The 228,534-nt window shown below is 54.7% G+C and overlaps 5 protein-coding genes, 2 long non-coding RNA genes and 72 other non-coding genes across 85 annotated transcripts; 49 read left to right on the top strand and 30 right to left on the bottom strand.

Moving 5' to 3' along the window:
- Window positions 1–19,693: 19,693 nt before the first annotated feature.
- On the bottom strand, window positions 19,694–19,766 carry TRNAV-CAC (transfer RNA valine (anticodon CAC)). Its single transcript has one exon. It is a non-coding gene; the product is annotated as a tRNA-Val (tRNA).
- Window positions 19,767–25,513: 5,747 nt separating this feature from the next.
- Window positions 25,514–25,585, top strand: TRNAE-UUC (transfer RNA glutamic acid (anticodon UUC)). Its single transcript has one exon. It is a non-coding gene; the product is annotated as a tRNA-Glu (tRNA).
- An 819-nt stretch (window positions 25,586–26,404) lies between these two features.
- Window positions 26,405–26,476, bottom strand: TRNAE-UUC (transfer RNA glutamic acid (anticodon UUC)). Its single transcript has one exon. It is a non-coding gene; the product is annotated as a tRNA-Glu (tRNA).
- Window positions 26,477–31,790: 5,314 nt separating this feature from the next.
- TRNAN-GUU (transfer RNA asparagine (anticodon GUU)) lies at window positions 31,791–31,864 on the bottom strand. The gene has a single exon. It is a non-coding gene; the product is annotated as a tRNA-Asn (tRNA).
- Window positions 31,865–35,190: 3,326 nt separating this feature from the next.
- TRNAD-GUC (transfer RNA aspartic acid (anticodon GUC)) lies at window positions 35,191–35,262 on the top strand. Its single transcript has one exon. It is a non-coding gene; the product is annotated as a tRNA-Asp (tRNA).
- A 778-nt stretch (window positions 35,263–36,040) lies between these two features.
- TRNAG-UCC (transfer RNA glycine (anticodon UCC)) lies at window positions 36,041–36,112 on the top strand. The gene has a single exon. It is a non-coding gene; the product is annotated as a tRNA-Gly (tRNA).
- On the top strand, window positions 36,097–42,853 carry LOC131495572 (collagen alpha-1(I) chain-like). The gene is made up of 11 exons (XM_058700567.1): window positions 36,097–36,355; window positions 36,591–37,042; window positions 37,162–37,386; window positions 39,093–39,188; window positions 39,684–39,802; window positions 40,398–40,639; window positions 40,725–40,802; window positions 41,249–41,383; window positions 41,501–41,910; window positions 42,016–42,223; window positions 42,459–42,853. The coding sequence occupies exons 1-11, from the start codon at window positions 36,097–36,099 to the stop codon at window positions 42,851–42,853; spliced, it is 2,619 nt and encodes an 872-aa protein (XP_058556550.1).
- TRNAE-CUC (transfer RNA glutamic acid (anticodon CUC)) lies at window positions 36,415–36,486 on the top strand. The gene has a single exon. It is a non-coding gene; the product is annotated as a tRNA-Glu (tRNA).
- TRNAG-GCC (transfer RNA glycine (anticodon GCC)) lies at window positions 38,791–38,861 on the bottom strand. Its single transcript has one exon. It is a non-coding gene; the product is annotated as a tRNA-Gly (tRNA).
- On the bottom strand, window positions 40,342–40,424 carry TRNAL-CAG (transfer RNA leucine (anticodon CAG)). The gene has a single exon. It is a non-coding gene; the product is annotated as a tRNA-Leu (tRNA).
- Window positions 41,036–41,107, top strand: TRNAD-GUC (transfer RNA aspartic acid (anticodon GUC)). The gene has a single exon. It is a non-coding gene; the product is annotated as a tRNA-Asp (tRNA).
- On the top strand, window positions 41,902–41,973 carry TRNAG-UCC (transfer RNA glycine (anticodon UCC)). Its single transcript has one exon. It is a non-coding gene; the product is annotated as a tRNA-Gly (tRNA).
- TRNAE-CUC (transfer RNA glutamic acid (anticodon CUC)) lies at window positions 42,283–42,354 on the top strand. Its single transcript has one exon. It is a non-coding gene; the product is annotated as a tRNA-Glu (tRNA).
- A 1,800-nt stretch (window positions 42,854–44,653) lies between the features above and the next one.
- TRNAG-GCC (transfer RNA glycine (anticodon GCC)) lies at window positions 44,654–44,724 on the bottom strand. The gene has a single exon. It is a non-coding gene; the product is annotated as a tRNA-Gly (tRNA).
- A 1,476-nt stretch (window positions 44,725–46,200) lies between these two features.
- On the bottom strand, window positions 46,201–46,283 carry TRNAL-CAG (transfer RNA leucine (anticodon CAG)). Its single transcript has one exon. It is a non-coding gene; the product is annotated as a tRNA-Leu (tRNA).
- Window positions 46,284–46,903: 620 nt separating this feature from the next.
- TRNAD-GUC (transfer RNA aspartic acid (anticodon GUC)) lies at window positions 46,904–46,975 on the top strand. The gene has a single exon. It is a non-coding gene; the product is annotated as a tRNA-Asp (tRNA).
- An 803-nt stretch (window positions 46,976–47,778) lies between these two features.
- Window positions 47,779–47,850, top strand: TRNAG-UCC (transfer RNA glycine (anticodon UCC)). The gene has a single exon. It is a non-coding gene; the product is annotated as a tRNA-Gly (tRNA).
- Window positions 47,851–48,159: 309 nt separating this feature from the next.
- Window positions 48,160–48,231, top strand: TRNAE-CUC (transfer RNA glutamic acid (anticodon CUC)). Its single transcript has one exon. It is a non-coding gene; the product is annotated as a tRNA-Glu (tRNA).
- Window positions 48,232–50,537: 2,306 nt separating this feature from the next.
- On the bottom strand, window positions 50,538–50,608 carry TRNAG-GCC (transfer RNA glycine (anticodon GCC)). The gene has a single exon. It is a non-coding gene; the product is annotated as a tRNA-Gly (tRNA).
- A 1,478-nt stretch (window positions 50,609–52,086) lies between these two features.
- Window positions 52,087–52,169, bottom strand: TRNAL-CAG (transfer RNA leucine (anticodon CAG)). Its single transcript has one exon. It is a non-coding gene; the product is annotated as a tRNA-Leu (tRNA).
- Window positions 52,170–52,789: 620 nt separating this feature from the next.
- Window positions 52,790–52,861, top strand: TRNAD-GUC (transfer RNA aspartic acid (anticodon GUC)). Its single transcript has one exon. It is a non-coding gene; the product is annotated as a tRNA-Asp (tRNA).
- Window positions 52,862–53,648: 787 nt separating this feature from the next.
- Window positions 53,649–53,720, top strand: TRNAG-UCC (transfer RNA glycine (anticodon UCC)). The gene has a single exon. It is a non-coding gene; the product is annotated as a tRNA-Gly (tRNA).
- Window positions 53,721–54,029: 309 nt separating this feature from the next.
- On the top strand, window positions 54,030–54,101 carry TRNAE-CUC (transfer RNA glutamic acid (anticodon CUC)). Its single transcript has one exon. It is a non-coding gene; the product is annotated as a tRNA-Glu (tRNA).
- A 2,297-nt stretch (window positions 54,102–56,398) lies between these two features.
- Window positions 56,399–56,469, bottom strand: TRNAG-GCC (transfer RNA glycine (anticodon GCC)). The gene has a single exon. It is a non-coding gene; the product is annotated as a tRNA-Gly (tRNA).
- Window positions 56,470–57,949: 1,480 nt separating this feature from the next.
- Window positions 57,950–58,032, bottom strand: TRNAL-CAG (transfer RNA leucine (anticodon CAG)). Its single transcript has one exon. It is a non-coding gene; the product is annotated as a tRNA-Leu (tRNA).
- A 620-nt stretch (window positions 58,033–58,652) lies between these two features.
- On the top strand, window positions 58,653–58,724 carry TRNAD-GUC (transfer RNA aspartic acid (anticodon GUC)). Its single transcript has one exon. It is a non-coding gene; the product is annotated as a tRNA-Asp (tRNA).
- Window positions 58,725–59,528: 804 nt separating this feature from the next.
- On the top strand, window positions 59,529–59,600 carry TRNAG-UCC (transfer RNA glycine (anticodon UCC)). Its single transcript has one exon. It is a non-coding gene; the product is annotated as a tRNA-Gly (tRNA).
- A 309-nt stretch (window positions 59,601–59,909) lies between these two features.
- On the top strand, window positions 59,910–59,981 carry TRNAE-CUC (transfer RNA glutamic acid (anticodon CUC)). The gene has a single exon. It is a non-coding gene; the product is annotated as a tRNA-Glu (tRNA).
- Window positions 59,982–62,281: 2,300 nt separating this feature from the next.
- TRNAG-GCC (transfer RNA glycine (anticodon GCC)) lies at window positions 62,282–62,352 on the bottom strand. Its single transcript has one exon. It is a non-coding gene; the product is annotated as a tRNA-Gly (tRNA).
- Window positions 62,353–63,826: 1,474 nt separating this feature from the next.
- Window positions 63,827–63,909, bottom strand: TRNAL-CAG (transfer RNA leucine (anticodon CAG)). The gene has a single exon. It is a non-coding gene; the product is annotated as a tRNA-Leu (tRNA).
- Window positions 63,910–64,529: 620 nt separating this feature from the next.
- TRNAD-GUC (transfer RNA aspartic acid (anticodon GUC)) lies at window positions 64,530–64,601 on the top strand. The gene has a single exon. It is a non-coding gene; the product is annotated as a tRNA-Asp (tRNA).
- Window positions 64,602–65,389: 788 nt separating this feature from the next.
- Window positions 65,390–65,461, top strand: TRNAG-UCC (transfer RNA glycine (anticodon UCC)). The gene has a single exon. It is a non-coding gene; the product is annotated as a tRNA-Gly (tRNA).
- Window positions 65,462–65,770: 309 nt separating this feature from the next.
- Window positions 65,771–65,842, top strand: TRNAE-CUC (transfer RNA glutamic acid (anticodon CUC)). The gene has a single exon. It is a non-coding gene; the product is annotated as a tRNA-Glu (tRNA).
- Window positions 65,843–68,146: 2,304 nt separating this feature from the next.
- On the bottom strand, window positions 68,147–68,217 carry TRNAG-GCC (transfer RNA glycine (anticodon GCC)). Its single transcript has one exon. It is a non-coding gene; the product is annotated as a tRNA-Gly (tRNA).
- A 1,478-nt stretch (window positions 68,218–69,695) lies between these two features.
- Window positions 69,696–69,778, bottom strand: TRNAL-CAG (transfer RNA leucine (anticodon CAG)). The gene has a single exon. It is a non-coding gene; the product is annotated as a tRNA-Leu (tRNA).
- A 620-nt stretch (window positions 69,779–70,398) lies between these two features.
- Window positions 70,399–70,470, top strand: TRNAD-GUC (transfer RNA aspartic acid (anticodon GUC)). Its single transcript has one exon. It is a non-coding gene; the product is annotated as a tRNA-Asp (tRNA).
- An 803-nt stretch (window positions 70,471–71,273) lies between these two features.
- Window positions 71,274–71,345, top strand: TRNAG-UCC (transfer RNA glycine (anticodon UCC)). The gene has a single exon. It is a non-coding gene; the product is annotated as a tRNA-Gly (tRNA).
- Window positions 71,346–71,654: 309 nt separating this feature from the next.
- Window positions 71,655–71,726, top strand: TRNAE-CUC (transfer RNA glutamic acid (anticodon CUC)). The gene has a single exon. It is a non-coding gene; the product is annotated as a tRNA-Glu (tRNA).
- A 2,303-nt stretch (window positions 71,727–74,029) lies between these two features.
- On the bottom strand, window positions 74,030–74,100 carry TRNAG-GCC (transfer RNA glycine (anticodon GCC)). The gene has a single exon. It is a non-coding gene; the product is annotated as a tRNA-Gly (tRNA).
- Window positions 74,101–75,580: 1,480 nt separating this feature from the next.
- Window positions 75,581–75,663, bottom strand: TRNAL-CAG (transfer RNA leucine (anticodon CAG)). The gene has a single exon. It is a non-coding gene; the product is annotated as a tRNA-Leu (tRNA).
- A 620-nt stretch (window positions 75,664–76,283) lies between these two features.
- On the top strand, window positions 76,284–76,355 carry TRNAD-GUC (transfer RNA aspartic acid (anticodon GUC)). Its single transcript has one exon. It is a non-coding gene; the product is annotated as a tRNA-Asp (tRNA).
- Window positions 76,356–77,158: 803 nt separating this feature from the next.
- On the top strand, window positions 77,159–77,230 carry TRNAG-UCC (transfer RNA glycine (anticodon UCC)). Its single transcript has one exon. It is a non-coding gene; the product is annotated as a tRNA-Gly (tRNA).
- A 309-nt stretch (window positions 77,231–77,539) lies between these two features.
- Window positions 77,540–77,611, top strand: TRNAE-CUC (transfer RNA glutamic acid (anticodon CUC)). Its single transcript has one exon. It is a non-coding gene; the product is annotated as a tRNA-Glu (tRNA).
- A 2,306-nt stretch (window positions 77,612–79,917) lies between these two features.
- Window positions 79,918–79,988, bottom strand: TRNAG-GCC (transfer RNA glycine (anticodon GCC)). The gene has a single exon. It is a non-coding gene; the product is annotated as a tRNA-Gly (tRNA).
- Window positions 79,989–81,466: 1,478 nt separating this feature from the next.
- Window positions 81,467–81,549, bottom strand: TRNAL-CAG (transfer RNA leucine (anticodon CAG)). Its single transcript has one exon. It is a non-coding gene; the product is annotated as a tRNA-Leu (tRNA).
- A 620-nt stretch (window positions 81,550–82,169) lies between these two features.
- Window positions 82,170–82,241, top strand: TRNAD-GUC (transfer RNA aspartic acid (anticodon GUC)). The gene has a single exon. It is a non-coding gene; the product is annotated as a tRNA-Asp (tRNA).
- A 788-nt stretch (window positions 82,242–83,029) lies between these two features.
- TRNAG-UCC (transfer RNA glycine (anticodon UCC)) lies at window positions 83,030–83,101 on the top strand. The gene has a single exon. It is a non-coding gene; the product is annotated as a tRNA-Gly (tRNA).
- Window positions 83,102–83,410: 309 nt separating this feature from the next.
- TRNAE-CUC (transfer RNA glutamic acid (anticodon CUC)) lies at window positions 83,411–83,482 on the top strand. Its single transcript has one exon. It is a non-coding gene; the product is annotated as a tRNA-Glu (tRNA).
- Window positions 83,483–85,785: 2,303 nt separating this feature from the next.
- Window positions 85,786–85,856, bottom strand: TRNAG-GCC (transfer RNA glycine (anticodon GCC)). The gene has a single exon. It is a non-coding gene; the product is annotated as a tRNA-Gly (tRNA).
- Window positions 85,857–87,328: 1,472 nt separating this feature from the next.
- Window positions 87,329–87,411, bottom strand: TRNAL-CAG (transfer RNA leucine (anticodon CAG)). The gene has a single exon. It is a non-coding gene; the product is annotated as a tRNA-Leu (tRNA).
- A 614-nt stretch (window positions 87,412–88,025) lies between these two features.
- TRNAD-GUC (transfer RNA aspartic acid (anticodon GUC)) lies at window positions 88,026–88,097 on the top strand. The gene has a single exon. It is a non-coding gene; the product is annotated as a tRNA-Asp (tRNA).
- An 803-nt stretch (window positions 88,098–88,900) lies between these two features.
- TRNAG-UCC (transfer RNA glycine (anticodon UCC)) lies at window positions 88,901–88,972 on the top strand. Its single transcript has one exon. It is a non-coding gene; the product is annotated as a tRNA-Gly (tRNA).
- A 259-nt stretch (window positions 88,973–89,231) lies between these two features.
- On the top strand, window positions 89,232–95,731 carry LOC131495571 (collagen alpha-1(I) chain-like). The gene is made up of 11 exons (XM_058700566.1): window positions 89,232–89,244; window positions 89,458–89,734; window positions 89,778–89,919; window positions 90,009–90,148; window positions 91,959–92,058; window positions 93,235–93,508; window positions 93,594–93,671; window positions 94,118–94,252; window positions 94,370–94,788; window positions 94,894–95,101; window positions 95,337–95,731. The coding sequence occupies exons 1-11, from the start codon at window positions 89,232–89,234 to the stop codon at window positions 95,729–95,731; spliced, it is 2,181 nt and encodes a 726-aa protein (XP_058556549.1).
- TRNAE-CUC (transfer RNA glutamic acid (anticodon CUC)) lies at window positions 89,282–89,353 on the top strand. The gene has a single exon. It is a non-coding gene; the product is annotated as a tRNA-Glu (tRNA).
- On the bottom strand, window positions 91,657–91,727 carry TRNAG-GCC (transfer RNA glycine (anticodon GCC)). Its single transcript has one exon. It is a non-coding gene; the product is annotated as a tRNA-Gly (tRNA).
- TRNAL-CAG (transfer RNA leucine (anticodon CAG)) lies at window positions 93,202–93,284 on the bottom strand. Its single transcript has one exon. It is a non-coding gene; the product is annotated as a tRNA-Leu (tRNA).
- Window positions 93,905–93,976, top strand: TRNAD-GUC (transfer RNA aspartic acid (anticodon GUC)). The gene has a single exon. It is a non-coding gene; the product is annotated as a tRNA-Asp (tRNA).
- TRNAG-UCC (transfer RNA glycine (anticodon UCC)) lies at window positions 94,780–94,851 on the top strand. Its single transcript has one exon. It is a non-coding gene; the product is annotated as a tRNA-Gly (tRNA).
- Window positions 95,161–95,232, top strand: TRNAE-CUC (transfer RNA glutamic acid (anticodon CUC)). The gene has a single exon. It is a non-coding gene; the product is annotated as a tRNA-Glu (tRNA).
- A 1,804-nt stretch (window positions 95,732–97,535) lies between the features above and the next one.
- On the bottom strand, window positions 97,536–97,606 carry TRNAG-GCC (transfer RNA glycine (anticodon GCC)). Its single transcript has one exon. It is a non-coding gene; the product is annotated as a tRNA-Gly (tRNA).
- Window positions 97,607–99,080: 1,474 nt separating this feature from the next.
- TRNAL-CAG (transfer RNA leucine (anticodon CAG)) lies at window positions 99,081–99,163 on the bottom strand. The gene has a single exon. It is a non-coding gene; the product is annotated as a tRNA-Leu (tRNA).
- A 623-nt stretch (window positions 99,164–99,786) lies between these two features.
- TRNAD-GUC (transfer RNA aspartic acid (anticodon GUC)) lies at window positions 99,787–99,858 on the top strand. Its single transcript has one exon. It is a non-coding gene; the product is annotated as a tRNA-Asp (tRNA).
- Window positions 99,859–100,661: 803 nt separating this feature from the next.
- Window positions 100,662–100,733, top strand: TRNAG-UCC (transfer RNA glycine (anticodon UCC)). The gene has a single exon. It is a non-coding gene; the product is annotated as a tRNA-Gly (tRNA).
- A 309-nt stretch (window positions 100,734–101,042) lies between these two features.
- Window positions 101,043–101,114, top strand: TRNAE-CUC (transfer RNA glutamic acid (anticodon CUC)). Its single transcript has one exon. It is a non-coding gene; the product is annotated as a tRNA-Glu (tRNA).
- A 2,293-nt stretch (window positions 101,115–103,407) lies between these two features.
- On the bottom strand, window positions 103,408–103,478 carry TRNAG-GCC (transfer RNA glycine (anticodon GCC)). Its single transcript has one exon. It is a non-coding gene; the product is annotated as a tRNA-Gly (tRNA).
- Window positions 103,479–104,952: 1,474 nt separating this feature from the next.
- On the bottom strand, window positions 104,953–105,035 carry TRNAL-CAG (transfer RNA leucine (anticodon CAG)). The gene has a single exon. It is a non-coding gene; the product is annotated as a tRNA-Leu (tRNA).
- A 611-nt stretch (window positions 105,036–105,646) lies between these two features.
- Window positions 105,647–105,718, top strand: TRNAD-GUC (transfer RNA aspartic acid (anticodon GUC)). Its single transcript has one exon. It is a non-coding gene; the product is annotated as a tRNA-Asp (tRNA).
- Window positions 105,719–106,521: 803 nt separating this feature from the next.
- TRNAG-UCC (transfer RNA glycine (anticodon UCC)) lies at window positions 106,522–106,593 on the top strand. The gene has a single exon. It is a non-coding gene; the product is annotated as a tRNA-Gly (tRNA).
- A 259-nt stretch (window positions 106,594–106,852) lies between these two features.
- On the top strand, window positions 106,853–121,688 carry HSPA6 (heat shock protein family A (Hsp70) member 6). Its single transcript, XM_058700565.1, is given in 7 exon segments — window positions 106,853–106,865; window positions 107,079–107,446; window positions 107,604–107,798; window positions 120,601–120,797; window positions 120,799–120,920; window positions 120,923–120,987; window positions 120,989–121,688. Coding segments are annotated over 7 exon segments (1,167 nt in total). The 3' UTR covers window positions 121,196–121,688.
- Window positions 106,903–106,974, top strand: TRNAE-CUC (transfer RNA glutamic acid (anticodon CUC)). Its single transcript has one exon. It is a non-coding gene; the product is annotated as a tRNA-Glu (tRNA).
- Window positions 119,883–119,953, bottom strand: TRNAG-GCC (transfer RNA glycine (anticodon GCC)). The gene has a single exon. It is a non-coding gene; the product is annotated as a tRNA-Gly (tRNA).
- A 1,532-nt stretch (window positions 121,689–123,220) lies between the features above and the next one.
- Window positions 123,221–130,898, top strand: LOC131495775 (uncharacterized). Its single transcript, XR_009254116.1, has 3 exons — window positions 123,221–123,302; window positions 129,465–129,544; window positions 130,131–130,898. It is a non-coding gene; the product is annotated as an uncharacterized LOC131495775 (long non-coding RNA).
- TRNAL-CAG (transfer RNA leucine (anticodon CAG)) lies at window positions 129,278–129,360 on the bottom strand. Its single transcript has one exon. It is a non-coding gene; the product is annotated as a tRNA-Leu (tRNA).
- On the top strand, window positions 129,976–130,047 carry TRNAG-UCC (transfer RNA glycine (anticodon UCC)). The gene has a single exon. It is a non-coding gene; the product is annotated as a tRNA-Gly (tRNA).
- Window positions 130,899–130,959: 61 nt separating the features above from the next.
- Window positions 130,960–131,031, top strand: TRNAD-GUC (transfer RNA aspartic acid (anticodon GUC)). The gene has a single exon. It is a non-coding gene; the product is annotated as a tRNA-Asp (tRNA).
- A 6,956-nt stretch (window positions 131,032–137,987) lies between these two features.
- On the top strand, window positions 137,988–138,061 carry TRNAN-GUU (transfer RNA asparagine (anticodon GUU)). The gene has a single exon. It is a non-coding gene; the product is annotated as a tRNA-Asn (tRNA).
- A 1,453-nt stretch (window positions 138,062–139,514) lies between these two features.
- Window positions 139,515–147,701, bottom strand: FCGR3A (Fc gamma receptor IIIa). 5 transcript variants are annotated; one of them, XM_058700904.1, is made up of 6 exons: window positions 147,557–147,701; window positions 146,728–146,811; window positions 146,011–146,031; window positions 145,386–145,640; window positions 141,624–141,878; window positions 139,515–140,841 (listed from the first exon to the last, which is right to left on the bottom strand). In XM_058700904.1, the coding sequence occupies exons 2-6, from the start codon at window positions 146,765–146,767 to the stop codon at window positions 140,663–140,665; spliced, it is 750 nt and encodes a 249-aa protein (XP_058556887.1). In that variant the 5' UTR covers window positions 146,768–146,811; window positions 147,557–147,701; the 3' UTR covers window positions 139,515–140,662. The 5 variants fall into 5 exon arrangements, with proteins under 5 accessions (XP_058556887.1, XP_058556886.1, XP_058556888.1 ...); XM_058700903.1 differs by having other exon boundaries at window positions 145,386–145,643; window positions 147,557–147,700; XM_058700905.1 differs by having other exon boundaries at window positions 146,728–146,825; window positions 147,557–147,696.
- A 41,539-nt stretch (window positions 147,702–189,240) lies between these two features.
- On the top strand, window positions 189,241–197,199 carry LOC131495776 (uncharacterized). Its single transcript, XR_009254117.1, has 3 exons — window positions 189,241–189,402; window positions 192,097–192,200; window positions 195,367–197,199. It is a non-coding gene; the product is annotated as an uncharacterized LOC131495776 (long non-coding RNA).
- Window positions 197,200–207,296: 10,097 nt separating this feature from the next.
- Window positions 207,297–222,834, top strand: FCGR2B (Fc gamma receptor IIb). 3 transcript variants are annotated; one of them, XM_058700247.1, is made up of 8 exons: window positions 207,297–207,524; window positions 212,210–212,230; window positions 213,903–214,157; window positions 217,397–217,651; window positions 218,361–218,483; window positions 220,164–220,294; window positions 222,113–222,150; window positions 222,230–222,834. In XM_058700247.1, the coding sequence occupies exons 1-8, from the start codon at window positions 207,413–207,415 to the stop codon at window positions 222,276–222,278; spliced, it is 984 nt and encodes a 327-aa protein (XP_058556230.1). In that variant the 5' UTR covers window positions 207,297–207,412; the 3' UTR covers window positions 222,279–222,834. The 3 variants fall into 3 exon arrangements, with proteins under 3 accessions (XP_058556230.1, XP_058556232.1, XP_058556233.1); XM_058700249.1 differs by having other exon boundaries at window positions 207,299–207,524; window positions 220,164–220,211; XM_058700250.1 differs by lacking the exon at window positions 220,164–220,294 and having other exon boundaries at window positions 207,300–207,524.
- Window positions 222,835–228,534: the final 5,700 nt, after the last annotated feature.

Genomic DNA, 228,534 nt, shown 5'->3' with positions numbered 1-228,534 from the left:
TGATGGGGGGAAAGGCCGTGGCACGGCCTCTCCGGTTCCTGGCAGGGAGGGCAGAGCCTGGCCCACCCTGAAAGTGGCCCCTGGCGGGGGGGGGGGGGGGGGGTGCTGGCTGAGGAGGGGGGATGGGAGGGCCCTTGTGCCCTGGCTACCCTAGCCCTCATCTGACCTCACCTACAGGAAACTACCCGGCAGGAAACTCCCTCAGCAGGGAAGCCTTTACGTGGAACTTCTTCTTCTTCCCCTTTTTTTAAAAAAAATTTATTTCTTTGGGGAGAAGGTTCACGGGTGGGGGGAGGGGCAGAGAGCGAGGGAGAGAGAATCCCAGGCAGGTTCCATGCTGTCATCGCGAGCTCCGCGTGGGGCCGGGGCAGAAGTGGGGCGCTTAGCGAACTGAGCCACCCAGGCGCCCCGCGTCTCCTCCGGTCTCCGAGACTTAGGTACGCAGGCCTCCACATTCTGTCACACTGTGGCCCTCCCCTCGGTGAGGAACGTTGGGGGCCGCCACGTCAGTGCGCGTATGTCCAGTCCCCTTTGCACTTCTCAACCGCAACACTGGCAGCACGGAAGACAGTCTGGTTTCCTAAGTTCGACTGCTGGTCCTACAAAAGCTAGCTCTTCAATTCGGCCCTTTTGCTCTTTCGCAGAGCTAGCTGGAGAATGCCGTCCAGGGAGCCACCCTGGAATAATTATTTCTGCCCATTCCTGCACCTCTCTTTGTCCTGCCTGCACTTCTTCTCTTCATTTTTATTTTTATGAGAGACAGAGAGCACGCAGCACGTGAGCAGCGGAGAAGGCCGCAGGGAGAGCGAGACTCTTAAGCAGGCTCCAGGCTCAGCACGGAGCCTGACGTGGGTGGGGTTCGCTCCCAAGACCCTGGGAGCAGGACCTGAGCCAAAGTCAAGAGACTGATGCTCAGCGGCCCGAGCCACCCAGGCGCCTCCCACTTCTTCTCTTTAAAAGGTGAGTTTCCAGGGGCTCCTGGGTGGCTCCTTGGTTGAGTGTCCAACTCTTGGCTTTGGTTCAGTTCATGATGTCACTGTTGGTGAGTTCAAGCCCCCTCATCGGGCTCTTCACTGACAGTGGGGAGCCTGCTTGGAATTCTCTTTCTCCCTCTCTCCTCGCCCCTCTCCCGCCCATTCTCTCCGTTTCTCTCTCAGAATAAATAAATAAACTTAAACATTTTAAGAAAAAAAAGGTGAGCTTCCAGACACTGAGATTCTGGAGGGAAAAAAATTGGACTAACTAGCTGTGACAATGCTTCTGGGGTGCAAAAGGCAACATATTTCTCTAGGAGTCCATTGACAAGGAAGATAGCTGATGGAGAAAGGGTATTTCTTTCCCTGAGCATGTCGCTAAAGGACAGCACCCAGATCATAATTCTCTTTAAGATGGTAGTTTTTAATATAACAAAAAGTATTAGGAACCCTATACGAAGCAGTGTTGTTCTGCCTTGAAAAGGCAGGAAACTCTGGCACATGTCACAACATGGATGAACCTTGAGGACGTTATGTTAAGTGAAATAAGCCAGACACAAAAAGACAAATAGTGGATGATTGCATTTATATGAGGAACTTAGTCAAAATCGTGGACACGGGTGGTAGAATGGTGGTGGCCATTCTACTGGGAGGAGGGGGATGGACGGTGGTGTTTAATGGGTCCGGAGGGTCAGTGTTGCCAGACGACAGGACTTCTGGAGATGGAAAGACGTGACCGATATGCAGCAATATGAATGTACTTAATGCTATTGAACTATACACTTAAAAGGGTTAAGGGGTGGCTCAGTCGGTTAAGTGTCCCGACTTCGGCTCAGGTCATGGTCTCGTGGTTCGTGGGTCCAAGCCCCGCGTCGGGCTCTGCACTGACAACTCATCGCCTGGAGCCTGCTCTGGATTCTGTGTCTCCCTCTCTCTCTGTCCGACCCCCGCTTGCTCTCTGTCTCTCAAAAATGAGTAAATGTTTAAAAAAAAAAATTTTTTTTAAACATTAAGATGGGTAAGAGACTGTTAAAAACTGAGAACAAACTGAGGGTTGATGGGGGTGGGAGAGAGGGGAGGGTGGGTGATGGGTATTGAGGAGGGCACCTTTTGGGATGAGCACTGGGTGTTGTATGGAAACCAACTTGACAATAAATTTCATATATTAAAAAAATAAATAAACATTAAGATGGGGGGAGCCTGGGTGGCTCAGTCAGTTAAGCATCTGACTTAGGCTCAGGTCATGATCTCACGGTTTGTGAGTTTGAGCCCCTCTTAGGGCTCTCTGCTGTCCTCGCAGAACCCGCTTTAGATCCTCTGTCTCCCTCTCTCTCTGCCCCTCTCAAAATAAAGAAACACTAAACATTTTTCTTAAACGGTTAAGATGGTAAGTTTTATGTTATGTGTATTTTAGCACAATAAAAAAATCAAAGAAGAACAAGCGGTGAGTACTGTGAGCTTCACTGCAGGCTGCCAGGGGTACCGAAGGAGGGTACCAGGGCCCGATGCTGGCAGAGGCTCTCTCGCCTCAGTTTACCCAGCGCCAGCAGGAGCCCTTCTCTCCAGAGCCTCCGTATCCTTCCTTCCACGTGCATAGATCACACACAGTCATCATTCAGGCCCCTTGTCTGAAACATCTGGCCTCAAACCACTGCCAAATGTTACCCTTTCCTTTTTATTTGTCAACGAACTGGGCACAGAGTCAGTCATTTCCTAAAAACTCTAGATCAGACTACTTTCCTCATTATCAATCCTCAGTTTTTGAGCAATTACAAAATGCCAGTGTTTTAACTTACTTTTCCAACAACCCCACGCAAAATTGGTGGAGAGAAGCAGAAAAATGTTCACCTTTAGCCCAGAAGACTGACCCACAGCCTGCGTCGTCCCGATAAGGATCCAGTAAGTGCCGGGTGCTGCGTTCTTCAAGGGTCTCATGGCTGCCCGTGCCTCTCACCGATAGTTAACCTCGAGCTGAATGATAAGCACCACAGACATCTTGCGAAAGTGGTTTTAGGAGTAGAAATTCGGAGAAACGTTTATGATCCAATACTTCTGCATGTCTGTCGCCTCCCGCTTGAGCGTACGACCACCAGCTTCAGACAGCCAAAGCGTGGCTCTTTCAGCCCGCGGCTCCTGTCCCCGTGCTACGTACTGAAATAAACTAAGTTGCGCAGTAAGGTGTCTCAAGAATTCTTTCCCGACTGCCGCGCTCAATGATCCCGCAAGAGAAAGAGGATAGCATTAGTACATTTTACATAGGAGAAAACGGAAGCATTGGAAGGTTAAATACTTTGTCCACAGCAGCACAGCTAGGAAGACGCAGAACCAGCTTTCACGTTCCTGGACTGGCCCGGCCCTGAAAGTCCAGACTCTGAAATCTGGACGCTCTAGCCCTCCTTGAATCTGATTGGGCTACTGAAGGGAAACAGGCTTCTCAGATGCTTAATTTCCTAAGGCACACGGACACTTCAAGGGGGGGACAGGGCTATACTGTGCAGCGTCACTTCAACCTGTTTGACCACTGGGCTTCTTTTCCACGAAGCATCTCAACGAACTCTCCCGGCTGCAATTTTGCAAAACTTTACATCGTTAAACAGTGTAATAAGCAACACTGCTTTTTTTTTTTTTTTTTTTTTTTTAAATTTTTTTTTTTCAACATTTTTAATTTATTTTTGGGACAGAGAGAGACAGAGCATGAACGGGGGAGGGGCAGAGAGAGAGGGAGACACAGAATCGGAAACAGGCTCCAGGCTCCGAGCCATCAGCCCAGAGCCTGACGCGGGGCTCGAACTCACGGACCGCGAGATCGTGACCTGGCTGAAGTCGGACGCTTAACCGACTGCGCCACCCAGGCGCTTTTGAGAGAGAGAGGGAGACACAGAATCCAAAGCAGGTCCCAGGCTCCGAGCTGTCAGCTCAGAGACCGACACGGGGCTTGAACCCACGAACCGTGAGATTGTGACCTGAGCCGAAGTCAGATGCTTAACCGACTGAGCCACCCAGGCGCCCGAGAAATTTTTTTTTTCTTGTGATAAGGATTTTAAGGTCTATTCTCTCAGCAACTTTTAAGTATACAATACAGTATTATTAACTCTACTCACTATACATCACATCCCGAGAACTTATTTATTTTATGATGGAAAGTTTGTACTTTTTGATCTCCCTAACCTTTTTTGCCCGTCCCTAACCCTCACCTCTGGCAACCACCAATCACTTCTCTATATCTACGAGCTTAGTTTATTATTTTTGTTTTTTTAGATTCCACATATAAGTGATATCATATGATGTCTGCCTTTCTCCATCTGACTCATTTCACTTAGCATAATGCCCTCAGTGTCCATCCATGTTGTCACAATGGCAAGATTTAATTCTTTTTATTTATTTTTAATTTTTTTAATGTTTATTTTTGAGACAGAGAGAGACAGAGCCTGAGTGGGGGGCGGGCAGAGAGAGAGGGAGACACAGAATCTGAAGCAGGCTCCCGGCTCTGAGCTGTCAGCACAGAGCCTGGCGTGGGGCTAGAACTCACTAACCATGAGATCATGACCTGAGCCTAGGTCGGACGCTCAACCAACTGAGCCACCCAGGCGCCCCAAGATTTAATTTGTTTTAATGGCTGAGTAATATTCCATCACACACACACACACACACACACACACACACACACACCTTTATCCATTCATCCATCGATGGGGACTTAGGCTGTTTTCATGTCTTGGCTATTGAGTAATACTGCAATCAACATGAAGGCCCATATATCTTTTCAAATTAAGTGTTTTTGTTTTCTTTGGATACCCAGAAGCAAATTGCTGGATGATATGGCAGTTCTATTTTTAATTTTTTGAGGAACCTCCATACCGTTTTCCACAGTGGCTGCATCAACTTACATTCCCACTAATGTAATGTGCAGGGGGGTTTCCTTGTCCCCACATCCTCAGTAGTAATTGTTATTTCTGTTCTTCTTGAGGACAGCCATCCTAACAGGTGTGGCGTGGTATCTTATTGTGATTTTGATTTGCATTTCTCTGATGCTGAGTGATGCTGAGCATCTTTTCATGTACCTGTGGGCCGTCTGGATGTCTTCTTTGGAAAAAAATGACTATTCTTAGATCCTCTGCCCATTTTTTAATTGGAATGTTTGGGTTTTTTGCTATTGAGTTGAATGAATTCTTTACATATTTTGGATATTAACCCCTTAGCAGATGTATGATTTGCAAATATTTTCTCCCCTTTACTAGGTTGCCTTTTCGTTTTGTTGATGATTTCCTTTGCAAGGATGAAGCTTTTTAGTCCGCTGTATTTCCACCTTGCTTATTTTTTACTTTTGTTGTGTTTGGTTTTGGAATCAGATCCAAGAAGTTATCACCAAGGTTGATGGTAAGGAGTTTACCACCTGAAGTTTTCTTTTGGGAGTTTTACGGTTTCAGGTTGGCACTAAATAATCTGAAGTGCTTGTTATGTATTCTTTCAAATTGTTATCTCTTCTTGTACTGTATACATTACTCGGCAACTTGCCTTCTTCATTTAACATATCATTGAGATAACGGAGTCCTTAGTTGAAAGAAACACAAACGGGGCGCCTGGGTGGCTCAGTCGGTTAAGCGTCCGACTTCAGCTCAGGTCGTGATCTCGTGGTCCATGACTTTGAGCCCCGTGTCGGGCTCTGTGCTGACAGCTCAGAGCCTGGAGCCTGTTTCAGATTCTGTGTCTCTCTCTCTCTGACCCTCCCCCGTTCATGCTCTGTCTCTCTCTGTCTCAAAATAAATAAACGTTAAAAAAAATTTTTTTTAAATGAAAGAAACACAAACTGGGGTGCTTGAGTGGCTCAGTCGGTTAAGCATCTGACTCTTTATTTCAGCTCAGGTCATGATCTCATGGTTTGGAGATCAAGCTCCACATTGGGCTCTGTGCTGAGCGTAGAGCCTGCTTGGGATTCTCTCTCTCTCTCTCTCTCTCTTTCTCTCTCTGCCTCTCCCCCACTGGTCTCTTGCTCTCTCTCAAAATAAACATCAAGAAAGAAAGAAAGAAAGAAAGAAAGAAAGAAAGAAAGAAAGAAAGAAAGAAAGAAAGAAAGAAAGAGAAAGAAGGAAGGAAGGAAGGAAGGAAGGAAGGAAGGAAGGAAGGAAGGAAGGAAAGAAACACAAACTAAATCTGGCTAATTCAGCAGAAAAGTAGCTTATTAAAGGCCATTGTGTAGTTCGTACAATTTCTGGAAAGTAGGAGCATTAGATTTTAGATTATTAGATTTTAGGTTATTCCCGATTGTCCTGCAAAATGGCTACCCTGAACTGTCACTGCCACTGGGCACAACCACCGCATCTTGCACGTGTGACTCACTGGGTACTCTCTCGGCTGGCTCCATGGACACATGACCTGTGCGATCGCCTGTGGCCCTGCACTTGGAAAGGCCATGCTCTTGGTTGAATACTCTGCTGTTTTCATCTTGAAATTCCTAATAATTGTTTAACAAGGGGCCCCGCATTCTCGTCTTGCACCGGGCCCTGCAAATCGTGCAGTCAGTCCTGGGTTCTGGACATTGGGTGCCTGCTATTAGAGTCACTATCACCGCTAGAAACGGGACGAAGTTGCCCCTGTTGTCATGAACCCTCACCAGGATGCATTCATGCATTCCTTCCATGCCCCTCTCCTTCCCCTGTTTCCAATTCAAGATATGGGACCCCTGCTTCTAACCTGCAGGTTTTCCAGCTGCAATGGAGCTAGAAGAATGAATATCTAGTCTTTTATGGTGGGAGGAAAACTGTATCTTCTAAGGTAGAGGTGGGTGGTAGTCCCCCAAACATAGGAAGTAGGTTCAGATGCTCAATAGTTGAATGGAATTACAGCTGCTCAGTAAGATAGAGCCACGTGAGTATGTATAGATTTGTCACATCCTTTTAAATAGCTGTCTAGGGGTACCTGGATGGCTCAGTTGGTTAATCGTCCTACTCTTGGTTTTACCTCGGGTCATGATCTCACGGTTCGTGAGTTTGAGCCCCGCATCCGGCTCTGTGCTGACCGTGCGGACCCTTCTTGAGATTCTCTCTCTCCCTCTCTCTGTTCTTCCTCGACTTGTGCTCTCTCTCTCTCTCACTCTCTCTCTCAAAATAAATAAATAAACTTAAAAAAAAAAATAGCTGCCAGGCACCGGGTGGCTCAGTTGGTTAAGCATCCGACTCTTGGTTTTGGCTCAGGTCACGATCTCATGGCTTGTGAGTTCCAGCCCTGCGTTGGGCTCTCTGCTGTCAGCACGGAGCCTGCTTCAGATCCTCTGTCCCCCTCTCTCTCTGCCCCCCTCTCTCTCTGCCCCTCCCCCACTTGCGCACACACTCTCTCTCAAAAATAAACAAACATTAAAAAAATAGCTGTCTAATAGTCTGTAGTGGAGACATAGTGTAATTCATTCAGTCGTTGCCCTGTTGATGGGCATTTAAGATATTTCCACTTTCTTGCTACTAGTGTTTTCACAAACAGCTTTGTACATTTGACCTTATGTACTTACAGTTTTATTTCAGTAAGCTGGATTCTTAGAAGTGGAGGATCTGGACAACTTGAATATGTTGTGTCTATGTTTAGTATATATTGCCAGATTATTTTTTAAAATATATAGTAATTTAGATTCCTAGCAGCAAGATACAAAAGTGCCTTTTTCTTCCATCCTTTCAGTTTCTGAATATTATCACTCTTCCTTTTTATCAATCTGATGAGTGAAAAATGACATTATCAGTATTCTTTTGATTTCTGGTTTCTTGACTACTAGCACCTTTTCATATTGTTTATTGGCTACACGGAGTTCTTTTTGATGGTTTGCCTATTCCCATCCTTTGCTCATTTTTCTTTTGTTCCTTTTTTTTTAATGTTTATTTTGAGAGAGAGAGTATGAGAGAGCACCATAGCAGTCCTGCAAGGGGTGTAGGGAGGGACAGAGAGGGTGTGGGGGGAGAGAATCCCAAACAGGGAATCCCAACATGGGGCTCGAACTCACAAACTGTGAGATCATGACCTACCTGATGCCGAAATCAAGAGATGCTTAACTGACTGAGCCACCCAGGCGACCTGTTTTGTTCCTTTTTCTTCTCAAGTTGTTGGTACCCTATGTGTATTAGAGATACTCTTTATTAGTCATATGTGTTGGGTTATTTCTCAGAGCATGTTTTTAGTGGTTTTTTGTTTGTTTGGGTTTTTAAATTCTATTTATGATATGCTTGAACCCACGAATCCTGAGATCATGACCTGGGCCAAAGCCAGACACTTAACTGACTGAGCCACCCAGGCACCCCGGCTTAATTTTTTTTAAGGTAGTTAAATATGTCTTTTCCTTTGTGGCTTCTCTGTTTTTGTTATTCTTTTTAAAAAAAAATTTTTTTTTTAACGTTTATTTATTTTTGAGACAGAGAGAGACAGAGCATGAACGGGGGAGGGTCAGAGAGAGAGGGAGACACAGAATCGGAAGCAGGCTCCAGGCTCCGAGCCATCAGCCCAGAGCCCGACGCGGGGCTCGAACTCACGGAACGCGAGATCGTGACCTGAGCTGAAGTTGGACGCTCAACCGACTGAGCCACCCAGGCGCCCCTCTGTTTTTGTTATTCTTAAGAAAGTTTTATCATTCATTTCTGTGTTGACTGGTTACAATAAGCACATGTTACTTTTGTAAAAATTATATACGTATTTTTTTGAAAGGAAAAAATGTAAAAGCCATGAAAGAGTATCCTGAAGACTTGTATTCTTAGACCCAAATCTATTACCAGCTAGTTACAGCCTCAGACAACTCACCACGCCTCTCAGTATCTCCTTATGTTAGTTTTACCAACTGAGAATAATAGCACCACCCTGCTGACTTCACAGGGTCACTATAAAGATAAGATGAGATTTAAACAAAGTAAAGGCTTGAGGGACGCCTGGTTAGCTCTGTTGGTTAAGCGACCGACTTTGGCTCAGATCATGATTTCGAGGTCTGTGGGTTTGAGCAGCGCATTGGGCTCTGTGCTGATGGCTCAGAGCCTAGAGCCTGCTTCCCGTTATGTGTCTCCCCACCCTCTCTGCCCCTCCCCCTCTCATGCTCTCTCTCTAAAAAAAAAATTAAAAAAAAAAGGCTTGAAAAGTGTCAATAAGGGTTATAAAAATATGATGTTATTAACATGTATTCCCTCATTACTTGAAAGGTAATGGGGTGAGTAAAAAGATCACTACATTAGGAACTCATGTTCCATCTTAGGCCAATTACTGAGTGGTACACTTCTAAGCAACTTATTTAACTTCTGTGAGATTAACTTGCCTCATCCCTAAAATGAAAGAGTTGGTCTGTACGTTCCCTTCCAGTGTTAAGGATCTGAAAATACTACAGCAAAATCCCTAACAAGAAAGTTATTTAAATTTCTTTTTGTAGTAAAGGCATATTCTTAGGATTAAGTGTTTAAATATGTATCTTAAAGATGCATAAATGGAGAATGGGTTGGAAGAGGACAGCTGTGGGTGCAGACACTCATTAGGAGTGTCTGCGGTAGTTTAAGTGGGGGATGGTGGAAAACTGAACCAGGATGAGAGCAAAGGAAATGAAGAACAAGTGAATGAGGCTTAAAAGTCTCACCTGATCTTTTGATCCACCTTAAGGTGTTTGTTAAGTCACGGGAAGTACTGAAATGATGGATAGATGCAGGTATAAAAGCTTTAGCATCCAAACCAAAATTAATCTATTTCCCATCCTGATCCAAATTTGTTATCCAGTTTTATTTCTTAAGACCAAGACTCTTTCTAATGCATACTAGTATTTTTTAAAATTTTTTTAATTAAAAAAAAATTTTTTTTTTAACGTTTATTTATTTTTGAGACAGAGAGAGACAGAGCATGAACGGGGGAGGGGCAGAGAGAGAGGGAGACACAGAATCTGAAACAGGCGCCAGGCTCTGAGCCGTCAGCACAGAGCCCGACGCGGGGTTCGAACCCACGGACCGTGAGATCATGACCTGAGCCGAAGTCGGACGCTTAACCGACCGAGCCACCCAGGCGCCCCAAGTATTTTGACATATGTAGTGGCTCACAATTTACTTAAAAAAAAATTTTTTTTTCATGTTTAGTTTTGAGAGAGACAGAGACAAAGAGTGCAAGTGGGGGAGGGGCAGAGGGAGAGAGGGAGACACAGAATCTGAAGCAGGCTCCGGGTTCTGAGCTGTCAGCACAGAACCCGATGCAGGGCTTGAATTCACAGACCGTGAGATCATGACATGAGCTGAAGTCGGACGCTTAACCAACAAGCCACCCAGGCGCCCCCCCCCCCCAATATACTCTTTATACTCAAATATGCAGGGGAGAAAAAGTGGCATATTTACAACTGATCTTTTTCCTAAGTCTCTGTCCCACAAGATGGGGAGAAATAGGGGAAAATTTAACTGCCCAATTAAATATCTGTTTTTTCTTGTTTTGCACAGTAGTGGTGACTGTGTTCCCAAAGATGACCACATCAATATCTCCCCTCCCAAAAGCTCTTTTGCAATGTGACCTAGACAATTACCCTTCAAGGGATGGAGTCTACTTCCTCTCCCTTTGCGTGGGGGTTGGCCCTCTTACCTGTTCTGACCAATAGAACCGGATGGAAGCACTAACATGTAGCTTGTGGGGTGCAAGCCTTAACAGACCGGCAGCTTCTGTCTCTTTTGGTTGGAACGTTTCTTCTTGGAAGTCAGTTCCATGTCCAGTCACCTTGCCAGAGATCAAGGCCATCGTGGAGAGAGGCCAACGGCTATTTTGATCGTTCCAGCTCAAGCCAAACTCCCATCAAACAGCCCAGCCTAAGCCCCAGCAGCCAAACAAAAGAACCACGAGAAATGGTAAATTATTTCAAGCCACTAAACTCTGAAGTGGTTATGTAGAAAGAACCAAAACATAGTGTGTGGAGGCTAACTCAGTCGTTCTTGGTAAATGATCTCTCGTCATTCCTTTAAATCTTTCATGAAGACTGTAACAAGATATTCCACAACACGTGCTGTTCTTCAATGTGATGCGGACACTCCTCCCATTGAGGGCTGGAGTCTATATTCAAGTCTCCTCTTGAATTTGGGGGTGCCTATCGCTAAGGTGGAAGTGATACTAAGTTTTAAAAAAAGATGATCTCCTCTGCTTGGTTCTCTCGGGAGCCTCTCTCTTGGCATCCAGCCACCCTGATGTGTGGAGGCTGGGAGACCCTATGGGGAGGCAGCCTGTAGGTGTTCCTGCTGAGATCCTAGCCCACGGCCAGCACAACGGAGGAGTGAACGAGTGACTCCGGATGATTCCAGCACCGACCTGGCAAGTCACCTCTAAGCCTCCGTCTTCCCAGATGGAGTCCCAGAGATTTTTGGACCAGACAAAGGCTGTTTCTACTCCTTCCAAACTCTTGGCCCTGTAGTGGTTTGTTACACAGCAGGAGATCATTAGGACACTCCCTAATGCCACTCAAGGTAGCACCTAGGTGAGTGTGGAACTACCATGGTAGCAGAGAAAAGGAGGCAACCTCAGGTCCCTGTGACTGGCCTCTGGGACCTTACTGCCCTCAGCTGTGTTGGCCTTGGGTACAAGGGCGGCGGATTTGGATGACCCCACCCGCGACACCCCGGCTCTGCTCCGATTCCCTTCCGCGGCGTGTTACCGGCACTGCCGGGAAACGACACCAGCCCTTCCCCACCCTCTGGTAGTGACTCAGCCTCGCAGGCGGGAAGCCTCCCGACCGACGGGGCGGACACACGAGCGGGGGCGGGGGCGTCCGCGGGCGTGACCGCGGGCGGGAGGCGGGGCTGGACGTGACCACGGACCCGGAAGCCGGGACTTTCGCGGAAGACAGGCGGGCGAAGCCGGACGTGACACGAGGACTGGGGGAGCGATGACGTCCGCCAGCGGGAGGCGGGGCCGGACATGACCGGGGGCGGGGGACCGGGGACGTCCGCCGGCGGAAGGCGGGGCCGGACGTGACCGGAGGCTAGGGAGGTGGGACATCCGCGGGCAGGAGGCGGGGCCGGGCGTGACAGGGGGCGGGGCGTGCGGGCGGAGACCTCGGTGGGCGCGGTCGTCGGGCGTCCTCGGGCTTCCGGGGAACGCTGGCTCACCTTTTCTCGGGCCTCAAGCGTCTCATCCGGGATTTGGGTTCCCCGGGATGTTTGATGAGGCTGGCGAGGTTGGCCGATGTGCAGGGTCGATGTCCCGGAGAAGACACTTCCGTGTCCCTGGGCACGTGCGTGTGGCTGGCGCACTGCGGGCACCCGCCCTGAGCCTGGGGGAGAGGGGTCAGGGATTAGGCGCAACTCGGACGCCCCCAGAAGGAGGAAGGCGAAATCACCACGTGACGAATAAGTTTTGGGGAAATAAGCGTTAATGTGGCCCCGTTTGTCTTTGTAATGAAAAGGTACCCATAATCTCGCCTCTGCCTGACTCTTCCTGGCTCTTCCTCTTCCTGGCTCATTTGACATGACGCCGCCCGTCTTTTTACCGTACTCGCAATTCGGGGCGCACTGACCTTTCTTTTACGAACGTTTGTCATTTGGTAGATACTATGTTAACGTGATAAAAATAAGTTCATGGGAGTGCGGAACCACTTAAGAGAAAACCTGGCCTCCGTTTTCACAAAGAAAAAAAAAAAAGGATAGGCTTCCCTGGTGCGTAGGGGAAAATGGTTTTTGTTTTCGTTTTGTTTTTAAATGGAGCCCTGAGGCATCAGCTCTTATACTTGGGACTCTACCTCTCACTCACTATATGCTGCCTTAAAGCCATTCAACAAGGAGTCCAGTAGGTATCTGAAATTCAATACTCAACGGGCTCCTCTTTTTCAGCTGTATTTTTCAGGTACTGCGTGGTGAACGCCCCCCTGGTGTCTCTTACAGGGCCGCTTTGGTAGTTGTGTATCTGCTCCTGTATGTGGTTTGACAAACCAGTTTTTTTTTTTTTTTAAAACAAATGGCTTTAAAAAAAATAATAAGTTCAAACGTTAAAGTACATGCAAGGAAAAGTAAATCTTTCCACCTGTGCCCTCAGTTCCCCATTCCCTTTCCCAGAAGCAACCAGTTACCAGTGTCTCGCAGGTACTGCACGGATAATCCACGCATGTGCATATTTCTCTGTGCATATGATGTGGTTTGAAGGAGGGCTCAGGAGCCAACAGCCCAGAAGGAATTCTTGAGACATTTGCATAATAAAAGTTGGTTCTATTATAATAGGGGACAGGACCCCTGAGCAGAGAGAGCTGCCCCGGGATTGTGAAGGCAATTGATTTTTATACTTTGGAGTTGGGGGTGGGGTGGGTAAAGACCAGATGAAGTTTCCAAAAGGATTTTCCGACCTTAGAGAAGATTTGGAGGAATCTGGAGGCCTGACTAGGGTCAAGCTAAGATTTTTCCCTTTAGCAAGGCATTACCATAAAGACGGGGAGTTCCTCGAAGAATGTTATACTCTCCCTGTCTCAAGTATTTGTCAATGGGCTTTACGTATAAGGAAATTTAATTTTACCTCTAGTTTCTTTTGCCTTGTTCTCCACATCACTTACATATATGTCCTCCATTTTTCCTTCCCCAAACACCACATATTACACACATGGCTCTGTACCCGAGTCTTTCAATTAACATAACTTGGAGCCCCTGAATGAGTCCAAAAGTGAGGCGCTCTGCAAGATTCTATGGTTGGGCTTTAACGTGCTTTCAGCTTTTTGACAACTTAGGCAGGAGTCCCAGCCATGGGAATTATAGATGCATTTCTGGCCTCTGCCATGCACCGGCTGTTCCTAAACAAAGGGAAAAGGTTTGTTGAGTCTTCTCACTGGAGTTGGGCAGGATGGTGAAGCCTGAGACTCCTGACTCAGCCACGTGGAGCCCATCCCCCCAGCAGTGTGTGCGGCTCTTACCGGAAGCACCAAAACTTGAGTAGAACTACTGGCCTGTGTAGCGTGGCCTCTTCGAAAGCCAAGGCTGCTTTTGCATCAGTGGGGGTTCCCTGGGGCCTCACCAAATAGGTGGTAGTGATGCTTGTTGCCTGGGAGGCCACGTTCAGGCAGCCAGGCTAGAGCAATGGAATATAGAAAGGGCCCACAGTTAGCACTTAGCTGAATACAAACAGGCCCATCAGGCAACCCACTTCAAAATAACCCCCTCAAAGTATTCATAGGCCGTAACTAACCAATGGACGGACTATTTACAACTAGGCACTGTTACCAAAAAAGGGAAAATTCCAAAAGTTGCCATACCTCCTTACTTTCCCTTTTTTTTTTTTTTTTTTTTTCAACATTAAAAAAACTCTTTGGGGGCGCCTGGGTGGCTCAGTCGGTTGGGCGTCCGACTTCGGCTCAGGTCATGGTCTCACGGTTTGTGAGTTCGAGCCCCACGTCAGGCTCTGTGCTGACAGCTCAGAGCCTGGAGCCTGCTTCGGATTCGGTGTCTCCTTCTCTCTCTGTCCCTCCCCAACTTGTGCTCTTTCTCTCAAAAAATAAATAAGTGTTAAAAAAATGTTAAAAAATAACTGTTTTGAGAGAGAGAGAGAGAGAGAGAGAGAGAGAGAGCATGTGCACATGAGCAGGGCAGAGGGAGAGAGAATCCCACGCAAGCTCCAACACTGGCTTGATCCAACAACGCTGGGATCATGACCTGAGCTGAAATCAAGGGTCACATGCTTGGGGCGTCTGAGTGGCTCAGTCGGTTAGGCATCCAAAGTCGGCTCAGGTCATGATCTTGCGTTCGTGAGTTTGAACCCCACGTCGGGCTCTGTGCTGACAGCTCAGAGCCTGGAGCCTGCTTCCGATTCTGTGTCTGCCTGTCTCTCTGCCCCTCTACCACTCATACTCTGTCTCTCAAAAATAAATAAATGTTTTTAAAAAAACTAAAGAAAAAAAGAGTCAGATGCTCAACCCGACTGAGCCACCCAGGTGCGCCTCGCTTTCCCTGCTTAAAAGAAGCCCCCCTCCCACTCTCTTTGCAGACAGAGTCTCCTCCGCTGTTCTGCCCACCACTCCCCTGTGGTGGATTCAATAAAAATCTCCTTTGTTCTGCCTCAGATGAAATCTTTCACCTCTCACGCCATCAGCTTCGGCCCATCATTACCCCACATTTGGGGGCCCCCATCCAACCGGACAGACACCCCATTTAGGCAACAACAGAAGGTTCTTGGTTCATCATGAAAATGAAGTCAAGGACATGCACGCAGCACAGCAGATGGGTGACACAAGCTGGAAAGTTTATTAAAGTGAAAAGTACACTCTTGAGATAGGAGAGAGGCCAAGCTCAAGAGAGAGAGAGAGCTGTGTGCCTTTGGTGGTTGTGATGTGGAAGACGTTGGGGTTTGGAGTCAATGGCCAAGAAAGCATTCTTGAGATGTCTTCAGTGCAAAAAAAGTGGTTTGTTAAACCTGTGGGCAGAAAGAGTTGCCCTGGGATTGTAAGGAGCAGTTGATTCTATCCTTGGGGGTTGGAGGAGGGAAAGGCAAGGGAAGTTTCCAAAAGGACTTTCATATGCTAAAGAGGCCCAGCTAGGGTTCAGCTAAGGTGGTTTTTCCCTCTAGCAAAACATTAACATTAAGACAGTTTGGAGTTCCTGGAGGAATGACCTACTTTGCCAGCCTTTATAAGGAAATTTAATTTATCTGCATTTCTTTCTGCCTTTGTTCCCCACATCAGTTGTTTCATTATCTTTTTTTTTGACTGTTGTTAACTAGGGAATGGAATATTTGTTGCCTGAGGTGGGAAACAGGGTTTTGCACTTTTTCTTCGTAATTTGGTCAGGGGTTTCCTGTCTTGACATCCGCCATCTTGGGCCTGTCTGGTTTGATCCGGCTTCCTGGGGAGTGTTTCCCGGACAGGCCTCAGACCTTCCCACAGCTGGCCACGACTTCTTTGTTGCTGGCCTCCGGGTGTCCTGTCAGAGCCTAACTAACTGTCTATGCTGACCTGCAGACTACCCTTTTCAGGCCCAAAACACACGCGACCCAGCCATTTTCTTATTTCTAAGCAAGCCTCACAGATTCTATCCTGAAACTCCGCAGAAGGCTCATCACACTTTTCCTCGGACCTGGGGCGACAGCAGCCTGGGTTCTGCCTGACGGCAGAGAGGGGACTTGTTTGCTCCCACAAAGAAGGTCTGTGTCCCTGCCCCCCGAATTTCCCTTCTGCATACCACCAAGGATCAGACTTCGGAAGATGCTGACCAGTCTGGGTAGCACAGGCGTATCGCCCTACTAATTCTTTGTGCTCTCCATAAAGCCCTGAAATATTCTGACCAACAGGGAGGGACTCATTTCAAGGTGCACAAAGCTCTGAGGAATTTGCCCTTTTCCCCGACCGGCCCGGGTTTCTGGCGTCTACTCAGAAAGCAGCTAGCGGAATGGGTAACCTAGGAATGCTAGGTTAGTTGGTCTGGAACAAGGGTGAAGAAGAGCAATCGATCACTTTGGGCTCAGGATAGAGAAGAAAGCAGGGCCACTGAGGGAGCTGTAGTTATTCCTTCCGTGCTGCTGTTTGGCTGCTGTTTCGCCATGTACAGCCGCAATGGCCGTATATCCATTCTCCGCCCTATTGTGCATTGCAGGGACATGCATTTCCCAAGCTTGCAAAGCAAAAGCCAAATTTCTTGATATGTCTCACAGGGAATTCTACTGCCCCCTAGCTCACTCTGATCCACTTACAGGGGTCTTTTTGCTATTTCCGGAATACAATAGCGCCTGCCACAGGACCTTTGCACTTGCTGGAAGCTGGGCGTCCAGATCTACAGGGCTAGTTTCCTCACTTCTTGTAGGTTTTAACTCAAAAGTCACATTCTCAGGACCCCTTCCTTGGCCGTGCTGTCTAAAACTTCCCATGCCCCCCCCCCACACACACACACGCATATCGCCGACACTTCCTATTCTGCTGCCCTCTATTTCCTCTTAGTATTTGTTATCACTGAGCATGCTATATATTTGATCTTGTCATTGTCTGTCTCACCCACTGGACCGTAAACTCCATGCAGGCAGGGATTTGTTTTTGTCTCTCGTTGTCATTACCGAATCCCCAGGGGTTAGAACAGTACCTGGCACTTAGACACTCTATAAATATTTATTTAATAAAGAATGTATGACGGCATTGTTTGTCCTAGCAAGGAGTACGTGACAGCCTGGTATCCATCATGGGGGAAGGGACAGTAAAATGGGTGGGTGCTCACTATAGAATTATTTACAGTAGTTGGAAACAAAGGACTAAATGTGCGTACAACCACGTGGGTAGACCCTAAAGTTACAGCGCTGAGTGTTTCACACCTATCCACTGCACACTTTACAAGGATACATACAAATCCAAGATACATATCAAACACATTAGAGGGGGTGGGAGTAAGGAATAGGGATAAAGGAAAGAAGATTAAGACAAAAATAAAGACTTTTGTGCCCATCCATGTGGATAGAGGACAATGAATTGAGATTAACACTGTACCTGAGGTCCGCCCAAGAACTAATTAATGTTGTGAATATATATTCTTGTTTCATACAAACTTTTTTTTTAAGCTTATTTATTATTGAGAGACAGAGAGAGAGAGAGAGAGAGAGAGAGAGAGAGAGAGAGCATGAGCATTGGAGGGACAGAGAGAGGGGGAGACACAGACTCTGAAGCAGGCTCCAGGCTCCGAGCTGTCAGCACAAAGCCCGATGCGGGGCTGGAACTCAGGAACCGTGAGATCATGACCTGAGCTGAAGTTGGATGCTCAACCAACTGAGCCACCCAGGTGCCCCTTGTTTTTGTTTTGTTTATTTTAGAGAGAGAGAATGAGACCGCATGAGCAGGTGAAAGAGAGAGAGAGAGAGAAACAGAGAGACAGAGAGAGTATCTTAAGCAGGCTCCATACTCAGCACGGAGCTCAGGACCTGAGCCGAAATCAAGTCAGATGCTCAACCCACTGAGCCACCCAGGCAGCCCAAAAGGTTTTTAATATTTAAAAAATAGTTTTTATGAAGGAAGTGGCCTACAACGTCCAGGTGCCTATGGCCAATGAAAGTCACAATATAGATCTGCTACAGTTAAGACAATGAGCATATTCATCACCCCCTTCAAATTTCTGTGGGCCCCTTTTTATTTATGTATTTAAAGTTTATTTATTTTGGAGCTCATGGGTGGCTCAATCAGTTAAGCTTTGGACTCTTGATTTCAGCTCAGGTCATGATCTCACATCGGGCTCTGTGCTGACAGTACAGAGCCTGCTTGGGATTCTCTCTCTCCCCCTCTCTCTGCCCCTCCTCTGCTCATGTGCTCCCTCTCCCTCTCTCAAAATAAATAAATAAACCTAAAAATAAAATTGAAAGAAATACATACACATTAAAAAATTAATAAAAATACACAAAATACATTTGAGAGAGAGAGAGAGAGAGGTAGGGGCAGAGAGAGGGAGGGAGAGAATTCCAAACAGTGTAGAGCCTGATGCAGGGCTGAACCCATGAACTGCGAGATCGTGACCTGAGCTGAAATCAAGAGGCCAAAACTTAATCGACTGAGCCACCTAGGCACCTCTGGGCCCCCTTTGAATCCTTATCACCTGCTATCCTCCCATTTCCCAAGCAAGCTCTGATCTGCTTCTGTCATTATAGTTTTCATTTTCTAGAATTTTACACAAATGGACTCCTATAACCCTCTTTTTTGGTTGGGCTTTCACTCGGCATAATTATTTTGAGGTCCATGTTGTATCACTAGTTCATTCCTTTTTGCGGAGGGGTTGAGGAGTATTCTTTTGCATGGGGATGCCACAATTTACCTTCATCTGCTCATTGGCATTTGGGTTGTTTCCAGTTTCTGGCTATTACAGATAAAGCTGCTATGAACATTTGTAGACAAGCCTTCATATGGGCATTTATTTTCTTTTTGCTTGGTAAATACCGAGGATTGGAATGGCTCAGTCGTATTTTAGCAGTTTAACTTTCAAAGAAACTGCAAAGTGGACTTTTACATTCATACCAACACATACGAGTGTATCGATTCCTCTGCATCCTGGACAGCCTGATACAGCAGGCGTTAATAACAGTGTCTAGTGAAATCCCAGCGTGTTTTTGATTTGCGTTTCTCTGGTTAACCACGTCGAACACCTTTTCGTGTGAGCATGTGCTACTCCTCTGTCTTCTCTGGTGAGGTGTCTGAGGGAGGGGTTGGATGGCGAGCATAACTCTTTAATGAGAAGAAAATGTCTCCTTTTCACCTGATTGAGAACCGAGGGCCTTAGGATCCCCGTGGGGAGGGGCAGAGAAGAGGGAGGGAGGAGATCGCTGCCGTCGACTGAGAACCGGCGGGGGACCCGTGGGGGAGAGAGCCCAGTGAAGGCAGGTTGGGCTGGGGGCCCGGCTCCTGGATCCCGGCACCCGAGAGCCGGACCGTCGCCAAGCACTGGCTGGGTCCCCGCACAGCTTTGGCAGATTGTCCGCAGGAGGCGCGACCGCCGCGGCCCCAGCCGAAGGGGGCGGAACCGAGCAGAGGCCGAAGCACAACCTGCTCATCGGGGGTCCGCAAAGGAACCGAGGGGCTTCGCTCACTGAGCAGCCAAGAACTCTCCCTTTCCCGGCCGGAAAAGGACCCCGCAGCGGAGCGCGCCGAAGGGCTGCAGCGGTGCCTGCTGACCCGCGCGGGGCCGAGCCACCTGCCCACCCGCCGCCGGCTCCCGGGCGCTGGTAGTGTCCCCGCGGGCTCGGCGGATTCCTCCGCAGGACTCCCGACGGGGGTGGGGTGGGGGTTTGTAAAAAAATAAATTAATTAATTAAAAAAAATGTACGGTTGTTTCCGCCCGGTTTCGAACCGGGGACCTTTCGCGTGTGAGGCGAACGTGATAACCACTACACTACGGAAACCGGCCGGCAGCGGGCGCCTGGAAATCCACCTTGAAGCTCTACCGCTGGGAGCCGCTGGCCGGCGGGCCGCGGTGAACCCCGAGCGCGCCTCCCCCGGGAGCCCCCGGCCCAGCGGGCCCCGGCAGGTGTCGCCGGGATGGAGAGTCGCAGTCTGCCCCGCAGATGCTGGCCGCGCTGGCGACGTGCGGTAACTACAGGTGGGAAGGGACAGGTGACGGACTTGGCCAGGGTAAGGAAAGCCAGCTTCTATTCGAAACAATACAAATACACTTGATGTTCGCCCAGCACGCAACTTAGAAGGCACTTAGGCAGGAAAACTCCGTTTTCTCTTTCCTACGTCTTTCCTCCTGTGAGTCTCATTTCTGCTCAAACATTTCCTGTCCGCTCCCCACCTGGGTGGGAGGCCTCCCCACGCCCAGCCTGGGACAGCAGCTCAATTCTGACACGATGCTCGCAGAGACAGCGTCAGATCCCCCAGGTTAAGGGCTCGGTCCCACCTGACACCCCTTGCCCCCCTTCAGGTACATATCACAAGGGCACGCTGTCACCTGTGCTTCTGACCAACCAGAGGTTCCCACCACCTCCTTCTGGGATTTGACAATGTGCTAGAATGACTCACTGAACTAAGGAAAACAGGTTACTTACCAGAGTGTCCCTTTATTATAGATGCAACTCAAGAATAGCCTGACAGAAGAGATGCATAGGGAGGGGTGCGGGAGAAGGGGCATAGATACGGGCTTTGTTGCCCTTTCCGGGCCCTCCCTGTGTTCCCCAAGCTCCCTGAACCCCCTCCCTAAGGGATCTTTTGCAGACTTCATTAAGGAGGCATGACCCATTATTAACTCAGTCTCCAGCCTCTCTCCAGAGTGGTGGTGGTGGTGGTGGGGGGGGTGTCACTGAAATGTCCAAACTTTAAAAAAAAAAAATTTTTTTTAACGTTTATTTATTTTTGAGACAGAGAGAGACAGAGCGTGAACAGGGGAGGGGCAGAGAGAGAGGGAGACACAGAATCGGAAACAGGCTCCAGGCTCTGAGCTGTCAGCACAGAGCCTGACTCTGGGCTGGAACTCACAGACCGTGAGATCATGACCTGAGCCGAAGTCGGACGCTTAACCGACTGAGCCACCCAGGCGCCCCCCAAACTTTTAATCATAATGGTTTTTCTGGTGACTGGACCCCCATCCTGAGACTATCCAGGAGCCCACCAAGAATCACCCCATTAAAACATGACAGACGCCTCTCCGGGAAATTCCAAGGGATTTAGGAGCTCTGTGACAGGAACCAGGTCAAAGAGCAAATGTTAGAACAAAAGATGCTCCTAGCACCTTTAAAAAGAATTTTTTTTAAATGTTTATTTTTGAGAGAGAGAGAGAGACAGAGAGAGAGTGAACAAGCAGGGGAGGGGCAGAGAGAGAGGGAGACACAGAATCCGAAGCAGGTTTTTTTTTGTTTGTTTGTTTTCCTAGCACTTTTCTTTCTTAGGAAATTACAAGAGTTTTAGGAGCTCTGGCCCGGAGCCTGGGATGAAGACCAAAGTATACATTTCTCGTTATGTCACAGTATCACATTGCCTACGCATTTGGGAGGGGCCTCATTATTTTATAACACTGACTATTAAGTCAGACAGATGCTAGAACCTTCTCTCTCTTTCACTCGGGGCCAGGAAGGAGTTGGGGCCCTCAGCAGAGACCAAAACTAAGACTCAGAAAGTTGGAGAACGAACGAAGGCAGGTTGAAACGTAGGGGGCAGGTCAACTCAGGATGAGGTTACAGGATGGTCACCTCAGAAAAGGTTGTCCAGGGACAGGATCGCACCCCCCAACCTGAGTTCAAAGCTGAAGGTGGCCGCCAACGGTGCCACGTGCGGTCGCGGGCAGGGCTTCCCGGGTAGGTCTTGTCTTGTTCAGGCGCTCGCCGCAGAGAGGGAAGGCTGTACTTCACACTCGGCCCTGCTGGGCCCAGGACCGGCCCTCGGCACTGCCCAGGGCCCAGCACTGTGATCCAGAGCCTGGTAGCAGGACGGACTCGGGTGATGGCAAAAGCCAGACGCGGAAATCATCACCACCACCTTCGGGAGCCCAGCACTTCGCTTCATGTCTCCCAAAGCCCCGCTCCAGCTGAAAGCCACTGTTTCTTTTACCCAGAGTGGAGACCCAGGTCGAGAATTAGGCTGGACCCTGTGCTGGCTTGAAGGGACCCTTCCCTTGGACTGAGGGAGGGGGGTGCCAGGGCGGGGGAGGGAGGGAATTCCCATCCACCAGCCCTCAGCCTGATGATAACAGCTTCTTGGCAACCTCTTCTGTAAGCCCTCTTCTGTAAGCTAGAAGCCCTCTTCTGTAAGCTAGTTTCATTAACTTCTTTCTGAAATAGATCTTATTTTTAAAAAAAAAATTTTTTTTTCAACGTTTTTTATTTATTTTTGGGACAGAGAGAGACAGAGCATGAACGGGGGAGGGGCAGAGAGAGAGGGAGACACAGAATCGGAAACAGGCTCCAGGTTCCGAGCCATCAGCCCAGAGCCTGACGCGGGGCTCAAACTCACGGACCGCGAGATCGTGACCTGGCTGAAGTCGGACGCTTAACCGACTGCGCCACCCAGGCGCCCCAGATCTTATTTTTTTTTAATTTTTTAATGTTTATTTATTTAGAGACAGAGAGAGACAGAGCATGAACGAGGGAGGGTCAGAGAGAGAGAGGGAGACACAGAATCTGAAGCAGGCTCCAGGCTCTGAGCTGTCAGCACAGAGCCCGACGCGGGGCTCGAACTCATGGACCATGAGAACATGCCCTGAGCCAAAGTCGGACGCTTAACCGACTGAAATATATTTTAACCTATAACTCTGAAATATATTCTAAAAGTAGGGGCGCCTGGGTGGCTCAGTTGCTTAAACGCCCAACCCTTGGTTTCAGCTCAGGTCATGATCTTGTGGTTTGTGGGTTCAAGCCCTGCATTGGGTTCCATGCTGGCAGCACAGAGCCGGCTTGGGATTCTTTCTCTCTCCCTCTAGCTCTGAGAGACCAGCATAGGAGTCACACAAGGTGGAAATGCCAGAAACACTGCGGGCTTTCCACCCCTCCCCCTCCCAAGTCCACAAGGCTGTGGAAGGTGGTCATAGACAGCCCCTCTTCCCACTGGGGACGAAGAGGTGGCCTGAGGGGTGTGGGGCCCACGTGTGGGAGTGGGCAGAGCAGAGCAGAGGGTTGGCCTTGCAGAAGCGGTGGGTCAGCAAAATCCAACCGCGGGCTCAGGCCAGAGGCCTGCCTGCCTGGCTCCTGCTGGCGGAGAGGGCAGTAGGCGATCGCAAGGAGCCCTCTGTTGGCGTCTATCCTACAGGCGAAGCAAAAAGAGCGATCAACCGGGTCCAGGGTCCAGCCCGACGCCTGGCTGGGAGTTGCAGCCTGGGCTTCCTGAGCTCTTAGGCCTTGTGCAGAAAGCGGCAGGAAAAGGGCTGTGAAAGGTAGTGAAATATAAAGCTTTTCCCTTTGTTCCATGGCCTCCCTCCCAATGGTGTCGTTTTTACTTGCTATTTAATGTCATTCTGTGTGAAGAAAAATTAAAATGATTTGCACAAATGTTACATGTCATCTTTATATTGTACAAGGCCCATTTCTTATCCTCTACTTTATCTGTTTTTTTCTTAAAATTTTTTTAACGTTTACTTATTATTGAGAGACAGGGCATGAGCATGGGAGGGGCTGAGAGAGTTGGAGGAGACAGAATCCAAAGCGGGCTCCAGGCTCTGAGCTGTCAGCACAGAGCCCAACGCGGGACCCAAACTCACACACCAGGAGATCATGGCCTAAACTGAAGTTGGACACTTAACCGACTGAGCCACCCAGGTGCCCCTCTTCTGCTTTATCTTGAGCTCCTATAGTCAAGCTTCTCTCCTCCCCGTAGGTCCTTGGACTTTGACGTGTCCCCAAGATTGAGCAGGCACCCCCATGCAGAACATGTCCCATTTACTAGCTGATCCTGACAATCGGGTGACCAAAGGGAAACACATTTCCTGGGAAACTGCAGCATCATCACGTTCTGTTCACTCTCCCTTGCTGCCTCAACTTCCCCTTAAAAGTTTCTGCTAAGCTCTGCTTACCTCACCCTATGACAGAAACGCTCTTTGGTGTTTGATTTTGAGATGTTTGCAGATTTCTGAGATTGGAGCATTCTCTCTATTGCGGTAGTCTTTTTTGAGAAGTCTCTCCTTAACTAAGTCCGGATTTGGTTTCGGTTGGCAGTGCAAATACAAAAGCATTTAACTCATAGGCAGAATCACCAGAATCATGCACATGAATTAAAAAAAAAATTATTTCAATTCTAGTTAGTTAATATATGGTGCAATATTGGTTTCAGAAGTAGAATTTAGTGATGCATCACTTACATACAATACGCAGTGCTCATCACAAGGCCCTCCTTAGTACCCATCACCCAATTAGCTCATCCCCCCCCCACCTTCCTTTCAGCAACCCTCAGTTTGTTCTCTGTATTTAAGAGTCTCTTATGGTTTGCCTTCCTCTCTTTTTTTCCCCTCTCGTCCCTTATGTTCATCCGTTTTGTTTCTTAAATTCCACATATGAGTGAAAACCTACGGTATTTGTCTTTCTCTGACTTATTTCCCTTAGCATAATACATTCTAGCTCTATCCACATCCTTGCAAATGGCAAGATTTCATTTTTTTTGATGACTAATAATCCATTGTTTATATAAATATAAATATAAATATCTATATTATATAATATAAATTATATATATAATATATATAAATATTATATATATTATATATATATATATATCTCACATCTTTTTTATCCATTCATCTGTCGATGGACATTTGGGCCCTTTCCATAGTTTGGAAATTTCCATAATTTCCACAGTTGTTGATAGTGCTATTAACATGGGGGTGCTCGTGCCCATTCAAATCTGTATTTTTGTATCCCTTGGGTAAATACCTAGTAGTGCAATTGCTGGGTCAGGGTAGTTCTATTTTTAACTTTTTGAGGAACCTCCATACTGTTTCCCAGAGTGGCTGCCCCAGTTGGCATTCCCACCAGCAGTGTAAGAGGGGGGTCCCCTCTCCCCGCACTCCCAGAACATGTTGCACAGACTTAACTCAACTGTTTTTATTTTACTCCTGAATATGCCCATCCTACCGCCATTTTCTGCCTTCAGCTTGCTGATATGGAAGGAAGGACTGGAAGGAAAAGGAACTCTGGCTTGTGCTGTCTTCACCTTTCCTTCTGTGTCATCCTTTCCCCCCTAAGCAGTTGGCTAATACAGGAAGTAAGGGAAGAAAGGATATGATAGGATTATTTGGTCTTTGGTCTTTTTGCTTAGAACGCCATAACCTTCTTTTTGCGTTTGAAGCAAATTCTGCTTGGAAAGGAAAGCGTGGCCTCGGGGCTGGCAGGTCAGTTTATTCTGTCACCAAGACAACGTGCTTACTGGGCACTCGCCTTAAGTCTCTGAACTCCCATTGCGGCAGTGGGTCCATCCCGAATTCTGTGTTCATCAAAGGTAGCAAATGCTAGGTACAAATGCGCCACGAGGAAGGTGGACACGAATGTTGCTGGTGTCTTCTCTGCTCAGACGCAGGCGCCCTGGTTCCAATGGACTCTGTTACGAAACCCACATTTAAAGGTTATTTAAAATTTCAAGGACATTTCCCGGACATCCCCCCCGAATTCCAAGACACAGAATCAGTCCTAAGCTCCTTTTCCAGGAGGCGCTACTTACGTTTGCTAAGCACCGCTCCCTGGTGGTCTAGTGGCTAGGATTCGGCGCTTTCACCGCCGCGGCCCGGGTTCGATTCCCGGTCAGGGAAGTCTGTTTTCTTTCTGATCACCACCGACATTCTGCTGTTGCCGCCAACAACTCGGTTTTGACCAAGGCTCACGTGCGCGCACCTCACATGCCATCCTGTCCCGAGGTGTGTCAATATCACGGGAATGGGGTACACGGGGTGTATGTGAAGAATGAAAAATTTCTCTAAGCCTAGCCAAACTCGCCTCTGCCTCACTGTATTGGGAATTATGGATTTGTTTTTTCCATCTAAGAAAATTTCTACATGAAACGAGTTCTATCAAATGACTCTCACATCTATTACGGTTTGATTGGCATAGGTACGGTTTTAGTAATGGATGTAATTTTTTCCCTGTTCATTGAAACCCTAAGGTACATGCGAGAGGTGTAGACAGCTCAGGTGATTTTACCAGATCTGGGGCCGTTCGGTCTTTTGTAAGCGCAAGAATACATTTCTATATGTTGATTAGTTCATTTTACCTGTAAGACAGGAACTATAATACAAAGACGGATAGCAACTCATATGACACCAGTCTTTGGCTCCCTGGTGACTTTGTCCTGCGGTTCTCAGCACTGATTTCAGGATCACCTGGGAAAAGCTTGAGAGGCAGGCAGATTTTGCGAGGCATCGTCTTAATCCGGGGATCCGTGAGCTTGGCCTTGGCGGGCAGGAGTGGGGAGCCACGGGAGCACTGGCTGGCCTGCAAGGCTGCGTGCAACCGGCCTTGGGGGTAACCAGGCTCAGGAGCCATAACAGTAGCAAAATGTCAGTGGTGGACAGAAAGGAAAAGTGGGGGGTGGGGGGGGGGGTTAGAAAAATAAGAAGGAAGGCACAACCAGCTTCCCTGACCGGGAATCGAACCCGGGCCGCGGCGGTGAAAGCGCCGAATCCTAGCCACTAGACCACCAGGGAGAGGTGTTTGGCCTGTCTGCGCAGCAACTCCTAGAATAAGATCTTAAGAATGATGCAGCCACCTGTTAGGGGTCTTTAGAAACGTCTGGAGAATGTTCTGTAGGGGGGTGTGTGGTGCTGGATGCAGCGACTGCCACGTGGGTCAGAGGGTGGCAGGAAACTTTAGTGGCAGAAAAGTTGCAAAAAAGACTGTCACAAGTCAAGCCAGGGAAGAGGACACTTTTTCCTACATTTTCGTCACCGACTCCCTCTGACCGCAGGGCTCGCTCGGGTTTCTTTCTTTTTTCCCCCCTCTTCATTCCTAAAGTATTTGTGCGTCTCTCACTTCAAGTTTCCCCGTGGTTGATTGAGGAAACCCATGTCTCTCTTTTGCTTCCTCACCCCCCAAAAAGGATCCTGTTCCTGATCTTCTCCGATGATGGCCCTCCCCTGCGCAGAGGGAGGAACATTCAGGGCCAAGGGGACACGCCCACCGGGAGCCGCCCCCCTCTCCCCGGCCCGGCTCTGTAATTTGGGACGTAGAATGACCTGCACAAATGGCTGACGTTTGGTTAGGGCGCCCCTCTCCCCCACCCGCGTGGTGGAAGTGGGTTAGCCTCCGGTGCGTGCAAGTAAGGCTCGACAGGTGGCCAAAGGAAGGCTGTTTGCAGGGGTTTGAACAGATCCTGGTGCTCATACACCTGCACAGGACCCCTCTCAGCGCAGGAAGGAGCTAGAATTGAGAGGAGAGGGTCTTTCCTGGGCCACGGTGGTCAGGCAGAACTATGAGGAGTCTCACAATTCTAAATGCAAATCTGGACCCACAGGTCCTTAAGAAAATATTTTTGTCAATGTAGATGGAAAGCTCTCATTGTATGTTACTGCTTATGAGCTTAATTGATCAATTTAAAGCATCTAGACATATGGTATGTGGCCCTCCATTTGTACTGTTCCCCGCAATCACAAATATGAGGCACCAATGGAGGGTCTTTTGGACTCTTCCCTTTTGTATTCCGTTTGCACTGCTTCTCTGACCTTCCAGGCCCACCCCCAACAGAGCTCTCAGCTCCTTACCCCACCACTGGGAGGATCTAAAGTCATGCTCCCCCAAACTAAGTCATCTTCCTCCATTCCCCCAACCAGGAACCTTTCCCACGGCCCCACCCCCACAGCACCCTTGGAAATAAGCTCAGAACCTTTTCTACCCACCATATCCGTTGAACGTACAGTCCTTTCTGTTTTAACCTCTGTGGCGCTCCCTCTGGTGAGGACACTGCCAAGTTCTTTGGGGGGTATTTTCACCTCAGCAGCTCAAAGCAGCCCGCTTTAAGGTGTGGTTTAAGGTAGTGGGCTACCAGGTAACAGGTATGCAGTTTCTCCTTAAAATTGTATTCAGTAGCATGTTTCCAATTAAAAAAAAAAAAAAGAAATTGTAAAGTTGTTTCTGTTTCCTGTAATTTGAGGAACCCTCAGATCTGCTAGGAGTTAATGAGAGGAGGGAGAAGAAGGCACCTGCTTGCGTGGTGTATCAGAGTTCTTCAGAGACACAGAACCAACCGGAGATTGACATCCACACGTATATTTGTATCTATGTCTGTGTGTATATCTATATCTATACCTGTACCTACATGTATATCTGTATCTTTATCTATATCTGTTCCTACATGTATATCTGTATCTTTATCTATATCTATATATGTTTCTGTATCTGAAGATCACATGATCATGGAGTGTCGAGGTCTGCAAAGTGAGCTGGCAAGCTGGAGGCCCAGGAGAGTCGGTGGGTCCAGTTGGAGTCTGAAGGCCTGAGAATCAGGGAAGCTGCTGGTGTAGTTCAAGTCCAAAGACCAAGGCCAGTACGCTCGAGACCCAGGAAGAGCTGGTGTTCCAGTCCAAGTCCAAAAGCAGGAAAAACTCAATATCCTAGTTCAAAGGCAGTCTGGCAGGAGGAGTTCTCTCATCTGATTGGATGAGGCCCACCCACATTAGCCAGGGCAATAAGCTTTACTCAGTCTGCTGACTTAAATGTTAATTCCATCCAAAAACATCCGCACAGAAACACTCCAGGGGCACCTGGGTGGCTCAGTCGGTTAGGCCTCCGACTTCGGCTCAGGTCACGATCTCACGTTCGTGAGTTCGAGCCCCGCGTTGGGCTCTGTGCTGACCGCCTGGAGCCTGCTTCCGATTCTGTGTCTCCCTCTGTCCGTGTCCCTCCCCATCTCTCTCTCTCTCAAAAATAAATTAAAAAAAAAAAATTAAAAACAACAAAAAAGAAACACTCCAAATAATGTTTGACCAAATATCTGGGCACCCTATGACCCAGTCAGGTAGACACATATAATTAAACATCTTAGAAGGTGATGCCTTATACTAAACACACAGAAGAGAGATCTGCCTTGGTTAGGCTTCAGTGTAGGATAGTTGCTTCTTCAGAGCACTTTTGCCTTTGCCTCTGCTCTCTCTGGATATAGTGCAAAGCTGCTTTCGTCCGGTCACATAAGAGGGATGAATTAAAAAGAAAAAGTCCGTTCTGACAGAGCAACAGCAGGGCTGGAGAATAGCAGGTTACCAACACACCTCCCCCAGGGGACTCGAACCACCAATATACTGATTTATGGTCAAACCAGCTGACCATTGGACTTCAGGGACTCTGCGGCTGAGTTTTTTGTTTTTGTTTTTTTTAAGTGGCATGCATAGAAGTTTAACTATTTTAGAGTGGAACTATTCAGTTACTGAGTACTACTCAGTTACTTAGTACATTAACAATGTACCAAGTAACTTTGTGTAACTACCTTAACTATCTAGTTCTAAAACATATTCATCATCCCAAAATAAAGCCCCACATCCATGATGCAATTACTCCTCTACACACGCTCCTCCTGGAAGCCATCATCTTGCCTTCTGTTCCTGTGGACTTATCTATTCGGGATATTTCATTTACACGGAATCATACAACAGGTAACATTCTGTCTGTGGCTTCTTTTACTTAGCTTGTGGTTGGAGTTCCTTCATGCTGTGACATGTATCATTTAAATGTTAATTCCATTCCTTTTTATGGCTGATTAACATTTCATTGTGTGTATATGCGACATGTTTACACATCCACCCATTGATGGAACTTTTGGTTGTTTCTCCCTCTTGGCCGCTGTGAGTAGTGGCGCTGTGAACATTCACATGCAAGGACTAGTTTGAGTAGCTAGGTTTGTTTGTTTGTTTTTTTTTTTTTTTAAACGTGTATTTATTTTTTGAGAGACAGAGACAGAGCAGGGGGAAAGAACCGAGGAGGGACAGAGAGAGAGGGAGACACAGCATCTGAAGCAGGCTCCAGGCTCTGAGCTGTCAGCATAGACCCTGACACAGGGCTCAAACCACCTGAGACACCCAGGCGCCCCTTGGTGCCCCTGGTTTTAATTACTCTGGGTATATACCTAGTAAGTAAAATCGTTGGGTCATTTACATTCTCACCAGCAATGTTTGGTGGTCCTCATTTCTCCTTCCTGCCAACACTTTCTATTTTCTATTGTTGTTGTTGTATTTAAAGTGACAGCAATCTTAGTGGGTATGGAGTTAACACCACATGTGTTCTAGAATGACTAAAATTAACAAGATTCATGATACCAAAGGAAAAAGAGGACCTTCGGTATGACTCCATTTATGTAAAATCTAGAAAATGCCAACTAATCTACAGTGGCAATAAGCAGATCCATAATCGCTCGAGATGCTGCGCAGGTCAGTGGGGACGTGACTTAGCAAAGGGCAGAAGGGGGAATTATCAAGGGATATAAGGACACTTCTGGGGATGATGGGTACGTTCATTACCTTGATTGTAATCATGGCTTCAGTAGTACGTACATATGTCAAAACTGTATATTTTATTTATTTATTTATTTATTTTTTTATTTATTCAATGTTTATTTATTTTTGAGAGAGACAGAGAACAAGCAGGGAAGAAGCAGAGAGAGAGGGACACACAGAATTGGAAGCAGGCTCCAGGCTCTGAGCTGTCAGCACAGAGCCCAATGTGGCTCAAACCCAAGAACCATGAGATCATGACCTGAGCCGAAGTTGGACACTCAACCAACTGAGCCACCCAGGTGCTCCTTTATTACATATTTTAAATACGGGCAGTTGGTTGTATGTTAAATACTAAAGTGTTAAAAAAAAAAAAAAAGAAACAAGGTGAGGGGTGCCTGGGTGGCTCAGTCAATTAAGCATCTGACTCTTGATTTAGGCTCAGGTCATGATCTCACGGGTTCCTGAGATGGAACCCCACGTGAGGCTTTACACCGACAGTGCAGAGCCGGCTTGGGACTCTTTCTCTCCCCTCTCTGCCCCTCTCCCACTTGTGTGGGCTCTCTCTTTCTCTCTCTCAAGAAAAAAAAAAAACACCAAAAAAAGGAAACAAAGCCAAACAGTTTTACATATACCTTTTGGAGGTCACTAAAGTCTCTTCATTTTAAACGGTGCCATAACTTGAAAATGTAGGGGACTGATTACACCATTCTCTTTTTTTAAGACTGTTTTAAAAGGAGACTTTCTGAGCCTTTAAATTTCTCACACCTGGGACAAAGTCCTAAGTCATTAGCAATGCAGGTTCCCAGATGGCAACAGATGACCCTTCACTGCTACACAGCAGTTCTCGGGTTGTTAGACTCCCTTTCCAGAGTATTCAAAATATCTTGCCTGCTTTCCAGCCAACAAAGCCCTTTCACCTATTTCGGATACCCATATTTTTCTGTTACTGATGTCTAAATATTAGTGGTCTTGGATAGAAAATGCATAAATAAACTTTAGCAAATTAAGCAGAAAAGGAATTAATTGAGAGATCACTGGGCGGTCATAGATTTATGAGAATTAACAACCAGACTCAGATAAAGGGAATAACCAAAGGGGAGCTGGGAGGCCAAAAATATAGCCAAACTCATGCCAAAGAAAGAGTCTGGGAAGGAAACTACAGAATCTGTCAAAACTACACGCTAGCTTTGACATCCTGGATAAAGGAATTCTAAACTGTTTATGAGTCTACACATCATTGGCTCTTGAATCAGAATCTGGGGAAGTACCTTCTAGCTAAAAGAACCAAGAAGAATTTTTCCTCCTCTACACTGCCTATAATGAAACACTAGAAAGGAGACATGAAGTAAGGACTGAGTATTCAGTTTTCGGCTGGAATTTGGACAAAATGTAAGACTTGGGACAGTTTCCATCCAGCAAATGCTTCAGGAAGAAAGGGAGGGCCAAGGAGATCAAACCCAGGTGCTGTCAGGAAACATGGTCCAGGGGAAAGAGGAATCTAAAATGAAGGAAAAAAAAAAAGTGAGGTTATCACTTTAGGCGTCCCTGGGTGGGATCGAACCACCAACCTCTCGGTTAACAGCCGAACGCGCTAACCGATTGCGCCACAGAGACTGCCCACAATCCCTGGCAAAATTTTGCACACCCTATGTATGTGTAGACCATTAACCAAACACTAGCGTTCCACCATCTGGGTTCGTTTCTTCATCTTGAGATTGCAAGTAGGTCCCGAGTTATGTGATTCTAAAAGCCAGAACATTAAACCATCTCTGTCCTACAACAGTAGAATCCTTGCTTCCTTTCTTCCCAATCTCTTAGCACCAGCGGGAAACGACGTCCTCTTTCTCCCCAAGTAGAGATCTGGACGCGAGTTAAGACCAGATTCACCACCGGAGGAAATGGAGAATGGCGGACGGAGTGGAGAACTAAGCAGGGATTAATGAGTGCTGGGGAAACAGCTTGCTGCTGATTTGAACTGACATCCCTGCTTGGGACATCAGCCTGATACTCTTACTTCGCTAAACTTCTATGAAACCCACTTACATTACCTCTCTGTGAATTATAAAACCCAGATGCCGAGCGTTTATTTAAAAACGTAACTTCAAAAGGGCAGTGATCTTCAAAGCTCTTCCTGAATGTGATTCTCAAGTAGTAGTGAATATTCCACGGGGGAGGGAAGACAACCTCTGGAGACCGGACATACAGACTAGGTTGAACACTTCTCCCAGTGCTCCTCCTTCCACTCACAATTGTGATTCAAAAATATCGCCAATGGGCCCTGGCTCTTGGTAGAGAATTTAGTAACTTATAAGAAGTAAAACTAAATTTTTTCTTAAACATTTTTAAATTTAATAAATTTATTTTTTAATTAATTAATTTTTAAATTTTACATCCAAATTAGTTAGCATGTAGTGCCACAATGATTTCAAAAGTAGATTCCTTAATGCCCCTTACCCATTTAGCTCATCCCCCCTCCCATAGTCCCTCCAGCAACCCTGTTTGTTTTCTATATTTAAGAGTCTCTTATGATTTGTCCCCCTCCCTGTTTTGGTATTATTTTTACTTTCCTTCCCTTATGCTCATCTGTTTTGTCTCTTAAAGTCCTCATATGAATGAAGTCATATGATTTTTGTCTTCCTCTGACTAATTTCGCTTAGCATAATACCCTCCAGTTCCACCCACGTAGTTGTAAATGGCAAGATTTCATTCTTTCTGATTGCCGAGTAATACTCCATTGTGTATATATATATATATATATATATATATATATATATATATATACACACCACATCTTCTTTATCCATTCATCCATCGATGGACATTTGGGCTCTTTCCATACTTTGACTATTGTCGATAGCGCTGCTATAAACATTGGGGTGCATGTGCCCCTTTGAAACAGCACATCTATATTCTTGGATAAATACCTAGTAGTGCAATGGCTGGGTCATAGGAGAGTTCTATTTTTAATTTTTTGAGGAACCTCCATACTATTTTCCAGAGTGGCTGCACCAGTTTGCATTCCCACCAGCAGTGCAAAAGAGATCCTCTTTCTCTGCATCCTCCCCAACGTTGTGTTGTTGCCTGAGTCGTTAATGTGAGCCATTCTGACAGGTGTGAGGTGGTATCTCATTGGGGTTTTGATACAACTAAAATGTTTTACATTGAAACCAATCTGCAAGTTACTTTGAATCAAGAAAATAAGTTTTAGTAATGAACGTAATTTGACTGATTGGATGAAATTCTAAGAACAGGTAAATTTTCAGAATTTTGTAGAGCCTGTGGGCATTTGGAGAAACCCTCTGGCATTTCCAGGGGTAGATACCGTGACTCAGAAATTCCTGGCTAGAGAAACACAGATCGTTCATTACACAGACTTAGGCTCAGAAAAACACGAGTACAGGTACACATCATATAGTTAGTCTTCTAGATGTAAACAGGTGGAAACTTCAGCCGCTTGTAAAACCAGATCAAAGTCATCTTCACGAAGTAGAAACTATTAGCATGCCATTTCTCTGCTAGACAACAAAGCAGATATGACTGAAACACACTGGTTCCTCAGGGATACATCTTCAGTTGACTCAAAAGATTTTATAAAAATTCACAGGCCAAGTTACCTAGAGGTACAGGGGTCATGGCAGATGGCTGAGTCTACAGACCCGAAGGGCTTTTTCCCACCCATATATTTTCTTACCAGGCTCTGAGGATCCACGTCCTGTACTAAGGAAGAAAGCCCAGTAGCTTCAGAGAATACATGGGTACTGAAGGGAAAGCCAGCTTTCCCATATGACCAGAAGCTAAAAGCCTAGGAAGAAAATACAGAAAATACAGAGCACAGAACTGATTTCCCAGGATCACAAACAATATGAGGCACTATCTGCAATATAGCCAGGACGCGGGGGGGGGGGGCGGAAATCAAGTGGTGTGAAAAAGATTGGCAAAAGGGAGGAGTTCTGAAAAAGGGAAAAAAAATCAAAATAAAAGGTCTTCAGAGAAAGGAAAAACTAAAGAAGTCAAGACAAGCTAGTATAAGGAGGATATATTAAATAGTTTTAATGTAATGCACGTCGCACTGGGATACAAGTTGCACACAACGCAGGAGTGTACGAGTCACCTTGGAGAGCACCCATAGAAGAAGGGTACGGAGCTGGTGAGAAGGAGCGGGAAGATCCTGGCTAGGTGTAAAGTAAGGCAGGAACGCGAAACTAGTAAGTGAAATCTTGGTGGCGGGCAAGTGGAACGAGGGATGGGGGTGGGGAGAGGAGGGGGAGGACGGTACTTCTGGGTAACACGCTGGCCGCTGGGCCATATGAGGGAGGGTATCAGTCACGCAACTGGAAAAACACGCACACGAGAAGTCCACTCTGTCCTCCCGTGTGATGCACAGGCTCCCACCTGCTTGGGGTTGGATCTCCCTCACCGACTCCACCTGTATCTGCGTGCTCTCTCACTATCATTGCCCGATGGTCCCAATGCAGGGACGTGGCGAGAATGTGCTTTTCACAACCAGGTTCGGATTCCCCGGTCGGTCTCAGTTCTCCCATTCCCCCCAACACACCACTCCCGTGGGACACAGTAATCGCCGCAGGGAGGACTGCACCTCTGCCACGGCTGGTTCCGCCGCCCCGGAACCAACACCACTGCCTTCGTTCATCCACACACCGCGTCCTCCTTTCCGGCGCGAGGCCCGCTTTGCTGGCAAAAGGCAGCGTGCTGGAAGTACCGAGCGCCAAACCCGTCCGTGAGTGGATCTGGGTCCCCTCCGAGTCGGGGCCAGAAATGCCCTGCGGGGGAGGAGAGCGAAGCCGGGGGTGTGGAGTCGGGAAGGGGGTGGCCCGGGCCGGGCGCCCGTGCAGGGCAGGGCGTCGAGGGCAGGCAGGGGCAGGCGTGGGGAGGCAGCCGGAGAGGGGTCGGGCGGGCGCCCGGGTGGCCGGCCGCCGCCGTCCTCGTTAGTATAGTGGTGAGTATCCCCGCCTGTCACGCGGGAGACCGGGGTTCGATTCCCCGACGGGGAGGCAAGACGCCCCTTTTGGTGGCCTGCGCAGCTCCGGGTCCCACCTCTTGCTCCCGAGGGAGGGGCAGGGGCGCTTCTTCTCGGCCGTCCGTCGTCCGGCCGGCCCACCGTCCACCGGCCCCAGCCCTTTGCGTGGCTCGAGGCCGGACGCTGGGTCGCCACCGCGCAGCCGGGGCCTCGTGCGGTCCCCGCGGCAGCCACAGCCAGATCCTTGGCGACGTGCCGCCCAGCCGCCCAGCCGCCGTGGGTGTGGGTCGGGTGGGAGGCAGATGAGTCCGGTCCCGTGTGGATGCGGGAGGTGGTGTGTGTGGCCTGGCGGCCGCCCCCTCTGCTCCTTCCCGCGCGGGGCCGGGCCGCTAGCTGCGGGCCGCGGAGGACGCGGAAGACGCCGGGCCGGGGGCGTGGCGGGGCTCCCCAGCCGACCTCCGAGGGCCCGAGAGCGGCCAGATGGCCAGAGCGCCCTCCAGAGGCGGGCGGCGGTGGGCGTCGGGCGCCGGGCGCCGGGCGCAGGGCGGGCAGGTGGGCGGGCGGGCGTGCCCGGCGACCGGCCGGCGCAGCGGAGTGGGAGGGGCGAGGCTGGGGCTCAGGGCGGCCGGAGCCCGTGGTGGCCGGAGCCCCGTGGTGGCCGGGCAGAGCTGCGGCCGGCCGGGACGTCGGGGCAGGGTTTGCGCCGGGCGGCGGCGGCGGCGGCGGCGGCGGCGGCGGCGAGAGGGCGCCAAGGCGAGAAGGCGCCGGAGCGCACCCTGGGCCGGCCGCGTCGGGCCGGCCCGGGCCGTGCAGCGTTGGTGGTATAGTGGTGAGCATAGCTGCCTTCCAAGCAGTTGACCCGGGTTCGATGCCCGGCCAACGCAGCCGGCCGACCTTTTGCGCCCCTCCGGGGCCCTCCTGGCCAGGCCCGCCGGGCGCTGGCAGTGGGGGACGGCGTGCCGGCCGCTGGGCGCTGGGCACGTGGCCCGAGGCGGCCGGCGTGCGGGTGCGAGGGCGACCGGCGCGCAGCGTTTTGCGGGTGCTGCCAGCGGGCCGGGTGGACTGCGTGGGGCCCGCGGGTGGCTGGACGTGCAGAGGCAGGGGCCTCGGGGCCCAAGCGGAGCCGCGTGGGTGGAATGGAGGCGCTGGGTCCAGGGGGGTGCAGGCCAGGCGCACAGCCTGTCGCTCCCTGGTGGTCTAGTGGTTAGGATTCGGCGCTCTCACCGCCGCGGCCCGGGTTCGATTCCCGGTCAGGGAAGCCTTTCTTCTTCCTCTGGCCCTCCGGGGCCTCCCCTCCCGGCCTGCCAGGCCGAGCCACCCACCGTCCGGTCCCCAGTGCACCCGCGCACCACCCCCTTTTAGCCCACGCCAGCACGCCAGGCCATAGGTGGCTATCTTGTCGTGGGCCCCGCCGCCGCGACGACGACGACGACGACGACGGCGGCCGCGGCGGTGTGCGCACAAGGTCACCTGCCACGCCCCCACGGGCAGCCCAAGCCTCGCCCTGCCACCTCGGCCCGTCCGAGCCTTTTGGCCTGGCTGGCCCTCTGGAGGCCCTCGGCATCGCCTCTCCCCTTCGCCCCCCCGCGCACGCGCTCGCCTGGCTCCTTCGCTTCCACAGCCCGAGACGCGAGTGGCCGGGGCGACCTCTTTCCCCCGCCGGGACCACCAGTGTGCGCAGAGGCCCCAGCCCCCCGAGTCTGCTCCGACCCCCACCGCCCCCGCCGGTGGTGCTCCTAGCTGGCCAGGCTGACGAGCCATCCCGTCCTCCCTCCCGAGGTGCCCGCGGTGGCGGTGCTGGGCGCGGGGGGCAGGTGAGCCACGCGCAGCCCTGAGTCCCGTCACCTGGCCGAGCCCCCCGGGCCTTGCCTCCCTCGCCCCCCTCGGGCCTGCGACCTCTCCGGCGGCTTCCCTGCCCCACGCGGGGCGGGAGCACCACGACCTGGCTGGCTGCGTCTTTCCCCGGCGCCGGAGAGCAGACCCCATGGGCACGGTGGTCTCGGGCCCCGATGGGAGCGCACAGTCCGACCGCCGGGCCCGGGAGGTGGAGGAGGGAAGAGGCATCCGGGCCCGGCCCGGTCCCCCCCGGGCACTGGAGGTGACACAGCGGGGAGGTGACGTGGGAGCCGCGGGGGAAGAAACCCCAGCAGCCAGGCAGGTGGGTGGCGGTGCAGGCACCCCGGGGGACTGGGCGCACTTGTCGCCAACTTGTCATTCCAATTGCAGGACACGTCGGTCCCGGGCATCCTTTGGCAAAGGGGCCAGCGTGTTACCCAGAGATCCCTTTCAACACCTCCGCGCCCCACCCCGCACCCCCGATGAGCGGCGTCCTCAACCCCCCCGCATCCACTCACGCACACTTTCTACAGTTGCGCTTTTCACAGTTTCCCATCCTGCCTCGCCCCGTGCCTCGCCATGATAGGCGCCGTCAGTCCCTCTGTCCACCCCTGTATCCGTCCTCTTCTGTGGATGCCTCCCACGGTCCATCGCACACCTCAGTCTCCTTCCCGCCCCATCTTGGACACCCATGTCCGCCAGGGATTTGCTCTGTGATCAGAGGTGTCCCCTCTCGAGGCCAAGCGGTCAGCCGGTGCGCCGCGCACACCTGCTGGGGCACACTTGCATCAACCGGACGAAATCCCTGCACCGGTGCGGAGGAGCCGCGGCGGCCGTGGGTCTCCGGGTGCTTCCCGTGCCCGCCGGAAGTTTCCTCGGAGTCCTTGCTTTTGCGTGTGTGTGCGTGTGGGTGTGGGTGTGGGTGTGTGTGGAGGGGTGGAGGTCGGGGTGGGAGAGGGATGGAGGACGGCGGTGGCCTTTGGTGCCGTGGGCGGCTCTAGCGGTGGAAGAGGAAGCCGCGTTGGCACGGTAGCGGCGGCGGCGAATCGGGACGCAGAGAATCAAGGGCCTGCGCGACCCTGACGTTAGGCACGCTGGGGTCCTGCGGGTGCGGGTGTCGGTGCCACCTGGAGTCTGTGGGCGACCCTCCCGGACAATGGGATGTATAGCGACCCTAGGCGTGGCAGCTTGGTTTCTGCCGGTGTTGCAAAAGGGGAGGATTTCTGGAGTGTGGATAGAGTGAGCCAGAGCCTGTGTGTGTGTGTGTGTGTGTGTGTGTGTGTGTGTGTGTGTGTGCGCGCGCGGGGGGGGGGTTGGGGGCTGGTGGCAGGGGCGGGGGCGCGAGGCGGTGCCGAGGGAAGGGGAGGAGCGTGTGGGTGGCAGCGGCGAGTTGGTGCGTGGATGCGTTCCTTGCAGTGAATCGGGAGACTCGAGCGAGGCGAGCGTGGTTAAAGAGAAGAAGGGCAAAGCAGGTGTGTGGGCGGGCGCGGATGGGCCCTTGGCTCCCGGGCGGAGTTTTGTCCCTTGTCCCCAGGGCGAGCGAGCCAGGGAGGAGGAAGGGAATGTGCGGCAGGGGCGGGGACGGGATGGGGCGTGGGCGGGCCCCCAGAGAGGAGCAGAGGTGGCTTTGGCCAGGTGCTCTGAAGCTGGGAGAGAGGAAGCTTCGCAGGGAGAGAAGAAGCGTAGCGCGCAGTTGGCGCTGCGGGGCCAAAAGGGGATGGCGCGTTGCATGGGCCGGGAATCGAACCCGGGCCTCCCGCGTGGCAGGCGAGAATTCTACCACTGAACCACCCATGCACCCACGGACGTGGTCCACAGAGGGCTTCCCCAGCGGCGCCGGCCGCCTCCGTTGCCGGTCCCCACCAGTAGTGAGCGTGAGCGTCTACCCCGTGGGAGCAGGAGGCGGGCGGTCTGCAAGACAGGCTCCAGGCACGCGGAGAGCCAGCCCCTGGGGCGCGGCGCGGGCCTCCGGGCAGAGGAAGGCAAGGAGGCGGACTGGGCTCATCCTGTGCTTTGTCCCTCGTCCAGGGCCGCCGCCACAGCCTGCCCGTGTCGCCAGAGGCAGCCAGGAGCCGGACCCAGCCTGGCCAGCGCCCGAACCCCAAACAGCCGGAGCCATCTGTGGCAGGTGCAGGCAGGCGAGGGACCTTGCCTTCAGCTACTCCCAGCCCCGAGCCAAAGTCCGTTTGGCGGATGGTTTTCTCGCGCGTGCAGTGTGTGTCCCGGCGGACGGGGTGGGGAACGGACCTCTCGTGTGTGGAGCCGTGGGGCCGGGGGCGGGGATGGGTGGGCTGTGTGTGTGTGTGTGTGTGTGTGTGTGTGTGTGTGTTCGCGCTCGCGCCGGCGTCTGTCGGAGTTAGAGGCCAGGTAGCGCGGCGTGCGCCTCTGAGTGCGTCTGGGGCCAAGAGAGCAAAGGCCTGAGCGCGTTGGCCGGCGGCTCTCCCTAGGGGTCCGGCTCGGTGCCTTGACAGGTTGGGAGCCAGGAGGGCGATCTTGGATCCGGGAGGAACGCTGGGGCGGAGTGGCCGGCCGGCGGCCTCCCCGAGCCAGGAGATGCGCTGTGGCGCCCGGCTGGATGGCCTGGGGGGGTCTAGGGCTTCCGCTCCCTGCTCCCTGCAGCCACCTTCCCGGCTTGGACTCGTGAGCCAGGCCCACAGAAGGGAGGGGTCCACGCCGCCGGCTGGCCAGCAGACGGCCGGGCTGTATGGCTCCCGGGAGGCAGGCAGGCAGGCAGGCAGGTAGGTGTGGCCAGGGGAAGGCCCCCAGGTGGAGGATCGTGTGGGCCGCCTCGGGAGGGTGTGGAGAGAATGGACTAGGGCCGGGGGGGAAAAGCACGGGGTGACGGTGGGGTGGGTGCGTGTTCCCGGTGGCGGCGGAAGCGGACGGCTGGCCGTAAGAAAGAGCCAGGCGCTGTCCAGCGGCCACGAGTGGGAGCGGGAAGCGCGGGGAGCTTTGCAGCCTGGGCTGGTCCGCGAGTGCCGGGGTGACGAGGGCAGGGGCGGGAATAGGCGAGAAGGAGGACCAAAGAGCCTCCAGAAAGCAGCAGGTGCGAAGTCAGCGAAGCCCGCGGGTGTGGGAAAGGCGCTCGAGTCGCCGGGGAGTGCGTGTGTGCGCGCACGCGCGCGCGCGCTCCGAGCCCGAGGCGGCGAGGGTGGAGGGGCTGGAGCTCGGTCCTGGGCAGCGTGTGCTCGGGTGCGAGGCGGGCCGCGGCGGCGAGAGGGTGTGGTCCAGGCCCGGGTGGCGTGGCTGCTGTGTGGGGCGGGCCAAAAGGTGGGCGTGTCAGGAGTGGGATTCGAACCCACGCCTCCAGGGGAGACTGCGACCTGAACGCAGCGCCTTAGACCGCTCGGCCATCCTGACGGCGGGTGTGGGCGCGTCGCCGCTGGCCTGGCTGGGACGCGGCGCTAACGCTGGTGTCCTTGGCCGTCGTGGCGCCTGGCTGGCGGCTGTGTGGGTGCGCAAGGGGCGAGACACGCGCGGCGGCCCCGGAGGAGCACCGCCAGCCGCCTCGCCGCCGCCGCCGCCGCCAGCGCGGCTCCCGTCGCTGTCGCACCCCCACCCCCAGCTCCCTGCAGGCCCCGTCCAGCGTCGGCGCCCCTTGCCCTGCTCCCCACCCCGCCTTCCTCGCCCTCGCCCTCGCCCTCGCCCTGGCCCTCGCAGCCCCGCTTGCCGTCTGGGGCCTTTTCTCCCGGCGCGATGCCCGCCTGGCAGACGAGAGAGAGGCAGCGCTCGTTGGGAGTACTGAGCGCCGTCCGGGTCCGTGTGTGGGCCCGGGTGCGGGTGGACTCCGAGTCGAGTCGGGGCCGGGGGCTGCCGTGCGGGAGAGGGGGCCGAAGCGGGGGTGGGGTCGGGTGGGGCGTGGCCCGGGCCGGGCGCCCGTGCAGGGCAGGGCGTCGAGGGCAGGCAGGGGCAGGCGTGGGGAGGCAGCCGGAGAGGGGTCGGGCGGGCGCCCGGGTGGCCGGCCGCCGCCGTCCTCGTTAGTATAGTGGTGAGTATCCCCGCCTGTCACGCGGGAGACCGGGGTTCGATTCCCCGACGGGGAGGCAAGACGCCCTTTTTGGTGGCCTGCGCAGCTCCGGGTCCCACCTCTTGCTCCCGAGGGAGGGGCAGGGGCGCTTCTTCTCGGCCGTCCGTCGTCCGGCCGGCGGCGCGTGCCCGGCCTGCCCACCGTCCACCGGCCCCAGCCCTTTGCGTGGCTCGAGGCCGGACGCTGGGTCGCCACCGCGCAGCCGGGGCCTCGTGCGGTCCCCGCGGCAGCCACAGCGAGCTCCTTGGCGACGTGCCGCCCAGCCGCGCAGCCGCGCAGCCGCCCATCCGCCGTGGGTGTGGGTCGGGTGGGAGGCAGATGGGTCCGGTCCCGTGTGGATGCGGGAGGTGGTGTGTGTGGCCTGGCGGCCGCCCCCTCTGCTCCTTCCCGCGCGGGGCCGGGCCGCTAGCTGCGGGCCGCGGAGGACGCGGAAGACGCCGGGCCGGGGGCGTGGCGGGGCTCCCCAGCCGACCTCCGAGGGCCCGAGAGCGGCCAGATGGCCAGAGCGCCCTCCAGAGGCGGGCGGCGGTGGGCGTCGGGCGCCGGGCGCCGGGCGCAGGGCGGGCAGGTGGGCGGGCGGGCGTGCCCGGCGACCGGCCGGCGCAGCGGAGTGGGAGGGGCGAGGCTGGGGCTCCGGGTGGCCGGAGCCCGTGGTGGCCGGAGCCCCGTGGTGGCCGGGCAGAGCTGCGGCCGGCCGGGACGTCGGGGCAGGGTTTGCGCCGGGCGGCGGCGGCGGCGAGAGGGCGCCAAGGCGAGAAGGCGCCGGAGCGCACCCTGGGCCGGCCGCGTCGGGCCGGCCCGGGCCGTGCAGCGTTGGTGGTATAGTGGTGAGCATAGCTGCCTTCCAAGCAGTTGACCCGGGTTCGATTCCCGGCCAACGCAGCCGGCCGACCTTTTGCGCCCCTCCGGGGCCCTCCTGGCCAGGCCCGCCGGGCGCTGGCAGTGGGGGACGGCGTGCCGGCCGCTGGGCGCTGGGCGCTGGGCACGTGGCCCGAGGCGGCCGGCGTGCGGGTGCGAGGGCGTCCGGCGCGCAGCGTTTTGCGGGTGCTGCCAGCGGGCCGGGTGGACTGCGTGGGGCCCGCGGGCGGCTGGACGTGCAGAGGCAGGGGCCTCGGGGCCCAAGCGGAGCCGCGTGGGTGGAATGGAGGCGCTGGGTCCAGGGGGGTGCAGGCCAGGCGCACAGCCTGTCGCTCCCTGGTGGTCTAGTGGTTAGGATTCGGCGCTCTCACCGCCGCGGCCCGGGTTCGATTCCCGGTCAGGGAAGCCTTTCTTCTTCCTCTGGCCCTCCGGGGCCTCCCCTCCCGGCCTGCCAGGCCGAGCCACCCACCGTCCGGTCCCCAGTGCACCCGCGCACCACCCCCTTTTAGCCCACGCCGGCACGCCAGGCCACAGGTGGCTAGCTTGTCGTTGGCCCCGCCGCCGCCACGACGACGACGACGACGACGACGATAGCGGCCGCGGCGGTGTGCACACAAGGCCACCTGCCACGCCCCCACGGGCAGCCCAAGCCTCGCCCTGCCACCTCGGCCCGTCCGAGCCTTTTGGCCTGGCTGGCCCTCTGGAGGCCCTGGCATCGCCTCTCCCCTTCGCCCCCCCGCGCACGCGCTCGCCTCCTCCTTCGCTTCCACAGCCCGAGACGCGAGTGGCCGGGGCGACCTCTGTCCCCCGCCGGGACCACCAGTGTGCGCAGAGGCCCCGGCCCCCCGAGTGTGCTCGGACCCCCACCGCCCCCGCCGGTGGCGCTCCTAGCTGGCCAGGCTGACGAGCCATCCCGTCCTCCCTCCCGAGGTGCCCGCGGTGGCGGTGCTGGGCGCGGGGGGCAGGTGAGCCACGCGCAGCCCTGAGTCCCGTCACCTGGCCGAGCCCCCCGGGCCTTGCCTCCCTCGCCCCCCTCGGGCCTGCGACCTCTCGGGCGGCTTCCCTGCGCTACGCGGGGCGGGAGCGCCACGACCTGGCTGGCTGCGTCTCTCCCCGGCGCCGGAGAGCAGACCCCATGGGCACGGTGGTCTCGGGCCCGATGGGAGCGCACAGTCCGACCGCCGGGCCCGGGAGGTGGAGGAGGGAAGAGGCATCCGGGCCCGGCCCGGTCCCCCCCGGGCACTGGAGGTGACACAGCGGGGAGGTGTCGTGGGAGCCGCGGGGGAAGAAACCCCAGCAGCCAGGCAGGTGGGTGGCGGTGCAGGCACCCCGGGGGACTGGGCGCACTTGTCGCCAACTTGTCATTCCAATTGCGGGACACGTTGGTCCCGGGCATCCTTTGGCAAAGGGGCCAGCGTGTTACCCAGAGGTCCCTTTCAACACCTCCGCGCCCCACCCCCCACCCCCGATGAGCGGCGTCCTCCACCCCCCCCCCACTCACGCACACTTTCTACAGTTGCGCTTTTCACAGTTTCCCATCCCGCCTCGCCCCGTGCCTCGCCATGATAGGCGCCGTCAGTCCCTCTGTCCACCCCTGTATCCGTCCTCTTCTGTGGATGCCTCCCACGGTCCATCGCACACCTCAGTCTCCTTCCCGCCCCATCTTGGACACCCTTGTCCGCCAGGGATTTGCTCTGTGATCAGAGGTGTCCCCTCTCGAGGCCAAGCGGTCAGCCGGTGCGCCGCGCACACCTGCTGGGGCACACTGGCTTCAACCGGACGACCCCCCTGCACCGGTGCGGAGGAGCCGCGGCGGCCGTGGGTCTCCGGGTGCTTCCCGTGCCCGCCGGAAGTTTCCTCGGAGTCCTTGCTTTTGCGTGTGTGTGCGTGTGGGTGTGGGTGTGGGTGTGTGTGGAGGGGTGGAGGTCGGGGTGGGAGAGGGATGGAGGACGGCGGTGGCCTTTGGTGCCGTGGGCGGCTCTAGCGGTGGAAGAGGAAGCCGCGTTGGCACGGTAGCGGCGGCGGCGAATCGGGACGCAGAGAATCAAGGGCCTGCGCGACCCTGACGTTAGGCACGCTGGGGTCCTGCGGGTGCGGGTGTCGGTGCCACCTGGAGTCTGTGGGCGACCCTCCCGGACAATGGGATGTATAGCGACCCTAGGCGTGGCAGCTTGGTTTCTGCCGGTGTTGCAAAAGGGGAGGATTTCTGGAGTGTGGATAGAGTGAGCCAGAGCCTGTGTGTGTGTGTGTGTGTGTGTGTGTGTGTGTGCGCGCGCGCGGGGGGGGGGGGGTTGGGGGCTGGTGGCAGGGGCGGGGGCGCGAGGCGGTGCCGAGGGAAGGGGAGGAGCGTGTGGGTGGCAGCGGCGAGTTGGTGCGTGGATGCGTTCCTTGCAGTGAATCGGGAGACTCGAGCGAGGCGAGCGTGGTTAAAGAGAAGAAGGGCAAAGCAGGTGTGTGGGCGGGCGCGGATGGGCCCTTGGCTCCCGGGCGGAGTTTTGTCCCTTGTCCCCAGGGCGAGCGAGCCAGGGAGGAGGAAGGGAATGTGCGGCAGGGGCGGGGACGGGATGGGGCGTGGGCGGGCCCCCAGAGAGGAGCAGAGGTGGCTTTGGCCAGGTGCTCTGAAGCTGGGAGAGAGGAAGCTTCGCAGGGAGAGAAGAAGCGTAGCGCGCAGTTGGCGCTGCGGGGCCAAAAGGGGATGGCGCGTTGCATGGGCCGGGAATCGAACCCGGGCCTCCCGCGTGGCAGGCGAGAATTCTACCACTGAACCACCCATGCACCCACGGACGTGGTCCACAGAGGGCTTCCCCAGCGGCGCCGGCCGCCTCCGTTGCCGGTCCCCACCAGTAGTGAGCGTGAGCGTCTACCCCGTGGGAGCAGGAGGCGGGCGGTCTGCAAGACAGGCTCCAGGCACGCGGAGAGCCAGCCCCTGGGGCGCGGCGCGGGCCTCCGGGCAGAGGAAGGCAAGGAGGCGGACTGGGCTCATCCTGTGCTTTGTCCCTCGTCCAGGGCCGCCGCCACAGCCTGCCCGTGTCGCCAGAGGCAGCCAGGAGCCGGACCCAGCCTGGCCAGCGCCCGAACCCCAAACAGCCGGAGCCATCTGTGGCAGGTGCAGGCAGGCGAGGGACCTTGCCTTCAGCTACTCCCAGCCCCGAGCCAAAGTCCGTTTGGCGGATGGTTTTCTCGCGCGTGCAGTGTGTGTCCCGGCGGACGGGGTGGGGAACGGACCTCTCGTGTGTGGAGCCGTGGGGCCGGGGGCGGGGATGGGTGGGCTGTGTGTGTGTGTGTGTGTGTGTGTGTGTGTGTTCGCGCTCGCGCCGGCGTCTGTCGGAGTTAGAGGCCAGGTAGCGCGGCGTGCGCCTCTGAGTGCGTCTGGGGCCAAGAGAGCAAAGGCCTGAGCGCGTTGGCCGGCGGCTCTCCCTAGGGGTCCGGCTCGGTGCCTTGACAGGTTGGGAGCAAGGAGGGCGATCTTGGATCCGGGAGGAACGCTGGGGCGGAGTGGCCGGCCGGCGGCCTCCCCGAGCCAGGAGATGCGCTGTGGCGCCCGGCTGGATGGCCTGGGGGGGTCTAGGGCTTCCGCTCCCTGCTCCCTGCAGCCACCTTCCCGGCTTGGACTCGTGAGCCAGGCCCACAGAAGGGAGGGGTCCACGCCGCCGGCTGGCCAGCAGACGGCCGGGCTGTATGGCTCCCGGGAGGCAGGCAGGCAGGCAGGCAGGTAGGTGTGGCCAGGGGAAGGCCCCCAGGTGGAGGATCGTGTGGGCCGCCTCGGGAGGGTGTGGAGAGAATGGACTAGGGCCGGGGGGGAAAAGCACGGGGTGACGGTGGGGTGGGTGCGTGTTCCCGGTGGCGGCGGAAGCGGACGGCTGGCCGTAAGAAAGAGCCAGGCGCTGTCCAGCGGCCACGAGTGGGAGCGGGAAGCGCGGGGAGCTTTGCAGCCTGGGCTGGTCCGCGAGTGCCGGGGTGACGAGGGCAGGGGCGGGAATAGGCGAGAAGGAGGACCAAAGAGCCTCCAGAAAGCAGCAGGTGCGAAGTCAGCGAAGCCCGCGGGTGTGGGAAAGGCGCTCGAGTCGCCGGGGAGTGCGTGTGTGCGCGCACGCGCGCGCGCGCTCCGAGCCCGAGGCGGCGAGGGTGGAGGGGCTGGAGCTCGGTCCTGGGCAGCGTGTGCTCGGGTGCGAGGCGGGCCGCGGCGGCGAGAGGGTGTGGTCCAGGCCCGGGTGGCGTGGCTGCTGTGTGGGGCGGGCCAAAAGGTGGGCGTGTCAGGAGTGGGATTCGAACCCACGCCTCCAGGGGAGACTGCGACCTGAACGCAGCGCCTTAGACCGCTCGGCCATCCTGACGGCGGGTGTGGGCGCGTCGCCGCTGGCCTGGCTGGGACGCGGCGCTAACGCTGGTGTCCTTGGCCGTCGTGGCGCCTGGCTGGCGGCTGTGTGGGTGCGCAAGGGGCGAGACACGCGCGGCGGCCCCGGAGGAGCACCGCCAGCCGCCTCGCCGCCGCCGCCGCCGCCGCCGCCGCCAGCGCGGCTCCCGTCGCTGTCGCACCCCCACCCCCAGCTCCCTGCAGGCCCCGTCCAGCGTCGGCGCCCCTTGCCCTGCTCCCCACCCCGCCTTCCTCGCCCTCGCCCTCGCCCTCGCCCTGGCCCTCGCAGCCCCGCTTGCCGTCTGGGGCCTTTTCTCCCGGCGCGATGCCCGCCTGGCAGACGAGAGAGAGGCAGCGCTCGTTGGGAGTACTGAGCGCCGTCCGGGTCCGTGTGTGGGCCCGGGTGCGGGTGGACTCCGAGTCGAGTCGGGGCCGGGGGCTGCCGTGCGGGAGAGGGGGCCGAAGCGGGGGTGGGGTCGGGTGGGGCGTGGCCCGGGCCGGGCGCCCGTGCAGGGCAGGGCGTCGAGGGCAGGCAGGGGCAGGCGTGGGGAGGCAGCCGGAGAGGGGTCGGGCGGGCGCCCGGGTGGCCGGCCGCCGCCGTCCTCGTTAGTATAGTGGTGAGTATCCCCGCCTGTCACGCGGGAGACCGGGGTTCGATTCCCCGACGGGGAGGCAAGACGCCCTTTTTGGTGGCCTGCGCAGCTCCGGGTCCCACCTCTTGCTCCCGAGGGAGGGGCAGGGGCGCTTCTTCTCGGCCGTCCGTCGTCCGGCCGGCGGCGCGTGCCCGGCCTGCCCACCGTCCACCGGCCCCAGCCCTTTGCGTGGCTCGAGGCCGGACGCTGGGTCGCCACCGCGCAGCCGGGGCCTCGTGCGGTCCCCGCGGCAGCCACAGCGAGCTCCTTGGCGACGTGCCGCCCAGCCGCGCAGCCGCGCAGCCGCCCATCCGCCGTGGGTGTGGGTCGGGTGGGAGGCAGATGGGTCCGGTCCCGTGTGGATGCGGGAGGTGGTGTGTGTGGCCTGGCGGCCGCCCCCTCTGCTCCTTCCCGCGCGGGGCCGGGCCGCTAGCTGCGGGCCGCGGAGGACGCGGAAGACGCCGGGCCGGGGGCGTGGCGGGGCTCCCCAGCCGACCTCCGAGGGCCCGAGAGCGGCCAGATGGCCAGAGCGCCCTCCAGAGGCGGGCGGCGGTGGGCGTCGGGCGCCGGGCGCCGGGCGCAGGGCGGGCAGGTGGGCGGGCGGGCGTGCCCGGCGACCGGCCGGCGCAGCGGAGTGGGAGGGGCGAGGCTGGGGCTCCGGGTGGCCGGAGCCCGTGGTGGCCGGAGCCCCGTGGTGGCCGGGCAGAGCTGCGGCCGGCCGGGACGTCGGGGCAGGGTTTGCGCCGGGCGGCGGCGGCGGCGGCGGCGGCGAGAGGGCGCCAAGGCGAGAAGGCGCCGGAGCGCACCCTGGGCCGGCCGCGTCGGGCCGGCCCGGGCCGTGCAGCGTTGGTGGTATAGTGGTGAGCATAGCTGCCTTCCAAGCAGTTGACCCGGGTTCGATTCCCGGCCAACGCAGCCGGCCGACCTTTTGCGCCCCTCCGGGGCCCTCCTGGCCAGGCCCGCCGGGCGCTGGCAGTGGGGGACGGCGTGCCGGCCGCTGGGCGCTGGGCGCTGGGCACGTGGCCCGAGGCGGCCGGCGTGCGGGTGCGAGGGCGTCCGGCGCGCAGCGTTTTGCGGGTGCTGCCAGCGGGCCGGGTGGACTGCGTGGGGCCCGCGGGCGGCTGGACGTGCAGAGGCAGGGGCCTCGGGGCCCAAGCGGAGCCGCGTGGGTGGAATGGAGGCGCTGGGTCCAGGGGGGTGCAGGCCAGGCGCACAGCCTGTCGCTCCCTGGTGGTCTAGTGGTTAGGATTCGGCGCTCTCACCGCCGCGGCCCGGGTTCGATTCCCGGTCAGGGAAGCCTTTCTTCTTCCTCTGGCCCTCCGGGGCCTCCCCTCCCGGCCTGCCAGGCCGAGCCACCCACCGTCCGGTCCCCAGTGCACCCGCGCACCACCCCCTTTTAGCCCACGCCGGCACGCCAGGCCACAGGTGGCTAGCTTGTCGTTGGCCCCGCCGCCGCCACGACGACGACGACGACGACGACGATGGCGGCCGCGGCGGTGTGCACACAAGGCCACCTGCCACGCCCCCACGGGCAGCCCAAGCCTCGCCCTGCCACCTCGGCCCGTCCGAGCCTTTTGGCCTGGCTGGCCCTCTGGAGGCCCTGGCATCGCCTCTCCCCTTCGCCCCCCCGCGCACGCGCTCGCCTCCTCCTTCGCTTCCACAGCCCGAGACGCGAGTGGCCGGGGCGACCTCTGTCCCCCGCCGGGACCACCAGTGTGCGCAGAGGCCCCGGCCCCCCGAGTGTGCTCGGACCCCCACCGCCCCCGCCGGTGGCGCTCCTAGCTGGCCAGGCTGACGAGCCATCCCGTCCTCCCTCCCGAGGTGCCCGCGGTGGCGGTGCTGGGCGCGGGGGGCAGGTGAGCCACGCGCAGCCCTGAGTCCCGTCACCTGGCCGAGCCCCCCGGGCCTTGCCTCCCTCGCCCCCCTCGGGCCTGCGACCTCTCGGGCGGCTTCCCTGCGCTACGCGGGGCGGGAGCGCCACGACCTGGCTGGCTGCGTCTCTCCCCGGCGCCGGAGAGCAGACCCCATGGGCACGGTGGTCTCGGGCCCGATGGGAGCGCACAGTCCGACCGCCGGGCCCGGGAGGTGGAGGAGGGAAGAGGCATCCGGGCCCGGCCCGGTCCCCCCCGGGCACTGGAGGTGACACAGCGGGGAGGTGTCGTGGGAGCCGCGGGGGAAGAAACCCCAGCAGCCAGGCAGGTGGGTGGCGGTGCAGGCACCCCGGGGGACTGGGCGCACTTGTCGCCAACTTGTCATTCCAATTGCGGGACACGTTGGTCCCGGGCATCCTTTGGCAAAGGGGCCAGCGTGTTACCCAGAGGTCCCTTTCAACACCTCCGCGCCCCACCCCCCACCCCCGATGAGCGGCGTCCTCCACCCCCCCCCCACTCACGCACACTTTCTACAGTTGCGCTTTTCACAGTTTCCCATCCCGCCTCGCCCCGTGCCTCGCCATGATAGGCGCCGTCAGTCCCTCTGTCCACCCCTGTATCCGTCCTCTTCTGTGGATGCCTCCCACGGTCCATCGCACACCTCAGTCTCCTTCCCGCCCCATCTTGGACACCCTTGTCCGCCAGGGATTTGCTCTGTGATCAGAGGTGTCCCCTCTCGAGGCCAAGCGGTCAGCCGGTGCGCCGCGCACACCTGCTGGGGCACACTGGCTTCAACCGGACGACCCCCCTGCACCGGTGCGGAGGAGCCGCGGCGGCCGTGGGTCTCCGGGTGCTTCCCGTGCCCGCCGGAAGTTTCCTCGGAGTCCTTGCTTTTGCGTGTGTGTGCGTGTGGGTGTGGGTGTGGGTGTGTGTGGAGGGGTGGAGGTCGGGGTGGGAGAGGGATGGAGGACGGCGGTGGCCTTTGGTGCCGTGGGCGGCTCTAGCGGTGGAAGAGGAAGCCGCGTTGGCACGGTAGCGGCGGCGGCGAATCGGGACGCAGAGAATCAAGGGCCTGCGCGACCCTGACGTTAGGCACGCTGGGGTCCTGCGGGTGCGGGTGTCGGTGCCACCTGGAGTCTGTGGGCGACCCTCCCGGACAATGGGATGTATAGCGACCCTAGGCGTGGCAGCTTGGTTTCTGCCGGTGTTGCAAAAGGGGAGGATTTCTGGAGTGTGGATAGAGTGAGCCAGAGCCTGTGTGTGTGTGTGTGTGTGTGTGTGTGTGTGTGTGTGTGCGCGCGCGCGGGGGGGGGGGGGGTTGGGGGCTGGTGGCAGGGGCGGGGGCGCGAGGCGGTGCCGAGGGAAGGGGAGGAGCGTGTGGGTGGCAGCGGCGAGTTGGTGCGTGGATGCGTTCCTTGCAGTGAATCGGGAGACTCGAGCGAGGCGAGCGTGGTTAAAGAGAAGAAGGGCAAAGCAGGTGTGTGGGCGGGCGCGGATGGGCCCTTGGCTCCCGGGCGGAGTTTTGTCCCTTGTCCCCAGGGCGAGCGAGCCAGGGAGGAGGAAGGGAATGTGCGGCAGGGGCGGGGACGGGATGGGGCGTGGGCGGGCCCCCAGAGAGGAGCAGAGGTGGCTTTGGCCAGGTGCTCTGAAGCTGGGAGAGAGGAAGCTTCGCAGGGAGAGAAGAAGCGTAGCGCGCAGTTGGCGCTGCGGGGCCAAAAGGGGATGGCGCGTTGCATGGGCCGGGAATCGAACCCGGGCCTCCCGCGTGGCAGGCGAGAATTCTACCACTGAACCACCCATGCACCCACGGACGTGGTCCACAGAGGGCTTCCCCAGCGGCGCCGGCCGCCTCCGTTGCCGGTCCCCACCAGTAGTGAGCGTGAGCGTCTACCCCGTGGGAGCAGGAGGCGGGCGGTCTGCAAGACAGGCTCCAGGCACGCGGAGAGCCAGCCCCTGGGGCGCGGCGCGGGCCTCCGGGCAGAGGAAGGCAAGGAGGCGGACTGGGCTCATCCTGTGCTTTGTCCCTCGTCCAGGGCCGCCGCCACAGCCTGCCCGTGTCGCCAGAGGCAGCCAGGAGCCGGACCCAGCCTGGCCAGCGCCCGAACCCCAAACAGCCGGAGCCATCTGTGGCAGGTGCAGGCAGGCGAGGGACCTTGCCTTCAGCTACTCCCAGCCCCGAGCCAAAGTCCGTTTGGCGGATGGTTTTCTCGCGCGTGCAGTGTGTGTCCCGGCGGACGGGGTGGGGAACGGACCTCTCGTGTGTGGAGCCGTGGGGCCGGGGGCGGGGATGGGTGGGCTGTGTGTGTGTGTGTGTGTGTGTGTGTGTGTGTGTTCGCGCTCGCGCCGGCGTCTGTCGGAGTTAGAGGCCAGGTAGCGCGGCGTGCGCCTCTGAGTGCGTCTGGGGCCAAGAGAGCAAAGGCCTGAGCGCGTTGGCCGGCGGCTCTCCCTAGGGGTCCGGCTCGGTGCCTTGACAGGTTGGGAGCCAGGAGGGCGATCTTGGATCCGGGAGGAACGCTGGGGCGGAGTGGCCGGCCGGCGGCCTCCCCGAGCCAGGAGATGCGCTGTGGCGCCCGGCTGGATGGCCTGGGGGGGTCTAGGGCTTCCGCTCCCTGCTCCCTGCAGCCACCTTCCCGGCTTGGACTCGTGAGCCAGGCCCACAGAAGGGAGGGGTCCACGCCGCCGGCTGGCCAGCAGACGGCCGGGCTGTATGGCTCCCGGGAGGCAGGCAGGCAGGCAGGCAGGTAGGTGTGGCCAGGGGAAGGCCCCCAGGTGGAGGATCGTGTGGGCCGCCTCGGGAGGGTGTGGAGAGAATGGACTAGGGCCGGGGGGGAAAAGCACGGGGTGACGGTGGGGTGGGTGCGTGTTCCCGGTGGCGGCGGAAGCGGACGGCTGGCCGTAAGAAAGAGCCAGGCGCTGTCCAGCGGCCACGAGTGGGAGCGGGAAGCGCGGGGAGCTTTGCAGCCTGGGCTGGTCCGCGAGTGCCGGGGTGACGAGGGCAGGGGCGGGAATAGGCGAGAAGGAGGACCAAAGAGCCTCCAGAAAGCAGCAGGTGCGAAGTCAGCGAAGCCCGCGGGTGTGGGAAAGGCGCTCGAGTCGCCGGGGAGTGCGTGTGTGCGCGCACGCGCGCGCGCGCTCCGAGCCCGAGGCGGCGAGGGTGGAGGGGCTGGAGCTCGGTCCTGGGCAGCGTGTGCTCGGGTGCGAGGCGGGCCGCGGCGGCGAGAGGGTGTGGTCCAGGCCCGGGTGGCGTGGCTGCTGTGTGGGGCGGGCCAAAAGGTGGGCGTGTCAGGAGTGGGATTCGAACCCACGCCTCCAGGGGAGACTGCGACCTGAACGCAGCGCCTTAGACCGCTCGGCCATCCTGACGGCGGGTGTGGGCGCGTCGCCGCTGGCCTGGCTGGGACGCGGCGCTAACGCTGGTGTCCTTGGCCGTCGTGGCGCCTGGCTGGCGGCTGTGTGGGTGCGCAAGGGGCGAGACACGCGCGGCGGCCCCGGAGGAGCACCGCCAGCCGCCTCGCCGCCGCCGCCGCCGCCGCCGCCGCCAGCGCGGCTCCCGTCGCTGTCGCACCCCCACCCCCAGCTCCCTGCAGGCCCCGTCCAGCGTCGGCGCCCCTTGCCCTGCTCCCCACCCCGCCTTCCTCGCCCTCGCCCTCGCCCTCGCCCTGGCCCTCGCAGCCCCGCTTGCCGTCTGGGGCCTTTTCTCCCGGCGCGATGCCCGCCTGGCAGACGAGAGAGAGGCAGCGCTCGTTGGGAGTACTGAGCGCCGTCCGGGTCCGTGTGTGGGCCCGGGTGCGGGTGGACTCCGAGTCGAGTCGGGGCCGGGGGCTGCCGTGCGGGAGAGGGGGCCGAAGCGGGGGTGGGGTCGGGTGGGGCGTGGCCCGGGCCGGGCGCCCGTGCAGGGCAGGGCGTCGAGGGCAGGCAGGGGCAGGCGTGGGGAGGCAGCCGGAGAGGGGTCGGGCGGGCGCCCGGGTGGCCGGCCGCCGCCGTCCTCGTTAGTATAGTGGTGAGTATCCCCGCCTGTCACGCGGGAGACCGGGGTTCGATTCCCCGACGGGGAGGCAAGACGCCCTTTTTGGTGGCCTGCGCAGCTCCGGGTCCCACCTCTTGCTCCCGAGGGAGGGGCAGGGGCGCTTCTTCTCGGCCGTCCGTCGTCCGGCCGGCGGCGCGTGCCCGGCCTGCCCACCGTCCACCGGCCCCAGCCCTTTGCGTGGCTCGAGGCCGGACGCTGGGTCGCCACCGCGCAGCCGGGGCCTCGTGCGGTCCCCGCGGCAGCCACAGCGAGCTCCTTGGCGACGTGCCGCCCAGCCGCGCAGCCGCGCAGCCGCCCATCCGCCGTGGGTGTGGGTCGGGTGGGAGGCAGATGGGTCCGGTCCCGTGTGGATGCGGGAGGTGGTGTGTGTGGCCTGGCGGCCGCCCCCTCTGCTCCTTCCCGCGCGGGGCCGGGCCGCTAGCTGCGGGCCGCGGAGGACGCGGAAGACGCCGGGCCGGGGGCGTGGCGGGGCTCCCCAGCCGACCTCCGAGGGCCCGAGAGCGGCCAGATGGCCAGAGCGCCCTCCAGAGGCGGGCGGCGGTGGGCGCCGGGCGCCGGGCGCAGGGCGGGCAGGTGGGCGGGCGGGCGTGCCCGGCGACCGGCCGGCGCAGCGGAGTGGGAGGGGCGAGGCTGGGGCTCCGGGTGGCCGGAGCCCGTGGTGGCCGGAGCCCCGTGGTGGCCGGGCAGAGCTGCGGCCGGCCGGGACGTCGGGGCAGGGTTTGCGCCGGGCGGCGGCGGCGGCGAGAGGGCGCCAAGGCGAGAAGGCGCCGGAGCGCACCCTGGGCCGGCCGCGTCGGGCCGGCCCGGGCCGTGCAGCGTTGGTGGTATAGTGGTGAGCATAGCTGCCTTCCAAGCAGTTGACCCGGGTTCGATTCCCGGCCAACGCAGCCGGCCGACCTTTTGCGCCCCTCCGGGGCCCTCCTGGCCAGGCCCGCCGGGCGCTGGCAGTGGGGGACGGCGTGCCGGCCGCTGGGCGCTGGGCGCTGGGCACGTGGCCCGAGGCGGCCGGCGTGCGGGTGCGAGGGCGTCCGGCGCGCAGCGTTTTGCGGGTGCTGCCAGCGGGCCGGGTGGACTGCGTGGGGCCCGCGGGCGGCTGGACGTGCAGAGGCAGGGGCCTCGGGGCCCAAGCGGAGCCGCGTGGGTGGAATGGAGGCGCTGGGTCCAGGGGGGTGCAGGCCAGGCGCACAGCCTGTCGCTCCCTGGTGGTCTAGTGGTTAGGATTCGGCGCTCTCACCGCCGCGGCCCGGGTTCGATTCCCGGTCAGGGAAGCCTTTCTTCTTCCTCTGGCCCTCCGGGGCCTCCCCTCCCGGCCTGCCAGGCCGAGCCACCCACCGTCCGGTCCCCAGTGCACCCGCGCACCACCCCCTTTTAGCCCACGCCGGCACGCCAGGCCACAGGTGGCTAGCTTGTCGTTGGCCCCGCCGCCGCCACGACGACGACGACGACGACGACGACGGCGGCGGCCGCGGCGGTGTGCACACAAGGCCACCTGCCACGCCCCCACGGGCAGCCCAAGCCTCGCCCTGCCACCTCGGCCCGTCCGAGCCTTTTGGCCTGGCTGGCCCTCTGGAGGCCCTGGCATCGCCTCTCCCCTTCGCCCCCCCGCGCACGCGCTCGCCTCCTCCTTCGCTTCCACAGCCCGAGACGCGAGTGGCCGGGGCGACCTCTGTCCCCCGCCGGGACCACCAGTGTGCGCAGAGGCCCCGGCCCCTGTGCTCGGACCCCCACCGCCCCCGCCGGTGGCGCTCCTAGCTGGCCAGGCTGACGAGCCATCCCGTCCTCCCTCCCGAGGTGCCCGCGGTGGCGGTGCTGGGCGCGGGGGGCAGGTGAGCCACGCGCAGCCCTGAGTCCCGTCACCTGGCCGAGCCCCCCGGGCCTTGCCTCCCTCGCCCCCCTCGGGCCTGCGACCTCTCGGGCGGCTTCCCTGCGCTACGCGGGGCGGGAGCGCCACGACCTGGCTGGCTGCGTCTCTCCCCGGCGCCGGAGAGCAGACCCCATGGGCACGGTGGTCTCGGGCCCGATGGGAGCGCACAGTCCGACCGCCGGGCCCGGGAGGTGGAGGAGGGAAGAGGCATCCGGGCCCGGCCCGGTCCCCCCCGGGCACTGGAGGTGACACAGCGGGGAGGTGTCGTGGGAGCCGCGGGGGAAGAAACCCCAGCAGCCAGGCAGGTGGGTGGCGGTGCAGGCACCCCGGGGGACTGGGCGCACTTGTCGCCAACTTGTCATTCCAATTGCGGGACACGTTGGTCCCGGGCATCCTTTGGCAAAGGGGCCAGCGTGTTACCCAGAGGTCCCTTTCAACACCTCCGCGCCCCACCCCCCACCCCCGATGAGCGGCGTCCTCCACCCCCCCCCCACTCACGCACACTTTCTACAGTTGCGCTTTTCACAGTTTCCCATCCCGCCTCGCCCCGTGCCTCGCCATGATAGGCGCCGTCAGTCCCTCTGTCCACCCCTGTATCCGTCCTCTTCTGTGGATGCCTCCCACGGTCCATCGCACACCTCAGTCTCCTTCCCGCCCCATCTTGGACACCCTTGTCCGCCAGGGATTTGCTCTGTGATCAGAGGTGTCCCCTCTCGAGGCCAAGCGGTCAGCCGGTGCGCCGCGCACACCTGCTGGGGCACACTGGCTTCAACCGGACGACCCCCCTGCACCGGTGCGGAGGAGCCGCGGCGGCCGTGGGTCTCCGGGTGCTTCCCGTGCCCGCCGGAAGTTTCCTCGGAGTCCTTGCTTTTGCGTGTGTGTGCGTGTGGGTGTGGGTGTGGGTGTGTGTGGAGGGGTGGAGGTCGGGGTGGGAGAGGGATGGAGGACGGCGGTGGCCTTTGGTGCCGTGGGCGGCTCTAGCGGTGGAAGAGGAAGCCGCGTTGGCACGGTAGCGGCGGCGGCGAATCGGGACGCAGAGAATCAAGGGCCTGCGCGACCCTGACGTTAGGCACGCTGGGGTCCTGCGGGTGCGGGTGTCGGTGCCACCTGGAGTCTGTGGGCGACCCTCCCGGACAATGGGATGTATAGCGACCCTAGGCGTGGCAGCTTGGTTTCTGCCGGTGTTGCAAAAGGGGAGGATTTCTGGAGTGTGGATAGAGTGAGCCAGAGCCTGTGTGTGTGTGTGTGTGTGTGTGTGTGTGTGCGCGCGCGCGCGGGGGGGGGGGGGTTGGGGGCTGGTGGCAGGGGCGGGGGCGCGAGGCGGTGCCGAGGGAAGGGGAGGAGCGTGTGGGTGGCAGCGGCGAGTTGGTGCGTGGATGCGTTCCTTGCAGTGAATCGGGAGACTCGAGCGAGGCGAGCGTGGTTAAAGAGAAGAAGGGCAAAGCAGGTGTGTGGGCGGGCGCGGATGGGCCCTTGGCTCCCGGGCGGAGTTTTGTCCCTTGTCCCCAGGGCGAGCGAGCCAGGGAGGAGGAAGGGAATGTGCGGCAGGGGCGGGGACGGGATGGGGCGTGGGCGGGCCCCCAGAGAGGAGCAGAGGTGGCTTTGGCCAGGTGCTCTGAAGCTGGGAGAGAGGAAGCTTCGCAGGGAGAGAAGAAGCGTAGCGCGCAGTTGGCGCTGCGGGGCCAAAAGGGGATGGCGCGTTGCATGGGCCGGGAATCGAACCCGGGCCTCCCGCGTGGCAGGCGAGAATTCTACCACTGAACCACCCATGCACCCACGGACGTGGTCCACAGAGGGCTTCCCCAGCGGCGCCGGCCGCCTCCGTTGCCGGTCCCCACCAGTAGTGAGCGTGAGCGTCTACCCCGTGGGAGCAGGAGGCGGGCGGTCTGCAAGACAGGCTCCAGGCACGCGGAGAGCCAGCCCCTGGGGCGCGGCGCGGGCCTCCGGGCAGAGGAAGGCAAGGAGGCGGACTGGGCTCATCCTGTGCTTTGTCCCTCGTCCAGGGCCGCCGCCACAGCCTGCCCGTGTCGCCAGAGGCAGCCAGGAGCCGGACCCAGCCTGGCCAGCGCCCGAACCCCAAACAGCCGGAGCCATCTGTGGCAGGTGCAGGCAGGCGAGGGACCTTGCCTTCAGCTACTCCCAGCCCCGAGCCAAAGTCCGTTTGGCGGATGGTTTTCTCGCGCGTGCAGTGTGTGTCCCGGCGGACGGGGTGGGGAACGGACCTCTCGTGTGTGGAGCCGTGGGGCCGGGGGCGGGGATGGGTGGGCTGTGTGTGTGTGTGTGTGTGTGTGTGTGTGTGTGTGTTCGCGCTCGCGCCGGCGTCTGTCGGAGTTAGAGGCCAGGTAGCGCGGCGTGCGCCTCTGAGTGCGTCTGGGGCCAAGAGAGCAAAGGCCTGAGCGCGTTGGCCGGCGGCTCTCCCTAGGGGTCCGGCTCGGTGCCTTGACAGGTTGGGAGCCAGGAGGGCGATCTTGGATCCGGGAGGAACGCTGGGGCGGAGTGGCCGGCCGGCGGCCTCCCCGAGCCAGGAGATGCGCTGTGGCGCCCGGCTGGATGGCCTGGGGGGGTCTAGGGCTTCCGCTCCCTGCTCCCTGCAGCCACCTTCCCGGCTTGGACTCGTGAGCCAGGCCCACAGAAGGGAGGGGTCCACGCCGCCGGCTGGCCAGCAGACGGCCGGGCTGTATGGCTCCCGGGAGGCAGGCAGGCAGGCAGGCAGGTAGGTGTGGCCAGGGGAAGGCCCCCAGGTGGAGGATCGTGTGGGCCGCCTCGGGAGGGTGTGGAGAGAATGGACTAGGGCCGGGGGGGAAAAGCACGGGGTGACGGTGGGGTGGGTGCGTGTTCCCGGTGGCGGCGGAAGCGGACGGCTGGCCGTAAGAAAGAGCCAGGCGCTGTCCAGCGGCCACGAGTGGGAGCGGGAAGCGCGGGGAGCTTTGCAGCCTGGGCTGGTCCGCGAGTGCCGGGGTGACGAGGGCAGGGGCGGGAATAGGCGAGAAGGAGGACCAAAGAGCCTCCAGAAAGCAGCAGGTGCGAAGTCAGCGAAGCCCGCGGGTGTGGGAAAGGCGCTCGAGTCGCCGGGGAGTGCGTGTGTGCGCGCACGCGCGCGCGCGCTCCGAGCCCGAGGCGGCGAGGGTGGAGGGGCTGGAGCTCGGTCCTGGGCAGCGTGTGCTCGGGTGCGAGGCGGGCCGCGGCGGCGAGAGGGTGTGGTCCAGGCCCGGGTGGCGTGGCTGCTGTGTGGGGCGGGCCAAAAGGTGGGCGTGTCAGGAGTGGGATTCGAACCCACGCCTCCAGGGGAGACTGCGACCTGAACGCAGCGCCTTAGACCGCTCGGCCATCCTGACGGCGGGTGTGGGCGCGTCGCCGCTGGCCTGGCTGGGACGCGGCGCTAACGCTGGTGTCCTTGGCCGTCGTGGCGCCTGGCTGGCGGCTGTGTGGGTGCGCAAGGGGCGAGACACGCGCGGCGGCCCCGGAGGAGCACCGCCAGCCGCCTCGCCGCCGCCGCCGCCGCCGCCGCCGCCAGCGCGGCTCCCGTCGCTGTCGCACCCCCACCCCCAGCTCCCTGCAGGCCCCGTCCAGCGTCGGCGCCCCTTGCCCTGCTCCCCACCCCGCCTTCCTCGCCCTCGCCCTCGCCCTCGCCCTGGCCCTCGCAGCCCCGCTTGCCGTCTGGGGCCTTTTCTCCCGGCGCGATGCCCGCCTGGCAGACGAGAGAGAGGCAGCGCTCGTTGGGAGTACTGAGCGCCGTCCGGGTCCGTGTGTGGGCCCGGGTGCGGGTGGACTCCGAGTCGAGTCGGGGCCGGGGGCTGCCGTGCGGGAGAGGGGGCCGAAGCGGGGGTGGGGTCGGGTGGGGCGTGGCCCGGGCCGGGCGCCCGTGCAGGGCAGGGCGTCGAGGGCAGGCAGGGGCAGGCGTGGGGAGGCAGCCGGAGAGGGGTCGGGCGGGCGCCCGGGTGGCCGGCCGCCGCCGTCCTCGTTAGTATAGTGGTGAGTATCCCCGCCTGTCACGCGGGAGACCGGGGTTCGATTCCCCGACGGGGAGGCAAGACGGCCCTTTTTGGTGGCCTGCGCAGCTCCGCGTCCCACCTCTTGCTCCCGAGGGAGGGGCAGGGGCGCTTCTTCTCGGCCGTCCGTCGTCCGGCCGGCGGCGCGTGCCCGGCCTGCCCACCGTCCACCGGCCCCAGCCCTTTGCGTGGCTCGAGGCCGGACGCTGGGTCGCCACCGCGCAGCCGGGGCCTCGTGCGGTCCCCGCGGCAGCCACAGCGAGCTCCTTGGCGACGTGCCGCCCAGCCGCGCAGCCGCGCAGCCGCCCATCCGCCGTGGGTGTGGGTCGGGTGGGAGGCAGATGGGTCCGGTCCCGTGTGGATGCGGGAGGTGGTGTGTGTGGCCTGGCGGCCGCCCCCTCTGCTCCTTCCCGCGCGGGGCCGGGCCGCTAGCTGCGGGCCGCGGAGGACGCGGAAGACGCCGGGCCGGGGGCGTGGCGGGGCTCCCCAGCCGACCTCCGAGGGCCCGAGAGCGGCCAGATGGCCAGAGCGCCCTCCAGAGGCGGGCGGCGGTGGGCGTCGGGCGCCGGGCGCCGGGCGCAGGGCGGGCAGGTGGGCGGGCGGGCGTGCCCGGCGACCGGCCGGCGCAGCGGAGTGGGAGGGGCGAGGCTGGGGCTCCGGGTGGCCGGAGCCCGTGGTGGCCGGAGCCCCGTGGTGGCCGGGCAGAGCTGCGGCCGGCCGGGACGTCGGGGCAGGGTTTGCGCCGGGCGGCGGCGGCGGCGGCGGCGGCGAGAGGGCGCCAAGGCGAGAAGGCACCGGAGCGCACCCTGGGCCGGCCGCGTCGGGCCGGCCCGGGCCGTGCAGCGTTGGTGGTATAGTGGTGAGCATAGCTGCCTTCCAAGCAGTTGACCCGGGTTCGATTCCCGGCCAACGCAGCCGGCCGACCTTTTGCGCCCCTCCGGGGCCCTCCTGGCCAGGCCCGCCGGGCGCTGGCAGTGGGGGACGGCGTGCCGGCCGCTGGGCGCTGGGCGCTGGGCACGTGGCCCGAGGCGGCCGGCGTGCGGGTGCGAGGGCGTCCGGCGCGCAGCGTTTTGCGGGTGCTGCCAGCGGGCCGGGTGGACTGCGTGGGGCCCGCGGGCGGCTGGACGTGCAGAGGCAGGGGCCTCGGGGCCCAAGCGGAGCCGCGTGGGTGGAATGGAGGCGCTGGGTCCAGGGGGGTGCAGGCCAGGCGCACAGCCTGTCGCTCCCTGGTGGTCTAGTGGTTAGGATTCGGCGCTCTCACCGCCGCGGCCCGGGTTCGATTCCCGGTCAGGGAAGCCTTTCTTCTTCCTCTGGCCCTCCGGGGCCTCCCCTCCCGGCCTGCCAGGCCGAGCCACCCACCGTCCGGTCCCCAGTGCACCCGCGCACCACCCCCTTTTAGCCCACGCCGGCACGCCAGGCCACAGGTGGCTAGCTTGTCGTTGGCCCCGCCGCCGCCACGACGACGACGACGACGACGACGATGGCGGCCGCGGCGGTGTGCACACAAGGCCACCTGCCACGCCCCCACGGGCAGCCCAAGCCTCGCCCTGCCACCTCGGCCCGTCCGAGCCTTTTGGCCTGGCTGGCCCTCTGGAGGCCCTGGCATCGCCTCTCCCCTTCGCCCCCCCGCGCACGCGCTCGCCTCCTCCTTCGCTTCCACAGCCCGAGACGCGAGTGGCCGGGGCGACCTCTGTCCCCCGCCGGGACCACCAGTGTGCGCAGAGGCCCCGGCCCCCCGAGTGTGCTCGGACCCCCACCGCCCCCGCCGGTGGCGCTCCTAGCTGGCCAGGCTGACGAGCCATCCCGTCCTCCCTCCCGAGGTGCCCGCGGTGGCGGTGCTGGGCGCGGGGGGCAGGTGAGCCACGCGCAGCCCTGAGTCCCGTCACCTGGCCGAGCCCCCCGGGCCTTGCCTCCCTCGCCCCCCTCGGGCCTGCGACCTCTCGGGCGGCTTCCCTGCGCTACGCGGGGCGGGAGCGCCACGACCTGGCTGGCTGCGTCTCTCCCCGGCGCCGGAGAGCAGACCCCATGGGCACGGTGGTCTCGGGCCCGATGGGAGCGCACAGTCCGACCGCCGGGCCCGGGAGGTGGAGGAGGGAAGAGGCATCCGGGCCCGGCCCGGTCCCCCCCGGGCACTGGAGGTGACACAGCGGGGAGGTGTCGTGGGAGCCGCGGGGGAAGAAACCCCAGCAGCCAGGCAGGTGGGTGGCGGTGCAGGCACCCCGGGGGACTGGGCGCACTTGTCGCCAACTTGTCATTCCAATTGCGGGACACGTTGGTCCCGGGCATCCTTTGGCAAAGGGGCCAGCGTGTTACCCAGAGGTCCCTTTCAACACCTCCGCGCCCCACCCCCCACCCCCGATGAGCGGCGTCCTCCACCCCCCCCCCACTCACGCACACTTTCTACAGTTGCGCTTTTCACAGTTTCCCATCCCGCCTCGCCCCGTGCCTCGCCATGATAGGCGCCGTCAGTCCCTCTGTCCACCCCTGTATCCGTCCTCTTCTGTGGATGCCTCCCACGGTCCATCGCACACCTCAGTCTCCTTCCCGCCCCATCTTGGACACCCTTGTCCGCCAGGGATTTGCTCTGTGATCAGAGGTGTCCCCTCTCGAGGCCAAGCGGTCAGCCGGTGCGCCGCGCACACCTGCTGGGGCACACTGGCTTCAACCGGACGACCCCCCTGCACCGGTGCGGAGGAGCCGCGGCGGCCGTGGGTCTCCGGGTGCTTCCCGTGCCCGCCGGAAGTTTCCTCGGAGTCCTTGCTTTTGCGTGTGTGTGCGTGTGGGTGTGGGTGTGGGTGTGTGTGGAGGGGTGGAGGTCGGGGTGGGAGAGGGATGGAGGACGGCGGTGGCCTTTGGTGCCGTGGGCGGCTCTAGCGGTGGAAGAGGAAGCCGCGTTGGCACGGTAGCGGCGGCGGCGAATCGGGACGCAGAGAATCAAGGGCCTGCGCGACCCTGACGTTAGGCACGCTGGGGTCCTGCGGGTGCGGGTGTCGGTGCCACCTGGAGTCTGTGGGCGACCCTCCCGGACAATGGGATGTATAGCGACCCTAGGCGTGGCAGCTTGGTTTCTGCCGGTGTTGCAAAAGGGGAGGATTTCTGGAGTGTGGATAGAGTGAGCCAGAGCCTGTGTGTGTGTGTGTGTGTGTGTGTGTGTGTGTGCGCGCGCGCGCGGGGGGGGGGGGTTGGGGGCTGGTGGCAGGGGCGGGGGCGCGAGGCGGTGCCGAGGGAAGGGGAGGAGCGTGTGGGTGGCAGCGGCGAGTTGGTGCGTGGATGCGTTCCTTGCAGTGAATCGGGAGACTCGAGCGAGGCGAGCGTGGTTAAAGAGAAGAAGGGCAAAGCAGGTGTGTGGGCGGGCGCGGATGGGCCCTTGGCTCCCGGGCGGAGTTTTGTCCCTTGTCCCCAGGGCGAGCGAGCCAGGGAGGAGGAAGGGAATGTGCGGCAGGGGCGGGGACGGGATGGGGCGTGGGCGGGCCCCCAGAGAGGAGCAGAGGTGGCTTTGGCCAGGTGCTCTGAAGCTGGGAGAGAGGAAGCTTCGCAGGGAGAGAAGAAGCGTAGCGCGCAGTTGGCGCTGCGGGGCCAAAAGGGGATGGCGCGTTGCATGGGCCGGGAATCGAACCCGGGCCTCCCGCGTGGCAGGCGAGAATTCTACCACTGAACCACCCATGCACCCACGGACGTGGTCCACAGAGGGCTTCCCCAGCGGCGCCGGCCGCCTCCGTTGCCGGTCCCCACCAGTAGTGAGCGTGAGCGTCTACCCCGTGGGAGCAGGAGGCGGGCGGTCTGCAAGACAGGCTCCAGGCACGCGGAGAGCCAGCCCCTGGGGCGCGGCGCGGGCCTCCGGGCAGAGGAAGGCAAGGAGGCGGACTGGGCTCATCCTGTGCTTTGTCCCTCGTCCAGGGCCGCCGCCACAGCCTGCCCGTGTCGCCAGAGGCAGCCAGGAGCCGGACCCAGCCTGGCCAGCGCCCGAACCCCAAACAGCCGGAGCCATCTGTGGCAGGTGCAGGCAGGCGAGGGACCTTGCCTTCAGCTACTCCCAGCCCCGAGCCAAAGTCCGTTTGGCGGATGGTTTTCTCGCGCGTGCAGTGTGTGTCCCGGCGGACGGGGTGGGGAACGGACCTCTCGTGTGTGGAGCCGTGGGGCCGGGGGCGGGGATGGGTGGGCTGTGTGTGTGTGTGTGTGTGTGTGTGTGTGTTCGCGCTCGCGCCGGCGTCTGTCGGAGTTAGAGGCCAGGTAGCGCGGCGTGCGCCTCTGAGTGCGTCTGGGGCCAAGAGAGCAAAGGCCTGAGCGCGTTGGCCGGCGGCTCTCCCTAGGGGTCCGGCTCGGTGCCTTGACAGGTTGGGAGCCAGGAGGGCGATCTTGGATCCGGGAGGAACGCTGGGGCGGAGTGGCCGGCCGGCGGCCTCCCCGAGCCAGGAGATGCGCTGTGGCGCCCGGCTGGATGGCCTGGGGGGGTCTAGGGCTTCCGCTCCCTGCTCCCTGCAGCCACCTTCCCGGCTTGGACTCGTGAGCCAGGCCCACAGAAGGGAGGGGTCCACGCCGCCGGCTGGCCAGCAGACGGCCGGGCTGTATGGCTCCCGGGAGGCAGGCAGGCAGGCAGGCAGGTAGGTGTGGCCAGGGGAAGGCCCCCAGGTGGAGGATCGTGTGGGCCGCCTCGGGAGGGTGTGGAGAGAATGGACTAGGGCCGGGGGGGAAAAGCACGGGGTGACGGTGGGGTGGGTGCGTGTTCCCGGTGGCGGCGGAAGCGGACGGCTGGCCGTAAGAAAGAGCCAGGCGCTGTCCAGCGGCCACGAGTGGGAGCGGGAAGCGCGGGGAGCTTTGCAGCCTGGGCTGGTCCGCGAGTGCCGGGGTGACGAGGGCAGGGGCGGGAATAGGCGAGAAGGAGGACCAAAGAGCCTCCAGAAAGCAGCAGGTGCGAAGTCAGCGAAGCCCGCGGGTGTGGGAAAGGCGCTCGAGTCGCCGGGGAGTGCGTGTGTGCGCGCACGCGCGCGCGCGCTCCGAGCCCGAGGCGGCGAGGGTGGAGGGGCTGGAGCTCGGTCCTGGGCAGCGTGTGCTCGGGTGCGAGGCGGGCCGCGGCGGCGAGAGGGTGTGGTCCAGGCCCGGGTGGCGTGGCTGCTGTGTGGGGCGGGCCAAAAGGTGGGCGTGTCAGGAGTGGGATTCGAACCCACGCCTCCAGGGGAGACTGCGACCTGAACGCAGCGCCTTAGACCGCTCGGCCATCCTGACGGCGGGTGTGGGCGCGTCGCCGCTGGCCTGGCTGGGACGCGGCGCTAACGCTGGTGTCCTTGGCCGTCGTGGCGCCTGGCTGGCGGCTGTGTGGGTGCGCAAGGGGCGAGACACGCGCGGCGGCCCCGGAGGAGCACCGCCAGCCGCCTCGCCGCCGCCGCCGCCGCCGCCGCCGCCAGCGCGGCTCCCGTCGCTGTCGCACCCCCACCCCCAGCTCCCTGCAGGCCCCGTCCAGCGTCGGCGCCCCTTGCCCTGCTCCCCACCCCGCCTTCCTCGCCCTCGCCCTCGCCCTCGCCCTGGCCCTCGCAGCCCCGCTTGCCGTCTGGGGCCTTTTCTCCCGGCGCGATGCCCGCCTGGCAGACGAGAGAGAGGCAGCGCTCGTTGGGAGTACTGAGCGCCGTCCGGGTCCGTGTGTGGGCCCGGGTGCGGGTGGACTCCGAGTCGAGTCGGGGCCGGGGGCTGCCGTGCGGGAGAGGGGGCCGAAGCGGGGGTGGGGTCGGGTGGGGCGTGGCCCGGGCCGGGCGCCCGTGCAGGGCAGGGCGTCGAGGGCAGGCAGGGGCAGGCGTGGGGAGGCAGCCGGAGAGGGGTCGGGCGGGCGCCCGGGTGGCCGGCCGCCGCCGTCCTCGTTAGTATAGTGGTGAGTATCCCCGCCTGTCACGCGGGAGACCGGGGTTCGATTCCCCGACGGGGAGGCAAGACGGCCCTTTTTGGTGGCCTGCGCAGCTCCGCGTCCCACCTCTTGCTCCCGAGGGAGGGGCAGGGGCGCTTCTTCTCGGCCGTCCGTCGTCCGGCCGGCGGCGCGTGCCCGGCCTGCCCACCGTCCACCGGCCCCAGCCCTTTGCGTGGCTCGAGGCCGGACGCTGGGTCGCCACCGCGCAGCCGGGGCCTCGTGCGGTCCCCGCGGCAGCCACAGCGAGCTCCTTGGCGACGTGCCGCCCAGCCGCGCAGCCGCGCAGCCGCCCATCCGCCGTGGGTGTGGGTCGGGTGGGAGGCAGATGGGTCCGGTCCCGTGTGGATGCGGGAGGTGGTGTGTGTGGCCTGGCGGCCGCCCCCTCTGCTCCTTCCCGCGCGGGGCCGGGCCGCTAGCTGCGGGCCGCGGAGGACGCGGAAGACGCCGGGCCGGGGGCGTGGCGGGGCTCCCCAGCCGACCTCCGAGGGCCCGAGAGCGGCCAGATGGCCAGAGCGCCCTCCAGAGGCGGGCGGCGGTGGGCGCCGGGCGCCGGGCGCAGGGCGGGCAGGTGGGCGGGCGGGCGTGCCCGGCGACCGGCCGGCGCAGCGGAGTGGGAGGGGCGAGGCTGGGGCTCCGGGTGGCCGGAGCCCGTGGTGGCCGGAGCCCCGTGGTGGCCGGGCAGAGCTGCGGCCGGCCGGGACGTCGGGGCAGGGTTTGCGCCGGGCGGCGGCGGCGGCGAGAGGGCGCCAAGGCGAGAAGGCGCCGGAGCGCACCCTGGGCCGGCCGCGTCGGGCCGGCCCGGGCCGTGCAGCGTTGGTGGTATAGTGGTGAGCATAGCTGCCTTCCAAGCAGTTGACCCGGGTTCGATTCCCGGCCAACGCAGCCGGCCGACCTTTTGCGCCCCTCCGGGGCCCTCCTGGCCAGGCCCGCCGGGCGCTGGCAGTGGGGGACGGCGTGCCGGCCGCTGGGCGCTGGGCGCTGGGCACGTGGCCCGAGGCGGCCGGCGTGCGGGTGCGAGGGCGTCCGGCGCGCAGCGTTTTGCGGGTGCTGCCAGCGGGCCGGGTGGACTGCGTGGGGCCCGCGGGCGGCTGGACGTGCAGAGGCAGGGGCCTCGGGGCCCAAGCGGAGCCGCGTGGGTGGAATGGAGGCGCTGGGTCCAGGGGGGTGCAGGCCAGGCGCACAGCCTGTCGCTCCCTGGTGGTCTAGTGGTTAGGATTCGGCGCTCTCACCGCCGCGGCCCGGGTTCGATTCCCGGTCAGGGAAGCCTTTCTTCTTCCTCTGGCCCTCCGGGGCCTCCCCTCCCGGCCTGCCAGGCCGAGCCACCCACCGTCCGGTCCCCAGTGCACCCGCGCACCACCCCCTTTTAGCCCACGCCGGCACGCCAGGCCACAGGTGGCTAGCTTGTCGTTGGCCCCGCCGCCGCCACGACGACGACGACGACGACGACGACGGCGGCGGCCGCGGCGGTGTGCACACAAGGCCACCTGCCACGCCCCCACGGGCAGCCCAAGCCTCGCCCTGCCACCTCGGCCCGTCCGAGCCTTTTGGCCTGGCTGGCCCTCTGGAGGCCCTGGCATCGCCTCTCCCCTTCGCCCCCCCGCGCACGCGCTCGCCTCCTCCTTCGCTTCCACAGCCCGAGACGCGAGTGGCCGGGGCGACCTCTGTCCCCCGCCGGGACCACCAGTGTGCGCAGAGGCCCCGGCCCCCCGAGTGTGCTCGGACCCCCACCGCCCCCGCCGGTGGCGCTCCTAGCTGGCCAGGCTGACGAGCCATCCCGTCCTCCCTCCCGAGGTGCCCGCGGTGGCGGTGCTGGGCGCGGGGGGCAGGTGAGCCACGCGCAGCCCTGAGTCCCGTCACCTGGCCGAGCCCCCCGGGCCTTGCCTCCCTCGCCCCCCTCGGGCCTGCGACCTCTCGGGCGGCTTCCCTGCGCTACGCGGGGCGGGAGCGCCACGACCTGGCTGGCTGCGTCTCTCCCCGGCGCCGGAGAGCAGACCCCATGGGCACGGTGGTCTCGGGCCCGATGGGAGCGCACAGTCCGACCGCCGGGCCCGGGAGGTGGAGGAGGGAAGAGGCATCCGGGCCCGGCCCGGTCCCCCCCGGGCACTGGAGGTGACACAGCGGGGAGGTGTCGTGGGAGCCGCGGGGGAAGAAACCCCAGCAGCCAGGCAGGTGGGTGGCGGTGCAGGCACCCCGGGGGACTGGGCGCACTTGTCGCCAACTTGTCATTCCAATTGCGGGACACGTTGGTCCCGGGCATCCTTTGGCAAAGGGGCCAGCGTGTTACCCAGAGGTCCCTTTCAACACCTCCGCGCCCCACCCCCCACCCCCGATGAGCGGCGTCCTCCACCCCCCCCCCCACTCACGCACACTTTCTACAGTTGCGCTTTTCACAGTTTCCCATCCCGCCTCGCCCCGTGCCTCGCCATGATAGGCGCCGTCAGTCCCTCTGTCCACCCCTGTATCCGTCCTCTTCTGTGGATGCCTCCCACGGTCCATCGCACACCTCAGTCTCCTTCCCGCCCCATCTTGGACACCCTTGTCCGCCAGGGATTTGCTCTGTGATCAGAGGTGTCCCCTCTCGAGGCCAAGCGGTCAGCCGGTGCGCCGCGCACACCTGCTGGGGCACACTGGCTTCAACCGGACGACCCCCCTGCACCGGTGCGGAGGAGCCGCGGCGGCCGTGGGTCTCCGGGTGCTTCCCGTGCCCGCCGGAAGTTTCCTCGGAGTCCTTGCTTTTGCGTGTGTGTGCGTGTGGGTGTGGGTGTGGGTGTGTGTGGAGGGGTGGAGGTCGGGGTGGGAGAGGGATGGAGGACGGCGGTGGCCTTTGGTGCCGTGGGCGGCTCTAGCGGTGGAAGAGGAAGCCGCGTTGGCACGGTAGCGGCGGCGGCGAATCGGGACGCAGAGAATCAAGGGCCTGCGCGACCCTGACGTTAGGCACGCTGGGGTCCTGCGGGTGCGGGTGTCGGTGCCACCTGGAGTCTGTGGGCGACCCTCCCGGACAATGGGATGTATAGCGACCCTAGGCGTGGCAGCTTGGTTTCTGCCGGTGTTGCAAAAGGGGAGGATTTCTGGAGTGTGGATAGAGTGAGCCAGAGCCTGTGTGTGTGTGTGTGTGTGTGTGTGTGTGTGTGCGCGCGCGCGCGGGGGGGGGGGGTTGGGGGCTGGTGGCAGGGGCGGGGGCGCGAGGCGGTGCCGAGGGAAGGGGAGGAGCGTGTGGGTGGCAGCGGCGAGTTGGTGCGTGGATGCGTTCCTTGCAGTGAATCGGGAGACTCGAGCGAGGCGAGCGTGGTTAAAGAGAAGAAGGGCAAAGCAGGTGTGTGGGCGGGCGCGGATGGGCCCTTGGCTCCCGGGCGGAGTTTTGTCCCTTGTCCCCAGGGCGAGCGAGCCAGGGAGGAGGAAGGGAATGTGCGGCAGGGGCGGGGACGGGATGGGGCGTGGGCGGGCCCCCAGAGAGGAGCAGAGGTGGCTTTGGCCAGGTGCTCTGAAGCTGGGAGAGAGGAAGCTTCGCAGGGAGAGAAGAAGCGTAGCGCGCAGTTGGCGCTGCGGGGCCAAAAGGGGATGGCGCGTTGCATGGGCCGGGAATCGAACCCGGGCCTCCCGCGTGGCAGGCGAGAATTCTACCACTGAACCACCCATGCACCCACGGACGTGGTCCACAGAGGGCTTCCCCAGCGGCGCCGGCCGCCTCCGTTGCCGGTCCCCACCAGTAGTGAGCGTGAGCGTCTACCCCGTGGGAGCAGGAGGCGGGCGGTCTGCAAGACAGGCTCCAGGCACGCGGAGAGCCAGCCCCTGGGGCGCGGCGCGGGCCTCCGGGCAGAGGAAGGCAAGGAGGCGGACTGGGCTCATCCTGTGCTTTGTCCCTCGTCCAGGGCCGCCGCCACAGCCTGCCCGTGTCGCCAGAGGCAGCCAGGAGCCGGACCCAGCCTGGCCAGCGCCCGAACCCCAAACAGCCGGAGCCATCTGTGGCAGGTGCAGGCAGGCGAGGGACCTTGCCTTCAGCTACTCCCAGCCCCGAGCCAAAGTCCGTTTGGCGGATGGTTTTCTCGCGCGTGCAGTGTGTGTCCCGGCGGACGGGGTGGGGAACGGACCTCTCGTGTGTGGAGCCGTGGGGCCGGGGGCGGGGATGGGTGGGCTGTGTGTGTGTGTGTGTGTGTGTGTGTGTGTGTGTTCGCGCTCGCGCCGGCGTCTGTCGGAGTTAGAGGCCAGGTAGCGCGGCGTGCGCCTCTGAGTGCGTCTGGGGCCAAGAGAGCAAAGGCCTGAGCGCGTTGGCCGGCGGCTCTCCCTAGGGGTCCGGCTCGGTGCCTTGACAGGTTGGGAGCCAGGAGGGCGATCTTGGATCCGGGAGGAACGCTGGGGCGGAGTGGCCGGCCGGCGGCCTCCCCGAGCCAGGAGATGCGCTGTGGCGCCCGGCTGGATGGCCTGGGGGGGTCTAGGGCTTCCGCTCCCTGCTCCCTGCAGCCACCTTCCCGGCTTGGACTCGTGAGCCAGGCCCACAGAAGGGAGGGGTCCACGCCGCCGGCTGGCCAGCAGACGGCCGGGCTGTATGGCTCCCGGGAGGCAGGCAGGCAGGCAGGCAGGTAGGTGTGGCCAGGGGAAGGCCCCCAGGTGGAGGATCGTGTGGGCCGCCTCGGGAGGGTGTGGAGAGAATGGACTAGGGCCGGGGGGGAAAAGCACGGGGTGACGGTGGGGTGGGTGCGTGTTCCCGGTGGCGGCGGAAGCGGACGGCTGGCCGTAAGAAAGAGCCAGGCGCTGTCCAGCGGCCACGAGTGGGAGCGGGAAGCGCGGGGAGCTTTGCAGCCTGGGCTGGTCCGCGAGTGCCGGGGTGACGAGGGCAGGGGCGGGAATAGGCGAGAAGGAGGACCAAAGAGCCTCCAGAAAGCAGCAGGTGCGAAGTCAGCGAAGCCCGCGGGTGTGGGAAAGGCGCTCGAGTCGCCGGGGAGTGCGTGTGTGCGCGCACGCGCGCGCGCGCTCCGAGCCCGAGGCGGCGAGGGTGGAGGGGCTGGAGCTCGGTCCTGGGCAGCGTGTGCTCGGGTGCGAGGCGGGCCGCGGCGGCGAGAGGGTGTGGTCCAGGCCCGGGTGGCGTGGCTGCTGTGTGGGGCGGGCCAAAAGGTGGGCGTGTCAGGAGTGGGATTCGAACCCACGCCTCCAGGGGAGACTGCGACCTGAACGCAGCGCCTTAGACCGCTCGGCCATCCTGACGGCGGGTGTGGGCGCGTCGCCGCTGGCCTGGCTGGGACGCGGCGCTAACGCTGGTGTCCTTGGCCGTCGTGGCGCCTGGCTGGCGGCTGTGTGGGTGCGCAAGGGGCGAGACACGCGCGGCGGCCCCGGAGGAGCACCGCCAGCCGCCTCGCCGCCGCCGCCGCCGCCGCCGCCGCCAGCGCGGCTCCCGTCGCTGTCGCACCCCCACCCCCAGCTCCCTGCAGGCCCCGTCCAGCGTCGGCGCCCCTTGCCCTGCTCCCCACCCCGCCTTCCTCGCCCTCGCCCTCGCCCTCGCCCTGGCCCTCGCAGCCCCGCTTGCCGTCTGGGGCCTTTTCTCCCGGCGCGATGCCCGCCTGGCAGACGAGAGAGAGGCAGCGCTCGTTGGGAGTACTGAGCGCCGTCCGGGTCCGTGTGTGGGCCCGGGTGCGGGTGGACTCCGAGTCGAGTCGGGGCCGGGGGCTGCCGTGCGGGAGAGGGGGCCGAAGCGGGGGTGGGGTCGGGTGGGGCGTGGCCCGGGCCGGGCGCCCGTGCAGGGCAGGGCGTCGAGGGCAGGCAGGGGCAGGCGTGGGGAGGCAGCCGGAGAGGGGTCGGGCGGGCGCCCGGGTGGCCGGCCGCCGCCGTCCTCGTTAGTATAGTGGTGAGTATCCCCGCCTGTCACGCGGGAGACCGGGGTTCGATTCCCCGACGGGGAGGCAAGACGCCCTTTTTGGTGGCCTGCGCAGCTCCGGGTCCCACCTCTTGCTCCCGAGGGAGGGGCAGGGGCGCTTCTTCTCGGCCGTCCGTCGTCCGGCCGGCGGCGCGTGCCCGGCCTGCCCACCGTCCACCGGCCCCAGCCCTTTGCGTGGCTCGAGGCCGGACGCTGGGTCGCCACCGCGCAGCCGGGGCCTCGTGCGGTCCCCGCGGCAGCCACAGCGAGCTCCTTGGCGACGTGCCGCCCAGCCGCGCAGCCGCGCAGCCGCCCATCCGCCGTGGGTGTGGGTCGGGTGGGAGGCAGATGGGTCCGGTCCCGTGTGGATGCGGGAGGTGGTGTGTGTGGCCTGGCGGCCGCCCCCTCTGCTCCTTCCCGCGCGGGGCCGGGCCGCTAGCTGCGGGCCGCGGAGGACGCGGAAGACGCCGGGCCGGGGGCGTGGCGGGGCTCCCCAGCCGACCTCCGAGGGCCCGAGAGCGGCCAGATGGCCAGAGCGCCCTCCAGAGGCGGGCGGCGGTGGGCGTCGGGCGCCGGGCGCCGGGCGCAGGGCGGGCAGGTGGGCGGGCGGGCGTGCCCGGCGACCGGCCGGCGCAGCGGAGTGGGAGGGGCGAGGCTGGGGCTCCGGGTGGCCGGAGCCCGTGGTGGCCGGAGCCCCGTGGTGGCCGGGCAGAGCTGCGGCCGGCCGGGACGTCGGGGCAGGGTTTGCGCCGGGCGGCGGCAGCGGCGGCGGCGGCGAGAGGGCGCCAAGGCGAGAAGGCGCCGGAGCGCACCCTGGGCCGGCCGCGTCGGGCCGGCCCGGGCCGTGCAGCGTTGGTGGTATAGTGGTGAGCATAGCTGCCTTCCAAGCAGTTGACCCGGGTTCGATTCCCGGCCAACGCAGCCGGCCGACCTTTTGCGCCCCTCCGGGGCCCTCCTGGCCAGGCCCGCCGGGCGCTGGCAGTGGGGGACGGCGTGCCGGCCGCTGGGCGCTGGGCGCTGGGCACGTGGCCCGAGGCGGCCGGCGTGCGGGTGCGAGGGCGTCCGGCGCGCAGCGTTTTGCGGGTGCTGCCAGCGGGCCGGGTGGACTGCGTGGGGCCCGCGGGCGGCTGGACGTGCAGAGGCAGGGGCCTCGGGGCCCAAGCGGAGCCGCGTGGGTGGAATGGAGGCGCTGGGTCCAGGGGGGTGCAGGCCAGGCGCACAGCCTGTCGCTCCCTGGTGGTCTAGTGGTTAGGATTCGGCGCTCTCACCGCCGCGGCCCGGGTTCGATTCCCGGTCAGGGAAGCCTTTCTTCTTCCTCTGGCCCTCCGGGGCCTCCCCTCCCGGCCTGCCAGGCCGAGCCACCCACCGTCCGGTCCCCAGTGCACCCGCGCACCACCCCCTTTTAGCCCACGCCGGCACGCCAGGCCACAGGTGGCTAGCTTGTCGTTGGCCCCGCCGCCGCCACGACGACGACGACGACGACGACGACGGCGGCGGCCGCGGCGGTGTGCACACAAGGCCACCTGCCACGCCCCCACGGGCAGCCCAAGCCTCGCCCTGCCACCTCGGCCCGTCCGAGCCTTTTGGCCTGGCTGGCCCTCTGGAGGCCCTGGCATCGCCTCTCCCCTTCGCCCCCCCGCGCACGCGCTCGCCTCCTCCTTCGCTTCCACAGCCCGAGACGCGAGTGGCCGGGGCGACCTCTGTCCCCCGCCGGGACCACCAGTGTGCGCAGAGGCCCCGGCCCCCCGAGTGTGCTCGGACCCCCACCGCCCCCGCCGGTGGCGCTCCTAGCTGGCCAGGCTGACGAGCCATCCCGTCCTCCCTCCCGAGGTGCCCGCGGTGGCGGTGCTGGGCGCGGGGGGCAGGTGAGCCACGCGCAGCCCTGAGTCCCGTCACCTGGCCGAGCCCCCCGGGCCTTGCCTCCCTCGCCCCCCTCGGGCCTGCGACCTCTCGGGCGGCTTCCCTGCGCTACGCGGGGCGGGAGCGCCACGACCTGGCTGGCTGCGTCTCTCCCCGGCGCCGGAGAGCAGACCCCATGGGCACGGTGGTCTCGGGCCCGATGGGAGCGCACAGTCCGACCGCCGGGCCCGGGAGGTGGAGGAGGGAAGAGGCATCCGGGCCCGGCCCGGTCCCCCCCGGGCACTGGAGGTGACACAGCGGGGAGGTGTCGTGGGAGCCGCGGGGGAAGAAACCCCAGCAGCCAGGCAGGTGGGTGGCGGTGCAGGCACCCCGGGGGACTGGGCGCACTTGTCGCCAACTTGTCATTCCAATTGCGGGACACGTTGGTCCCGGGCATCCTTTGGCAAAGGGGCCAGCGTGTTACCCAGAGGTCCCTTTCAACACCTCCGCGCCCCACCCCCCACCCCCGATGAGCGGCGTCCTCCACCCCCCCCCCACTCACGCACACTTTCTACAGTTGCGCTTTTCACAGTTTCCCATCCCGCCTCGCCCCGTGCCTCGCCATGATAGGCGCCGTCAGTCCCTCTGTCCACCCCTGTATCCGTCCTCTTCTGTGGATGCCTCCCACGGTCCATCGCACACCTCAGTCTCCTTCCCGCCCCATCTTGGACACCCTTGTCCGCCAGGGATTTGCTCTGTGATCAGAGGTGTCCCCTCTCGAGGCCAAGCGGTCAGCCGGTGCGCCGCGCACACCTGCTGGGGCACACTGGCTTCAACCGGACGACCCCCCTGCACCGGTGCGGAGGAGCCGCGGCGGCCGTGGGTCTCCGGGTGCTTCCCGTGCCCGCCGGAAGTTTCCTCGGAGTCCTTGCTTTTGCGTGTGTGTGCGTGTGGGTGTGGGTGTGGGTGTGTGTGGAGGGGTGGAGGTCGGGGTGGGAGAGGGATGGAGGACGGCGGTGGCCTTTGGTGCCGTGGGCGGCTCTAGCGGTGGAAGAGGAAGCCGCGTTGGCACGGTAGCGGCGGCGGCGAATCGGGACGCAGAGAATCAAGGGCCTGCGCGACCCTGACGTTAGGCACGCTGGGGTCCTGCGGGTGCGGGTGTCGGTGCCACCTGGAGTCTGTGGGCGACCCTCCCGGACAATGGGATGTATAGCGACCCTAGGCGTGGCAGCTTGGTTTCTGCCGGTGTTGCAAAAGGGGAGGATTTCTGGAGTGTGGATAGAGTGAGCCAGAGCCTGTGTGTGTGTGTGTGTGTGTGTGTGTGTGTGTGCGCGCGCGCGCGGGGGGGGGGGGTTGGGGGCTGGTGGCAGGGGCGGGGGCGCGAGGCGGTGCCGAGGGAAGGGGAGGAGCGTGTGGGTGGCAGCGGCGAGTTGGTGCGTGGATGCGTTCCTTGCAGTGAATCGGGAGACTCGAGCGAGGCGAGCGTGGTTAAAGAGAAGAAGGGCAAAGCAGGTGTGTGGGCGGGCGCGGATGGGCCCTTGGCTCCCGGGCGGAGTTTTGTCCCTTGTCCCCAGGGCGAGCGAGCCAGGGAGGAGGAAGGGAATGTGCGGCAGGGGCGGGGACGGGATGGGGCGTGGGCGGGCCCCCAGAGAGGAGCAGAGGTGGCTTTGGCCAGGTGCTCTGAAGCTGGGAGAGAGGAAGCTTCGCAGGGAGAGAAGAAGCGTAGCGCGCAGTTGGCGCTGCGGGGCCAAAAGGGGATGGCGCGTTGCATGGGCCGGGAATCGAACCCGGGCCTCCCGCGTGGCAGGCGAGAATTCTACCACTGAACCACCCATGCACCCACGGACGTGGTCCACAGAGGGCTTCCCCAGCGGCGCCGGCCGCCTCCGTTGCCGGTCCCCACCAGTAGTGAGCGTGAGCGTCTACCCCGTGGGAGCAGGAGGCGGGCGGTCTGCAAGACAGGCTCCAGGCACGCGGAGAGCCAGCCCCTGGGGCGCGGCGCGGGCCTCCGGGCAGAGGAAGGCAAGGAGGCGGACTGGGCTCATCCTGTGCTTTGTCCCTCGTCCAGGGCCGCCGCCACAGCCTGCCCGTGTCGCCAGAGGCAGCCAGGAGCCGGACCCAGCCTGGCCAGCGCCCGAACCCCAAACAGCCGGAGCCATCTGTGGCAGGTGCAGGCAGGCGAGGGACCTTGCCTTCAGCTACTCCCAGCCCCGAGCCAAAGTCCGTTTGGCGGATGGTTTTCTCGCGCGTGCAGTGTGTGTCCCGGCGGACGGGGTGGGGAACGGACCTCTCGTGTGTGGAGCCGTGGGGCCGGGGGCGGGGATGGGTGGGCTGTGTGTGTGTGTGTGTGTGTGTGTGTGTGTGTTCGCGCTCGCGCCGGCGTCTGTCGGAGTTAGAGGCCAGGTAGCGCGGCGTGCGCCTCTGAGTGCGTCTGGGGCCAAGAGAGCAAAGGCCTGAGCGCGTTGGCCGGCGGCTCTCCCTAGGGGTCCGGCTCGGTGCCTTGACAGGTTGGGAGCCAGGAGGGCGATCTTGGATCCGGGAGGAACGCTGGGGCGGAGTGGCCGGCCGGCGGCCTCCCCGAGCCAGGAGATGCGCTGTGGCGCCCGGCTGGATGGCCTGGGGGGGTCTAGGGCTTCCGCTCCCTGCTCCCTGCAGCCACCTTCCCGGCTTGGACTCGTGAGCCAGGCCCACAGAAGGGAGGGGTCCACGCCGCCGGCTGGCCAGCAGACGGCCGGGCTGTATGGCTCCCGGGAGGCAGGCAGGCAGGCAGGCAGGCAGGTAGGTGTGGCCAGGGGAAGGCCCCCAGGTGGAGGATCGTGTGGGCCGCCTCGGGAGGGTGTGGAGAGAATGGACTAGGGCCGGGGGGGAAAAGCACGGGGTGACGGTGGGGTGGGTGCGTGTTCCCGGTGGCGGCGGAAGCGGACGGCTGGCCGTAAGAAAGAGCCAGGCGCTGTCCAGCGGCCACGAGTGGGAGCGGGAAGCGCGGGGAGCTTTGCAGCCTGGGCTGGTCCGCGAGTGCCGGGGTGACGAGGGCAGGGGCGGGAATAGGCGAGAAGGAGGACCAAAGAGCCTCCAGAAAGCAGCAGGTGCGAAGTCAGCGAAGCCCGCGGGTGTGGGAAAGGCGCTCGAGTCGCCGGGGAGTGCGTGTGTGCGCGCACGCGCGCGCGCGCTCCGAGCCCGAGGCGGCGAGGGTGGAGGGGCTGGAGCTCGGTCCTGGGCAGCGTGTGCTCGGGTGCGAGGCGGGCCGCGGCGGCGAGAGGGTGTGGTCCAGGCCCGGGTGGCGTGGCTGCTGTGTGGGGCGGGCCAAAAGGTGGGCGTGTCAGGAGTGGGATTCGAACCCACGCCTCCAGGGGAGACTGCGACCTGAACGCAGCGCCTTAGACCGCTCGGCCATCCTGACGGCGGGTGTGGGCGCGTCGCCGCTGGCCTGGCTGGGACGCGGCGCTAACGCTGGTGTCCTTGGCCGTCGTGGCGCCTGGCTGGCGGCTGTGTGGGTGCGCAAGGGGCGAGACACGCGCGGCGGCCCCGGAGGAGCACCGCCAGCCGCCTCGCCGCCGCCGCCGCCGCCGCCGCCGCCAGCGCGGCTCCCGTCGCTGTCGCACCCCCACCCCCAGCTCCCTGCAGGCCCCGTCCAGCGTCGGCGCCCCTTGCCCTGCTCCCCACCCCGCCTTCCTCGCCCTCGCCCTCGCCCTCGCCCTGGCCCTCGCAGCCCCGCTTGCCGTCTGGGGCCTTTTCTCCCGGCGCGATGCCCGCCTGGCAGACGAGAGAGAGGCAGCGCTCGTTGGGAGTACTGAGCGCCGTCCGGGTCCGTGTGTGGGCCCGGGTGCGGGTGGACTCCGAGTCGAGTCGGGGCCGGGGGCTGCCGTGCGGGAGAGGGGGCCGAAGCGGGGGTGGGGTCGGGTGGGGCGTGGCCCGGGCCGGGCGCCCGTGCAGGGCAGGGCGTCGAGGGCAGGCAGGGGCAGGCGTGGGGAGGCAGCCGGAGAGGGGTCGGGCGGGCGCCCGGGTGGCCGGCCGCCGCCGTCCTCGTTAGTATAGTGGTGAGTATCCCCGCCTGTCACGCGGGAGACCGGGGTTCGATTCCCCGACGGGGAGGCAAGACGCCCTTTTTGGTGGCCTGCGCAGCTCCGCGTCCCACCTCTTGCTCCCGAGGGAGGGGCAGGGGCGCTTCTTCTCGGCCGTCCGTCGTCCGGCCGGCGGCGCGTGCCCGGCCTGCCCACCGTCCACCGGCCCCAGCCCTTTGCGTGGCTCGAGGCCGGACGCTGGGTCGCCACCGCGCAGCCGGGGCCTCGTGCGGTCCCCGCGGCAGCCACAGCGAGCTCCTTGGCGACGTGCCGCCCAGCCGCGCAGCCGCGCAGCCGCCCATCCGCCGTGGGTGTGGGTCGGGTGGGAGGCAGATGGGTCCGGTCCCGTGTGGATGCGGGAGGTGGTGTGTGTGGCCTGGCGGCCGCCCCCTCTGCTCCTTCCCGCGCGGGGCCGGGCCGCTAGCTGCGGGCCGCGGAGGACGCGGAAGACGCCGGGCCGGGGGCGTGGCGGGGCTCCCCAGCCGACCTCCGAGGGCCCGAGAGCGGCCAGATGGCCAGAGCGCCCTCCAGAGGCGGGCGGCGGTGGGCGTCGGGCGCCGGGCGCCGGGCGCAGGGCGGGCAGGTGGGCGGGCGGGCGTGCCCGGCGACCGGCCGGCGCAGCGGAGTGGGAGGGGCGAGGCTGGGGCTCCGGGTGGCCGGAGCCCGTGGTGGCCGGAGCCCCGTGGTGGCCGGGCAGAGCTGCGGCCGGCCGGGACGTCGGGGCAGGGTTTGCGCCGGGCGGCGGCGGCGGCGGCGGCGGCGAGAGGGCGCCAAGGCGAGAAGGCGCCGGAGCGCACCCTGGGCCGGCCGCGTCGGGCCGGCCCGGGCCGTGCAGCGTTGGTGGTATAGTGGTGAGCATAGCTGCCTTCCAAGCAGTTGACCCGGGTTCGATTCCCGGCCAACGCAGCCGGCCGACCTTTTGCGCCCCTCCGGGGCCCTCCTGGCCAGGCCCGCCGGGCGCTGGCAGTGGGGGACGGCGTGCCGGCCGCTGGGCGCTGGGCGCTGGGCACGTGGCCCGAGGCGGCCGGCGTGCGGGTGCGAGGGCGTCCGGCGCGCAGCGTTTTGCGGGTGCTGCCAGCGGGCCGGGTGGACTGCGTGGGGCCCGCGGGCGGCTGGACGTGCAGAGGCAGGGGCCTCGGGGCCCAAGCGGAGCCGCGTGGGTGGAATGGAGGCGCTGGGTCCAGGGGGGTGCAGGCCAGGCGCACAGCCTGTCGCTCCCTGGTGGTCTAGTGGTTAGGATTCGGCGCTCTCACCGCCGCGGCCCGGGTTCGATTCCCGGTCAGGGAAGCCTTTCTTCTTCCTCTGGCCCTCCGGGGCCTCCCCTCCCGGCCTGCCAGGCCGAGCCACCCACCGTCCGGTCCCCAGTGCACCCGCGCACCACCCCCTTTTAGCCCACGCCGGCACGCCAGGCCACAGGTGGCTAGCTTGTCGTTGGCCCCGCCGCCGCCACGACGACGACGACGACGACGACGACGACGGCGGCGGCCGCGGCGGTGTGCACACAAGGCCACCTGCCACGCCCCCACGGGCAGCCCAAGCCTCGCCCTGCCACCTCGGCCCGTCCGAGCCTTTTGGCCTGGCTGGCCCTCTGGAGGCCCTGGCATCGCCTCTCCCCTTCGCCCCCCCGCGCACGCGCTCGCCTCCTCCTTCGCTTCCACAGCCCGAGACGCGAGTGGCCGGGGTGACCTCTGTCCCCCGCCGGGACCACCAGTGTGCGCAGAGGCCCCGGCCCCCCGAGTGTGCTCGGACCCCCACCGCCCCCGCCGGTGGCGCTCCTAGCTGGCCAGGCTGACGAGCCATCCCGTCCTCCCTCCCGAGGTGCCCGCGGTGGCGGTGCTGGGCGCGGGGGGCAGGTGAGCCACGCGCAGCCCTGAGTCCCGTCACCTGGCCGAGCCCCCCGGGCCTTGCCTCCCTCGCCCCCCTCGGGCCTGCGACCTCTCGGGCGGCTTCCCTGCGCTACGCGGGGCGGGAGCGCCACGACCTGGCTGGCTGCGTCTCTCCCCGGCGCCGGAGAGCAGACCCCATGGGCACGGTGGTCTCGGGCCCGATGGGAGCGCACAGTCCGACCGCCGGGCCCGGGAGGTGGAGGAGGGAAGAGGCATCCGGGCCCGGCCCGGTCCCCCCCGGGCACTGGAGGTGACACAGCGGGGAGGTGTCGTGGGAGCCGCGGGGGAAGAAACCCCAGCAGCCAGGCAGGTGGGTGGCGGTGCAGGCACCCCGGGGGACTGGGCGCACTTGTCGCCAACTTGTCATTCCAATTGCGGGACACGTTGGTCCCGGGCATCCTTTGGCAAAGGGGCCAGCGTGTTACCCAGAGGTCCCTTTCAACACCTCCGCGCCCCACCCCCCACCCCCGATGAGCGGCGTCCTCCACCCCCCCCCCACTCACGCACACTTTCTACAGTTGCGCTTTTCACAGTTTCCCATCCCGCCTCGCCCCGTGCCTCGCCATGATAGGCGCCGTCAGTCCCTCTGTCCACCCCTGTATCCGTCCTCTTCTGTGGATGCCTCCCACGGTCCATCGCACACCTCAGTCTCCTTCCCGCCCCATCTTGGACACCCTTGTCCGCCAGGGATTTGCTCTGTGATCAGAGGTGTCCCCTCTCGAGGCCAAGCGGTCAGCCGGTGCGCCGCGCACACCTGCTGGGGCACACTGGCTTCAACCGGACGACCCCCCTGCACCGGTGCGGAGGAGCCGCGGCGGCCGTGGGTCTCCGGGTGCTTCCCGTGCCCGCCGGAAGTTTCCTCGGAGTCCTTGCTTTTGCGTGTGTGTGCGTGTGGGTGTGGGTGTGGGTGTGTGTGGAGGGGTGGAGGTCGGGGTGGGAGAGGGATGGAGGACGGCGGTGGCCTTTGGTGCCGTGGGCGGCTCTAGCGGTGGAAGAGGAAGCCGCGTTGGCACGGTAGCGGCGGCGGCGAATCGGGACGCAGAGAATCAAGGGCCTGCGCGACCCTGACGTTAGGCACGCTGGGGTCCTGCGGGTGCGGGTGTCGGTGCCACCTGGAGTCTGTGGGCGACCCTCCCGGACAATGGGATGTATAGCGACCCTAGGCGTGGCAGCTTGGTTTCTGCCGGTGTTGCAAAAGGGGAGGATTTCTGGAGTGTGGATAGAGTGAGCCAGAGCCTGTGTGTGTGTGTGTGTGTGTGTGTGTGTGTGTGCGCGCGCGCGCGGGGGGGGGGGGTTGGGGGCTGGTGGCAGGGGCGGGGGCGCGAGGCGGTGCCGAGGGAAGGGGAGGAGCGTGTGGGTGGCAGCGGCGAGTTGGTGCGTGGATGCGTTCCTTGCAGTGAATCGGGAGACTCGAGCGAGGCGAGCGTGGTTAAAGAGAAGAAGGGCAAAGCAGGTGTGTGGGCGGGCGCGGATGGGCCCTTGGCTCCCGGGCGGAGTTTTGTCCCTTGTCCCCAGGGCGAGCGAGCCAGGGAGGAGGAAGGGAATGTGCGGCAGGGGCGGGGACGGGATGGGGCGTGGGCGGGCCCCCAGAGAGGAGCAGAGGTGGCTTTGGCCAGGTGCTCTGAAGCTGGGAGAGAGGAAGCTTCGCAGGGAGAGAAGAAGCGTAGCGCGCAGTTGGCGCTGCGGGGCCAAAAGGGGATGGCGCGTTGCATGGGCCGGGAATCGAACCCGGGCCTCCCGCGTGGCAGGCGAGAATTCTACCACTGAACCACCCATGCACCCACGGACGTGGTCCACAGAGGGCTTCCCCAGCGGCGCCGGCCGCCTCCGTTGCCGGTCCCCACCAGTAGTGAGCGTGAGCGTCTACCCCGTGGGAGCAGGAGGCGGGCGGTCTGCAAGACAGGCTCCAGGCACGCGGAGAGCCAGCCCCTGGGGCGCGGCGCGGGCCTCCGGGCAGAGGAAGGCAAGGAGGCGGACTGGGCTCATCCTGTGCTTTGTCCCTCGTCCAGGGCCGCCGCCACAGCCTGCCCGTGTCGCCAGAGGCAGCCAGGAGCCGGACCCAGCCTGGCCAGCGCCCGAACCCCAAACAGCCGGAGCCATCTGTGGCAGGTGCAGGCAGGCGAGGGACCTTGCCTTCAGCTACTCCCAGCCCCGAGCCAAAGTCCGTTTGGCGGATGGTTTTCTCGCGCGTGCAGTGTGTGTCCCGGCGGACGGGGTGGGGAACGGACCTCTCGTGTGTGGAGCCGTGGGGCCGGGGGCGGGGATGGGTGGGCTGTGTGTGTGTGTGTGTGTGTGTGTGTGTGTGTGTTCGCGCTCGCGCCGGCGTCTGTCGGAGTTAGAGGCCAGGTAGCGCGGCGTGCGCCTCTGAGTGCGTCTGGGGCCAAGAGAGCAAAGGCCTGAGCGCGTTGGCCGGCGGCTCTCCCTAGGGGTCCGGCTCGGTGCCTTGACAGGTTGGGAGCCAGGAGGGCGATCTTGGATCCGGGAGGAACGCTGGGGCGGAGTGGCCGGCCGGCGGCCTCCCCGAGCCAGGAGATGCGCTGTGGCGCCCGGCTGGATGGCCTGGGGGGGTCTAGGGCTTCCGCTCCCTGCTCCCTGCAGCCACCTTCCCGGCTTGGACTCGTGAGCCAGGCCCACAGAAGGGAGGGGTCCACGCTGCCGGCTGGCCAGCAGACGGCCGGGCTGTATGGCTCCCGGGAGGCAGGCAGGCAGGCAGGCAGGTAGGTGTGGCCAGGGGAAGGCCCCCAGGTGGAGGATCGTGTGGGCCGCCTCGGGAGGGTGTGGAGAGAATGGACTAGGGCCGGGGGGGAAAAGCACGGGGTGACGGTGGGGTGGGTGCGTGTTCCCGGTGGCGGCGGAAGCGGACGGCTGGCCGTAAGAAAGAGCCAGGCGCTGTCCAGCGGCCACGAGTGGGAGCGGGAAGCGCGGGGAGCTTTGCAGCCTGGGCTGGTCCGCGAGTGCCGGGGTGACGAGGGCAGGGGCGGGAATAGGCGAGAAGGAGGACCAAAGAGCCTCCAGAAAGCAGCAGGTGCGAAGTCAGCGAAGCCCGCGGGTGTGGGAAAGGCGCTCGAGTCGCCGGGGAGTGCGTGTGTGCGCGCACGCGCGCGCGCGCTCCGAGCCCGAGGCGGCGAGGGTGGAGGGGCTGGAGCTCGGTCCTGGGCAGCGTGTGCTCGGGTGCGAGGCGGGCCGCGGCGGCGAGAGGGTGTGGTCCAGGCCCGGGTGGCGTGGCTGCTGTGTGGGGCGGGCCAAAAGGTGGGCGTGTCAGGAGTGGGATTCGAACCCACGCCTCCAGGGGAGACTGCGACCTGAACGCAGCGCCTTAGACCGCTCGGCCATCCTGACGGCGGGTGTGGGCGCGTCGCCGCTGGCCTGGCTGGGACGCGGCGCTAACGCTGGTGTCCTTGGCCGTCGTGGCGCCTGGCTGGCGGCTGTGTGGGTGCGCAAGGGGCGAGACACGCGCGGCGGCCCCGGAGGAGCACCGCCAGCCGCCTCGCCGCCGCCGCCGCCGCCGCCGCCGCCAGCGCGGCTCCCGTCGCTGTCGCACCCCCACCCCCAGCTCCCTGCAGGCCCCGTCCAGCGTCGGCGCCCCTTGCCCTGCTCCCCACCCCGCCTTCCTCGCCCTCGCCCTCGCCCTCGCCCTGGCCCTCGCAGCCCCGCTTGCCGTCTGGGGCCTTTTCTCCCGGCGCGATGCCCGCCTGGCAGACGAGAGAGAGGCAGCGCTCGTTGGGAGTACTGAGCGCCGTCCGGGTCCGTGTGTGGGCCCGGGTGCGGGTGGACTCCGAGTCGAGTCGGGGCCGGGGGCTGCCGTGCGGGAGAGGGGGCCGAAGCGGGGGTGGGGTCGGGTGGGGCGTGGCCCGGGCCGGGCGCCCGTGCAGGGCAGGGCGTCGAGGGCAGGCAGGGGCAGGCGTGGGGAGGCAGCCGGAGAGGGGTCGGGCGGGCGCCCGGGTGGCCGGCCGCCGCCGTCCTCGTTAGTATAGTGGTGAGTATCCCCGCCTGTCACGCGGGAGACCGGGGTTCGATTCCCCGACGGGGAGGCAAGACGGCCCTTTTTGGTGGCCTGCGCAGCTCCGCGTCCCACCTCTTGCTCCCGAGGGAGGGGCAGGGGCGCTTCTTCTCGGCCGTCCGTCGTCCGGCCGGCGGCGCGTGCCCGGCCTGCCCACCGTCCACCGGCCCCAGCCCTTTGCGTGGCTCGAGGCCGGACGCTGGGTCGCCACCGCGCAGCCGGGGCCTCGTGCGGTCCCCGCGGCAGCCACAGCGAGCTCCTTGGCGACGTGCCGCCCAGCCGCGCAGCCGCGCAGCCGCCCATCCGCCGTGGGTGTGGGTCGGGTGGGAGGCAGATGGGTCCGGTCCCGTGTGGATGCGGGAGGTGGTGTGTGTGGCCTGGCGGCCGCCCCCTCTGCTCCTTCCCGCGCGGGGCCGGGCCGCTAGCTGCGGGCCGCGGAGGACGCGGAAGACGCCGGGCCGGGGGCGTGGCGGGGCTCCCCAGCCGACCTCCGAGGGCCCGAGAGCGGCCAGATGGCCAGAGCGCCCTCCAGAGGCGGGCGGCGGTGGGCGCCGGGCGCCGGGCGCAGGGCGGGCAGGTGGGCGGGCGGGCGTGCCCGGCGACCGGCCGGCGCAGCGGAGTGGGAGGGGCGAGGCTGGGGCTCCGGGTGGCCGGAGCCCGTGGTGGCCGGAGCCCCGTGGTGGCCGGGCAGAGCTGCGGCCGGCCGGGACGTCGGGGCAGGGTTTGCGCCGGGCGGCGGCGGCGGCGAGAGGGCGCCAAGGCGAGAAGGCGCCGGAGCGCACCCTGGGCCGGCCGCGTCGGGCCGGCCCGGGCCGTGCAGCGTTGGTGGTATAGTGGTGAGCATAGCTGCCTTCCAAGCAGTTGACCCGGGTTCGATTCCCGGCCAACGCAGCCGGCCGACCTTTTGCGCCCCTCCGGGGCCCTCCTGGCCAGGCCCGCCGGGCGCTGGCAGTGGGGGACGGCGTGCCGGCCGCTGGGCGCTGGGCGCTGGGCACGTGGCCCGAGGCGGCCGGCGTGCGGGTGCGAGGGCGTCCGGCGCGCAGCGTTTTGCGGGTGCTGCCAGCGGGCCGGGTGGACTGCGTGGGGCCCGCGGGCGGCTGGACGTGCAGAGGCAGGGGCCTCGGGGCCCAAGCGGAGCCGCGTGGGTGGAATGGAGGCGCTGGGTCCAGGGGGGTGCAGGCCAGGCGCACAGCCTGTCGCTCCCTGGTGGTCTAGTGGTTAGGATTCGGCGCTCTCACCGCCGCGGCCCGGGTTCGATTCCCGGTCAGGGAAGCCTTTCTTCTTCCTCTGGCCCTCCGGGGCCTCCCCTCCCGGCCTGCCAGGCCGAGCCACCCACCGTCCGGTCCCCAGTGCACCCGCGCACCACCCCCTTTTAGCCCACGCCGGCACGCCAGGCCACAGGTGGCTAGCTTGTCGTTGGCCCCGCCGCCGCCACGACGACGACGACGACGACGACGACGGCGGCGGCCGCGGCGGTGTGCACACAAGGCCACCTGCCACGCCCCCACGGGCAGCCCAAGCCTCGCCCTGCCACCTCGGCCCGTCCGAGCCTTTTGGCCTGGCTGGCCCTCTGGAGGCCCTGGCATCGCCTCTCCCCTTCGCCCCCCCGCGCACGCGCTCGCCTCCTCCTTCGCTTCCACAGCCCGAGACGCGAGTGGCCGGGGCGACCTCTGTCCCCCGCCGGGACCACCAGTGTGCGCAGAGGCCCCGGCCCCCCGAGTGTGCTCGGACCCCCACCGCCCCCGCCGGTGGCGCTCCTAGCTGGCCAGGCTGACGAGCCATCCCGTCCTCCCTCCCGAGGTGCCCGCGGTGGCGGTGCTGGGCGCGGGGGGCAGGTGAGCCACGCGCAGCCCTGAGTCCCGTCACCTGGCCGAGCCCCCCGGGCCTTGCCTCCCTCGCCCCCCTCGGGCCTGCGACCTCTCGGGCGGCTTCCCTGCGCTACGCGGGGCGGGAGCGCCACGACCTGGCTGGCTGCGTCTCTCCCCGGCGCCGGAGAGCAGACCCCATGGGCACGGTGGTCTCGGGCCCGATGGGAGCGCACAGTCCGACCGCCGGGCCCGGGAGGTGGAGGAGGGAAGAGGCATCCGGGCCCGGCCCGGTCCCCCCCGGGCACTGGAGGTGACACAGCGGGGAGGTGTCGTGGGAGCCGCGGGGGAAGAAACCCCAGCAGCCAGGCAGGTGGGTGGCGGTGCAGGCACCCCGGGGGACTGGGCGCACTTGTCGCCAACTTGTCATTCCAATTGCGGGACACGTTGGTCCCGGGCATCCTTTGGCAAAGGGGCCAGCGTGTTACCCAGAGGTCCCTTTCAACACCTCCGCGCCCCACCCCCCACCCCCGATGAGCGGCGTCCTCCACCCCCCCCCCACTCACGCACACTTTCTACAGTTGCGCTTTTCACAGTTTCCCATCCCGCCTCGCCCCGTGCCTCGCCATGATAGGCGCCGTCAGTCCCTCTGTCCACCCCTGTATCCGTCCTCTTCTGTGGATGCCTCCCACGGTCCATCGCACACCTCAGTCTCCTTCCCGCCCCATCTTGGACACCCTTGTCCGCCAGGGATTTGCTCTGTGATCAGAGGTGTCCCCTCTCGAGGCCAAGCGGTCAGCCGGTGCGCCGCGCACACCTGCTGGGGCACACTGGCTTCAACCGGACGACCCCCCTGCACCGGTGCGGAGGAGCCGCGGCGGCCGTGGGTCTCCGGGTGCTTCCCGTGCCCGCCGGAAGTTTCCTCGGAGTCCTTGCTTTTGCGTGTGTGTGCGTGTGGGTGTGGGTGTGGGTGTGTGTGGAGGGGTGGAGGTCGGGGTGGGAGAGGGATGGAGGACGGCGGTGGCCTTTGGTGCCGTGGGCGGCTCTAGCGGTGGAAGAGGAAGCCGCGTTGGCACGGTAGCGGCGGCGGCGAATCGGGACGCAGAGAATCAAGGGCCTGCGCGACCCTGACGTTAGGCACGCTGGGGTCCTGCGGGTGCGGGTGTCGGTGCCACCTGGAGTCTGTGGGCGACCCTCCCGGACAATGGGATGTATAGCGACCCTAGGCGTGGCAGCTTGGTTTCTGCCGGTGTTGCAAAAGGGGAGGATTTCTGGAGTGTGGATAGAGTGAGCCAGAGCCTGTGTGTGTGTGTGTGTGTGTGTGTGTGTGTGTGCGCGCGCGCGCGGGGGGGGGGGGTTGGGGGCTGGTGGCAGGGGCGGGGGCGCGAGGCGGTGCCGAGGGAAGGGGAGGAGCGTGTGGGTGGCAGCGGCGAGTTGGTGCGTGGATGCGTTCCTTGCAGTGAATCGGGAGACTCGAGCGAGGCGAGCGTGGTTAAAGAGAAGAAGGGCAAAGCAGGTGTGTGGGCGGGCGCGGATGGGCCCTTGGCTCCCGGGCAGAGTTTTGTCCCTTGTCCCCAGGGCGAGCGAGCCAGGGAGGAGGAAGGGAATGTGCGGCAGGGGCGGGGACGGGATGGGGCGTGGGCGGGCCCCCAGAGAGGAGCAGAGGTGGCTTTGGCCAGGTGCTCTGAAGCTGGGAGAGAGGAAGCTTCGCAGGGAGAGAAGAAGCGTAGCGCGCAGTTGGCGCTGCGGGGCCAAAAGGGGATGGCGCGTTGCATGGGCCGGGAATCGAACCCGGGCCTCCCGCGTGGCAGGCGAGAATTCTACCACTGAACCACCCATGCACCCACGGACGTGGTCCACAGAGGGCTTCCCCAGCGGCGCCGGCCGCCTCCGTTGCCGGTCCCCACCAGTAGTGAGCGTGAGCGTCTACCCCGTGGGAGCAGGAGGCGGGCGGTCTGCAAGACAGGCTCCAGGCACGCGGAGAGCCAGCCCCTGGGGCGCGGCGCGGGCCTCCGGGCAGAGGAAGGCAAGGAGGCGGACTGGGCTCATCCTGTGCTTTGTCCCTCGTCCAGGGCCGCCGCCACAGCCTGCCCGTGTCGCCAGAGGCAGCCAGGAGCCGGACCCAGCCTGGCCAGCGCCCGAACCCCAAACAGCCGGAGCCATCTGTGGCAGGTGCAGGCAGGCGAGGGACCTTGCCTTCAGCTACTCCCAGCCCCGAGCCAAAGTCCGTTTGGCGGATGGTTTTCTCGCGCGTGCAGTGTGTGTCCCGGCGGACGGGGTGGGGAACGGACCTCTCGTGTGTGGAGCCGTGGGGCCGGGGGCGGGGATGGGTGGGCTGTGTGTGTGTGTGTGTGTGTGTGTGTGTTCGCGCTCGCGCCGGCGTCTGTCGGAGTTAGAGGCCAGGTAGCGCGGCGTGCGCCTCTGAGTGCGTCTGGGGCCAAGAGAGCAAAGGCCTGAGCGCGTTGGCCGGCGGCTCTCCCTAGGGGTCCGGCTCGGTGCCTTGACAGGTTGGGAGCCAGGAGGGCGATCTTGGATCCGGGAGGAACGCTGGGGCGGAGTGGCCGGCCGGCGGCCTCCCCGAGCCAGGAGATGCGCTGTGGCGCCCGGCTGGATGGCCTGGGGGGGTCTAGGGCTTCCGCTCCCTGCTCCCTGCAGCCACCTTCCCGGCTTGGACTCGTGAGCCAGGCCCACAGAAGGGAGGGGTCCACGCCGCCGGCTGGCCAGCAGACGGCCGGGCTGTATGGCTCCCGGGAGGCAGGCAGGCAGGCAGGCAGGTAGGTGTGGCCAGGGGAAGGCCCCCAGGTGGAGGATCGTGTGGGCCGCCTCGGGAGGGTGTGGAGAGAATGGACTAGGGCCGGGGGGGAAAAGCACGGGGTGACGGTGGGGTGGGTGCGTGTTCCCGGTGGCGGCGGAAGCGGACGGCTGGCCGTAAGAAAGAGCCAGGCGCTGTCCAGCGGCCACGAGTGGGAGCGGGAAGCGCGGGGAGCTTTGCAGCCTGGGCTGGTCCGCGAGTGCCGGGGTGACGAGGGCAGGGGCGGGAATAGGCGAGAAGGAGGACCAAAGAGCCTCCAGAAAGCAGCAGGTGCGAAGTCAGCGAAGCCCGCGGGTGTGGGAAAGGCGCTCGAGTCGCCGGGGAGTGCGTGTGTGCGCGCACGCGCGCGCGCGCTCCGAGCCCGAGGCGGCGAGGGTGGAGGGGCTGGAGCTCGGTCCTGGGCAGCGTGTGCTCGGGTGCGAGGCGGGCCGCGGCGGCGAGAGGGTGTGGTCCAGGCCCGGGTGGCGTGGCTGCTGTGTGGGGCGGGCCAAAAGGTGGGCGTGTCAGGAGTGGGATTCGAACCCACGCCTCCAGGGGAGACTGCGACCTGAACGCAGCGCCTTAGACCGCTCGGCCATCCTGACGGCGGGTGTGGGCGCGTCGCCGCTGGCCTGGCTGGGACGCGGCGCTAACGCTGGTGTCCTTGGCCGTCGTGGCGCCTGGCTGGCGGCTGTGTGGGTGCGCAAGGGGCGAGACACGCGCGGCGGCCCCGGAGGAGCACCGCCAGCCGCCTCGCCGCCGCCGCCGCCGCCGCCGCCGCCAGCGCGGCTCCCGTCGCTGTCGCACCCCCACCCCCAGCTCCCTGCAGGCCCCGTCCAGCGTCGGCGCCCCTTGCCCTGCTCCCCACCCCGCCTTCCTCGCCCTCGCCCTCGCCCTGGCCCTCGCAGCCCCGCTTGCCGTCTGGGGCCTTTTCTCCCGGCGCGATGCCCGCCTGGCAGACGAGAGAGAGGCAGCGCTCGTTGGGAGTACTGAGCGCCGTCCGGGTCCGTGTGTGGGCCCGGGTGCGGGTGGACTCCGAGTCGAGTCGGGGCCGGGGGCTGCCGTGCGGGAGAGGGGGCCGAAGCGGGGGTGGGGTCGGGTGGGGCGTGGCCCGGGCCGGGCGCCCGTGCAGGGCAGGGCGTCGAGGGCAGGCAGGGGCAGGCGTGGGGAGGCAGCCGGAGAGGGGTCGGGCGGGCGCCCGGGTGGCCGGCCGCCGCCGTCCTCGTTAGTATAGTGGTGAGTATCCCCGCCTGTCACGCGGGAGACCGGGGTTCGATTCCCCGACGGGGAGGCAAGACGCCCTTTTTGGTGGCCTGCGCAGCTCCGGGTCCCACCTCTTGCTCCCGAGGGAGGGGCAGGGGCGCTTCTTCTCGGCCGTCCGTCGTCCGGCCGGCGGCGCGTGCCCGGCCTGCCCACCGTCCACCGGCCCCAGCCCTTTGCGTGGCTCGAGGCCGGACGCTGGGTCGCCACCGCGCAGCCGGGGCCTCGTGCGGTCCCCGCGGCAGCCACAGCGAGCTCCTTGGCGACGTGCCGCCCAGCCGCGCAGCCGCGCAGCCGCCCATCCGCCGTGGGTGTGGGTCGGGTGGGAGGCAGATGGGTCCGGTCCCGTGTGGATGCGGGAGGTGGTGTGTGTGGCCTGGCGGCCGCCCCCTCTGCTCCTTCCCGCGCGGGGCCGGGCCGCTAGCTGCGGGCCGCGGAGGACGCGGAAGACGCCGGGCCGGGGGCGTGGCGGGGCTCCCCAGCCGACCTCCGAGGGCCCGAGAGCGGCCAGATGGCCAGAGCGCCCTCCAGAGGCGGGCGGCGGTGGGCGTCGGGCGCCGGGCGCCGGGCGCAGGGCGGGCAGGTGGGCGGGCGGGCGTGCCCGGCGACCGGCCGGCGCAGCGGAGTGGGAGGGGCGAGGCTGGGGCTCCGGGTGGCCGGAGCCCGTGGTGGCCGGAGCCCCGTGGTGGCCGGGCAGAGCTGCGGCCGGCCGGGACGTCGGGGCAGGGTTTGCGCCGGGCGGCGGCAGCGGCGGCGGCGGCGAGAGGGCGCCAAGGCGAGAAGGCGCCGGAGCGCACCCTGGGCCGGCCGCGTCGGGCCGGCCCGGGCCGTGCAGCGTTGGTGGTATAGTGGTGAGCATAGCTGCCTTCCAAGCAGTTGACCCGGGTTCGATTCCCGGCCAACGCAGCCGGCCGACCTTTTGCGCCCCTCCGGGGCCCTCCTGGCCAGGCCCGCCGGGCGCTGGCAGTGGGGGACGGCGTGCCGGCCGCTGGGCGCTGGGCGCTGGGCACGTGGCCCGAGGCGGCCGGCGTGCGGGTGCGAGGGCGTCCGGCGCGCAGCGTTTTGCGGGTGCTGCCAGCGGGCCGGGTGGACTGCGTGGGGCCCGCGGGCGGCTGGACGTGCAGAGGCAGGGGCCTCGGGGCCCAAGCGGAGCCGCGTGGGTGGAATGGAGGCGCTGGGTCCAGGGGGGTGCAGGCCAGGCGCACAGCCTGTCGCTCCCTGGTGGTCTAGTGGTTAGGATTCGGCGCTCTCACCGCCGCGGCCCGGGTTCGATTCCCGGTCAGGGAAGCCTTTCTTCTTCCTCTGGCCCTCCGGGGCCTCCCCTCCCGGCCTGCCAGGCCGAGCCACCCACCGTCCGGTCCCCAGTGCACCCGCGCACCACCCCCTTTTAGCCCACGCCGGCACGCCAGGCCACAGGTGGCTAGCTTGTCGTTGGCCCCGCCGCCGCCACGACGACGACGACGACGACGACGACGACGGCGGCGGCCGCGGCGGTGTGCACACAAGGCCACCTGCCACGCCCCCACGGGCAGCCCAAGCCTCGCCCTGCCACCTCGGCCCGTCCGAGCCTTTTGGCCTGGCTGGCCCTCTGGAGGCCCTGGCATCGCCTCTCCCCTTCGCCCCCCCGCGCACGCGCTCGCCTCCTCCTTCGCTTCCACAGCCCGAGACGCGAGTGGCCGGGGCGACCTCTGTCCCCCGCCGGGACCACCAGTGTGCGCAGAGGCCCCGGCCCCCCGAGTGTGCTCGGACCCCCACCGCCCCCGCCGGTGGCGCTCCTAGCTGGCCAGGCTGACGAGCCATCCCGTCCTCCCTCCCGAGGTGCCCGCGGTGGCGGTGCTGGGCGCGGGGGGCAGGTGAGCCACGCGCAGCCCTGAGTCCCGTCACCTGGCCGAGCCCCCCGGGCCTTGCCTCCCTCGCCCCCCTCGGGCCTGCGACCTCTCAGGCGGCTTCCCTGCGCTACGCGGGGCGGGAGCGCCACGACCTGGCTGGCTGCGTCTCTCCCCGGCGCCGGAGAGCAGACCCCATGGGCACGGTGGTCTCGGGCCCGATGGGAGCGCACAGTCCGACCGCCGGGCCCGGGAGGTGGAGGAGGGAAGAGGCATCCGGGCCCGGCCCGGTCCCCCCCGGGCACTGGAGGTGACACAGCGGGGAGGTGTCGTGGGAGCCGCGGGGGAAGAAACCCCAGCAGCCAGGCAGGTGGGTGGCGGTGCAGGCACCCCGGGGGACTGGGCGCACTTGTCGCCAACTTGTCATTCCAATTGCGGGACACGTTGGTCCCGGGCATCCTTTGGCAAAGGGGCCAGCGTGTTACCCAGAGGTCCCTTTCAACACCTCCGCGCCCCACCCCCCACCCCCGATGAGCGGCGTCCTCCACCCCCCCCCCACTCACGCACACTTTCTACAGTTGCGCTTTTCACAGTTTCCCATCCCGCCTCGCCCCGTGCCTCGCCATGATAGGCGCCGTCAGTCCCTCTGTCCACCCCTGTATCCGTCCTCTTCTGTGGATGCCTCCCACGGTCCATCGCACACCTCAGTCTCCTTCCCGCCCCATCTTGGACACCCTTGTCCGCCAGGGATTTGCTCTGTGATCAGAGGTGTCCCCTCTCGAGGCCAAGCGGTCAGCCGGTGCGCCGCGCACACCTGCTGGGGCACACTGGCTTCAACCGGACGACCCCCCTGCACCGGTGCGGAGGAGCCGCGGCGGCCGTGGGTCTCCGGGTGCTTCCCGTGCCCGCCGGAAGTTTCCTCGGAGTCCTTGCTTTTGCGTGTGTGTGCGTGTGGGTGTGGGTGTGGGTGTGTGTGGAGGGGTGGAGGTCGGGGTGGGAGAGGGATGGAGGACGGCGGTGGCCTTTGGTGCCGTGGGCGGCTCTAGCGGTGGAAGAGGAAGCCGCGTTGGCACGGTAGCGGCGGCGGCGAATCGGGACGCAGAGAATCAAGGGCCTGCGCGACCCTGACGTTAGGCACGCTGGGGTCCTGCGGGTGCGGGTGTCGGTGCCACCTGGAGTCTGTGGGCGACCCTCCCGGACAATGGGATGTATAGCGACCCTAGGCGTGGCAGCTTGGTTTCTGCCGGTGTTGCAAAAGGGGAGGATTTCTGGAGTGTGGATAGAGTGAGCCAGAGCCTGTGTGTGTGTGTGTGTGTGTGTGTGTGTGTGTGCGCGCGCGCGGGGGGGGGGGTTGGGGGCTGGTGGCAGGGGCGGGGGCGCGAGGCGGTGCCGAGGGAAGGGGAGGAGCGTGTGGGTGGCAGCGGCGAGTTGGTGCGTGGATGCGTTCCTTGCAGTGAATCGGGAGACTCGAGCGAGGCGAGCGTGGTTAAAGAGAAGAAGGGCAAAGCAGGTGTGTGGGCGGGCGCGGATGGGCCCTTGGCTCCCGGGCGGAGTTTTGTCCCTTGTCCCCAGGGCGAGCGAGCCAGGGAGGAGGAAGGGAATGTGCGGCAGGGGCGGGGACGGGATGGGGCGTGGGCGGGCCCCCAGAGAGGAGCAGAGGTGGCTTTGGCCAGGTGCTCTGAAGCTGGGAGAGAGGAAGCTTCGCAGGGAGAGAAGAAGCGTAGCGCGCAGTTGGCGCTGCGGGGCCAAAAGGGGATGGCGCGTTGCATGGGCCGGGAATCGAACCCGGGCCTCCCGCGTGGCAGGCGAGAATTCTACCACTGAACCACCCATGCACCCACGGACGTGGTCCACAGAGGGCTTCCCCAGCGGCGCCGGCCGCCTCCGTTGCCGGTCCCCACCAGTAGTGAGCGTGAGCGTCTACCCCGTGGGAGCAGGAGGCGGGCGGTCTGCAAGACAGGCTCCAGGCACGCGGAGAGCCAGCCCCTGGGGCGCGGCGCGGGCCTCCGGGCAGAGGAAGGCAAGGAGGCGGACTGGGCTCATCCTGTGCTTTGTCCCTCGTCCAGGGCCGCCGCCACAGCCTGCCCGTGTCGCCAGAGGCAGCCAGGAGCCGGACCCAGCCTGGCCAGCGCCCGAACCCCAAACAGCCGGAGCCATCTGTGGCAGGTGCAGGCAGGCGAGGGACCTTGCCTTCAGCTACTCCCAGCCCCGAGCCAAAGTCCGTTTGGCGGATGGTTTTCTCGCGCGTGCAGTGTGTGTCCCGGCGGACGGGGTGGGGAACGGACCTCTCGTGTGTGGAACCGTGGAGCCGGGGGCGGGGATGGGTGGGCTGTGTGTGTGTGTGTGTGTGTGTGTGTGTGTTCGCGCTCGCGCCGGCGTCTGTCGGAGTTAGAGGCCAGGTAGCGCGGCGTGCGCCTCTGAGTGCGTCTGGGGCCAAGAGAGCAAAGGCCTGAGCGCGTTGGCCGGCGGCTCTCCCTAGGGGTCCGGCTCGGTGCCTTGACAGGTTGGGAGCCAGGAGGGCGATCTTGGATCCGGGAGGAACGCTGGGGCGGAGTGGCCGGCCGGCGGCCTCCCCGAGCCAGGAGATGCGCTGTGGCGCCCGGCTGGATGGCCTGGGGGGGTCTAGGGCTTCCGCTCCCTGCTCCCTGCAGCCACCTTCCCGGCTTGGACTCGTGAGCCAGGCCCACAGAAGGGAGGGGTCCACGCTGCCGGCTGGCCAGCAGACGGCCGGGCTGTATGGCTCCCGGGAGGCAGGCAGGCAGGCAGGCAGGTAGGTGTGGCCAGGGGAAGGCCCCCAGGTGGAGGATCGTGTGGGCCGCCTCGGGAGGGTGTGGAGAGAATGGACTAGGGCCGGGGGGGAAAAGCACGGGGTGACGGTGGGGTGGGTGCGTGTTCCCGGTGGCGGCGGAAGCGGACGGCTGGCCGTAAGAAAGAGCCAGGCGCTGTCCAGCGGCCACGAGTGGGAGCGGGAAGCGCGGGGAGCTTTGCAGCCTGGGCTGGTCCGCGAGTGCCGGGGTGACGAGGGCAGGGGCGGGAATAGGCGAGAAGGAGGACCAAAGAGCCTCCAGAAAGCAGCAGGTGCGAAGTCAGCGAAGCCCGCGGGTGTGGGAAAGGCGCTCGAGTCGCCGGGGAGTGCGTGTGTGCGCGCACGCGCGCGCGCGCTCCGAGCCCGAGGCGGCGAGGGTGGAGGGGCTGGAGCTCGGTCCTGGGCAGCGTGTGCTCGGGTGCGAGGCGGGCCGCGGCGGCGAGAGGGTGTGGTCCAGGCCCGGGTGGCGTGGCTGCTGTGTGGGGCGGGCCAAAAGGTGGGCGTGTCAGGAGTGGGATTCGAACCCACGCCTCCAGGGGAGACTGCGACCTGAACGCAGCGCCTTAGACCGCTCGGCCATCCTGACGGCGGGTGTGGGCGCGTCGCCGCTGGCCTGGCTGGGACGCGGCGCTAACGCTGGTGTCCTTGGCCGTCGTGGCGCCTGGCTGGCGGCTGTGTGGGTGCGCAAGGGGCGAGACACGCGCGGCGGCCCCGGAGGAGCACCGCCAGCCGCCTCGCCGCCGCCGCCGCCGCCGCCGCCGCCAGCGCGGCTCCCGTCGCTGTCGCACCCCCACCCCCAGCTCCCTGCAGGCCCCGTCCAGCGTCGGCGCCCCTTGCCCTGCTCCCCACCCCGCCTTCCTCGCCCTCGCCCTCGCCCTCGCCCTGGCCCTCGCAGCCCCGCTTGCCGTCTGGGGCCTTTTCTCCCGGCGCGATGCCCGCCTGGCAGACGAGAGAGAGGCAGCGCTCGTTGGGAGTACTGAGCGCCGTCCGGGTCCGTGTGTGGGCCCGGGTGCGGGTGGACTCCGAGTCGAGTCGGGGCCGGGGGCTGCCGTGCGGGAGAGGGGGCCGAAGCGGGGGTGGGGTCGGGTGGGGCGTGGCCCGGGCCGGGCGCCCGTGCAGGGCAGGGCGTCGAGGGCAGGCAGGGGCAGGCGTGGGGAGGCAGCCGGAGAGGGGTCGGGCGGGCGCCCGGGTGGCCGGCCGCCGCCGTCCTCGTTAGTATAGTGGTGAGTATCCCCGCCTGTCACGCGGGAGACCGGGGTTCGATTCCCCGACGGGGAGGCAAGACGCCCTTTTTGGTGGCCTGCGCAGCTCCGCGTCCCACCTCTTGCTCCCGAGGGAGGGGCAGGGGCGCTTCTTCTCGGCCGTCCGTCGTCCGGCCGGCGGCGCGTGCCCGGCCTGCCCACCGTCCACCGGCCCCAGCCCTTTGCGTGGCTCGAGGCCGGACGCTGGGTCGCCACCGCGCAGCCGGGGCCTCGTGCGGTCCCCGCGGCAGCCACAGCGAGCTCCTTGGCGACGTGCCGCCCAGCCGCGCAGCCGCGCAGCCGCCCATCCGCCGTGGGTGTGGGTCGGGTGGGAGGCAGATGGGTCCGGTCCCGTGTGGATGCGGGAGGTGGTGTGTGTGGCCTGGCGGCCGCCCCCTCTGCTCCTTCCCGCGCGGGGCCGGGCCGCTAGCTGCGGGCCGCGGAGGACGCGGAAGACGCCGGGCCGGGGGCGTGGCGGGGCTCCCCAGCCGACCTCCGAGGGCCCGAGAGCGGCCAGATGGCCAGAGCGCCCTCCAGAGGCGGGCGGCGGTGGGCGTCGGGCGCCGGGCGCCGGGCGCAGGGCGGGCAGGTGGGCGGGCGGGCGTGCCCGGCGACCGGCCGGCGCAGCGGAGTGGGAGGGGCGAGGCTGGGGCTCCGGGTGGCCGGAGCCCGTGGTGGCCGGAGCCCCGTGGTGGCCGGGCAGAGCTGCGGCCGGCCGGGACGTCGGGGCAGGGTTTGCGCCGGGCGGCGGCGGCGGCGGCGGCGGCGAGAGGGCGCCAAGGCGAGAAGGCGCCGGAGCGCACCCTGGGCCGGCCGCGTCGGGCCGGCCCGGGCCGTGCAGCGTTGGTGGTATAGTGGTGAGCATAGCTGCCTTCCAAGCAGTTGACCCGGGTTCGATTCCCGGCCAACGCAGCCGGCCGACCTTTTGCGCCCCTCCGGGGCCCTCCTGGCCAGGCCCGCCGGGCGCTGGCAGTGGGGGACGGCGTGCCGGCCGCTGGGCGCTGGGCGCTGGGCACGTGGCCCGAGGCGGCCGGCGTGCGGGTGCGAGGGCGTCCGGCGCGCAGCGTTTTGCGGGTGCTGCCAGCGGGCCGGGTGGACTGCGTGGGGCCCGCGGGCGGCTGGACGTGCAGAGGCAGGGGCCTCGGGGCCCAAGCGGAGCCGCGTGGGTGGAATGGAGGCGCTGGGTCCAGGGGGGTGCAGGCCAGGCGCACAGCCTGTCGCTCCCTGGTGGTCTAGTGGTTAGGATTCGGCGCTCTCACCGCCGCGGCCCGGGTTCGATTCCCGGTCAGGGAAGCCTTTCTTCTTCCTCTGGCCCTCCGGGGCCTCCCCTCCCGGCCTGCCAGGCCGAGCCACCCACCGTCCGGTCCCCAGTGCACCCGCGCACCACCCCCTTTTAGCCCACGCCGGCACGCCAGGCCACAGGTGGCTAGCTTGTCGTTGGCCCCGCCGCCGCCACGACGACGACGACGACGACGACGATGGCGGCCGCGGCGGTGTGCACACAAGGCCACCTGCCACGCCCCCACGGGCAGCCCAAGCCTCGCCCTGCCACCTCGGCCCGTCCGAGCCTTTTGGCCTGGCTGGCCCTCTGGAGGCCCTGGCATCGCCTCTCCCCTTCGCCCCCCCGCGCACGCGCTCGCCTCCTCCTTCGCTTCCACAGCCCGAGACGCGAGTGGCCGGGGCGACCTCTGTCCCCCGCCGGGACCACCAGTGTGCGCAGAGGCCCCGGCCCCCCGAGTGTGCTCGGACCCCCACCGCCCCCGCCGGTGGCGCTCCTAGCTGGCCAGGCTGACGAGCCATCCCGTCCTCCCTCCCGAGGTGCCCGCGGTGGCGGTGCTGGGCGCGGGGGGCAGGTGAGCCACGCGCAGCCCTGAGTCCCGTCACCTGGCCGAGCCCCCCGGGCCTTGCCTCCCTCGCCCCCCTCGGGCCTGCGACCTCTCGGGCGGCTTCCCTGCGCTACGCGGGGCGGGAGCGCCACGACCTGGCTGGCTGCGTCTCTCCCCGGCGCCGGAGAGCAGACCCCATGGGCACGGTGGTCTCGGGCCCGATGGGAGCGCACAGTCCGACCGCCGGGCCCGGGAGGTGGAGGAGGGAAGAGGCATCCGGGCCCGGCCCGGTCCCCCCCGGGCACTGGAGGTGACACAGCGGGGAGGTGTCGTGGGAGCCGCGGGGGAAGAAACCCCAGCAGCCAGGCAGGTGGGTGGCGGTGCAGGCACCCCGGGGGACTGGGCGAACTTGTCGTCAACTTGTCATTCCAATTGCGGGACACGTTGGTCCCGGGCATCCTTTGGCAAAGGGGCCAGCGTGTTACCCAGAGGTCCCTTTCAACACCTCCGCGCCCCACCCCCCCACCCCCGATGAGCGGCGTCCTCCACCCCCCCCCCCCACTCACGCACACTTTCTACAGTTGCGCTTTTCACAGTTTCCCATCCCCGCCTCGCCCCGTGCCTCGCCATGATAGGCGCCGTCAGTCCCTCTGTCCACCCCTGTATCCGTCCTCTTCTGTGGATGCCTCCCACGGTCCATCGCACACCTCAGTCTCCTTCCCGCCCCATCTTGGACACCCTTGTCCGCCAGGGATTTGCTCTGTGATCAGAGGTGTCCCCTCTCGAGGCCAAGCGGTCAGCCGGTGCGCCGCGCACACCTGCTGGGGCACACTGGCTTCAACCGGACGACCCCCCTGCACCGGTGCGGAGGAGCCGCGGCGGCCGTGGGTCTCCGGGTGCTTCCCGTGCCCGCCGGAAGTTTCCTCGGAGTCCTTGCTTTTGCGTGTGTGTGCGTGTGGGTGTGGGTGTGGGTGTGTGTGGAGGGGTGGAGGTCGGGGTGGGAGAGGGATGGAGGACGGCGGTGGCCTTTGGTGCCGTGGGCGGCTCTAGCGGTGGAAGAGGAAGCCGCGTTGGCACGGTAGCGGCGGCGGCGAATCGGGACGCAGAGAATCAAGGGCCTGCGCGACCCTGACGTTAGGCACGCTGGGGTCCTGCGGGTGCGGGTGTCGGTGCCACCTGGAGTCTGTGGGCGACCCTCCCGGACAATGGGATGTATAGCGACCCTAGGCGTGGCAGCTTGGTTTCTGCCGGTGTTGCAAAAGGGGAGGATTTCTGGAGTGTGGATAGAGTGAGCCAGAGCCTGTGTGTGTGTGTGTGTGTGTGTGTGTGTGTGTGCGCGCGCGCGGGGGGGGGGGGGTTGGGGGCTGGTGGCAGGGGCGGGGGCGCGAGGCGGTGCCGAGGGAAGGGGAGGAGCGTGTGGGTGGCAGCGGCGAGTTGGTGCGTGGATGCGTTCCTTGCAGTGAATCGGGAGACTCGAGCGAGGCGAGCGTGGTTAAAGAGAAGAAGGGCAAAGCAGGTGTGTGGGCGGGCGCGGATGGGCCCTTGGCTCCCGGGCGGAGTTTTGTCCCTTGTCCCCAGGGCGAGCGAGCCAGGGAGGAGGAAGGGAATGTGCGGCAGGGGCGGGGACGGGATGGGGCGTGGGCGGGCCCCCAGAGAGGAGCAGAGGTGGCTTTGGCCAGGTGCTCTGAAGCTGGGAGAGAGGAAGCTTCGCAGGGAGAGAAGAAGCGTAGCGCGCAGTTGGCGCTGCGGGGCCAAAAGGGGATGGCGCGTTGCATGGGCCGGGAATCGAACCCGGGCCTCCCGCGTGGCAGGCGAGAATTCTACCACTGAACCACCCATGCACCCACGGACGTGGTCCACAGAGGGCTTCCCCAGCGGCGCCGGCCGCCTCCGTTGCCGGTCCCCACCAGTAGTGAGCGTGAGCGTCTACCCCGTGGGAGCAGGAGGCGGGCGGTCTGCAAGACAGGCTCCAGGCACGCGGAGAGCCAGCCCCTGGGGCGCGGCGCGGGCCTCCGGGCAGAGGAAGGCAAGGAGGCGGACTGGGCTCATCCTGTGCTTTGTCCCTCGTCCAGGGCCGCCGCCACAGCCTGCCCGTGTCGCCAGAGGCAGCCAGGAGCCGGACCCAGCCTGGCCAGCGCCCGAACCCCAAACAGCCGGAGCCATCTGTGGCAGGTGCAGGCAGGCGAGGGACCTTGCCTTCAGCTACTCCCAGCCCCGAGCCAAAGTCCGTTTGGCGGATGGTTTTCTCGCGCGTGCAGTGTGTGTCCCGGCGGACGGGGTGGGGAACGGACCTCTCGTGTGTGGAGCCGTGGGGCCGGGGGCGGGGATGGGTGGGCTGTGTGTGTGTGTGTGTGTGTGTGTGTGTGTTCGCGCTCGCGCCGGCGTCTGTCGGAGTTAGAGGCCAGGTAGCGCGGCGTGCGCCTCTGAGTGCGTCTGGGGCCAAGAGAGCAAAGGCCTGAGCGCGTTGGCCGGCGGCTCTCCCTAGGGGTCCGGCTCGGTGCCTTGACAGGTTGGGAGCCAGGAGGGCGATCTTGGATCCGGGAGGAACGCTGGGGCGGAGTGGCCGGCCGGCGGCCTCCCCGAGCCAGGAGATGCGCTGTGGCGCCCGGCTGGATGGCCTGGGGGGGTCTAGGGCTTCCGCTCCCTGCTCCCTGCAGCCACCTTCCCGGCTTGGACTCGTGAGCCAGGCCCACAGAAGGGAGGGGTCCACGCCGCCGGCTGGCCAGCAGACGGCCGGGCTGTATGGCTCCCGGGAGGCAGGCAGGCAGGCAGGCAGGTAGGTGTGGCCAGGGGAAGGCCCCCAGGTGGAGGATCGTGTGGGCCGCCTCGGGAGGGTGTGGAGAGAATGGACTAGGGCCGGGGGGGAAAAGCACGGGGTGACGGTGGGGTGGGTGCGTGTTCCCGGTGGCGGCGGAAGCGGACGGCTGGCCGTAAGAAAGAGCCAGGCGCTGTCCAGCGGCCACGAGTGGGAGCGGGAAGCGCGGGGAGCTTTGCAGCCTGGGCTGGTCCGCGAGTGCCGGGGTGACGAGGGCAGGGGCGGGAATAGGCGAGAAGGAGGACCAAAGAGCCTCCAGAAAGCAGCAGGTGCGAAGTCAGCGAAGCCCGCGGGTGTGGGAAAGGCGCTCGAGTCGCCGGGGAGTGCGTGTGTGCGCGCACGCGCGCGCGCGCTCCGAGCCCGAGGCGGCGAGGGTGGAGGGGCTGGAGCTCGGTCCTGGGCAGCGTGTGCTCGGGTGCGAGGCGGGCCGCGGCGGCGAGAGGGTGTGGTCCAGGCCCGGGTGGCGTGGCTGCTGTGTGGGGCGGGCCAAAAGGTGGGCGTGTCAGGAGTGGGATTCGAACCCACGCCTCCAGGGGAGACTGCGACCTGAACGCAGCGCCTTAGACCGCTCGGCCATCCTGACGGCGGGTGTGGGCGCGTCGCCGCTGGCCTGGCTGGGACGCGGCGCTAACGCTGGTGTCCTTGGCCGTCGTGGCGCCTGGCTGGCGGCTGTGTGGGTGCGCAAGGGGCGAGACACGCGCGGCGGCCCCGGAGGAGCACCGCCAGCCGCCTCGCCGCCGCCGCCGCCGCCGCCGCCGCCGCCAGCGCGGCTCCCGTCGCTGTCGCACCCCCACCCCCAGCTCCCTGCAGGCCCCGTCCAGCGTCGGCGCCCCTTGCCCTGCTCCCCACCCCGCCTTCCTCGCCCTCGCCCTCGCCCTCGCCCTGGCCCTCGCAGCCCCGCTTGCCGTCTGGGGCCTTTTCTCCCGGCGCGATGCCCGCCTGGCAGACGAGAGAGAGGCAGCGCTCGTTGGGAGTACTGAGCGCCGTCCGGGTCCGTGTGTGGGCCCGGGTGCGGGTGGACTCCGAGTCGAGTCGGGGCCGGGGGCTGCCGTGCGGGAGAGGGGGCCGAAGCGGGGGTGGGGTCGGGTGGGGCGTGGCCCGGGCCGGGCGCCCGTGCAGGGCAGGGCGTCGAGGGCAGGCAGGGGCAGGCGTGGGGAGGCAGCCGGAGAGGGGTCGGGCGGGCGCCCGGGTGGCCGGCCGCCGCCGTCCTCGTTAGTATAGTGGTGAGTATCCCCGCCTGTCACGCGGGAGACCGGGGTTCGATTCCCCGACGGGGAGGCAAGACGCCCTTTTTGGTGGCCTGCGCAGCTCCGCGTCCCACCTCTTGCTCCCGAGGGAGGGGCAGGGGCGCTTCTTCTCGGCCGTCCGTCGTCCGGCCGGCGGCGCGTGCCCGGCCTGCCCACCGTCCACCGGCCCCAGCCCTTTGCGTGGCTCGAGGCCGGACGCTGGGTCGCCACCGCGCAGCCGGGGCCTCGTGCGGTCCCCGCGGCAGCCACAGCGAGCTCCTTGGCGACGTGCCGCCCAGCCGCGCAGCCGCGCAGCCGCCCATCCGCCGTGGGTGTGGGTCGGGTGGGAGGCAGATGGGTCCGGTCCCGTGTGGATGCGGGAGGTGGTGTGTGTGGCCTGGCGGCCGCCCCCTCTGCTCCTTCCCGCGCGGGGCCGGGCCGCTAGCTGCGGGCCGCGGAGGACGCGGAAGACGCCGGGCCGGGGGCGTGGCGGGGCTCCCCAGCCGACCTCCGAGGGCCCGAGAGCGGCCAGATGGCCAGAGCGCCCTCCAGAGGCGGGCGGCGGTGGGCGTCGGGCGCCGGGCGCCGGGCGCAGGGCGGGCAGGTGGGCGGGCGGGCGTGCCCGGCGACCGGCCGGCGCAGCGGAGTGGGAGGGGCGAGGCTGGGGCTCCGGGTGGCCGGAGCCCGTGGTGGCCGGAGCCCCGTGGTGGCCGGGCAGAGCTGCGGCCGGCCGGGACGTCGGGGCAGGGTTTGCGCCGGGCGGCGGCGGCGGCGGCGGCGGCGAGAGGGCGCCAAGGCGAGAAGGCGCCGGAGCGCACCCTGGGCCGGCCGCGTCGGGCCGGCCCGGGCCGTGCAGCGTTGGTGGTATAGTGGTGAGCATAGCTGCCTTCCAAGCAGTTGACCCGGGTTCGATTCCCGGCCAACGCAGCCGGCCGACCTTTTGCGCCCCTCCGGGGCCCTCCTGGCCAGGCCCGCCGGGCGCTGGCAGTGGGGGACGGCGTGCCGGCCGCTGGGCGCTGGGCGCTGGGCACGTGGCCCGAGGCGGCCGGCGTGCGGGTGCGAGGGCGTCCGGCGCGCAGCGTTTTGCGGGTGCTGCCAGCGGGCCGGGTGGACTGCGTGGGGCCCGCGGGCGGCTGGACGTGCAGAGGCAGGGGCCTCGGGGCCCAAGCGGAGCCGCGTGGGTGGAATGGAGGCGCTGGGTCCAGGGGGGTGCAGGCCAGGCGCACAGCCTGTCGCTCCCTGGTGGTCTAGTGGTTAGGATTCGGCGCTCTCACCGCCGCGGCCCGGGTTCGATTCCCGGTCAGGGAAGCCTTTCTTCTTCCTCTGGCCCTCCGGGGCCTCCCCTCCCGGCCTGCCAGGCCGAGCCACCCACCGTCCGGTCCCCAGTGCACCCGCGCACCACCCCCTTTTAGCCCACGCCGGCACGCCAGGCCACAGGTGGCTAGCTTGTCGTTGGCCCCGCCGCCGCCACGACGACGACGACGACGATGGCGGCCGCGGCGGTGTGCACACAAGGCCACCTGCCACGCCCCCACGGGCAGCCCAAGCCTCGCCCTGCCACCTCGGCCCGTCCGAGCCTTTTGGCCTGGCTGGCCCTCTGGAGGCCCTGGCATCGCCTCTCCCCTTCGCCCCCCCGCGCACGCGCTCGCCTCCTCCTTCGCTTCCACAGCCCGAGACGCGAGTGGCCGGGGTGACCTCTGTCCCCCGCCGGGACCACCAGTGTGCGCAGAGGCCCCGGCCCCCCGAGTGTGCTCGGACCCCCACCGCCCCCGCCGGTGGCGCTCCTAGCTGGCCAGGCTGACGAGCCATCCCGTCCTCCCTCCCGAGGTGCCCGCGGTGGCGGTGCTGGGCGCGGGGGGCAGGTGAGCCACGCGCAGCCCTGAGTCCCGTCACCTGGCCGAGCCCCCCGGGCCTTGCCTCCCTCGCCCCCCTCGGGCCTGCGACCTCTCGGGCGGCTTCCCTGCGCTACGCGGGGCGGGAGCGCCACGACCTGGCTGGCTGCGTCTCTCCCCGGCGCCGGAGAGCAGACCCCATGGGCACGGTGGTCTCGGGCCCGATGGGAGCGCACAGTCCGACCGCCGGGCCCGGGAGGTGGAGGAGGGAAGAGGCATCCGGGCCCGGCCCGGTCCCCCCCGGGCACTGGAGGTGACACAGCGGGGAGGTGTCGTGGGAGCCGCGGGGGAAGAAACCCCAGCAGCCAGGCAGGTGGGTGGCGGTGCAGGCACCCCGGGGGACTGGGCGAACTTGTCGTCAACTTGTCATTCCAATTGCGGGACACGTTGGTCCCGGGCATCCTTTGGCAAAGGGGCCAGCGTGTTACCCAGAGGTCCCTTTCAACACCTCCGCGCCCCACCCCCCACCCCCGATGAGCGGCGTCCTCCACCCCCCCCCCCACTCACGCACACTTTCTACAGTTGCGCTTTTCACAGTTTCCCATCCCGCCTCGCCCCGTGCCTCGCCATGATAGGCGCCGTCAGTCCCTCTGTCCACCCCTGTATCCGTCCTCTTCTGTGGATGCCTCCCACGGTCCATCGCACACCTCAGTCTCCTTCCCGCCCCATCTTGGACACCCTTGTCCGCCAGGGATTTGCTCTGTGATCAGAGGTGTCCCCTCTCGAGGCCAAGCGGTCAGCCGGTGCGCCGCGCACACCTGCTGGGGCACACTGGCTTCAACCGGACGACCCCCCTGCACCGGTGCGGAGGAGCCGCGGCGGCCGTGGGTCTCCGGGTGCTTCCCGTGCCCGCCGGAAGTTTCCTCGGAGTCCTTGCTTTTGCGTGTGTGTGCGTGTGGGTGTGGGTGTGGGTGTGTGTGGAGGGGTGGAGGTCGGGGTGGGAGAGGGATGGAGGACGGCGGTGGCCTTTGGTGCCGTGGGCGGCTCTAGCGGTGGAAGAGGAAGCCGCGTTGGCACGGTAGCGGCGGCGGCGAATCGGGACGCAGAGAATCAAGGGCCTGCGCGACCCTGACGTTAGGCACGCTGGGGTCCTGCGGGTGCGGGTGTCGGTGCCACCTGGAGTCTGTGGGCGACCCTCCCGGACAATGGGATGTATAGCGACCCTAGGCGTGGCAGCTTGGTTTCTGCCGGTGTTGCAAAAGGGGAGGATTTCTGGAGTGTGGATAGAGTGAGCCAGAGCCTGTGTGTGTGTGTGTGTGTGTGTGTGTGTGTGCGCGCGCGCGGGGGGGGGGGGGGTTGGGGGCTGGTGGCAGGGGCGGGGGCGCGAGGCGGTGCCGAGGGAAGGGGAGGAGCGTGTGGGTGGCAGCGGCGAGTTGGTGCGTGGATGCGTTCCTTGCAGTGAATCGGGAGACTCGAGCGAGGCGAGCGTGGTTAAAGAGAAGAAGGGCAAAGCAGGTGTGTGGGCGGGCGCGGATGGGCCCTTGGCTCCCGGGCGGAGTTTTGTCCCTTGTCCCCAGGGCGAGCGAGCCAGGGAGGAGGAAGGGAATGTGCGGCAGGGGCGGGGACGGGATGGGGCGTGGGCGGGCCCCCAGAGAGGAGCAGAGGTGGCTTTGGCCAGGTGCTCTGAAGCTGGGAGAGAGGAAGCTTCGCAGGGAGAGAAGAAGCGTAGCGCGCAGTTGGCGCTGCGGGGCCAAAAGGGGATGGCGCGTTGCATGGGCCGGGAATCGAACCCGGGCCTCCCGCGTGGCAGGCGAGAATTCTACCACTGAACCACCCATGCACCCACGGACGTGGTCCACAGAGGGCTTCCCCAGCGGCGCCGGCCGCCTCCGTTGCCGGTCCCCACCAGTAGTGAGCGTGAGCGTCTACCCCGTGGGAGCAGGAGGCGGGCGGTCTGCAAGACAGGCTCCAGGCACGCGGAGAGCCAGCCCCTGGGGCGCGGCGCGGGCCTCCGGGCAGAGGAAGGCAAGGAGGCGGACTGGGCTCATCCTGTGCTTTGTCCCTCGTCCAGGGCCGCCGCCACAGCCTGCCCGTGTCGCCAGAGGCAGCCAGGAGCCGGACCCAGCCTGGCCAGCGCCCGAACCCCAAACAGCCGGAGCCATCTGTGGCAGGTGCAGGCAGGCGAGGGACCTTGCCTTCAGCTACTCCCAGCCCCGAGCCAAAGTCCGTTTGGCGGATGGTTTTCTCGCGCGTGCAGTGTGTGTCCCGGCGGACGGGGTGGGGAACGGACCTCTCGTGTGTGGAACCGTGGGGCCGGGGGCGGGGATGGGTGGGCTGTGTGTGTGTGTGTGTGTGTGTGTGTGTGTTCGCGCTCGCGCCGGCGTCTGTCGGAGTTAGAGGCCAGGTAGCGCGGCGTGCGCCTCTGAGTGCGTCTGGGGCCAAGAGAGCAAAGGCCTGAGCGCGTTGGCCGGCGGCTCTCCCTAGGGGTCCGGCTCGGTGCCTTGACAGGTTGGGAGCCAGGAGGGCGATCTTGGATCCGGGAGGAACGCTGGGGCGGAGTGGCCGGCCGGCGGCCTCCCCGAGCCAGGAGATGCGCTGTGGCGCCCGGCTGGATGGCCTGGGGGGGTCTAGGGCTTCCGCTCCCTGCTCCCTGCAGCCACCTTCCCGGCTTGGACTCGTGAGCCAGGCCCACAGAAGGGAGGGGTCCACGCCGCCGGCTGGCCAGCAGACGGCCGGGCTGTATGGCTCCCGGGAGGCAGGCAGGCAGGCAGGCAGGTAGGTGTGGCCAGGGGAAGGCCCCCAGGTGGAGGATCGTGTGGGCCGCCTCGGGAGGGTGTGGAGAGAATGGACTAGGGCCGGGGGGGAAAAGCACGGGGTGACGGTGGGGTGGGTGCGTGTTCCCGGTGGCGGCGGAAGCGGACGGCTGGCCGTAAGAAAGAGCCAGGCGCTGTCCAGCGGCCACGAGTGGGAGCGGGAAGCGCGGGGAGCTTTGCAGCCTGGGCTGGTCCGCGAGTGCCGGGGTGACGAGGGCAGGGGCGGGAATAGGCGAGAAGGAGGACCAAAGAGCCTCCAGAAAGCAGCAGGTGCGAAGTCAGCGAAGCCCGCGGGTGTGGGAAAGGCGCTCGAGTCGCCGGGGAGTGCGTGTGTGCGCGCACGCGCGCGCGCGCTCCGAGCCCGAGGCGGCGAGGGTGGAGGGGCTGGAGCTCGGTCCTGGGCAGCGTGTGCTCGGGTGCGAGGCGGGCCGCGGCGGCGAGAGGGTGTGGTCCAGGCCCGGGTGGCGTGGCTGCTGTGTGGGGCGGGCCAAAAGGTGGGCGTGTCAGGAGTGGGATTCGAACCCACGCCTCCAGGGGAGACTGCGACCTGAACGCAGCGCCTTAGACCGCTCGGCCATCCTGACGGCGGGTGTGGGCGCGTCGCCGCTGGCCTGGCTGGGACGCGGCGCTAACGCTGGTGTCCTTGGCCGTCGTGGCGCCTGGCTGGCGGCTGTGTGGGTGCGCAAGGGGCGAGACACGCGCGGCGGCCCCGGAGGAGCACCGCCAGCCGCCTCGCCGCCGCCGCCGCCGCCAGCGCGGCTCCCGTCGCTGTCGCACCCCCACCCCCAGCTCCCTGCAGGCCCCGTCCAGCGTCGGCGCCCCTTGCCCTGCTCCCCACCCCGCCTTCCTCGCCCTCGCCCTCGCCCTCGCCCTGGCCCTCGCAGCCCCGCTTGCCGTCTGGGGCCTTTTCTCCCGGCGCGATGCCCGCCTGGCAGACGAGAGAGAGGCAGCGCTCGTTGGGAGTACTGAGCGCCGTCCGGGTCCGTGTGTGGGCCCGGGTGCGGGTGGACTCCGAGTCGAGTCGGGGCCGGGGGCTGCCGTGCGGGAGAGGGGGCCGAAGCGGGGGTGGGGTCGGGTGGGGCGTGGCCCGGGCCGGGCGCCCGTGCAGGGCAGGGCGTCGAGGGCAGGCAGGGGCAGGCGTGGGGAGGCAGCCGGAGAGGGGTCGGGCGGGCGCCCGGGTGGCCGGCCGCCGCCGTCCTCGTTAGTATAGTGGTGAGTATCCCCGCCTGTCACGCGGGAGACCGGGGTTCGATTCCCCGACGGGGAGGCAAGACGCCCTTTTTGGTGGCCTGCGCAGCTCCGGGTCCCACCTCTTGCTCCCGAGGGAGGGGCAGGGGCGCTTCTTCTCGGCCGTCCGTCGTCCGGCCGGCGGCGCGTGCCCGGCCTGCCCACCGTCCACCGGCCCCAGCCCTTTGCGTGGCTCGAGGCCGGACGCTGGGTCGCCACCGCGCAGCCGGGGCCTCGTGCGGTCCCCGCGGCAGCCACAGCGAGCTCCTTGGCGACGTGCCGCCCAGCCGCGCAGCCGCGCAGCCGCCCATCCGCCGTGGGTGTGGGTCGGGTGGGAGGCAGATGGGTCCGGTCCCGTGTGGATGCGGGAGGTGGTGTGTGTGGCCTGGCGGCCGCCCCCTCTGCTCCTTCCCGCGCGGGGCCGGGCCGCTAGCTGCGGGCCGCGGAGGACGCGGAAGACGCCGGGCCGGGGGCGTGGCGGGGCTCCCCAGCCGACCTCCGAGGGCCCGAGAGCGGCCAGATGGCCAGAGCGCCCTCCAGAGGCGGGCGGCGGTGGGCGTCGGGCGCCGGGCGCCGGGCGCAGGGCGGGCAGGTGGGCGGGCGGGCGTGCCCGGCGACCGGCCGGCGCAGCGGAGTGGGAGGGGCGAGGCTGGGGCTCCGGGTGGCCGGAGCCCGTGGTGGCCGGAGCCCCGTGGTGGCCGGGCAGAGCTGCGGCCGGCCGGGACGTCGGGGCAGGGTTTGCGCCGGGCGGCGGCAGCGGCGGCGGCGGCGAGAGGGCGCCAAGGCGAGAAGGCGCCGGAGCGCACCCTGGGCCGGCCGCGTCGGGCCGGCCCGGGCCGTGCAGCGTTGGTGGTATAGTGGTGAGCATAGCTGCCTTCCAAGCAGTTGACCCGGGTTCGATTCCCGGCCAACGCAGCCGGCCGACCTTTTGCGCCCCTCCGGGGCCCTCCTGGCCAGGCCCGCCGGGCGCTGGCAGTGGGGGACGGCGTGCCGGCCGCTGGGCGCTGGGCGCTGGGCACGTGGCCCGAGGCGGCCGGCGTGCGGGTGCGAGGGCGTCCGGCGCGCAGCGTTTTGCGGGTGCTGCCAGCGGGCCGGGTGGACTGCGTGGGGCCCGCGGGCGGCTGGACGTGCAGAGGCAGGGGCCTCGGGGCCCAAGCGGAGCCGCGTGGGTGGAATGGAGGCGCTGGGTCCAGGGGGGTGCAGGCCAGGCGCACAGCCTGTCGCTCCCTGGTGGTCTAGTGGTTAGGATTCGGCGCTCTCACCGCCGCGGCCCGGGTTCGATTCCCGGTCAGGGAAGCCTTTCTTCTTCCTCTGGCCCTCCGGGGCCTCCCCTCCCGGCCTGCCAGGCCGAGCCACCCACCGTCCGGTCCCCAGTGCACCCGCGCACCACCCCCTTTTAGCCCACGCCGGCACGCCAGGCCACAGGTGGCTAGCTTGTCGTTGGCCCCGCCGCCGCCACGACGACGACGACGACGACGACGACGGCGGCGGCCGCGGCGGTGTGCACACAAGGCCACCTGCCACGCCCCCACGGGCAGCCCAAGCCTCGCCCTGCCACCTCGGCCCGTCCGAGCCTTTTGGCCTGGCTGGCCCTCTGGAGGCCCTGGCATCGCCTCTCCCCTTCGCCCCCCCGCGCACGCGCTCGCCTCCTCCTTCGCTTCCACAGCCCGAGACGCGAGTGGCCGGGGCGACCTCTGTCCCCCGCCGGGACCACCAGTGTGCGCAGAGGCCCCGGCCCCCCGAGTGTGCTCGGACCCCCACCGCCCCCGCCGGTGGCGCTCCTAGCTGGCCAGGCTGACGAGCCATCCCGTCCTCCCTCCCGAGGTGCCCGCGGTGGCGGTGCTGGGCGCGGGGGGCAGGTGAGCCACGCGCAGCCCTGAGTCCCGTCACCTGACCGAGCCACCCTCGGGGCTGCGACCTCTCAGGCGGCTTCCCTGCGCTACGCGGGGCGGGAGCGCCACGACCTGGCTGGCTGCGTCTCTCCCCGGCGCCGGAGAGCAGACCCCATGGGCACGGTGGTCTTGGGCCCCGATGGGAGCGCACAGTCCGACCGCCGGGCCCGGGAGGTGGAGGAGGGAAGAGGCATCCGGGCCCGGCCCGGTCCCCCCCGGGCACTGGAGGTGAGACAGCGGGGAGTTGTCGTGGGAGCCGCGGGGGAACAAACCCCAGCAGCCAGGCAGGTGGGTGGCGGTGCAGGCACCCCGGGGGACTGGGTGCACTTGTCGCCAACTTGTCATTCCAGTTTCAGGACACGTCGGTCCCCTCCATCCTTTGGCAAAGGGGCCGGCGTGTTACCCAGAGGTCCCTTTCTCCACCTCCGCGCCCCCCCCCCCCCATGAGCAGCGTCCTCCAACCCACCCTCCACTCAGGCACACTTTCCACAGTTGCGCTTTTCACAGTTTCCCTTCCAGCCTCGCCACGTGCCTCGCCATGTTAGGCGTCGTCTGTCCCTCTGTCCACCCCTGTGTCCGTCCTCTTCTGTGGATGCCTCCCAAGGTCCACTGCACGCCTCAGTCTTTCTCCTGCCACATCAGTCCCCACCTCACGGTGGTCTTAGCCCTGGCTGGACCTCAGAGCTCGACCCTTGGGCCAGGTGGTTGGTGGAGGGAAAGGGAATATGGGCACTGGTGTTTTGCCAGCACAGAGGCAGTGGAGGTGAGAGAGCGTGGAGATATTCGGAATGGAGGGGGAAAACGCAGCGTCCACCCAGCTGGGTGTGGGCAGAGGCACCTCGGGGACAGGGAGGACCTCTGTCTATGGTGTTATTCAATTTCAGGCCCCATACTCTGCATCCTATGGCACAGTTGCCAGCGTGGTACCCAGAAATAGCTTCCTCCACCTTTGTTCAGCTACCCGCTCTCCGCAGCAACCCCCTCCAAACCCTGGTTTCACTTTTAACAGTTTCATCTCACCACCTTCCCTTACACTCAGCCTCAATATGTTCCAAGTCTCTCCTCAGCATGTATGTATCTTGTCTTGATGTTCAAGTTTTCTTTAAAAGAGACATTTCCACCACAGACAATAATGCATCAGGTTGTGAAATTGATTATTGAGTCACACATTCATATTCTAACAGCCAAGGGAATCGTGGGAGATACCAAAGCTTGGTCGGTCCTAGAAATAGTTTTTTCCTAGAACATTAGAGGTAGGATGCTCCTGATGACAGGTTGATTTATGAGTTGTAGCCCTTTCAGACTGTGCGGGATGAAATTTCTGTTGTTTTAAGGTCTCACTGTGGTTAATATTTTTGGAAGCCCTAGGAATTAAATATCATTTGTGTAATTGCCATCTAGGTCTTGGAATTAATATTCTACCTTATATCTTTGATCTCTTGCCTTTCTACATGGCCAGTCTCTGGCTTGTCATATTTTTAGCCTTATTAGCTTTTATCGATATTTGTTGGGGTTCTGGCGGTCCCAGCAGACTCTCGATTTCATGGGTAATGAATTTTAGCCTGTTGGGCATAAAGCTAAAATAAAGTAAAACCCTCCTGTGAAATGTGCCCTCCTTGTACGTGGAGGAAAGGAACACTTTTATCTTGCAAGGCAAAGGGACACAGAGAAGAATCTGAAAATTTGCAATATTTGAGAAAGAGTGCTGGTGAGGATTCGAGGAAGTGGTCCATATCATCCAGTCTTTTGGAAGTCAAATTATAGGACAAAGTTTTTAGAGAAAAATTTGGATCTATGTAAATTTTAAATGTGTTTATCATTTATCAAGCAGTTCAACTGGGGGAATTTATCTTAATATTTGCACCGGTGGGCAAAGTTGTATGTTCATTACTTCATTATTGGTGTCCTAGAAAACTAGGCAATGTTCCCCATATTCATAGCTAAGAACTTGTTTATGAAATATACAACACAATATAACTGTTTAAAAGTGTCAGTAGGTAAGTACATATATTAGTTATACTTTTGTGGTAGCTTGTAAGATAGTTTCTGATGATCACCACCTCCTGGTTTCCAAACCCGCCACAGTCCTTTCCCACATTGTAGTGGGATTTGTCTTTGTGAATGACAAAACATAGCCAAAATGTAAGTATGTCACTTCTAAGATTTGTTTAGAAAACGCTATGGTTTCCACCCTGGGCTCTCTCTCACTCTCTCTTTCTCTCTCATAACTTTCTTTGGGGAAAGCCAGTGAACACTTCGTGCTGATTCACAGGCAGCCTAGGAGTGGCCCAAAGGGGGAGGAACAGGGTTTAAGTGCACCACCACCCACACGAGCTCTGAATTGGGCCCCCCATTGTAGTTAAAGCTTCAGGTGACTTCAGGCCCAGGCAACGGCTTGACAGCGACTTCACGAGGACGCGGAAGCAGAAACCGTGAAGCTAAGTTGTTCCTGGATTCCTCACTCCAGAAGCTGTGACATAATACATGTTTCTTCTTTGAAGCTGCTAAGGTTTGGAGTAATATAACATGTGCTCCGTAGAGAACAAACTAACGATATATCAGTTGTCTGCAGATAACTAATACAAATTACATGCTAAAAAAGTAAATTGTACCATAGTGAATTTGTAATATGAAAAATGATAAATGATGAAAAATCATAAATCATATAATTATTTTCATAGAAACTCTCGAAATTCAAAATACAATAATATGGCAAGTAGGGGCTTGTATCATTTGTCCCCCAGTCTTATTTAAATGTGCTTAGGGGGGCCTACATGGCTCAGTCGGTTAAGGGTCCGTATCTTGATTTTAACAGGGTCATGGTTTTGTGGTTTGTGGGATCAAGTCCCACGGCAGGCTGTGCGCTGACAGCACAGAGCCTGCTTGGGATTCTCTCTCTGCCCCAACCAAGCTCATGTTCTCTCTGTTTCTCAAAATAAATGAAATTTATTTTTAAAATGTTTTAAAATGTTTTTACAATTAATTTTTTAAATTGATGTATAAATGGCATGCAATAAAATGGACACATTTAAAGTGCACTATTTTGGGGGCGCCTGGGTGGCTCAGTCAGTTAAGCTTCTGACTTCAGCTCAGGTCATGATCTCGTGGTCCATGAGTTCGTGCCCTGCGTCGGGCTCTGTGCTGACAGCTCAGAGCCTGAAGCCTGTTTCAGATTCTGTGTCTCCCTCTCTCTGACCCTCCCCCGTTCATGCTCTGCCTCTCTCTGTCTCAAAAATAAACGTTTAAAAAAAAATTTTTTTTTAAAGTGCACTATTTGGTAAGGTTTGATGTTTCCTCACATCCCTCTGTAGTCTCCCCCTTCTTGTCCCCTCCAGGCAACAACTGGTTTGCTTTCTGCCACCACTGAGTACTTTTGTTTTCTAGAGCATGCTGTCTGCTAGAATTTCTGTGATTATAAAAATGTTTTATATTTGTGTTTTCCACGATGGTAGCCACTAGTCATATGTAGCTATTGAGCACTTGAAAAGAGGCTCGTCCAAACTGAGAAATCCTGTAAGTGTGAAATACACACTCAATTTCAAAGACTCAATATGAAGACAAGAGTGTAAAACATCCATATATTTTTATACCAATTCTACATTGAATTAGCATTATATGGGGTATATTGGATATTATGGATTACATTGTGTCCCCTCAAAATCCGTATATTGAAATCCTAAGTCCCAGGACCTCAGAATGGGAGCTTATTTGGAAATAGGATGTCTCTCTCCTCTGTAATGAGGATGAAATCAGATTGCAGTAGAGTGGGCTGCTAATACAATGTGGATGCTACTCACCCGTCATCAATATGGAGGCTACTCACCCATATTAAAAGGGGAAATTCAAATACACAGACATACTCACGGGGGAAGAACACCAGGTAAAGTCTGGAGTTCTGCTGCAAGCAAGGAAATATCAGCAGCTAGGAAGGAGGCCTGGAACATATCCTTCTCTAGTATCTTCAGAAGGAGCATGACCTTGACGACACTTTGATCTGGCTTCCATCCTCTGAAACTGTGAAACAATAAATTTATGTTGGTCAAGCCAGTCAGTTCATGGTACTTTATTATGGCAGCTATTTAAAATTAATATGTAGGGGTTGACTGAGTGGCTCAGTTGGTTAAACGTCCGACTCGTGATTTGGGCTCAAGTCATGATATCATGGTTTGGGGGTTTGAGGCCCATGTAGGGCTCTCCACTGATCTTGAGGAGCCTTCTTAGGATTCTTTCTCCTTCTCTCTCTGCCCCTCCCTAGCTTGTTTTCTGTCTCTCAAAATAAATAAAAACTTTTTAAAAAATTAATACATTGGATTCAAAAAGTATGTTATTAAATTAATTTTAGGGGCACCTGGATGGCTCAGTCGGTTAAGTGTCCAACTTCGGCTCAGGTCATGATCTCGCAGCTTGTGAATTCGAGCCCTGTGTCAGGCTCTGTGCTGACATCTCAGAGGCCTGGAGCCTGCTTTGGATTCTGTGTCTCCCTCTCTCTCTGCCCCCTCTGCTGCTTGCTCTCTGTCTCTGCCTCTCTCTCAAAAATAAACATTAAAATTTTATAAATTAATTTTATATGTGCCTTTTTTTAAATACTCCCTTTTGAAGAAGGCCCTGAATCTGCCCTTTTCAAACACCCTACAGAACAGATGTACGAATTTCTGAAAAATCAAGCAATCCCATTTTAAACAAAACAACAAGCATATTCCTTATTTTGTGGCATGGCGGCTAAGGTGATATAGACCCCCAGAGGAAACTTTTCCATAGTTAAGGCAACAAGAATGGAATCAAGCTCCCCACACCTACGGTGGAACGGATACCTATTCCTACCCTTGCCCCTCTGGAGTGTGTATTGTGACCACATAAGGAGTTGTGATGAGATCACAGTAAAGAATTATGGTGGAGGTGAACTGTAGCACAAAAGTCTGTAAGAATAAATCATTTATTTGACTTTTTCTCTGGTTTTTTTATACGAAGAAGGAAATAGCTATCCAATCATCAAACGTATGAGGCGAGCCCTCAGCAAAATTGTCAGTCAATTGCTTTTTATTTCTCTCCTTCCAACCCTTCCCTGAGCTACCCTGTCTTCTCACTGGCCCTCTCCCTAATTGCTGGCATTCCCAGCATTCTGGATCTTTGTCTTCTCTGATGAAACTACCAGCCTGAGAAGGTGATTCTCCCTGTGGTGTTAAATGACTGTCCTCAGCTAGGGATGAAGGTTGGTTATAAGAAAACAAAACCCACTCGAACTAGATTAAATAAAGAGTGACCGTAAGCCGATGAGAGGAAACCTCAAAGCTATTTAAAGACGGGAGAAAAAGCATGACGTGAGCCGGCTGAAAGCGAGACTGGAAGTGTGTTTGGGAAGCCACGATTCAAAGACGTGACCACTCGCGTCTGCTTTTTTCTCTACTTCTCTCCAGTTTCGACCAACTCCCTCATTCTCTCTTGCTCTCTCACTCTCTCCCCTGTCCGTCCTCCAATCCTTCCCGTCTCCTTCTCTCAGATGGCTTCTTTTACTTTCACATGACCTAACGTGGCGTGATTTGAAAAGCTCTTTCAATTAAGGACCTGCCGTAACCTACCTAAAGCGTTTGCAACACGGTTCAATTTCAAAGAGCATCTGATTGGTCGTTGGTCGTCACGTGAGCTCCCTCCTTCCTGGGTAGTGATAGGCCCTGGTCGCCCTGAGGTGGGAGGGGAGTGAAGGAGTTAGGAGAGGGCTTTTCCAACCTGCAAGACGGAGGGCTGTCTCTTCTATCTAGGAGCCGGGCGCGGGGAGTGGAGCGCGCGTGTCAGGTTTCTGCTGACGTTACCTATTGAAAATAGATATTGACATTACCTATTGTGCCCCTGTGGGTCTGGATGTATTGTGAAAAACACTGTAAAAAGTATATACTTACGATTTCATAAATGCTAGAGAGATCATCCCCATTAGGGAAGAGATGATTTTTTTTTACCTTCCCTTTTTTTACTTCTTACTTTTCAAAATGCTCTATTATATATGTGAATTTAAATATGCGGCTCACATTACATTTCTACTGGACAACACTGCTCTAGGGGTATACTTAGCAACAAATGGATCCCATCAGGTTTACCGGAGAGCTGTTTATTCTGCTCCTAGTCCTTTATCTGGTGATGCCTATCTACTCCACATCCCTAGTAAATACGGAAAGTCAATCTCTGTTTAGCAAACAGCAACTGGTCCTGCCTTTGATATTTACCTAGAACACTCTCCCATTTATATGTAATCTAGCTCTCAAAATCTCAGGTCCTCTTGATGATCTATTTGGAAGAACTCTCTGACTTTGACACTTGATACTCTCTTCTGAGCACGTTTTTAAATCTGCCCTTCAAATCCACAAACTTCTAGCCGTAGACGTTTTTGCTGGCAACATGGATGGTTATCCGCCCATCCTGATCCCATGGGAGCTATCCTATGGGGCAGGTGTGCTTCATTTTGCTTTAGGAGAACTAAACAGATGCCATATTATTCAATCATGAACAATGACATTGTTCTAGGAATTATAGAGAGCATCTTACTACTGTTATGTAATTCAGCAAAAATAAGCGTTACGTATCTATTAGGATCTCTGCCTTGGAGAATTCAGTCTGTTGATGTTACTCTTGAGTTGTGGAAAGAGACAGAGAAATGGACAGGATAACCTATAAGTGGTAAGTGCAGATGAGAGAATGAGACAGGGAGGTATAAGGGGACCTAGGTTTTAGCACTGAAGAGAGAGATGCCCTGGGGACTCCTAGGTGGCTCAGTCAGTTGAGCGTCCAACTTCGGCTCAGGTTATGACCTTGCAGCTCGTGGGTTTGAGCCCCTCATTGGGCTCTGTGTCGGACTCTGTGCTGACAGCTCAGAGCCTGGAGGCTGCTTCAGATTCTGTCTCCCTCTCTCTCTGCCCCAACCCACTTGCATTCTGTCTCTGTATCTCTCAAAAATAAATAAACATTAAAAAAAAGAGAGAGCGATGCCCTGGGTCAACTCACAGCCCTTGTCTGGACTATGGTTTCCTTGCTTACACAAATGAAGGGTTGGACTTCAACTCTTTAGTCTTATGATTCCTTTTTTTTTAACATATATAGTAGGAAAAAAAGATACTCCTTTCCATGGACAAACAATCATGCTCAGACATTTCAACTTTCCTACCTCAGAGAGAATTCCGAATATTCGTGAACAACTTTCTGAAATGGGGGAAGATATTGTATCTCTGATTATGAGCATGAACCACACCCCCTGTATTCCTGCCCTTGTTCACAGGTTGTCTTAATCCTCAAACCACTGTAGATCTTGCATAGACAGTTTAGAGTGCTCTCTGATCCCTCAGAAATGCCGCTCCTGACCTTGGAATGCTGAATAGAATTTTCTATAAGTTCTGATAAATGTGTTGGGGTAGGTGGCCAGGAAATCTTATAGGAGGCATTATTAAAAATTCAAGCCCAGGATACATACAGTTCTGTCTAATCTGAGGCAACAGAACAAGGCTCTAGGAGATATGTGCACATAAAGGCTTTGGATCTTCTGGAAGGGATAGATCTCTCTTCCTCTGCTCATCGCACACTTACACATTGAATTTAGCACATATTCCTTTAACGTTCTACCTGAGGCCGAAGAGCAAGTTCCTTTACTTTCTACACTGTCATGTCAAGAGCTCTGCTTCTGCAAATCTGTCCCAGAAGGCTGCAAAAACAACCAATCTTCATAGGTTCTTTATCAATTCCATTGACTTCATTTCCTAATAACAAAACAAAACACCCCAAAACCCAAACCCAACCCCCCCCCCAAAAAAAAACCCAAAAAAGACCAACCAACCAACAAAAAACCCTGGGCTCTCTTAGTATATGGGAGGAGTCATTGGTGGGGTGGGGATAGGCGTTCTATCTTTTATTGACACTGGTTAACTAGAGAGTGGAATATTCATTGCTTGGGGCAGGAATTTCTTGGATGCAGGGTTTCTGCCTCTTTTTCCTGATTTGGTCAGGTGTTGCCTACCGTGGTATCCGCCATCTTGGGCCTGTTTTCATCCCGCTTCATGTGGAGTGCTGCCAGGACAGGCCTCTGACTTTCCCCCTAGCTGGCCACGACTTCCTTGTTGCAGACGTCCAGGCATCCTGTTAGAACCTAACTGCCTACTCTAACACGGTGACTGGCTTTGTTTCCCACAGTCGTTTGGCCTGATTAAAATTTTAGGTGCTTTCCCTTGACAGGAGGGAATCCATCTTGTTTGTTAGCTGTTGCTGTCTAATCATTGGGGTCTTTTTTTCTCACCAGTGTTAGCCAGTGAGTACCACCCAGTCCTGAGCTCAGAGGACATGGCAAGTGAATATCTGTAGATTTGGTCTGGATTCCCTAGTTCAGTGTTTTCCAAAAGCTGTTCCCCAGCCACACAACTCCTTGAGAGAGGTTTTTCAGAATGAAGGGCTCCGTGGTCAAAATAATGCAGACATTCTGCATACACTGTTCTTCTCCTTGTGTATTCATAATGCCCATTAAATGCTCCAAGAAGCCTTATTGCAAAGAGAACTTTCAAACTAAATTTTATAAGGCATTTGCCAAACCTCGATAACCACAGAATCTTTTTTCCTCTGTAACTTTTATCAATGTCGTTCAGACCAGATGTGGCCACTGTCACCCTTTGGGAAATGCTGACCCAGTGCTTTATTTGGGAAGTCAGAGAGAAGAAGAGAACCTCTGAAGACATCCTGGGCTCCCTGACTGCCATTGGCCTTGGTCTTAGCCCCTGGCCTGAGTGACTTCACAAAGGTTTCCCCACAGGGGACCTGTTTATTCCAAATCTCTGACTTAACAACTCCTTTTCCCCATCCCTCTCCTGTGAGGTCTAGCAATTGTATTCATTTTTCCACCTTGGTGTCAAATCACTTTCTGCTTGCTGATGGGACTCCTGCAGTGGCAGTGGACACGGAACCATCTTTTTCTGTGCAGAGAGACTTTCAAAGCTCAAAGGGAAACTGGAGAAATTGTAAAGTCAAATGGAGCCAGGGCCCTCAGGGCAAACGGCCTCTCATCTCAAGGTGTAACAGCACCGGTCGTGATGGGGTTTTAGGGTCAGGGTGGAATTTGGAGCTGAGGGCCAAGAAAGATTTCTTGAAGACATCCTTGGTGCAAAAGGGTGATTTTATTAAAGCACGGGGACAGGACCCATAGGCAGAAAGAGCTGCTCTGGAGTTATGAGGAGTGACTGGCCCTACACTCTGGACTTGGGGGAGGCAAAGCCAGAACGTAAGTTTCCAAAGGGGTCCCCACACGTCAAAGACCCATAGATCACTGGAGGCCCAGCCACTGCCAAGTCATGGCTGCCCTTCCCTCCCGCAAAGCATCAACATCAAGACGGTAGGGGTTCCTGGAGAAATGTTCTACTCTGCCAGCCTCCACTATTTGTCAATGAACTGCAAGTTATAAGGAAATTTGATTTTCCCTGCCATTTCCTTCTGCTTTGGTTTCCCACACCACCGTGGAGGGGAGGGTGATGTTAGGGCTCCAGGAAACTGAGTCTATAGGTGTCTGGAGATTAGGCCATTGATAAGATTGCCCCTCTCTCGCAATCCACCAAGATCCCCGTAAACTGATGGGGACTCTATCATCCAACCATCTGTTCTCCATCCCCTCCCCTGTCCTGGGGCAGCCAGGAGTGCCCGCAGAACGTCACACGCATCCCACCGGGAGGGGGGTGCGTGCCAGCCTGTACTTTGCCCCCAGCCTGCCCCATCGTCCCTCATCAGTAGAAGCATCTGTTCAGGACATAGATTTCCTCCTCCTCTAGCCCCTCTTCTGACAGCAACCTGGCTAAGGAGCCTTCCACCACCCATTAGCCTCCAGAGGAAAAATAAAAAGAGCCTTTGATCTCCAGACCTAACCGGTAACAGACCCCACCTTCACTGGGTTTCTGAAGACCAAGGCATGGTCTCAGCCCACCCAGTTCTGTAAGGACTCACGGCAAATGTATTTTCACAGATTTTAGACAGAGGCTCCTCAAATAGATGAAAATTCAGTACATTCTGCTTCTACTTTCAAAGTGAGTCCAGCAAACTTACCACCAGCAAGTGGGTCCAAGCCACTGTCGTCCCTCGCTCGGATTACTGCACAGGCTTCCGACCGGTCTTCCTACACTTGCCCTTGACACCCTACAGTCTGCTCTCACCAGGACAGCCAAAGTGGTCCTTCTAAGATGTGCGTTGTATTTGCCGTTTCCTTGCTTAAACTAAGCAAGAGCTTGTCCCTGCACTTGAGAACAAATGCTAAAGCTTTGCAGGGCTCCACGACGTGATCCATGATCTTGACCTCACTGTCTGACCTCATCTACTGCTCTTCCTTGAACACACCAATTAGACCTCTGCTCAGGGCTTATGTTAACTTCTGTTTCTGGAAGGTTCTTCCTTACAGATATCCACATCATGCTTCGTCATGGCCTTGATTCAAATGTCACCTTATCAGGGAGGCCTCCCTGATCATTCACTAGAACTCCAAACCACCCCTTCACCATCTCCTAACCCCTGTCTCCTGCTTTATTTCCCCTCATTGTACTTCCTGCCAATCGATGTACCCTGTGTTCCCTTGTTTAGCTGTGTATTGCCTGACTACCCTGCCTCCCATCAGAACGACAGCTCCAGGAGAGCAGGGCCTTTGAATTTGCTTACTGCCTTCTGCCTTAGAGTGTCTGGCACATGATAAAGCACTCAATAAAAATTCTTCAGCGTTTGACATCAGAAATGCAAACCTAGAAAGTCCTGTATAAACGATATAGTCCACACTCCTCGCCGACGCGAGGCTCAAACCATGAGATCCTGACCTGAGCTGAAGTCGGACGCTCAATAGGCCGAGCCACCTAGGTACTCCGACAGCTTGCTTTTTGTGCTCAGTATTGATAGTGCGCTCAGTATCACAAGCATCCCTCCACTTCATGATGTCCAGGTAAGTTATCGCTTAAAAAATCTGTTCTACGTCTAAAGACACTCAGGCTAAGTTACGAAACGTAAGTGGATAGATTTCAGTGCATGGGAGAAGACGGCCCTGCAACATACATTCCTCTATATTGGAAACTTTCTGAATTAAAAAGTAAAGACGTGAAATGACTTTGGAAGAGTACCTGTGATGTACTGTGTGGGTCATGTCCAGGTACAGAGGTGCTTACTTTAGGCCTACACCTGGAGCTCTGGGGGGTGGGTGGGTGGGGTTTTGAGTTGCTGAGGGCTGGGAGAGAATGCTGGAGGAACTTGGACAAGACAGTCCCTGAACAGGCCAGGACACAGATCCCAAGCCAGGCCACCTTTCCTTCTGAGGTGAGGACCCTTCTCTTGCAGACCCTTGGCTACAAACAAGTGTCCAGAGTGTGACAGCCAGGCCGGACCGGCCTAGACTCTAAGAGGGAATGAACTTAAAGCTGACGGCTTCTTTCTTCCGGGGCTATAGACTAGCTTTCTCTTTTTTGAGGATGGTTTGATTTTTCCACTATGGGAGGCATTCACTGCACACTTCTTCTCACATTCCCTTTTTTTCCTGGACCGATCACCCGGACTGATCCCAGTATAGCTGATCTCTCCAGCAGCAAACCTTGCTCCTTCGCACCACTGCACCGGGAGAAGGTTGACTAAGAAACCCCGTCCAGAAGCTGGACTGACCTCTGCATCCTGACTCCCACCTCCTTCCAAGGACCCCCTGAGCTTTCCACAGGGTTCTCGGGCCTGAGGAGAAAATAGCCACTTATGGGACACAGGTTTTCAGTTTCTCTTTTTTAAAAAACTGGTTTCCTTTGAGTTAGGCAAATAACAATATATTACAAAACAGCCAACTTTACTGAAGCTTAAAGCCCTGAGACGCTGCGCCTGTTTAGTGTAGCCGTTAGTGTCTCTGCCTGCCACCTGGGACAGTCAGGTTCCATTCGCCGTCGGGCAAATGACAAGGACATTTTGTTTTCTTTCCTCCATTTCTACCCTCACGTCTCGAAAAGTCTCCTCCTTTTGTCATGCAGAGCCTTTCCAGCAGGCCTCTGGGACGATGCCCCTCGGGACGCCAGCGACATTGACGTGGCTCAAGAGGAGGGCGTTCCCACAGTTCAGGCACATCCTCCTTCCGGCGCGCCCCTCCCCCTCCCCGGCCCCGCCCCCGCCCCCGCCCTCGCCCTCGCCCTCGCCCTCGCCCTCGGCCTTCAGAGGAAAGGGACTTGATAAAGGAGGGGAATCAAATCCAATCAATGCAGTCTTCAGCTAGCTGGTTTCGGTTATTTCAGTGTTGCAAATCCTAGAATAGAAAAAGACTGAATTAAAACGACTGGATCAGAAAACGAAAAGCTGCGATGCATTGGCCGGGAATCGAACCCGGGCCTCCCGCGTGGCAGGCGAGAATTCTACCACTGAACCACCAATGCTCCCGCTTTACGGCTCGTGGTGGCATCCCTTAGCTTCATCTCTACCCCGAGCTCCGTTCCACGATGTGAATCAGGCTCCCGCTTGAGTCACCGCTGATCCACCAGTTTGAAAATATTGTCTTTATGTTCCAAGACAGAGAACGTTAGGACTCAAAAAAGAACAACAACAACAAAAGCTATTTAAAGTCCTGACTCTGAGGCTCTATTGGCATGACGGTGACACGCTTTCGGCCCTCCCGGCTCATCAACCATCCAGGGGGCGCATTTGTCCTCGTGGGGAGTTGCGACCTGAAGTGGTTTCGGATCTCGCTTCGGGCCGGCGGGGAGGAGCTGGAACTTTCCCCTCCACGCCGAGCCAGGAGCGGGTAACCGGCAGGCGGCGCGACAGCGCGGGATGAAGGGCTCCTGGAGGCCGAGCCAAGCAGCCCGGAGTCCCAAGGGCTCAGGCGTCCGACGCGGCCCGGGAGCGCGAGAAACCACCAGCGAAGTGGCCGTGGGCACCGACCCTAGCCCCACGTGCTCGTGGGTCGGCGTGCTGCAGGGAGGCGGGGTGGCGGCTGCCAGTCACCCACGACCAGGGCACGCGCCCAGCGCCCGGCTAGGTGGCCTTCAGGACCGCGCGCGGCTGGTGCGCGCGTAGCTAAGAGGCCGGCGCACCACCTGCTTGGACGCCACGCGCGCAGGTTCGCGGTCCCGGCGGTGCTGGCGGACCCAAAGCACTGACCCTTGCAGGGGGCCGAGGGAGGGCGGCAAGGCCTGGGTGCGCGTGTCCCCCCCGGGGGCAGGAGACGTCCTCCTACCCCCAGGAGGTCTCTTCCATGGTGCTGGGCCAGGTGCAGGAGATTGGTCACGGTGCCCGCCTACCTCAACGACCCGCAGCGCCAGGCCACCAAGGACACCGGTGCCATCGTGGGGCGCCACGGGCTGCGGATCATCAACAAGGCCACCGCGGCCACCATCGCCGACGGGCTGATCAGCGCGGCGCGGGGGAGCAAAATGCGCTCATTTTCGACCTGGGCGGGAGCACCTTCGACCGTATGCATTCTCGCTGTCGACGCGGGTGTCTTCGAGGCTCCTGAGGCTGGGTGGGGAGGGCTCGACGACAGGTTGGTGAGCCGCCTCGGGAAGGAGTTCCGACGGAAGCAAGGGAAGATTTCCCAAGAGGACAGGCACAGAGTACAAGTGTCGGGAAGTCCTTGCCTGGCCGGAGCACAACCAGCTGGCAGAGAAGGAGGACTATGAGAATCAGAAGAGGGAGCTGGAGGAAAGTCTGTCACCCCACCTTCCCCAGGCCCTACGTGTCCCTGGGGGTAGCCGCTGTGGAACTGACACTGGCCAGGGAGCCCCCCACCCCTCCCCGGTAGAGGCCTCCTCACTGAGCAGGTTGATTGAATGGTCCCTTCTGGCAGGTCATCTGTGATGGTAAGGCCTGGGCTTGTGGGCCCTCTGTCTTCTGTGATCCTGCCCTGAACTTGAAGAACGGGAGTGCAGAGGAATCTTCCAATCAGGGAGCTTTCTTCTCGCCGTGGTGTACCACTGAGGCCTGTGCCCGCGTCGCTTGTTAAAATCCTTTTCTCTCCCATTTCAGACCGGCAGAAGTCATCATTATTAACATTTGTGCAGCACTTCAACATCGCTTTTGCCTACTTTCGTGCTGTTGTTACCTGCATGCATGGATTTTGTTAATATATGGGTTTTGTGAAACATACATGGAAATAAACATTTAAAACTCCTCCTTAGTTTTCAGTCCAGTTAAATACATAAAGAGGCAAGGCTTTCAGAAGCAGAAAATGTCAGGGTGGGTGCTGAAGGAAGGAAGTGAAGAAAACTCACAAGCCTGTGCGTGTGATTTCCACAGGGGAAAACAGGCTAAGGGAGAGTTTGAGGCAGACATGTCCAGTGGGTACTGAAGTCTGAGGGCTGATAGGAGCGAGCTGTGAGTTATCTGCTGCAAGAGGAAAGGAGATGAGAGTTGGAAAAGTAGAGAATGGAGAGAAACTTTAAGTCCCAGCAAGGTTCCCACATGTGACCCTAAGATTAAAAAAAAATCCTGTATTGGGATTCTAGTTTAGTTTGTCTGTCTATATGTCCTAATACACTGACAAGATAGTTTATATGATAATTAGCTGTCTCTAATCGAGTTACTTTATCCATTGTTCCTTTTTTAAGCTTGTTTATTTATTTTGAGAGAGAAAGAGAGAGCGTGCGCATGTGGGGGAGGGATAGAGAGCGAGGGAGAGAGAATCCCAAGTAGGCTCCACACTGCCATTGCTGAGCCCGATGCTGGGGCTTGAACGCACGATCCATGAGAACCATGAGAACTGTGAGATCATGACCCCAGCTGAAATCAAGAGTCTGAGGCTTAACTGACTGAGACCCTTAGGCGCCCCTATCCGTGTCACGTTAGAGAATAAACCCCACGTCCTGAACTCTGGAATGTAGTGTATCCTGTCTCTGGAGAGTACATCTAGGGGTGTAATTAAAGTTACTATTGATCTTGTGTGTGAGAAGTTTCTGGTTTCTTCTGATGGGCCCTAAGGGTGATGATTAATAATAATAATGATGATGCCAGCCCTGTATCATAATAGCAATACTAAAACCAGATTGCTTAGGTTTTCAGCTCTGTTCCTTTATATCTGGTGGAAGTTAAACTTCCCAAGGTTTGGGGGCACCTGGGTGGCTCAGTCAGTTAAGTGTCTGACTTCGGCTCAGGTCATGACCTCATGGTTCATAGGCTGGAGTTCTGCATTAGGCTCTGTGCTGACAGCTCAGAGCCTGGAGCCTGCTTCCGATTCTGTGTCTCCCTCTCTTCTCCTCCCCCCCACCCCCAAATAAAAAAACATAAAAAAAACAAACAAACAAACCACTTCTCCGAGGTTCGGTCTCTCCTTCTATATAGAGGGGATGATGATGAAATAGGACCTATTTCAGGATTGGTAAGAGGGTTCAGTTAATTAGTACATGTAAGAAACGATAAAGAAAGTTATGCATACGGCATATGAGCCACAAATATTAGCTATTACTAATTATTTTAGTTGAGCATCACCTATGTAGCAGGTACTTGACATACACAATCTAATTTAATCCTCACGGCAACATCACAGGGTTTTATTTCTTTGGGGAGATGAGGATTCTGAGGTTCACAGAGGTTAAACAATTTACTCAAGGTCGCATAGCTGTTAACTGTGGGGGAGGGGCAGGTTGGAATTGAGAATCCCGTCCTGCCTGATTCTAGAGCCTGTGCCTTGTCACCTCACAAACAGGCCATGACTCTACTTGTTATCAAAACTTCCCAATATGTCGTGAAATTGGCTATGTCATTCCTCTAGAACACAGTTGGAGAGAAAAGGTATATATTTTTTTTATTAGTTATATTATTCACTGATACATGTTTTTTACAGCACGTGGCTGAAGCTGGGAAGTATCCTCGGGCTCAATTTTACTGCCAGTTGAGCAAATGCCGATGTAAGAACAAGGATAAACTCGCATCAGCTAGTTCCCAATTAACCCAGTCCACACTGGGTCTCTCCTGTGAGCAACGGGAAGACAGACTTTTATCTCAGAACTGCAGGCGGGTTTGGCCAGAGCAAGGCTGCATTACAGTTGGTTCAGGGGCGCCTCTTGCGGGTGACGAGGAGATTGCAGAACAACCCACTTGGCCCCATACTTGCCACTTCCCAGTTTTAACTGCTCTCTTTTCCTGCACCTGGGCTTAGTGCTGGCCATGCTGGTTTCACACTGAGAGAACTTGCCCGGAAAAGATGACATCACATACACATTCTATATTACACTTTCCCTTCCCAGAATTTCCTCCCAACTTCCAACTTGGACTTCCCAAGAGGAATGATACTCATGTTGCTGGGTGAATTGGGGAGATCCTGGGCCCTGGGGCCTTGACCCAGTCAGACCTGAAGGAGTCACCAAAGGTTCTTGGTCTTGTCACAAGAATGAATCCAAGGACAGACATGCAACACAGTGGTCGAGTGACACAAGTGGGAAAAGTTTATTAAAGCGAAAAGTACACTCTTGAGATTTGAGAGCAGGCTAGCAAGGGGGGGTGGAGGGAGAGACAGAGAGAGGGAGCGAGTGCCTTCTAGAGGTGGGGTTTGGGTTTCTGTCTTTTATTGACAGTTGTTAACTAGGGGGCAGAATATTTATCACTTGGGGCAGGAAGCAGGGTTTCCCGCTTTTTCTTCCTAATTTGGTCAGGGATTTCCTGTTAGGGTATCTGCCAACTTGGGCCTGTTGCTTTGATGGGGCTTCCTGTGGAGTGCTGCCTGGACAGGCCTCTGACCTTCGCACAGCCGGCCACAGCTTCCTGGTTGCTGGCCTCCAGGTATCCTGTCAGAGCTTAAGTAACTTCCTATTCTAACACTCACAGGGTCAAGACAGTTTCTTAGCATTCCAACAACATATTCTCTCTCTCTCCTTAAAAACATACACAGGGTGTAAGAAGGAAAATCGTCTCGTGTTGGGAAAACATTTCAGATCCTCTCATTTGTATGGGATCTATTTTTCCATAGAGGGATTTAAACACACTACTTCATCTACTTTTGAATGAGTCTGTTGTTAATGGTTTAGTTTCTTTGGGGACTATTTCTTGTATGCCTGGTAAGGCATCTTTTTTTTTTTTTTAATTTTTTAAAAATTTACTCTTGAGAGAGAGAGGGGGGAACAGAGCACGAGCGGGGGAGGGGCAGAGCAAGAGAGGGACACAGAATCCAAAGCAGGCTCCAGGAGCTCAGCTGTCACCGGATCCCGACGAGGGGCTCGAACTCACAAGCCGTGAGATCATGACGTGAGCCAAAGTCGGGCGCCCAAACGACTGAGCCGCTCAGGTGTCCTTGATAAGACATGTTTATATTGCATATAGTTGTCAAAGGACAGAATTTTAACCGAGTAAATCTGAAGACCTAATTGGCTTTTGTAAGTGATTCAAGAATTGGGCAACGTCCATTCCAGCAAGTCAAGGGGAACTCTGAGGCCTTTTACAAAAAAAATCGAAGGTTTTTATAGGCAGGAGGGTGGGGTGACAAGTTATTAGCAAAAGAAAAGAAAGGATTGCTCCAGATAAGGTCACCCTCCCTTAGAGGCAAGGGCGGGGTTTCTTACCCTAATTGGTGCAGACTGGAAAATTCCTGACTGACTGGTTAAGACTAAATTTCAGGGAGAGGTTTAAACTGCGATTAGGTTAGGATTTAAGCCCCAGTTTGGTGACTTGGCCCAGCATAAGTGACTCCACCTTGGACCTGTCGTTTCTTTCTTTCTTTCTTTCTTTCTTTCTTTCTTTCTTTCTTTCTTTCTTTCTTTCTTCTTTCTTTTCTTTCTTTCGATGTATGTTGATTTTTTTCTTTTTTTCTTTCTTTTTTTTTTGAAATTTACATCCAAATTAGCATATAGTGCAGTAATGATTTCAGGAGTAGAATTCAGTGATTCATCCCCCACATATAACAAGTGTCCTCCTTAATGTCCCTTGCCCATATAGCCTATCCCCCACCCACAACCCCTCCAGCAATCCTCAGTTTTTTCTCTATATTTAAGAGTCTCTTATGTTTTGTCCCCCGCCCTGTTTTTATATTATTTTTGCTTACCTTCCCTTCTGTTCATCTGTTTTGTATCTTTTTTTTTTTTTTATAATTTTTTTTTTCAATTATTTTTGGGACAGAGAGAGACAGAGCATGAACAGGGGAGGGGCAGAGAGAGAGGGAGACACAGAATCAGAAACAGGCTCCAGGCTCCGAGCCATCAGCCCAGAGCTTGATGCGGGGCTCGAACTCACGGACCGCGAGATCGTGACCTGGCTGAAGTCGGCCGCTTAACCGACTGCGCCACCCAGGCGCCCCTTGTATCTTAAAGTCCTCATATGAGTGAGGTCACATGATATTTGTCTTTCTCTGACTGACCAATTTCGCTTAGCATAATACCCTCCAGTTCCATCCACGTAGTTGCAAATGGCAAGACTTTGTTCTTTTTGATTGCCGAGTAATGCTCCATTGTATATACATGCCACATCTTCTTTATTCATTCATCCGTGGATGCATTTGGGCTCTTTCCATACTTTGGCTATTGTTGATAGTGCTGCTATAAACATTGGAGTGCATGGGCCCCTTCGAAATAGCAAACCTGAATCCCTTGGATAAATACCTAGTAGTGTAATTGCTGGGTCTTAGGGTAGTTCTATTGTTAATTTTTTGAGGAACCTCCATACTGTTTTCCAGAGTGGCTGCACTGGTTTGCATTCCCACCAGCAGTGCAAAAATGTTCCTCTTTCTCCTCATCCTCCCCATCCTGTCCTTGCCCGAGTTGTTAATTTAAACCATTCTGAAAGGCATGATGTGATAGCTCATTGTGGTTTTGATTTGTATTTGCCTGGTGATGAGTGATGTTGAGCATCTTTTCATGTGTCTGTTAGCCATCTGGATGTCTTCTTTAGAAAAGTGTCTATTCATGTCTTTTGCCCATTTCTTCACTGGATTATTTGTTTTTAGGTCTGTCGTTTTCTTTTTAACATAGTTTGATTAGTGTAATAACAACCATGTCACCCAGTTCCTCCCCAAAAATATTACAACAAATTAAATCAAAATACATGCCCATTACTTAGAAATGAAATCTTGCTACAATCCCTCTAATATAAAAACAGCATTTTCTTGCCCTACTCTCAATTCCTCACAGGCAGCTACTTTCAAGTGTTTTTCATTTCGGGGTTTTTTTTTGTTTGTTTGTTTGTTTTTAGGGCCTTTTTATTGCGCAATAACTTTTGATTGACAGAGAGTTGGGAAGATACTACAGAAAGTTACTATATATCCAGGGGTGCCTGGGTGGCTCAGCCGTTAAGAAAGTTACTATATATCCTTCACCCAGCTTCCCCTAATGTTAAGATTTTTACATAACCATGGTGCACTTATCAAACCCAAGAAGCTGACATTGGTACAATACAGTTAGGTGAACTATAGACTTTATTCAGATTTCATGTTTTTCCACTAATTTTTTTTTTCCAGAAGCCAATCCAGGATACCATGTTGGATTTGGTTATCATATCTTCCCTGATGTGGAAAATGTTGGGGTTCAGAGCCAATGGTCCAGAAAAAAATCCTTGAACCGTCTTTGGCGCAAAAAGGTGGTTTTATTACAGCATGGGGACAGGACCCGTGGGCAGAAAGCTGTCCTGGGGTAGTGACAGGTGACTGATTATGTAAATTCAAGTTGGGAGGGGATTAGGGATAGCAGAAGTCTCTAAGGAATGTTGGAAACAAGGTTTCTAGGACCTTGAGGGGGCTAGCTATTTTTAGGAAAAGGTCATTTATTACTGTTAGTAAAAAAAAAAACTCAGTCGTGAGACCCTTGGGATATCTGGGGGCCATATGCCTGGAGGATGATTGCCAACATGTATCTTGGGGGGCAGCGAAAATGAAGTTTCCAAAAGAATTTTTATATGTTAGACAGGATCCTGTGGGGTTGGGCTAATGTTGCCTTTTGCCCCTAGCAAAGTGTCAACTTCAAGGCAGCTGAACTCCCAGAGGAAGGTCGAACTCTGCCTGTCTCAAGGCCTTATCAATGGGTTGTAGGTAGTAAGGACATTTAATTTTTTTCTTTTGCCTTTGTTTTGTACATCATTCCCGACAATCTGTGACAGTTTCCCAACCTTGTGTTTCATGACCTTGACATTTCCAAGAGCACTGGTCAGTATTCGGCAGATTGTCCCTCGATTTGGGTTTATGTGATATTCTTTCATGGTTAGACTGAGGTTTTTAAGAAGTGCCCATCTCCATGAATTCGATCAGTGGGACTGTGACCTTGATCACATGGTTAAGGTTCAACTTTGTTTTTTTACATGTCTCTCTTGTGAATGCATTGCCATCGGCTTTAGCGTAGACACCTTCTGTTTTAAGTGCGGTGTCTGACATAGTGTGAGTGCTCATCTGAAACTGCCTTGGTGAGAAGCAAGGGAAAGGGTAGTCCAAGTTCAAGATCAGCCTGTGCAAAGGCACCTAAATTAGATCGGTGCTGTTCAAGCTTTCGGATGCGTGTGCATCACCTGGAGACCTTACGAACTTTGGATTTGGTGGGTCTGAGGTTGTGGCCTGCGACCTGCATTTCTAATAAGCCCCTAGGTATTCACCTAAGCCTCCCACCAGCTCAGTGTACTTACTATGCTGCTGGCAGCTTCCTGAGGTCACGGTCTGGTCTAGTAAATAACAAAGAATGCAGTTTGTCTGGCAAAGTTTCACCAATTTCACCAATTGACCTAAAGATCCTTCCAATCTCACACCTGTGAACCTCACACATTCAGCTTGACAGCTCGTCCCTCTTCCCAGAAGGGCAACAAGATTTTTTTCATAGCCACTTCCTCCTCCTATCAGAAAGCATCTTATCTGTGACCTTCAGGAAAAAGGAGCTCTCAAAACACCCAACTCCACGAGTTTACCTTTCCTCTGTATTACTTTCCCAGATTTTTTCTGTTGATTTATTTTCCTGGGTTTTGGTGACACAGCAAACCTACTGAATTAGAGTTGGTGGTGGTTTTAGCGCAAGCAGGTAGTTGGGTTTCAACCCTACGTCTGGACGCCAGCAAGGGAGGAGTCAGGGTCAGCTATGGGGAAAGTCAGATACCTGTCCTGGCAACATTCCAAAACTAAAGCCGGAAGAAAGCCGGATCAAATCAGACAGGCCCAAGACAAAGAAGGCCTGCAACCCTGCTCCCAAAGAAATCCCCTCCCCAAATAATACTCCACCGCCTGGTAGACAACTGTCGATGAAAGATAGAGACCCAAACCCTGGGCCCTGCTCTCCCTTGAGCGGGCTGCTCTCACATCTGGAAAGTGCACTCTCTCTCCCTTTAATGATCTCTTTTCCAGCACTACTCAACCAGTGTCTGGTCTGTTCTTGAATTTTTCTCTTGGGAGGAGCCTAAGAGCCTGCGGTGACATCCCAGGGAGGGGCTGCGCGGAGGCGTCAGGGCCAAGGGGTCTCCCCAGTCCACCCTGCGACAGATGAACGGCCTGCCCTAATATGCTTGGCACATAGGAAGGGCTCAATATATTGTTGTTAGATAAAGGAATGGATAAATAGGTACCAAGAGGACGGAGTCTAAGGCAGAAACACTTTTTTTTTCAGTTAGGGATAGATCTTAGTGTCAATTGTTTCCTGATTTCCTAGACCAGTCTCCTGCCTATAACAGAAAAAAATTGATTGTTTCATATTTACAATGAAGCATAATATTCATATGTAGATACTCAGGACAAAGAGGTGTCGATTAATCAATACTCCCTTCTCCATGAATTCAATTCTATTTGTTGGTGGGAAAAAAAAGTAAAAGCAGCACTTTGTCAGAAGTGGGATTCGAACCCACGCCTCCAGGGGAGACTGCGACCTGAACGCAGCGCCTTAGACCGCTCGGCCATCCTGACTTGGCGTGTGTTGCTGTCTTATTTTCCTTTAGTATTATTCCACAGTACTGTATCATGACGTTAACGTACATCAAAGTTGTATTTATTGTTTTATATAAAATTAGAACTCTCCATGGGATCCTTGTCAAAGCACGGAAAATAAAACTGTCTCCGACTCCTCTTTCCTACTTCACCATCCTAAACGGTAAGGATCCATTTTAACTTTCGCCCTTTTGAGCCCTCCAATCACTCCTCTAGCGCGGCGGAATCTCGCCAGGGTGGGCCCCTCGCCGGCCGGTCTCCTTCAGACCCTCCGTCCCAAATCGTCGGTACCGAATCCCACGCCCCGCGGATCCAGCGCTGGGACGAGCCCAGTGGCAGAGCTGGGAGCGCGGACGAGAGCAAGGGGCGGGAAAAATCCCTGGGCCGAGCGAGGCGTCTACTTTCCTGCTGGGCTCCGCGCTGCCCCGGCCTCCAGTCCCTGTCCGTAGCTGGAGGATCGACTAGGAGCAAGGCCGAGATCCATTCTCGTCAAAGGAAAGCTCCACGCACCTCAGAATCGTGGAACACCGTGGTCCGAGAAGCCACGGCCTCCATTTACCTTATATAGAAAGTTCCCAGAGTCTACAAACGCGAGCGTTGGTGGTATAGTGGTGAGCATAGCTGCCTTCCAAGCAGTTGACCCGGGTTCGATTCCCGGCCAACGCAGCTCTTTTGTTTTTTTTTTTCCCCTTCCCGAGGAAAGCCACATGGGATTTCCTTTTTTTTTTTTTTTTTTTTTTTTTTAAAAGCCTGAACCCAAACTAGGAACCGCAGGCACTGCCTTCTCTCCCGGACTCATCTGTCGCTGGGGAGCCCCTTCTCCGCCCAGCCGCGTTTGGGTCCAGTGTCCGACTCGGAAGGCTTTCTTTCCTGTCTGCCGCTCCTCCCCGCCTTTCTTTCCCCGCTGCCACCGCTGGAGGAACCTGCGCGACGCCGGGTGCCAGGTACCGAGTGCCGAGCGCCGGGAGCCAGGTCTCCGGAGGGCCCTGCGTGCAGGGGCGCGAGGTCCGTGCGGCTGCCCTGCGAGTGCGTCGGGAGAACTGCGCTTGCAGGTGTACGACAGTAAACTAAATAATTAGCAGAAGTCAATAAATGGACACCCAGTTCAGCCACTGAAGAAAGTCTAAGTACGCTGGGAGCAACTTGGGCATATGAATCCCCTTTTTCAACTGTAAACGTTATGAAATCTAAGTACCCATCCAGTTTTTCCGATGAAAATTTAACGCCCGAGTGTGCAACCTGCTGTCTGTTGAGTGTCCAATACATACTGGTTTGAAGACGAAGTATAAAAAAATTCTAATATCTTCATATTGGTTACATGTCCAAATAATATTTTGGAGCTCTTGGGCTAAAGGAGATGTGGTATTAAAAGCCACCCGTTTCTTAATTTTTAGTGTGGCTGCAAGAAAATGTAGATTGCATGTAGGGCATTCGGCATGTGTCGGTTGCGACGCGCCAGTCGAGGCAGGAAAAAGGGCATAGCGTTGCCAGCAGCCGGTAACGTTTCATGGAAGAAATTGTCCTGGCAAGTTAGAAGTAAGTTTGTAAACAATGACTTTGCCGACTGTCTCGTCGTTTTCCTCGTTAGTATAGTGGTGAGTATCCCCGCCTGTCACGCGGGAGACCGGGGTTCGATTCCCCGACGGGGAGGCTTCAAGCTTTTTTTTCACCATGGCCTCCCTGAAATCTGTGCTGGGTAGATACTTGGTTGGAGGGTAAGCCAGAGATAGGGGAGATTTATTTGCAGATTTGGTTTTCCGGAATCAGGCTATCTCTTCTCTGAGATTTGCTCCTTCAATATCCAGCCAGTCTAGCAGGCTTCAACTTTGTCTCAGTGCATGAGGTATAAGACTGGTTTTCTGCCTGAATTTATGCTCCCGAGTCTCATTTCCTGGAGAGTGCCCTCAGAACGAGGATCTTACCCTTATGATTCCTCCTTCTATAGCTTGAATCCTCTTTTCTTTTTTTTTATTTTTAAATTTTATTTATATCCAAGTTAGTTAACATATAAAATCCTCTTTATTTTCTATCTCCTTTGATCGCTTTCCAGTGTTTTATAGATTTTTTTTTAATTTGTCCAGAGTTTATAATTATTATGGGCACAGTGGTTAGTACCACACAAACTCCCCCACCAGTATGGAAAGGAATTAACTTTTTAATTGTATTCATAGCATTTTTGAACAGAAGTTTCTAATTTTTATGGAGACAAACACTTTCCCTGGTAGTTTCTTAACTTTTTTCATAAGTAGAAAACTCTTACCCACCCCAATATCAGATCAGTTTTTACCTTTATTTTCTTAAGTGTTTCCTTTTGCTTTTTTGGTATTATCCCTTTAATTCTTTTTGAAACCATTTTGAGATGTAACATGGGTAAGTATAACTCTATTCCCATCCCTTCACCTGGTGGTTCTCCATTCAATTCATTGCATAGCCCACCCCTCAACCACTGATTTGAAATGACATCATTGATGGGTACTAACTCGTCCATCCCTCTCAAAGAAGACAACACAAAAACTCTGGGACACACTTGACTCCAGTCCCAGCTTGGATCCATGAGCTAAACGTGAAACCAGAAGATATCAAGCTTCCTCCTGGATACTGTGAATGACTGGGTGTCAATGGCTTACAGTCCCTCAGGCTGCTGTCCCTTGTTGTCTCTTCTTGCTCATGTTTTTGATATTTGGCTATGTGAGTGGCGCCCTGGTCTGATTTCCAAGACAGTTTTGACTCCATCTTGGATTATGAGCTGTTTATCACGAACCCAGTAGATTGCATGCTTTCTCTTAGGTATCGTGGATCAACGGGATGGTATAAACTTTTCTCTCTTCCACTGTTGGGATCTTTTCCACAGGAATTTGGGAAGAGTCCAACACAGGGACCTGGAACCCCTCCCTCCTCCCACACCTGGGTTGTCTTTTAAGAACAAAAAGCTGCACAGATCCTTGGTGGCAAGGTATATATTATCACAATATATCCACAACTGTAGCCCAAGACTACATAGTTCTTTAGATCGTTTCATCCCCTCAGTATCTAATAGTCCCGCATCAGAGGTGGAGGTGGAAGCGTTATCTGCTTTTGTTTTAATTTGGAGTTGGTTTTATTTTATTTTTGCTTTTCAGTTTATTCACTGTAGTGGATATGTCCCCTGGTTTGCTCAGCACCCAGTCCTGTACCATTCTGGTTTGCTTTCCTGTGCTATTGAGGCTGGGAAGCTAAAAACTACATTTCCTAGATTCCTTTGCAGCGGGTGTTCTGGTTATGACTTACGTTCCACCAACCAGATGTACTTTAGTGAGATCTTATTTGTAACTGAGTTACATGGGAGAGACATGGGGATGCAATTTGGGTTGTGTAAATAGTGGCCATTGCAGCCGGTGTTCTGGAGCCAGAGACCAGAGACTGGGGAAGCTTTTTAATTTGTTTTATAGCAGGTTTTGCTGGGTAGTGTGGTAGCCCGATATACAGAATAGTTTGGGGAGCTATTCCCGGAAGTTAGCCTAGAGTCTGTTTCTTCAGTCTTCCTGATGCCTGGTGAATTATCCATAGCCCTCAATAAATCCTTTTGTATTTAAACAAGCTACAGTAGATTCTGCTGTTTGCAGTTAAGGATCCTACTGTGCTCATCCTTGAATGAGAAGCCATCTAAGGAATCTCTCTAAATCGGGTGTCTCTTTCTCCCAATAAGGAGCACACTTCATTCTGGGTTTTATATTCATTATTCCTTTGGCCTGTATAACAGTTTCAATACATGTGTATGTGTTGCCAAATATATGTATTATTTGGATTTTCATGCTTTTAAAGGTTTTATAACTGGTACCAGGCAGTATGTATTCTTTTGCAACCAGCGTTTTTTCCCCCTAAATATTATTTTTATAGGATTCATTTATATTGAGACACATAGCCATTAATGGTATTCAGAAGATTTAAAACAGCTGCAGGATTCTGTATTTCAACTATTCCCTACTAGTCCTTAACTGCACGTTTAGATCTGTGTGTTTACGGGTCTCACAAAACCGATTTCCAGGCAATGTAGTTGTCGTGCGAATCCTATTTAACCTTTCAAATCATCTCCAAATTGTTTGATTTTTAATAACTGTTGGTTTTGTTTGATACAGCTGTCACTGGCTAAATGATGCCTCTATCTGAACCCTGCTTTTCCTGCGTCAAATTCCCCCACTTTCTGTCCAATACATTGATAGTCATGCAGTGACTTGTGTAAGCTGAAAGTTTTTTCCTAAAATTAGGATACTGAATCCTTTGACATCTTCTGTTAAACTAACAGCAATCGTGATAAGTTTTTTTTTCCAGCCTTTGAAATACTGTTTGAGGGTTGTTTTCTCTATCACACAATAGTCATTTATTGGAATGATATGTGTCATCAGGCTGGATGAGGCAACTAACGGGATTGTGAGGTACATGGGCTCTGTTGTGCTTCCTGTGTTTGAACTTGGCTCCCCTTCTCTCAGTTTCCTCATATGTAAAAGGGGGTAATGATGACGATTATAATTCTCAGATGAGTTAATAAGTGTTTAGAATGGTGTCTGGCAATGAGCAAGCATTAATTATCCTCTTTATTACTAAAACAATTACCCGCGGTGGGAGGATGTTTGGGGTTTGAAAAACAAACAAACCTGTTCCATGAAATGAAGGTGAACCACAATACAGATGGGGGAAAGGGGCACCTGCCCCTCCGTCACCTGTTAGCCCCCAATTTCCCCTATGTTCCAGTCTGCGTCCCAGTCTCCATCCTATCACAGGACGGCCAGCAGAGGCCACAACATGTGGCTGATACTTTGTGTGACGCATTACTGCCTGCCCGTTCTCTGTTATTTCCTGATTCTCGGTACCAAGTTTGGGTGGAGGCTGTGGTTCCTACAAGTGGCCACAGGCAAGGGTGACTACTGAGTAGTAATGAGTGGTAGCAGACAGCCACAGTGTCGGGGAGCCAAACTGACACTGGGCCTTTGTTAACTGGACCAGGGTTCGGGTGGCCCTGTCCTGGGATAGGACAGTCCTATCACCAGGACTTGCAGTAGGCTGGCTTAAATTGGACCTGTAGGCTGGGAGGCATTGAGCTGCCTCTTGACAGTGCTCATGTAGAATTCTTTAGAGTTGGCCAGCAGTGGCATGGGGACTGGCTTTCTGGTATCTAGGGACAGCCAAAGCAGAACCCAGACGACGATTCTTTGTGAGGGGGAGTTAACGGGTATGGCACTGACTGATCAGAACGTTACCGTTTATACATTTCCCTCCTTGTCACAGGATTAATTGTCTTCCAAAAGTTTTCTGTTGTCGTCGTCGTTGTTGTTTTTCTAGCAGATTTATTGACCTGCAGATCCCGTGCAATACATATGCTAAGCATTGAAGGTCGGTATAGCATTCCTTTTCCCTGGTGCACATGTAAAACCCTGAATAATCAACAGTTTGGGTATGTTATATATTTGTTACTACTCCATCCAAGCATTTTTCTTTTCTTTAATTTTTTTTTTAATGTTTATTTATTTCTGAGAGAGAGACAGAACATGAATGGGGGAGGGGAGAGAGAGAGGGAGACACAGAATCGGAAGCAGGCTCCAGGCTCCGAGCTGTCAGCACAGAGCTGGACGCAGGGCTTGAACTCATAAACCATGAGGTCATGACCTGAGCGGAAGTCAGTGGCTCAACGGACTGAGCCACCCAGACAGCCGGATCTAAGCATTTTTCAATTTCCACTCAATTTCTCTTTGATCCATGAATTATTTTAAAAGCATACATTTGAAAATTTTCCACATATATGAGGGTTTGAAAAGATTTTTTTTTGTAGTTGCTTTCTAAGTTAAATCCCGTTATGTTCAAAGAATGTGTTCTAAATAGTGCCAATTCCATGAAGCCATGTTTTATGGCTTCATATAATAAAGTGAACTTTTGTAAATGTTTGAGAAGACTATGTAGCCAAAAATTATTGGTTGCAGAGTTCTAATTATATATATATATATATATATATATATATATATATATATATATATTTTTTTTTTTTTTTTAATGTTTGCTGATTTTTGAGAGAGACAGCACGAGTGGGAGAAGGGCAGAGAGAGAGGGAGACACAGAATGCAAAGCAAGCTCCAGGCTCTGAACTGTCAGCACAGAGCCCAATGCAGGGCTCGGGCCCATGGGCAGCTAGATCATGACCTGAGCGGAAGCCGGAGGCTCAACTAACTGAGCCACTCAGGCGCCCCTAAATATATATATATTTTAAACCAAGCTTATTAATTGTGTTCATATGCTTAATTTTTTTCTCTCTGCTTGACCTATTGAATGCTGAGAATAGTAAGTTGAATTCTCTCACTGTAGAGTTTGAAGAATCAACTATAGATGAATTTGTCAGTTTTCTCTCAGAGGTCTAATAATTCTTGCTTCTATGTTTTAACATCATTTTATTAGATACATATGTATTTAGAATTGTTATATGTTTATCATAGTTTAATCTTTTATCATCATGTGGTGACATCTTTATCCCTTGTGATACATTATTTCTTAAACTTTATTCTGTCTGGTATTACTTAGCTATGTGCCAACTTTCTTTTAGACTGTTCCTGTCATATCTTTTTCCATTCTTTTCCATTCAGTCTTTCTGTGTTTTTTTTTCCTGTTTTAATGCCATTCGTCTAAAACAGAATAAAATATATTTAAAAAAAATCCACTCTCACTGGCAAATTTTCTCCATTTATATTTATTGTGATTACTGATATATTTGGATTTATTTCATCATCCCATTTTGTACTTTCTTTTTTATTATTTTTTTAATGTTTATTTACTTTTGAGAGAGACAGAGACAGAATGCGAGTGGGATGGGGCAGAGAGAGAGGGAGGCACATAGTCTGAGGCAGGGTCCAGGCTCAGAGCTGTCAGCACAGAGCCTGATGCGGGACTCAAACTCACGAGGTGTGAGATCACGACCTGATCCAAAGTCAGTCACTCAACCGACTGAGACACCCAGGCACCCCTGTACTTTCTTTTTTAATAACTCAGTTTTTCTTGTTTTGCCTTCTTTTAGATTGTTGTCTTGTACTTGCAAAGCGAAACATGGGAAATGTATGCGTGTTTAGAATAAACTGGAAAGTAATTTTTAATTTCTTCTGCCAATCCAATAAACAGGTGAAGGTGAGAGTAGCGGTTACCAAACTTGGACTTTGCAGATAAGTTGAATTTCCCCTAAAATGTTGGTGACCAGGGCGCCTGGGTGGCTCAGTCAGTTAAGCGTCCGACTTCAGCTCAGGTCAGGATCTCGCGGTCCGTGATTTCAAGCCCCGCGTGGGGCTCTGGGCTGATGGCTCAGAGCCTGGAGCCTGCTTCCGATTCTATGTCTCCCTCTCTCTCTGCCCCTCCCCCGTTCATGCTCTGTCTCTCGCTGTCTCAAAAATAAATAAACATTAAAAAAAATTAAAAATAAAATAAAATGTTGGTGACCAATATAGAGTTGCCAACTTTTTATTTTGCCGAATTAGGAAATTAATAAAACAACTGCAGACACTGCTTTGTATAAAACAAAGAACATTTTAAAACAAACTTAAAAGTGTAAAAAAAGGTAATCTCAATATAGAGTTCTTTTGGCAAACTTCTCTGAGATACACACACACACACACACACACACACACACACATAATTTGGGCCTATATGGGCGTTGTGTATTCTCATTCTCTGAAGAGCATTGGACACCGACCTGCACCCAAACTGGAATCCACTGAGTAGGGCGCAGAGGTGTAGAAGGAAGGGAAGGTTCTGGGCGGAGGGTGGGGACTTGGCACCACAGAGAAGGGCTGCCTGTGGGTGCCTGGGTGCGTCAGAGGTGTGGCTTGGTGGAGGGGTTCGGGGGGCCAAGGGCGGAGGTGATGTGACTCAGGAAGCCTGAGGCTGCGAAATGACCCAAGAACAAGAGAGAAGCTTCCCTCCAGGCTGCAGAGAAGAGGCCAGGCACTGACCAGGATCCCTGTGCTGCTGATGTTGGATGAGGGGTCTCTGCCCTCAGATATTTAGATCTGGATTTGCCAGTGTGAGAGTCTTTAAATTACAGGCAGTTACAAACTCTGTGTTCTGTCCCGGTGCCTAATGCACGAGTAGCAACCTTTCAAAAACAGCTGGGCTTGGAGATTAGTCTTGTTCTACTGGGCTTCCTTGCTTAGACGTTACATTTCGCCGGGCGTGATTGGACACGTGATACGGTATTTTAAACATTCACAAGAGCAAGCTGATTGTGAGTTACCACTCGCCCAGGCACGAGCGCATAAATCGTCCAGATCAGCAGGAAAGTCGACTGTACCTCCCGGAGCAAAGCCCAGTGAACTCGCGAGCGCACAGAGAGACTTCGTTTTGGACTCCCGAAGGAGCTGGGCTGCTGCGGCTTCTCAGCATCATCTGGGTGCACACCGAGGCCTGTCCCAGGTCTAGGCAGGTGCCTCCGCAGCGCGGGGGAAAGGCCTGCTTGGCTGGGGCCACCCGACGCGCCGGAAGGGGACCGCCCCGCGGGTTCCCACGCCAGCCCCGAGCACCTCTTCGGGGCCAAGCAGAAAGCGCGGCCGAGTTTTTTTTCCTTCGGTGAACTGGGTTGGCAGAGGCCCTGGCTTCCGCCTGTCTCTGTGGCGCAATCGGTTAGCGCGTTCGGCTGTTAACCGAAAGGTTGGTGGTTCGAGCCCACCCAGGGACGGGGCCTGACCGTTTTGAACCGCGGGCGTGGGTGTTCTTCCCGGAAGCCGCGGGGCATCCTCCGCGTGGCCAGGTTCTCGCTCGCCCCTCGTCCCTCGCCCTCGTGGCCTGGGTTTCCTAGCAGGAGGTCCGCCTGGGTAGGGTTGCGGTCAGGAGTGAGAATTTTAGCCGCTTGACTTCAGTTCTACGAAAACTGCCTCGTGAAATTGTTCTAAAAATGTTTGGCGACCAAAGGAAGCCAGCACTGGTAATCCGAAGGTGAGTTCCTTACCAAACCTGTGCCTGCCTCGCCTTTGACCTTGTATTGCCTAACTCATCAAACGGGCTTGTCCGGAGCCTGGGCCCCTAGTCGTGCCACGTCCGACTGGTTGCCAGTTTTTGGAGAGTCTGCTTTCTAAATATCTTTCCAATAGGCACCTACGTCCCCAGCCTCGCTGCCACTCACTTCCTCACTATCTAGTCCCCCACCCCCCACCCCCACCGCCCCTTGAGTTACTGCAACAACTACCTAGGTTTCTAGGCGGTTTCCTGTCTTCAACTCCCCTCTCCCTTCCTTGCACGGAGGGAGCCGTCTGAGAGGCCTCCTAAAACTCGTTCTGCCTGAAATCCCTCCACGGCTGGCTGGGGGCCCGGAGGCGCTCTCCTCTGCTTGGAAGGCCGTGCCTTTGATGATCTGGCCCCTGAACTCCCTCTTCTCCCTCACTGGCTCTTTACACTGGAAAAGGGCCGAACCACCTTCTTGAACCCTAATCTGGCTTTGGAATCTTTGCCCACGGATCTTCAGCGTTCCTCCTCTCTGCCTGGCGAACTCCTCCTTCACCACCACGAGAACACTGCAGCCTTTTCTCCACTCTCTCCTCAAGGCTTTTCTCCCTAGAATGGAGACTCCTCCCGGGACTGACCCTGTGCTCTACGTCTCTGTCTTCAGCACTTGGACTCAAGCTGGGCATATTGTAGGCCCTGAATAGATGTGAGGTGGAGGCCCAGGGTTTCCCAGTGCACCTGCCTTATGTCTGAATCTCATCCGATATTCATACATCAAGCTTGAATCGTCTTGACCTATAGCTCATAACTTGACCTATAGCTCATAACTCAGTTATGAGCTATGGCATATGGCTCATAACAATTAGGCTGCCCCTATACCTCTGTCCAGGCCCCTGGCTCCTTCCCAGGGGTGCCTTCTCCTGCCCAGCACCTGCTCTGGAACTACTTCTAACTTTCCCCCCTCCCCTACTCCCATCCCACCCCACCTGTAAAAGTCTCCTGTGCCCATTGCCTCAGCAGGACTGGTGAATTCGCCACTGGCTGATTCACATGAGCTGCGGTGACATGATTTAGTTACCCCCACACTAATCCCTGGTAGAATGTCGGACAACAGGAGGGAAAATGGGTTTTTATTATCAGGTCTTATTACCATGGTTTTTCCATCTTCTGGCTGAGAGTAGCACGCAAAGTCTTGTAAAATGCTTTATTGGAATCAAGAAATGTGCTTAAAGCTTGTACAAAGAAATAGGGTCGCTAAGCTTTCTTCCACAAGCAATGCTGGTGACCCCACCCTTACTCATTGTCACTGACAGGCGGACGGATTTCCAACTGTCCTAGCTTAACTCAGCAGACCTGAGCGCATAGAGTATCGCTTAGCCAAGGTTTGTTTGGTGAGTGATGTAAACAAAACTGCACCTGAATTAGATACTGAAGCAGAAAGCTGGTTCGCTGTTCCCTGCCTCTCCTCTCTCCGACTGTGGCTTATCCTGGCCAGGTGTCCTGCCTCCTGAGCAGCTGTAGTGGACTCTTTCCTGCCATGTTTTCTTGGTTCAGACCCGAGATGGCTCTGTTCACTGAGCTCAATCTGGGACAGCCATGCTGCCCTCCTTCCTGCGGACGTAGGGATTGTTCTGTGCTTTCTTTTCCAACACCCTCCAATCCCCAACCTCCTTCCAGGACCATCTTCGACTCATGACATCAAGAGGGTCCCTCATTATATACTCACAGACCATCCCAATTCTGGCATGGGCCCCCCTGAAAAACTCAATTCTATACCACCCCTGTGATCTTTCTGCCACCCACACCATGGCTCATATCCTAGGAAGACAGAGGTCTTCCCTGATCTGTCCTGGACTGCCGTGCTCTTTCTCAGTCACCCGCTTCACTGGTTCTGCCGTCTCCCCTAGACCCTCCACAGCCCCCACGATCTGTCTGGAAGGAGTTTTAGTGTGCCTCACAACAAATGTAGACCATCAGCCTGCTGGCCCTCGGCCATAATTCTCTTACCTACACATTCAGTTATTTAAGAACAACGTTCGCATGTTGGGTCACCATCCAGATTCTGCATTGTTGCGTTGCTGTGACAGGGCAGTCGTGCAGAGAGAGCATCTGTGTGGCTCTGAGACTTCAGTTCTGAGGGATGCGGCTACTCACTGGGGCGTCACTGTGGGCACCTGAAGGTCGCCAGCCCTGCCTTCCCAGCGGAGACCGAGAGCAAATGGAATGGGGTGAGGGACCCTCAGCCTGGACGCTGCCCCCAGAGCTGCCTGTTGGGGACGACGGGGTTGTGAATCCAGAGAGAGGTTCGGGGGTGCCGATTTTATCGCCCCTGTTTGTCCTACGGGCCCTGGCTCCACGTGACTTTGCCGTCCTTCCACTCCTTCACGGAGCTTTGAAGGTCTCTCTGCACAGCCACATGCAGCCCTGTGTCCACTACAAACAGGAGTGCTGTCACCAGGAAGAAAGCGATTTGGTACCAATGTGGAAGGAACGTTGAGGTGGAGGGAACTGGCGGACCTAACGAGAGAAGCACGGGGATGAGAAAGATGACAGTCGTTAAGGCAGAAGTTTGGTGTCTGTCCATTATTTCATTTCGTCCAGTGGTTAACTACATAGGCTTTGAATCTTGGGAATGACCCTGGAGAAAAGTTCATTATTCCCGCTCCCTGCACCACCACCACCACCCCCCCCCCCCGCCCCGGCTCCTTTTCCCCTCAGTCTCTGCATCTGCAAAGTAGACTCCAAACTAGCTAGTGATCTCCTAACGTGGTTGTCAAGAGTCACTGGGTGCCTGTGAGGAAGCACCTGGCACAGTGTCCAACACACCGGAAGTTGCCCAATAAATGTCAACTCGTCCTTGTTACAGAAGGGGAACTTGACATTCAGCGAGACTAAGTGGCTTGCCCACTGTCACACGATGAATGAGCCACAAAACCAGAACCCCGTCTCTAGGCCCTCTCCGTGAGGGGGTGAGAGGCTCCCACCAGGTGGGCTTGTGGCTAAGCCTTGGGCTTGGAGAGGACAGGAAGGCAGGTCAAGATGGCCAGCATCATGTGCACACATACCCTTGCGGGCATGGTTTGACTGGCGTAAGTGAGGACAGGTGCACTTATGGGGAAGGAAACGCGGTTTCCATTCCTGCCGTCACATTGCAGAGTGAATGACGCCCCTCAGCACCCCTCGTAAAGAAGCCTCGACAATAATCAGGACGCAAAGCAAAAAGCATAGGATCCTCTGAACTCTTCTTCCCAGGGTGAACGCAGACCCCACGCACAGGGGGCTCTGCTGCACAGCCTCACCTTGAACCGTGATGTTCACAGCCTCTGATGACTCATTTTTATTCCCGATAAGCCCCCTGCAGAAGTAGGAGCCACTGTGTTTGCTCGTTGCTTTTGGAATGTAGAAGTCGGAATTATTATGAAAAAACATCTTGCCCCTTCCGTCCTGGAAATATTGAACCTTCTGTACAGTCTTGTTCTTCCAGCTGTGGCACCTCAGCTGGATGGTGTCTCCCTCCTGGAACACCCAGCGGGGGGCCTGAAGCAGCAGCCAGCCTGAAAGACACCGAGACCACAGGCCCCGGGAGGCCTCAGCGATGAGAGCAAACACCTTCCCAAGGAGACACCACCCAGATCCTGGGACGTCATGGAGAGCCAGACTGGGAGCCATCCCTGCAGAGTTCCCTTTGGGAAAAAGGCCACTGGGCCCCGCAGGAGAGCTCAAGTCGCACCAAGACTTTTTGTCCAATGGGAAAGAGAGACGCACACGTCAAACCGTAGGGTTAGAGCTGAGGGACTTAAGTGATGAGGTAGGTGAGGAGCTATCCACAGGGTCCTTAAGGCCTGCGCTGGGGTTTGCTACGGCAGCTGATAAGCAGCCGCCGTAGGTTCTAGATCAAAGAGTAAACATTGCACTTGAACGTGATGCTACGGCAGCTGATAAGCAGCCGCCGTAGGTTCTAGATCAAAGAGTAAACATTGCACTTGAACGTGATGATTTGCCCCATCCAAGGAAAGGTAGATTTCAGAAAGGATAGATAATTATAGGAATATTCGAAGACTCCTGCCAGTCAGGAGTGAGGTCACTGGATGGCCACGGGAGTTGCTACAGAAATCGTGAAGTAGAACTCAAAAGTCAAGGAGGGGAGGGGCGCCTGGGTGGCTCAGTTGGTTAAGTGCCCAACTCTCTCTCTTTTTTTTAATGTTTATTTATTTTTGAGAGAGAGAGAGAGAGAGAGAGAGAACGAGCATGAACAGGGGAGGGGCAGAAAGAGAGGGAGACAAAGAATCTGAAGCAGGCTCCAGGCCTCAACACAGAGCCCGATGAGGGGCTCGAACTCATGGACTGTGAGATCATGACCTGGGCTGAAGTTGGACGCTTAACCGCCTGAGCCACCCAGGCGCCCCATTAAGCGCCCAGCTCTTGACTTCGGCTCAGATCATGGCTCAGGATTTGTGGGATCGAGCCCTGTATCAGGCTCTGCACTGACAGCATGGACCCCGCTTAGGATTCGTTCTCTCCCTCTCTCTCTCTCTGCCCCCCCCCCCCGCCCCGCTCACACGCGCACCTGCATACACGTGACTTCTCTCTCTCTCTCAAAATAAATAAAAAAATTAAAATAAAAGCCCAAATAGCTTAAAAAAAAAGTCAAGGAGGGGAAAGAGGGGCATGAACGATAGTGCTCATGGTAACTGCTACTTTCTGAAGGGCCCCAGGGCCCTCATCAGTGAGCACAGCCTGCTAGAGAGAAAATTCGTGTATCACCAGGATACTTGTTCTCACAACTCTGTCACCAAGTAACCACATTTCACACAGAGAGAACACGACAGTCACCGCCAGGAGGTTGACCTGAATAATGAAAAATGACATTGCAGATAAATTTTACAATGACACAAGAAAACCGTCACGCGATAATGCTAAGTGAAAAAGACGGAATGCAAAAAAGCACAGAAGCACAGAAAAAAGGAAAAGAAAGAAAATGTGCTGATATTAACCAGGGTTTCCTCTGAGGGATGGGACTACAGTTATTTTTGTTTCTTTTACATAGTTTTTTTTTTTTTTTTTTTTTTTTTATTTATTTTTGGGACAGAGAGAGACTGAGCATGAACGGGGGAGGGGCAGAGAGAGAGGGAGACACAGAATCGGAAACAGGCTCCAGGCTCCGAGCCATCAGCCCAGAGCCTGACGCGGGGCTCGAACTCACAGACCGCGAGATCGTGACCTGGCTGAAGTCGGACTCTTAACCGACTGCGCCACCCAGGCGCCCCTCTTTTACATAGTTTTGAGATTGAACCCAAACGACTTGTGTAATAAGAACAGGACAATAAAACTTCCTATAATTAAAAAAAAAAAAAAAGTCTGCTGCCTTACGCTACACAAAATTGGTAGAACACAAAAATTCTCTGCTTGGGAGATTTGCCAAACAGAAAGTAACCTTAATTACTTATCCAGAGATATTTATCAAAAGACAATGTACCCATATGTCCATTTACTTTTTCAGTGAAGAGATACATCATTATTATCATAAGATTATGGTTATAAGAATATATACATATACATGTGTGTATATCTAATTGTGTGCAGAGAGAGAGAGAGAGACTGGTGATCTCCAAAAAAGTAAAGAGGACTTATCAGAGGAGGAGGTAAGTGAAGTAATAACAATCAATGATAATCAAGAGTTGGCCTGGTGAAGTTAATGCTCATAGTCTCGTTTTCATATGGTCCTCATTGACAGGCCTTCTTTTTTTTTTTTTTTATGTTTATTTATCTTTGAGAGAGACACAGAGTGTGAGTGGGGAGGGGCAGAGAGAGAGGGAGAGAGAGGGGGCGGGGGAGGGGGCAGAGAGCTGAAGCAGCTCCAGACTCTGAGCTGTCAGCACAGAGGCCGACACAGGGCTCGAGCTCACAAACTCTGTGTGGGATCATGACCTGAGCTGAAGTCAGACGCCCAACCAACTGAGCCACCCAGGTGCCCCCTCATTGACGGGCCTTCTAAAGCCAGTTTCTAGATCAAGGTTCAAGGCAAATTTATAATTCTCAGACTTGATTTTTCTCTTACGTCCTGCTGATAATTCCCCCTTTTATTTGGTCCATGGAGGCCATCTCTCACCTCATTAGTAAGAGACATGCCTCCTTGTAATTCTGTAGTGTGATGACCATGTCAGCTGCGTGACAGCCAGGGGCTAAGGAACCACAAAGATCAGCTCCAGGGGCACCTGGGTGGTTCAGTCGGTTGAGCGTCTGACTTTGACTCAGGTCATGATCTCACGGTTCGTGGGTTTGAGCCCCACATCGGGCTCTGTGCCGACAGCTCAGAGCCCGGAACCTGCCTCGGATTCTGTGTCTCCCTCTCTCTGCCCCTCCCCGGCTCGTGCTCTGTCTCTGTCTCAAAAGTAAATAACCATTAAAAAATTAAAAACAAAATCAGTTCCAGAGGCCCAGTTCCGTGAAACTCTTTGCGAGCGCACCTCCGTCAGGCCCTCCTTCCCCCCTCCCGCCTTGTTCCATCCACACCCGGTGGGCAAGTGAGCCTCGGAAGTAGTTGGGCTTGCGAGGCGACACTGCACTCCACTAGGTGATTTGCACTGAAGAGTGAGTGAGAGAGGGGGCCCTGACTGGGGGTGGAAGGGGCTAGATATGACCCTAGGCGGTTAGGAAGGTTAGGAGGAGAGCTTAGGGCACGGTGTGTCTGAGAGTCAGAAGGAAATGGAGCTCACAGAAAAACAGATTCATCACTTTATTCAGTAAATATTATCGAGCGCCGGTGTCAGGTGCCGACCTTCGGAGGACACCGTGGGTGCCGGGCGCGTCCTACGTGAGCCGCAGTGGCTGGGACTGCGCCCCGCAGCGGTCCCGTACCCGTGACCCCCCAGGTTTTGACATTTTGCCGGAGGCCCGCTTATGGTTAGAACCACAACTCTGATATCATTCAGGGGGACCACAGATGCTCTCATCTCAGTTGTAACCCTCAAGAATGACATCTTCTGGCTCTCCCCGAGTCGTTCAGCGTCTCCCCTTTCACCCTTTGTTGGAGATTCCCTCCTTTCCCTTCCCCTACTCACCAATATGCACTTCTAGCTGAACCGGGTCGCTGGCTTCGGAGAGGCCCGTCTGGCACTTATACTCGCCACTGTGTTCACTTCTGGCAGCTTTGATGGAGTAGCTGGGGGCCCGATGGGGGATGACGCTCTCATTGTGCCACCACTGTGCGGAATTGTCCCCAGGGGGGTAGGCCCCCTGGCACCTCAGAACCACACTGTCCAAAACGAGTACCCTGTTCCACTCAGGTTCTAGGACCACCATGGCCTTCGAGAGGTCTGCTGAGGAGCCAGGAGAGGAGAAGGTGGGTCAGGGCAAGGAGGTGAGCAGGCCCTACGCTGGCACTCCCCGGGGACGCTCGGAGCCAGAGCGAGCCCATTGCAAACCCACCGTTGGCGACTCAGCCTTGGCCTGTGACTCAGACTTGGAGCATCTTGGCTTCAGGGCGCTTAGTCCCATTTCTGGCCTCTCCTTATCTTGAGGAAAAGTAGCCAGAGAAGCCTAGCACCAAGCCCCACTGTGCGGGGGAAGTGCCCCTGACAACCCTCAACAGCTTCCCAGGCAGAAGGCATTTCCCAACACCCTGTGGCCATTACACGCCATATATGTGCCTCGCTTGATCAATCCAAGGGCACAAAGCCAACTCACCAGCTCGCGTGCCAGCAGAAACTGCAAGACAAAAGAGGGAAACAAATACTGAGCAGAGGCAGAGAGCAGGGCGGCCAGAGCGGGTGTAAAATTCCCTAGCCCATCCCTTTCCTGAGAGTCCAGCATTGCCGGGAATCAAGGCGTATACATGGCTAGCTGTCCCGCTGCCCGCCCTCTGTTCTCCCGTGTCTGTGCCCCCTGCTCTCCTCTCCAGCCAAGTCCCTGTCTTCAACACCATAACCTTACTCCTCAGTCCCTAGTCACACTCCCAAAATAAGGGTACAGCCTGAGTTTCCCTGAATCAAGCCATAGAAACAACCTCGACCCGTGTCCCCCCCAAAAGGGTGGAAATTAAAAGTCTTAGCGGGCAAGCCCAGAATGTCCGAATGGAAGAGACAGAAATTAAAGAGCATCTATCGGGTCCACAGTCTTCATCTTACGGATAGGGAAACTGAGGCCCCGCAGGGTGAGGGCACAGGGACCTCACAGTCCCCCTCTACTTCCTGGTTATGCCCACCTCAGAGGGCTCCCATGTTTAGCCCCCAAATGTTTGTCCTGGGAACGAAATCTAGCGCTAGAGATGGGGTAAGGGGTCCTATTCCTTGGGAGGGCTCCCTTCCCTGACCTGAGAAGTGGGATCTGCTGAACCCAGGGCGTCCTGAGCTTCTCCATCAGCCAGAGTGGCCCTGACTTACCCAGAAGGTGACTCTGACTTACCCAGAAGGAGCAGGGCTGTCGGGGACAGCAGCCGCCACATGCTGCCACGGTAGCAGCAACAAGTCACTGCAGATGCACTGAGCTCTGAAGGGACGGAGCTGAGCCGAAGAGAGGAAGTAAACAGTCTTTCCCTCCCCCCCCCTCCCCCACACCCCCGGTTCATTACTCTCTAGGTTCCTTTTCCCGGAAAGTCATCTGATTTCTGAATCTGAATTCTGACCAGTGAGCCTCAAGATAGGGCAGGAAGAGGAGGAGAAGAGCTTGGAAGAGGAGCTGAGGGAGGCTCCCCCTTTGGTCCACATAGGCCTACAGCTAAGCGTCGAGTGACACAGGGTCTGTCCGAACGCGTCCCGGGAAATCGCAAGGGTTTTCCCCCACCTGGTAGGTTTGGATCTACTCCGTGCCAAGAACACGATATGGTGACCCTGAGGACGAGACTCAAGAGGGAGGGCATTCATCGAGGGACCTGGCGCTCTTCAGACCTTGTCACTCTCCCGCCTGGCCCAGACCTGCCTCCAGCCAGCCTGGACCTGCCTGCATACGGGAAGTAGTCATTTAAACCTTCAGACCCCTAAAAGCATGTCTGTCCCCCCAGCGATCTCTCCACTGACGTATTTTTCAAAATTCAAAAAGCACGCGCCTTGGGGTCTGTAATGCGCTTCTTAGGGTGAGTTTGACCATGAGATTCTCACCTTCTGTTAAAGGAAACCCGGGCAGTGAGACAGAAACGGGGCCCTGGGATGATGCCACTGATTGGCTGAAGGGAAGGCAGGAAAGGGGGACCAGTGGGGAAAGCAGCAGCGAGGAGGGGAGGCCGGGGGCTCTTTACCTTCAATCCACCGTTACCAGGGGTGGGCTGAGTCACAGCAGCTCAGGTGAGCTTAGCCCGTCAGGGAGCCTCTGGGCTGCTCTGTGAGCCTGTAGCCACGGTCCCAGGGCTCCTGACTGGAAAAGGTGGAGGCGCTGTGGCCAGGAAGTCGTGAGATTGCTAACCTGTTCTGCTTTCCCTAGCGCGCCCCACCCCCAACACCCGCGCCTACCTCTGTGCCCTCCCCCTCCCACCCCCTCTTCGCTTAAATCCTGGTCCCAGACACAGCATCAAATGGCTCTGCTTAGCAGTGCCAAGGCCCCAGGGGGTCCCTGGACATCTGGGACAGGCCTCGCTTATAAAAGCCGCGGAAAAGCCTGGGAGGTGAACAGCAGACAGATGCGATGTTTGACAGGGGTAGCGTGGAGGCGGGGCCGGCACAGGAGCCTGTGACCTCTGCTTTGGACCAGTGCCCCTCCCCGCTCCAAAGTGTATTCAAAACCACTTCTCAGGACTTGATTTTCGTTTCCTGTTGCTCCCAGGTAGAGTTTCCTGGTGCCGCCCTCCCATCCACCCGTCCCCTTCACGCATTCTGCAGCAACCTCTCCGCCCACAGGCCCTGGGATTCGATGTGTGCTTAGTTAGCATCAACAGTGAAAACGCACCAGGCAGCAGGTCTGGTGCTCCCTTTCAGGTGCCGCATTTACACCTCGCAAAATCCAGATTAGTATCCGGCTAGCTACCTCTCCTGGCACTTCAGGTCCTTACCTGGGAAACCCACGCGCAGAGAGTGCCTTCAGGGCCGTCCGTGGAAGGCTTCCCAGGCCGAAGGGGACACCCTCCACGCGCGCGCTCTGTTCCCCGTAGTTGTCGGAGTGGCTTTCGGGCACGTGAGTCGTGGCGCACGGCATTCACTGTAGCTTTCCTTCTTTGCAGTTGCCTTTTCGCCTCTGACTCAGCTTCTGTCCATGGTCTTCCAATGGAGGGAGGAATGAATTGCTAGCTGCCGAAAATGGGCTGGACAGGAAGGAGAGAGCACAGGAGGAAGCAAGAGTGGGAAGCGGTCTGCAGGTTTGCATGAAGCACTCATTGAGCAAGCCTCAGCTCCAGCCCGAGGTTGTAAGGGCTACTTTTATGGTGTGGGTAGAATGCACATTTTTTTTTTTTTTGAAGCACAGCTAGTCTTGGGATCTCTTATACTCCAGTGTTTGTCCTCATCCTTTTGCCTTTTCTTTTCTCCTTTCGTGCTTCCCTCTCCGGCTTCTTCTCTTCCCTTACTTTGCCTTCAACGTTGAAACGCCAGCCAGAGCACAAGGTTCTGAGATTACCGAGGTCAATCAGTTATCATCCCCCCACTCCCACCCCGGGACTCACACTTTCTCAGGGGGAGACCACCAGATGCGCCACGGGACTATGAGAGAAGCGACACGGTTCTGTTTATGCCCACAGAAGGCATCTGTGGGAGGAGGGAACACTTTAACTGGATCACAGAAAGTAACTGCGTGTTCAGCAGGCAGGTTTGGAGGGAAATAGGCATTTCAGGCAGAGAAGCGTGACCACAGATGGAGGGAAATAGGCTGGTGTGTTCTCAGAGCCGGGTACGTACAGGGCCACGAGGTTAGTGAGTCCCATAAAGGAGAAGTGGAAGCGGAAGGGCGCTGGGTTTCAGATGAGTCGGGGATAGAATCTCAACTCCATCCCTTACTTAACCCTTCTAGGGCCTCGGTTTTCATATCTGTAAAATGGGGCTAACAATAGCGGTGGTAACTCCGAGGTGAAGCCTAAATGAAACAATGTCTACAAAGGCACTGGTTCCATATCCGGACGCGTATCTACTGATTGTTATTCGAAGTGCAACATGGAGGTTGGGGCCGTCCCTGGTGATCTGAATCAGGATGACACCCTCGTCCCTTCTCCTTTAAAAGCCCGCGCTTCTCCTTTGTGGTACTCATAATACCTGTGAACCGTAAGGACTCTGAGGGCAGGGAAACTGTTCCTCTTTGTTTATATTGTATCCTCAGCATTTAGTGCAGTGACTGAAACATACTAGGCACTCAGTATTCATTGGGTGATCATGGAGGACTTTGTCACGGTGAACAGTCTATACCTTCTTAGATTGCTGCCAGAATAATGTTCATAAAATGAAAAGCCAGTCATCAACACTCAAAGCTGGGGAATGACATGATCAGTTTCACGTATTGTAACAATTGCTCTGGGGGCACCTGGGGGGCTCAGTCGGTTAAGCTTCCGATTCCTGGTTTCCGCGCAGGTCATGTCTCACAGTTCCTGAGTTCGAGCCCCGAGTCGGGCTCTGTGCTGATAGCTCAGCGCCTGGAGCCTGTTTCAGATTCTGTGTCTCCCTCTCTCTCTGCCCCTCCCCTGCTAGCACTCTCTCTCTCTCTCTGTCAAACAAATAAACAGTAAAAAATTTTTAAAAAACATTTAAAAAATATCCTGGTAATAGTCCAATAAATAGATTGGAGAGGAGAGAGATTGAAGGTGGAAGGAAAAGTTGGGAAGTTATTTTAACAGTGTAGCTGAGAGGAGATTCGCCATTAACATAGTGGAAATGCAAGGGAAGCATGTAAGACAGGTGTGAAGAAGGTAGAATGGACAGGATTTGGACAAGGGATTGGCTGTGAGGGTAACAGACAAGGAGGGGTCTGGGGGCGATGCTCAGTCAGCTTTTTGATCTGCCTGATGAGGAGGAGGGTGGTACATTTCATGGACCTAAGAAATAGAGGAAGAGGAGCAGGCTTTGGGTGGGGAGATAATGACCTCAGCTTTTGACATTGTTGAGCTGGAAATAGCTGTGAGTTTAGGTGGAGATTCCCAGCAGGCCGTTGGACACACGACCCTGGAACTCAGGAGGCAGGTCTGGACAAAACACAAGGTTTATGAGGTACCAGCATGGTGTTTTACACTTTTGATAAGAGCTTCGATCCTTTTCCTAAGAAAAAATGCAAATAAGTATACACATAAATTTCCTTGTGATTTAAGAAGTCCCATGTGAAGCCCATGTAGAGATCCTAGGTTAAGATAAAGCAGGGGTAAGATTTCTCTGATTATCAGAGAGAGAAGAAAGGGGAGCTTCAGGGAGGCAAGGAAGGAGATGGGAGAGGAGGGGCAGGAGATAAGGGGAAACAATGAGAGAAAATTGGCACAGCAACTTTCATAGGGTGAAAAGGAAGAAAAGCTGACAAAGGAGATTGGGTAGGAGGGGCTAAAGAAGAGAGGAGAACAGGGAAGCAGGGGCTTCCGTATTAAGGGAGAAGTCAACCATATTAAGTGCCGTAGAAAGTTCAAGAAGCTCTTTCAATGAGGCAATCCAGGAACTATTCATGACCTCTCCCTGAATAATTTCAGGGGCTGGGGTGGGGGGACAGACACTTGATAACTTTTGGTTGAAGATTGAGTAGAAGTGAAAAAGTGTGTGTGTGTGTGTGTGTGTGTGTGTGTGTGTGTTTATTTATTTTGAGAGAAGTGGGGGGGGGGGGCGGAAAGAGAGAGAGAGAGAGAGAGAGAGAGAGAAAATCCCAAGCAGGCTCTGCGTTGTTAGTGCAGAGCCTGACTCGGGGCTTGATCTCATGAACTGTGAGAGCATGGCCTGAGCTGAAACAGAGTTGGATGCTTAACCTGCTTAACCTACTGAGCCACCCAGGCTCCTGAAAAAGGGTTTTAATGAATTGCTACTCCCTTTAAGAATCTCTGCTATGAGGGCACTTGGGTGGCTCAGTCGGTTGGGCCTCTGACTTAGGCTTGGGTCATGATCTCACAGTCCGTGAGTTTGAGCCCTGTGTTGGGCTCTGTGCTGACAGCTCAGAGCTTGGAGCCTCCTTCTGATTCTGTCTCCCTCTCTCTCTGACCGTCTCCTGCTTGCGCTCTGCCTCTCTCTCATATAAATAAACATTAAATTATTTTTTTAAAAAAGAATCTCTGCTATAAAGGCATCATGGACCTTTGTCCTGACTGTCCAGGGTCCATATCAGCATCTCATCCCCCCCTTGAGGAAGCTCCCACTTCGAGTAGTCTTAATAGAAAGTGGAGACTGGTTTCTACTGCAGAAACCAAACAGGCCACATCCCCCTTTTCCCTACTTGGACCAGTGTTATGTGCTAAACTGTGTCTCCCAGAGATTTATATTTTGAAGTCCTAATCCCCCAGTACCCAAGAAAGTGACGGCATTTGAAGACAGAAACTTTGAAAGGTGATGAAGTTAAAAGGAAATCATTAAGATGCATCCTAATCCAACATGACTGGTGCCCCTATGAGAAAAGGAGATTACTGGGGTGCCTGGGAGATGCTGTCGGTTGAGTGTCTGACGTTTAATTTTGGCTCAGGTCATGATGCCAGGGTGGTGGGATCGAGCCCCGAGTCAGGGTCCACGTTGAACGTGGAGCCTGCTTAAGATTCTCAATCTCTCTCTTCCTCTGCCCCCTCCCCTCTCCCCTGCTCATGTTCTCTCTCTCTCTCTCTCAAATAAAATAAAATAAAATAAAATAAAATAAAATAAAATAAAGTAGGGGCCCCTGGGTGGCTCAGTCGGTTGAGCATCCGACTTTGGCCTAGGTCATGATCTCTCAGTATACGAGTTCAAGCCCCATGTCGGGCTCTGTGCTGACAGCCTGGAGCCTGCTTCGGATTCTGTGTCTTCCTCTCTCTGCCCCTCCCCCGCTCGTGCTCTGTCTCTCTCTGTCTCAAAAAGAAATAAACATTAAAAAAATTTCTTTTAATAAAATAAAATGAAGAGGAAATTAGGACACAGACATGCACAGAGGGAAGACCATGTGAAGACATAAGGAGACGATGGTCACCTAGAAGCCAAGGAAAGAGGACTTGGAAAAAAACCAATCCTGTCTACACCTTGATCTCAGACTGCTGAACTCCAGAGCTATGAGAAAATAGATTTCTGTTGTTTAAACCACCCAGTCTGTGGTATTTTTACAGACCATATATGTATTATAGCAGCCTGAGCTGACTAATACAGGAAGTCAAAGAGCAGACCTGTGACGTAGGCTTGGCCAACCTGTCTCCTCTGGGATGCTGAATCCCGAATACCTGACATTATTCACATGTCAGGAAGATGTGTTCTTAAGGGAAGGAGATGGTCGGGTCCTAATCATCACAGCGGTGGGACAGGCTGACCTGCCTCCAGTTTCCATCCAATAAATTCCTTTCCTTTACTTAGTATGTCTAGATTCTGGTGCAGTTGCTTACAGTCAAGAGTCCTGAGTGATACAGTAGGAAAGGAGGACCAGAAGATGGTAACTAGAGGGGATCAAAGAGAGGAAAGACAAGGAGTTTTGTTTTTGTTCGTTCGTTTTGTTGCCTGAAGTGAAAGACTTGAACTTGCGCTGGAGTCCAGCTCCAGCGGGTCCAGGGGTTCCCGAAGGATGAACGGCATCGGCGGAAAAGTGAAAATAAAATAAAACAAAAATAAAATGGACACAGACCACAGCAGTGGGTTAGAGTGGCCGCTTTATTGTGGCAAACGTGGCATTATAGTTGTTAGCAATTTCCTTGTAGCGTGCGTCATCTATGTTTTCTGGCGTTACCTAATTCTGAAAATGTTCCTATGTGTAATCACCCCTTAAGGAATAACGTGGTTATTTTCTCATAAGGTTCCCTCCTGCCCTTTGCTTGTTGACTAATTTCTTACATTATTTTCATTATGTATCTACGTTTATCCATAATCTATAGAGCATTTGCTTTGCTGTTTTCATGAAAGGTCATCTATCTCTCAACACCTCAAGTGGAACAGTTACAGGGTCATGACCTCTTAGCTGTTTCCCCGAACCATTGGTGGTTTGGGGAACAAAAGTGTTCGCCTCGGTCCAAGGTGCTAGAAGGGGGCCAAGAGGGCCTTAGGAACCCACGCCTTACACATTCTCAGAGAGACAATGCACCTAGGAACTAATGAACCGTTCTGTACCTTAACTGACTAGGATCAGTCATCATCTGGAATGCCTCCTGGGGGCCAAGTGGGCCTAGGGGTTGGAGTGACTTGTGCCCATAGATACACTCCTTTGTTGCGGGAGTAGGGCTTTCAAATCCATTTGTTCCTTCCTTGGCTGGGAAATGTAGGAGGCTATCCTTCCTTTAGGTAGAGGAGTCTTTATAGGGGGTGGCAAGGGCTAAATGTAGGGCCGCACAATTTCCTTGCAGAACCTTATTTTCTTTCCCCAATGGTTCTTTTCCAAGGGGGCCTGTGGAGGGCAATTCTCCAACAGACAATTCCCCAGGTACTTTTATTAAGGCCAAATTACGTAAAGGCGGGAATATAAGAAGCTTCGCTGTCGGTGGGCGGTCTGCAGTCCTGATCTGTCCACCGCCAAGGCCCCGCCATCAGGCTGGCTGGATAGCTCGGCTTCCGGCCAACTCGTATACAGGCCACTTAAGTTTTTTAATGGCCATTATGATGAATGGTTGGGGGAAAAGTCAGAGGCTCGAAGCACTCCCCAGGAAGCCGGATCAAACCAGACAAGCCCCAGATAGCGGGTGCCACGGCAGAAAAGCCCCGACCAAATAAGGAAGAAAATAGTCAAACCTTGCACCACACCAAGAAATGAATAGTCTAGCTCCTAGTTAACAACTACCAATAAAAGATAGAAACTCAACCCCAGGGGGAGCAGCTCTCTCTTTCTCGAGCTCTCCGGCTCTCACATCTTGAGAGTGTACTTTTCACTTTAATAAACTGTCCCCATTTTGTCACTCATTCACTGGTGTGTCTGTCCTTGAATTTTTTTTCTCATGAAGAGACCAAAAACCTTCAGCGACATCTTTGGGACAGGCTGGGGTGAGCCCCGGGGCCTGGTGTCTCCCCAGTTCACCTGGCAACAAAACCAGTTAAAAGCCCATCCTGAATCAAGGGTAGGGGATATAGATCCCACCTCTCGATGGAAAGAGTGTCAAAGAATTTGTAGCGATGTTTCAATACTGTCGCAACCAGCCGCTTTAGTAACTTTTTGGGGATTTCCTGATCCTTTGAGGGTCTGGTGATTAAAGTGGAAATATTTAAAACAGAGAGGGTTGGGTGGCTCAGTCGGTTGAGTGTCCGACTCTTGATTTCAGCTCAGGTCATGATCCCCAGGGCTCAAGTCAAGCCTTGAGTCAAGTCAAGCCTTGAGGCTCCATGGAGCCTGCTTAAGATTCTCCCACGGTGCCTGGGTAGCTTCGTTGGTTCAGCATCCGATTTCGTGATTCCGCTCAGGTCCTGATCTTGCAGTTTGTGGGATGGAGCCCTGCATCGGGCTCTGTGCTGACAGCTCGGAGCCTGGAGCCTGCTTCGGATTCCGTCTCCCTCTCTCTCTGCCCCTTCCCCACTCACGCTCTGTCTCTCGCTGCCTCTCAAAAATGAATAAATGTAAAAAAAAAAATTTTTTTTTTGGAAACAAAATAATAAAAAATTTAAAAGAAAGAATAACCACAGGAAGAAGGGAGGTAGTCGGTGTTAACTGGAGAGAAGAAAGCCAGACAGACATTATCCATGACTCTTGTCCCAGACTCAAAAGTTTGGGTAAGATTATAGCAGCAAAGAAATAGTGTGTGTCATAGCACTGTCTTAGCTCAGGGCTACAGTACAATGCTGAGACATCTAGGAAACAAGGACGTCTTGAACTTGAATCCACGGTAACCTCTGAGTTCTTTGCAACTCAAAAATTGCTCTGACTCAGTTGACGTCACAAGTCTTATACAATGTACAGTGAGGGGGTAGAACTACCCAATATCCATTCTTCCTCCTTCCCGATACAGTGCTGATTTTATTCAGGAACTGGCATCACCCCATACGCAGAGGTGTCTCCCGACTGGTCTAAGCCACTGAGGGTGTAGCATTCTCCTGGCTTTTATTGGTTAAGGGGGGGCAGAGGGGACACTGTCCAAAAGATCCATTCAGGCAGAAAAGAATGGCTTTTATACATCATATTTGGGAGAGAGGGTGTCTCTCTTCCACTGGCTGTGAACAAGGACCCATTATGTCTCAAGTTTTGCTGGCAGCTGTTGTTAAGACTATGAGGATAGCGAGCATGAGGCCAAAGCCAAAATACCAAGGAGGGCAGAGAGGAGGGAGGGGAGGGATAGAATGTGGCCTTGGTGACATCACTGAACTTCTGAAGCAACCAATTTAGACTTGTCATAATTTGAGATACATTTCCTTGTTGTTTAAGCCTATTTAAGTCAGGGCTTGTTGCTTTCAGAGGAAGGCATCCTAATGGACACGCAGGTATTTGCCGAGTACCAACTAAAAGAATAAAAAACTCTCTTTCTTGGGGTGCCTGGGTGGCTCAGTCCGTTAAGCTTCCGACTCTTGATTTCAGCTCAGGTCAAGATCTCACGGTTGATGGGGTCGAGCCCCACATTGGGCTCTGTGCTGACAGCGTGGAGCCTGCTTGAGACTGGGATTCTCTCTCTCCTTCCCTCTCTCTCTCTGCCCCTCCCCCGATTTGTTCTCTCTCTCTCTCTCTCTCTCTCTCTCAAAGTAAATAAATAAACATTTAAAAAGAAGAGGGGCATCTGGGTGGCGCAGTCGGTTAAGCGTCCGACTTCAGCCAGGTCACGATCTCGCGGTCCGTGAGTTCGAGCCCCGCGTCAGGCTCTGGGCCGATGGCTCGGAGCCTGGAGCCTGTTTCCGATTCTGTGTCTCCCTCTCTCTCTGCCCCTCCCCCGTTCATGCTCTGTCTCTCTCTGTCCCAAAAATAAATAAAAACCGTTGAAAAAAAAAATTTAAAAAAAAAAAAAAAAAAAAAAGAATTCCGTCTTAATGAACGTCAACTAGAGGAAAGATGGTCTGCCAAGAAATGAACGATGAAAGCCCACAGAGCGGCAAAAGGAAATTTAATGGCCTTTTAAGGAAATATTCTACTGGTTCATTTTAATAGCAAAATATAGCAATCTCTGAACTACGACTGCAATAGACATCAAAGTCATTTAATGAAAATATTCACCGTTACACGTCCCGTAAAGTTAGGAAAAGAAACAGGAAAGGAAGCTGGCAGACTCAGAGAAGGGAGGGGAAAGGCAGAGAGTGTGGTGGGAAGACTAATGGGAACAGAAGGTATAACGAAACAGCCTGGAGAAGTAAAAGGTAGCAGGAAAGTTACCTGGGTTCACAGACACTGAGTCTCAAATGTAGACGGAAAACACACACATAATAGGACAGGCACACAGAGGCCTGGAATCGGACACACCTACAGAGACACATGCAAGAAGTCATGGGAAAGGTAAGGGTCACCTCCAAACAACAGGAAGTCATCGATGCAAGGGCGGAGGGGGGGTGGGTGGGAAGCCACAAGGAAATAAAACTGACTTTGTGGCGCGACCTTAAGCTACAGCCTGTTACTTTGGCTGTGCGCGTTAAAATAATATAGCCTATCGGGGCGCCTGGGTGGCTCCGTCGGTTACGCATCCGACTCTTGGCTTCGGCTCAGGTCATGATCACACGGTTCGTGGGATCGAACCCCGCATTGGGCTTTGCGCTGACAGTGTGGAGCCTGCTTGGGATTCTCTCTTTCTCCCTCTCTCTCTCCCTCTCTCTCTCTGCCCCCCCGCCAAAGTAAATAAACTAAAAAAGAAAAAATTTTAATAATATAGCTTATTGACATAAAAGAGTGTCCCAGAAATTCGATGTTATCTGCTAGAGTGACTACCTTGCCCTACCTTCTCATCCGATGTCAGAACATGCTTAGAGTCCCCCTGGACCTGCAAACATTTAAAGTTTCAAAAGAAGGTGTTGCCGTGTTATGGGGAGGACATTAGCCAAGGAGGAAGGAAATCCAGTTTTCGGTTTCAGCATGACCACTGCTGGCTGTCAAGCCACTTCTCTTCCCTAAACCTCTGTTTCCTCAAATGAGGTAATGATTATGTCTAGCCTCCTTCTATCTTAAATATGCTGGCTTCCCATGTGATTTCCAGACACTGCAGAATGCAGGAGGCTTTGGCTTCTAAAAACCCTAATGAAGGGCCGCCTGGGTGGCTCAGTGGGTTGAACCTCTGGACTTTGGCTCAGGTCAAGATTTCATGATCCATGGGTTCAAGCCCTGTGTCGGGCTCTGTGCTGATAGCTTAGAACCTGGAGCTGCTTCGGATTCGGTGTCTCCCTCTCTCTCTGCCCCTTCCCTGCTCACGCTGTCTGTCTCTCTCTCAAAATAAACATTAAAAAAAAATCGTAACAAAGGCCACTGGACAAATTTTAGGAGCTAAGGGAATTTTCTAGCAAAGCTAACAGATTAATACCTCTAAGATTTAAAAATCAGTTACAAAAACTGAACTCATGCTTTCGCTCACCCACGCACTAGTCACTACCTAGGAAAACAAAAGGCAACACCAAAAAAGAAACGTTTCGGAAAAAGAAATGGAAATGGTTTCGTTTGGTTACTGGGTGCCATCCCTTTGGAGATGAGGGGGGTTTGGAGGCATCCACAGGAGTGTGAGCAGAGCCCAGAACCATCCCCAGAGATTCAGTCCCTGTCCCTCTCCACGATGTGTCTGGTCGTTGTTTGCTTTAAACATTTTCTGCTGGAAAATATGCACGCGAAGCTATAATATATTCTTGCTGCGGAATAAGCAAAACAATTCAGAAGGCAAGAAAGCAAAAGTGAAAGTGACTTCTAATGACCTGTACCCCGTTCCTCAGGAGTAACCACTCAGAAGTCTATTGTGTTCTTCCAGAACTTTCCCTGTGCATTCAGATTCATGGAGGCGCAGACCTACCTACATATATTTATATTTTGTTCATTTTTGCCGACGTTGTTTACATATTGTGTTACATGCTTTTTCTGCAACTAGGTTTTTTTACAGTAATTCCACATATACATAGGTACACCCTACTAGGTAGCGGGAGGGGGAAAATGCTACAAAAATATTTTTGAGGGATGTGTGGAAAGGAAGAGGCAGTGTTACTACTTTGACCTGTTATTTCTAAGAGACTCAGTTCATCATGGGCACCAGAACGGGATTTCTCTGGTAAGAAGTTGGCCAGCCCCACCGCTGTCTCTCCCTTGCTAACAGAACATGATTATGTTCAGAAATACGAAGGCCAGGAGCTTTAGGGGAAGCTCAACCTCTTACCAGCCTTAGGAGGTGACTTTTCATCAGTCCAAGTCGTACTTCTCCAATTTGATCTACATCGGAGTCATCTGGCTGTCCTGTTAAAATACAAATTAGTGGGCCTGGCTCTCAGATTTTCTGATTGAGGTGGGGCCTGAGAATTTGTATTTCTTCCTCTTTTTTTTCATATTTATTAAAAATTTTTTTCTTAATGTTTATTTTTGAGAGAGAGAGAAAGAGAGAGACAGAGAGAGAGAGAGCGGGGGAGGGGCAGAGAGAGAGAGGGAGACACAGAATCTGAAGCAGGGTCCAGGCTTTGAGCTGTCAGCACAGAGCCCGACGTGGGGCTTGAACTAGAGAACTGTGAGATCATGACCTGAGCTGAAACTGGATGCTTAATCGACTGAGCCCCCCAGGTGCCTCTGCTTATTATTTTTTTAAAAAATCTCTTCACCAACCTAGGGCTTGAACACACGACCCTGAGATCAGGAGTTGCATGCTCTGTGAACTGAGCTGGCCAGGCACCCTGAATTTGCCTTCTTTTTCTTTTTCTTTTCTAAATGTAATTTTCTGTCAAATTAGCTAACATACAGTGTATACAGTGCGCTCTTGGTTTCAGGAGTAGATTCCCATGATTCGTTGCTTACATACAACACCCAGTGCTCATCCCAACAAGTGCCTTCCTCAATGCCCATCACCCATTTTCCCCTCCCCTCTGCCTCCCCCATCAACCCTGAGTTTGTTTTCTGTATTTAACTTGCATTTTTAAAAATGTTTTTATTTTATTTTTGAAAGACAGAGCACAAGTGGGGAAGGGGTAGAGAGAGAGAGAGACACACAGAATCTGAAGCAGGCTCCAGGCTCTGAGCTGTCAGCACAGAGCCAGATGCAGGGCTCAAACTCACAGACTATGAGATCATGACCTGAGCCGAAGTCAGACACTTAACCGACTGAGCCCCCCAGGCGCCCCTTAGCTTGAATTTCTAATAAGTTTCCAGGTAATGCTGACCCTGCAGATTCAAGAACTACACTTTGAGAACCACTCCCCCTGCTGGTGATGGACTTAGGACAGAACATGTGATGCAGTTCTGGACAATGAACCCTCCGGAGGCAACCTGCTGGGGGGCTGTGGAACACAAGAAGCAATGAATTCTCCGTCAGTTTTTGGATATGATGATGTTTGCGGGTGTGATGCTGGGTGCAGCTGCTGCTGTTTTGCTCCCATGAGGGAAGTGGCTGACAGGCTAATGATAACAAAGCAAAGAGGGAAGAATCTGGGTTACTGGTGACATTACTGAGTTATAGCGTAACCAGCGCTGGAAACGCCCCATCTTCCTACAACTTTGACATGTGAGATCATAAAAGATTTCTTTCTTGCTTAAGCCATTTGAGTGGAGCTTTCTAGCACTTGCAGAGAGAAACCTCTCTCTCAGTGTTTAGGGCGACTCCAGCTGATGTAGTTGTACAGCAGTGAACCTAAAGCTAGAATTTGTACATTTTTAGGTTGTTTCTAGTTTTCGGTATTCTCAAGAGTTCTGCAAAGAGCAGCAAGATTTTATTTTATTTTATTTTTTGGCATATTTCCAAAGGCCGCGTTTGTAGTGTCGTAGCTCTGCACATCTCCAAGCTTTCTGATAGTGCTTCCATGTTTCTTTCCAAAACAATTCCTTTGTTAAAATTTTTTTTTTGATATTTTTTTCATTTTTGAGAGATAGGGGCAGAGCATGAGTGGAGGAGGGGCGGGAGAGAGGGAGACACAGAATCCGAAGCAGCCTCCAGGCTCCGAGCTGTCAGCACAGAGCCCGACAGCTTGAACCTACGTAGGTTCGAGGCTTGAACCTACCAACGGCGAGATCATGACCTGAGACAAAGTCGGAGGCCTAACCAACTGAGCCCCACCCCCCCACCCCCCCGTGCCCCCAAAACAATTCTGTACATTTGTACTCCATTCAGAAATCTATGAGAATCCGGGGTGCCTGGGTGGCTCAGTCGGTTAAGTTTCTGACTTCAGCTCAGGTCATGATCTCGCGGTCCGTGGGTTCGAGCCCCGGGTGGGGCTCTGGGCTGACGGCTCAGAGCCTGGAGCCTGCTTCCGATTCTGTGTCTCCCTCTCTCTCTGCCCCTCCCCCATTCATGCTCTGTCTCTCTCTGTCTCAAAAATAAATAAACGTTAAAAGTGTTGGCTTTAAAAAAAAAAAATCTATGAGAATCCATTCAGTCACTTTCTTGTTTAAATTAAGTTCTTCATTTTAATTCCAGTATAGTTAACATACAGCGTTATGTTAGTTTTAGCCTACAACATAGCGATTCAACAATTGTCTACATCACTCAATGCTCATAAGGTAAATGTGCTGCTCATTTCGACTGCCTGTTTCCCGGGTCCCCCCACCTCCCCTCTGGTGACCAGCAGGGTGTTCTGTATCGTCCGTTTCTTGGTTTCTCTCTCTCTCTCTTTCATTTGTTTTCACATTCTTTTTTGTAATCTTTGGTAACTTCATAGACAAGAAATGGGATCTCATCGTTTTAACTTTCTGTGATGACTGGTAAGACTGAATATTTGCCGTGTATTTTATTGGCTGCGTTTTCTCTTTTATATTTCCATTAGGTGGGAAGCACTTAAGCCAGTGTCTGGCACATTTAGGCATTTAATGTCTGTGTAATCAAATGTCTTTGGATATCTGTTGGCTCCCCCATCCCACCTAGTTCTCGAAACTCTATGTTTTTCTCTTTAATTACTTATAGAACAAAAATACCTCTTTGGGGCATAATTAAAATGGTTTTTTTTTTTTTCCAGATTGCAATTGGTAGTTTATTTAGAGCTGGTTTTAGTTTTGTATTACTGAGAAATTTAAAAAGTTTTAGGAGGGGCTCCTGGGTGGCTCAGTGGGTTAAGCATCTGACTTTGGCTCAAGTCGATTTCATAGTACAAGAATTGGACCCCTGCTTCTGGCGAGCCCTGCCTCTATCTCTGCCCCTCACTCACTTGCTCCTTCTCTCTCTCTCTCTCAAAAAAAAGTTTTATGAGGATCTTTTCCTCTCCCCCTCACCCCAGGCTTAGAAATCTTTCTTCCTTCAGAGAATTTGATCACTGTTCAGTTCTATTGTATTCTGGGTTGCCTATAGTTTGGTTCTTTTTTCTTTTTTTGAAATGTTTTCCTTATTTATTTTTGAGAGAGAGAGAGAGCGTGCATGAGTAGGAGAGGGGCAGAGATAGAGACACAGACAGAGCCCGACACAGGGCCTGAACTCGTGAACCACGCGAGATCATGACTTGAGCCAAAGTTGGACGCTTAACCGACTGAACCACCCAAGGGCCCTTCCTATAGCTTGGTTCTTGTGACTCACTCTGTGATCCTTCTGAAACGCATTTGTGAGTTTTGACAGTGGTCTAACAACTTACCTTATTATGCTCCTAATTTTAAGAAAAAAATGTGGTAAGAAACACATAGCGTTAAATTTACCACCTTAACCACTTTGCAGTATAGAGTTCAGTAGTATTAAATCTATTCACACTGTTGTATACCGGATCTCTCGAATTTTCGCATTTTGCAAAACTGAAATTCTTTACCCATGAAACACTAATTCTCCCTCTCCCCTCTTCCAAGCCCTTAGCAGACACCTTTGTGCTTTCTGCTTCTATGGTTTTAACCACTTTAGATACTCCTTATGAGTGGAATCATACGGTATTTGTCCTTTTGTGACTCGCTTACTTGCTTAGTTTAATGTCCTTGAAGTTCATCCATGATGTCGTATGCGAGAAGATTTCCCTCTTTTTTCACACTGCCTAAGATTCCATTGAATGAATATGTCACGTTTTCGTTATCTGCCTCTCTGCTGATGGGCATTTGCATTGGGCTATTGTGAATAATGTTGCAATGAACATGGGGTGCAGATATCACTTGAAAATCCTGCTTTGAATTCCTTTGCTAAGGTAATGGTGGTGGGGTTGAGCTCCTCAGCAAGGAGAACTGGTAAGACTAGATGCGAGTTCTGAAAGAAAGGAAGGAAGCCACGATGATACCCAGATTTCTGGCTTAGCAGGTGCTATTCCCTGAGGTAGGAAATATGAAGGGAAGAAATTTAGCCAGGATGGAGCTGGAGGGACGTGATAAGTCCAGATGTGGAGACTCTGGGCTTGGGATGCCTGCGGGACATACCAGTGAGTGGTCGGAATCGGCTAGAAGGAGAGGGCTGGGCTAGAACCAGAGACAGAGACTTGAGCTGAGTTGTACTTTAGGAAATTAACTGGGGGCTATAGAAGTGATTCCCTTATTTGCTGAGGCCTTGAGGTAGATGGATTTCCAGGGATGAGAAGATAATTTTGAACCGCTTAGAAACTTGTTTACAGTGCTTCGAATGTTCTGGGCAAGTATTTACTTGCTACTGAGTGGGGCAGATTCACTCTCTGCAGAAGTAGCCCGCAGCATGCTTGGCTTAGGACCGTGTTTCTACCTCCCTGAATCTTCACGCTAGCTGGAGACCTGTGCACTTGATACAGTTAAGTCTGTATCAAGCTGCTCTGAGCAGGAGGTCAAAACTTATCTGAGTTGCAGACCTTAAATATTGGGCTCTACCTCCTAGCTTCCTGCTACAATTTCAAATCTTACCCTCACTACTAAAGCCAGAGTGCTGATGGATGAATGAAAGCAAGACCATTTTTGAATGTCATTGTCAAGAGTCAGTCAAGAAGGGCAGAGCAGGTGGCTTAAAGCAAGAGCGTCCTCCGGTTGGTTCTTCTTGCTTCTGAACCTGACTCACTCTTGCTTCCCTAGCCCCGTGGCTGGCTGTCACTGGTGTCAAACCATTCACTCAGATCTTTAGTCTTCTTGAAAACTGGGGATCTTTGTCCGTCAGAAGAGACTCACATTGTCCACTTTGTTTCAACAGAGGGCAGTAGAGAGCCACTGACAGATTACATTTCTCAGCTCAGAGAAAAAAGTCAGTTTCCATGACCCCAGTGGTCCCCAAATACAACACACCACGCTTCATGTATTCATGAACGGGACGGGAGAGATCTTTGTGAAGGGAGGGAAGCCCCTGGAGAGTCTGCAACTCTTAGATGACTCCTCCTCTGGCAAACAAGAATTTAGCTGTGTGCCACTCGTGGAGTGGCCTCGAAGAAGGAGTATGGGTTGGCAAAATAGCTTTACTCACAGAGAACGGGATGGGCAAAAACATGGCAACACATGGCAGATTTAGGGAACAACAAGACATTTGGTATTCGTGGAGCACAGGATTGGGGTGGGGACACCAGTGATAGATAAGCTGTCTCACACTATGTGTGCTACCCTGAAGGGTATAGGTGCCAATCATTGAGAAGGGTCCATCTTGGGGGCGACTGGGTGGCTCCGTCGGTTGAGCGTCTGACTTTGGCTCAGGTCATGATCTCGTGGTGCATGAGTTCGATTTGTGGGTTCAAGCCCTGCATCGGGCTCTGTGCTGACCGCTCAGAGCCTGGAGCCTGCTTCGTGGATTCTGTGTCTCCCTTTCTCTCCCTCCACTACTTGTGCTCTGTCTCTCTCTTTCAAAAATAAATTAACATTAAAAAAAAAAAAAGAAGGGTCCATCTTGAAGGACTCCCATCCTGAAGGCAATGGGAAGTCATTGAAGGATTTTGAGGAGGGGTAACCCAAACTGTTAGCCAATTTTGGTTTTGTTTTGTTTTTAATTGAAGTATATACGGGTATTGCCAATCTTTTTAATTTTAGCCCATCAGCTGTACATATAGTGATATCTCATTGTGTTTTGAAAGAGAGAGAGAGCGTGAACAGGAGAGGGACAGAGAGAGAGGGAGAGAGAATCCCAAGCATTCTCCAAACTTGGGCCTCAAGCTCACAAAACCATGAGATAATGACCTGAGCCAAAATCAAGAGTCAGATGTTTAACCCAGTGAGCCACCCAGGCGCTCCTCTCTCTAAGATTTTTATTTTTTATTTTTTTTTTTTTTAAAAATTTTTTTTTCAACGTTTTTTTTTATTTATTTTTGGGACAGAGAGAGACATAGCATGAACGGGGGAGGGGCAGAGAGAGAGGGAGACACAGAACCGGAAACAGGCTCCAGGCTCCGAGCCATCAGCCCAGAGCCTGACGCGGGGCTCGAACTCACAGACCGCGAGATCGTGACCTGGCTGAAGTCGGACGCTTAACCGACTGCGCCACCCAGGCGCCCCTCTAAGATTTTTAAAAAGAAAAGTCTATTGGTATTTTAATGATTTTCTCTTTATTTTTGGTTTGTAGGAGTTTGGGTCAGATGTGTTGGGGTGTGTGTGTATGTGTGTGCGTGTGCACATGCGTATGTGTGTATATGCTTAGTCTGTCTATGGTTCTCTCAGCTTCTTAGATCTCTGGTTTGATCTGTTATTTCTTCAAATGTTTCCTCGGCCCCATTCTTTCTCTCTTCTTTGGAATTTCAATGACACGTATATTAGACCATTTTATATTGTTCCACATTTCTTGGACATTCTGTTCTACCTCTTTTTTTTTCTACTTTCTTTTCCTGTTGAATTTCAGTTTGGATTTCACTTTGGTTAGTATTTATGAACCCATCTTCAAGGCACCGATTATATCTCAGCTGTATGGAGTCCATGAAGGACCTTGTGGAATATATTCCTTCCTCTCTCCTGTTGTGTTCACAACATTCTTATGTTGCCATTTGACTGTTCTTACAGTTTCTATCTCTCCGTTGAAAGTCCTTATCTGTCCATGCAAGTTGTTGTGTTTTCCACCAGAGCATGTAACAGAAGCGTTTAACATATTACTTACAGCTGTTTTATTTTATTTACAGTTTATTTATTTATTTATTTAGAGAGCAATAGAGAGCGTGAGTGCGGGAGAGGGAGGGAGAGAGGGAGAATCCCAAGTAGACTCCAGGCACTCAGTGTGCAGAGCCCGTCGCAGGGCTTGAACCCACGAAACTGTGAGATCATGATCTTAGCTGAAATCAGGATTCAGTCACTTAGCCCACTAAGCCACCCAGGCACCCCACATATAGCTATTTTAAATTTCTTGTTTGATAGTATCGCATGTGGATCATCTCTAAGATGGTTTCTCTTGCCTGCATTGTCTTTTGACAGGGCTGTATTTTTGTGTAGTTTCATAATTTTTTTAAAGTTTTTATTTGTTTAAGGAATCTCTACAGCCAACATAGGCTTGAACTCACAACCCCAAGATCAAGGGTTGCATGCTTTTCCAACTGAGCCAACCAGGCGCAAATATAGTTTCATAATTTTTATTTTATTTATTAAAAAAATTTATGTTTTTATTTTATTTTTGACAGAGAGAGAGAGAGGGAGAATCCGAAGCAGTCTCCAAGCTCTGAGTGGTCAGCACAGAGCCCAATGCAGGGCTTGAATCCACAAACCGTGAGATCATGACCTGAGCTGAAGTCGGACACTTAACTGGCTGAGCCACCCAGGTGCCCCATTTTATTTTATTTCTTCATGTTTATTTGTTTTTGAGAGAGAAAGAAAATGTAAGCAGGGGAGGGGCAGCGAGAGAGGGGGACAGCATGGAGCCCCATGCCAGGTTCGAGCTCATGAATCCTTGAGATCATGACCTGAGCTGAAGTCTGTCGCTTAACCGACTGAGCCACACGGGCGTCTCATAGTTTCATAATTTTTCATTGAATTCTGCACATCATATATAGGACCGTAAAGACTGGAGTAAATGCTATTTACGCTTAGAAATGAGCACCCCTTCTTCTGTTAAGTGTGGAGGACTGAGGCAATTGTCAGGAGTAGACCCGGGCTTGGATTTTCTGGTTGCTATGGTTGGTGTCTATTGTAGTGTCATCTTTGCTTGAGGTACGGGGCTGGTTTTCTGGAGGGTTTTTCTCAATGTTTCTGCTCCCCCTTCCACTTTAGGCTTTCCTACGTGTCTGCACCTCAGGTGGTCTCTCCACAAGGTAGGGTGTGTCTGCTTCTTATTCAGGACTTGTTAGCCTGGGAGGTGGGGACAGGGATTTCTCTTTCATGCCGGACTTGCCTCAGTCTTAGGCCAGCTCTCTGTCCCTAGATCTTGCGAATAAGACCCTGTCAATAATCCTGCACCCCTTCCAATGATAGAAGCCTTCTCATGCTCTGGGCCTGGGATGGTTTGGAGGCCCTCCCCCAGGGGTAGAAGTTTTCTTTTTGTTCCCTTCCTCAGGTGTAATGGTTTTTCACCTATGCCCTGGGCCCTTCTTCTAATGATGGAAGGGTATCTGTCATCCGTTAGGGAGAAGGGGTCAGGGAGAAGGGCTTCACGCCCTTCCCACAGTATTCCTGTTATGTAGGCGTGTGTCACCAGAGAGGCTTTCTCCGATTTCCCTCTCTGCTCCTGTTCTCTTCATGAGCATCGGGTGAAGATCCACAGAGAAGACCCTGGAAGCGGGTGTGAATGGCGCTTGCATCAGCAGCCCTCAGTTCTTGGCCACACCTGGGTTTTAGCAATTTGCTTAAACTTTTAGTTGAATTTTTCTAACCCATTTGTATGGCAGCCCCTTCTTCCCCCTACACTCTGTTGCTGGTGAGCACTTCCGTCCTAGCTCTGTTTGGAAGAAACTCTTGCCTCAGATCTCTGAAGGGTTCTCAAGAAAGAGTCTCAATCTTATCTGGCGTTGTGTGTGTGTGTGTGTGTGTGTGTGTGTGTTTCTAATTAAAGTAATTTAAGGTGGCTGGTTTTTGAAGCTGTTTTTATACCACTGAACCAAAATGACCAAGTCCAAAATGAAAAATCACCAGAAGGGCCAGGCATGATGCATGTAGGCACAGGAATTGGGTGAGGATATCTGTTCCTCACAGGACTTGATAATCTAAAAAGCTAAGAGAGGTGCCCGGGTGGTTCAGTCGGTTAAGCGTCTGACTCTTGATTTCAGCTCAGGTCATGATCTCATGGTTTGTGAGTCTGAGCCCTGCATCAGGCTCTGTGCTGATGGCCCGAAGCTTGCTTGGGATTCTCCCTCTCTGCCCTTCCCCCAGTCTCTCAAAATAAATATTTAAAAATTTGAAATATATTTGACATATAGCATTGTATAAATTAAAGGTATACAACATGTTAATTTCATACATTTATATATTGTAATATGATTGCCATTATAGTGGTGATCGTCACCTCTAGCACATTACATAATTATCCTTTCCTTAGCAGTTGGAATAATTAAGTTCTAGTCTCTTATCAAGTTTGATGATTATAATACAATATTGCTGTCTAGTTTGTACCCTTAAATAACATCTGTCCCAACCTCCAACTCTTGTGACTGCCATTTTACTGTCTGTCTTTATAAATTTGGCTTTTTAAAATTCCACATATAAATGATGTCATACAGTACTTGTCTTTCTCTATGTCACTTACATAATGTGCTCAATCAAGGTCCATCAATGTTGTCACAAATGGCAGGATGTCCTCTTTCTCGTGGTTAAATATTACTCCATTGTGCGTGAGCACACACATTTACACACACGCACACGCATGTCTGTGTGTGTTTGCACCACATCGTCTTTATCCATTCATCCAGTGATGGGCACTTAGGTTGTTCCCATGTCTTGGCTATTGTGAATAATGCTGCAGTAAATATGGAAGTGCGTACATTTCTTCAAAATTCTTTTTTCATTTCCTTTGGTATTTAGCCAGAAGTGGCATTGCTCAATCATATGGTAAATCTATTTTTAACTTTTTGAGGAACCTCCATATTGTTTTCCATAATGGTTGAATCAGTTTACATTCCCACCAACAATGCATAAGTATTCCCTTTTCTCCATATCCTTGCAGTACTTTTTATCTGTCTTCTTTTTTTTTCTAATTAATTTACTTTTTTTAGAGAAAGAGAGCACATGAGGGAGGGATGGACAAAGTGGGAGAATCTCAGGCAGGCTCCACACCATCAACATGGAGCCCGATGTGGAACTCAAATTCAGGAATCATGAAATCATGACCTAAGCTGAGATCAAGAGTCATATGCTTAACCGAATGAGCCACCCAAGGCACCCTTATCTCTTGTCTTTTTGATGAAAGCCATTCTAACAGGTGTGAGGTGACAGCTCATTGTGGTTTTGATTTGAATTTGCCTGGTGATTAGTGATGGTAAGCATCTTTTCATGTCCCTGTTAGCCATTTGGATATCTTCTTTGGAAAAATGTCTCCTTAGTTCTTCTGCCCATTTTGTAATCAGGTTGTTGTTTGTTTGTTTTGTTTGTTTGCTTGTTTGTTTTGTTTTTGCTGTTGAGTTGTATGAGTTACTTATATATTTTGGGTATTAATTCCTTACTTAATATATGGTTTGCAAAATTTTTCTCCCATTTTGTGGGTTGCCTTTTTATTTTGTCCATTGTTTCTTTTGCTGTGCAAAAGTTTTTATGTTTGATATAGTCCCATCCGTTGAATTTTGCTTTTGTTATTTGCTTTTGGTGTCATATCCAAAAAATCATTGCCAAGACCAATGTTGAGGAACTTCTACAGTTTTTTCTAGGAGTTTTATATTATCAGGTCTTATGTTTAAGCCATTTTGAGTTGATTTTTGGGAGTGTGCATGATAGGGGTTCAATTTCATCACTTTGCATGTGTTCACCCAGTTTTCCCAGCATCATTTGGTGACGACTCTACCCTTTCTCCATTGTGTGCTCTTGACTGCCTTGTTGAATATTAGTTGACCATACAAACATAATTCTGGACTCTCTTGGTCTATGTATCTATTTTTTTGTGCCAGCACTGTACTGTTTTTATTACCATAGCTTTGTAGTATAGTTTGAAGTCAGGAGATATAATACTTCCAGTTTTGTTTTCCTCAGGATTACTTTAGCTGTTTAGGGACTCTTGAGGTTCCATACAAATTTTAGATTTTTTTTTTCCTTTTCTAATTCCTCTAAAGAATGCCATTGGTATTTTGATGGGGATTGTATTGAATCTGTAGATGGCTCTGGATAGTATGGACATTTTAACAATATTAATTCTCCCAATCCATGAATATGGGATGTCTTTCCATATGTTTATGTCTTCTTTGATTTCTTTCAGGAAAGTCTTGTAATTTTAGTTGAGTGATGTTTTATTTCATTTGTTAAATTTATTCCTAAGTATTTGCTGTTTTGGATACTAACATGAACTGGATATTTTTCTTTATTTCTTTTTCAGATGTGTCATCATTGGTGTATAAAAATGCAACTAATTTCTGTGTGTTGATTTTGTATACTGAAACTTTACTGAAATCATTGATTAGTTCAAATAGTTTTATGGTTGAGTCTTTGGCACTTTCTAATACAAAACATATCAGCTGCAAATAGCAACAGTTTTAATTCTTCCTTCTTGGTGTGGATGCCTTTCAGTTCTTTGTCTTGACTAGTTGATATAGCTGGGACTTCCAGTACTATATTGAATAGGAGTGGAAAGAGTGGGAATCCTTATCTTCCTCTTCATCTTAGAGGGAAATCTTCCATTTTTTTCTCCATTGAGTAGAATGTTAACTCTCGGTTTGTCATGTATGGCCTTTATTATGTTGAGGTATGTTACTCAATCTACTGAGGGGTTTTATGATGGAAGAATGCTATCTTTCATGAGATTTTTCTGCATCTATTGAGATGATCATGTGATTTCTATCTTACATTTTATTAATGCAATATATTACATTTGTTGATTTGCATGTGTTAGACCATCCTTGCATCCAAGGGATAAATCCCACTTGGTCATGATGTATAATCCTTTTTATGTGTTCTTGAATTTGGTATGCTAATATTTTGTTGAGAATTTTTGTATCTATATTCATTAGGGATATTGGTCAATAGTTTTCTTGTGTCTTTATCTGGCTCTGGTATAGGGCAATGCTGACCTCATAGAATGACTTTAGAAGTATCTCCTTCTCCTCAACTTTTTGAAAGAGTTTAAGAAGGACTGCTGTTAGTTGTTCTTCGAATGTTTGGTAAAATTCTCCAGTGAAGTCATATGGTTCTAGGATTTTCTGTGTTTGGGAGGTTTTTTTGTGGGTTTTTTGGTGTGTGTTTTCTTTGTTTTTTAGTTTTTTTAAGTTTATTTATTTATTTTTGAGAGAGAGACAGAGAGAGTGAGCGGGGTAGGGGGACAGAGAGAGTGAGAGAGAGAATCCCAAGCAGGCTCCACACTGTTAGCATGGAGCCCATTGTGGGGCTGGAACTCACAAACCGTGAGATCATGACCTGAGCCAAAACCAAGAATCAAACTCTTAACCAACTGAGCCACCCAGGTGTCCTGGGAGGTTTTTGATTATTGATTCAATCTCTTTATTTGTTATTGATCTGTTCAGATTTACTATTTCTTCCTAATTTAGTCTTAGTAGGTTGTATGTTTCTAGAAATGTATCCATTTCTTCTAGGTTATCTAATTTGTTGGCATATAATTGTTCATAACAGTCTCTTATGATCTTAGGTATGTCTGCAGTATCAGTTGTAATGTCTCTTTTTTTATTTCTAATTTTATTTATTTGAATCTTCTCTCTTTTTTGTTGGTTAGTCTAGATTAAGGATTGTAAATTTTGTTTATCTTTTTGAAGAATCAGCTCTTAGTTTCATTGATCCTTTCTACTGTATTTCTGATCTCTATTTCATTTATTTCCACTCCGATCTTTATTATTTCCTTCCTTCTGCTAACTTTGGGATTAATTTGTCCTTTTTATATTTCCTTGAGGTGTAACGTTAGGTCATTTATTTGAGACGTTTCTGACTTTTTAATATATGCATTTATTGTTATAAACTTTCTTTTTAGAACTGCTTTTGCCATATCCCATAAGTTTGGTATGGTGTATTTGCATTTTCATTTGTTTTGAGATAAGTTTTATTTCTTTTTGATTTCTTCTTTGACCCATTGATTGTTTAGAAGTATGTTGTTTAATTTGTACACATTTGTAACTTTCCATTTTTTTTCAGTTGTTGATTTCTAGTTTCATTCCATTGTGCTCAGAAAAGATAGTTAGTATGTTTTCAGTCTTCTTAGATTTGCTAAAATTGTCTTGTGTCTTATCATATGATCTATCCTGGAGAATATTCCATGTGCACTGGAGAAGAATATATTCTGCTCCTATTGGATGGAATGCTCTGTATACACTTGTTAAGTTCATTTCTTCTAGAATATGGTTCAATTCCAAGGTTTCATTGTTGATATTCTGTCTGGATGACCTATTTATTGCTGACTGGGAGTATTAAAGTCCCCTAGGATTATTGTACGGTTGTCTATTTCTTTCCTTAGATCTGTTGGTATTTACTTAATATATTTTGGTGCTCTAATGTTGACTGCATATATATTTATGACTTATATATTCTTGTATTGACCCTTTCATCCTTATGTAATGGCCTTCTCTGTCTCTTGTTACTGTCTTTGGCTTGAAGTCTATTTTGTCTGATATAAGAATGGCTATGCTCACTTTCTTTTGGTTTCCTCTTGCATGGAATATCCTCTTCCATTTCTTCATTTTGAGCCTATATGTGTCTTAAGAGCTGAAATGAGTCTCCTGTAGGCAGCATACAGTTGGGTCTTGTTTTGTTTGTTTGTTTGTTTTTAGATTTTTTTTTTTTAAGTTACCTCTACATCCAATGTGGGGCTTGAATTTACAACCCTGAGATCAAGAGTCACATAGTCTATTGACTGAGCCAGGTCTTGTTTTGTTTTGTTGTTTTTTTTACATCTATCCAGCCACTCTGTACCTTTTGATTGGTGAATTCAACCTATTTGTGTTTAGAGTAATTATTGACATGTAAAGACTTACTACTGCCATCTATTGCTTGCCTTCTGGTTGTTTTGAATCTTCATTGTTCTTTTCTTCATGTTTCTATCTAGAAAGGGTGTGTTTTCAAAGTCCTCATCCAAAGTGACTAAGAGTTATACACCATCTATGACTAGGGAGCTATGCAAGCAGGAGCCATGCTATGGTGGCAGGCTTTTCTATATGTTCTTTTCACCACTATACATTCAGTTTGAAATCTCTCCTGTGCTAAGTACTCACCACATGGGATATTGATATTTGTTTTCCCTGAGGCTATGTTGTTTGTAATATAAGCATAATGTTAATTTTATGACTCCCTCCCCCCACCAACCCTTTATGGCACAAGCCATTCTCTTAGCTACCATGTTCTTCAGTGTTACTCACATTTATGTTATTACTGCTTGATACTCAGACCTACCTTGCAGCTAACCTGCAGATGTATCCAAAATCAAAACCCTTTGGATGAAATTCTTTGGCTGTACAATCAATAATCATGTTTTTTTCTAATTACTCATATTTTTCCTCAATTTTTGATTTAGTCATAAGCTCAAAGTTCCCTTGTATTCTGCTAATACGGGTAAAAGAGAGGATGTAGTTTTGCTGTTTTTATATCTGTCTCTGGCATGTATTAGCTTTTCCCCATTATACTGAGAGTTCCTCAGGACAGAGACTCTTGTCTTTTTTTATTCCTTAATTTTCCCCTCCCACCCTTTCCGCACCTCTTTTATGAGCATAGAATCATAGGACTTGAGTACTGGGTATTAACTGAGTCACTCAGTTTCTAGGTAACCCCTTCCCCTTGGGCAAGTTATCCCTTGCTCAGCATTTGGTGTTATTGCTAGCCTCAGTATCATTTCCCTCCAGTGGTTCCAGAAGACCAGCTTCACTTCTGCAATTCTGCCAGGGCACAAGTTCCCTCTACCCTTTCCACCTGCTCTGTACCTTTACCAGGGTAAACTCTTCTTCTGGGGCTTCTGCTGAGACTAGGGGCCACAGGAAAGCACAGGTGCTAAGCAAACAACTCCCACTATCTTTTTGTACAAAATGACTTTTCTCAGTTTCTAGACTAATAAACTGAGACTCCCTAGAGGGACTTTTTCTTAAGTGTCTCCAATGAGCAACAACATACCTTTTATTTTATTTTATTTACTTTAGAGAGAACACACAAGTGGGGGAAAGGAGCAGAGGGAGAGAGAGAGAATATTAAGCAGGCTTCACATTCAGCATGGAGCCCCATGTGGGGCTTGATCCCATGACCCTAGGATCATGACCTGAGCCAAAATCAACAGATGTTCAGCCGACTGAGCCACAGGTGCCCCCAACATACGTTTTATATTTGCAACTTCCCTCAACTGCTATAGTCAGGAGAGATCTCTTTCATTTACATTCCTGTCCTTTGAAGATTTGTCCTTTCCTAGCAATCTTCTAGTCAATGCACAAGAAAAATGAATGGTAGGGCCTTAGTGTTGATAAGATTTGTTCCAAACGGAGTCTAGACCCACCACACCTCCATCTGTCTCTGATTCTTCATGCTCCAGTACTTCTGCTCTAGAAACCTCATGAGTGGGCCTCTCTAGCTACTGTCTTTTCTGCTTTCTGTCCAGGTCGTGGTATACATCTTCCCTCCTGGCACAGCACCCTATTTAGCACTTAGAGTATACTATATCTTAGTTCCCATCCTTCTGTTTGTTGCCCCAGAAGGCAGCCTGCCTGGGTGTGATCTAGGATCCCAGCTCTCTCTTGTTCCTGACAGGTTATGGAAAATTGGGAATCAACGTTAAAGAGAAAGTTGAGTCTGGAATCTGTACTGGGTAAAATTGGAAATAATCATAGGAGAATGAAATTTGTCTCCTAAGATGTGCCTCTTTGGCATGTGGATTATGCTAGCAAATCTTAAGAAACAGAAGGCTCAGGGTGCCCTGGGTGGCTCAGGTCATGATCTCATGGTTCATGGGATCTCAGCTCCACACTGACCATGCGGAGCTTGATTGTGATTCTCTCCTTCCCTCTCTCTCTCTCTGCCCCTTCCCCACTTGCATGCTCTCTCTCTCTCTCTCTCTCTCTCTCTCTCAAAATAAATAAATAAGCTTGAAAAAAAAATAAACAGAATGCTCAGGAAGAACCTTTGATCTCACACTAACTGCCTAAAAGGGATTTAGACGGAGGGTTTTCTTGGAGAAGGGAGCTATCACCCTATCACCATAAAGAGCTACAATATAATATGAACTAGAGGTGGTAGACTGGGAGGAAATTAGCAAAGCTGGTTTGTTAAAATTCCTATGTCTCATTGTTTCTGTGTGGTCCAGCAGACACTTGTCTACAAAACATTTACTTTTTCATCTCGCTATGAATTGACTTCCTTCTCTTTGAAGTCCCAGGCCCTTACCCCCTTCTCCTTAGCTCTGGATAGCCTCAATTTCTTGACTGCCTGGGGTCTACCTATTCTGATGGAGCCCCTGTATTAATGTAATTACATTGATTTTCCCCCGTTAATCTGTCGCATATCAATATAACTCTGAGGCCAATCAAAAGACTACCGTAGAATAGGGGACTATTTTTCCTTACCCCAAAGTTAGTGTAGTTGCCAGGATAAACTTTGACTGGACACTGTTTGCCCCAGGATTCCTACAGCTGAGAGATCCTGGGACTTCTGATAAAACCTGCTCAGGTGAGACTTCTTACCAAGGCCCTCTTCTGAAAATTTGCCTGCAGGGTCTAATCGAAGTGACAGTGGTAGGAGTACATTTTTTAAAATCTAAATTTAGATTAAGAAGAGAAAATATTTCTGAAACTGGTTCCTTGGGTACAGCAACTTTGGTAAAAATTTGTTGTAAATATTTTCTATTGATCTTTCTCCCAGGGTTGGTCATTGGTTTCTTTAGTCTACTTTATGATCAGTGAGAATCTTCTCTGGTCTCCATCAGCTGGCAGGCAGCGGAATAATCTGTGGACCCAAGCTTAGGGAATCAAAAAAAAGGGTGGGGGGAGTGGTGAACTTTTGACTTGGTTAGTCACTCTATTCTGTTCAAAAAGAGGGAAAACACATGATTTCCTGTGTTTTGAAACAGTTGTTTAGAATAGGGCCCTTCATAGTTACTGTCTGTACTTTCTTAGACTATCTTTGGGTGTGAACTTTCTAGATCTTGTGAAGTCGGCATTTTTGCCTTCTCTTGGAGGACACCTTTGGTTAAGCCATAAAAAGACTTGTTGAGATTGATATAAGATCCTACTCACCAATGGTCAGATGATGGATTCTTTAAATTAGCTGTATTTGAAAGAAAAAAAAATTTTTTGGAGAGCTCTCGTTCTAAACAATTGTCTTATTGGTGTAACAGCTGGGCTTAGGGACTCCCTTAACAAGATGGAAAACAGAAATTAGGCATAGAACAAAAATTGAAGTCCACTCAGACCCTTTCCTCTTGGCTTTCAGACATTTGCAGATATTGTAAAAAAAAAAAAAAAAAAAAAATCAGGGCATTGGAACTACAATTGCCCTGCACTAAAGAAGAAAAGAAAAGAAATTTGAGAGCACCTGTCCTGATCTTACAAAGCTGTGCAAAACTAAAAAAAAAAAACAAAAACAAAACAAAAAACAAAGGCAGCCCTAGAGGCAGTCCAACATCTGGCAGGCTGAGGGGCAAAGCGAAAGGTAGCCCCCCCCCACCCCGCCGCCCCACCAGGAGGGCCATGCATGATACTCCTTGGACACTCCCGACTAAGTGTCCAAAGGGGAAAGGACAAAAAAACAAATGGTCAAACTGATAAAAGTCTCCACTAGATTACCAGAAAAAGGCAATCCCCTCAGAGCCTAAAGTCCAGGAACTCCCTACTGTCTTAATGTTAATGCTTTGCTAGAGGGAAAAACAGCCTTAGCTTGACCTTAGCCAAGGCCTCCAGTAAGTCTTTAGCATGTGAAAGTCTTTTTGGAAACTCCCTTTTGACTTTATCTCCCTGGACTCCATAAATTGGTTACCCCCCACACTTACAGTGAAGCTCTTCCTGCCCTTGGGTGCTGTCCCCATGCTTTAATAAAATCAACTTTTTTGCACCAAAGATGTCTTCAAGAATTCTTTCTTGGCCTTCGGCTCTGGACCCCACGAACCGCACCATCACCCAAAACTTCATCACAAGGATTTGTAAATCAATGACCTTAGGAAACCAAAGTACTTCTTGGAGGGACTTATGTTCTTTTTCTGTCCTTGAACATATAAATGTTACCATACCTTTGAAATGTAAACACTCCAGAAGTTGAAACCACTTATAGCAAATAAGGAAGAGACAAGCGACAAGCACTCGGGGGAATCAGAAAAGACTGTTTATTTTGCACTGGTCCTGGCCCAGCGGAGTCACCTCCAAAGGCTGAGCATCTGGCTTGGGTTTTACTGACCTTTTATACATATGTGTTTCCACGTTGGGTGGGACTAGTATAGTCAAACTTCTGGTTCCTGGCTGCTGGCTATGCAAGAGACAAGCAAGATTGCAGAAGCCTCGGACATCTGGCTGGCCCTTTTTATTCGCATTTACCAGCTTTCCTTCTCACTTAAAACACAAAGCTGAACAAAAATTAAAATGGCTGCATGAATCCTTCAGTGAAGCACGGTTTTAGTGTAAACTTTACTCTCTCTTCCCCAGGCCTCCCCTCCTCCTCTCTTACCTTTTGTCTCAGGAACCCAGTAACACCCTGAAAACGACCAAGGAGGTTAGCAGCACACACACAATTCCTGTTGAAACCAGCTAGATCCTGTATTTCCCTCTAAACCTCCCAACCCCAGTCCCTCCCTCCAGCAGTCTTAGCCTGCTGCAAACTTCTTTGCCCAGCAAAGCAACCTACTATCTTCCTTCTTTATTATTATGTTTTAAAATCTTTATTTACTTTTGAGAGAGAGAGAGAGACAGAGCATGAGCAGGGGAGGAGCAGAGAGAGAGGGAGACACAGATTCCAAAGCAGGCTCCAGGCTCTGATCTGTCAGCACAGAGCCCCACGCGGGGCTCAAACCCACGAAAGTGAGTTTATCACCTGAGCCGAAGTCGGACGCCCCACCGACTGAGCCACCCAGGCTCCCCTCTTCTTTCTTTATTTTTTTATTTATTTCAAGTTTATTTATTTTTTCAAGAGAGAGAAAGAGAGAATGATGGAGGAGGTGCAGAGAGAGGGGGGTGCAGGGGATCCGAAGCAAGCTCTGTGCTGATAGCAGAGAGCCTGATGCGGGGCTCAAACTCGAACCGTGAGATCATGACCCCAGCCAAAGTCGGACGCTTAACCGGCTGAGCCACCCAGACGTCCTTATCTTCCTTCTTTATACCCATTCTCTGTCTTTGCTTTATATTTTGGCTCCAAAGCATAAAGGTTAGATTTTGATGACAGAAGTATCTAAAACAATGCCCATACTCACCTAAGACTAAATTTAAAAAAAGGAAAGGAAAGGAAAAAAGTTATTTTCAAAACTACAAACTGTATAAAGGGTTGTTGTGCCCAAACTTTACACCAAAGCCTCCTTAAGATTATTTACACAGACAAATATAAATCTTAAAAGTCTTCTCTACAAAAAGTAAAAGACCAGCCATCTGAGTGAGTAAAATTATGTTTATTCCAACTACTACTTATAAGTTAGTGTGTTTTATATTGTTTTGAAACAGAAGCTATAAGAACTCTGTATGTGTCTATATGTATGTACATTATAGATATGGGTTGTTTTTTTTTAATGTTTTTAAATGTTTATTTTTGAGAGAGAGAGAGAGAGAGAGAGAGAGAGAGAGAGTATGTAGCATGTTTGTGCACGTTAGTGGAGGAGGGAGACAGAGGAGCCAAAGCAGGCTCCCTGCTGACAGCAGAGACATATGGGACTTGAACTCACCAGCTACGAGATCATGACCTGAGCTTAGCCAACTGCTAAGTTGGCAACCCCAGGTGCCACAAGGTTTTTGTTGTTTTTTTAAACCACTGGATGGTATTGCTAAAATTAATTCTAAAAGAGTTCTGTTTAATTGACCTTATAAATTAGGCATTTCTAAATCTTAACAATACTTAGAAACTAACCCAGATGCATTCAAGTTCTAGGATCTAGGATTATTATTATTTTTTTTTTTAAATTTTGATAGCTGTTTTTTTTTAAATTTAATTTAATTTAATTTTATTTTTTTATTTATTTATTTTTTAATATATGAAATTTACTGTCAAATTGGTTTCCATACAACACCCAGTGCTCATCCCAAAAGGTGCCCTCCTCAATACCCATCACCCACCCTGCCCTCCCTCCCACCCCCCATCAACCCTCAGTTTGTTCTCAGTTTTTAACAGTCTCTTATGCTTTGGCTCTCTCCCTCTCTAACCTCTTTTTTTTTTTTTTTTTTCCCTTCCCCTCCCCCATGGGTTTCTGTTACGTTTCTCAGGATCCACATAAGAGTGAAACCATATGGTATCTGTCTTTCTCTGTATGGCTTATTTCACTTAGCATCACACTCTCCAGTTCCATCCACGTTGCTACAAAAGGCCATATTTCATTTTTTCTCATTGCCACGTAGTATTCCATTGTGTATATAAACCACAATTTCTTTATCCATTCATCAGTTGATGGACATTTAGGCTCTTTCCATAATTTGGCTATTGTTGAGAGTGCTGCTATAAACATTGGGGTACAAGTGCCCCTACGCATCAGTACTCCTGTATCCCTTGGATAAATTCCTAGCAGTGCTATTGCTGGGTCATAGGGTAGGTCTATTTTTAATTTTCTGAGGAACCTCCACACTGCTTTCCAGAGCGGCTGCACCAATTTGCATTCCCACCAACAGTGCAAGAGGGTTCCCGTCTCTCCACATCCTCTCCAGCATCTATAGTCTCCTGATTTCTTCATTTTGGCCACTCTGACTGGCGTGAGGTGGTATCTGAGTGTGGTGGATCTAGGATTATTTTAAGGCACACGGGCAACCTTATGACAAAAGCTTCCTATCTAAATATTCATCCTAACTCCAAACAAAGGAATCCATTCACCCTCTCTCAAGGTCATAGCTTTGGAAACCATTCCCTGTGATCTCCTTAGTTGTGGCAAATGAAAGTTTTCTTTGTGGGACACCTCAACTTGTAGTTTCTAACTCACCAAGGAGTGAATTCACATTGCTTCAGTTACAAGTTTATATTATCTCTGTTACAAAATTGTCGGCCAAAAATAAAGCAAAAAACAATGGCTGATTTTGTCTAATGTTTCATGAAGTTTCCATGGGTAATTTATTAAAAAAAATTTTTATGGGGCGCCTGGGTGGCGCAGTCGGTTAGGCGTCCGACTTCAGCCAGGTCACGATCTCGCGGTCCCTGAGTTCGAGCCCCGCGTCGGGCTCTGGGCTGACGGCTCGGAGCCTGGAGCCTGTTTCCGATTCTGTGTCTCCCTCTCTCTCTGCCCCTCCCCCGTTCATGCTCTGTCTCTCTCTGTCCCAAAAATAAAGAAAAAAGAAAAAAAAAATTTTTAAGTCTATTTATTTATTTTTGAGAGAAAGGGAGACAGCACAAGCAGGGAGGGACAGAGAGAGAGGGAGAGAGAATCCCAAGCAGGCTCTGCACTGTGAGAGTGGAGCCCAACACAGGACTTGAACTCATGAGCCACTGAGATCATAACCTAAGCCGAAACCAAGAATCTGGACGTTTAACTAACTCAGCCACTCAGGTGACCCTTCGTGGGTAATTTAGGGATAATTATTGATAACCAGTACATTGAATAGTTGTAAGGAGAACAAGATTTTAGATGAACATTTCTAGCAATAATTATATGTTATGGCATATGATGTAAAATCTTGGAGTTTGGGAGGGAACGGTCAAGAAAGAATTCTTGAGAACTCTTTAGCACAAAAAAGGTGGTTTTATTAAAGCATGGATGAGAATACAAACTGGTGCAGCCACTCTGGAAAACAGTATGGAGATTCCTCAAAAAATTAGAAATAGAACTACCCTACGACCCAGCCATTGCACTATTAGGTATTTATCCAAGGGATACAGGCGTGTTGTTTCGAAGGGACACATGCACCCCCATGTTTATAGCAGCCCTTTCAATAATAGCCAAAGGATGGAAACAGCCTAAATGTCCATCGATGGACGAATGGAAAAGAAGATGTGGTATATATATATATATATATATATATATATATACACACAATGGAGTATTGTTTGGCAATCAAAAAGAACGAAATCTTGCCATTTGCAACTACATGGATAGAACTAGAGGGTATCATGCTAAGCGAAAGTAGTCAGTCAGAGAAAGACAAATATCATATGACTTCATTCATATGAGAACTTTAAGATACCAAACAGATGAACAGAAGGGAAGAGAAGCAAACGTAATTAAAAACAAGGAGGGGGATGAAACATAAGAGACTCTTAAATATGGAGAACCAACAGAGGGTTGATGGGGGGGGGGGTTGTAGGAGGGGGATGGGCTGTATGGGTAAGAGGCATTAAGGAATCTACTCCTGAGATCATTGTTGCACTATATGATAACTAACTTGGATTTAAATTAAAAAAAAAAACTACAATGAGATATCACTACACACTTACCAGAATGACTAAAACGGAATATAATGACAAGACCAAACGGTTGTAGAGATAAGAAAAGACTGGATCGCTCATCTGTGGCTGGTCGAAAGACAAAATAGTACAGCCAAATCTAGTTTCTGATAAAACTAAACACGCAACTATATGATGAGCCAGCAATCGCACCTTGGACATTTATGCCAGAGAAATGAAGACGTATCTTCACACGAAAACTTGTACACAAACGTTCGCAGAAGCTTTGTTTATAATAGTCAAAAACTGGAATCAGCCCAGAGATCCTTCAACAAGTGAATACATACCATGGAATACTACCCACAGGAAAAACTATCCGTATAGGCCACCGCTTGGATAAATCTCCAAGAATCCTGCTGAATGAAAAACGCCAATCCCAAAAAGTTACATGCTGTATGATTCCATTTATATAACATTCTTGAAATGAAAAAATTCTGGGAAAAGGGCAGAGTAAGAGTTGCTGGGGTTTATGGCTTGCAGAACAGAGGAGGAAAATGAGTGTGGTCGCAAAAGGGGAACACAAGAGATTCGATTAATGTTGGAACTGTTTAGTACTTTGATGGCAGTGGTGGATGCACGAAACCAGACTGGTTATACAATTTTATAGAACTTAATATACATGCAACAAATGAGTACGATGAAAACTGAGTATAATTAAAAATCATATTTCTTTGGGGAAAAAAAAAATCACGGGAACAGGATCCAGAGCAGAAAGAGAGGTACTGAGGTTGTGAGGAGTGGCTGATTATATACCTTCACGTTGGGAGGAGGTTAGGGACACTTGAGTCTCTGAGGAATTTGGAAGCCAGGTTTCCCCCCCTTGAGGGGCAAGCTGTTGTTAGGATAAGGTCATTTCCTACTGTCTGGTAAACCCTTAGTCATGAGACCCTTCAGATGTGTATCAGGGGACCCTATGCTTGGAGGATGATGACCAATATATATCTTGAAGGGTAGAGATAAAGGAAGTTTCCAAATGGATTTTCATATGTTAAAGTAGACTTACCGGATCCTGGAGGTTGGGCTAAGATCAGGCTAAGGTTGTCTTTTGCTTTTAGGGAAGTATTCACATTGAGGCAGCTGAAGTCCCAGAAGAAGGTCACTCTGTCTCAAGTACTTGCCACTAGGCTGTAAGTTATAAGAAACTTTAACTTTTTCTGTATTTGTTTTGCCTTTGTTCTCTGCACCAGTATACATACCTAAAAACAGTTTCCCAAATCTCCTCGGTAACTTAAAACCTTAAAGTTTTGCTAAGTTAAGTCAAATAATGGAAATTTATCAAATATCCAGATTATTTCCACATAAGATAAAATAATGAAACATTAATTACTGAGCTAGGTTTATCGACTTTTGGTTTCTTATTACAGGGAAAGTAAAGATAAGTTTGGGTCTGTTAATAAACACGTTTTGGGTTTTATTGAAAGATTGCATATAGAGAAGCACATGTTTCTAGAAATTATGAAATGTATTCATATATTTGCCAATCTAAGAATGCTCACGTAACAGATATTTCACAGTTGCTTGCTACTTAGTTTTCACCAGAAATTAAAGTTTTAAGGGTTAATTTTAATTAATATATGTAGTTAAAACTACTAGAAATAATAGTACAATTCAAGTAGGATAAGAAAAAGATATGGATTTGTTTTGTCGAGGGAAAAGAAAGAAAACTTGTCCTAAAGTAAAACTGGTTATGGGAAAGAGAAAGGACAAAATCTGAATGTCAAAAAATAATAATAATAAGTTGTAGAAGGTTTATGGGCAAGAAATCTTTGAAGGTAAATTTTATGTATGGTCACAAAATTCGAAGACTGGCTAATATTGGAATGAATTTAATTAAGTAATGAGTTTTAATGTCAAAAGTAAGCTGGTACAAAATTAAAATTTGGCTTTAAGATTTCATTTTTAAGGAATCTCTACACCTAACACGAGGCTCGAAGTCACAACCCCAAGATCAAGAGTTGCATTCTCTATCAACTAAACCAGTAGGCACCTCCAAATTTGGTTTTTCTATGGGTTAGGAGGACAAACTTTTCTTGGACTATTGGTCTGCTCTTAATATCAAGAGATTATGAAGGGTTTTTCTTTGCCTTTAAAGTAATGTGCCCAGAAAACAAAAAAAAAAAAATTGTGTTTATCAAAATAATATTTGGTGCTTCATGTGGTCTTAATCAGGTCTTTGATTTCTTAAGAAAACTGAATCTTCTCAATATTATAAGACCTATGTTTTCCCTTCTTACAGCCATTTAATGTTCTGTGTTTGCCTGCAAAATCTTTGTCACCATGGTTAAATGGATAACTAAGTATCATTAATACTACATAGTAACTTATGATCCTATTTGATTGTTTTTAAAACTTTTATACACACACATATTTATTTAAGTTCATTTACTTACTTATTTATATCTATCTATCTATCTATCTTTAAGTAATCTCTACACCCTGTGTGGAACTTGAACTCATGACCCCAAGATCAAGCATCTTATGCCCTTTTAACTGAGCCAGCCAGGCACCCCAACTTTTTAATATTTTTCACAAAGTTCCAAAAAATCAAATCCTACACGAAGCTTTTTTTTTTTTTAAACCTCAGAATAACTTTTTTCAGAGGGTCCTTGAAAAAAAAACCAAAACATTTGTTCTCTCTCTTTATAGAAGAAAGCTATTAAACTAAGTAGGCTTATTTGATATGTTACATTACATGGGAAACATTGTCAAATAAGTGACGTAAAACCTTCTTAGATTATGCTGTGTGGGTAAATATTATCAATATAAATGTTCTAGAAATTCTATAAAATTCCTAAAATTATGATATGTGATATGTATAACATTATCAGTCATAAATCTAGTTATTGTCTGAAAATATTGTATGTCACAGAAATAACTAAATTTCCTCAGCAATTGCATTATAATGAACTCTAATCAGACTTTTATGCCATTTTTAAGTCTTTTATCATTTACAGACATTTACTTTTTTTTTTATTTTTTTTTTAATTTTTTTTTTGAACGTTTTTTATTTATTTTTGGGACAGAGAGAGACAGAGCATGAACGGGGGAGGGGCAGAGAGAGAGGGAGACACAGAATCGGAAACAGGCTCCAGGCTCCGAGCCATCAGCCCAGAGCCTGACGCGGGGCTCGAACTCACGGACCGCGAGATCGTGACCTGGCTGAAGTCGGACGCTTAACCGACTGCGCCACCCAGGCGCCCCCAGACATTTACTTTTTTACTCAGATGATTTTACAAAAGAATTCCTGAAAAAGTGTTTCATCTTAAGGGAGGCTCATGAAATGGAACCTAGAAAACACCTTAAAAAAAATTTTTTTTTAATGTTTATTGTTGAAAGAGAGAGAGAGAGAGAGAGAGAGACAGAGCTTGAGCGCGGGAGGGGCAGCGACAGAGGGAGACACAATCCGAAGCAGGCCCCAGGCTCTGGGCTGTCAGCACAGAGACTGACGACACGGGGCCCAAACTCACAAACCATGAGATCATGACCTGATCTGAAGCCAGACGCTCAACTGACTGAGCCACCCAGGCACCCCTGGAAAACACCTTTTTTTAATTTTTTATTCTTTTTAATTTTTTAATTTTTTAATTAATTAACTAATTACTTTTTTTTTTTTTTTAACATTTTTTATTTATTTTTGGGACAGAGAGAGACAGAGCATGAACGGGGGAGGGGCAGAGAGAGAGGGAGACACAGAATCGGAAACAGGCTCCAGGCTCCGAGCCATCAGCCCAGAGCCTGACGCGGGGCTCGAACTCACGGACCGCGAGATCGTGACCTGGCTGAAGTCGGACGCTTAACCGACTGCGCCACCCAGGCGCCCCAACTAATTACTTTTTAAATGTACATCCAAGTTAGTTAGCATATAGCGCAACAATGATTTCAGGAGTAGATTCCTTAATGCCCCTTACCCATTTAACCCATTTCCCCACCTACAACCCCTCCAGTAACCTTCTGTTTGTTCTCCATATTTATGAGTCTCTTATGCTTTGTCCCCCTCCCTGTTTTTATTTTTGTTTCCCTTCCTTGTGTTCATCTGTTTTGTCTCTTAAAGTCCTCATGAGTGAAGTCATATGGTATTTGTCTTTCTCTGACTAATTTCGCTTAGCATAACACCCTCTAGTTCCATCTATGTAGTTGCAAATGGCAAGATTTCATTCTTTTTGATTGCCTAGTAATACTTCATTGTATATATATATATATATATATATATATATATATATATATATACCACATCTCCTTTATCCATTCATCCATCAATGGACATTTGGGCTCTTTCCATACTTTGGCTACTGTCGATAGGGCTGCTATAAACATGGGGGTGCATGTGTCCCTTTGAAACAGCACACCTGTATCCCATGGATAAATACCTAGTAGTGCAATGGCTGGGTCATAGAGTAGCTCCATTTTTAATTTTTTGAGGAACCTCCATAGTGTTTTCCAGAGGGGCTTCACCAGTTTGCATTCCCACCAGCAGTGCAAAAGAGATCCTCTTTCTCTGCATCCTTCCCAACATCTGTTGCTGCCTGAGTTTTTAATGTGAGCCATTCTGACAGGTGTGGGGTGGTATCTCATTGTGGTTTTGATTTGTATTTCCCTGATGATGAGTGATGTTGAGCATTTTTTCATGTGTTGGATGGCCATCTGGATGTCTTCTTTGGAGAATTGTCTATTCATGTCTTTTGCCCATTTTTTCACTGGGTTATTTGTTTTTTGGGTGTTGAGTTTGATAAGTTCTTTATAAATTTTGGATACTAACCCTTTATCTGATATGTCGTTTGCAAATATCTTCTCCCATTCTGTCGGTTGCCTTTTAGTTTTGCTGATTCTTTCCTTCGCTATGCAGAAGCTTTTTATCTTGAAGCGGTCCCCATAGTTCGCTTTTGCTTTTGTTACCTTTGCCTCTGGAGACGTGTTGAGTAGGAAGTTGCTGCAGCCAAGATCAAAGAGGTTTTTACCTGCTTTCTCCTGGAGGATTTTGATGGCTTCCAGTCTTATGTTTAGGTCTTTCATCCAGTTTGAGTTTATTTTTGTGTATGGTGCACGAAAGTGGTCCAGGTTCATTTTTCTGTATGTTGCTGCCCAGTTTTCCCAGCACCATTTGCTGAAGAGACTGTCTTTATTCCATTGGATATTCTTTCCTGCTTTGTCAAAGATTAGTTGGGCATATGTTTGTGGGTCCATTTCTGGGTTCTCCATTCTGTTCCACTGATTTGAGTGTCTGTTTCTGTGCCAGTGTCTTGATGATTACAGTTTTGTAATATATCTTGAAATCCAGGATTGTGATGCCTCCAGCTTTGGTTTTCTTTTTCAAGATTGCTTTGGCTATTCGCGGCCTTTTTTGGTTCCATACTAATTTTAGGATTGTTTGTTGTAGCTCTGTGAAGAATGCTAGCGTTATTTTGATAAGGATTGCTAGAAAACACCTTTAAGATTATGAAACTGGGGGCACCTGAGTGGTTGAGTGGGTGAAGCACCCAACTCTTGATTTTGGTTCGGGTCATGATCTAAAAGTTTGTGAGGCTGACAGTGCAGAGCCTGCTTGGGATTCTCTCTCACCCTCTCTCTCTGCCCCTCCCCCACACTCTCTTTCTCTCTCTAAATAAATAAATAAGCAAACAAACAAACATTTTTAAAAAAAAGATCTTGAAACTGAACTGAGTATTCCAGAAAATGGAATAATGGGGAAAAAATGGATTTAAGGAGAGCAAGAATTAATTACATGGGACTGAATAGACTGAGGATGATTATAACTTTTATGACTTTTTGTTTCAAATATTGCTGGTCCTTTAATTTTTTGTTTTTTCAGATATAACAAAACTTTTCTTCTTAAACTAACTATGACTTATAGCAATTTGGCAAATTGTAAGCAGAATGGAAACATTTATCTTTTTCTTCCCTCTGGACCCCTCCAGAATTGGAAAACCTAGTGAATATTCTTATTTTTATGCCAATATATTTATTTGCATATGAGAATCTACTCTCCTTGGAACAGGACATGATTGGAAATACTGCTTATATTACCAAGGCTTTGACTGGAATGTCATCTTTGAGAGAGATGTCTATAGACCCAGATGTGGTCAGAGAGCTTTAAGGAACTAAGATTGACTTTATGGAGCCAGTGAAGTCCTTTGGAAATACTGGCCTGATACCTTGCTTATAGGGTTCCCAGCAGCTTACCGGGTGAGTAAAGAATGCCACTTCCTGGCATGTGCAGGAATCTCAGGATATTTCAGGGACCTTGAGAAGAGAAGAATGAACCCAAATCTATAAATTTTGCAGGTGAAGTCTGATGCCAAGTATTTGGCTTGGCTTCTTGGTCTTGAGATCAGAAGTTTAACTTGGAGATTCCTTATGAGAAGTTGCCGCCTATATGATTAACTTCCATTCTTGTTGCAAATAATAAAGCATTATGCAAATCATAAAATTATGCAAATAATAAAGGCCAACTTTGCTGAAACTAGACTTATGTTGCAAAAAGATTGGTCTTACTTTGTTTATCTTTGCCAGAAATTGAGGTGATTATGGAGGGGAAAAATGTTTCAGTAGCACACCTTTGGGATTACTAGATTCTGATACTGTTCATTGTAAAGTGGACTAGATCCCGACTCTACCAGGGGCCTCTAATGTCTGTTGACAACTCTCCAAACGAATGCTTTCAATTTTTGTCTCATCCATCTGACTTGAAATCATCGGGAAATGAAGCTACTCTTTTACCTGAAGCCCTACGAACGAAATATGAATGACTTAACCTAAAGTTTAGAGAAATCACCACAACAGCTCATGCGTGGATAATCTTCATGCCAGATTGACACGGCCTGCTCTCACTCTGTCTAGAGGTGCTTCAAGATGGACACTTAAAAGTCATCTCAACTGGCTGCCTTCAGCACTCAGAAGCTGAGTTGATAATTTGCTCCAATCATTAACTAATGTTTTTTTTTATCCCCATAAAAATGTCTCTTATTTAATACCTGATTACTTGAACCATTGGCCTAACTTTGGGAGCATACCTGCATCGCTGCCTTCTGAAATGAGTTTAACTGAACTGACTTGTTGTCAGGACTAAGAGACTGTTTCAGTAAGATGAAATCATCTACCAACTTAGCCTCTGGACTAAGAAACTTTTTGGAGAAGTTTCAAAGGAGCAAAATTCACCGCCCCAAAATGAGTCTCTTTGGCATGTGGTTAATTGTAGGCTAATTACTTTTAAGAAACCAAAGGCTCAAGAAGAACTTTTGATCTTACAGTAACTGCCTAAAGGAACTTAGACCAAGGATCTTCTCCAGAAAGGGAGCTACCACCATATCTCCATAGAGGATTACAGTATGATGTGAGTTAGGGGTACACAGGGAGGAAGTTACGTTCCATTGTTTCTGTATTCTGTATGGTCCAGCAGATATTTGTTTACAAAAAATGTACTCTTTTTCATCTTCTTATGAATTGACTTCCTTCCCTTATGAATTGACCCGGGACGCCTGGGTGGCTCAGTCGGTTAAGCGTCCGACTTCGGCTCAGGTCATGATCTCACGGTCCGTGAGTTTGAGCCCCGTGTCGGGCTCTGTGCTGACAGCTCAGAGCCTGGAGCCTGCTTCGGATTCTGTGTCTCCCTCTCTCTCTGCCCCTCCCCTGTTCATACTCTGTCTTTCTCTGTGTCAAAAAAAATAAGTAAACGTTAAAAAAATTTAAAAAAAATGAAGTTCCAGGCCCTTACCTCTTTCTCCTTAGCTCTGGATGGCATATAAGACTTAATTGCCTGACTGACTGGGGGCCTCCTATCCTGATGGAGCCCCTGTATGAATGCAATTAAATTGATTTTCCCCTGTTAATCTGTTGCACGTCAAATTAATTCTTAGACTAACCAAAAGAATATTGTAGGGTAGAGGAAACGTTTCCTGCCCAATATAAGTCCACGTTTATCTTCATTAACATATAGGTCAATGAATAGGAAGAACTGGTTAGAACAAGAACTCTTAAGGGACATCTGGTTATTGGCAAAAGAATAGACAAATAGATCAATGGAACAGAATAGAGAGCCCAGAAATAGACCCATAAATACACTCAACTGATGTTTGACAAAGAAGCAAAAGCCATCCAATGGAGAAAAAAAGAGTCTCTTCAACAAATGGTGCTGGAACAGCTAACTGGACACCCGCCTACAAAGAAGTGAATCTAACCCCCAACCTAAAACCCTTCACACAAAGTAACTCAAAATGTACCATTGACCTGAGAGGAGCCAAGATGGCGGAACAACATGGAGGTTTTTTTGTGTCTCCTGCCCATGAAATGGACCATATACCCGAATGTAAAATGCAAAACTTTAAAACTCCTGGAAGACAACAAAGGAGAAAAATCTAGATGACCTTGGATATGATAATAACTTTTTTACGTGTAACACGTAACTTTTTTACGTGTAACACGTCTGCTCTACAGACGATGTTGTCAAGAGAATCAGACGACAAGTCACAGACTGGAAGAGAATATTTGCAAAAGTCCTATCTGATAAAGAGCATCCTGTCCGTTCCCTTCATTCTGCTGAGGTCCAGAGAAGCAAAATGCCTTGTCCAAGACCACTGAGTGGGAAAGGTAGGTCTAAAATCAGGTCTCATCTCTTCCTTCCTAACTTAGGTCCCCAGGGATAGCCTTTTGTTGTCTAAGCCCCCCTTCCCCCCCCCCCCCCACCACTTTGTCATGGCTCTCAGCTTCCTGGGAAATAGCCTTTCTGTCATAGTAGTTCCTTCTCCTGTCACCAAAATTCTTCAGTACCTTGCTGCTTTGGGAAACAGTAAACAAATGCATAGTCTGAAGTTAATGACCCACTTAGCTTAGGGCATTTGCATTTCTAAGAGGTTGTTAAAGATGACAGTGTTTTAGCACAAAGACAAGAATTCTCAGAGGAAGTTTCTGGGGTAGGCTGGTGAGGTTAGTGCGGTGACCTGGCCGAGATACCTCAAACCAGAGTCTCCATAACTCAGTCATTCTTTCTCCTTTCTTCCCTTCTGGCTGTCTTTCCTCCCAGGTTTTCTCTTCTTTTGGATCAGCAGCTGATTGTAGTGCTGCATGGGGTGGCTCAGTTCTTAAGGAAGTGGCTGTAATGAGGAAACCCTAGAGAGAACTGATAAAACAATCACGGGGATCCACTAAAAGGGTGGTCAGAGTATTAAGAGGAAGAGAAACAAAACCCAGCCAAGCAGAGAAGAGCAAAGAGCACCTTCTGTATCAAGTGGCCAGAATCGGAGAGTGTCTGGCACTGGGGTCCTTGGAGTTTATAGCATTAATTGGCCCTTTCCAAAGTGGGTCCATAGATAATGTTCCCCACTGGAAGCAGTAGACTAGACTCTCCCGGTCCTTTAATGACAGTTATGACTGATGGGGTTTTGGAGTGATGGGCGTCCAGAGCTGACAGCCAGGAAAGAATTCTTGAGAAGTCTTCGGGGTGCAAAAATGGTGATTTTATTAAAGCATGGGGACCGGACAGAAAGAGTTGCACTGAGGTTGTGAACAGTGACTGGTTATATACTGTGGAGTCAGGGGAGGTAAAGGCCAAAGGGAAACCTCCAGAGGGACTTTCATATGCTAAAGAGGACTCATAAAATGCCAGGGACCTTACTATTGTCAAGCTAAGGTTGTCTTTCTTCTAGCAAAGCATTATCGTTAACACAGTAGGAGTTCCTGGAGATTAGGCTATTGATACGATTGCCCTTTTCTTGTAATATTACTAAGATATTTATAAACTGAAGGAGTCTCATGTCCCGAAGGACTGTGAGCTCTATCAGTTAACCATTGGTTTTCTGTCCCTTTCCTTTGTCCTTGGGCAGCCAGGAGTGCCAGAGGACTATCACACATATCCTACCTGGAGGTGGGGGGTTGTTAGCTTGTGCTTGGCCCTCAGCTTGCCTTCTGCTCCCTCATCAGATAACATATCAAAGATCACACAGCTCGGGGACCCTAGGTGGCTCAGTCGGTTCAGCGTCCGATTTTGGCTCAGGTCGTGATCTCACAGTTTGTGAGTTTGAGCCCTGCATCGGGCTCTGTACTGACAGCTCAGAGCCTGGAGCTTGCTTCGGATTCTGTCTCTGTCTCTGTCTCTCTCTCTATGTCCCTCCTCCACTTGTGCTCTCTCTCAAAAATAAATAAAGTATAAAAAAAATTTTATTTTACAGATTACACAGCTAGCAAGGGTGAGGTTTTTGATCATCTGGGTTTGTCTGTCTCCAAAATCCATGCTTGTAATTACTGGAATTTCTTGACTTTTTGGTGGGGGGGAGGTGGGGGGGGGGACTTCCTGATTTTTAAATCATTTCTGTGCTGACAGCTCAGAGCCTGGAGCCTGCTTTGTATTCTGTGTCTCCCTCTCTCTCTGCCCCTCCCCCGCTCATGCTCTGTCTCTCCCTGTCTCAGAAATAAATAAACATAAAAAAATTAAAAAAAAACAACAACAAGGGAAACATCCAGGAAAACTGAGTGACTCCCCAAGATGGCCCAAGCCATCACTTTAAATGTTATCTTCAGCTAAAGACAAAAGAATAAAAAATTGGAAGGGGGAATCAGTTATAGGAAGTTACTGGCAAAACCACAGGAAAACATAAAGTTCTTACAGAGACTTAAGTCTGTGCCCTCTCCATTGATAAGGGTTTCTTGTGATTCAGAGTCATCCTTCTCATCTTGGTACAGAGAGAGACACCCTTAAAAAGTGGAGATTCCCTTATAAATGTAAATGTAAAGTTAACTCCTACTTGGTTTTCAGACCTTCTCTTGTGTCTGCTCTTATTTAAAAATAACCAGCTGAAGATAATCTTGATGCTACAGAGGCATGTTTTGGGGCAGCATATTCTGCTCCCCTTCACAAAAAATCAACAACAGCCAACTAGGCTTTTGCAAACAATGCAACTGCTTAAGCGAGAGCCAATAAAATGATTACCTTGCTTTGCTATCACCTTTTCTCTATAGAAGTCTTTCCCCAAGCTTCTGTCGGTGGACTGCTCCAAAACACGTCCAGATTCCCAACAGGAATTGATTTTTGCTCAAATAAACTAAGACATTTTAATATGCCTCGGTTTATCCTTTAACTGTTTCTTCATGTGCAGAGGATGATATAGTTTACCTTCTGAAATTGTTGTGTTAAGGATAATATGTATAAAATACCTCCTCCCCGGTAAGCATTCATATGCTTACGTTAACTATTAGTTTTGGTCTCTTAATGTGTTAACTATATATTACTCTATGCTTTTGTTTTGTCAAATGACAATGAAGGAACAAGTTTGATGTCCTTTATTTTAGGGAGTCTGACATGATAGAGAATAATGAAGTTTTGGAGTGATGGTGGGGTGATCCAGAGCCAACGACCAAGAAAGAATTCTTGAAGATGTCTTTGGTGCAAAAAGGTGATTTTATTAAAGCACGGGGACAGGACCCGTGGACAGGAAGAGCTGCACTGGGGTTGTGACAATAACTCATTATATGCCCTCAGGTTGGGAGAGGGTCAGGGATAGATTAAGTCTAAGGAATTTTGGAAGCAAGGATTCCAGGACCTTGAGGGGCTAGCTGTTGGTGGAGAAACACTATTTATCACCTTTAATGAAACCTCAGTCTTGAGACCCTTCAGATGCATATGAGGGGTGGGGGGGGGGGGAGGGGGGCATAAGCTTGGAGCATGATTGCCAGCATATAACCTGGGGCAGTTGAGATAAAGGAAGTGAATTACAGGATCCTCAAGGTTGGGACAGTATTAAACCAAGGTTTTCTTCTGCCACTAGCAAAGTGTCATCCTTTTTGCAGCTGAGCTCCTAGAGGGAGGTCACTCTGCCTGTTTCAAGGACTTGTCAATGGAATATAGACAGTAAGGGAATTTAATTTTTCATTTGCCTTAGTTTCCCACATCACCATGGCAAGCACTTAAACCCCTTTCCTTTGTTCTTGGGTAGCAGGAGTGTCCCATCACACAGATCCCACCAGGGTGGGGGTGGGGTGGGGTGGGGTGCTAGTTTGTGCTTTGGCCCCTCAGCATGCCTCATGCTCAGTCATCAGAGAGGGGCTTCATTTGGTCCATTAAACTGAAGCACTGGAAATCAGGGAGAAGTTTTTAATGGGCAGAATGACAGGATCAGCAGCATCGTGGACCAAGTGTGGTCTTTGGTGGCAAACCCAAAAATCATATAGGTTACCCCCTTTGCTAGAGCTCCAGAAATACAGACGATAGCATTATGATAGGAAAAGATAGGATAAAATATGCAGAGAGGGAAGGATTAGGATTTGAGGTCCCTGGGTGGGGAAAAACACTTATTTTGGAACAATGCTGGGAGTGTCTGACTCCCTCAGGCTTAAGGTTCCTCTTAAGAATGTAACAGGCCCCTATGGGAATGCAAGCTGGTGCAGCCACTCTGGAAAACAGTATGGAGGTTCCTCAAAAAACTAAAAATAGAACTACCCTGTGACCCAGCAATTGCACTACTAGGCATTTATCCAAGGGATACAGGTGTGCTGTTTCAAAGGGACGCATGCACCCCCATGTTTATAGCAGCAGTTTCAACAATAGCCAAAGTATGGAAAGAGCTCAAATGTCCACCGATGGATAAGTGGATAAAGAAGATGTGGTATATAGATACAACGGAGTATTACTCGGCAATCAAAAAGAATGAAATCTTGCCATTTGCAACGACATGGATGGAACTGGAGGGTATCAGGCTAAGCGAAATGAGTCAGAGAAAGACAAAAATCATATGACCTCACTCATATGAGGACTTTAAGAGACAAAACAGATGAACATGAGGGAAGGGAAACAAAAATAATATAAAAACAGGGAGGGGGACAAAACAGAAGAGACTCATAAATATAGAGAATAAAGGTTATGGGAGGGGTTGTGGGGGGCGGTGGGCTAAATGGGGAAGGGGCACTAAGGAATCTACTCCTGAAATCATTGTTGCACTACATGCTAACTGATTTGGATGTAAATTTTAAAAATAAAAAACTAAATTAAAAAAATTAAAAAAGAATGTAACAGACCCCACCTACTCCCCCTCAGGTTTCCCTCAGGAATTTGACTGAAAGACCTAAGTATGGCCATAGGTCACTCCTCCTACAGTGGAAACCAGTCAATCAGGAATGGACAACCCAGCACCCAGAGTTATCAAGCCAATAAGGGTAGGAGCTGAGAAGGAACAAGGGGGAAGGGAAGGGGGTGGTGACCAGAACCTCCCAAAACGAGGCCCATGGCCTGTGATCCTCGGGCATTCACTTTCTAATGTCCGCACTGTAAAGTGAGCTTTCCTCCTACTCTTACTTTCTGACCTTACACTCTAATAAGCTCTTGCCTGCTACTCATTTTGTGTCCATCTCGGTAGTCTTCGAAGCCGCGGGACAACCAACCCTGGGTATTGAGGTAAAGAAAATCCTGCAACAGCATTACATTTCCAAGTGGCAGAATGAGAAAGAAGAATGGCAAAGCAGGTGTGAAAGGGTAAAAGGGGGTCGTGATGAGAGGGGGAGGCACCAGGATTCTAATGCCAGTGTCTTGGGCGGAAGAAGTCCCTGTCGTGGTGTCAGCATGTTCTCATTCTAATGAGCTTGATTTTGATGTCTCTGGCATTTGTAGAGGACCAGATGTCAGGTGGGGCCTCCCTCAGTTGTGAAATATACACTCAAATTTCAACACTTTGTAATTTGGCAACAGTGGCAGCGAGGAGGGAGCCTCAGGCAAGCTGTCACCCGCAAACACAGGGCCCCCCAACCCCAGGTGTGACATTCCTCTGGCTCTCCTGGCTGCCCAGGAACAAAGGAAAGGGGAAAACATGGTTAGCTGATCAGAGATCACAGTCACGGAGCACTGGGGTCTCCATCAGTTTACAAATATCTTGGTAAATTACAAGAAAAAGGCGATCTTATCAATCGCCTAACCTCCAGAAACCTGTAGACTCGGTTTCTTGGAGCCCCAACCTCACCCTTCCATCGTGATATGGGGAACCAAGGCAAGAAGGAAATGGCAGGTGAAATTAAGTTTCCTTATAACTGGCAGCCCAGTGACAAATACTTGAGGCAAAAACAGAGTAGAACATTTCTCCAGGAACCCCCTACTGCGGTAATGTTAATGCCTTCCTAGAGGGAAAACAACCTTAGCTTGACATAGCAAAACCCCTGGCATCTTTTGAGTCCTCTTTAGCATATGAAAGTCCTTGTAGAGGCTTCCCTTTGGCCTTTACCTCCCCCAACTCCATAGTATGTAATGAGTCACTCCTCACTACCCCAGTGTCCCTCTTCCTGCCCGTGGGTCCTGTCCCTGTGCTTTAATAAAATCACCTTTTTGCACCAAAGACGTCTTTTTTCTTGGCCATCAGCTCCGGACCCCCACTACTCTAAAACCCCACCATTAGTAGTCAAGAATTCTTAGTAGGGTTCTATGAGTCTCACTTTTGTAAAAGTGTTAGGGACTCTCTTGCTCAAAAGTAGATCCCAACATTTAGAAACAGAAACAAATAAGACCACTTAATTCATGCTCTAACTGAAACCCATGGTGCTCATTTTTTTTTTGTTGTTGTTTGTTTGTTTCTTTAGTAGGCTCCTTTCCCAGCGTGGGGCTTGAACTCAGGACCCTGATATCAAGAGTCATATGCTTCACTGACTGAGCCAGCCAGGTGCCCCCCATTGTGCTCATTTCTTATTGCACTTTCTTGAAGCATTGATGAAAGTATTTGCAAGGACCAGAGAACATTCCAATCATCAGGCCAGAAAAGCCCTGATAGCAAGAGATGCTTAGAAGACCACCCCCATACACCCCTTTCCTGGTCAATGATCAAGAACACATACTGACCCCCACCCATGATCATGTGCTCTCCGCCTGCTCTCTTGTATGTACTGCCCCTCCCCCCCCACCTCTCCTTATGAAATTCTAGGTGTCCATCTTGTAGGTGAAGCAGTTGGTTGGGAAGGCTTGATTGTCTGTCACCTCCCCTGGCTGCTGTCACCAAAACCAATTTTCCCCTTTCTCTTCCCAAACCTCATCTGTTGCATTATTGTCTTCTTGAGTGAGGAGTTTGGCTGCTTGTTAGGCCACAGTCTTGGCAAACCCAGACAGGACAGGTGACCTTGATTTGTCCAGGTCAATGAACCTTGGGATTCATTCCCCTAGTTGGAGCAGTTGGCCAAGGCAGTGCACCGGGGCTGACTCATTCATTTCCTGAGTTCGTGGCTGTGATAGACTGTTCAGTAACAAAAGCATCAGACTGGAACAGTGATTGCCTGTAAATGACCAAAAAACTTAAAAATGCCCGTGGGTTAAGATCTGATGAGAGTTCATTTCACAAGCAAGTGTAGTTATTTCTGTGGCAAAAAATAATTTAGGGTGATAACTGAACAATGAGGCTACTGACAAATTTCTAGAACCTTTAAACAATTTCTGGAATACCTAAATCAGTAAATAGATCCACATGCGTATAACCTAAGAAGGTTTAACATCACTTCTTATTTTACAGTGCTTCCCATATAACTTAACATACCAAATAAGCCTAATTAGTTTAATATCTCTCCTTCACAGAGGTGATAAGTCCTTTGAGGTTTCCAGGCACCCTGTAGCAAATCTCAAATCACAAAGACTCTATTTAGAATGATTTAGAAAAGTTGTCAAAATGGCAAAGGGTTTGAACATTTGACTCAATAACATCGCAGATCATTATGAAATAATACATAATTACCTATTTAATGAAAGTGACAATAAAAGATTTTAAAGGCAAATATGGAAGGTTACATAGTTATGAGCTCTTAATAAAATATTATTGAGCTTAATAAAATAATAAAAGAGCTAATACTTAGCTCTTTTAATATGAGCTAATACTTAGCTCTTTTGATATTGAGAAGACTGAATTTTCTTAAGTAATCAAAGACCTGAAAAAGACAACATGAAGCACAGGAAATTATTTTGGTAAGACACAAAATCATTGCTTTCCAGGTAGATTACCCAAAAGGTTAAAAAAAAAAAAAACAAAAAACAACTTTCAGGAGCGTGGGTGGCTCAGTGGGTTGAACATCTGATCCTTGCTTTCGGCTCAAGTCATGATCCTGGGGTTGTGGGATGGAGCCTTGTCAGAGTCTGTGCTGAGCGTGGAGCCTGCTTAAGATTCTCTCTCTCTCTCTCTCTCTCTCTCTCTCTCTCAAATAGAATAACAAAACTAAAAAAAAAAAAAAAATCTTTCACAGCTCTTACCGAGAACAGACCAATATGGTTGGACCTAGAGAATATCCTAAGTGAAATAAGTCAAACAAAAATATCAGATGATTTCAATTATAAGTGGAATCTAAAAGGCAAAACAAATGAACAAACAGTAGAAACAGACCCCATAAATAGAGAGCAAACTGCTGGTGGCCGGAGGGGAGGGAGTGGGGGGAAGGGCAAAATCGGTGAAAGGGAATGGGAGGTACAGACTTCCAGCTATGGAATGAATAAGTCATGTGGATGAAAGATACAGCCCAGAGAATATAGTCAATGGTGTTGTAAAGCGCTGTATGGTGGCTGATGGTATTTACACCTGCCTGAGCATAGCGTAGTGTAGACTTGTCTAATCACTATGTTGTACACCTGAAACTAATGTAACATTGTGTGTCAACGATACTTCCATCAGAAAAAAAGGGGAGCTGACCAAGAGTCCAAGGAAACTTTGTCCTTTTGAAAGAGGACTTCAACTACCTTCACTTTGACCTCAAACTTTCTAATTGATGAAACGCCTCTTTAACTCAGCTCTGGCAAAAGACCTTGCGGGCAAAGCTTCCCGTGATGGGAACTGAAACTACCCCTCAAGCAATCAGGAGTGCCCCGAGCCAGCAAGACGCAGCTTGGGATTGAACCTAAGACAATGATGCACCTGACCTTGACTGCCCACGTGCACGTACTCCCCCATCTTTGTCCCACATTTTCCTTATATAAACCTGGACGTATTTTCAGCACTTTGGAGACCGTCTTTGAGCCGTTCCTCTGCTGTCTTCCTGGTGGTGGCCTCACTGAAATACATTCTTTTTCTTCTTTTACCACTACTCAACTCTCTGCCTTTGGATTTTGTCAGGGGCGGGTGGCCGGATCTCGTCTGTCTGGGACTCAGAGCCTGCTGTTCTTGTACACCTGCACCCCAGCTACATTTTCGACAAAGAGAAAGCCAAATTCTAGTTTTGCATCAGTATATTTTTTTATAATAAAATTGTTTTTTAAACTTTATTTATTTATTTTGAGAGAGAGAGACAGAAAGAGCCGGGGAGGGGCAGAGAGAAAGGGAGAGAGAATCCCAAGCAGGCTTCGCGCCATCAGCCCAGAGCCCGATGTGGGGCTCAAACTCACAAACCGTGAGACCATGACCTGAGCCGAAACCGAGAGTCACGCGATTAACCTACTGAGCCCCCAGGTGTTCCTACGTTAAAATTCTTAAAAAACAAAAAACAAAACAAAACTTAAATAGACCCATTCCAATCTTAGCCGGCTTGACCACACCTAAGGGGCGCCTGGGTGGCTCAGTCAGTTAAGCGGCCGACTTCGGCTCAGGTCACGATCTCGTGGTCCGTGAGTTCGAGCCCCGCGTCGGGCTCTGTGCTGACAGCTCAGAGCCTGGAGCCTGTTTCAGATTCTGTGTCTCCCTCTCTCTGACCCTCCCCCATTCATGCTCTGTCTCTCTCTGTCTCAAAAATAAATAAACATTAAAAAAAAAATTTAAAAAAATAAAATAAAATAAAAAAAAATAAAATTGCTTTCCCAAGATTCATTTTCCATAAGTCTTCTATACATTTTTTATCTCCATTTGAAGTTTGTCCTGTTTGTTCCCCTTTCTCATTTTGGAACAATTATTTTAATTAGGACAAGCTTACTCTCTTTTTCCCTTAACAAAAAGATCTCCGTCTCTCATACCTCTTCTTACCAAAAACACATACTACTTTGCTTGCTTAGAGACGTTTCCCTTATTATTTCTTGTAGATTTAATTACATATATTAATTAGAATTCTTAACCCTCAGAATCCTTAATTCTCAGTGAAAACTAAGAGGTAAACAATTGTGGACTGTTAGGCTAGCATTCTTTGGACTGGCAAATTTACAAACACATTTCGTAATTTCTAGCATTTTCTTCCTCACTCAATGTGGCACCAACCACGTTTACTAATACACCCAGACACCTTTACTTACTCTGTAAAAGGAAGCCAAAAGTGGATAAACCTCTGTTCAGGAAGTAACGTTTCAGTATTTTATTTAGAAATGATCTGGATAGGCAACAGATACCCATCATTTAACTTATCTTAGTACGACATTAAGATTTCAAGTTACCGAAAAGATTTTGGAAAACATTTTTTTTACATGTATTTATTTTTGAGAGACAGAGAGAGACAGAGCACAAGTGGGGGAGGGGCAGAGATAGAACGAGACACAGGATCCGAAGCAGGCTCCAGGCTCCGAGCTGTCAGCACAGAGCCCGATGCAGGGCTCGAACTCACAAACTGTGAGATCATGACCTGAGCCGAAGTCGGACGCTTAACTGACTGAGCCACCCAGGCGCCCCTGGAAACGTTTTTTTTTTTTTAAGTTTATTTATTTATTTTGAAAGAGAGAGAGAGAGAGAACATGCACGGGAGGGGCAGAGAGAGAGGAAAAGAGAATCTCTAGCAGGCTCCGAAATGTCAGCTCAGAGCCCCATGTGGGGTTCAAACCCAGGAACCGTGAGATCACGATGGAACATTTAACCCACTGAGCCACCCAGGCGCCCCTAAACTTTTCCTTAATATTTGTGAAAACTTTAAAGATTTTTCATTCGCTTAGTTTCCAAATAGCCTTTCCTTTTCTTTCTTTCTTGTTTTTTTTTTTTTCTGATAAGAATTGCTTTCCTAAACCTTACACTTCACAGAGCTAGCCCAGATAAGGGTTCCTAGAGAAGAGTGGGTAGAATTTTCTATCTTGAAAGCACAGGGAAAGAATGCAAGTTTCTTCGAGAATGACTTCCATTCAGTACATTAGAATTCGACAATACCCACAAACCTTTTGAAATACATAGAGGAAGTTTTGGAATCAGCAAAAGGGTAGGTGGGCTTTGAATTGCTCATAGAGCTGAACTTCTGTTCTTGAAAGATTCAACAAGACAAAAAGAGCTGTTTTTAATTCCTCAGAGAATTGGGTTGCAACCTGAATGACATTTAAAGGGCTGGCCCACTAGGCCAGCTACGTTTTCTTCAATTTGCTTCTTTATATCAGGAAAAAGATCTCAACTAATTTAGAAATCAGAAGAACCTATGTTCTAGATTTACAGTTCTTTGTTGTGGAATGTTTTTCTTCTCCTCCGAGTATGTAAAGTTTCTGTCGGGAGGCGCCTGGGTGGCTCAGTGGGTTAAGCATCCGACTCTTGAGTTCAGCTCAGGTCATAATCTCACAGTTCGTGAGCTGGAGCCGTGCATGGACTCTGTGCTGACAGCAGGGATCCTGCTTGGGATTCTTCCTCTTTCTCTACCCCTGCCCCGCTCGCAGTCTCTCTGTCTCCCTCAAAATAAATACATCATCTTTAGGAAAAAAACAAAGTTTCTACTGGGCTCTGATTATCCGCTTCAAATTTAGTCAACTTCTGATCATAGAGCTACTTAAAAAATCATTTCCAATACCTTGTCCGGTTTCAGCTAGGACAAACTGTAAATGTTCCTGCAGTATTTTTTTTTTATGTTTATTTATTTTGAGAGAGAGAGAGAGATAAAGAGTGAGCAGGACAGGGATAGAGAGAGAGGGAGGCAGAAAATCCCAAGCAGGCTCCCCATTGCCAGTGTGGAGCTTGACTTGGGGCTCAAACTCACAAACTGTTGAGATCACGACCCGAGCCAAAATCAAGCGTTGGAAGGTTAACCAACTGATCCACCTAGGCACCCCATTGTTCCTGCAATATTAAACAATCCCATGGACCTAAGAGGCACCCCCAAAGAGGGTGCAAAAGGTATTAATCCTCCCAAGATCCAGAGCCACTCCCAAAGTCAGCCAAAAGAAGGACCTAGACAATTCTCTGAGAGCTGGCAGCAGTTGGAAAGACTCCAGCTAGAGACAGGGGCAACCCATGTTTCTGTCTAGCCGTATTTTGGGGGCCTCCAACCTCACAGTTGCCACGTGAAGTTCTCAGGACACAAAACAAACAAAAAGGCAGTAGATGCTCCTGAGAAAGAAAGATTTGGGAAGTAATGGATACCCCCAAACCAAAGTCACAGGAGCCTGAATTTAGAAAGGAAAAGACAATGCAAAATTGTATTTTCTTCTCTTGGCCGGGCACTACAGAGATGGAGGAGAGCTGACTCGGATAAGAATTCTCAGTCTTTGGGGCGCCTGGGTAGCTCCATCAGTTGAGCATCTGGCTTTTGATTTTGGCTCAGGTCATGGTCCCACGGTCGTGGGATCAATCCCCTGCATCTCTCTCTAAAAAAAAAAAAAAAAAAAAAAAAAATTCTTACTCTTGGCCAGTTTTTGCCAGTTTCCCCAAGATCCCATCTGCAGATTCTAGACTGAGAGGGATCTGAAGTCGAGGGTAGCTCCATTATCTATCTGAATTTGGAAAGGTTTTCCACTAATTAAAAAAAAAAAAAGTCTGTTTATTTTGGCAGAGAGAGAGAGAGAATGAGAGAGAATCCCAAGGAGGTTGCGAGCTGTCTGCACAGGGTCTGACATAGGGCTCGATCCTATGAACCATGAGATCATGACCTGAGCCAAAACCAAGAGTGAGACTCTCAACTGACTAAGCCACCCAGGTGCCCCTCCACTAATTTTTTAAAAATAGCTTAAAGGAATTTTTTTTTTTTAATGTTTACTTACTATTTTGAGAGAGAGAGAGAGAGAGAGAGAGGGAGAGAATGAGTGTGAGCAGGGCAGGGGCAGACAGAGAGGGAGACACAGAATCGGAAGCAGGCTCCAGGCTCCGAGCTGTCAGCACAGAGCCCGATGCGGGGCTCGAACTCACAAACCCTGAGATCATGACCTGAGCCAAAGTCAGATGCTTAACCTACTGAACCACCCAGACACCCCTAATTTTAATTTTAGTTTCCCCTCGGCTATTTAAGGGAATAACTGATAGCAATTTACTGGAGAATTCCTCTGAGGGTAGATATGGGAGGTGTCCATAAGGTCACTACCTTGTCAGGCTCGTGTTTATGGCCTTGTAGTCTTTTCAGAGTGGAAGGCAATTCAGATAAGGAACGGGTAGGGTGTGAATACTCGAGTGAAAAAGGGGAGTCATGCTAGTCTCACAGTCTTTTGTTTTAGATGCCTCTTATGTCCTTAACTTTTCATTGGCCTTTTGCAGTGAATCTCTCAACGAAGTTATTTTCGAATCTTGAAGACTTTTGGAAGCTTCTTCATGCCAATTAAAATAGGTAGCCCAGCACTTCCGTCGCCATGACCATGAACAGCGCAGGGGAGGTCTGCACGGACAGGAAGCACCCGTAAGATAAGTGCTTTAATCACTGGTTTGCTGAGAGGTTCCTCAACGGGGACGGCTCTGGGGACCCGCGCACCGACCTCTTCAAGCGCTACCAGCAATGTGTTCAGAAAGCGATAATGGAGAAGGAGCTTCCCATTGAAGAACTAGAATTCATAGATCACAGTTCTTCTTGACCTTGACGGTCACCTTAAAAATAGACTCCTTGAATCAGGAAGTAGAGGGCACTGGGTTTCGTCAGTTAAGGCTGTGAAAGTAGCCATCAGTGTGAATGAGGAGTTTAGGAGGGAGGAGGTTTCTTTCCTCCTGGATTTCCTCTCGCTTGTAAGAGGATGAACCATCACTCTTTGCTTCGAGATGATTTCTCGCGTACTCTGGCATCTTGCAGGCACTCTCTGTGCTAAAACGGAATGATTTCTTGGGATTGTGGTTGCAGTGCTTGGTCTGGGATCAGCTCCGAATGTCCTTTGTATGGAAACATCGATAAACTTGTCAGGATGATGAAGATTGCCTGACCTCTTGAGTTTTGCTGCAAAGGACATTAGGTACACGGTCCTGGGGTTATGACTCATGGAAGCAATTGGTTGGATCTCTCTTTTCCCTCAGGGAGCTGATGCTCTGAAATGGGATCCCAGCACAAGTTTTAATCAGCGCTCGGGAGCACGGCTGTATTTGTACATAATAACTGTTAAGATCGCTGGCGGACTGGGTTGGCCAACTGGAAGACCGCTTGAACAGAGTTCCCTGCCGTAAGACGAGGGGTCAGATTTCAGGTTAAGATGTGAAAGCTTGAAAAATGTTGCAGTAAGAACCATTTCAGAGCTCACAGTGTAGCTGAGGAGTTAAGATCCTTGGAGTCACTGTGGAGGAACATCCTACGTTGCAAAGATTTGCGGTTGCCAGCTTTCAACCCAGGCCGATTAATTAGGCCAACTTGTGTTTATCAGAAAAGTGCCCAAATGCTGCACCTGGTTAAACGGGAGAAGAGTTTGCTGTATTTGCCGTGTAAGGTCTGTAATTATGAAGACGGAATGAATTGTAACATCTAGTTTTCAGTAAATAAATAAATAAATAAATAGATTAATTAAAAAATAGGTAGCTCACTCTGTTTGAGTTGGAAACCTTACTTTTAAGTGCACTTCTTGTTTTCTTTCTTTTTTTCTTTTTTTTTTAATGTTTATTTATTTATTTATTTATTTTTAATTTTTTTTTTCAACGTTTTTTATTTATTTTTGGGACAGAGAGAGACAGAGCGTGAACGGGGGAGGGGCAGAGAGAGAGGGAGACACAGAATCGGAAGCAGGCTCCAGGCTCCGAACCGTCGGCCCAGAGCCCGACGCGGGGCTCGAACTCACGGACCGCGAGATCATGACCTGAGCCGAAGTCGGACGCTTAACCGACGGCGCCACCCAGGCGCCCCAATGTTTATTTATTTTTGAGAGAGAGACACACACCCAGGGGGACCTGGGGAGGGGCAGAGAGAGAGGGAGACTCAGAATCCGAAGCAGGCTCCAGGCTCAAACCCATGAACCGTGAGATCATGACGTGAGCTGAAGTCCGACGCTTAACTGACGGAGCCACCCAGGTGCCCCTCAAGTGCACTTCTTAAATGAATGATCTTGCCTTATTAGAATGTTTCCCGGAATAGCTGTGGTCATTCTTGTGTGTTTTAGTAAGATTTTGCCATTATTTATAGATGTCTACAGCTTCTAGGACCGTGGTTCTCAGACATCAAAGACGCAGGTGTGCTGGCAGGCGACAATGTTTGATTCTTTGAAAATTGAGGATCCCATTTCGTTAGCCAAGGCGTGGGTCTCTCGGAGCCAAATTAATAACCGAGAGGGATGTGCCACTGGGTTGAGGGCTGTGTAGTGTTGTCCAGCAGACATCAGTGCTTGGGAATTTTCTTGGGTTAGCAGGTGACCTAGTGTCGGTCTAAACTGTTCCATGACCAAACTTCTGCTAGCATGGGAACCTTAGATTTGGGTGGTAAGTGCTCTAATGGCTTTTAAGACCTTGACCCATGCCTACTAATTTTGTGGCTTTGGCTTCCAAGATTCTCATTAGCAATAGATCTCTTATCCTTTTTACAAAGATTATCCCCCCACCTTCACCCCCGAGAATATTTCTTTATAGTGGCAGACACTCAAATGGATTTTATTTTTTTTTTAATTTTATTTTTAAGCGATCTCTACACCCAATGGGGGACTCGAACTTACAACCCCAAGATCAAAAGTCACATGTTCTACCCACTGAGTCAGCCAGGTGCCCCTCTAGTGAATTTCAGCGGTCTGCTTGTGTCTTCTTAGATTTTGATGTGCTGTCCACCAGAAAGGTCCACATTTTTGGTCTTTGTTTATTTCCTTAGGTCCTCCAACTCTTTTTTTATTTTATTTTTTTAATTTTTTTTTAACGTTTTTTATTTATTTTTGAGACAGAGAAAGACAGAGCATGAACGGGGGAGGAGCAGAGAGAGAGGGAGACACAGAATCGGAAGCAGGCTCCAGGCTCTGAGCCATCAGCCCAGAGCCCGACGCGGGGCTCGAACTCACGGACCGCGAGATCGTGACCTGAGCTGAAGTCGGCCGCTTAATCGACTGAGCCACCCAGGCGCCCCAGGTCCTCCAACTCTTTATGCTGTGGACTTGCCTTGAGGCTTTGCACGTCCCCCTAATGGCTCCCATCACACTTTTCTTTGATTGAAGAAGACCCACTCTTTTCCCTTGTTGAAATAATCCTCCTTAATTCAACCAGACTTGCTGTCTCAGGCTGCCTGAGCACCATCCCTGAGACCTATCAGCACCTCCGAAAGACACTTCCCTTGGAGATGAGGTGGACTCCAAACCCAAATATGGTGGCTCACTATGTCTCACCGTGAAACATCCGGTCTCTCACACCCTGATTTTCCTCCTGGAAGGAGTAGAACAAACACACTCGAAGAACTCAGCGTATGGAACAGGCAGAGCTCAACTGGAAGGAAGTTTGCCGGAGATCCCAGAAAGCAGCCAAAGGGGCAGGGAATGAAAACGGCTCTGTGGAGACCTTCGCCTGCATCTAGGCACCAACCCCAGATTCTTAGTAACGGTCTTGGGCTCCCATCCTCATTGGCAAGACCGCCAAATGACAAAACTAAAACAATTAATAACGAGTTCAATGTCCTTTATTTAAGGGAAAACATTCCATGGGTTGGGGGAGTACAGGACCTCACAAGCAGTAGAGCACTCTTCCTGAGGGATTTGGGGGAACAGTGAGTTTTATAGATCATTGGAAGAGGCAACTAGGAAATGGCCTGATCAGCTGGAAGGTTGGAGATTTCCCTATAAGGCTGGCAGTTCCCTCTTTTCTAGGATATGGAAAGCTAGCCAAAGCCACGTGGATAGATTGTGATTGGTGTACATGAGGTTTCCTTGACAAGTGTTTCCTGTAAGCACAGGCTGACTTAGATTTAGATTTTGTGACGTGGGCCAGGCCACTGGCAGGGGGGCTTCCATTTTGTGAGTCTCGAGATACAAATTAACCTGATTGGTTTCTAACGATATGTTTCAAGTATTGATGTCCGATCATTGGTGTCTTGTCACCGGGGAAGAAATTCACCTGAAAATCAGATAAGGGCTGGAAATAGATTGGGGTCAGGAGCCTTGAATGAAGCCAGTAGTAAAAGCCTGCAGCTGATGGGCCGAGGCTGTTGAGGTTTCTGAAAATTACGGGTGTGAGAAGAGGTGTGACGGTGTTATTTCCTTGAGTATTAAAGCTTGCTTCCTGTGAGGGCATTTGGGAAAGAGGCCCCAGGAAAGGGCCCTGAGAAGAGAATCTTATGTTCTGGGGATGAAACGGTGGTGAGGATGGTGATAGAAAGCAAGAAAAGGAAACTAGCCTTCATTGGGTACTCATGATGCACCAGGCACTTGGCTAGCCCTCCATTTTTCATTTCTCTTCTAAAAGAACCTTGGATGCAGTGGTTCTCAACCCGGGGCAACTCTGCCTCTGAGAGAACATTTGTCCAAGTCTAGAGACATTTTGATTTTCACAACTAGGGTGGCCCCTGGCATCTCGCTGGTAGAGGCCAGAGGTGCTCTTAATTATTCTACAATGTATAGGACAGGCCCTCCCCGTGAGAACCGTTTGGCCCCAAATAGCAAAAGTACTGAGGCTGGGAAATTCTGCTTGAAGGGTAGTCCTGATTACCTTCTTCTTCTTCTTTTTTTAATGTTTATTTATTATTTTTGAGAGAGACAGTGCAAGCAGCGGAGGGGCAGAGAGTGAGAGGGAGACACAGAATCCGAAACAGGCTCCAGGCTCTGAGCTGTGAGCACAGGGCCCGATGGGGGGCTCGGACTCACGAACCGGGAGATCGTGACCTGAGCCGAAGTCGGACGCTTAACCGACTGAGCCACCCGGGTGCCCCCGATTACCTTCGTTTTTACAGATGAGCTATCTGAGGTTCTGAGAAGCCACCTAGCACTCAAAACTAGACTTATCTAGCTCCAAGGCCCGCGCTGCTTGGCCATAGTGACAGGGACAGGGATGGGAACGAGGGTGGCGAAGATAAAGAAGCAGGGCACAGCTTGGTGCTCAAAAGATCCCTGTTGAAGGAACGAGCAAAAGAACGCATGTCCAAGGGGAATAAGGGGACGGGGATCATCATCCTGATTCCACCTGACACACCTCTGTGTTCTTGTCCCACCATCCAGGAGTGAGTCAGGGATTGGATAATAAAGAAAATCGGATGATGGTGGGCGCCTGGGCCTCCAAATGGAACTAGAAGTCAGAGAAGACTGACTCCACATTCTTTCCCACCGCTTTTTCTAAAGACCTGGGAACAGATAGGAAGGAGGGTCTGAGCTGAGCTTGGGTGGCCATTCCCCTCTTGCTCCCAGAGGCTGAGCCCGGCTGTGTCCCAAAAGAAGAGGAAGAAGTTGTTTCCCAGTTGCTGAAATTTCTGTGAATTTGGAATTGGGCTGAGCCAGATCCATTCTGGGAAGCTCCGAATCTTCTGGGAGGGAACAGTTGAGAGGAAAAAGGGTGGAAGGGGAGGGGCCTATGGTAAAACAACATTTCTTCTCACTTCCTCTTTGGGACTTCAGAACTGGTCTGTCCTCCCCCCGGGTGGAATCGGTCAGGCCTCAAGAGAAGTCTGGGACTGCCACGCCGGTGCTGCCAGGGCCACCGTGTGCCAGGAATTGATGCAGATCCCTTCAACCCGCCCCCTCCCTGCTGCCCGTAGTGACCGAGCCGAGTGTGTGCCCTGCCCCCCTTTGGGCGACATGCTCCTGTGGACAGCTCTGCTCTTCTTGGGTGAGTCCGGGTCCCCAGAGGCAGGTGCACTTTCCTACCTCAGCTGCTGCCACCCTGGTTGGGCAGAGGTCGGGCGAGGATGAGGGGCGGCACGGGAAGCCCATCAAGGAAACGAGGAGGGCGAAGGCCCGCTGATGAAGATCAAACTCGGACAACCCGGCTGGCCTTGGCAAACAAGAACACTGGCAGTTTTGGTGGTTGTTTTTAGTGTCTTTTGCCCGGGATCCCCGGGGCAGTCAGGTCACTGGTGCTCTGCCACTCATTACACCCGAAAAGTCCAGTGACCTAGATTTGAGTGACTAATGAGTGGCCAGCACGTTTCCCTTCCTTAGAAATTTGTGTTTCCCAGGGACCAGATCTCAGGCGGGAGGGCTAAGGCTGTCTGAGACAAGGGGTAGGGAGGAAGCAATAGCCATCCTCTGTGCCCCTGAAACCACTTCAGGCAGCAGAAGCCTCTTCTGTTCATGTGTCAGATTTCCCTGGGAAGGAGCACAAGAGGGTCTGGGTTATCCAGGGAACAGGGGCTCAGAGGACACCCCACCTGGACAATTCTGGAATCACCCATCGTAGGACCAGAGAAACCACGCATGCCTCTTTGTACTGCACACACGCGCGGGGCTAGGTCCTGGGTCTGATCGTGGAGAAAGCCAGAGTCCTAGGCCAAGATGGAGAGCCAAAGACTGATGGTGCCGGCTGGGCAGAAGTCGGGGGAGACCAACGAGGGGAGCTCTATTGCCGGGATTGTCTCTCCAAGCTCAACTGCTAGAGTTTCCAGCCTCAAATACACCTCAGGATGGCCCCAGGCCCCGCAAGTCAGGGACTCTGACTGATAATGAAATCTGGGCATCTCCGGGAGCCCTGGGCCCTCAGTGCTGAATGATACTGGGATAGGGGGTGGAGGTGAGAAAGAGAGGGTGTTCCTTCAGGAGCAGGATAAAATGGACTGAAGGGGCAGAGCATGTAAAAAGGGCGCTGGACGGTCTCCTTTTTCACAGGGGGAAGCTCAGGCCTGGAGCGGGGCTATGCTTCCCTGCTGACAGTGCTACTGTCGTGCAGGTCACCTGGGCGACACTTGATGTTTTCTCCCGTTTGCCCTTTTGCTAAGTCACCGAGGGTTTGGTCCATTTTTCCCATTCTTCCTTGGGCCACCACATTTAGGTCTTCGTCACTCGATAACTCAACTTTTAGAACGGCCTCTGACCCCACCTCGAGTCTCTTGTCTCCTCTACTCTGAATCCATGCTTTACACTGAGGCCATGACCTCTTCAAGTACGGCCACAGCTGAGTCTTGGCACTTCAGAAACACCTCCAGTGCTGCTCTACTGAATAAAGCCTCCCTTCTTTTTTTTCTTTGTTTTTTTAATGTGTATTTATTTTTGAGAGAGATAGAGACAGAGCACCCAGCAGGGGAGGGGCAGAGAGAGAGAGAGAGAGAGAGAGACACGAATCCGAAGCAGGCCCCAGTCTCTAGGCTGTCAGCACAGAGCCTGACGCGGGGCTCAAACCCACCAACGGTGAGATCATGACCTGAGCCCAAGTCGGACGTCCAACCGACTGAGCCACCCAGGCGCCCCAGTAAAGCCCCAATTCTACCCTCTTAACCATGTTCCCATTGCCCCAAGTGGATCTTCCTCTACAGCCAGGCAATGTGTACATTGCGTTTCCTGCAGAATTTCTACAGATTCCACAAACCGCCCTGTTGAAACATTAAATAAATGCTATGTACAGGCCCTGTTCTACGACTTGGGGATTTACCAATGAATAAGACAGACGGCCTTCCTGACCTAAAGCACGCGGTCTTTGTCTCCCTTACAATGATTCTACCGAGGGTGTGTTCCCTACCATTTGTTGAGTGTGGAATGAATAAATGGCCGATGACTTCTCTCTGCTCTTCTCATCTTTTTCTTGTTTCTCCTCTTCCCCTCCTCGTAGGCTCTACTTTATCTGCTCTCCTGTCCCGCACTGTCCCTCTCGCCAGTCCCACACTGGTTTTTAGCTCTCACCTCTACGTCAACAGCTTCCAAACCCATCCCTCTTGTTTGTATCAACTACAATTGCGTGTTTCCACCTGCCAGTTGGACGCCTCCACACTGATATGCCAGCTCAGAAACAAAACATACTCAAACTCAACTTAACATCTTTGCCTTACAAACGCACACCTCCTCCTAACACATGGATCTGTGCGGACGGGAGTGACTTTCTCCTAGCCATCCGCTTACATTACCACCGTCCCCGGTTCTGCCTCTTAAATTTCTCTCGTGTGTGTGTGTGTGTGTGTGTATCTTTTTCACTTCCCATTGTCAATACGACTGTGGCCCCTCTTATTTCCCACCTAGACTCATTCAATAAGCGATTTCCAGAGCCTTGGCCAATACAATTGATACGGCTACTGCCCTCTTTGAGCTTACATTCTCCTGGGAGATATAAACAACAAGTAAGCAAACACAGAGGCGTAAATATAAATTGGAAAGGGCCGTGAAGATGTAAACAGGATGCTCTTACAAGAAAAATCCTTGTGGGGAAGAAGAGAGGGCGGCTCACTTAAACAGGATGATAGGGAAAGTATTTTCTGAGGAGGTGACCTTGAGCTGAGACTTTGAGCATAGCAAGGATCTAGCCATTGGAAGAGGAAAAGGGAGTAGGTCTAGAGAAGAGGGATGAGCTTACACAAAAGCCCCAAGTGTCAGGAATCTAAAGAGGAGCTCAGTGAGTAGGGGAAGAGGGCCTCAAGATGGGAGGGGAGAGGGGAGAAGAGCCCTTGCCCTGTGTGGCCTCATAAAGATGTACACTTTATTTCAAGAGCAAAGGAAGGCCCTTGAAGGCTTGCAAGCAGGGGAGTGATGTTATACGATCTGATACTTTTATTATTATTTTTTAATGTTTATTTATTGTTGAGAGAGAGAAAGAGAGCACGAGCAGGGGAGGGGCAGAGAGAGAGGGAGACACAGAATCCGAAGCAGGCTCCAGGCTCCGAGCTGTCTGTGGAGAGCCCAGCATGGGGCTTGAACTCATAAACCGTAAGATCATGACCTGAGCCAAAGCCAGATGCTCAACCAACTGAGCCACCCAGGTGCCCCTCTGATCTGATATTTAAAATTTTTCTTAATGTTTGTTTATTCTTGAGGGAGAGAGAGGGGGACAGAGTATGAATGGGGGAGGGGCAGGGAGAGAGGGAGACACAGAATCCGAAGCAGGCTCCAGGCTCTGAGCGGTCAGCGCAGAGCCCGACGCGGGGCTCGAGCCCACGGACCGCGAGAGCATGACCTGAGCCGAAGTGGGACGCTTAACCCACTGAGCCACCCAGGCGCCCCTGATGTGATATTTTACAAATAACTCCGGCCTTTCTGTGGGAAGTGGATTGTAGGGGGACACAGGAGTGAGGAGAGGAGTTAGGAGGTGGAAAAAAAGCTGGTGGTGACCTAAACCTGCACAGCAGTCACGGGCACGGAGTGAAGCTGACAGACTCCAGGCCTAAGCGGGAAGCAGAATCAACAAGATTCACTGATGTGAAAGGGGGTGGGGGGCTTGGGAGAAGGAGGGGAATAGAGGTGAGTTGCAGTTTCCAGGCTTGGCTAACTGGGTAGGTAGTGAAGACGTACAATTTCGCGGGGAAGAACGGGAGAGAGACGTTAGAGCGAACCGGCAACGGCAGAGTCCAAACTGCGGCGAACAAAACAGTGAATGGAAGGAGTAGAAACGAGGGTGGCCCACGGGGAAAAACACATTTTTGAGAAATCTGGCTCTGAAAGGGAGCAGAGAAACGCTTTTAGAATTGCATGTGGGATCAAGCGAGAAGCTTTTTTTTTTTTTTTTTCTTTTAATGGAAGATCCTGGGATATGTTTACGTTGACGGGCCAGACCCGGATGAGAAGGAGAAATTGATGATGCAGAAGAGGGTGGGAGTAACAGAGAGAGGGAAATGCTTGCCAGGGTGACAGAGAGGACAACACAGCCTGGAGACGGACCAGGGAGAGACGCAGGGAGGCTTTGCCCAGAGAACAGGGAGAAAGGAAGTTGGACAGAGGTGCAGACTGAGCTGGGGGAAGGCGTGAGGTTTCCTGCCAGCTTTTGTTTTCAGTGAATTACGGAGGAAGGAGTCGGGCTTTAGGAGAGAAGGGTTTCAAGGCAGAGGGCAGGGAAGTTTTGGCAGCGAGAAAAGATGAGTGTTACTGGGCAGCAGAGCAAATTTACTGGAGAAAATTGTCAGAGGGACGCCTGGGTGGCTCAGGTGGTGATCTCGCGGTTCATGGGGTTCGTGGGTTCGAGCCCCGCGTCGGGCTCTGTGCCGACAGCTCAGAGCCTGGAGCCTGCTTCAATTCTGTGTCTCTGTCTCTCTGCCCCTCCCCTGCGCAGGCTCTGTCTCTGTCTCTGTCTCTCTCTCTCTCTCAAAAATAAACATTAAAAAAGAAAATTAAAAAAAATTTTTCAGAATGACAGTTCAGTGTCCTTTTGAATATGGTGACCGCAAATTTATAGAAACATCCATCTGCCTGCTTGTGTAGGTGATTTTAGTAACACACAGCTGAACCAGTAAAGACAGGGACAATACAGAGACAGCCAAGGGTAAGGAAGTTAAGGGGATTTGCATAGGGGGCTTTTTTTTTTTTTTTTTTGGAGGGGATGCTTTGTAATGATGAATCATCAGATCTAAACTCCAGGCTGATCTTTGCTTTTCTCTCTTACAGGTCCAGTCCTTGGGACACCTGGTAAGTGCTCCCCCCACATCCTCTCCCTCCCCCAGCCACCTTCTTCCTCTACTCCCAGCACCCCATCTGGAGGTGCCCTGAATGCACCAGTAACCCCATACTGAAGTGGAGTCTCCCGGAAGATGCCCCGCCCCCTCCCCTCCTTTCTCTTTCCCCTTCTCCCAGGGAAGAAGGGGAGCCTTGGGGGCATAGGTGGCTTCAGCCCTTCTGGTTCCCTGCTGGTGAGCTGTCACTCGTCGTCTCTCTCGCACCTTCCTCTCCCCAAGTAAAATCAAGAGCCCGGACAATTTTAGTTTCAGCTGCATACAAAATCCCATCATCTGCCTGGGATGTCTCCGTGTGTTGATAAATTTTCCACTTTGGGTGTATCTGAGGGCTTCAGGGCCTGTTTCCCTGGAGAGAAATAGGAAGAGAGACCCCTGGGTGCAGCTTGCTGAAGCAAACTCTGCAGGGCCTTCTTTCTCTCTGCCACTAAGCTCCCCAGGTCCCAGGCCCCCCAGGGGGGGAGGCGGAGGTTCTCCCTGGGGTAATGAACCCAGGATCCCTAGACTGCCCCCCCCCCACCCCAGCCTTTCTCTCTCTTTCTTTATCCTTTTGAGGCCACAGAGCCTCCACTGAACTTGGGTGAGGATAGGTCTAGTCTAAGGGATAAAGATTGACATCAGGTCCGAACGGAAACCTGATGTCTGCCTCATGCCTGACACTTTCACCAGATGCTCCCACGGTCTTCATCCAGCTCTGCAGAGAGTTTATCCACAGTGTTCACATGCCTCAGGTTACAGGGGAGGGAAGTGAGTTCCAAAAGGGCATGTATGTGGAGTGTGTGTGTGTGTGTGTGTGTGTGTGAAAGAGAGAGAGAGAGAGAGAGGAAGGAAGGAAGGAAGGAAGGAACAAAGAAACAAGGAAGAGAAAGAAAGAGAAGAAAGAAAGAGAGGAAAGAAAGAAAGAGAGGAAAGAAAAAAAGAGAGGAAAGAGAGGAAAGAAAGAAAGAAAGAAAAAAGAAGGAAAGAGAGGAAAGAAAGAGAGGAAAAAAAGGAAAGAAAGAAAGAAAGAAACAAAAGAAGGAAAGAGGAAAGAAAGAAAGGAAAGAAAGAAAGAAAAGAAAGAAGAAAGAAAGAAAGAAGAAAGAGAGGAAAGGAAGAAAGAAAGAAAGAGAGGAAAGAAAGAGGAAAGAAGGAGGAAAGAAAGAAAAAAGAAGGAAAGAAAGAGAGGAAAGAAAGAGAGGAAAAGAAAGAAAGAAAGAAAGAAAAGAAGGAAAGAAAGAGGAAAGAAAGGAAAGAAAGATAGAAAAGAGGAAAGAAAGAAAGAAGAAAGGAAAGAAAGAAAGAAAAGAAAGAGGAAAGAAAGAAAGAAAAAGAAAGAAAGACCTGCTTTGGATGGCCCCCGGTGAGATATACTTCCAGAATGTTTGCCTTGCCCCTTCTCCCTTTCTCTTACCTCTTGCCCTATCTTTCTGAGGAACGGCGACACTCTCTGAGGGGACCTGGCTTCCCAGGGGCCCCTGCGGTGGGGTGTACGAGTAAAAGGAGCTGCCTACATTTGCAGAACGGTTCTGGGCCGGGTTCCACGCTTGATGTCCCCAGCGGGACCTCAGGTGCTTGAAATTCGGCGCCCGCTTAGGCTCTTGGGGCCCCTTTTCCTCATGCTTCCCCTTCTCTCTGCCCCGGAGCAGGTCTCCCGAAGGCTGTGGTGGACCTGGAGCCCCCGTGGATCCTCGTGCTCCGGGAGGACGATGTGACTCTGAAGTGCCAGGGGGCCCACACAGCCGGGGACCACTCCATCCGGTGGTTCCATAATGGGAGCTCCATCCCCACGCAGGTCCGGCCCAACTACAGCTTTAAGGCCACCGAGAAGGATAGAGGGGAGTACGCGTGCCAGACGGACCAGACCAGCCTCAGTGACCCCGTGTATCTGGATGTGTTTTCCGGTCAGTGGAGGAAGGCCCCGGGGACGGTCCGGGAGGGCAAGGAGACACGGAATCTGCTTACAGAGGTTTCTTAGGGAAGCAAGCGAGGTGGCCTGTTTACTGGGAAGCATCGCTGTGAGCTGTTTGAAGTTGTTTTCTCCACTTGTTTCCCTTTTCACCCACCCCCTTTGCTCGGTGTGTGTTCCTAAGAGATTCCTGATTGAGCGAGAACCTTAAGAGGGCTACAAACAAGCAGCCCCGGGGTGTGAGAGAAGCAGAAGGAAATTCTGACTGCATAGAAACCCATTTTTGTAGCAGTCACGGAGCGCAGACGGACCACAGCTGAGTCCCTGGCCTGGACATTACCAGCCGTGTAAACACCGAGTTACACGGTCTGCCCTCGGGCCTGTTTCCTCATCTGCTCCTGGGGGCTAATTAGGCCTCCTTCCCCGGGTCCTGGTGGTACCAGCATTTCCCTGCCCCCTGCCCTCCAGGCAACTTGACCTGAAAATTGTGTTTTAACTATCTTTGCATTTCCAGCCCCTGACAAGGGCAGGCCTTAAAGGATGTTTGCTAAACAGAGGACCGGTTATACAAACCTCCGGGCAAAAGAGTAGTTTCTCCCTGAAGAAAAGCCACCAGGCAATTGAGATGCATACCCGTCACTGTTACTCTTCCTGTCGTCCCTTTCCCTCACCTGATTCCCGAATTTTCCTCAAAAGCATGGGGCCTGCTGCCCACCCCACCCCCACGGCCCACTCTCAGCCCAGCAGGAAGTGACAGGCCTGGAGGGAAAGCTCTGAGGACCGGCAGGGACCTTGACCTGTGTGTCCCTGTCCCTCCAGGAAGGGAAGGAGGTGAGAGTGTCCCCCTCAACCAAGCCCCCCCAGCCCCTCCCACCGAGTGCGTCTGCAGCCAGCCATTGGAGCAGGGAGGGGCTGTGTGCGCCTTCTCTGCGAGGCTTCCAGAAGATTGCAGAGGACTTTCGTTCCCAGATTGACAGAAAGGCCCTTGGATTACCCGAAGAACATATGGGGGCCGCGAACACGAAACTGGGCCCTGCTCTCACGATCTGCCCCAAGACCCATGTGCTCAAGGAGACCTCAGGTGGCCCGCTCGCAACCCAGCCTGAGGCGGACACTCCCCAGTATTCAGGTCCAAACCTGGTACGAGCACAGACTTTGCAGGGAAGGAAGGGCCAGTCACCTAGACAGGGAAGAGATGTGCAGGAATCGGTCGCTGGGGCCACGTGGCAGCAGCTTTGGCTTTTTCTCTGGGCTCTACTTTATTATTATTACTTTTTTAAGTTTATTTATTTTGAGGGAGGGAGTGAGAGAGAAACAGAGCACGTGAGCAGGAGAGGGGCAGAGAGAGACGTAGTAGGGAGAGAATCCCAAGCCGGTTCTGAGCTGTCAGGGCAGAACCCGACTCGACGCAGGGCAGGAGCCCACAAACCGCGAGACTGTGACCTGAGCTGAAACCAAGAATCGGATGCTCCACAGACTGAGCCACCCGGGCGCCCCTCTACTTTAGTTTTTAAAAGCTTGACAGTCTCAGCATTCCTGCCTACCCTCGTCCCATCTTCTGAAAGAGGCAGTCAGTCCAGGGGACCAGGGCCGCCTGGCCTCACCCTGGAGTGCAGTGTCCAGCCAGGGTCCCGGTTCTCCGAGAGGAGGAATCTGCAGAAGGGAAAGGGGAGGAAGTGGGTGGAACGTGTCTCCCCAGCAGGAGGGGTAGGCTTTTCTAGCTGGTGGGACCCAAGTAGCAGGATTTGGTGTCATCCTCTGTGCCCAGATTTCCCGCTGTAGCTGGGGTACCCCCTGGGTACTGAGTATCTCTTCCTGTAACCGCGGCAGGGTCACCAGCCAGTGTAGAGACTTGGTTGGCCTCATTCTGGTTGGGGCCAGCCTGCGCCTGGCTGTTGTCATTCTTCCTGCCCCCTCCACCCCCCCTCCACCCCTACCTCCCTATAATTCTGCTCTCTTCTTCCACCTCTCTTTCTAATTCGTGCTCAGCTCTGTCCTCCGGCTTTAGAGAAAAGGAGTGGGGTGGCTGGTGGCTCAGTTGGTTGAGCATCCGACTTCGGCTCAGGTCATGATCTTCGTGGGTTCAAGCCCCGCTTCAGCCTGGAGCTGACAGCTGGAGCCTGGAGCCTGCTTGGGATTCTGTGTCTCCGTCTCTCTCTGCCCCTCCCCTGCTCATGCTCTGTCTCTGTCTCTCTTTCTCTCTCTCCCTCGCAAAAATAAAAATTAAAGAAAGAAAAGAAAAGAAAAGAAAAGAAAAGAAAAGAAAAGAAAAGAAAAGAAGTACCTGGGCTGAGGTCAGGAGTACAAATATCCCTCATAGGCTCTGTTCCCTATACAACAAAATTACTAAATATTTTTTTCTTCCTCGGTAAAAGGATGAAAATTGGGGGGGAAGGGGTACGCAGCAGGCTAGTGCCCCGCCCATGACACTGCTGCCTTCAGGCAAAGACCCCGCTGAAGTAAAACTCCACGTTACCAACATACGCCAAATAAACTAATATTTGTTTCATGTCCATGATTTCGTACTCTCCCAGAAGATGCATGTCGCTGCCGTGTCCCCTCACATGTTACCTCCTAGGTCAGACTGGATCTCTCCCATCGCTCCCCCAAGGAAGGGACTGCATTCTGGGGTCTTTTTTTTGGTGTTTTGTTTTTTCTTTTTTTAATGTTTATTTATTTTGAGAGAGAGAGAGACAGAGCATGAGCAGGAAAGGGGCAGAGAGAGAGGGAGACACACACTCTGAAACAGGCTCCAGGCTCTGAGCTGTCAGCACAGAGCCTGACGCGGGGCTCGAACTCACAGACTGTGGGATCATGACCTGAGCCGCAGTCGACAGCTTACCTGACTGAGCCACCCAGGCGCCCCCCCCCCCCCCCCTTTTTGGGTGCGGTCTCTTGTATCCTTCTCACAAGGGCCTCCTGGGCAGGACGGGGCTGTAGCTGCCCTCTCTCAGGACAGGAAAGAGAAGACGGGTGTATCCTGAACACCTACTACGTGCCAGAAACTATTGTAGATGTGTGGTATTACGTCATCCATTTTCACAGCTGAGGAATCCAGAAGAGGCCCAAGATTGCCGAGCTCCCAAATGATGGAGCCAGCTTTGGAGACCAGGGCCGCTGGATTGAGATCTCAAGCTCTTCCCTCCACACACTGTGTCCCACCAGTAAGGACAGGGTGGGTCTCAGAGTTGAGTCAAGACCTGCTGGGTCCTGGGGTCCCTTTGTGTCTTTCAGACTGGCTGGTGCTCCAGACCCCTAGCCTGGTGTTCCAGAAGGGGGAGCCCATCGTGCTGAGGTGCCACAGCTGGAGGAACAAGCCTCTGTACAAGATCACGTTCTTCCAGAATGGAAAATCCAAGCAGTTTTCCCCCATGAATTCCACCTTCTCCATCCCACGGGCAAACCTCAGTCACAGCGGCGAGTACCATTGCACGGGACTGATAGGGAGGAGTCTGCAGACGTCACAGCCTGTGGCCATCACCGTCCAAGGTGGGAACCCCATCAGGATGGAGAGAGGACTGGGGGCTGGACAGTTATGGCCGAGGTCCTACGGGCCTACTCGGAGGCCTGAGAAATGCCACAGCCGAAACAGTTGGGCGCTGAGGCAAAGGGGGGAGGCACGGGGCGGGGGGGGCTTGATAAATATTGGCCAAGGGGCAGCAGTAGGGGCTACGGTTCAGAGCCCTCAGCCTCAGGTCCCAGCTGAAAAGGCTGGGTGCCGCTGAAAATGCAGGCGCCTACTAAGGACAGCAATGGCACAGAGCTCCCTCATTGGTGCAGAGGTTCCTTGAGCTCCTGGACGTCCCCAAGAACTGAGGGTTTCGGTTCTTCTTAGTTCTCGTGCCATGTACATTGGCTTGCTCCCCAAGGCATGGCGTGTCCCCGACAGTTCAAGGTCTGGCTGGGTCCAGTGGCGGTGCTTCCCACCAAGGAAGGCTTCAGGCCCCCCTCCCTTCTCTCCCTGAAGCTGACAGGAGCCCTTCCCTCTGCCCCCACACAGGCCCTCGTGTGCCTCTAGGAGGCACCTGGTGTGGGGGAGGCACACATCCAGCCACAGCAACCCCATTCAGGGGAGGTGGGGGAGGAAGTGAGTGTAGCATCTGCAAGGGACCCAGACACAAAGCAGCTCCCGGGGAGAAGCCCTGAGCACTGTGGGAGGTGGGAGAGTACCGCCTGTCCTGAAGTCTCTCCTCTTCAGGGTCCAGTTGGAGCGACTCCTCAGTGACGGTGATGATTGCGGTCGCGGTCGCTGGCATTGCTGCCGTGGCCATCCTTGCTGCCGTTGTGGCCTGGTTCCGCCACAGGCAAAAGCAGACTTCAGGTTTGTGGCTTCTCTTGGTTCCTCTTGTTATCAGTTCCTACTTGGCCAACGCCCTAACCCCAAACATTTCCAGAACCCTTCTCTTGGGGCTAAGAGAATCCTTATAATTCAGACATAGCCCCTTGTTTTGTTTTGTTGTTTTTAGTTTATTTATTTTGAGAGAGAGGGAGAGGAAGAGAGAGAGAGAGAGAGGGGCAGAGAGAGAGGGAGAAAGGAGATCCCAAGCAGGCTCCTTGCTGTCAGTGCAGAGCCCAATGCGGAGCTCGATCCCACGAACCGTGAAATCATGATGTGCGCTGAAATCAGGAGTCAGGTGCTTAACCTCCTGAGCCACCCAGGTGCCCCCACAACCCACGTTTTATTCATTCATTCATTCATTCATTCATTCAACAAGGCTCGAACGAACTTGTGTACGTGCACAGCACTGTGCTAGGCAGTGGAGGCTAAGTCCGAGCTCCGCTCGCAAGGAGCTCACGGTGCAGTGGGAACGACAGACGTGGGAACAGCAGAAGTACAAGTAAATCGTTATAACTGGGTGGGATGACAGCAACGGTAGAGAGTTGCAAAGGCTATGGGTTCAGAGGACACGAGAGCCCACACGATGCAGCACGCGGTGAGCCATCAGAGAAGCTTTTTCGCGACGCGGTGGCACATGTAGTGACCCACGCACACGTGGTGGGGCCAGACCACCCGAGTTTAGATCTCGGCTCCACGGCTCCGCTGCTTTGTGAGCTTGGGTGAGTTATTCACCATCTCTGGGCCCCCGTGTCTTCATCTGGAAAGTGAGGACGCTAATCGAACCCACCTCGCAGGATTGTAGGAGGATAAACGAGGCTGAGCTCTCACGACAGTGCCGAGTACCTAGCAAACAGCACGCAAGTAAGAGCCTTTGTCATTATGGAGGAGGCCGTACGTGAGGGGAGCAGTTAGCCAGGCCAAGTGGGCCGGAAGAGCATTCTAGACATGGAAATGGGGAACACTGCAGCTGGGCTGGGACTTGAGGGAAGGGCAAGGAGGGCGCTGGAGGCAGTTGGAGGCATTGAGGGCATGAATTGCAAGGCACGAAGGAAGGAGGCGTGAGTCAGGCAGGCAAATGGACAAGGGCCGGGTCACGCAGACCGCGGAGGCCACATTAAAGAACGAAACTGTGTTCCAAAGAGGATGGCAAGACCACAGGAGGGAAGTAACCGTAACTCCTCGCTCACTTCCCCTCAGCACCACCCAGCACAGTTTGCCAGGCAGCCTTCCGTTCCCTGATGGGCGCGCTGAAGATTCTGGGCCCTTGGAGACCAGTTCCTTCCCGCTTAGCACTAACGCAAAGGAGCTGAGAGAGGAGGGCAGGTGCCATAGAGATCTAATAGGCAAATTGTCGCTGTTCATCACGTGGAAAAGCCGGCTTGCTGGAGAGGAAGTCGGAAGACACCCAGGGGAAGGAGGCAGAAAATGACTCAGGAGACGCCACGGTTAACCCAAGTGCCCAACCTGTCTCTCTGGACCAGGCCCTTTTACAGGCAGGGCCTGGGCAGGAGAGCCAGGGCGTGGGGAGGAGTCTCTGTGGGGGAGGGGTCTGTGTTGGTTCTAATCCATTCCTGCCCTGGGTCCTTGTCCCAGGACTCAGGCCCCAGCCCACAGTCCTACTAACCTTCTATGTGCACTCCCCCTCCCCCATGGCTCTCCTAGGATACCCTGAGCACAGGGAAATGGGAGAGACCCTCCCTGAGGAACCAGGTGAGTGCAGCTCCCCGCCTGGGGGCCTGAGGTGCCCTGCCTGGGGCTGCCAGGTGGATTGGAGTCAGCAGGAAGCGGCTTGTGTGAGTTCAGCTGGGAGCGCAGGAGAGGGAGGGGGCGGTGGGAGGAGGACAGGGGCTCAAATCGCTTGGTCAGTTCTGAGACTAACTCCTGGGCCTCAAGAGGACCTCACTGGGGATGAGGGGCAGACGACCACCTGTCCCAGATAGAGAGGGGAGGGCCGTGTCCAAATTTCGGAGCCAGGAACGCTGGGAACGTTTCCAGAGCAGGAAATAAGATATCTGGGCCTCTCTGTGGGGGTTGGCCAAGCTGGCACGGGACAGAGGTTAGAAGTGGTAAGACTGAGACAAACAGGATTGAGAGGAAAGGAGGGGGAGACCTAGGGAATACTCCCAGGACATGGTGAGGAGTCTCTGGGAGTGATGGGGTAAGGGTGGGGCATCAGGAGGAGATCTAGGCTTGAGAAAGTTCTAGAGGACTGGGTGCATTCATCAGTGAGCTTCACTTGTGGGCAAAGCTTGGTTCTGATGCCTACTCGAGTAAGTTTATTAAACATGGACGTGGTCCTAGCTCTGTCATCATCATCAGGTGGAATCTTGAATGTTCCCCACCATGGGGGTGCAGGGACCTCCCTGAGGACAGGAGTGGAGTGGCCTGGATGACCTCGAAGCCCTTCCAGGCCTGACACTCTGAGAGTCAGTGACCATTCAACCCCCGGCTGAGGTAGGAACAGGAGTATTCCAGGCGACCTCCTGACTGAAGTTTAGCTGGAGCATGAGGGAACCCAAGACATTCTCGAGGGGCTCCCCAGCAGCAGCAAGAGAAGAACAGGAGGCCCTCGAGGACTCTGGGTCAGACGGCAGGAGCGTGACTCAGAAAAGAACCAACAGATTCGAGAGCTTGAGCAAAATGGCGTTCGTCCCGCTGTGCTTTGAGCAAGGCCCTTGCGTTCTTGGCCAGGTCACGCGGGGACGCGGGGCCTGAGCCCACACCAGGCCAAAGCAGGTGTAGAATAAAGCCCCAGCACAACTGGGACAGCCACCTGGAGGTCTGGCTCCGTCCATACCGGCATAAATATATTCCACAAGTATTTATTTCACAGCCAGGCACTGGGGCTGGTTGTTTCCCATCAGCTGGCGAGGTGGCTGGGATTATTGAGAAATGTATTGGAAGGAGAATTGGGGAAGAGGTTTGCCCCAGAATCTGCAGCATGGCGAACAGAGACTCTTTGTGTTCAGAGGGCGAGTGGAGACACTAAACGTATTGTCCCGGACCCTCCAGCCCCTTCCTGAGGAATGCTGCTTCGCAGATACTGAGGCTACTTCCCGCCCCGGCGAAGTGAGCTTTTTGGCAAAACACATGTGGGAATTTGGTGTGTTTTAGCGATTTACCAGGGAGCCGACTGGCCTGATTTGCTTGCTTCCCTCTTTCCCTCCCTCGCTTTCACCGTTGCGCTTTCTTTCCCTTTAACGTCAGGGAGCATCACCTTCTTCTGAGAGTTCCCAGCAAGATGCAGGGCATCTGGCCAATGCCCAGACGCCCCCCACCCCCACCCCCGGTCTCCTGGGGTTGGCAAAAATCTGGACTTGACTTCCCTGTGATACTGAACAGCTCCCAGCTCTTCCTCGGTTCTCAGATCCCCCAAGCTGGCCAGTTTGCCTCTAGAAAAAGTCAGCCACTCTCTGAAACGCACGCGGCACAGACTGCCTCCTCCTGCCAGCTTGGCCAGGGTGGGGAGCCTGGGTGGTGAGCGAAGCTCTTGGCCTACAGGTCCTTCTTGCAGGTCTGGTTCGGGCTTTGTCTTTGCAGCCTCTGCGGCTGTGTGGTAGGTCCTCTTCTGCAACAGTGCCCTGGCTGATCTCTGTTCTTGTTGCCCACAGCCAATCTCACGGATGCTGAAGATGCCGCCAAAGTTGAGGTGAGCCGTCCCAGCCGTCTCCTTCTCCCCCCTCTTCTGCTGCCTCCATCCCTGTGACTCTCCTTTCTGCTTTCTCTAGGCTGAGAATGCCATCACCTATTCACTTCTGTTGCACCCGGAAGCCATAGAGGAAGAAACAGAGGAGCCGGATTACCAGAACCACATTTAATCTCCGTTGTCTTGCCTGAGACCGGGGGAGGAGAATCAGAGGGGCCAGAATCGGAGCATCAGAATTCTTGCCTGGCCTGAACTCCCCTTGGGGAGGACAAGAGGCTGCTGCGGTTCCAAAGAAGGAGAAGGACTCTTCCAGAGCGACCTGTGTGAATCCTGAAGCTCCCTGTCCTCAAAGACAATACGGCCCCAGATAACTGACTGTAGTGAGTCCTTCTGCGTCTCTGTCCTTCTCACCATCGAGACTCTTCTGCATACACCCACACGGCAGATAAAAAATTACATTTATTAAGAGATTGTAGCAACATGGGAAATATTTATGTCACAGGCACATGAGAAACATTACGGAAGTATGTACAATTTCAGAAATGATGAAACAGACTAACATTGGCCAACACATTAAAAGTGGTTGTTTCAGGGTCATGGCGTTAATTATAGGTGCTTTCCATTTTCCTTCCTTATTTTTCTACACGGACCGTGTGTTCCTTTTATAATAAAATACTATAAAAACAACTTTCCCTTTCCCTTTTAAAGGCCGTATTGGTTGGAGTGTAGACAGGTCTATTTCTTTCCAGCGATACAAATCTTGGGCAGGTGGTGATGGGAAGGAGGTGGAGGAGAGGGAAGATTTGGAGTATAGGGTGAGTGTCCCACTTAAAACTGACTACTCTTGGGGCACCTGGGTGGCTCAGTCGGTTGAGCGTCCGACTTCGGCTCAGTTCATGATCTCACGGCTCGTGAGTTCGAGCCCCGAGTCGGGCTCTGTGCTGACAGCTCGGAGCCTGGAACCTGCTTCTGATTCTGTGTCTCCCTCTCTGCCCCTAACCCACTTGCATTCTGTCTCTGTCTCTCTCAAAAATAAATAAACATTAAAAAAAATTAAAAAAAAAACCTGACTACTCTCAGCAAACACGTCTTCTGGTTTCCATGTCTTCTTTCTTTTCCTCTGATGGCAAAGAAAACAATCGCTTTGTTTTGTAACACTTGTTCTCAGGAAGCCAAGCTTCAGATGAATCCTCAGGAGAGATTGCTGACTTCCTGTTGCTGAGGTCCTCCTATATTTACCAGCAGGACGTGACCCTCTCAGAGAAGCCATCCTGGCAGGTTCGAAACACGACTGACAGCTCCCCTGAGGGTTTGGTGGGTGCCCTTGGAGCGGCCTCATTTTCCTGGGACGCTAACACAGACTCCTTGAACAGCATCCTTGCATTTGGGATTTAGCAGCTTCCTTCTCGGTATAGTTTCCATAGCTTTCTAGGATACATTTCATAGTCCCACAATCAGATTTCACACGCACATAGTGTTATAATAATAAGGAATAGTAATGCAATAACATAATTACTAGGTTATTGAGGGCTTACTTTATGCCAGACTAGGTGCTTTAGAGAGTTTCAGAGCATTAGCCATTCACATTTCTTCTTCCTGTTCACGTGCTCATTTTTATGGGAATAATGTATATCTATTTATAAATTTCCTGGTAGCAACTTATTTCCAAAAGGAAATCAAGATTTCTATGTAAATTATTTTACTACACTAATATTCTTTGCATAAAATTAAAATACAGGTAAGCAAAAGAGATCATTAAAATCACCTATACGCCTAGTGACCGGAAACAGTCAATGCCGACATTCAAAGGGTGCCAATCCGTGTTCCCATCTGTAGCAATAAGTATATGTATTTTAAAAATCGGATGACAGGGGCGCCTGGGTGGCGCAGTCGGTTAAGCGTCCGACTTCAGCCAGGTCACGATCTCGCTGTCCGTGAGTTCGAGCCCCGCGTCAGGCTCTGGGCTGATGGCTCAGAGCCTGGAGCCTGTTTCCGATTCTGTGTCTCCCTCTCTGTCTGCCCCTCCCCCGTTCATGCTATGTCTCTCTCTGTCCCAAAAATAAATAAAAAATGTTGAAAAAAATAAAAAATAAAAAATAAAAATCGGATGACATCGTGTTTTCACGTGTGCATAAGTGCACATAGACAGAAATTCATGCTCACTCTAAGTACGTAGCGCAAATAATACAGGAATATATCAGGTAAAAGCAAATGCTCCCTTTAACCATCCCCATATTGTTCCCCTTTCTGTGGGTAACTGCTCTTGAACATGTGTGTATTTCTGAATTGTTTGGTATGCATCTAACACATATTTATGGTCTTTTTAAGACCAGAAGTGGGACCATATTTTACAAATGCTTATGCAGCTGGTTTATTTCGATTGACCGCATATTACGGAGTTCTTTCCATGGAACTTTTTTCTTTTTAAGGATTATATAGTGTCCCACAGTGCAAGTACCATACCACATTTTGTTTAGCCAACACTTTAAATGTTACCAATTTTTCATTGTTACATACAATGCTGCAGTAAACAATGCTTTGGGGGGGGGGATATTTTTGACTGCACGTGTGACTGTTTCTGAAAGATAAAGTCCTAAATGTAGCATCATTGCCTCAAAGATACTTTCATATTGTCTCTAAGAAAGTAGCCTCCGTGCCCCACCCCACCCCCCGGAGTATATTAGGGTGCCCAATTCCTGACGCCCTTGTCCATGGTGGGCATTTAAAATTTTACATTTGTGCCAATCTGATTATAATGGACTATGTTACTGTTCCCGACCCAGCATGAATTTCCCCCCAATTTTCGTAACAGACGATTTTGCTTTGGCACGATTCTGCTGCCTCTGTCAGTCCATGTGGGTAGGTAGGTTCACTGTATACCTATCTGATCCCAGAGGACAGCATGCACCCCAGCGGGTCGAGCAGGTGCTGTCTCCCTGGAAGTTAAATTCTGGAGATTAAGGGTGCCTGGGTGGCTCAGTGGGTGAAGCACCTGACTTTGGCTCAGGTCATGATCTCACAGTTTGTGGGTTTGAGCCCCTCGTTGGGCTCTGTGCTGACAGCTTAGAGCTTGGAGACTGCTTGGGATTCTCTCTCTCTCTCTCTCTCAAAAATAAATAAACATCAAAAAAAAAAATTAAGGGGCGCCTGGGTGGCTCAGTTGGTTAAGCGTCCGACTTCGGCTCAGGTCATGATCTCACGGTCCGTGAGTTCGAGCCCCGCGTCGGGCTCTGTGCTGACAGCTCAGAGCCTGGAGCCTGCTTCCGATTCTGTGTCTCCCTCTCTCTCTGACCCTCCCCCATTCATGCTCTGTCTCTCTGTCTCAAAAATAAATAAAGGTTAAAAAAAAAATTAAAAAAAAAAAATTAAATCTGGAACAGATTAGACCATGACGGAAGGCAGGTGAGGTTCATTCATCCCAGTGACACTGCCTGGATGAGACCAACTTCCTACATCCTCGAACCTGCCCTGTTTCTTGTACTTTCTAAGGTCAGTCATCTTCCCCTTAGGATAGGCAATTTAGGTTTGATAGATTTCTCCTATAATATCACATGGACTCAATACCCTTTTTTGGGATACATCTTTGACAAACTTTTGTTCCCTGTTATTATTGGTCTCATCAGGCTTTTCTATCTCCTTTGGAATCAAGTTTGAAGAATCATCCATTTTACTGGTATGCGGCTGTACACATTTTCTTCTATTTTTTGGTAATAATTTATGTGTCTGTCCACATAAATCGTTCCCCCTCTCATACCTCGCTTTGGAGCTCTCTTTCTTTTATCAGCAAGATGATTTCAGCTGGAAATAACAGGAAAGCATGATTCAAATTGGCTTAAACAGTGAGGAAATGTATTATCTCACACAACAAAAAGTCTAGAGACAGGATGTCTCCAGTACATGACTCTGGACCCAGTTTTCTGCAATTCTCTGGGCATGGCCCTTGGGCTAGCAGCAAGATGATTCTAGCAGCTCCGAGCATCAGATCCGAAATATAGAGAAAGAAAGGGACCAAGTACCTCTTCTACATGTCTCTTTCTTGAGTGTTGAAACTTTGTCCAGCGATCTTGCCGTATCATATTGGTCAGGACGGGGTAACCTGCCCATTTCTAAGTCAATCACTAGAAAGGGGAATGAGATTGGCCACCATAACTTCCTCAGCTTACCCATTCTGAGGTGGAATGACTGTTGGGGAGGCAACCCCCTTGACCACTCTATCTGTTTTAATCAGACTTGCCAAAGGTTCGTCTGTCTTCTTAGTCCTGTCATAGATTTTGTCTTATTGATCAGGTCTTTGCCTTTTATTTCCTCATGCATTATTTCCTTCCTCCACTTTAGATTTACCTCATTATTCATTTATTTCTAAACTTCTCTTTTTTTTAATGTCTACTTGTTTTTCAGAGAGAGAGAGAGAGAGAGAGAGCAGTGCAGGGGCGGAGGGGGGGGGGCAAGGGAATCTCAAGCAACCCCTGTGCTGACAGCAGAGAGCTCGATTCAGGGCTCCAACTCACAAATGAAGACATGACCTGAGCCGAAGTCAGATGTTTAACCTACTGAGCCACCCCGGTGCCCCTAAGCTTATGTTTTTACACAAACTCACAAAGGCTATCACTTTTCCTCTTATTGTTATCTTGGCCACATTCATTAGACTTTTGTATGTATTCCTGTCTTTGTTCCTTATTTCTAAATAATCTATAACTTCAGTTTCACTCCCTTCTTAACTCACGGTTGATATAGAAGCCTGTTTTATTTTCTTTGTGGTTTTCTTTCCAAGAGGAATAAGCATTATCTCCTTTGTTGTTATTTTCCACTTTCGCTGCACGGTGACGTGGCCTATGTGATTTTTTTCCCATGGAAATATCTTTAAATGTATGTGGGAAGACAGCACTTTCTTTCATTTTTATTTTCTATTTTTTCTTTTTTGCTCTCTTTCATTTTTAAATGATTTTTTTTTCAGTTAAAGGAACACACACACGATTTGAATTGTATAATAGAATGCAACGCATGTAAGAAGATAGCTGTTTATTGGCCCTTTCCTCACACCCCTCAGCCCTGTTCCCCAGAGGCAATTAAATAATAATAATTTTCAACAATTTTAGCTGTGTCTTCCATTACTTTACCTCGGTATGTAATATGCTGCTATTTCTTGATTTTTTTCAACATTAGATATTATCCATTTGAACTCCTACCATACAATATGAAGATTGCTCTTAAACCATCATTAGTAACTTCCCTCTTTCCTTAGCCACCACTCCAATGCAGCTTTATCACAATTTATGGCTGCTGCTCCTTACTGAGACACACAGTGTTCGCTGATTACGTTTCCTTTCCCGAACAGTCTTTTCCTCTCTAGAGATAATAGCTGCTTCATTTTTGTCATTTGGTTAGCTTTCTATGTGCCTATTATTAGCTTTCCCCCAAAGTTTTGAAAAACATTCTGAAGCCACTTAATACTGTTTCCCACATGGGTAAAAGCACCAAGAAGTTTTTTGGTTTCTCTTTCTTTCTTTCTTTCTTTCTTTCTTTCTTTCTTTCTTTCTTTCTTTGATTTTCATCAGCAAAAAGTGTCCCCTGGGATCCACGGGTCTTTGGCACTAATTTGGATTGTCTTATCTCTAGTCCCCCTGCCATGCTGCTGTCCTGGGACTTCCCTGCATCTGTCTTTTGTGTTAAACCTCTTTTTTTCCTGAATCTTATGTCTTCCTTTTTTTTTTTTTTTTTTCATTTACTTCCTTGCTTGGCTGAAGCACCTTTGCCAGGGCAAAGAAAAAGAGTGTCTGGGTGGTATGCCAGGTGCCAATGATGCCCCAGCTGTCGACCTATTGAGCTCACCTGAGTTCATCTGTACTTGCTAGTGGGTTTAATTTCTCTTGAGCGTTTAACTTTGGTGGGGGAAAAATTAGTCTCCTGGAAACACCCACCCCTCCTTGGATGGAAGAGAGGCTCTAAGTGTCTAATTTCTCCTTGTGTAGACTTTCCAGCTAGCCTTTTATTTTCAAAATCATTCCTGATCTATATATTGTGTTGTACCTAATTCCTCCTATTCCTGAACCTTTCAGGAAAATCATCTTGCTTCTCATTGGTATTTTCCTCATTAGGGAAATAAACTCGATTCCCTACAACCCAATTTTCTATAACAACAGGACCAAGATTAGTGGTCATCACTTTACTTCATAGATATTAAACAAAACATTGTTGTTTAATGGTTGAATATGAGAGATATCTTCATACTTAAAAAAATTTTTTTGAACATTTATTCAATTTTTTTTTTTTTTTTGAGAGAGAGAGACAAAGTGCAAGCAGGGGTGGGGGCAGAGAGAGAGAGGGAGACACAGAATCCGAAGCAGGCTCCAGGCTCTGAGCTGTCAGCACAGCAGAGCTCGAACTGAC

This window comes from Neofelis nebulosa, chromosome 15, assembly GCF_028018385.1.
Source record: "Neofelis nebulosa isolate mNeoNeb1 chromosome 15, mNeoNeb1.pri, whole genome shotgun sequence".
NCBI classification, from domain to species: domain Eukaryota; kingdom Metazoa; phylum Chordata; class Mammalia; order Carnivora; family Felidae; genus Neofelis; species Neofelis nebulosa.
This window is presented reverse-complemented; position numbering and strand designations above follow the sequence as displayed.

Excerpts from the sequence above, each read along its gene's own strand:
- LOC131495572 (XM_058700567.1), top strand. The coding sequence starts at position 36,097 with ATGCCCGGCCAACGCAGCCGGCCGACCTTTTGCGCCCCTCCGGGGCCC. Across the intron at positions 36,356-36,590 it reads CGGGGCCCAAGCGGAGCCGC|CCCACGCCAGCACGCCAGGC; the intron begins GTGGGTGGAATG and ends ACCCCCTTTTAG. Across the intron at positions 41,911-42,015 it reads CGGGCCGTGCAGCGTTGGTG|GCCCGCCGGGCGCTGGCAGT; the intron begins GTATAGTGGTGA and ends CCTCCTGGCCAG.
- LOC131495571 (XM_058700566.1), top strand. Across the intron at positions 94,253-94,369 it reads CGCGCAGCCGCCCATCCGCC|CTGCGGGCCGCGGAGGACGC; the intron begins GTGGGTGTGGGT and ends CCGGGCCGCTAG. Across the intron at positions 95,102-95,336 it reads CGGGGCCCAAGCGGAGCCGC|CCCACGCCGGCACGCCAGGC; the intron begins GTGGGTGGAATG and ends ACCCCCTTTTAG.
- FCGR3A (XM_058700903.1), bottom strand. The coding sequence starts at position 146,767 with ATGTGGCGGCTGCTGTCCCCGACAGCCCTGCTCCTTCTGG. Across the intron at positions 145,644-146,010 it reads TTCTGCTGGCACGCGAGCTG|CAGACCTCTCGAAGGCCATG; the intron begins GTGAGTTGGCTT and ends CTGGCTCCTCAG. Across the intron at positions 140,842-141,623 it reads TGTGAACATCACGGTTCAAG|GTCCGCCAGTTCCCTCCACC; the intron begins GTGAGGCTGTGC and ends TTCTCTCGTTAG.
- FCGR2B (XM_058700247.1), top strand. The coding sequence starts at position 207,413 with ATGCAGATCCCTTCAACCCGCCCCCTCCCTGCTGCCCGTAGTGACCGA. Across the intron at positions 218,484-220,163 it reads CAGGCAAAAGCAGACTTCAG|GATACCCTGAGCACAGGGAA; the intron begins GTTTGTGGCTTC and ends TGGCTCTCCTAG. Across the intron at positions 220,295-222,112 it reads GTCAGCAGGAAGCGGCTTGT|CCAATCTCACGGATGCTGAA; the intron begins GTGAGTTCAGCT and ends TGTTGCCCACAG.